The sequence below is a fragment of the Delphinapterus leucas genome, chromosome 13 (genome assembly GCF_059928025.1).
Source record: "Delphinapterus leucas isolate spDelLeu-1000000601 "Yukka" chromosome 13, BTC_Dleu_Yukka2, whole genome shotgun sequence".
Classification (NCBI taxonomy): domain Eukaryota; kingdom Metazoa; phylum Chordata; class Mammalia; order Artiodactyla; family Monodontidae; genus Delphinapterus; species Delphinapterus leucas.
Window position 1 is genome coordinate 79433595 of NC_143141.1, and position 288358 is coordinate 79721952.

The 288358-nt window shown below is 44.3% G+C and overlaps 4 protein-coding genes and 2 pseudogenes across 6 annotated transcripts; all 6 read left to right on the forward strand.

Moving 5' to 3' along the window:
• Positions 1-2289: 2289 nt before the first annotated feature.
• On the forward strand, positions 2290-24194 carry LOC111174747 (nucleosome assembly protein 1-like 1; annotated as a pseudogene). The gene is made up of 3 exons (XR_016395516.1): positions 2290-3076; positions 3379-19543; positions 19797-24194. The product of XR_016395516.1 is annotated as a nucleosome assembly protein 1-like 1 (transcript).
• Positions 24195-24300: 106 nt separating this feature from the next.
• On the forward strand, positions 24301-43102 carry LAPTM4A (lysosomal protein transmembrane 4 alpha). Its single transcript, XM_022574374.3, has 7 exons — positions 24301-24523; positions 33439-33559; positions 36578-36654; positions 37399-37521; positions 40475-40570; positions 41088-41186; positions 42491-43102. The coding sequence occupies exons 1-7, from the start codon at positions 24413-24415 to the stop codon at positions 42563-42565; spliced, it is 702 nt and encodes a 233-aa protein (XP_022430082.1). The 5' UTR covers positions 24301-24412; the 3' UTR covers positions 42566-43102.
• A 9042-nt stretch (positions 43103-52144) lies between these two features.
• Positions 52145-76877, forward strand: MATN3 (matrilin 3). The gene is made up of 8 exons (XM_022573842.3): positions 52145-54526; positions 58677-59243; positions 62016-62141; positions 62947-63072; positions 64692-64817; positions 67602-67727; positions 72341-72451; positions 74100-76877. Exons 1-8 carry the CDS (start codon positions 54316-54318, stop codon positions 74153-74155), a joined length of 1449 nt encoding a protein of 482 aa, XP_022429550.1. The 5' UTR covers positions 52145-54315; the 3' UTR covers positions 74156-76877.
• Positions 76878-77031: 154 nt separating this feature from the next.
• Positions 77032-143610, forward strand: WDR35 (WD repeat domain 35). Of its 2 annotated transcripts, XM_022574375.2 has the most exons (27): positions 77032-77319; positions 78232-78349; positions 85492-85563; positions 86605-86697; positions 88246-88374; positions 91634-91767; positions 92648-92813; positions 92934-93079; positions 96272-96397; positions 99218-99403; positions 102417-102477; positions 108325-108469; positions 111156-111225; positions 112254-112307; positions 114206-114315; positions 114798-115008; positions 120929-121009; positions 125693-125829; positions 126374-126577; positions 127437-127583; positions 128195-128327; positions 130352-130462; positions 131378-131542; positions 132524-132664; positions 133333-133489; positions 136791-137031; positions 137331-143610. In XM_022574375.2, the coding sequence occupies exons 1-27, from the start codon at positions 77296-77298 to the stop codon at positions 137479-137481; spliced, it is 3513 nt and encodes a 1170-aa protein (XP_022430083.1). In that variant the 5' UTR covers positions 77032-77295; the 3' UTR covers positions 137482-143610. The 2 variants fall into 2 exon arrangements, with proteins under 2 accessions (XP_022430083.1, XP_089779539.1); XM_089923413.1 differs by lacking the exons at positions 133333-133489; positions 137331-143610 and having other exon boundaries at positions 136791-136906.
• On the forward strand, positions 82738-85483 carry LOC149747805 (E3 ubiquitin-protein ligase RNFT1 pseudogene; annotated as a pseudogene).
• Positions 143611-143947: 337 nt separating the features above from the next.
• TTC32 (tetratricopeptide repeat domain 32) lies at positions 143948-150608 on the forward strand. Its single transcript, XM_022574381.3, has 3 exons — positions 143948-144416; positions 148925-149091; positions 149838-150608. Exons 1-3 carry the CDS (start codon positions 144265-144267, stop codon positions 149963-149965), a joined length of 447 nt encoding a protein of 148 aa, XP_022430089.1. The 5' UTR covers positions 143948-144264; the 3' UTR covers positions 149966-150608.
• The last annotated feature ends 137750 nt before the right edge of the window (positions 150609-288358 follow it).

Genomic DNA, 288358 nt, shown 5'->3' on the forward strand with positions numbered 1-288358 from the left:
GTGAGCCATAGCCGCTGAGCCTGCGCGTCCGGAGCCCGTGCTCCGCAACGGGAGAGGCCGCAGCAGTGAGAGGCCTGCGTAACGCAAAAAAAAAAAAAAAGAATCTTCCTGCCAATTCAGGGGACACGGGCTTGATCCCTGGTCTGGGAAGATCCCACATGCTGTGGAGCAACTAAGCCCGTGTGCCGCAACTACTGAGCCTGCGCTCTAGAGCCCGCGAGCCACAATTACTGAAGCCCACGCACCTAGAGCCCGTGCTCCGCAACAAGAGAAGCCAATGCAATGAGAACCCTGTGCACAGCAACGAAGACCCAACGCAGCCAAAAAAAAAAAAAAAAAAAAGGAGCTCCCTTCCCCCTCCTCCCTGAAGAAGCTCCAACAAAATAGCAGAAAAACTAAAGGTCTGCTTTAAAATGTGTGTGTGGGGTGGGTGTTGGTTGAGCGAGTGGCAGTGGGACTGGGGTTCTGTTCACTGCTTTGAAAACATCTGACAAAGGAGGGTGTGGGGTGGTCAAGATGAGATGGGGAAGTAGGGAATCAAGTCAGTCCAGGGTTTGGGGGAAATTAGGGGACATGGGAGAAGGGAATAGGGAGGGAGGAGCATGGGAAAGCGGGAAGAGGGCTGGAGGAATTTGGAATCGCACAGCACATTGACAGCACGCCATTAACCACTACCATATGCTGACCATCAGGTTGCAACACAGGCTGGCTTTTTTTGTTTGTTTGTTTTTTGAGCAAAGCCCTATTATTGTGGAGTCCAAACCTTGAAGAGCTTATAAAGCAGAGGGTTCACCAGTCCACCCTGTTCAGGGATTTCCTCTGCAGGCCCCCTGTCAGGAGGGAGGGTCTCTACATAGATTTACAAACCCAAAATGTCGGGGAGAGTCTAGTTTAGAAAGAGATTTCCTCTGGGTGGGTTTAAAGGCCTGTGGGACCTATGTCATCTTTCCCATCCTTGGACCGAGAAGTGAAAAGGCCAGACTTCACTGCAAAGCAAAAAGTAATGCTTGGTGGAGCCATTGTGCTCCTTGGCCAACTCAAACTCATCCCGGCTCTTGTGGCGTCCTGTCCCCCCTGCTCCAAGCTCCAGGCCCGCCTTCCCCAGACCCTGGCCTGGGCTGTCCACCCCAGAGCAAACGGGTGAGCTGCACTCTTGAATCCTGTCCACGCTGCTCCGGAGCATACTCTGGTCTCCATCCCCACCCATCTCCCCTTGTCATCACTTTTGCTCTAAAGTGGCTGCCCCTGTGCCTGCAGCCCTCTGGGAGGAAAGGCTGAGACACATCTCTGATCTATGGAGCTGGGCTTTAAAGCAAAGGCTTCTGTACATGCCATAAAATTTCAAAACTACAAAAGATGTAGATGAAATTTTAAAAATTAGTCTATTTCTTTCCTATTCCCTACTCAGTTCCTCTCTTTGGAGGCAACTGCCTTCTCCCCCATAATAATGTCTTGTATGTCCTTTAAGATATGTACTATGCATCTACAATCATAACCACACACATTATTTAAAATTTTTTTAATAATAGTAGCATATTTTACTTACTGTCTGCAGCTGTTTTCTTTTTTCACTTAGTAATTTACCTTGGAGATATACTCATTTTAGTACCTATAGAGCTACCTTTCCTTTTTTTTTTTTTTTGCGGTATGTGGGCCTCTCACTATTGTGGCCTCTCCCATTGCAGAGCACAGGCTCTGGACGCGCAGGCTTAGCGGCCATGGCTCACGGGCCCAGCCGCTCTGCGGCATGTGGGATCTTCCCAGACCGGGGCACGAACCCGTGTCCCCTGCATCGGCAGGCGGACTCTCAACCACTGCGCCACCAGGGAAGCCCTACCTTTCCTTTTTAATGGCTACATAGTATTCCATTCATACCTGTGATGGTTAATTTTATGTGTCAATTTGGGTGGGCCATGGGGCGACCTGATATTTGGTCAAACATTATTCTGGATGTTTCCCTGAGGGTGGTTTTGGATGGGATTTACATTTAAAATGGTATACTTTGAGTAAGCAGATTGCCTTCCATAATGTGGGTGGGCCTCATCCAGTTGGTTGAAGGCCTGAAAAGAACAAAAAGCTGACCTCTCCTGAGCAAGAGAGAATCTACAAGCAGACTGCTTTCGAACTTGAACTGCAACATTGACTCCTTCCTGTGTTTCCAGCCTGACGGCCTTTGGACTTGAACTGCAACTTTCCTGAGTTTCCAGCTTGCCAGCCTCCTTCATCAGATTTTGGACTCACCAAACCTCCACAATCATGTGAGCCAATTCCTTACAATAAATCTCTTTCTACATATACCCACATCCTGTGGTTCTAATTCTCTGGAGAACCTAATACTATAATCTATTTAACCAGGCCTCTATTAATGGACACTTAGCTTTTTCATTGTTCTGCTATTACAAAGAATGCTGCAATGAATATCCGTGTATGTATGTCATTATGCACATGCCACACCCATGTTTTAGCCACCAGTGGTCTTTTGCTTCAGTATAAAGGAATGTAGAAAATCCTCCCAAGCAATAGCCAGGCTAGGTGGAGTAATGTCTCGCTACAAATCTTACTCCGAATGTCATTAGTCATTAGGGTAGTGCAAATTGCAAGCATAATTAAATACCCCTTTGCACCCATTAGCATGGACTAGAATGGCTAAAATGATAAAGACTGAGCAGAGTAAGGCTTGGTGAGAATGTGAAGCACTGGACCTCTTCTACCTTGTTGGCAGGAGTAGAAAAAATTACAACTACTTCGTAAAACAGCTTGGCAGTTTCTTAAAGAGATGAAAATACACTGACTGATGATACGACCCAGCCGTTCCATTCATAGGAACTTTCCCAAGAGGAATGAAAGCATATAGCCCACAAGGACTTATACACACACGTTCACGGGAGCTTTATTTATAATAGCCACACACTGGAAACAATCAAATGTTCACCAAGGGGTAAATAAACATATTGTGGGATAGTCATACAATGGAATATTACTCAGCAGTGAAGAAGAATGACCTACCGATTCATACAATGACAGGGATGAGTGCCAAAAGAATTATGCAGAATGAAGGAAAACAGACAAAACAGGTGTAAGTACTATGACTCCATGTATATAAATTTCTAGAAAATGCAAATCTATAGTGACAGAAAGAAAATTGGTGGTTGCCTGGGGAACTGGTGGGAGAGCAAGGAAACTTTTGGGGGTGATGAATCGGTTCCCTACCTTGATTGTGATGACCATTTCACAGATGTGTATGTGGGTCAAAACTCATCAAATTGTACACTTTGAATATGTACAGTTATTGTATTTCAATATTTTAACAAGGCTATGAAGATCTTGAGTGTCAAAAAGTAAATATTAATGCTTTCTTCCTTTCTGCATTCCTTCTAGAACAATCTTCATCTCATCCATGTAAATGAATGCCTCAGGAAAATCAGAAAATATACATACTCAGAAAGGGAAAAGCACATTAATATTTTTCCAAAATATCACCCCCAGTGAGTTACACGTTTAAATTGAGAGTATGCCCCCTACGCCACCCCCTGCTCATCTCCCAGCCCACCCAAAAGGCCAGGTAAGCTGCACCACACTGAACCTTCGGCTCCCCAGATCCACCAGCTGAGGTCTCTGTGACTTGTCGAGAGGGCAAAGCTGAGACCAGCTGCGAAGTGTTCAGAGCGGGAGCTCACTGCCAGCCTTGAAGGCAGAAAGGAGGCCCAAGGGGCTGATGCCCCTCCTTGCTCTGAGCTGAGCTCTCCTTGCCTGGCTGCAAGCTGTGGGAGGAGAAAGATGAGTCAGTGCCCCCATCGCAGCCTGCAAGAGGCCAGCTGAGCAGCTGGGGCACGCCTCATTCTTGGCAGCCTGTGCTGATGCCCACCTGCCTGGCCCAGACAAGCCCTCAACAGCTGCCCCAGATATAGGGCGGGGTGCCGGCTGAGCAATCGGAAGCTCCGGTTATGAAGCAGCCAGTCCCTTCTGCGTGTCGGCACTGGCCCGAAGCAAGAAGAAAATGGATGCACGAGTGAAGGAGGAAGAGCGGCATGCTCCAGGTGAGGGCTGAGAAGGTTCGACACTAGCTGTCCCGCCCTGCTTCAAGGCTGCACACCAGGGAGGGCCAGTAGCCTTTTCAAAGTCTCCTGCTCACTGTAGCTCAGCAAGCCCTCAACCCCATGGCCTGGGATTGTCTGAGAGCAGAAGAAGATTCTGGGAAACTTGGCTTGTCTTCTATGTAATTTTCACCGACATCCATTGTTGTCGTAGGGACCCCGTCACTCCCCATCCCAGCCCACTCCTAGCCCCTCAGCCCCTGACAGAAGGATCTGCTAGGTGCATTGTGTTTCTCTTGGACTTCAGAGGACAATATTCTCCATTTTATAAACTGTACAAAAAAAGGTCGACCTGTCCTGCTCACCCAACAGGGACAAACATTAATGGAATCTGCATTGTTTATTACTTTAAAAAATTATACTTCAGGTATTTGGTAAGTTTGTGTTTGTAGGATAAAGAGAGAGATGCTTAAAAGCTCAGATCTTAAAAACAAAAAGGCAAAGAACTCTGGGTACTTGAGTTTCAATTGCCCAAGATCCGTTTCCAGCCCCTGATTCCATAGATTCTCCTAATTTGCAGGATTGTTTTAGCTCACAGACCCAGGATCCTTGTATTCCCTGGAGCCTCATATGCTTGGTTATGCTTGGCTGTTTGTCTTCATTTTAGATATTCAAGAATAGCTGTTAAATTGAGTAGTGAGGGTGGTAGAATATTCCATTCTCAGCAAGATATATTTAGAAGGTTCTACCATTAAAAGTCACAGCAGGGACTTCCCTGGTGGCGCAGTGGTTAAGAATCCGCCTGCCAATGCAGGGAACACGGATTCGATCCCTGCTCTGGGAAGATCCCACATACCGCGGAGCAGTTAAGCCCGTGCGCCACAACTACTGAGCCTGGACTCTAGAGCTCACGAGACACAACTACTGAGCCTGTGTGCCACAACTACTGAAGCCCGCGCACTCTGGGGCCTGAGTGCTGCAACTGTTGAGCTCACGTGCTGCAACTACTGAAGCTCGCGCACCTAGAGCCTGTGCTCTGCAACAAGAGAAGCCACCGCTGGGCAAAACTGAAATCTATACGGAAGGTCATTAAGAAGGGCAGGTGGAATTCAGGGGCATGGATGGAAGCTACTGTCTACAGGTAGAATTTCTTCTTCCCCAGGAAGCCTCAGCTCTGCATTTGAGGCTTTTTGAGCAATTGACTCAGGCCCACCCAGATTATCGAGGATAATCTATCGTACTTAAAGTCCACTGATCATGGACTTTAATCACATCTATAAAATGTCTTCACTGCAACACCTAGGTTAGTGTTTGACTGAATAAGTGGAGGCTATAAATCAAGCTGACAGGTTAAAAAAGTAATCACAACAGAGTCTGCCTGTTGGCCTCAGTCTAAGACATGTCCATGGAGTCCTCCTGAGAAGTCTGGACCAGTAGGTGAGGTAGCAGCTGGGGCATCTGAGGGATGAGTCCTCCTGCGATGGGTGAATGGAGGGGCCCAGCACAGATTATCCAGCACCATCCCGGCTGTGCACCAGATGGGACTTTACACCATGGGATCGCAGGATGACCAGAGCATCAGAGCTGGGTGAGCCTTTAGAGCCTCTTAGTCAAACTCTCATTGCCCACTGAGAAAACAGGCCCATATCAGTGAAACAGCCAAGATCAGCCAGAAAAAGATCTCCAGCAAGAATGGGGAAAGGAATTAGAAGACTGAGAAGATGGAGAAGCAAGGAAGAAAAAAGGCCTGATGGAGAAGGAAAGGCAAACAGATCCTTAAACCTCCGAGTCAAAAGAAACCCTGGGGTTCCCACAGTCCACCCCCTCATTGCACTGATGGGAAAACCGAGGCCCTAGGAGGGGAAGGAACTCCCTCAAGGTCACTCTGTGAGTTGAGGGTATAACTGGAACCCAAGCCAAGCCCATGTCTCCTGGGATGGTGCTGGGTCCCTGCTGCCCTCCCAGGCAGCTGGAGCCACTAAAGGCTGCCCTCTCACCCCTGGGCATTTGGAGACTGGCATTCTTAGAAAAGAAGAATCAATTTATTGGTCTTAATAATTAGTTTAGGAACCAGAGAGCTTGGGGACTGTGTCATAAGAACAATCCCAAACTCAGTCTCTGACCTGGAAAAACATAGCCACCTCTGTCCTGTGGCCACAGATGACATTCCCACCCCCAGTCATGCATGCCAAGGGCACCAGGGAAGGGCTAGGGGGGCTTGGTGCTGGCCTGCCCCATCCCACCCTCCTACTTCTCATTCCCAGAGGGACACATGGCTCAGAACAGGCGCCCTGTGGATGGCAGGGGCGGAGCACGCTCCTCTGTGCTCCACCGTGCAAATGGAAACATGGAGCACAGGGGAGTAATCGGCTCAAGGCCGTGCAACAAGCTACTGACTAAAACACCGGCCCTCTAATTCTCAGTTCAGCATCTTTGCTTTTGTTTGTTTGTTTTTTTCCCATTGTTTTTCACCCACTTACAATTGATTCCAGCAGGGCAGCCCAGCACACAGACAGTGCTGTGAAAGTGTCTGAAAGTGTTTTTACTGTGTGTTCGTTGCCCGATGGAAGGTGGGCAGGCTTGAAAGGGCCCAATAAGGTATCATTTAGCTGCTCAAACTCTTACATTAGAGGACAAGTATTCAAGTGTGGTTTTGAGGTCCCATGCTTCAAAAAAATAGAGAAAAAAATCACAGGGAGAAGTACCATGGGCCTCTGGGAGAAATGTGAGCCTGGGCCTGCTCCAAGGTTGCATAAACAGCGGTTATAACCATGACTAATCCAAACCCCACTCAGAGCTTTGCAGAGTGCGTCAGCTCTCCCTGTGGCTCGTGAAATCCCTGCTCAAAACTGAACCCTTTTAGGGAAGAGGAAACTGACCTTAGCACGGGCAGAAAGCTGCTGTGCGTCAAGTCACACTCCTGCTCGGAGACACCCTGTGTCAGGAAAGGTCACATTTCTGAATGACTAATAGCTGTACCAGATGCCAAAGCTGGGCAGAATCAGGTTTGCAGAGCTCTAAAATAGATGCTCTTACAAGACTAAACTGTGCATTTATCTGTGATTCAGGGTCAATGACCCCTTTTCTGGATTGCCCATCCATCAGCAAATATTTATCGGGCTGGGCTTAGCGCTAGGTGGTTTGGTGTATAAAATGATTCACAAATCTGTCCTGGCCCACCAGGAGCTGTCTAGCCGAGGTGGTAAGACAAACTCATACACAGATATTGAACAAAACCAGCCTGGGTCTGCAAGTGAGTGGCGTCCTCTGGAGTTGTGCGTCATGGAAGCCCTGGCCACGGTGGTCAAGGCAGGGGAGCTCAGAGGAAGAGTAGATCCCGGTGGGCTGGGCCGGCCGGGGAGGATGGCTGTTCAATGCCCATATCCCTCCCCTTCCTCTCTACTGCTGGCAGTCACTGGCTGGGCCTGTTGCCAGTGACAGAGGGTAGGAAGGCTGGTGACGGGCCTGGTGAAGCGCCTGAAGAAGGAGGGCACCAGCATGACAGGAAAGCCATGTTCAGCATTCATGCAGATTCCCTTGGCATCTTCCGCTGTGTCACTCCGTCATGGCCGGCTGGCCCCTTGCAAGTGCCGTCCAGCAGGCTCACTGGAGCCAGCTCTCCACCATGCTTACCGGGGCCACTTGCCACCTCCCATTTCTCTAACCAGTTACGTGATGTAAGGGACCAAAGTAGTGACAGCTTTTCCAAGTGCCCCCCCGATGCCTTTCCAGAGGGGAAGATTTATCTAAAAATTGTACTAAAATTTTACCATGGTAGCTTAATTCCAACGGAGTTAAGTAGCACCCACCCTGGCTCCCTTTTTTTAAAAGGCCAACAAGGAGGTGAGGGTACTTAAGTTGCTATTACCTTGGTGTGAATTGTCTGTTCAGCTTTGCTGCATCAATAGAAACTGGGTCTCCAGGAAGGGCCAGTGGCCCCCTCCTTGGGTCTGCCTGCTCTGTGCTCTGCTGGAAAGTATATCTCCTGAGAAGCCCACTGCCCTGTGTCCAAAAGATCGCCAGCAATCACCAGCAACTATGCAAGAGGCACAGAACAGATTCTCCCTCGTAGCCCTCGGAAGGAACCAGCCCTCCAGACACCTCGATTTCAGACCTCTGGCCACCAGACCCATGAGACAACAAATTTCTGTTGTTTAAGCCACTCAGTTTGTGGTACTTTACGGCAGCCCTAGCAGACTAATGCCTATGGCTTCTCTGTTTAATTATTTGTGTAGACCCCTTCCTCTTCTACTCTGAAATAAATCAGGTTCCGGGAGGACTCCTACCTCCAGTCCTGCTACCCAAGTCCACGGATAAGAGGAGACGCACGCCTTCTCTTCAAGGTGACGCCCTCATCTTCGGAGGCTTATGTTTGCTGATGCTTCCTGGACGATGCTGCTGCTGATTGGGCCTCCCATCGCATCACCACCTCCTTCGTTCTGGCTTCTGTCTGATCTCAGCTGCTCTTAGCAGCTCCGATTCATATTTTGAAGGTTGTGGATCTGCTCCCAATTTTGCTGAACAAAAGTCCATTGATTTGGCCATCCTTCTTGATGCTTTTGCATGACTTGAGAAAAACCAGACAGATGCTAAACCTACGTCACCGTGTTCATCCCAGAAGTCCTGAAGGTTCAGATTTAACTCCATAAGCCCAGGTAGTGATTTCAGCTAAGTGCATGGAAAGTCATTTTCCCACGGTGATAATTACGTAGCATTTTTCATCTTCACGGTACTTGGGCAACACTTAACAATTACTCCTTCTAATACCTGGAGCAATTACAAATAAAAATCACACATTTTTATTTGGCTAAAGGAGATAATTACCAATATTAGGAGACAAGGAATACCTTGAGGGACTGGAGGTGAATAATTAAATTGCGGTAGAAATATTTCAAGGCCTGATTGCCTTCTGTTTTCATGAGAGTAAAGAGATTGAAGCTTCATTAGGGGGACTTCCCTGGTCGCCCAGTGGTTGAGAATCCACCTGCCAATGCAGGGGACAAGGGTTCAAGCCCTGGTACGGGAAGATCCCACAGGCCACAGAGTAACAAATCCCGGGCACCACAACTACTGAGCCTGTGCACCTAGAACCTGTGCACCTAGAACCTGTGCTCCACAACAAGAGAAGCCGCTGCAGTGAGAAGCCAACTCAATGAGAAGCCTGTGCACTGCAATGAAGAGTAGCCCCCGCTTGCCACAACTAGGGAAAGCCCGCGTGCAGCAACGAAGACCCAATGCAGCAACGAAGACCCAATGCAGCAAAAAATAAATAAATAAAAATAAATAAATTTATTTTAAAAATTAAAATATTTATACATTGATTTAAAAATAACAATAATAAATCCATTAGATGTTAACATAGACAACATAATTTTATGAAAAATAACTATTTTTCAAAATAAAAAATTATCAAGAAGATTGGCATTGTTTTACATTTACTTATGAATTTCTGTGATTTTCCTTTTTTTGTGGGGGAGGCATGCAGGGTATGCAGGGTCTTAGTTCCCCAACCAGAGATCGAACCAGTGTCCCCTGCAGGGGAAGCGCAGAGTCTTAACCACTGGACCGTCAGGGAAGTCCCTGAATTTCTGTGATACATTTTGATAGCAAAGATATCATTCAGTTTGTTATAGATTATTTCCCACTGTTGTTTGCCCTTAGTTAGTGCATTTTCTTTCGTATTTTTCCTTATTCCAAAGCACAATTTTGGGGAGGAGGGGAAAAGAAATTAATTTATAACATAGCTTAAATGTTCTACTGACTTTTACTAATAAACTCCTCTATGAAGCAGAATTCAAATTTCCAGATTTCTGGGAAGTCCCTGGCGGTCCAGTGGCTAGGACTTGGTGCTTTCACTGCTGGGGCCTGGGTTCAACCCCTGGCTGGGGAACTAAGATCCCACAAGCTGCACAGCATGGCCAAAAAACAAAAACAAAAACAAATTTCCAAATTTCTTTATCTCCGTTAAACTTCTTTCAGGTATATAATAAATTCCTTAAGTACTATACATATTAAGGGAATAACAATTCTATGGAACTGCAGGCTTTGGGCAGACCACTAATTATTTCTATAAAGTAGTTGTGTTGTTTTGAAGCCTCCATCCTGCGTGATTAAAAGGCAAACATTTCAACAAAACCACAAAATGTGCCAAGTGGGACTTTTTAAAGATTCACATGCCATCAAGAATTTATAAGAAAAAAAACATTTGAGGCGATGGTTATGGGAATGATTTGAGAAAATGAAATGAAGTTCTTTTTGAAATATTTCAATAGAATATTAAAGGAAAGCAGCTGGTTTCTATTTTATTACGGAGTATTTCCAGCCAAAACAATGTTTGCTTTATGAAGAGGATGTGTGGACAGACTATCTTGAATATTCCAGCTATAGTTTCCAGATGTCTCAGAACTGATAAGATAGTCTAATGAGGAGTCTAGTAAGGATTTGAATTGATGTTTCACTAATCCTTTTATTTCTGGGAAGTAATGAATACATCATATTACAGATTCATTCATCTGCTCTGAATGCTTTTTTTTTTTTTTTTGCGGTACGCGGACCTCTCACTGTTGTGGCCTCTCCCGCTGCGGAGCACAGGCTGCGGACGCGCAGGCTCAGCGGCCATGGCTCACAGGCCCAGCCGCTCCGCGGCATGTGGGATCCTCCTGGACCGGGGCACGAACCCGTGTCCTCTGCATCGGCAGGCGGACTCTCAACCACTGCGCCACCAGGGAAGCCCTAAATGCTTTTATTGACGGTCAGATTTTCCTTGGTAGAAGTCTTTAAAAATTATTCCCTTCAAGAATGCTATGGTTAAAGTTGATAAAGAAGTATAATATAGAAGACCACATTTTAACCAAAAATTATGGTGTGAAAGGTCAAATTAAAATAACATGTAATGATTTTTATGTTTATCTCAGTTCAGTTTTTAGCACTTGTTATCACTGGTTGATTTGTTTATTGGTTTGGTTGCTCCCTGCTTTTTAAATTTTATTTAATTTTAATAATTTATTTTATTTTAAATTTTTGATTAAAAATTTTTTTTTCTTTCTTTTTTTCTCCTTCTTCTTCTGAGCCATGTGGCTGACAGGGTCTTGGTGCTCAGGCCTGGTGTCAGGCATGAGCCTCCAAGGTGGCAGAGCCGAGTTCAGGACATCGGACCACCACAGACCTCCCAGCCCCATGTAATATCAATCGGCGAGAGCTCTCCCAGAGATCTCCAGCTCAACACTGAGACCCAGTTCCATCCAACGGTCTGCAAGCTCCAGTGCTGGACACCCCATGCCAAACAACTAGCAAGACAGGAACACAACCCCATGCATTAGCAGAGAGGCTGCCTAAAATCATACTAAGTTCACAGACACCCCAAAATACACCACCAGATGCGGTGTGGCCCACCAGAAAGACAAGATCCAGTCCCACCCTCCAGAACACAGGCACCAGTCCCCTCCACCAGGAAGCCTGCACAAGCCACTGAACCAACATCACCCACTGGGGCAGACACCAAAAACAATGGGAACAATGAACCTGCAGCCTGCGAAAAGGAGACCCCAAACACAGTAAGTTAAACAAAATGAGAAGACAGGGAAATATGCAACAGATGAAGGAGCAAGGTAAAAATCCACCAGACCAAACAAATGAAGAGGAAATAGGCAGTCTACCTGAGAAAGAATTCAGAGTAATGATAGTAAAGATGATCCCAAATCTTGGAAATAGAATGGAGAAAATACAAGAAACGTTTAACAAGGACCTAGAAGAACTAAAGAACAAACAAACAATGATGAACAACACAATAAATGAAATTAAAAATTCTCTAGAAGGAATCAATAGCAGAATAACTGAGGCAGAAGAACGGATAAGTGACCTGAAAGATAAAATAGTGGTAATAACTACCACAGAACAGAATAAAGAATTAAAAGAATTGAGGACAGTCTCAGAAACCTCTGGGACGACATTAAACGTACCAACATTCGAAGTATAGGGGTCCCAGAAGAAGAAGAGAAAAAGAAAGGGTCTGAGAAAATATTTGAAGAGATTATAGTTGAAAACTTCCCTAACATGGGAAAGGAAATAGTCAGTCAAGTCCAGGAAGCACAGAGAGTCCCATACAGGATAAATCCAAGGAGATACATGCCAAGACACATATTAATCAAACTATCAAAAATTAAATACAAACAAAAAATATTAAAAGCAGCAAGGGAAAAGCAACAAAAAACATACAAGGGAATCTCCATAAGGTTAACAGCTGATCTTTCAGCAGAAACTCTGCAAGCCAGAAGGGAGTGGCAGGACATATTTAAAGGGATGAAAGGGGAAAACCTACAACCAAGATTACTCTACCCAGAAAGGATCTCATTCAGATTCGAGGGAGAAATTAAAACCTTTACAGACAAGCAAAAGTTAAAAGCAGTTCTAAGAGGGAAGTTTATAGCAATACAATCCTACCTCAAGAAACAAGAAAAATCTCAAATAAACAACCTAACCTTATACCTAAAGCAATTAGAGAAAGAAGAAAATACCCTAAAGTTAGCAGAAGGAAAGAAATCATAAAGATCAGATCAGAAATCAATGAAAAAGAAATGAAGGAAACAATAGCAAAGATCAATAAAACTAAAAGCTGGCTCTCATAGAAGATAAACAAAATTGATAAACCATTAGCCAGACCTATCAAGAAAAAAAGGGAGAAGACTCAAGTCAACAGAAGTAGAAATGAAAAAGGAGAAGTAATGACTGACACTGCAGAAACACAAAGGATTATAAAAGACTACTACAAACAACTATATGCCAATAAAATGGACAACCTGGAAGACACGGACAAATTCTTAGAAAAGCACAACCTTCAAGACTGAACCAGGAAGAAACAGAAAATATAAACAGACCAATCACAACTGTGATTAAAAATCTTCTAACAAACAAAAGCCCAGGACCAGATGGTTTCACAGGTGAATTCTATCAAACATTTAGAGAAGAGCTAACACCTATCCTTCTCATACTCTTCCAAAATATAGCAGAGGGAGGAACACTCCCAAAATCATTCTACGAGGCCACCATCACCCTGATACCAAAACCAGATGAAGATGTCACGAAAAAAGAAAACTATAGGCCAATATCACTGATGAACATAGATGCAAAAATCCTCAACAAAATACTAGCAAACAGAATCTAACAGCACATTAAAAGGATCATACACCATGATCAAGTGGGGTTTATCCCAGGAATGCAAGGATTCTTTGATATATGCAACCCAATCAATGTGATACACCATATTAACAAATTGAAGAATAAAAATCATATGATAATCTCAATAGATGCAGAAAAAGCTTTCAACAATATTCAACACCCATTTATGATAAAAACTCTCCAGAAAGTGGGCATAGAACCTACCTCAACATAATAAAGGCCATATATGACAAACCCACAGCCAACATTGTTCTCAATGCTGAAAAACTGAAACCATTTCCTCTAAGATCAGGAACAAGACAAGGTTGCCCACTCTCACCACTATTATTCAACATAGTTTTGGAAGTTTAAGCCACAGCAATCAGAGAAGAAAAAGAAATAAAAGGAACCCAAATTGGAAAAGAAGAAATAAAACTGTCACTGTTTGCAGATGACATGATATTATACACAGAGAATCCTAAAGATGCTACCAGAAAACTACTAAAGCTAATCAGTGAATTTGGTAAAGTAGCAGGATACAAAATTAATGCACAGAAATCTTTGCATTCCTATACGTTAAGGACAAAAAATCTGAAAGAGAAATTAAGGAAACACTCCCATTTACCACTGCAACAAAAGGAATAAAATACCTAGGAATAAACCTACCTAAGGAGACAAAAGATCTATATGCAGAAAACTAAGACACTGATGAAAGAAATTAAAGATGATATAAACAGATAGAGAGATATACCATGTTCTTGGATTGGAAGAATCAACATTGTGAAAATGACTATACTACCCAAAGCAATCTACAGATTCAATGCAATCCCTATCAAACTACCAATGGCATTTTTCACAGAACTAGAACAATAAATTTCACAATTTGTATGGAAACACAGAAGACCTGGAATAGCCAAAGCAATCTTGAGTCAGGCTCCCTGACTTCAGACTATACTACAAAGCTACAGTAATCAAGATAGTATGGTACTGGCACAAAAATGGAAATACAGATCAATGGAACAGGATAGAAAGCTCAGAAGTAAACCCATACACATATGGTCACCTTATCTTTGATAAAGGAGGCAAGAATATACAATGGAGAAAAGACAGCCTCTTCAATAAGTGGTGCTGGGGAAACTGGACAGCTACATGTAGAAGAATGAAATTAGAACACTTCCTAACACCATACACAAAAATAAACTCAAAATAGATTAGAGACCTAAATTTAAGGCCAGACACTATAAAACTCTCAGAGGAAAACATAGGCAGAACACTCTATGACATAAATCACAGAAAGATCCTTTTTGACCCACCTCCTAGAGAAATGGAAATAAAAACAAAAATAAACAAATGGGACCTAATGAAACTTAAAAGCTTTTGCACAGCAAAGGAAATCATAAAAAAAGACAACCCTCAGAATGGGAGAAAATATTTGCAAACGAATCAACTGACAAAGGATTAATCTCCAAAATACACAAGCAGCTCATGCAACTCAACATCAAAAAAACAAACAACCCAATTGAAAAATGGTCAGAAGACCTAAAAAGACATTTCTCCAAAGAAGATATACAGATGGCCAACAAACACATGAAAGGATGCTCAACGTCACTAATCATTAGAGAAATGCAAATCAAAACTACAATGAGGTATCACCTCACACCGGTCAGAATGGCCATCATCAAAATATCTATAAACAGTAAATGCTGGAGTGGGTGTGGAGAAAGGGGAACCCTCTTGCACTGTTCATGGGAATGTAAATTGATACAGCCACTATGGAGAACAGTATGGAGGTCTCTTAAAATACTAAAAATAGAACTACCATATGACCCAGCAATCCCACTACTGGGCATATATTCTGAGCAAACCATAATTCAAAAACAGACATGTACCACAATGTCCACTGCAGCACTATTTATAATAGTCAGGATATGGAAGCAACCTAAGTGTCCATCGACAGATGAATGGATAAAGAAGATGTGGCACATACATACAATGGAATATTACTCAGCCCTAAAAAGAAATGAAATTGAGTTATTTGTAGTGAGGTGGATGGACCTAGAATCTGTCATACAGAGTGAAGTAAGTCAGAAAGAGAAAAACAAACACCGTATGCTAACACAAACACATATATGTGGAATCTTAAGAAAGACAAATGGTTCCGATGAACCTTGTGGCAGGACGGGAATAAAGACACAGACATAGAGAATGGACTTGAGGACATGGGGAGGTGGAAGGGTAAGCTTGGACGAAGTGAGAGAGTAACATGGACACATATACACCACCAAATGTAAAACAGATAGCTAGTGGGAAGCAGCCGCATAGCACAGGGAGATCAGCTCCGTGCTTTGTGACCACCTAGAGGGGTGGGATAGGGAGGGAGGGAGGGAGATGCAAGAGGCAAGGGATGTGGGGATATATGTATGCATACAGCTGATTCACTTTGTTATGCAGCAGAAACTAACACAACATTGTGAAGCAATTATACCCCAATAAAGATGTTAAAAAAAATAACATGTAATGAAATAATATTAGCTGGGGTGGGAGTAGGGAGGAGGTAGAAATGGGATTATAAGTATCTGCAGGGAAATATTAAAACAAGGAAAAAAAATCTGCCGGGAAGCTTAGAACAGACGTAAGAAACCTTCTTCCAGGCGCTAACATAATTTAAACAGTCTATATTAAAAATATCATTAGCTTTCTACCTCATACTACTTACACAAATAAATTTCAAATCAGTTATAGCTAATATTTATTGAATGCTGACACTAGGCCCTGTTGAAAGCCTTCATGTGAATAAACTCATGAAATCCTCACAGTACCCACCAGAAAAGTATTATTATCATCTCTGTTTTATAGTCCATTTTATAGGAATTGGAATCTGCTCCTATATCTTGTTAATCTGCCTTCCATGTCATCACTGCTTATTTTTTCTCTCTTTTGTGCTGGGTACTGGTTCAATTTATCATTGCAGTCTTCTAATTTGCCAGTTTTCTCTTTAAAAGACTCAAGAGTTTATCAATTTTGATTTAATTTCTGTATATGGTATGAGGCAGAAGTCCAAATTCATAGTTTTGCATGTAGATGTCCAGTTGTTCCTGTACTACTTGTTCAAAAAACTCTTTTAACCCATTGAAATATCTTGGCTTCTTGGGAGTTCCCTGGAGGTCCAGTGGTTAGGACTCTGCTCTTTGCTTTCACTGCTGAGGGTGCAGGTTCAATCCCAGGTCGGGGTCCCCACAAGCTGCACGGCGTGGCTAAAAAAAAAAAAAAATAAAACATCTTGGCTTCTTTATCAAAGATCAGTTGACCATAAATATAAAGGTTTACTTCTGAACTCGCAATTCTATTCTATTGACCCACATGTCTAGCCTTATACCAGTGCCACACCCTCTTGACTATATAGCTTTGTAGTAAAATGTGAAAACTGGAACTCCACTAACCCTGCTCTTTTGCAAGAATGTTTTGGCTATTCTGAGTCCCTTGCATTTTTATTCTTTCTTTTTTTTTAAATATAATTTTTACTGGAGTATAGTTGATTTACAATATTGTGTTAGTTTCAGGTGTACAGCAAAGTGAATCAGTTATACATATACCTATATCCACTCTTTTTTAGATTCCTTTCCCATATAGGCCATTATAGAACACTGAGTAGAGTTCCCTGTGCTATAGAGTAGGTCCTTATTGGTAATCTATTTTATATAGAGTAGTATGTATATGTCAATCCCAATCTCCCAATTATCCCTCCCCCTTTGCATTTCTGTATGCATTTTAGAATTAGCCTGCCAATTTCTCTAGAAAAACACAGGTGAGATTTAGATCGGAATGGCACTGAATCTGTACATCAATTTGGGGAGTATTTCCATTTCAACAATATCGTTTTCTAATCCACTAACAAGGATGTTTTCCCATTGATGTAGGTTTCCTTTAAACTCTTTCGAAAGTATTCTCTCTCTTTTCTGTCTGTAAACTCTCCCTCTCTACTGGCACCTTCCCATCAGCATATACTATAGTCAAGTTTCCATCATGTTAAAGGAAAAGAAAAATAAAACAAACTTTCTGGACTCGAATTCCCTCCAGCTCTCATCCTTTACCCCCTTCCTTGACAAAACGTCCTGAGAATGTGGTCTCTCCTCGTTGTCTCCACTAACTACTTACTCTTCAGTCAACTGCAGCTTGGCTTCAGTCCTTACCTCTCCACTAAAATTGCTCTTAACTAGATATCCAAGATCTTGTTCATTTCAACGAGCATTTTCAGCCTCCATCTCACCTCTTACAGCATTTTATACGTTAATTGTTCTTAGTGCTAGAAATTCTTTCCTGGCTTCCAATTAACCACCTCCTCTTGTTTTCTGTGTATTCTCTAGCAGCTCCGCCTCATTCTCCTCTGAAGTTCTCTCTGCCACTGTCCATCTCATAAATGTTGGTGTTTTTCAGGGTTCTGTGACAGACCCTTTTCTTTTCTCATTTTACCTTCTCCCAACTGTGACATTTACAAAACGACTCTCCCATAAATATCACCAGCTCAGATCTCACTCTTGAGCTTTAAGCCCACTTATCCTGTTGCTAAGTCGACAAGACTCTTGGAGAGCCTTTAACCATAACAAATTCAACATGCCCGTTCCCTGGTTACACCTTGTCTTCCACTCCCAGACCCCAGCTAGTATGCACCTAATCAGTTGCTCAAGCCAGAACTCTAGAAGCCATTTCTGACTCCTCTCTCTGTTTCCCAGTCTCAACCCTTCTGTCATCAACTCTGTCAATCATATCTACTGAATAAAAATAACTAACAGTTACCTATAATTTATGAGTTTTAAATAGCTCCAAAGACAAAGAAAAGCACAGAGACTTTAGAATCAGATAATCCAGAAAGGTGAGTTAGACAGTGTACCCAGTTGGCTTTTGGGTCCATGCCAAAACCTTTCCCAACTTTCCCCTACACTTTTCAGGTCTTCTTGATCTGGTTCAAACTTTCCTGTCTGACCCCAGCTCTTACCCTTCTCTTCCCATTCCTCTCCCAACCCCACATTTCTCTAATTGTACCAAATTTCTTTCAGATTGGGATATGCTAGCTGCTATAAAAAAAAAAAAACTCCCGAACAGTATTGATTTATCCCATTAACACTTACTTCTTATTTGTGTTACCATCCAGTGTCATCTTGTGGCTTCCCCTTATTTGGCGATTCAAGTGCGCAGGCTCTATCTGGTGACTCTGCCGTGCCCCAGGGCCTCAGAGTTCTCTGAATTCAGCCAGCGGAGAAAGAGGGAAAAGGATAGCAAAGATATTATGGGGGGAACTATCCCACCCTCCTTAAAAGCCCTGGTCCTGCTTGACTCACGTCATTTCTGCTCATATTCCGTTGGTAATAACTATTCAGTCAGCCACCTTGACAGAAGGGATGCTGGAAAACGGATGCTAGGTAATGTAGCCCCTGGCAGGGCAGACACCATTTCTGCTGCACAAGCATCCCCTACTCTGTGCTCCCTCTCTCTCCACTACACTTTTTCCATAGTATTGCCTCTGACTTGGTTCAGGCTTTCTCTGTCCCCAGCCTAGTTTCCTTCTACTATCAGCTTAGGTATCACTTCCCCTGGGAAACCCATCCTGATAGGTTAGGTATTCTTGTTCCGTGCTCCCATAACACCCTTTATTACCCTGTGATAGCAGATAGCGTGTCTACCATAGTGACCATGATGGACGACTATCTATCTTTTCCCCTCCAGACTATAAAAAACTACGGGGGAAGGCACATTGTTTGCCTTGTTCATTCTCGTATCCCCATCACATGGTATATCAATAAAGATGTGCTAAAGTCACATCAGAGGAAAGAACTGTTGTTCTGAGGGGGAAAAAATGGGCGGGGAGAGAAAATGGTTACTGGGGTCCGGAGAGCTGCAGGAATCAAGCCATGACAGGGTCGGGGGCTAAGGAGCACTCGCCGTCAGGATGCTGCGAGCCGGTACCAGATGGCTGCCCCGCCGCCCTCACCCTTCCCGGTACCACGCAAAAGATAAGCTGCTAATCTTTTTGGCATTCATACAACATGGCAGACATCGACAACAAAGAACAGTCTGAACTTGGTCAAGATTTGGATGATGTTGAAGAAGTAGAAGAAACTGGTGAAGAAACAAAAATCAAAGCGCGTTAGCTGACTGTTCAGGTGATGCAAAATCCTCAGATTCTTGCAGCCCTTCAAGAAAGACCTGATGGTCTGGTAGAAACACCAACAGGATACATTGAAAGTTTGCCTAGGGTAGTTAAAAGATGCGTGAATGCTCTCAAAAACCTTCAAGTTAAATGGGCACAGATAGAAGCCAAGTTCTATGAGGAAGTTCATGATCTTGAAAGAAAGTATGCTGTTCTCATGGACATATATACACTGTCAAATGTAAAATAGCTAGCTAGTGAGAAGCAGCCGCATAGCACAGGGAGATCAGCTCGGTGCTTTGTGAACCCCTAGAGGGGTGGGATAGGGAGGGAGGGAGGGAGACGCAAGAGGGAGGAGATATGGGGATATATGTAAATGTATAGCTGATTCACTTTGTTATACAGCAGAAACTAACACACCATTGTAAAGCAATTATACTCCAATAAAGATATTAAAAAAAAAGTATGCTGTTCTCTATCAGCCTCTATTTGATAAGAGATTTGAGATCATTAATGCCATTTATGAACCTAAAGAAGAAGAACATGAATGGAAACCAGATGAGGAAGATGAAATTTCAGAGAAGCTAAAAGAAAAGGCCAAGATTGAAGATGAGAAAAAGGATAAAGAAAAAGAAGACCCCAAGGGAATTCCTGACTTTTGGTTGACCGTTTTTAAGAATTGCTCAGCGATATGGTCCAGGAACATGATGAACCTTTTCTGAAGCACTTGAAAGATATTAAAGTGAAGTTCTCAGATGCTGGTCAGCCTATGAGTTTTGTCTTAGAATTTCACTTTGAACCCAATGAGTAATTCACAAATGAAGTGTTGACAAAGACACATAGGATGAGGTCAGAACCAGAGGATTCTCATCCTTTTTCTTTTGATAGACCAGAAATGATGGGTCGTACAGGGTGCCAGACAGATAGGAAAAAAGGGAAGAATGATGTCACTTTGAAAACCATTAAGAAGCAGCAGAAACACAAGGGACGTGGAACAGTTCGTACTGTGACCAAAACAGTTTCTAGTGACTCTTTAATTTTTTTGCTCCTCCTGAAGTTCCTGAGAGTGGAGACCTGGATGATGCTGCTGAAGCTATCCTTGCTGCGGACTTTGAAATTGGTCACTTTTTACGTGAGCATATAATCCTAAAATCGGTGTTAGACTTTACTGGAGAAGCTATTGAAGACGACGACGATAATGATGATGAAGAAGGTGAAGAAGTAGATGAGGTAATGTTTACCAAATGAGCAAATAATTCTGTATAACACACTGAGAAGCAAATTGAGTGACTTGTGTATTCCTTTGCTATAAATCATTACTCGGTGATATGGGATAAAGACGTTTTTGGAAAAAAATATGATTTTAGAATTCTACAGCCAAACAATGTATGTATGAGGTTTCGATAAATTGCAAAACTCAAAAAAAAAATGTGCTAAAGGCATGTGAATAAGCTGAAGCCATTATTTAAAAGAGAAAAGTAGGTTAAACTTTGCTATTTGAAGGGCTCCAAATTTGCCCTAATTTCTTATACTGTGGATGTTTCTATGATTTTCTCCCAGAAATAACCAAAAAAAAAGATAAGCTGCTAATAATACCTTAAAATTATTTTCTCCTCCAAAATGGTGTGCATATTAGATAAAAATTATTCAGACAAAACTTCCATAATCATATTTTTCCCCCTTAATCAACAGTATGTATGTTCTCTGGTGATTGACACTTAGCCACCATCTCATGGTCCATTACACAGAGTCCTAGCACAGGGAAAGCAGACCTTAAGAGCTGATGTGATGCCATGTTAAATATATTTAATTTGGAATATGGATTGATTTTGGCTCATCTAGATAAACCAGGTAACTTTCCCCCATCTTATGTTTCTATTCTATCTTATTATTTTTGTTTGATTGTATTGTATTTATTTTTGTCTGCCACATTTTATATCAAGACAGAATAACATAATGCTGGTCATTAGAATCCCCTGGAGAGCTTTTGTGGTGACCTAAATGGGAAGGAAATCCAAAAAAAGAGGGGATATATGTATACATATAGCTGATTCACTTCACTGTACAGTAGTAACTAACACAACATTGTGAAACAACTATACCTCAATTTAAAAAAAAATTTAAAAAAAGAACTTTTAGCTGGTTCTGTCATCTTCACTCTGAAAGGCAAGTCCATTCTTGTGCTACCCCAAGGTAGGGCTGGTGACTGCAAACAAGGCATGGACAGGGGAGATGTTATTACCAATTGGCAGGTCCCAGAGGACACAAAGACATACCTGGACATACCCAGAGTTAGCCTCCAGAATGACTGGAGGCACACAGAGCTGTCTTCTGCCCCAGGGATAGCTGGTTGGGCAGAGAGAGCAGGGAGAGGCAACTGCACCTGGGCAGGGGGTCCACATCTGTCCAGTGTTGGTCATCACCCCCAGTGCTGTACATCCTGATGACTGTGTAGGAAAGCTCACGCTCAGCGAGCTAGGAAACCCCACATTGCTCTGTAAGCTCAGACTTATATTCACAGGTCAAAGAGCCCCAGTAAATTCTTCAGTGGAAAAAAAAAAATCACCTGGAGAGTTTGAATGCCCAGGTCTGACCCCATAACAATTAAATCATAATGTCTGGGGGTAGTAGCTAGGTAGCAGTGGTTTCTAAAGATCCTTAGGTGATTCTAGTGTGCCACAAGATTGGAAACCATCGGTGTGGTAGGTTTTAATCTAAGTTCTGACACATACTGGCCTTCTAACCTTGGACATGTAATTTAACTTCTTTGTGGAGTTAAATTATGTACAAGTGGTTGCCTTATAGAGTTGTTTTAAGGATGAAATGATTCAAAACAAAGTGATGGGGTCCATGCATAGAACTCAGTAAAGGCTATGGAATTTTTTTTTTTTTTTTTTTGGTGTGTGTGTGGGTATTATTAGTCTTCTCCCTACCAAGTGGAGAAACATCATAATTCATTCTGAGTTAAACTTCTACCACCCCATTCCATTCTTCAGTGTAGCTTGGCTTAACTATGGCCTCCTAGATAGTTTGAGAGTATTATCCAAACCAGGATAATTGTCCACAGACAATTCCTTCAGTGTTGCAGAAATAAACAAAGTCTCTGCTCTTCTAGAATTTATATTTTAGTGGGGGAGATAAATAATCTACAAATCAATATATAATTTCAGGCAGTGTTCATTGAAGCCATGCCAATGCAATAAACTTTACAATGAATTCACTGTGGTTTTCAGCTAAGAATAGCAAAGGGGAAGGCATTTCTGTTCCCTAAAAGGAAGAGTACTCTCCAAAGAGTGAAACGATATATTTTCTTAAAAAGGTAAAAGTCATGTCTCATACAAATACAAAATGAACATGTGTCAAAGATTTTGTTTACTCATTAATTAACGACGGGACCAGTAAAATCTTAGAACTGGTTTAAAGCACATTGTAATGTACCCACTTACATTGTTCAAATCAGGATTGGGAAATGGATTTACAAATGGCTGCAAAATGGCGTTTTCCAAGGAGGGGGATTCAATATGAAGTTCAATGGACACGAGTACTTCTTGCTATCTGTTACCTACATTTAGAGTTGAACAGATGTTGACTGAAAAAAATACACACAAGCTGTAAGTTGAAAACTATGTTTTATTTGTTGTACTTATTGAGGGTTTAAACCCAGGAGACATCCTCTCAGATAGCTCTGAAGGCCTGTTCCAAAAAGGTAACAGAGGAGCCAGGAGATACAGGAGTTTTTTTCAAAAAAAATTCCAGGTAGTCAGAACATCAAATGATTACTGTTAATTAAAGAAAACCAGATATCTCAGGTCAATGAATTTAGTGTTTTTCCACATATGAGAAGATGCAAGAGTCTGGGCTTATTAAAATTATTCCTTTGATATGCACCATAACCATCTAGGGCCAGTAACCTATTTTTCTCCATCCTGAATCCCCTCAGGATGCACCACTTGTGGTGGCTGCAGAGGCTGATTGGCTCCACGGCCACAATAGCCTTTGTTTACTGAAATAGCAGGTTACATTCTTTGTCCACACCTAGCTCCACAAAGAAAGATGAAGAGCTCCTATAGATTCAGAATACCCTGAAAGGTGAGCCAGACTATGGCTGGTTTTTCACTGAAAACACCCGGGAATCTTTTAGTCCATTGCATCGTGTTTCACAATTTTTCCCTATAAAAATCACTACCTGTAAACACTCAGCAGCTAAGCAGTTCTTCCACTTTGCTTTCATTTTCGTCAACCTTTTTGCTTCCATTTTCGTCAACCTTTTTGCTTCCATTTTCGTCAACCCTTTTGCTTCATACTTGCCTTTGGCAGGGCTGGATGGTATTTCTTTGCTCCCACCAAAGAGGCGTCAGAGTGAGCGAGAGTGTAAAGCTAACCCTTTCCCCCTCCAGTAAATCCCCGATTCCCTTAGCCGGGAAGTCCCCAGAGCAGGGATTAGCCCCGCCCCCTTTCCCTCGGGCACCGCCCCTGGCCAGCCCCATAATTGAGCTACGCGCAAAAGTCACGTGAGCAGTCGTGGTCCCGTGTCGCCTCCGAAGCAGTACGTGGCAGATGTCACTCAGGAAAGTCCTTCGTTCCCGGTTTCTGCCCCCTACTCCATCTCGACCCTCTTTTTTTCCCCATTAAATGCCTCTCTTCTTGCCGCTCTCATCTCGGGGATGCTGAACCACCCGCCTCCCCTCAACCTGAACTATCCTAGACCTATAAGCCACCCATCTCCCTCAAGTAAGAGGCAGGGATCCATTAGCGCTAAGGCGAGTTGCGGTTCTGATTGGGCGTGAGATCTTGTCAATCTCCAAGTTTTTCCAATCAAGGGCCGGGTCCACCTAGCTTTCCGCTCTTCCATTGGCCTGTGTGCGGGGAAGGTGGAGGAAAAGGGTAAACCGAGCTCGCGCGAGAGCAGCGCTGGGTCTTCAGTGCGCAGGTGCGAAGGGTCTGGCTGGGGCCCGGGCCGGGGGCGGGCTAGAAAACGCGTCGTTTGATTTTGGACAGTGACGGAGTTATCTGGGTTCAACCGCTGGGCAGAAGGCGTTTGTCAGGGCCCCGGCCAAGAACGAGGCCCGCCAGATTCCCAATGGTGTCCATGACTTTCAAGCGGAGCCGCAGCGACCGGTTCTACAGCACCCGGTGCTGCGGCTGTTGCCATGTCCGCACCGGGACGATCATCCTGGGGACCTGGTACATGGTAAGGGCTGGCGAGGCGGGAGGGTACGGCTCTGGGGGGAATGCGGCAGGAGCGGGAAGTGGGGGGTGGTCCGAAAGGGTGGAGCCACTGGGAGGGGGTGGGGCGGGAAGGCGTGGGGGACCTTTTTAGGGGCCTCTAACTTTGAGGGGGCAGACTTGTGTCCCGGAATCGGAGTGGTGGTAGGTGGGAATAGGGAGATGGTTTTTGGGCGAGAGTAAGAGGAGGAAAGCGGGACTGGGAAAAGCAGGGGGGCTTGGGGGGCGGGATGAGGGTGCTAGGTTTTGGTTTGGGGAGTTCTGGAAATGACCAGGTTTCGGGATCTTTTTGTGTGCTTCCGTGACCTGAAAGAACTCTCCCTTCCCCCAGTGCTTCCTGGAATTTTTTTTTTTTTTTCCCAGCGAAACAATTAGGAATGCACCTTGATAGATGCAGCCTAGTTTTAACATTACTTCTTGCTTGAAGGGAAGGCGACATATCCATTTTTAACGCAGTTGTCTGTGGTTCCTGGACCTTATTTGTTACAGTGTGTTTGTGATGTTACAGTGTGTTTGTGATGTAGGCAGAAAGGCCTCTGTTGTGAATCTGGAAGTACGCTTGGAGGTAATACCATTTGCCAGGATTTACATACACTCGATTTGCCTTTTCCTAATGCAGTAGATCCCCTCAATCCCCCATCCCGTGCTCATGAGACGCTTTTCGTAAAAGACCTTTTCCGGTTTTGAGACCTTTGTTGAGGGCTTACTCCGTTTTGGTCACATATGCTGGCATTCCTTGGGGGCCAAGATCTATGTAATTCTATGTCAGAACCAAGTTGACAGTGTTACTGATTGGTGGTTCACTAGTAATACCTTTGTGATTTCTTACCACCATCTCCAGTATCCATATACATTGAATCTAATTTGTGACTCGTAAATATGTGCTTCTGTTTAGGTAGTTTTAGGTTATGATGACTTTACAGAAGATTTGACAAAGTTCTCATATTGCCGACTCGGTCATGTTCGCTAATGACTTTGTGACTTTTTTAGTTTTTGTTTTTGGTTTGGGAGGTTGTGGCATTAGTGATACTGCAGTTTCTGATAACATCTGTGAACTGCGAAAAAGGAAAAGCTTTATCACAGGCATATCTTTCTGCCTTTCTCTGTTCTCATTTCTTCCCAACCCAGAGGTTTGATCGAAATCCTCACCATTTGGCAAACACCAGATGAGAATCATCTTCAGTTAGGCAGGTACAGTTTCATGCCCCACCCGCAGAGGACTATTGGAACTCGACCTTACTCCTAATTGCCATGTTGTTATTTACAGTCTTGCTTCATGAATGCACATTAAAAACAACAAAACTTGAATGTGTAGGCTTATTGGGTTGTTTCTAAGCTTATTTTAATATTTCCATTGTTTTTATATTCAGAAACATCATTGCTATAATTATATCACATTTCCCACGAAGACCGCCCCCCCTTTGTATTTTAACTGATTTGTAAAACTGGACACTGATCAGATCAGGGCAACAGCAGCCTTGTATTTCTAACTTTTTATTTCTTCATTTTGCTAAGGGTCTGGGTCTTCAGTTTCTTTTGTTTGTCCTTAGCTCTGCCTCCCCTAAATGAATAATTCAAATCTTTAGGGTCCTCAGGCCTCTTAGTCAACCCTGCTTCCCTCATCCCTAGAAGATGACCTTCCCTCCTACTTAATTGAGAAAGAGCTCAGCAGCCTGGAACTCAACCTGCAAACTTACTCTTCCTGTTTCTTCTCATATCCTTCCCTCCATTCACAGAACAAAGGATTTCTAACTCCTCAAGAAGAAAATAAGCACCATCTCAGTTTCAACCATCCGAATGTAATTGGCTGTATTTCTTTCCAAGGCAGATTTTTTTTGATGCTATGGGCTCAGCTCATAAAAATTAAGGGAATAGCAAGGAAAATTAGGAGTTATAAACCATGAAACTCAAAATGCAGAGAGAAGAACTTTAGTAAGGGCATTTATTCTCCCAAAATAGGGAACAGGGAGTTGTAAATCTGTTTCCCACTGGAAGGACTTGATGTGAAAACATTTTGCATAGCATCCTTTTTGCGTGCTTTAGTTTTATAAAAAGATGCCGTAGCTGTTCTTTCTTTGCATGGATTTCTCTGGTTAGTAGAATATTTAAGCTGCTTATATCAGTTAATCTGTTTTAAGACATATATTGATCATCTACAGTGTAAATGGCTGTGGTGCACATACAAAAAGAGTAAATCACAGAGACGTGTTATTCGTCTTTTGTGTTCCTATTAGCTGCCACACAGAGGCTCTGAAGTGTTTCTTGTCTTGGCCATGGCATCTGCCATTAAGATACTGATGGTATTGCAGAGAACTTTGGAGCAAAGATACAAAAGTGAAACTTAACGGTACAGTGTCAAGGGAGAAGGAGAAGGTGATCAGTAATATCAGATTCAAATTACGTTAAGAACTGGAAAAGGCCATTGGTTTTGTGGATTACAGTATTGTAATTGTATTGGTGACTTTAAAAAGTGTGGCTTCAGGATCCTGGCAATACAAAGACACAATATCTGTCTAGTTGGGGAGACATGTAACATTCAGAAAACAAGATCACCAAGACACAAAACGAAGAGGAGTTGTCTGAACAGTGCATTTTTTTTGCCAGAAGCTTCTTTACTAAGAGAAATAATATGGGAGTGGGTGGGTGAACTGGAATGTCCCTTCCCTCTCCAAGTACCTTGTCGGGATACTCTTCCTCTTCTGTTCCAGCTGAGAGAATATGATTCTCTTTAGATTGCCCTGTGCTGTTTGGAACCTAGGGGTTCAGTCTTCCCTCCTGCCGGGTGCAGACACTGTAGCAACGACTTTGTATCTGATATAGTGTCATTGCCTTCTAGAACTGCCTCTACTGGTCGCATGTTAGGCGATTGCACACTGTATAGTAAAGGATTAATTGTATGGTATTAAGTAGTGCAGTAGGACACAGAGAAGCCAGAGCCAGTTGAAAGAAGCATGCCTGTCTTAATACCTGGTTTAAGTAATATGAAATTTCAGAATGAGCTCCAGTTTAAACTCTGACGTTCATAAATTGTTTTTTCTATCATTTATTGAAAAATTTGAAGCCATGTGATTTTAAACAACAGTTTCTTATGTGGTATAAGTTCAGATGCTTATTGAACGATTGAAAATGAGCTTAAAAAGGGGTGTCCTCTTTCATGGTTAATGGTGTACTACAAGAAGACATTTTGAGCATTTGTTATAATTTTAGGTCTTGGAAAGATTTAATATATGGCTAATTTTTCATGAGTGTCTTCACCATAAACAGTCTAAAAGGTAGGTAGCTGAGGTAGAAGTGAAGACAGGCTCCCTCAAGCTGTGTTCCTTTCCAATCCTCACCCCCGACTCCTTTAAATAAGGATAGCTTGTGTATATTTCAAAGTTAGTATCTTTCCTCAAATACCTTTTTTTTTTTGCCTCAGTGCCTTTGAATATGCTCTCCAAAATGCTCTCCCCCAAGTCACTTTTTAAAAACTTTATTGAGAAAAATCTCAAATACACAAAAATAATGAAATAGTATAAAAACCTTTCATTTACTTATCATACAGCTTCAACCATTAACAACCATTTTGCCAATTCCAGTTAGTTATTTATTATTTTTTTAATTGGGGTATAGTTGTTTTACAATGTTGTGTTAGTTTCTACTGTACAGTGAAGTGGAGTTCCCTGTGCTATACAGCATGTTCTTATTAGTTATCTATTTTATACACATTAGTGTATATATGTCAATCCCAATCTCCTGATTCATCCCACCCCCAACCCCCCACTGTCCCCCCTTGGTGTCCATATATTTGTTTTCTACACCTGTGTCTCCATTTCTGCCTTGTAGACTGGTTCATCTGTGCCATTTTTCTAGATTCCACATATGTGCGTTAATATATAATATTTGTTTTTCTTTTTCTGACTTACTTCACTCTGTATGACAGTCCCTAGGTCCATCCCTGTCTCCACAAATGACCCAATTTCATTCCTTTTTATGGCTGAGTAATACTCCATTGTATATATGTACCACATCTTCTTTATCCATTTGTCTGTCAGTGGGCGTTTAGGTTGCTTCCATGACCTGGCTATTGTAAATAGTGCTGCAGTGAACGTTGGGGTGCATGTGTCATTTTGAATTATAGTTTTCTCAGGGTATATGCCTAGTAGTGGGATTGCTGGGTCATATGGTAATTCTATTTTTAGTTTTTTGAGGAACCTCCATACTGTTCTCCATAGTGGCTGCACCAATTTACATTCCCACCAACAGTGCAAGAGGGTTCCCTTTTCTCCACACCCTCTCCAGCATTTATTGTTTGTAGATTTTCTGATGATTCCCATTCTAACCAATGTGAGGTGATACCTCATTGTAGTTTTGATTTCTCTCATAATTAGTGATGTTGAGCATCTTTTCATGTGTCTCTTGGCCATCTGTATGTTTTCTTTGGAGAAATGTCTATTTAGGTCTTGTGCTCATTTTTGGATTGGGTTTTTTTTTTTTAATATTGAGCTGCATGAGCTGTTTATATATTTTGGAGATTAATCCTTTGTCTGTTGATTCGTTTGCAAATATTTTCTCCCAGTCTGAGGGTTGTCTTTTCATCTTGTTTTTAGTTTCCTTTGCTCTGCAAAACCTTCTAAGTTTCATTAGGTCCCATTTGTTTGTTTTTATTTCCGTTACTCTAGGAGGTGGGTCAGAAAAGATGTTGCTGTGATTTATGTCAAAGAGTGTTCTTCCTACATTTTCCTATACAGTTAGTTTTTTAATAGTTCAGTTGTTTTCTTGATGAAGCTTCCTTGACTCCCAGCCAGAGGGATCTGGTTTCCTCACTGTGTACCTGGAAAAGTTACTGCATACCTCTTGTATGTACTTACTAAATAGTACTAATTACACATTAGTATGATTATCTTTTTAAAAATTTTTACCCCCTACAGCAACATGTCCTCCCTGAGGGAGGAGAATGGTATGCCTTTCTCTATAAACTGTGTGTTTAATAGTAACTTATTAGAGCATTTGAAGTACTTATTAGACATTTATTAAATGAATTATCTCCTCCAAAAATAGTAGGAATAACTCATTTGTAACTGCACGTAATGGTAAACAACAACTGTATACATACATTTAACTATATATACATTTAACAACATTTTTAAAGATAGTCCATTTTGGGCTCTATCTGATGACGGCTCTCTGACTTGCTTGAGACCCCATCAGGTTGCCCTAAAACACTGTTCTAATTATAGTCTTCGCAGATATTAGGTTGTGGCAAAGTACGCTGTGGGAAAACTAAAGAATAATGATTAAAAAATAAAACAGAAACAAAACCGGTCCTCAAGGGTCTTCTGGGATGGGTGTGGCGATGAAATGAGAAGCAAAGAGGAATTACTCTCCCCAGGCTGAGTGCTTCCAAGGATCTGATACTATTCCTTTGAAACAAGTGAAATCTAACACATCTGGTCTTCAGTTGCTGTATGTTTACTTATATAAAGTGTGCACTAGGCTTATAACACAAACCACATTGTTTATCTCACTAAATACAGTACTGCTCCTACATTGGTGTGTCCATTGCCCATGCTGTTGACATATTTGCTGCATTCTATACCTCTCCATATTACTAGGTTTAGAAGTTGACCATTATTTTAATTACATTTTTACTAATTTTCTTTCGTGAATGCAGTAAAAGGGAAAAATGAATCAGGAATAAATATTCTGGAATTGTTTGTATATAGTTGCTCTCTTCATAGAAATTTTATATTACAAAACTATAAAGTTTTATGTGTGTTTTGAAAAACGCTACATGGAACTTAGTAGAAATATCAACTGTAATCAAAAGTAAATAGGATAGGGCCTGCATATGAGCACAGGATAGGTGCTCAGTGATGTATCTTTTAAGATCACAAGGATGGGTTTTCCAGATTAGTACTTTAAAATGTTAAGTTGGGGTGCTAATGAAATATAGTTAATTCAGTGAAGATTTGAAAAATTGAGCATTTAATGAAATAGTGCTGAATTTATTTTACCATTTCTTGGTCCTTTTGATTAGACCTATATTTATTTTGTTTAATATTTGGGGGTATGACTCACAGTGAAAAGAAATTTGAAGTGTCACTAATACTAGAAGATAATAATGGGTGAGCCTGTGACTTACCCATGGAAGAGAAGAAAAGAGATTTTTATAAATCCTACATGTGATACAAATATTTAAGAAGGGAAAATTAAACTCCTGAATATTTTTGTTGTGTCATTTCCTTCACTTAGTAATTGAGTTTGCATGTTTTTCTTGACATGAAAGTGTTTTTCTGTGCAGTGCAGAGCTTTTAAACTATGACCGTATTGTGCTTAGCAAAGAAGAGTTTGGTGAATTGATTTCTAACTCATTTCCATACACAGAATATACAGTGTTTTAGTAGATATATCTGATTGTTCAGTAATTAAGTCACGTGATTGTATTAACTCATACTCATACTGTCATATGTCATACACATACACACATATGTTATACACATACTGTCATAACTCATACACATATACTGTCCAAAACCCATTGCAATAAAAATGGGCAAAAAAAAAAAAAAGTCAGCCTTCAACTGGAGAGTCACCTTGCAAGTATGATTGTCCCTTGTAAGACCTTTCAAGCATTGAAGGATAAAATACCTTGCTTTTGAGCAGTGCAAGAAAAAAGGCACGTTACTGAACATATTTATTTAGAGGGTAAAGTATAAACATTTTATAGCCTTAAATAATGGTTTATTTTGGAAAGATCTCAAAACAAGGGTTGCTTAGGAATGGTTATAAGTAATCCTATAGTGGTAAGAAGAAGGATGCCTTAAAAAGAACCAGATTTGTAACCTAGCTCTTCAGCTCAGTGAACTTAACACAAGTTATTTCACTTTGCTGAGCCTTAGTTTACCCATCTGCAAATGGGCATAAGTAATATTTACTAAACAAGATTGTTGTGAGGAATAAGTGAAGTAATATAGATGAATTTACTTATTTATAGTATATAGTCAGAAATATCAATTGATTCTGAATTAGGTATTGTGACATTGTTTATCTTATTTAAAGATAAAACTTGGGCTGCATGTCTTATAGAATGTGAAATGCCTTCAGCTGATAAGCTGTGTTACTCAGGGTGGACAGGAGAGAGCTACATAATAGAGATTGTTTAAAACACTGTTGGTAAAGCTCCCATATCCCTTGAAAGTATCAAATGTTCACAAAGGGAAGGAAGACAGATTCTGTGAACTCTAGATAGGGAAGCCTACTCCAATCCTCAAATCATTAGTGTTGTTTTGATCACTTAAAGGAAGTGGTGCCTCCTGGGATAACTGTACAATTCACTAACAACTAGAGGCCTAGAGAATTTCCTTTTTGAATTGGAGTTACACCCTGGTAGACTAAGAAAATTCACCAGATACCGGTGATGGGATTTCAGCAAGATGTTTGACAAAGTCTCAAGATGTTTCTCTGGACTAGATAAAGACTTTTATTCAGAGGTTGCTGGCTGATGGGAAGAGAACAGCCTCTGTCTGGCGGCTTTGTCATCAGTCCTGTTCTTTTGCTTATGACTTAGTTGGAGATTCTCATTATATGATGATCATATTTTCAAATGCAGGCAGCTGAGAGTAAGTCTATCCGCAGGGCGTCAGAATCTAGATGGAGAAAATCTTGATAGGCAAGAATGTTAGTAAGATGAAATTTGATTGCAAATATATATAAGCGCTTATGCTTGGGCCTCTGAATCCAACTCTACAGGTAGATATAGGTGGTAGCTTAGCAGGATCAAATGTGAAAAAGAACTGGGAGTTTTAGGGAGTCACTCATGTGACATTTAAAAGATTTATGCAGCCAGTGCCGCTTCAGGCTGCGTTAATTGAAATGTGTTAGCCTAGGATATGGGAACTGAGATCCCGATGTGTTGTGATCAGGCTGATCTTCTCTCATTTTAATAGTATGTTGAACAAACTGGAATGTGTGTGTGGAGGGGAGCAAAGAGGAACTAGTGAGCTAGCTGGAAAATATGCTGGTTAGAAAACTGGTTTAAGTACCTGAGCGTTTATTCTAGAAAAGACAATATTTGGAGGCATATGTTGGCTGCCCTTATGTGTCAGAGGAGCACTTATTCAGAAGGGGTAGCAAATTATCTCAAACTGTAGAATTAAGACCAATAGGTGAAAGTTAAATGGCACAGTCAAAATCTTTTTAAGCATTTGAGTGTAGCTCAAGAGTTTATAGTTACCTATCGCTGGACAGGAGATAACTGTGGAGGGGCTTTAGGCTTATCTGATGGATCTTTACATACTTAGCCCATTGAAATTATATTTATCTGATAGATTAGCTTCTTCAAATCTGGAAATTCTGAGACTGGGATATGAATAAATATATGATTCAGATGAACAATTTGTGATGATCTCTCATTTTTCATTGTTGTGCCTTCTTATTCTGTTATATTGACACAGGATCAGTCAAACATCTTTTCTCTGAAATGATTAAGTTTGTACTTTCACTTTATGAGATATTTACTTTAAAGTTTTTTTTTTTTTTTTTTTGCATACGCGGGCCTCTCACTGTTGTGGCCTCTCCCGTTGCGGAGCGCAGGCTCAGCGGCCATGGCTCATGGGCCCAGCCGCTCCGCGGCATGTGGGATCCTCCCGGACCGGGGCACGAACCCATGTCCCCTGCATCAGCAGGCGGACTCTCAACCACTGCGCCACCAAGGAAGCCCCCGACTTTAAAGTATTCTTAAAATGGTATTGTGTATTTTGTCTCACAGGTAGTCCCCTTTTTGTGTCTCTGTTACTTCAGGGAAAACAGTGTTAAATAGGGGAAGACATCTAAAGATTGTGCTGAGGACTGCTCACTCCCTGGCTAGTAGTATAATTGATAAAATGTTATCTTTCACAGGTGATCAACCTTTTGATGGCAATTTTGCTGACTGTGGAAGTAACACATCCAAACTCAATGCCCGCTGTCAACATTCAGTATGAAGTCATTGGCAATTACTATTCATCCGAGAGAATGGCTGGTATGTTTTTAGTTGAAAATATCTCCTGCTAATTACACACATACAGTTAACTTAGAGGAGGATTGATTAAATTATGTTTGTTATTATACTTGCCGAGAGAGGCACAAAATGTTTTTGTAGGTTTTTTTAAAAATTATAATTGAGAATGATAATTGAGCATTTGTAGCCAGAAAATGTAATAGGCTGCTAGAAGATTTTTGAGAAATGTGTATTGTATACATTGGGGTACTGTGGAGAGAGGGGGGGAGAAGGAATTACAAACAAGACTGAGCCTTTGAGGGTCAGCTGACAAGTTGTAGTAGAGGATGGATTTGCTCATGGAGCAAAAATCTTACAGTAAAGTATAAAATGTGAATTATTTGGAATATTTGGTGGTATCTTTTGCCCAGGGTCTCAATTCTTAATATATTTTTATTGTTTAGATGAAGATTTGACATTGGCGTTAAAAATAGAGTACTCCTAGAACATTCATGGAATGAATGTTCATGGAAATTACCTTTTTAAACCTATTTATTCCCTGATAGCAGTATTTTTCATTATTTATGTTTCTCTAACATACAGGTTTAATTTTGTATTAAAATTATGGTAAACATTTAATATTTGAACAGAAAATTATGCTTCAGACTTTTTAGTGTGAACAATTTCTTCTTCAGAAAAATTTCATTTCAGAAAAATGTTCCCAGTTCACATGTGTGTTGTATTTATATTGTAGGATCTTTTTTAGATTAGCTTTTATCATAAAGTTCTGTACTTCTGTACATTATGATCTTCTCTGATCCATTAATGAAGTTTTTTTAAAAAAATTTGGTTATTAATTCAAATGATTCATTGTCCTCAGGGCTAACCTATTTTAAGGAGCCAAGTAGAGTTTTCTGGCCATCTGTTATACATTGTAGTATGATAACACTAACAGTTGTTCATACTGTGTTTTTAAAGTGTTTTTTTTTAATGAGTTTCCTGATTGTATTTCCAAATACAGTATAATCCTTTAATTTTATTGTCAAATTAATAGCAGAAATACCAAGAACATACAGAAACATACCTTTTGGCATTTGATTTTTTTTCTTCTGAGTAATCTGTTTTTATTTAAAAGCCAGAATAGAACAATAAATAAAACTTTAGCTTCCAGTGACAGTTTTTTGGCATTTATAATATTTTACTTTAGGCTGTAAAATTTTACTGAACCTGCTAATGTCAGCGTTTTCCCTTGTCACGTGTGTTTCTCTTAAAATTGAGGTGTAGAAAAAGATTTATGGTTATTGAGAGTCTCGTAGGTCTGTACAGCTGACTCTTTTGTTAGAGCTGCAGGGAAGAAGTCACACATTCATTGCATGTTGTGTGAGTGTTGTCACTGCTGTAGAGAAAATCAGATCTATTCATTATCATATGTTTGTTGATTATATTCTACCCAAGCCCTGTTATTGAGCAAATATAAAAAAAAATACATAGTTCTTGGTCATACCGTAGTTGGTGTTTCTTTGGAAGGTAAGATTTTACTTTCCCACAGACCCAGTATTGCAAAGGTAAGTTAATTTCTAATCATTGGCCTGATAACTGATTTTTTAAAATGAGGTTTGTGATTAGTTATTTTTAATCAGCCAAATAGGATGTGACACTCAGTTTACAGGAAATACTTCTGCAGCATATGCAAGCTGTTTTTCAAATATGAATTTATCCTTACTTATACTCACTTTGGAGATGGGTGGACACTTGGGGCCTCCAAAGGAGGTGCTGAATGTAGTGATGGCTGGGAACCTGAGGTTCTTCTCTGGCATCTAGCCTCTCATATTTTGTTTGCCTTACTGATTCACACATACTGGAGTGTCCCTTGTTCCAGGCATGAAATGTGTTTCCCACCCACCACCCCATCTCTCCTGTTTTGCTTTTTGTTGCTCCAGCGAAAGACCTTGAACTTCACTTTAATTATTCCGATACTTTAAGAAGTCAAAATCAACTCCTAGTCTTCCAGTAACAGATTTTTGAAAGCTGATTGTTTGAATGATAAATTTTGCTTTCAAGTTTGTTTATATTTGAATTCTTCCCTTTGAGTGCCATTTTGCGTGCTGCAGCAGGGAGGTTCCTTAAGTCCTTAACGTTTAGCTATCCTGTGTCCTCTCGGAAAATTTAAAGAGGGCTATGCTTACTTGGTTTAGTGCCAGATATTGATGCTGTGCGCATTGCCAAGTGACCAGATGACACGTAGCGCTCATCCGGTAGTGTGAACATTCAGCAGTCAGTCTAATCATTCAGCATTATTAGTGCCTTTCAGGCTCTTAACTGGCCAGAGTCAGAGAATCAGCTTTAGATTTGTGCTGAGAAGCTCATCAGGTCAAGTGTGGGTGCTCTTTTGGTTTGTTTTTGTTTTGTTGGAGATTACATGAGTGCTTTGTGAGAACATTTAGTGAACATGGATTAATGTAGAGAAAGGCAGCAATCTGAGGAAGGGTTGAGGAACAAAGAAGAAAATAGACCAGGATGTAGCAGACAAGCCATGGTTGAAGGGATGCGGAGCAGGGATTTTGGGTGTTGAAATGGGGGTGGGGGATTAAGGGAGAACCTTGAATTTCAGGCTGTGTATTTTATCTAAGGCAGTTGGGGGCATCTGTATAACTCTGTGTTTAATACATCTGTCTCTTAAGCAAATACCAGCCTTTTGCTCCAGTCAAACCCTGCTTATCTCACAAGACCCAACTTGTACCATTTCTTTCATATTTTTTCCCTGATTCTACAGGCAAAACTAATCGTTTCTGCTTCTGTTGTAGCACTTGCCACACTGAATTATAATTATCTATTTCACATCTTCAGAAGTTAGACTCTGAGCAGAGATCTGTCGCTGGCAGAGTACCTGCTTCATGTGCCATCCTAAATAAGTGGCAGTGAGTTGTGGCCGTTTAACAAACAGGAAAAAGGCACGGATTTCTCAAACTTCATTACTTAATAACATTATTTTGTCATAAAGAGTTTTATTCTTTTTGTTATATAAGTAGCTTAATTAGATTCTTGTTTTTGTTTTCTTAGATAACGCCTGTGTTCTTTTTGCCGTCTCTGTTCTTATGTTTATCATCAGTTCAATGCTGGTATACGGAGCAATTTCTGTAAGTATTCTATGATTTTAACTTTTTTTTTTTGCTGTTTATTTTTTTATTTTCTTTAAAAAATTTATTTTGTATTGTTTTTACATCTTTATTGGAGTATAATTGCTTTACAATGGTGTGTTAGTTTCTGCTTTATAACAAAGTGAATCAGTTATATATATACATATGTTCCCATATCTCTTCCCTCTTGCGTCTCCCTCCCTCCCACCCTCCCTAACCCACCCCTCTAGGTGGTCACAAAGCACCGAGTTGATCTCCCTGTGCTATGCGGCTTCTTCCCACTAGCTAGCTATTTTACGTTTGGTAGTGTACATATGTCCATGCCACTCTCGCGCTTTGTCACAGCTCACCCTTCCCCCTCCCCATAACCTCAAGTCCATTCTCTAGTAGGTCTGTGTCTTTATTCCTGTCTTACCCCTAGGTTTCTTCATGACATTTTTTTTTTCTTAAATTCCATATATATGTTTTAGCATACGGTACTAGACTTTCTCTTTCTGACTTACTTCACTCTGTATGACAGACTCTAGGTCCATCCACCTCATTACAAATAGCTCAATTTCGTTTCTTTTTATGGCTGAGTAATATTCCATTGTATATATGTGCCACATCTTCTTTTTTTTTTTTAACATCTTTATTGGAGTATAATTGCTTTACAATGATGTGTTAGTTCTGAGTTTTACTGAATGGTACCCAGTCATTGAATATACGTGATGTGATGCTGTGGTTGCTGTTTCTTTCCTTCAGTATCAAGTGGGTTGGCTGATTCCGTTCTTCTGTTACCGGCTTTTTGACTTCGTTCTCAGCTGCCTGGTTGCTATCAGTTCTCTCACTTACTTGCCAAGAATCAAAGAATATCTGGATCAGTTAGTAAGTGTGTATGCTAATTAAACTTTTTTTTTTCATTCATTGAAATTCAGAGTCAACTTTTGGGCACTATTTTTATTTTAACCTCCCCTGTTTCTTTTTTAAAATGTTTTAAAGCAATGATCATTACTACTCTTAATGACCATGTTGAAACCAAAAAGATGAAAATAGAATATCTTCTTGCCATACCACGTGGATAATCCAATATTAAAAGTCCCTAACGATGGATATCATAGAACTTCAGGAGTAGTTCATCTTTTGTTTTGGGTATATGAAAAATATAATAATTCGACTGTATTTAGCACTCATTGGAGTTGTAGCTTTCTGTCTTTGCAAGCATCTGTAGCAAATATTTGATGCCTTCTATAGCCTTCACTCTATTCTAGGCAAACTGTTAGTGAATGGTATAAATAGAAACATAACTTCCTTCTCTTCGAGGAGCAAAGCATGTATTTGGGGAGTCAAGACATGAAGATCTCATTTGTGATAATAAGCTAGGGCTGTCCCATGACAGCAGTAAATGAGCATAAGTTAATGACATGGGATGGAGAGGCAGGGAACACTGTGGGCTGAGGTAGGGTCTGGATGGAGGTGTAGGATCCAGATGAATGGAAGTTTATTTAACAAATGCTGTCTTTTGGGGAATTTTCTTGAAACCCACTTCAGATAGTCCATTTTGCATACCACAAATTTATTATTCATTCATTCAAAAAACATTTGTTGATGGCTTCCTATGTGCAGGGCACTCTGCTCAGTCCTAGGGCTATATCAGTTAAAACTTACTTTCTAGTGAATTGGGAAGTTGACGATTATTGAATTAAAATTGTGATAAAAACGGTGAAGTAAAAGTGTCGGTTGCTTTGTGAGTGGGTATCACACAGATACCGCACCTGGGGTGGGAAGTGAGCTTTGAATTGCACTCAAGAGTCTGAGTAGGACTTGAGATAGGAAAAGTACAGAAGAAAGTTCCAGGTAAAAGAGACACCTTGATGCAGGAAGGAACGTGGCATAGTCAGGGAACTCAGAGGTGACCGCGGTGGCCCGGCAGACGTGGTGGGCGCAGCCTGTGATGGGGCTGGAGAGAGGTGGCCCGGGGCAGGGCCTGCTGGCCTGGTCAGCAGCTTCCTGAGCATAGTTCTCCCTGATCACGTAGTCCTTGGCTGAAAATTTGCAAGGCTTCTGAATAAAATTTATAGCGTTCCCCCTGGAGCCGGTCCCATTGAGTTTTTGTCCTTTTCTTATTTATAGATGAAGGCTTAAAGAACAGTTTTGTTCCAAGGAGACACTTTGTAGCTAGGGTTTGGGGTTGGTGTGTGGATACTATTTTCTTCTGGTCCTTGGGATTTCTGTGTGCTTTTTTTATGAAAATGTAAAATTATTTGGGCCTTTGTGTTGATGTTTCCATTAAAAACAGTTAGAAGTTTTAAAGGATTAAATGAACTTTATAGAAGAACATCAAAAGGAATTTACTGTTCCTTTGGCAGAACCCCAGTGGTTTCTCTGTTCTGTTATTCACTTGGTGTCCCAGACTGGAAGATGCTTTCTCTGTTGGCCAGCTTGTAAATCCTAAATTAGTTTGTAATGCCTTTCTCCCCGAACCTAGCTCATTGCCTTGCACACAGTAAATGCTAAAGAAATATTTGAGTAAATACAGCTGATCTGGGCTTCCCTGGTGGTGCAGTGGTTGAGAATCTGCCTGCCAATGCAGGGGACACAGGTTCGAGCCCTGGTCTGGGAAGATCCCACGTGCCGCGGAGCAACTAGGCCCGTGAGCCACAACTACTGAGCCTGCGCATCTGGAGCCTGTGCTCCGCAGCAAGAGAGGTCGCGACAGTGAGAGGCCCGCGCACCGTGGTGAAGAGTGGCCCCCACTCGCCACAACTAGAGAAAGCCCTCGCACAGAAACGAAGACCCAACACAGCCAAAAATAAATAAATTAATTAAAAAAAAATACAGCTGATCTTTCTCAGCAGAACATTTTATGTGTCCAGTAAATAGTATAAGCTTGCCTGGCTTCATAACCAGGGACGTGCCTTCTTTTGGCCCCTTTCTGATGAGCATTGAGACTGACAATTGGCTTTTTTTTTTTTTTTTTTTTTTTGGCCACACCATGAGGCTTGTGGGATCTTAGTTCTCCGACCAGGAATGGAACCCCGGCTACCACAGTGGAAGCACGGAGTTCTAACCAGTGGACCACCAGGGAATTGCTGACACTTTGCTTTTAAAAAATCATTTTCCCCATGTAGGACTGAATGGCCCAAGAAACTTAGGTAAATCTCAGCACCTCCTGACTTAGTGACCCAGGGACAAATCTGGGGTCATGTACAGGAGACAGTGTGTTCCCAAAGGCCAGGAAGATGTAAAATGAGCTCAGTGTAGACTCTTAGGAGTATTCTGAGTGTTCAAACATATATTTTAAGTGATCAATAGCATGCATTAATGATGCTGAGGCTTAAAAAGCACTTTGAGTTAAATTCTGTTTATAAGTTTTTATTAGAATATCAGTTCTGATTTGGGTGCCTTTTGTTTTGTATTCTTAAGATGCTTTCTAGGTTATCACAAAATACAGGTGCCATGGCTGAATTATAAGTGTGTGTGTATATGTTTAATTAATAAACTTTAGTTTTAGAGCAGTTTTAGGTTCATAGAAAAATTGAACAGAAAGTACAGAGTTCCCATATACCCCCTCCTGCCCACCCAGCCTCCCTCACAGTCCATATTCTGAGCCACAGTGGGTATTTGTTCCAGTTGATGCACCTGCACTGATACATCATTATCACTCAAAGTCCGTGGTTTACATTAGAGGTCACTTTTGGTGTTGTGCATTCTGGGGATTTGGACAAGTGTACAATGACATGTACTCACCATTGTGATATCATAACAGAATAGTTTCCCTGCTATAAAAATCCTTTCTGCTCTGCCTATTCATCCCCCACCCCCCCTTTTTTTTCTACAGCCTGATTTTCCCTATAAAGATGACCTCCTGGCTTTGGACTCCAGCTGCCTCCTGTTCATTGTTCTTGTATTCTTTGCCTTGTTCATCATTTTTAAGGTGAGTTGCTCACTAAATATTTGGGGGGCCATTTGGACTGTGACACTGTCCATCTAAACCTTCTTGTTGCTGTGTCTCCTTACAGTTCTCCTATTCTGATGTAGTGGTAGAGACAGCTTCCAGGGAACGTCCTCCCTCTTGTTTCCAGGCAGTGGTTGGAAGCGCCAGGATTCTTCCTAAGGAACATCATTGTGTTTTTGGATGTGGTTCATGATTTGGATTGAAAATCTGTTAAAATTCCCAAGGTTCAGAAATAGAATTTCTTCTGCAGCACAATGGTTGTCACACTTGAATTGGAATCCGAAACTCTGGTTTCTCTGTAAAACAGTGGTAATAAAACCTGTGACATTTAAGTGAGGGCAGGTAGGGAAAGCGCCTGGCCTGTGCTAGGTCCAAGTGGATGCCGGTTTCCTTCTCTGTGGAGAAAAGTGGGGAGAGCATTATAAGTCACCTTCATTTTAGAGCAGGTGGCCTATTGAGTTTCGAGCATATGTAAATTTTGTTTATATTCTTTTAGGCTTATCTAATCAACTGTGTTTGGAACTGTTATAAATATATCAACAACAGAAACATGCCAGAGATTGCTGTGTACCCTGCCTTTGAAGCACCTCCACAGGTGAATGATCCTTTACAGTATTAAATCTTCACTAGCCTTTATCAGTTATTCCAAAGAGAAGACCCTGGATCTTGACTTTCTCTTCAATGCCATAACTATGGTTTAGGGATAATCCTAAACTTGTGGATAGCTTGTATCTACAAGTTTCAGCCTTTCCCACTTGGAATCCTGGGTACATGGGCTAGAGGCACCCTGCACTGCTCATCTCATTCTGTTTGGCCGATGGGTTTGATTCGTAATCCGTCTCCAAGTGTTACATTTTGAGGGGGAGATCAGACAGGGAACCGCAGTGTGGGCGAGCCGGGCTCTTGGCTTCTGGAACTTCTTAGGATAGGGTACCATCAGCTGAAGCTTGTGTTGCTTTCCGAAAACATCCATATGATCCAAAGGGGAAGCTGATTTTCCTGTGGGGAGATGAATGCAGTGGATTCCATGAGTCTGTTGGGAGGCCTACCTCTCAGGCCCTCTAGTTGCTGCTGTACTGTTTTCCCAGGTTTCCAGCATGTAGAGTATATGTGACACACGTAGGGCCAGCCTGTCACATTGGAGTCACTTAGATTAAAAATGCCACTCTTCTACATAGATGTGCCCTTTACCTTAGAGTAGAAGACACAAGTACTTGATCCTTTGCCTACAGATTCTGATGAAATACAGCCTCATGATGGAGCGTTCCTTTAGCGTGGTTCAGCGGGACGCTTCACCAAGATCCTAAGTTCCTGAGGTGTACTTGGCACTGCTGCTTTATCAGTCACAGTGGAGCGAGGGGAGGGTGGCGGCACATACCGCCTGTCAAGGTGTCCTGGTGGCCTCAGGGTCAGTTCAGAAGCAAAGTTTTTTCTGCCCTCCCTCCTTCCATCATCCATCTCTAGTGATCTTGGATCAGACATCTCACCTGCGTGTAAAAGCTCCAGGTTATTAGTCATCTCTACTCTCAGGAGCTATAATTGACCCTTGGACAACATGGGTTTGAACTGTGAGGGTCCACTAATATGTAGATGTTTTTCAGTAGTAAATACTACAATACTGTACAGTCTGCGTTGAATCCTCAGATGTGACACTGCAGATACGGAGGGCCATCTATAAGTTATATGTGGATTTTCAACTGTGCAGAGTGTCGGCACCCCTAATGCCCACATTGCTCAAGGGTCAGGTGTACTCAAGGGTGAAGTGTACTTAGCTAATGGTTTCTTCAGCTCTTCCGTAGGTATATACCCCTATTAAAGGTATTAATTCTGAAAGCTGAATTATTCAGGTAGAATTTTAAAGGAGAATTAAGTCTAATATAATTTTTTGTCTCTCTTCAGTATGTTTTGCCAACCTATGAAATGGCAGTGAAGATGCCTGAGAAGGAACCACCACCTCCTTACATACCTGCCTGAAGAAATTCTGCCTTTGTCAATAAACCCTATACCAGCTTTTTGTTGTGTTTATTTTACAAAATGCTGCAACACAGGGCTCTTCAAACTTGTTGGATATAAAGTACATTTTCCTTTGTTTAAACACTAACAAGCTTTTTGGATAGTTATTAAAAGTCAGATTTTGTTGTTGTTAAGTGTATTACATTTTAATAGTTTTTGAAGACAGTCTAGGTTAAGCAAGAGCAAAGTGCCATTGTTTGCCTTTGATTGGGGGGTGGGTGGGAAGCGGGCATTCTCTACGCATATTCTTTTCTAACTGCACTTTGTTTATATAATAGTTTGCATTTTGGTTATTTGCTGCCCTGGATACTTCCAGGAAGAATGAATGAAATATTCAGGGTGAGCGAGTTCGGTATAAGATCTGAGATTTTCAGCTCTGAAAACAGGAAAAATATATAACATTTTAACTTGACTGTGGAAGATGATGGTTGCATGTTTCTAATTTTGTATGTGTTTCCATCTTTGTGATAAGATGCTTTAATAAATCTCTGAAATATTTATTGTGTTTTTTTTAAATCTGTTATCCTTTTTTGATAGGTGAAACCCAACATTTTCTATTACAATAAACTCAGACTGCCAGGGTTTTTTAGTACTTTGAGAATAGCCATAGCCAAGCTCGGTGGACCCAACTGGGCACTGTTCCTGTCCCTGGAGTGGATATGTGGACCATCACAGCTTCTGATCACTACTTCATTCGAAGCAGGTTTGTCTTCTGGGAAAGGACACAGGCCTTACACTTTTTAACTGGAGAGCAGTCATAATATATTAACCCCAATTATTTCCACCAAGGAAGGGGAAAATGTTGTTATTGTTAAGGGATCATTTTCCATCAGAGGGAAATCTGTTGTCACATAACAGTTAAATATCCTAGTAAATATACCCAAACTGTTTGCCTTTAAAAGTTAATTTTTTTCCTTCTGCTAGTGCTAGAGAAAAACTAGGTTACTTAGTATATTTGATTCTGAAATTCAGATAGAGGTAGCACTGAAAGATAAATGCTTAGCCCTGTTTTTTAAAATAAGCAACTTCACCATGAGTAGCTCATACATTTCACCCTTCTGACTCATAAGTTTGATACTCTCTTCACATTCCCACAAAAATGTCTCATGAGATGCTGATGCCCTCCTAAATCACAAAGTTCTGTTATCCTTTCTAACTTCATTTTTTCTTAATCATTCAGTGTTACCAACTACCTAACCTTCAAAGTCACTCTTCTCTTGGCCTTCAAAATATTGTATTGAGGTTTGCCTATCTTTTTAATTACTCAGTTTCTTTCTCTAGCTTTCTTCACCCACATCTACACTTGTCCATGCCACTCTGTGTTGTGGTTTTGGCTATCTTGCTTCACTTTCTCAACTTTTACTTAACACTGTGTAGCTGCAAAAGCTCTGTAAAGTTCCAAGTGTTTCCGAGATCTGTCAACTAAAGGGTCCCATGAGGCCCTTGTTCCCAAAATTGAGCTCACCAGAATATACATTCTCTCTGGCATCCTCTATTGGGTTCAATACCCAATTCTCACTTCTATTTAATCTTGAGCAAAAGTTTAATGCAATTCAATAAGTTTTGAGCATGTACTTTGTTCCAGGTGCAAGAAATGTAGGGATGGGCAAAATGTAAAAAAAAAAAAAAAAAATCCCTGGTCTTATTTTAGTGGGAAGAGGCAGATGATTTAAAATAACCTGTATAGTAAGTTAGTGATAGAGCTATGGAGAAAAACAAAGAAACAAGGAAAGGTGGGGGGGGGAGTGCAGTTTTAAATGGTGTCAGGAAAGGCCACACTTTGAAGGTGACATGTGAATAAGACCTGGAGAATGAGGAAGGAGGAATATCCCAGGCCAAGGGACCTGCAGGAGCACGCCAGGTATGTTCAAAAAGTAGCTTGGTGAGTGGAGAGGGAGGAGAGTGGGGAATGATGGGAGACAGTGCAGAGAGGTTTTGAATTGGCCATCGTAGGTCATTATGATGACTGTCTTTATTTATTTTTGTGTTGGGTCTTCGTTGCTGTGTGCGGGCTTTCTCTAGTTTCTGCGAGCAGGGGCTACCCTTCGTTGGCGGTGCGTGGGCTTCTCATCGTGGTGGCTTCTTGTTGCAGAGCACGGGCTCTAGGTGCGCAGGCTCAGTAGTTGTGGCTCGCGGGCTCTAGAGCGCAGGCTGAGGAGCTGTGATGCACGGGTTTAGTCTTCCCGGACCAGGGATGGAACCCATGTCCCCTGCATTGGCAGGTGGATTTTTAACCACTGCGGCACCAGGGAAGTCCCTGATGACTGTCTTTTAGTGGACAGGAAGCTACGGGTTTCAAACAGATGAGAGTCCTGAAATGAATTATACGGCTCCTTGGAGTCTCTCATCTGGAAAAGGACTCATAATTCACAGAGTTGTAAATAAATGCTGTAATTCATGTACCTACCCTAGTACAGTGCCTAGTACATAACCGAAAATCAGTAGCTGCTGTAAGACTGTAGGGAGTTGCTGAGAAATCACATGATGGATTCAGATAAACTTGGTTTTAAACCCCAGTTTTGCCACTGATTTACCATGTAAGTGTGGCCAAGTTACTTAACTTCTGTGAGCTTTAATTCGTACAGTAACTTCCTAAGATGAAGCCAGTGTGTACAGTGTTTAGCACAAGGGCAGACTTGTAGTAAGTACTCAGAAGAATACATTTTTATATACTGAAATATTTTAAAAATACTACTTAAAAGAAGATTTTACTAAGTGGTAAATTCTGTACATTGGTCATTCTCTCCTCTGATCATTTGACAAATGGACTTTCTATGAATTGGCTTTGGAGGATGATTTGGTGAATTGGGCTGCTTCCTTTCCTCTCCAGCACCTGCCTCCATTATAGCTCATGTTATATTGTATCTGTGTCCCTGTTAGTGGACAACTTGGAAAGAAGGGCCTCTTTTTTTTCCATCCACAGCATTTAGTTCAATGACCTATGCAAACCGGGGGCGTGGGGTCGGGAGTAGTAAATGTTTACTGAATGTAACAATTAGTCGCCACAAAATTTTCACTGCTAATAGATTATTTTCAGTATAAGTTGGGTTATCTAAATGTGGAGTACAGCACACCTACATTTAAAGGGTCTTACAATATGAAACCAAGAGACTTTCCATTGTTAAACTATACATTTTGTTCCTTCTGTTTGATGGTGTACTAATTGCTCTGTTTCCCAGGCTAATTTGTTCAGTCATTGTGGAACTTAGTTTGTTCTAAGTCCGTTTGTTCCAGTGTTCCTTGTAGGCAAATGCTATGTGTGCCATTTTCAGGTCTCCTTTTCCTTTCACAGAAGGCATATGTTATAAATAAGCTCAAGAGTTGACTGAAAGAAAAAGTCGTGCCTTTGCTTTTCTGAGGTTGCTTTGTTTTTCTAGAAAAGTCATGACTTCAAGTATGAGAAAATAAGAGCAAGGTGAATGTTGCCAAATAACATGAAATTCGGGCACATGAGGGAGGCAGAATGGCGCTGGTGGAATGAGCACAAGACCTGGAGACAGAAGATTGAAATTCAGTTCCTAATTTCACCAAGATATTATTCCCTCATCTTGGGAAATTTCACTGGGGTCTGAGCTTCAGTTTCTTCATCTGTAAAATCCAGAAGATGCAAATTCCTGGCCTACAGACTTCTTGGAGTTGTTTTTAGGATCAAGTGAGGGAGCAGACGTGGGAGGGTTGGCAGCTATAAAGCCCTATGCAAATATTATCATGAGGGGGTGTGTGAGCAAGAATGGCTAGAGGAAGGTCTGAAAAGGAAGAAGAAAAGTATTTGACCTGGAAACCAGAAAAAGAGTAACTGTTTTCTGGTCTGTTGGAAAGGAGCTTTGTATCTGTCATCATTCAGTTAGGTAGCTGAAAATCTGGACAAGGCATCAGGAAACCTGATTTATATTCCTGGCCCTCCCATCAGTTGAATGATATTAGTAAATAACTCTGCAAACAAGTGGCTGCCAAGATTCCTTCTTCCTCTGACCTTCTGTGACTCTTATTTTTGGTTAAACAGTTAATTATCTTTTAAAGAGAAAAATAATTTAAAAACCTAGGGCTTCCCTGGTGGCGCAGTGGTTAAGAATCCACCTGCCGATGCAGGGGACACGGGCTCGAGCCCTGGTCTGGGAAGATCCCACATGCCGTGGAGCAGCTAAGCCCATGCGCCACAACTACTGTGCCTGTGCTCTAGATCCCATGAGCCACAACTACTGAGCCTGCGTGCCACAACTACTGAAGCCCACGCACCTAGAGCCCGAGCTCCGCAACGGGAGAGGCCGCCGCAATGAGAGGCCCACGCACCGCAACGAGGAGTGGCTCCCGCTCACCGCAACTGGAGAGAGCCACACGCATCAGTGAAGACCCAATGTAGCCAATAATAAATAAATAAATTTATAAAAACCTACATATATACCCATTTAGCTACCATTTCTGGTGCTTTCATTCCTTTTGTAGATCCACATTTCCATCTGTTAACATTCTTCAGCCAGAGGACGGTTTTTTGGGGGTTTTTTGAATTTTTGAATTTTATTTTTTTTACAGCAGGTTCTTATTAGTCATCCATTTTATACATATCAGTGTATACATGTCAATCCCAATCTCCCAATTCATCACATCACCACCACCACCGCCACTTCCCCCCTTGGTGTCCATATGTTTGTTCTCTACATCTGTGTCAATTTCTGCCCTGCACACTGGTTCATCTGTACCATTTTTCTAGGTTCTACATATATGCGTTAATATACGATATTTGTTTTTCTGACTTACTTCACTCTGTATGACAGTCTCTAGATCCATCCACGTCTCTACAAATGACCCAATTTCATTCCTTTTTATGGCTGAGTAATATTCCATTGTATATATGTGCCACATCTTCTTTATCCATTCATCTGTCAGTGGGCATTTAGGTTGCTTCCGTGACCTGGCTATTGTAAATAGTGCTGCAATGAACATTGGGGTGCATGTGTCTTTTTGAATTATGGTTTTCTCTGGGTACATGCCCAGTAGTGGGATTGCTGGGTCATATGGTAATTCTAATATAGTTTTTTAAGGCAGAGGACGTGTTTTAACATTTTTTTGCAGTGTGGTTCTGCTGTTACTGGATTCTTTTGGCTTTTGCATGTCTGAAAATGTCTTTAATTTACCTTTGTTTTCAAAAGATACTTTCCCAGGATATGGTATTCTAGGTTGTCAGGTTTTTTTTCATTCAGTACTTTAAAGATGTTGCTGCACTGTTTTTCTGCACACATTGTTTACATTGAGAAATTTGCTGTCTTGCTTAATTTCGTTCTTCTGTATGGAAATTCTTTTTGGTTTTTTTCTTCCAGGTGATTAAAAGTTTTTCTCTATCACTGGTTTCGAGCAGTTTTTTATGATGTTCCTTGATTGTACATTTTGATTTGTACAGTTTTTACATTATGTACATTTTTATGTTCTGTGTTTGTGTGTTTCTTGTGGCTGGGGTTCATTGACCTTGGATCTGTGGATTTATAGGTTTCATCAAGTTTGGAAATGTTTTCAGCCATTATTTCTTCAAATATTTCTTCTTGTCTTCCCCTTCCTCTCCTTTGGGGCTCATGTCTGGCTGGAAGGATAAGAATATACTTTCTACAATTAGGTGATTAGAGATAAGCCTTGAGAATTGGACAGATCTGAACAGGTGAAGATGTGGGTAGAAGACTTGGTAACTTTATTTATTTATTAAAATTTTTTGGCCGCGCTAAACAGCTTGTGGGATCTTAGCTCCTTGACCAGGGATTGAACCCAGGCCTTCGGCAGTGAAAGCATGGAGTCCTAACCACTGGACCGCCAGGGAATTCCCATTGGTAAGTTATTTAATATAAAGGCCTCGAGAGAGGAAAGAGGACACCGACTTCATGCCTGTGTGGCTGGGAGAATACCGGTACCACTGGCAGAAATGAGAATAAAGGAGAGGGAGCTCATTAAAGAGGAAGAGGTTGAGTTCACCCTTGGAAATGCTTGAGCTTGGAGTGCTTTTGTGACCTGTGAATAGAGAGTACAACCGGCAGGGTTATTAATGGAGGTCTACTGTCCAGGAGCAGGATTGGGACGAGACCCAGATTTTGTAATTACCAGCAGAGGAGTGGTAGCTGAAACCACATCAGATGAAATTCCTGACAGAGATGGTACACAAAGAACCAAAGAAGCCCTGGTCATTCAGACTTTCCACTTCCAGCAATTTATTCTAGGGAAGGAACAGTAATTCACAACAATTCATAAAAGGAGATTCATTGAAGCACCGTTTATAATTTAAAAACAAGTAGAAACTAAATGTCCCACAATGGAGAATTGGTTAAATAAATGGAATATACGATGGAATACAGTATAGCCATTAAAAATGTTGTCTTAGAAGAATAATTGTAATGGAACATTGTTTGCAATGCATTAAGTACAGAAAGCAAGTTACAAGACCACAATATACAGTATGATCTCATTTTAAATAAAATAGATGAATATATAAGCAGAGAAAAAGAGATAATATCCCATAGTGTATCTTTGGGGTGGTAGTGTCATGGATATATTTTTTTTCTTATTTTTGCTTACCTACATTTCCTGGATTCTATACAGTGTTATATTACTTTTACAACAAGGAAAAACACCTATTATAATTTTTTAAAAGTACCTAGAAAAAAGCCTGTGGATTTCCAGACTGTATAGAGTGTGGAAGGCAGAAAAGGAAGTGGCGAAGGAAATAGACACTTGGCACAGAATCGGGGTCATACCCCAGCCCGGCAGGAAGGGGCTGAAACTGGAGCATCGGCCAAAGTGGAACTGTCTGAACTCTCCCAAGGGGCCTTTGCATTTGGTGATCCAAGTCTTCAGTGACTACTCTTGAGAAGTGTGGAGAGAAGGAGGAGAGAGGGCAGTCACTCCCTGGTCCAAGATGTCTCATGACCACAGAGCTGGTCCCTCGGCAAGGCCCCTTTGGTGTGCGAACGCGGTCTCACCATGCACCCTCCATGCTGGGTGGCTATTTTCTTGCCCCTGCCCCTGCAGTGGGTCTCCGTCCAGGCTTGTTGCCAAGATCTTTAGAACCACCATGTTGCAGACTCCCTCTGTGGCAGTTGCCTCCAGAGGTTGTTAAATGCAGATTCCTGGCTGATTCCCAAACCACCTGAATCAGAATATCTGGGGTGGGGACCCAGGACTCTGCCTTTAAAAGTCTCCCGAGTGATTCTTATGCATGGGTTAGGTTGTGTGTTCAACAGGCCTACTTCTCTAGGTTTCCAGCAGAGTCAGAGATGACTGAACCTGAGAATTTCTCTAAATAGCACAACTGGGCATTTTTGTCATAAATCAGTAAGTCCAGAATATGGAGAAAATATCTCTCGGAGTCCAACCGACACCACAGCCTTGCATGTGTCCTGGGAGCCTTTGAAGCTGGGCAGCAGCACACAACCAGAAGGAGAGGGCTTGGCTCCTGGGAGTGATGACAAGGCTTTCAGTTGATTTGCCAACTGGCCTGGGCGGGGGAGCTGGTGCAGCTCCCTTACTGACCAGTCACCAAGCAGCAAGAACATGGAGACCAATCCATGGAGGCTCTCTCACCCTGGAGCCGAAAAGCTGTTAGAAAGTGGTTAGATCAGACGAAGCCAGGGGCCTCTTGATGAGAGACTGATCTGGATAAAAAACCCAAAAGTTCTTACTGAACCAAGAGAGGAAACCCCAGGGGGTACCCATCCATCGCATTATAAAAGATGTATAAAGACATTGTGCTAGATCGCATTATGGCTTTTAGCAATTTGGTATACCTCTTGTAAAAGGCTTATATTCCCCATCCGCTGACATCAGGCTTGCCCACGTGATGGGATTTTGGTTTGGGGTTCATTAACTTGGGGTAACATGTGAGTGGAATTAACAGAAGCCACTTCCTTGCAAAAACGTTAAGATCTGTCATCTGGTTCTACCATCTCTCATTTCTTCCCTTTGTCACAAGACCAGCATATTCCAGATTGAGGCTGCCCCTTAAGTCTGTGTGCCAGAATGAAGATGTAGCCATATGAAAGACACATAACAGAGCAAGAAGTAAATCTTTGTTGCTATAAGACCCCGAGATTTTGGAGTCATTAGTTATCAGGGCATAACCTAGCTAGAGCTGAATGATAAAGAAACAGTCTTTTAGAATTGTACAAACAACATAGCAGTATTGACGAATTTTTAAAGAGAGTTACCCATAATTTATTCACTAGCCGAAAGAGTTTAGACCTCTTTATCAAAACCGAAATGGTCTTGATTTCTACATGTGCCTACATGCGAATGTGCTGAAACAGACCATTGTGCTTCATGTTGCGTCTCCCCCTGCATTTCTTCAGAGAAAGAGCCTGTGGTAGAGGAGCACCAACTCCCCCCGCTAGGGGAGGCCAGAGGAAGGGCCTGTCTGCGGGGCCCATGCCCAGCACAGAGCCGGCTCTTGTCAGGCAGTGGAGTGAATCTGAGAAAAGCCATTTCCTCAGCATCGTTTGACTCTTGGAAAAGTAATGCCAATTAATTTCTTCTACAAACAATCTGTCATGCCTGTTTACTGTCCTGCCAAGGCACAGCTAAATATCAGCCCTGTTCTATGAGCTTTCATTTCCTGAAGTCCTGGTCCCACCATAGACCGTGAACCTGCACACAGTGAGGGAGAATTTACAGGAATTCAGCAGACGACACAGGCGTCAGCTCTGCGCTCCCAGAGCCTTCAGTCTAGTGGGGTATAGAAATAAATACATTTAATATTTTTAAAAAATATATAAAAGAAACACACAGGATACTGTAATAGATTGGAAAGGAAGAGACACTAGGAAAGAATATTTAAAACAATTTTCAAACTGCTGACTGAGAAACATTAGTGAATCATGAACTCTGTTTAGATGTTGATGACCAGATTTTTTTAAAAAAATGAAATAGAACCGAATGGACATGAATAAAACAGAAGACATTAGAGTATGTCACATGTGGTAAGGGTAACTTGTTTCAGGAAATTACTACTTCTGTTGTATATATCCCTATCGTATATTTATGTAGCACCTGATTCATGATATAAAATGTAGTTGTTATAGTAGATAGTGGTAAAAATAAGCTTGAAAAAACTAAGATATGGCCTCAGGAAAGACTGTTCTGAAGAGGAAGACATTACATTGATGACTAATGAATTGGTTGACATTTTTTTTTATTAAGTAATGGAACTTAATACTCATGCTTATATCTATAAAATGAAACAGTAGGGCTTCCCTGGTGACGCAGTGGTTGAGAGTCCGCCTGCCGATGCAGGGGACGTGGGTTTGTGCCCCGATCCGGGAAGATCCCACATGCCGCGGAGCGGCTGGGCCCGTGAGCCATGGCCGCTGAGCCTGCGCGTCCAGAGCCTGTGCTCTGCAACGGGAGAGGCCACAACAGTGAGAGGCCCGCGTACCGCAACAAAACAAAACAACAACAAAAAAAGAAACAACAAAAATCAATGCCAATCTTTTATTAAAGGAATCAAAATTGCTGTGAGTTGCTCTTTTCAAATATTAATTCAATTGTTTTGAATAGAAATACATCTTGAGTTCTAAATGTTAATTAATAGCAGTAGGTCATTAAAAGACCTCTTCAGAACTTATTGGCAATGATACAAATGTGCTACCTAAGTTTCAAAAGTAGTCCTCTTCTTTTCCAGAGCAGCCAACATGGCCTTCAACCAACTCTCATGTAGCAAGGAAGCTGGCATTAAAAACTGCACAGACATTAGAACATAAAGTTTAAACTTAATTCCCACATTTTCTGCTTATTCTCAAAGACTTAATAGAATCATGATCACACAGTCATGAAACACTCCCAGATGATATTGCAGGTCAGTTCTAGGGGACTTCTACAGCTACTGCTGCTGGGCACAGACAACAGAGCTCACCCTGCTTTCCCCAGGCACTGAATCCAGCTCTACCCTCTCCATGGCTGCTTTGAAAGCTAGCTGTCTCCCCACCCTTGTCAGAATGAAGTCTACAAAGTGCTTGCTTCTTTTCACCACTAGCTGCTGAAACAGAATGGCCGAGCTCATCTGGTCAGTGAAGTCTGGGTCCCTTACATATATAGCTGCAAGAGATGCTGAGAAACAAGTTGCTGGATTCTACTTGGGGAGGTGCTGACTCATAAAGTTGGAATCCTCAAGTTTAGTAAGAGTGTTCAAAGGCTTTGAGAATCATCCAAAGAGTATGATGACTGACAAATGACATATGTCCATAGAGCTGGCAGACATTGTGTTTGGCAAGCCCTTCTCACCTTGGCATAATTTCTTTCAATCTTCTTAGTGTCCCTTTCCCATTATGATAACATTCTAGCTTCTTCTAAGATTCTTTGAAATTGGTGAATTCTCACTGGGAGCTGAGAGATGTTTTCCCTCCTTATGACTCTCAATGTCCTAATAAGCTGCTCCCATGGATACTGATGGAGTGTGTAGATTCTGTGAGGTTTGATGAGATGAGAAATTGTTTGAGAACCGCTGCTCTGAGGTGATGAGAGGGAGACGGGTGTGTTAGGGTGGGGGGAGAAGATGGCAGATGGGAAGTGGGACAACCAGGTGCCAAGGCCACAAGGTGGGAACAAGCTTGGTGTCCCCCAGGACAGAGGGAAGGGTAGCGTGGTTGACCATGGAGAGCAGAGTACGGTCCCAGATGTGGTCAGTTCAGTAGACGAGGTGGCCATGAAAAGGAGCTCGGATTTTACTGGAAGTGACATTGCAAGGCTTAAGAAGAGAAGTGATTTTAAGGTTACTGTGTGGAGTGTAGCTTTTAAAAGCTACTTTAGAAGCCTTACTGGTTTCCTCAGGCAGAGCCAGTCTCTCCGTGAATTCAGTGTGTTTTGTTCCCTTAGACAGGTACATCATTTATGCATCTTTCTCTGCCAGTAGACTGAGTTCCTGGAGGGTCCCCTGGGCAGCCTCCAGTCCTGAGCTGCCACCATCACTCTTCTGGGGAGGAAGTGGGATAAAGGGAGAGCCTTCGAAGCCTGTGGTACAGGCTGTCCTTCCAGCTCACAGGGGGCTCTCTGGGGAACGTGTTTGATTTTCTAGTCCTGGTAATATAAGTTCAAATGTTTATGGATTTTTGAAGCTGCGATGAAAGCATGTCTATTCATGCTGGTAGAAATCTATGAGCCTTTTTTAGTTTTAATTTTTTTTACAGAGAGCCCACAGAAAAACCTGGGTTACTTGGTAGGGGAAAGGAATGTAGTGTGAGGATGGAGGTGAAACCTTGAGGCAGGCAAACCTGAACGGAGCTGGACGGCAGAGCTCGGGCTTCCTGAACCGGGAGCCTGAGGCCCTGGCCAGACGAGTGGGGTCGACCAGGCCCCGGGTGTACAGCGAGGCAGAAGTTTGGAGGGAGGCAGAGCCCGGCCGGGAGGCACCGGGCCGAGACCACCCAGACGAGACCGGGCCGGCGCAGGGCAGGGGCGGGAGGGGCGGCGGCGGCGGGCCGGAGTCGGACACCGCGCCGCCGGCCGAGAGGCCCCAGACATTCCACGCCAGCCGCGGGAATGCACTGAGCAGGCGGCGCGCGGCCCCGGACGGGTTCGCTGGGCGGGGCCTACGGCCGAGGGGCGGGACCGAAGGCTGCGGGGCGGGGCCCACGGCCGCGGGACCTTTAAATTGGCCGCCCGGGAGCGGCAGACGGGCCCACGACTGACCCAGCCAGCGAGGGAGCGACGACCCCCCGACGGACACGGGCAGCAGCGCCAAGCCCACGATGCTGCGCCATCTGCCGGGACTGCTCCTGCTGCTCTGGCAGCTGCTGCTGCTGCCACCCCCCGCCGTCCCCGGCCCCCTGGACCGCCCCGGCTTCCTGAAGTTGGGGACCCGCGGCCCAGGCGGCAGCCCCGGACGCCGTCCCGCTCCGGCCGCCCCCACCGGCACGCCCTATTCTGGGGCCGGCCAGCACGGCGGGGCCCGCGGTGCAGGTACACGGCCTGGGCGGGGACGGGAGAGGGACCCCAGGCCGAGAGGGACCTGAGAGGGCCTCAGGGAGGGACACCCTCCAGGAAGGAGGGAGATCCCCGGCCGGGGCCGGGCGGGATGGTTGGGTGGGCAGGGGCATCAGGCGTTGAATGAGGAGGAAGAGCCTCCGTCATCCACCAGGTATTCCCTCCATCCCAGCCGGAGCCAGACTGTGGTGCAGGAGAAAGATCCCCTCCCCGATGAATCTTGTGGGGATACTGAGGTCCAGAGAAGGGAAGAGAGAGATGCCCAAGGTCACTCATAGTCAGGGCTAGACTTTGGGTCTCCTGAAGGTCAAACTCCAGCAACTGCCCCCTGAGATTTGGGCAGAGAGGATGGGGCAGCCGTGGGAACACCAGGCGCCTCTCAGCTCTCTGTCCTAGACCCACCTCTGGTTCAGCTCAGTAAACCTTTCCTGAGATTCTGCTTTTAGTTCTCTGGTTGAGCAAAGCTCCTAGAGCAGCAGAGAGGGAAGATCATCTGACACAGCCCCTGACAGCAAATATAGGGTAACTGAGGCTCGTCAAGGGGAGGGGACCCAGCAAATCAGTGTCAGAGCCCAGAATAAAACTCAGGACTCAGATAACTCAAGCATGGAACTTTCCACTGCTTCAAGCTACCAAGCTGTCAATATGGTTTACATAAGGCTTTATTTTCATTACCAAAAAGTCCAGCATCAGACTTGTTAAAGTCCTGCTTTAAAGAGAGGCTGCATCAAACCATTTTCTGGATGTCCAGCCTCATCTGGCCAGTGATGCTTCATGGCCCAGGTTGACTTGTGTTGTCTACCCCTCCTGCACCTTTCTGGATAATGTTGAGGAAGAGCACAAAGGATTCTTTCCTGCATCAGCTCCAGTGGGCTGGATTTGATATGGCAAGAGCATTGTCATTGAGGCAGGGAGTGCCAGGGTTCACCATGGTTCAATTCAGTTAGTAACCAGTTGGTTGCTCCAGGCCAGGAATGGGGGTAGGGGAGAAGCCTTTCTCCCAGAAGTTAATTTTACCTCTCGTCCTGATCCACCTCCCTTGGGGAAGCATCAGGGAGGGAGAGGAGGGATTCTGCGTGGGGTGGTCAATGTTCCTCCTATGCAGTACTGGTCCTTTATTACCTGAAACCCAAACCAATATTGAATGATAATTCTTTAATAAACACAACATTCCACTCTTTTTCAAATTCACTTCTTTTTGCACCCAGAAACTGCTAAGCTTTGCTATGGGCTTTTATTTCTAGCAGAGCTATCAGAAATGGACAATTATTGTGAGTAAGGAAACATTTTAGGAAATTCAGATTCTCATTTTCTTGGTTTCTGAGAATCAAAGTGCTGTTATCTAGTAAAGGGGAGTGAGATTCAAAAACAATTAATGATAAGGGGGTCTGAATCAGGAAGTAAGCAGATGCTCACAGAATGTCCTGCCATCTGAGTCAAGCCCCCTGTATTTTCTATTCCTGCTGTAATAAATTACCATGAACTTAGTGGCTTAAAACAACACACACTTATTATCTAAGAGTTCTGTGGCTCAGAAGTCTGACACTAGTCTCACTGGACTAAAATTAAGGTGTCGGCAGGGACATGTTCCTTTTGGAAAGATCTTAGAGGAGAATCCGTTTCTTTGCCTTTTTCAGCTTGTAGAGGCCGCCCCCATTCCTTGGCTCGTGGCCGTTTCCCTCCATTTTCAAAGCCGCCAAAGGCAGGATGAGTCCTCACATGTCATCTCTCAAATCTCCTCTTCTGCCTCTCTCTTCCACTCTGGGAGCTGTTGTAATTACATTGGACCCACGAGAATAATCCAGGACAACATCCTCAATCTCAAGCCTTTAACTTAATCACACATGCAAAGTCTCCTTTACCATGTAAATTAACATAATTACAGGTTCTGGGGATTAGGACATGGACATCTTTGGGGGGCATTATTCCTGCCCACCACACCCCTGTGACCTCCCATAGATGATTCCATGTGAAAAATCAAGTGAAGAAGCAAGGAATCCTGCATGTTTACTTACAAGAACATAGCCTCGATATTAGTAAGGACACCACTTGGGTGTTAGTGACAGCATTGTCAGATATGGGTTTGTATCACATGTAGTTTTCCCTTTACTCAAATTATGCAAAAAAGTCCAGATCCAACTCCTGGAAGGATTTTCTTCTTCTTTGCTTTCGATGCATGGTAATTAGGGATGAAATGAAATTCTGGAGGTTTTTTTTTTTTAAAGAATTAATTCCTTTTGACCTAGCTAAATACATGACGCACAGCATATTTCAGGCTGGTGGCTCAAAGTCACCAAGCAGGATGTTTACTAGGTACATGAGGTAATGTTAATTTTGGTAGTAGAAAATGTTCCTTCAGAGAGAGGCAACCATGAAATGAAAGGTCCCTTTGGGCTGGGAGTCAGGAAAACTGGAGTGCAATCTACCACTATTTTCTACCACTTTCTAGGTCTTACAGCTTCCTGAGACTCAGTTTTCTCGCCTGTAAAATGGGTATAAAAACAACCTCTGCATCTCTAACTTCACAGGGTTGTTGTGTTGGAATCCTGTGATCCCTCAGTGTTATTGAAAGTAGGATGTTATTTATTGTTTTAGTTAATACCTCTAGGAATCAGGCTAAAACCAAGAGGATACTTTTCAGTTTTTAAAAGAAAACTATACAGATGCATAATTCCTGCTCCAGACTGGGCTTTTTCTGTCATCAACTGCTTAGCCTAGGAATTTATTTTGAATGAATAAATACCTACACCTTTTCCCCCTACACACTGAGTAAATTGCCTTCTTAGAGTTGCATCAATTTCCAGCCCCCTACTAGGAAAGAAAAGAACCCTGAATGACACTTCATGCCCAAGGATCTCATTTCCATTCAGGGCTTGGTGTGTGTATGCATGTGCATGTGCATGTGTGTGTGTGTTGAAAGAAGAGGAATGGCTTCTTTCTTAGCTAGTCCTGACTTTTGGATTTGATTTGGGTGGCTAGGACAGGGAGGAGTATAGAACGAGATTAGAGGAAAAAAGGATAAGAAGGATGTGCTGAAAACAAAAATGTATTGTGTTGCTGCAATGTGCAGGTACTTTTGTGTGGGAACGATGCAAGCTTCTTGAGGGCAGGGAATCTGGCTTATTTGCTTTTGTAGCCCCATGGCTTAATACATGGTAGGCTCTCAAAAAAATATATTTGGTGAATGAAAAAATGAGAGAGAGGTGATTAAGACACTTTGGTGGGGGCAGTAGGACAGATACTAGGTCAAAATCTCTGCTTCTTAAAACAAGACATGCTGACAAAGATGGAAGTCAACAGGGACCAGATTAAGTTGTTATCCTTCTTTCCACTTTCAAACTGTAACTCAGGGCTAGTGGGACCTCAAAGTTCACTAAACGTGAGTGAATGACCAGATGGAGGGAGAATTTAGGGCTACTCTGGAGCAGTTTTCACCGCCTTGGAAGTGGGGTAAAAGAAGGAGGCCAGCACGAGAGCACCAGTGTGCCTTACCTCACACTCTGCCATTGCCCGAGGGGCTCTGAGGCCTGGGCAGGCAGGGGAGGGTGCAGTGAGGGTGCCCTGAGTTCACCTTTCACACGATTCAGGGTCACTGTCCCATTGCCTCTGATGGCCAAGAAGCCCAAGAGAGGTCTGGAATCCATTCATTCCTGGGAGTCTAGAGGAACCTTTGAACAAAACTTTAAGCAGAAGGATACGGTTCCCAGTGAAATTTCAAGACTCAGCCAGCCTGTAGGGGAGATATTTGGGGAAATGTCACACCTGTATGTGAATTCTCACTAGGGAATCCTGAAGGCCTCAGTGCTTTCAACATCCAAAGGGAGGGTGGTCTTGGGGAAGACAGCAGACAGTGGGGTATTTGGGATCAAGGGATGCTGGCCAGAGCTCTCTGGGTGGGAGAACTGACCCCCTTTCTTTCTTGTTTTTTGTTTGTTTGTTTGTTTTGGCCTGGCAGCACGGGCATGTGGGATCTTAGTTCCCGGTCTAGGGATCAACCCTCGCCCCCTGCAGTGGAAGCGTGGAGTCCTAACCACTGGACTGTCAAGGAAGTCCCAGAACTGCCCCATTTCTGACTGTGGTCTGCTCATCGCTTAGTTATGTCTGTTTCTCACACCCTTCTTTGCAGGTGTTTGCAAGAGCATGCCCTTGGACTTGGTGTTTATCATTGATAGTTCTCGTAGTGTACGGCCTCTGGAGTTCACCAAAGTAAAAACCTTTGTCTCGCGGGTAATTGACACTCTGGACATCGGGCCGGCAGACACGCGGGTGGCAGTGGTGAACTACGCCAGCACCGTGAAGATCGAGTTCCATCTCCAGACCCACTCGGATAAGCAGTCCCTGAAACAGGCCGTGGCGCGGATCACACCCTTGTCCACAGGGACCATGTCGGGCCTGGCCATCCAGACAGCGATGGACGAAGCTTTCACAGTGGAGGCAGGAGCTCGGGGACCCGCTTCCAACATCCCTAAGGTGGCCATCATTGTGACAGATGGGCGGCCCCAGGATCAGGTGAATGAAGTGGCGGCTCGGGCCCAGGCGTCCGGTATTGAGCTGTACGCCGTGGGCGTGGACCGGGCAGACATGGAGTCCCTCAGGATGATGGCCAGTGAGCCCCTGGACGAGCACGTTTTCTATGTGGAGACCTATGGGGTCATTGAGAAACTTTCCTCTAGATTCCAGGAAACCTTTTGTGGTAAGTCTTTGCTTCCAACTAGAAAATATGTTATACAGTCAGACATTGTGTATCCAAAAAAAAAGAGATTTATTCTTTTTTGGTGGAAATTTATGGAAAACTTAAATATAAGCAATACTTTTTCATATGTGTGTATTTCTTTTTTTTTTTTTTTTTTTTTGCGGTACGCGGGCCTCTCACCACTGCGGCCTCTCCTGTCCCGGAGCACAGGCCTTGGACGCGCAGGCCCAGCGGCCACGGCCCACGGGCCCAGCCGCTCCGTGGCATGAGGGATCCTCCCGGACCGGGGCACGAACCCACGTCCCCTGCATCGGCAGGCAGACTCCCAACCACTGTGCCACCAGGGAAGCCCTCTTTTTTTTTAGCAACTTAAACATACTTTGTTGGTTTAGAAATATAGAGCTGCCTTATATATAACTTGGTTTGCTCATAAAAATCTTCGTGTTTGCATTAGAAATGTGAAATTCTGGAAATATCCAGGGTACATGATCCTGCTATTCCCTGATGGGGTCAGAAAAAAATACAAATAAAAATATCTCCAGACACCTCTCTTCTCCCCTCTGCCCACCACATTTTTTCCAGATATTTTCTTTAGTTTTTCCATCTCTAGATTTAACAGGACTCTGCTTGTTTTGGGGCAGAAGACGGGGACTGTGTCTGTCTGTGGAAAGATCAGCTGGCTTATATTCCAGTGTAACTGTCAGTCAGTGTGTACACTTAGTGAGTGCTCCAGTTTTCAGATTCAGCTCGGTGTCTGATTATTCCTTGTGGAGGGAGAGGCTTAGGGACCAGGAAGGTTAGGATTTCAGCTCACTTGTGAGATAGCAAGAAGCAGGGTATTTCTTATTTTAATTTTTTAATTATTCTGTTACTGTTCTTCTCCTTTCTTCCTTTAGGATGGAGCTTAAATCCAAACATGGTGATTTAATTAGAATTTTTAGCATGAATCAGCCAAACCCATGAATATGAATCCATTCAAGGCTCGGGTTTATCTGTAGTCACTGACCAGAATTATGAATTTGTGGGACTCAAACTTTTTAATTTTTACTTTTAAATTTATTTTTGTTTTTCTTTTAAAAATTTCTGTCTTCCTTTGTTTCTTTGTTTCTTTCTTTCTATAGTCATGCTTTATTTTTTATCATTTGGAGATAATCTTTCAAAGCCCTCTGTGGAATTATCTAAGCAGGTGTGGACAAATTTCTAGTTCAGGTGAATTTTAAAATGTAGATACCTTTTGCTATATAATCTATTTCACATTTGTTTTTTCAACATGTGTTTATTGATCACTGATGATACAAAGATAAGGTAGTCCCTCCCTACCATCAAGCAACAGTCTGCAGCTGGGGATGAGACAAACAAGTGAACCAATAATTACAATTGTAAATTTCAAGGAGACTTTATATATAAATGAATGTGAAACTCAGCAATCAACAATTTGTCAGGAAATGAGAGACGAAGTCTCGGTCTGGAGCAAAGTCTGGCCTCATCTCAACCAGACCTGGCCAGGGACCCTTTATCTTTCCTGCCCTAGGACACTGGGTCTTCACAAGCTGTCCTTGGCTTTGGTGGCATTGACTCAGCATTCATTGGTTTCCCAAAAGAAAATAGCTTTCTTTCTCCCAGAAAACCCCCCTGTGTTTGTGGGTGAGAACTTTTCCATAAAGATGCTGGTCTATGGCAAGGCTGGGTCTCAAAGATAGCACCTGGGGTTGGGCTTGAAGGACATAAAGTAACAAGTGGTGAGTGGTCATCTTTTCATTCTGGTACGAAAGATCTGCTTGTTCTGGGGGGAAAATATCCTCTCTATGGAAAAAAGACTGAGAGGTAGCTGTTGTAGTCAACGAGCTGGAAAGATTATTCCATGAGAAGGCCCTCCTTGGGAAAATATTAACCTGTCCTGTTGCCAAAATAGTGGAGGCTGGGTGACCTGCCACAGGGGTGCCAGCCTCCTGCAACAGGCCTCCTTGGTTTCTCAGAAATGATTAAATTCATTGATTCTTTTATCAAAGCATGTCACTGGGGGAAAAAAATCTGAGGTTAAAAATGGCTCCAGGAGCAAAAAGATGAGGATGCACTTTAGCTAATGTAATCTAATTTGTTGTTTTCTTCCTTTTCTTTTTACTGGTTTGTGTATAGCATGTAAGTTTATTCTCCTGGCAGATATGAGAGTCGCATGCGTATACATTTGGGCTTAGGAACCCATGCCGCATATTCGGGAGGCAGTTACCTACGTTGCCCTCCACCATTTGCAATTTCAAACATGTATTGCTGCCCAAGAGTGAGTGGGTCCCAGGCCTAGAGGAAAGCCTGGGTGTGAATTCTGTTTGGACACAAACTATAGAACCCTTGGAAACTGGGTTCTGGTGGCAGTGGGACCGCTAGCTCATAGAACTTCAGGAAGTACATTACTGTTCCCTTCTTTCTGTCGGGAAGCAAAAGTCTTTTTTTCTGGCTAGGTGGATACATTGAATAAAATCTCGAATTGCCTGATTCATGTAAAGTGTTTGGCTTCAGCTCCAAATTCAAAATTCCCTTTCTTTTTTGAGAAAGTCAACCACAAGATTTATGATTTTAAATTAGTTACAATTTAAACATTACTGAGAGTGGTATTTATGATAAACCAGGGGCAGGAAACAAGTAGCCAATTTTTAGAGTGAACTAAAGATAGAATCAGAGAGGAACCTGGAGAGTGATGTTGTTTTGACACAGGAGGAAGTATCTGAAATGCTTCTTACCTGTCGGCGCTGACTGTTGTAAATTTCCTTTGCACAGCTCTGGACCCATGCGCGCTGGGCACACACCAGTGCCAGCATGTGTGTGTCAGTGACGGGGAAGGCAAGCACCACTGTGAGTGCAGCCAAGGATATTCCTTGAATGCCGATAAGAAGACGTGTTCAGGTGAGGCTGCTTAAGGGGTGGTGGCTGATGGAAACTTATCTGGGGACTCACCCCAGGCTTTGGACTGGCATTACGCTTTTCTCCTAACTGCCCTGTGATGGATTTACTGTTATCAATGACTTTTCTTGAAAAGGAACATGAGAAGAAAAGTGAGGTAATACCTAAAACAGTATGTAATACTATAAGTAATGTAACAGTATAAGTACCTATTACAGTACTTATTACTAGGTTTAGAGAGAAGGGTTAGTAGGGAAAAGGGCTAGTGAGGAAGGGGGCCAAAACTCTTCGTCCTTTTGAGGTTTTGGATTTTTTTTTCCTGGGTTTTATTTCATTAAATACAAGCTCCTCTTACCTGTCTGTGACCGTAGAAGATTCATGGAATCTAGAAGTGGAAGAAAATCTAGGGAGGTTCTCACTCATCTGCTCTATGAATACTCACGTACAATCAATGAAGAGTGGGAATTAGGTCCAATTTGTTAAATCCTAGAAAAAAGTTTTAGAGAGGAAGAAAACTTAGAGATCATTTAATTCAACCTGCTCATTTAATAGAAAATGAAACTGAGACCTCCACAAGAAGGGAGAAGACTTACCTACCCATGTCATGGGGTCTGTTAGTGAAAGAGTCAAGACGAAGTGGGTTCCCACCCAGTCCAGCAGGCATCCTCTCGTGCCAAGCTGTCCCATTTCATTAGCAGTGTGTGTGTGTGTGTGTGTGTGTGTGTGTGTGTGTGTGTGGTGTGGCCCGTCGTTATTTATTTGCCATGTTTTCCATGTGTTGACATTTGTCCTGATCATCTTTTGATAGTTATTAATAAGTGTGCTCTTAACACTCACGGCTGTGAACACATCTGTGTGAACGACAGAACTGGCTCTTATCACTGTGAGTGCTATGAAGGTTATACCTTAAATGAAGACAGGAAAACGTGTTCGGGTAAGTGGGGGCAGAGGCTTTACTGTTGCCTCCCTGTTTACCTATCTCCCTAGTCAGTGTTTGGCGGGGGTCACATCCACAGGGAGCTCGGTCTCTTTTCCTCTCTTGCCATCTTGGGCTTTTCCCCTTTCTTATTAGAAAAGTTATAAATGGCAGCATGTGTGTCTCATGACCCACATGTGTGAGTGTGTTATTTCCTTCAGTGTACCCAGCCCTAAGAGTCCTTTCCAGAATCTAAAGACAATTTAGTATGTGAAAATCAAATAACAGCCCACAAGGAACTTACTACTTACAGAAAGAAAAGCAGTCATTCCATAGTGGAGAAACCTGGCAGACACCACTTCAACCAAGACATCAGGGTTAACATCACCAGCAATAACACACAGTAACGTCATGCATCTCCTGACATGATGTTCTGAGGGCACAATAGCACTTCTGTGGTATTCTTGCTAAAAATTCAGAATCATGAGGAAACCTCAGACAAACCCAAATTGAGAGACATTCTACAAACTAATTTTTCAGTAATTTTCAAAAGTGTCACAGTCATGAAAGGCAAAGACAGACTAAAGAAATGTCCCAGATTGGCGGAAACTAAGGAGATGTGACAACTTAATGCAATGTGTGATCCTGGATTGGATCCTGGACCAGAAAAAGGACATTAGTGGTGGAACCATTGGCAAAATTTGAATAAGGTCTGTAGGTTAGTTAATGGCATTGTATCAGTATTAGTTTCCTGGTTTTGGTAATTACACTGTGCTTATATAGGATGTTAACATTTGGGGAAACGGGGTGAAGTACTGGATTTTTTTCACTATTTTTGAAACTTTTTTATAAGCCTGAAGTGATTTCAAAACAGAAAGCTCAAAGATAAAAATAAAAGTTAAAAAATATCATGTCAGTACAGAGAAAAATACATTGAGTAGCAATTTGGGTCTTGAGTTCTGATGCTGATCTGAGTCATTTGGTCTACTTTGGACTCAGTTTCCTCATTTATTACAGGAGAGGGTCGAGCTACAGTTTCTTCAAACTCTAATTCTATGTCTTTCTGATTCTAGTATAATTCGTCCCACAGCTGTTAGAATCCCTCTGATTCAGCATAAATACAACAAATCTAAAAGGAACGCTTTAGAAAGTATTCATGAGATACTTCGATTATAAGAGCTCAGTATAGGGCTTCCCTGGTGGCGCAGTGGTTGAGAGTCCACCTCCCGATGCAGGGGACACGGGTCCGTGCCCCGGTCTGGGAAGATCCCACATGCCGCGGAGCGGCTGGGCCCGTGAGCCATTGCCGCTGAGCCTGCGCGTCCGGAGCCTGTGCTCCGCAATGGGAGAGGCCACAACAGTGCGAGGCCCGCGTACCGCAAAAAAAAAAAAAAAAGCTCAGTATAGATGATTCTGAAAAGGGGTGGGGAAAAATAGAAGCATAAGTATTGTGTGTGTAGGAGTTTGTTTTACTCAGCTAATTCCTAGGTGAGAACAGATATTACTGATGACTTTGAGTGGTTTCTAATAAGTTTGCCTCTCTGCATTGCTAGCTGCAAATAAGAAGATTTCTATATATGGCTGATAAAAGACTTTTCCACGTTTAACATCTTTTCTTCTGGACTTCTGTTGGGCAGCTCAAGATCAGTGTGCTTTGGGCACACACGACTGTCAGCACATTTGTGTGAATGACAGAGCTGGGTCTCATCACTGTGAATGCTACGAGGGCTACACTCTGAATGAAGATAAAAAAACGTGTTCAGGTAAGGTCCACTCAGTAAATTCTTTCATCCGGGGCTCTTTCTACTGCAGTGAAACCAACTTGCATTTCACCAAGAGAGAGATTCTTAAAGGTAATGTAAGGAATCGGGCTTCAGACATTCTACCATGCTTTTCAGACCAAGGTAAACATTGCTCTGGAGGCAGTGAGCTCACTAGGTTTTGCAAACATAGCTCACTTCAGAAAATTACTGGGTAATGGGTAGGGAGTGGGGGATATAAGAAAAGCTAATTGAATGTACGGTCCTAATCCAGGAAAATTTTATAGCTCTGTAAAGCAAATAGGAAACTTTAGAGGAAGTCAGCTGGACAGTAAGTATTTGGTGTGATAGGCTGAACTGATCTTTTTCCAATTAAAACTTGGCCTGGAACTTTTCTGTAGCGTTAATCTTAAAGCCAGATCGTTTTAGTAAAGGAGGCTTTGTAAATGACTGAATTAGACCCACACAGATCTTCCAGTAAGTGTGAAGCAAGTCCCTCCCTGACAGTTTCTAGATGATCAGTCTTGGGTGAATGTGAGACTTATAACTTGGCGAGGAAGCCCGTGCCGGAACTGCTAATCCTCATTAATTTGATTTAAACTCACTGACAGAACAGAGTGGCATTTGTAATGTAAAACCACTCCTAAGAGAAATTCCTAGCTCTCAGGGTGGTGTTTAGTTTTGGCATAGTCAATATTTTTTTAGATTTTATGTATGCTTTCCTCTTCCTTGAGATGTAATGTGTGACCTTTTCAAGAGAGATTAAAGGAAGTGGCATATAACTAATTCCCCTTTTTTTAAAAAAATGAGATCAATAAAAGAGTTCTGAGCTCCTATTTTGTTCCCAGGACTCTGCTAAGCACTGTGGGGATGTAAGGAAGTGTCAGCTTCTGCCTCTGAGCTACGTACAGGCTGGGTGCAAGGAGAAACAGCACCTTAAGAAAGCAGGGACTCTTAGCCAGGGAGAGGGACCGACAGTGACTAAGGGCGGGAGGGGCTGGGAGGCAGGAGGTCTGGGATGGACACAGAGGGCTGGGACTGGAGGTGGGCCTCGGCAGGAGGGCGGATAAGGCTTAGATGAAGGAGTGGAGAGGGCAAGGGCAAGGGGAGTGGCTTGCACTGGTTTGTTTAGGGGGTGGGACTAAGTCAGTTGGATGGAAAGGAGTCAAGGCTGCACTTCTCAAACAGTTACAAGTATCCCTCTTGGTACTTTAAGCAGGACCTTTAATCTGAAGACCTGGGAAAAGGAAACAAAAACACATTTACATGTAAACTAACAGATATTATGGCATAAAATGGACCATTTTATTAAAAAAAGAAATCAAAGGAGATTTTCAGTTAAGGCAGACTACTCCAGGCAACACTTCCAGATAACGGTTTGCCAACATTCTTCAGTGCCTACTGGGTACCATGCACGGTTCTAGGCATTTTAGGCACAGTCACACATTTACTGCTCACAGCAACTTTACTCACAGCAACTTTACAAGGAAACTGAGGCACAGACAAAGTAACTTGCCTATGGTCACTTGCCTAGTGAGTAGCAGAGCCAGGATCTGAACCCAGGCACTTGCTCTGGTGGTTACATATGCTCTCAAACACTAAGCTACACGTCTCATGGTGCAAAGCACAGGACGGCAAAAGGAGATAGAAGAAAAAGACGAGATGGTGAGAAGCTGGTATTTATATATTTTACAGCAATAATGGATGCCATTCTAAAACTGGGTCAGATCCCCTCTAATGGCCTGCCTTCCCCTTGCTGGGCAGTGGCAAGGCCTGTAAATTACATGTGGAGCCCCAGATCACGGATCAGGGGCTGGAGGCACATCCACTTGTTATCGCTAGAGTCGCTGCTAAGCTGGGCTGAGGGGAAAACAAAATGTTCTGCTAGTAGGCATTTTGCTGGAAACATCTGAATTGTAGTAGTGAAGGGGAATATCAGTGTGAAAGTTGGAAAGACACTATGGATAGATTACCTAGGGCCTTACGCTTCATGAACAGCTGTTTTATAGGCAATAGTGAGCCATGGAAGGCTTGTGAGCATAAAATGACACTTAAGAGGAGAGTTAGAGGAGAACAAATAAAGTAGTTTGGCTTCTGCAGTGGCCGAGGAAGAATCTATGTATCCCAGGAAGCCCTTGTTCCTTGTAATGTATTTACTTGTGACAGACACAAATACTTCCCTATCCAGTCATACACACCATCACCATCGTCATCATCATCATTGTTATTATTTTTTTTCTCTCTCTCTCTGTGTGTGTGTGTGTGTGTGTGTGTGTGTGTGTGTGTGTGCAGGCCAGTGTTTTCTGTCCCACTTTAAGCATCAAGGGCAGGCCTTTGGTCAACATAGTTTTTGTGCAGCATCAAATGTAACTCCATGTGCAGGTAGGTCCCTAATAATTTATTTTTGGTGATGGTGAAGATGATCTGTGTATAGCTGGAGAGGTTGGAGGCATTCATGGTCATCAGGAAAGGCTGGAGATAAGTTCTGGAATAGAATCAAGACTCAGTGCAGCCCCAGGACTGCAGATAGCAAAAAAGAGAAGGCACCGAGATAGCTGCAAGAGATAACAAGGAACAAGGAACAAGGAACAAGGAAAGGGGTGTGGGATAGGGAACGGGAAAAGAGGCTCTCTCCTTCTGAAACATGGGAGACGCATTGCTGACGACTGTAGGATTCATTTGCTGCACTTGTTGGCACCAAACGAAAGCTTCTTTCTCCCGGAAGTCTGTGTTTAGTTTCCAGTTGTAATTTGTGAATATTCTCTTTCCTGACCCATTCCTGGTCAGTTCATAACCAGTGTGCACTGGGCTCTCATGGGTGCCAGCACATCTGTGTGAATGACGGGGCCGCATCTTACCACTGCGATTGTTATACTGGCTACACCTTGAATGAAGACAAGAAGACATGTTCAGGTAAAGACTGTCCCTTTAAGCCTAATTCATGTGCTAGGACAGTCTTAGGAGTGAGCTTTCCTGTCTCCAAGTCTGAAGCATGCTTCTGAGTCTTGCTCCTTGGTCAGAATTCTCCAGTGGTTCCCAAACGTCATCACAATGCAATAATTCTACCTTTCCACCAGGCATCCTACCCTCCATGGTCTGATTCCATTTTTTTTTCCTAATTAAAGTCTCTCCCTAAGTCCAGGTTCTTTTTTAATTACAGTAAAATATACATGACATAAAATCTAGCATGTTAACCATTTTAAGTGTAGTCCAGTGGTGTTAAGTACCTTCACATTGTTGTGTAACCATGCACTGTTCATCTCCAGAACTTTTTTTTATCATCCCAAGCTAAAGCTCTGTACCCATTGAACAAAAACTCCCCATTCCACTCTCCCTACCCATGGTAACCACTCTTTTTCATCTTGTCACTACATTTGGCCCCAGATTCACTCCTTCTCTCCAAGACCTGTGATCCAGCCACATGGACTGTTTGATATTCCTGGAGCATGCCCTGTACTCACCTGTCTCCATCCTTTACTGTAATCTGCTTCCCTTGCCTCTTCTGCTTCTCAAAATCCAAGAACCACATCCTTGCCAACGTTTGGTTTTGTTGGATTAAACTTTTGTCAGTCTGGTAGATGTAAAGAAGTATCTCCCTGTAGTCTTGCTTTTCCCCGTTTCCTGGTTACTAAAGAGGCTAAGCTTCTCTTCTTATATTTATTTGTCATTTCAGTCTCTTATCTGGAAAAGCTATTTATGCCTTTATTTTTCTATTGGGTTATTTATATTTTTCTTACTTATCATAACAACTCTTCACATGTCTGGATATAAATTCGTTGTTGTTTTTATGTGTTGCAAATACCTTCTCCTAGATTGTATTTATATTTCCACTTCTTAAATGATGTCTCTGCAACAGCATTCGTTATGTTTTAATTCTTAAGTTGTGCAGTGGGTTTATCATGCATTCGTTTTTATGCATTATGAGGCATTTGTCTTTATTATGCATCATAACTTACATCAATGTCCTATAAATTACTTTTTGTGAATCAAATGTTACAAAATAATGTCTGTTTGTTTAATTTCCAGGACTAGTTCAGTTTTTACCCCCTCTACCAGAATTCCCCTTATTCTTCCATTGAACTGTGTCCTCTTTTTCAGCACTGGATGCCTTGTGTTGAGGTTACTTGTGTGTTCCTTCAATCCTTCCTTCATCCAATCAATAAATACAGCGTCTGCTATGTTCTAGGCACTAGGTATACAATCATGAACAAAACAGGTGTGGTCTTTGGTAACAGTCTAGAGGGAAAAGACAAGTACATAACACATTTATAAATTAAGAGCAGTGATGGAAGAGAACAGAATGGGAGTTGGGGACCCTATTTCAGGTTGGGAGGGTCTCTCTGAGGAAGTGGCATTTGAATGCTGAGGATCAGCGGCAGGTAGGTTGAGACTGGAATGCTGGCGGAAGGAGGGAGAGCAACGCCAGGTCCTGAGTGGTGGCTTTAGTGGGGAGAGGAGGTGAAAGGCCACCCATGTGACGGAAGCATGACCAGCCAGGGATAAGTGTGGGGTAAGGCAGTTTGGAGAGTTAGGCGGGGTCAAATCATGCTGCTGCTCTGGGGCATGGGAAATTTTATGAGAAATGGGAAGTCATGGAGGGTTTTTAGCAGTGGAGCAGCATGATGCTGTTTATATTTTTAAAAGTCACTCTAGCTGCTGTGTGAACAGCGGATTGAAGGGGATGAAGAGCAGAAGAAGACCAGTTCGGGGGCTATTGCAGTTGGGCTAGGATGGTGACAATGTGATAGAAGTAAACTGATTCCAGACATGTTTTGAAGGTAGGATGAACGGGGCTTGGTGATAAACTGGATGTGGGGATAGGATGGGGGTGGAGTAGGATGGCTTTCCTATTCCACTTGAGCAGCTGGAAGGATGGGGTATCTTTACTGAGGGGACTGAGAGTGAAGCAGATTTGGGGAAGAAAACGCAAGTTTTGGACTTGTGGTTTTATGCTCCTGTAGACCCCAACGACCACGGGTAGTAGATTTTGTCTGTACTCTTAGCATCTACCATAACACGTGACAGTTACTCAGCAGATACTTCTTCGTTTGAAGTAAAGTGTGGATCAGTTTCTTGGGGAGGGTGAGGGTTAATAAGGAGCAGCTTGCTTGTAGAATTTGAGTATTTCTGGGTGCTGTCTTCCTATCTTAAGTGTTTAATCTTCAGAAAAATCAGTCTTGGGCACTTTTTCTTCTCCTGGAAGGTGAGGATTCCAGAATGGTTTATAATGGCTTAGGCTCTGACCTCATTTCTTTAGCCATTCACTTTATTTGTTCAGCAAGTATTCATGGAACTTCTGTTCTATATCTAGTACTCTGTTAGGTCCCGAGGAAGTAACTGGAGACAGATTAATGTTTTGTGGTTTGCACTGTACAAGTCTTCGCACTACTTTTGTTACATTTATTCCTAAATATTTTATTCTTTTTGCTGCCAGTGTGAATGGATCCATCTCTCAACTTTCAGTTGTGCAACATCCCAGTTTTCCAGTTTTCTATGGGGTGTTTTAATGAGAATATTACACTGAGCCTCTACCCTCACAGAGCTTATAGGCTATCAGGCAAGGTATACTGGAAAAGTATCGTAGGTACCAATTTTATACTCTGTACAGGTATGATGGGCATGTACTTGATATTCAGTAGATACTTTTTGGCTTACTAATTAATTTACTGATCGAGATGGGAATTTGAGCTGGCTGTCCCTGAAAGTTTCAATAGGATTTAGACAGCTAGATAGATTAATCAAGTAAATTTATGGTCCTCCAGCCCTGTATCTTATCTTCGTATTGGGTTGACCAAAAAGTTCGTTCGGGTTTTTCTGTAACATTTTACGGATAGAACGTGGGAGAAAATGCAAGAGCAAAGGACTACTCTTTGTCTCCAAGCAGTACTGCTGCTCAGCTGGAAGATTATTCATCAGCCTTCAGGTCTGGAAGTTACTCTTGTTTCTCTTAGGCAGCTTTAGGGGCTATGGTACTGAGTAGGAATAGCCGCCTCACTGAATTACGGAAAGCAATTGGAGTTAGAATTATCATTCTCCCACGTTCTTTGCTTAAATGTCAATACAAACCTGAATTTTTAGTTCCAAAGTATTTATGGGTATGTACTAGAATTCTCAGTTCAAACCCTTCAGTAGAATAATAGTCTGTGTAGGAAATCAGGCATTATCTAGTTTTAAACTTTGAAATGTTTTGGCCACACAAATAGAGGTCTGTTTTCCTCATTTTCATTTTTTAAAATTGAAGTATAGTTAATTTACAATGTTGTGTTAGTGTCAAGTATACAGCAAAGTGATTCAGTAATATATACACATATATATATATATATATAAAACTTTTCAGATTCTCTTACATTATAGGTTATTACAAGATACTGAGTATATAGTTCCCTGTACTATACGGTAGGTCCTTGTTGTTTAACTATTTTATATATAGTAGGGCTATGTCTTGATCCCAAACTCCTAATTTATCTTCCGCCTTTCCCCAACCCCCTTTGGAAACCATAAGTCTGTTTTCTATGTCTGTGAGTCTATTTCTGTTTTGTAAATAAGTTCATTTGTATCACTTTTTTAGATTCTACATGTAAGTGATATATGATATTTGTCTTTCTCTGTCTGACTTACTTTACTTAGTATGACAATCTCTAGGTCCATCCATGTTGCTGCAAATGGCATTATTTCATTCTTTTTATGGCTGAATAGTATTCCATTGTATATATGTACCACATCTTATTTATCCATTCATCTGTCGATGGACATTTAGGTTGTTTCTATGTCTTGGCTATTGTGAATAGTGCTGCTATGAACATTGGGGTGCATGTATCTTTTCAAATTAGGGTTTTCTCCAGATATTTGCCCAGAAGTGGGATTGCAGGATCATATGGTAGGTCTATTTTTGGTTTTTAAAGGAACCTCACACTGTTCTCCATAGTGAACATTTTCATTTCGTAATGAGTACACAGTATCACAAGGGATTGTCTTATCTCTGCATTCTTGGCTTCTCCCTGCATCAACTTAAATATTTACTTTATATCATGGAAAATTTCAGACAATTACAAAAGTATAGAGAACAATAGCATGAACTCTCATATAACCATCACCCAGCTTTGACAATTGTAAACTTTTCCTCAACATCTCTAACTCAGTTTCTTTGGTGACAAAGTCCACAGTACTTTCTCCTCTTTCCGTGTGCTCTTATATTCTTTTATCTCCTAGAAAATGCATTTAGGTAAGAATTAAAAATGGAAGTATTGGACTTCCCTGGTGGCGCAGTGGTTAAGAGTCCGCCTGCCGATGCAGGCGACACGGGTTCGTGCCCCGGTCTGGGAGGATCCCACATGCCGCGGGGATGTGCCCGTAAGCCATGGCCGCTGAGCCTGCGCGTCCGGAGCGGAGAGGCCACAACAGTGAGAGGCCCGCATACCGCAAAAAAAAAAAAAAAAAAAAAATAAGGAAGTATTGAATCACAGATTTCCTGATTTGCTATGATTTCTAATTAGCTATAACATTTTGTGTATTGTCATTGTCTTCAGCCATTGCAGAAGCACGAAGACTCATCTCCACAGAAGATGCGTGTGCGTGTGGAGCCACACTGGCATTCCAGGATAAGGTCAGCTCATATCTGCAGAGACTGAACACCAAGCATATCCTTTCTGGAAGGTTTTCTGCTTCTGCTTGAAGCCAGCCTAGGTACTACAATTGAGCTGACATTTTAGGACATTCCACAGGATAAGTGCCTTATTCATTAAGTTTTAAGATGAGCCATAGTAATACACAGCTTTAATTTTTTTACTTTAGAGTTCTTTTAAAATGTTTTAAGACCGTTACACCCATTCTTATTTACATGTAAGAGCTGTGTAATTATTTATTTTTCTAGTGCTTCTCCATAGCAGTATAAGCTCCTAATTGCGCTCTATTTGACAGTGCTATTACCCTGATTCCTTAGTATGACTTTCTTATTCAGAATCTGTACATGTACAAAACGAGTCAGCTGATGAACGGAGTGTGATAGTTCAGACGACACACAGCTGTGTGCTTTGTCTAGCCAAGTGGTCAAAAAGCAGATTTCAAAACATAACACGGTACTACCTCAGAAACTTTCAAAATCAGTTTTTTAGCCAAAGGAGTAATTCAGGAAAAGTACTTTTTCTTAGCGTAGTTCAAGTTAACAACACCTTTCCTAGGGATCTTAGAGGCATGGTATTCAGACTGTGATAGGGATACCCTAGGGGTATGCAGAGACTTTCCAGGGGTATGTGGGGACACAGAAAATTTTAAAGGAATCAATTTCCAAATCCTTCACTTCCTTAAATCGATCTGCCTACAATGCAACTTGGGGTCAGTTGGCATTCTCTTTTCCCATCTCTCACTTCAGTGTCACCATTCTCTTAAATTTATACAAGAAAGGCATACCTCTTACTTACCCTGAACTTTACTAAGGTGAATTTCTTGGAAAGGTAAACTCTCCAGAGAGCTTTTAAATTAAGCCTTCATAAACACATCTCCCCCAATTCATCCCATTAGGAGATACCTTTCTAATTACAATTCACCTTTTATTTTTAATGATTTTATGTCAAAATTGTGACTTATTCGTTGTTTGGATCAATTGTGTCCCCATAATAGTTGTAATGGTAGCTCAACTGAGACGATTAAAAAAACTTAGCACCTTATGGTCAAAGAAAATTAATTCAAAGGTAATTTCAATATAAATGTGTATGTGCTTGTTGTTTGTATTAAGTTTACATCAGAGAAGTATAATAGAGTGATAAAGAACAGATTTCCAAGATTCAAAGTAAAATAAAATTGTGGAGGAAGTAGAAAGGAAATACAAATTCAAGGAAATATTTTATTTTAGAAGAACAACAGTAGTAACAATTCAGTATGGTATTAATATTACATGGGATACATTTAAAAGACTGACTTAAATTTTGTTTTAAAGCATCAATATTTATAATATAGCAGAAATTGCATATTTGCAACTAAAACTTATGATGAAAATTTTCATGTAATCTAAATATGCACAAGATTCACTTATTTGTCAAAATTATTTTAGGGGACATATGAACAAAAAAATGTTTGAAGACCACCGCTTTATATTATGCTCGCTAAAGAACAGAATATCTGAGTTTTAGATAGATTTTTGGTGAGAAAACAATTTCACTCTTTTTGTTCAAAATAGAACTTAAATATATATATATATATATATAAAATCTTGTATTGAAGTGTTTAAAAGTGTGTTTGCATTTTCTAATGTCTAAAAATATACGGTGTTAGCCTTAACAACTTAGCCACTTGATGACATTTTGGAGAAGTTGCAAGCAAATGAATATGGACAAATACATCGTTAAATTCCTCAAATTTTTTACCTGGAAATATGAAGCATTTGGTGTATTTAATACTTTGGCATACTCCAGTGTTCCTGCTAGTAATCTGCCATTACCAATGCTTTAATGTTACTGGATAAGTAGTATGAGGATCTTCTGGAGAGTCTGTATCATTTTTCTAAGGAAATAAATGTCCCTTATTCAGAGCAAATTTTAGTGTCTCTAAGCTATGACTGTGAAATGGTAGGAAACAGAGTGAAAAGTTTCATAATTTCTTTCTTTCTTTACTAATTGAGCCATTTAATTTTCTAATGTCTATATTAGTAAGATAACCAGGCTTAAAATGCGAACGTTTGATCTGTTTTCTTGATAGTATTTATAGTGTAAACCAGTCTTGTTACTTTAGAGTGTAAATTGTACAGGGTATTTACACATAAAAAGTTCATATAATTGGAGATGAATACAATTTAGAACTATATCTTCATCACTTTTTGTTTTTTTCTCATTTTTGCCAGAGTATTGTTGAAGCTGTGATCAGGAGATTGTAATACACATACTTAAGTATAGTTAATACAGATTAAGTGAACTGTTATATGTCATTTTCAATTCATTCTGATGTTAGAAAGAAACACACAACTAGTTGTGAATTAAGTGTTAAACTTTTTACCAAGGACAAAAAACCCTAAATTTACTTTACTGTTTTACTCTAGGATCCAGTCAATAAAATTATATATTTATAAATACTGGTATAATAAGTAACAAAACCTAATGTCTTTTAAAATGTTAATGATAAGCCTAACTCTTTTTTTTCACTTACATATTTGATAAATTTTTTTTCCACTTTTATGCTTATAACTTTTAGAAAAAAATAGTTCTTTAAATTGTATACTACTCATTCTTTTCTTGGTTTATGTTGTGTTTAGTATAATAAAAATGTCAATATCTTTATATATTATTGTCATGCTTTTTTTTGGTAACTCTTATATCAACTTTGCCTATTAACATATTTTCTTAAATTAAGCTGAATTACAATTATTTTGAATGAAACAGTTTCTTGTCAAAGGACACAACACTGTGACTCCTCCTATAATTTAATCTCATGCTCTTAAAATTAAAAATTTAAGCTCGGGTTAAACAGAAAGGCTTTAATCAAGATTGTTGTGGGAGAGGGAATAAAACAAAATTACATAAATTCAGATAAAATAATGATGAGGGTACATTAATATATGCACTTGAAAAGAAAATATAACCTACAGATGCAAACCCAGAAACAGTAAAAAATCTAAAATATAAACTGTAAAGGGAAGACATGAAAAATGAACACATCAAAGGCAGTAAATATTATATGAAACATTTATTGTTATTGCTCAACATTTTTGAAAGCACCTGACATAGAGCAAGTATTATTTTCCAAACTTATTTGAGCACAAATCAGTTATATTAATATATCACAAAGAAATGGTGTTACAGGAGGAATAAATGAGAGCTCATGTGCAAGAACTAGGGAAAGGTATTTAAAGAGAGACAAATTTTCAAGAGTGTGACCATCAATAGCTTGAACTAATCATGTCTTAAGCTTAACCAGTTGACTGGAATCCCCTGGCTTAGATAATTGATTTTTTTCTTGAGTCCAGTATAGGGAGCCCGTGATCCGGTGCCAACAAACATATCTTAGGGATGTAGTTGGTGCTGAAAAAGATACACATTCATTTGAAAACGAACAAATTATCTGAATGGGATCGGGCTTAAGTTTGGGAAGGATTTCTCAGGGAGACCTGATGTGTGCGTTTGGCTAGGCGCAATTGGCCAAGGAAGCAGGAACATCATAGGATATATAAAATGACCTTGGAAGCACACAGGAATAGTGGGATTAAGAAAAGCATACTGGCTTGCTTAAAGTGGGGGCACCAAAGTAAAAACATTTTAAGACCGAAGGAAGATCTGATTTTAGCTTGGGTTTAGATTTAATAGGAAAGGCTAGTACCACTGTCAGTTTTCGAGTATGCTGGGTGAGGCAAGAGACTTGGGTCAAAGGATTTGAACGTTATTTGCCTGAGATGGGGAAAGACTCTAGGTGGGGAAATTAGCTACCGTTGCATAAAGTACACACTAGATTATACAAATCAACAGGCGTAGCCGCAAATATGGTAAAAGGTAAAACCAGAGACAAATTAAAAAAACAGATGAGACTGAATAATTTCATAGGAGTTTCTGCGCTATGTCTAAAATTGTGGTGGTGTGTAACTCTCCAAGCATTCAGAAAGGACAAGGAGAATTGAAGAAAGAAATAAGGTAGAAAAAGAATACAGTGGACCACAGGCAAGAAAATACTAAACACCTCAAGTACTTAAAAATGGGAGGCTATGCCCCAATGGCAATTATATTCTGTAACAGCCCACAGATCACACATATTTTTTTCTTTTTAAAAATTAAAAAAAAAATTGAAGTGTAGGTAATTTACAATGTTGTGTTAGTTTCAAGTGTTCACACTTATTCTTTTTATAAGGACCCTTGGGCTGCAGTAACAGCTTAGACAAGTTGTTAAAAAGTACTAAAACAAACAGAATTAACAAAATCTCCTACCCCCAAATTGCTCCAGGGGGCTCTCCCATCCCCAACGGCACAAAGGAAGGTTTGCACGCTCGGAAAATGCACGTTTGTACCTTCATTTGGCCAACGGCGCCAGTCTACCAAATACAGTAAATAACTTTTTCCTTTCACAATATTGGGACTTCGGGGCTTACAGAACACCTCATCTTTACGACCTCATTTTAATGGGCGCCCTTACTGACTTGGTACTGACACCTCAGTCGAGTTCCGCCGCGACCATCCGAGGTGTGGCCGGTCCTCGAAGCCCGCCCAGTCGGAGGGCAGCTGAGGCTACGAGCCAGGGCGCCGGGCAGAAAAGCCCAGAAGCAGAGCGACCAGGTCCTAACCGCGACAGCGGGTCTACCAGCCCCGCGACGTCCGCGCAGGCGTACGACGCCCGGCGAGACGAGGACGACGCCGGAAGTGTCCCTCGGCGCCCCGGATGCGACCCAGCGGCGGCGGTTGCCAGGGCGACCGGAGCTTCCAAGAGCCGCGGGTACTAGCGATTGGCGGCTTAGAAGAAGTTTCCTGTGTCGGGCTTTATCTGCTGTCGTCGTCCTCTCGGGGTTCCCAGAATGTTCTTTTACTTGAGCAAGAAAGTGAGTTTCCCGGGGTTCGCCCTCGCTCCTCCTCTGGTCTCTCGACCTGCGGGCGATTCCCGCATCCTGCCGGAAGGGCCATGAGTGGTGATCCCGGCTTCGACGTCCCTCCGCCCACCTTCCTGCATGGTCCAGCCTCGAACCTCCTTCTGATGGTCTCCAAGACCCAAATAATCCTTGGCGGAGACAGCAGCCCTCTCGCATGATTCTTTCCCATTCCTGCCCCTGGTTAGGTCCTTTTGGGGGGCCTGCAGGGCTGATCACTTCGTGCTTCCCTATCTTTCCTCCTTCACCTGTTGCTTATCCAGGTGATTTAAACTCTTTGGATCATCACAGGCCTCTGGGCAGGAGAAAAGTAATAAAAAGGTAGCCAAAGTGTATGCAGAAAGGGAATATTAATTGATGATAATAGATTTATACTTCCGTTATCCCTACCCCCTTTTATTTATTTTTTTAAAAAATATTTATTTATTTATTTGGCTGCACAGGGTCTCAGTTGCAGCACGCGGGATCTTCATTGATGCCTGTGGGATCTTTTGGTTGCGGCATGCGGGATCTTTAGTGTGGCATGTGGGATCTAGTTCCTTGTCCAGGGATTGAACTCAGGCCCCCTGAATTGGGAGCGGGGAGTCTTAACCACTGGATCACCAGGGAATTCCCCTCCCCCCTTTTAAAAAATCCATCAGGTCACTCCCCATTGGGTTCCTTTGCAGTCACTGCCCTTCTCTTTGTGGGCAGTCCTTTCTTTCTTTCCCAAATGGGCCCAGGGCAGTTCAGGGGACTATGCTCATTTTCATAACGGCTCACATTTCTGCAAGGCTGGCCATTTTTCTTCTTCAGGCTTCGTGTCCTGTAGACTCATTACCAACCCCTTGGTGAAAAGCTGTGAGAGTGGGTGTGGTTGCTTTTCAGATTGCCATTCCCAATAATGTGAAGCTGAAATGTATATCTTGGAACAAGGACCAAGGATTCATAGCATGTGGTGGTGAAGATGGATTACTGAAGGTTTTGAAATTAGAGACACAGACAGGTAAATGAATGCAAGCCCAAATGTTTGAACTTGATGGAAAATCATTTGGTCAGAGAGATTTGCCCATGGTATTTGTCAGTATGCAATTCTAATTCTTTCAAAAGGAAAAAGAACAAAACCCCAAACATTTTGGGGTGTTCTTCTAGAGTATTTTTGTAACAAAGTTCAGAAAATATTGAATGTAAACATCAGATGGCTTTTGCTGAAATTATTGATGGCAAATGAAAATGAATGAAGAATGAAAACTAAGTCCTTATGTTGTTTTATGCTATGTGTATTGGTTGTGCTATATAAATAGGAGTCTAAAATAAATAAAATAAAATAAAAATGATGTGAATCAGCATTTCAGTAAGGTCACAAAAATCTCACGTTTTGGTAGATTATTTACAGGCCTATGTTGTCCTTTCCACTTTTCAGATGTGTTAATAATTATGCACCTAGTTCCCAAGAACAGAAAATGGGATTAAAAAAACCATTTTTAGTAATAAGTCTCTTGTGTTTTATAGCTTGATTTCTCTTTTTCTAGTTCTCTGGAATCATAGCAAACAGTTTCACATTTTTTTATTATCTAATATTGCTCTAGGTCAGAGAGCTAGACAATTTCCAGTCTAAATTGGAGATTTAGATAAGGAGATTGGAGTTGGAACCTCAGCTCTGCCATAAGACTTCTGAATGTCTTTCAGCAAGTTGCTGAGTATATCTGGGTTTTAAGTTCAGTCTTTTGTAAAATGAAGGGTTGAACTAAATTACATTTTGGATTCCTTACAGCATTGCTTCTCAAGCTTTATCAGGCATAGGAATCATCTGAAGAGTTTGTTGAAACAGATTTCTGGACCCAAGCTCCAGAGTAGATCTGGAATTTGGTCTGAGAATTTGCATTTCTAGTGATGCTGGTGTTGCTGAATCTCAGACCGCACTTTGAGTAACACTGTTCTACAGCTTTGAAGTGGTAGTTATAAATATTTATTGAGCACTTTCTATGTCTGGGGTGTTTAACCTTCACTATCTAATTTGACTTCACAATAATCTTGAGAGGTAGGTATTCCAGATGAGAAAACTAGGTGCTGATCAGTTAATAACTTGTCCAAGATCACACAAGAAATAAGTGACACAGCTAAGATTTGAAGTAATAGGAATAGAAAAGAATTTTATTTGAGCCAAACTGAGGACTATAGCTGGGGAGGCAGCCTCTCAGACATCTCTGAGGAACTATTCCGAAGAAGATGGTTTTCAGCATGGTTTTATCTCTTGTCAGAGCAAAGAACATCAAACACGACAGGGGTACACTCCTTCAAGGAATATATTTGCTTCCTACACAGCAAGTCAGTATGGCTTTGGCACCTGGGAAGGGAGCCTTATCATCGAAGGAGTACAAGCATTGAGGTCCCAGGAAGGGAGGCATTGATCTCTGTCTCCAGAATGGACATTCTTTACTTCTGGACGGTGCACACTTTTCTTTAATGGTTAAAGCACATATAGAAGATATGTGTGATAGGCTAAAAAACAGACTGTTCTAATTAGCATAAAGTTTAAGCTAAATAATATGTAAGCCAGAATGACTTCGCCATACCTCAATATGTGAACATTTCTTCCATCAAAACTTAGTTTGTTTCACTTTCAAAGCCTCGTTTTTACCCACTATGTGGAGGGCTCATGGCAGCCTAAGCAAAGAGAGAATAATTGTTTTGATGTGCTAGATTAACTATATGAAATAAAAGGCAAATTTGGAAGGTAGATACTTATGTACCAATCAGAGTTTGGCTTCTGATGTTTAGTAATTTAATCTCTCAACACTTTAGTTTTCTTAAGTGTGTTGAAAGAAAATTTTTGTCTCTGTTATATTTCTCAAATATATGTAAGTATATGTACACATACATATTTTTTGCCTTAAAATATGTGGGAAGTTTTAGTTACGTTAAGAAATGCATTATGTTTAATATTGAAGGCTTTTCAAGAAAAAAATTACTTCATTTCCTGTTCTGCACTTAAAAAATATATATATGTGCTTTTTTAATTGGTATTTTATTTATTTATTTATTTATTTGGTTGCACCAGGTCTTAGTCGCAGCAGGCGGGCTTCTTAGTTGTGGCTCACAGGCTCCTTAGTTGTGGCTCGCCGGGTCCTTAGTTGCAGCATGCGGGCTCCTTAGTTGTGGCACGCGAACTCTTTGTTGCAGCATGCATGTGGGATCTAGTTCCCTGACCAGGGATCGAACCCTGGCCCCGTGCACTGGGAACACATAGACTTATCCACCGCGCCACCAGGGAAGTCCCTGTTCTGCATTTTTGATGAAGTGTGGTTAGAATATTCTTTGAAATTAGTGAGCAAGATGGAAAATAGTTTCTTGAGAGCCTTGGAATATGGAGTAAATTATTTGTTTTGGAACTTAATGAGTGTAAGTCATGTTGAAAGAGATAAATATGAGAAATATTGTTGGATGATTCTTAAAAGGTCAGTCTATTGTATTTAATAATAATAGTTGTGATGCAACAGATCCCCCTAGTAACAATCACCAGATACTGCATATGCCGTGTACATTTGAAGCACTACTTTGCATCCCCTGTGGTGGCATTCCCAGTTTTCACTCCCTTGCCTTAGAAGGAAAGGAACTAGAATCAGCGTTTGCCCCAGCTTCTTACATCAGGTTAAGATGGGGAGGCAGTATCCTTCTTCTCTCACAGGCCAACTTCCACAGGTTTTGCTGGAGCCCACCTCCTCTCACCTTCTAAGGGACCTCATCACTTTTTTATCCTCTCTCTATTCTTGGAGTATCAGTCTGCTTTCTCCCTCTTTTTTCTCCCTCACCAGTGACTTTCATTTTCCAAATCTCATGGACGGCTTTTTTGGGTTCTTATCAGCATTTGACCTTTCCTTCTGTCTTGAACCATTATTTTTCAAGACAAAAGGAGAATAGAAATGTTTTAAATTATTGTTATATTTATACATATGGCTTTCCCCTCCTTTCCTTTCTGGTAAGTTCTCATTCTCTTTACTAGATTCTCCTCTAACTGTACGAATTCCTGAGAACTTGGTTCTGGGCTGTCTTCGTTTTACTTTCTCTTTAGACTTGTTCTTTCATTCCCTTAGCTTTAAATGCCATCTATGGGGTGACGATTCCTAAATATATATCTGTAGCCCAGTTCTGATTTTTCAGACTTGGACATCTCCGCAAGAATCTTTCACGGGCATCTCATACTTACTTTGTTTAAAACTGAACTCTTGACCTTCTCCCATATATCTTCTTTCATTTCTCTCCATTTCAGTAAATATCTTAAATTTCACCCATTTGCTCAAGCTAGAAGCCCCCTTCTTCCCACTTAACATCACCTTCATCAACAACCCTATGCTTCTATCTCCAAAGAGTATCTGAATCCATCCTTTTCCTTTGTCCCGTGCTACCTCTCTAGTCCCAGCCACTATCAGCTCTCACCTAGACTGTTGTGGGAATCAGCTTCCCTCCCTTCATTGTTTCTTGCCTCTTTCTAGTCTACTCTTCACACTCCAGCTGTTGTGATCTTAAAAAAAAAAAAAAGGAACCAGATCATGTTATTTCCCTGCTAAAAGTCTCTAAAGGGCTGCCATCTTGGGCCAGAGTTGCTTGTGGTGGGGTTTGAGGGCAATGGCCCCGACTAGGCATCTCTTGCTCTTCCTGCCACTGCCGCAGAGGGTGCGGTCTACTCATCTTCATTAGAGGACGTATCACCCTAAAGCAAACATTCGGGTCAGAGAAAAAGTGTTCCAAGACCATGCAAGCCAACTGTAGCCACCTGCATAGTCCTTCAGGAACTGCAGGCAGCGGGAGTGCCTCGGCCTTCCGACGTGCCCATGTAGCGAGACGGACGCGCGAAGCTTCTTGCCTTTGTTCTAGAGATGTCCATAATCCACACCAACTCCGTACCTAAAGAATGTGCTGAAAACCCAAGCTCCAGAAATACCAGGTCAGGTGTCCATAGCTGTACCCATGGATGTGCACATAGTCACTTGTAGCCCATCACGCAGAGAAGCAAGGCAGTCAGGTGATCCTGCCAGGGAATCTGGAGAACCCATAGCAGCTCCTTCTCAGAACCCCACCCTCTCTTCAAGTGTTACCAAAATGTCTTCCATATATTTTGATCCTGCTTGTCAAACTTACTATGCAGCACATAACAGGAATTTCTTTTGGAATTGGGCTGCTAACAACTTTTATGGATGCAAATAAAAGCTAACAAGTTTTACGAATGCAAAATGTAAAAACAGATATTTATGAACGTCAGCCGGGTTTTCCTAAGATAAAGGTGCTCAGAGATTTAGTGTGCTTGGTTACTTGTGTTCTGAGCAGGGTCTTCTGTTCTCCTTTGTTGTATCTCTCATTCTCAGTCACTTTATGACAGTTTAATCTTTTTTTTTTTTTTGCGGTACGCGGGCCTCTCACTGCTGTGGCCTCTCCCGTTGCGGAGCACAGGCTCTGGACGCGCAGGCCCAGCGGCCATGGCTCACGGACCCAGCCGCTTCGCGGCACGTGGGATCTTCCCGGACCGGGGCACGAACCCGTGTCCCCTGCATCGGCAGGCGGACTCTCAACCACTGCGCCACCAGGGAAGCCCCCAGTTTAATCTTTTTAAATCCTTTGGACTTTTTGAGCTTCTGGGGGATACTTTGGATGGTTGGAATTACTGATTTCATTCCGAAATCCCTCTTCATGGGTTTCAAATGCCTTCTTTTTTTGGTGCCTCCTTTCATCATGCCTTTTAATTCCAAGGGTTATTGGTATGTGCTTTTAGAAGCACATACCATGCCAGTTTGGTTTGTTTATTGGCCATGGGGAGTTTAATGTAACTCAGTGGAGTCTTGGGATCTTGGTGGCTTTACTCCACCTCATTGAAAACTTTTGACTTTTTTTTTTTGGACATCAGAATTTTCAGGTAGGTTTTGCAGACATTTTCTGCACGATCAAGTTCTGGAGTTGCTGCCAGCAAAAGACAGTGTTCAGATGTGGATGCTGTTTGTTCACCATGTCAAGTAGAATTTCAAAAACTTATTGTCATCTGTCAGAATATGTTTTGTCAAGAGTCCTGTACTTTGTGGTTTAACAAAGAGAAGACATACCCGCTATGCAGAATTGTGAATTCAGACCATATAAACAAATGGAAAGATGGAACTACTTCCTCACACTTTCAAATATGTTAGGTCCTGCAAACCCTTGGAATCATATATCACTAATTTTACTTGGTTACAGTGACTATGACTATAGGCATTAGAATGGATTTTCAGTGCTATAAGTTAAGAAGAATGTTTGTATCAAATTTTTTTTAGTAGAATAAGGCTTAAGTGTGTAGTACAATCTTTAAAAGAGTCAATGAGTGAAAGAACCCTCTGTTAAAAAAATAATGTTCAACCTAACATGTATGTCAACAACATTTATTCTGTCCTAATTGTTTGACAGATGATTGTGACGTTATATATGTGTATTATTGTTAATGTTACCAAGACAGTAACTGGATAATTAGAACTAATGGTTTTAGAGGAACTCAGGTATTTTTTTTTCCCTGAGATTGTTTTCAGAATAAAGAATATTTTTCATAATTTTTTAAGATACATGTTATCTGAAAGGAGAATTTTCTTCAGCATCAACTTTTATAATTCCCACTCTCACAAATTCTTAAGATTTTCATAAATTTGTATTTTTAAATGAATGTTTTAAATGTTATATTTTACATGTAACAATCAGATTTTCTAAGTGAAGATTCATTTACTGAGATGACATTTTATATTATTGGATTCTTCTCTATAGTATGATTAGTAATCAAGGAGAATAAGTCACTTCAAATAAAAAACAGTCTTTAAAGGCTTACATTGCACTTTGGATAAAATCTAAAATTTTTATCACTTCCTGCAAAGACTTTATAATTTTTTCCGTGCCTATCACTTCTGCCTTATCTTATGCCATTCTCCACTAATTCAACCACATAGGCCTTCTTTCAGTTTGCCAAAGGCCCTATACTTCTACCCAGGGGCCTTTGCACTTGCTGTTTCCTAGCCTGGAATACTTTCCCCCCTACCTGGCTTGGCTTTTCCCAGTTTCTCCTTCAGTCTCAGTTTAGATATCGTTTCTTCAGAAATCCTTCCCTGGTTCTCCCTTCAGTCTAAATTAATCCCCTTCTGTTACTGTCTCCTATTATGCCTTTACTTCCCCAGTTTATAATTTTATATATATGCATATATATTTTTGTGGGTGTGTGTGTATTTAATATCTGTCCCCTTAGTAGACTAAAAGCTCTCTGAGGGCAGAGAGCTTTTGTTCATCATTTATTTTCAGAGTCTTCCACAGTGCATAGAAGAGTGTAGACATTCAATAAATATTTGTTGAATGAATGAATGAATATAAGATTCTGCAAAATCTAGTAAAAACTAGTTTCCAGGCTCCGGACGTACAGGCCCAGCGGCCATGGCTCACGGGCCCAGCCGCTCCGCGGCACGAGGGATCTTCCCGGACCGGTGCACGAACCCGTATCCCCTGCATCGGCAGGTGGACTCTCAACCACTGCGCCACCAGGGAAGCCCCAAAGTCTTTGCTTTTTGATCCCTCTTATGCTTTAGAATTCTCAATCTATATGTCATAAATACTTCTATTTGTTATCTTTTGGCAAGGAATAAGTAGCAATAATATTTACTAATATATTCAGTATACTGAATAAACAGTGTTCTTTTATACATTTTGCTTTATTTTGCCAGAATAACATCTTTGCAAGGGGGTAGGTGTTATTGTCCATGTTGAGAAAAACAGATCAGGATAAAGCATGCTTTAAAAAAATCTTTCTAGGGGCTTCTCTGGTGGCGCAGTGGTTGAGAGTCCGCCTGCCTATGCAGGGGACACGGGTTCGTGCCCCAGTCCGGGAAGATCCCACATGCCGCGGAGCGGTTGGGCCCGTGAGCCCTGGCTGAGCCTGCGCGTCCAGAGCCTGCGCGTCCGGAGCCTGTGCTCCGCAACGGGAGAGGCCACAGCAGTGAGAGGCCTGCGTACCGGAAAAAAAAAAAAAAAAATCTTTCTAATATTGTCCAGGAATAGGAACTCCTTTCAAAAAAAGCAAGAAATATCAAAATCTTATAATCTGTCACTTTTATATATTTTCCATAGTATTTTTTGTTTTTGTTTTTGTTCTAGATGATGCAAAATTGAGGGGTCTTGCAGCCCCTAGTAACCTTTCTATGAATCAGACTCTTGAAGGTCATAGTGGTGAGTCATGTAAATTTTTAAATCATATTTGAATAGTATTATCTTTAGGTATTTAGAAGCCATCTACTTAATGCAAAAATGTCATCATTTTAAATGATGGTAATATTTAAAGTAATCATTTTTATTTAGCCATAATTAACACAGCCTAGAATCATTCAACAACTTTCACATGATTAAGTAACATCTTCAATAGTTATGAAAAAAAGTAGCTGTAATTTTAAATATTAAAAATACTGTTATCTGTCTATGGATAGGATATAATCCTTTTTTAGAGTCTGTTTTATAGTCCCAGATAAAAGTAGACTAAAGAGACCTGACAACTGAATGTACTAGATGATCCTAGACTGGATCTTGAAATGAGAAAAACAAGTATCTATAAAGGACATTATTTGGACAATTGATAAAACTTAAATGTGGACTGTGGGTTGGAGATAATATTGTATCAGTGTTAAAATTTCTAATTTGTAAAATAGTTTTGAAAGAGAATGTCCTTGTTCTTAGGAAATATACAATAAAGTATTTAAGGATTAAAAAAACTAAAATAAAACCATTTGTTCCTATAACCCAGAGGTTTAAGAGCTGCTCAAGTGTGTGTTACTACTAGAATGGAAAACAAGGTGTGGTGCAGGGGGAGAGATTAGGGGACATATTAATGACAAACAAATACCACCTCCCCCCAAAAACAAGTACTTAGTATGATGTCCTTTGGGCATAATAATCTTGGGGAGTCAGGCAAATTGGGTAAATCTTACTTACGTTTGTTTCGGTCATCAGCTCTTGCAGCTGATCGTAATTGGTACCGTAGCTAGCACGAAATAGGAATAAACATGAAAATTAGTATTATGCACTATTGTAGAAATGAGTGATAATAGTAACTGCATCCTATGAACATTTCTGAGTAATATTAAAGACTCTTAATTGCTGTTTGTTGCCCAGGAGCAGTACTGATTTTAACATGCTCTTGGTGTTTATTATAAAAATATAAATTTGAAATTAATTGTAGCTCTTTTTTAGTTTCTAAACTGTCTTATAATTTTTTAGGTTCTGTTCAAGTTGTAACATGGAATGAACAATATCAGAAGTTGACTACCAGTGATCAAAATGGTCTTATCATTGTTTGGATGTTATATAAAGGTATCTTAGGAGAGCTGATTTAATCTTTCCCAAATTGGAGCCTGGATTACAGTATTTGAATGGGGAAATAACATCTTTGAAATAGACCCTTTTTAACTGGCAGTAGGAGTTCACAGGGGTGATATTTCTGGGTCTATGGCTTCCTACTTCTCCCTTTAACCTTACTTCTTTTGAACTGCGTTAAGAAAGTGAATTATGTGACTGTTGTTTATCTTCAAACTGAACTTAGGCTCCTGGCAGAATCGTTTCTGCTTGAGATAGCTCTTTCTTTCAGGTTTCCAGTAAGATTAGTTTCTCTGTGGTCAGTGGCTGGAGTTAGTTCAGCAGATAAAAACACATTTATGAAGATGTCAGAGGCAATAATTAATTTCCTTTAATGAGTCAGTTAACTTCCTTTTCCTTCTTGGATATAGATTTTATCTCAGCTCTGACTACTGGCTCACAATTTGTGTCTTTTGCCCACAAGAGAGAACAAGAGAGGGATTAATTTAGGTGCATCACTATTACCAGAAAAATAACTCATAAAACATGTTCTCTTGGGGCCTGTAGCCATCATCTTTAAAAGAACAGTGTACCTTAGTTTATGTGTTTTGTTTTAAAAACATTTACGGTGTATACCTTTTAAAAATTCTTAATTAAAACATGCTGTAGTACACAAACTCATTTATTTATTTTTAAAGTTTATGTCTGTGTATATGTGTGTAGTGAGTAGAATGTGAAAATATAGGAGATTAAACTTTGTCTTTTGCCAGAGTAGGTCTTCTCTGAGCCTCAGTCTTGATGGATAATACCCTGCTCTGACTAGTTTTTCCATGTTACATGATTACTTGCTTGGCTTCAGGCCAGAATTCCCTGTACCAGAATGTAGTAAAGCCTTTTAAAAAACAAAAAGAAAACAGAATAGCCCTGTGATTTGCCTCACATTTGGTTACACCTTGAGACAAGTCACATCTCACTCCAACCCCATGTACAAGAACGTTTTTGTCACTCAGCATTAGTGATGTGATATCACTAATGTGATATGAACTGTTGAAAAATTTTTTCAAGCAGTCTTAGAGCTTTTACATAATATGCTTATATTTAATATGCCTATAATTAATCATTGGAGAGTTTGTGCATACTTATGAAGTAATTGTGGTTATTTTGTTCTTTCCTTGGTTATTATCTGAGGTGTACTCAAGTGGGAAAAGTCAGACTTTGAGAAAAATCAATTGTTTCGGCCTTCAGAAGCAAATGAAGTTTTGTTTTTTAATTGACAGAAAAAATGGAAGAAAGAAAGAAAGCAAGAAAGAGAGAGAGAGGACAAAAAAGATGGGCATTTATTGTGTTTTCTGTGATAATCTTTGAAGCAATTATTAGTCAAGGCCTAAGTTATTTTTTCATCTTGTTCTGTTGGATTTGAAGATTTCATGGTTTAATGTCTCAGGTTGTAGAAAGCTTTGCAGTTATTTATCCCACAGTGTATTTTATGGAATGTTTCAACTCTGAAGTACCATTTATTAGATGTGAAAGTTTTGACCTGTCATTTGTTTTTCTTTGTGAAAACAGGCTCTTGGTATGAGGAGATGATCAACAATAGAAATAAATCAGTGGTCCGAAGCATGAGCTGGAATGCTGATGGACAGAAGATCTGCATTGTATACGAGGATGGGGCTGTGATAGTTGGTTCAGTGGATGGTAATGCATTTTTGCACCCAGAGCTAAGATCAAGATTTAGCTGACATTTTTAATCTTTAGAGGTTTAAATTAATTATCATATGTTAGCATTCTGACAGAAAAATAAACATCAAAAGAGAAAATAGTTACTGTACAATTACTTATTTTTAAGTATATTCAAGTAAAAAATCTGTTAAAATTTTTTTTTCTACAGTAGGGCTGGAAAGAAATGAATTAATTCCTCAGAGTTATTTTAAATATGTCTACCTAATTATATGATTTATCTTTATACTTGTTAGACTGTATTGTAAATATGTAGATTTTAGTTTCAAGAAGTATATAGAGGGCTTCCCTTGTGGCGCAGTGGTTAAGAGTCCGCCTGCCGATGCAGGGGACACGGGTTCGGGACACGGGTTCGTGTCCTGGTCCGGGAAGATCCCACATGCCGCGGACCGGCTGGACCCGTGAGCCATGGCCACTGAGCCTGCATGTCCGGAGCCTGTGCTCCACAACGGGAGAGGCCACAACAGTGAGAGGCCCGTGTACAGCAAAAAAAAAAATAAAAAGTATATAGAGATCTATCACTTTTTAAAAATTGAGATAAAATTGACATATAACATTAGTTTCAGGTGTACAACATAATGATTCAGTATTTTTATTGTGAAATGAAATATTATCTCATTTCATATTGTGAAATGATCTAGTCTTTTTTTAATAGAACTGAGCATGTCATTGTTTGTTGTGTTTTGTAGCCTTCAAACCTATGTCTTTAAAATTCTAGTTCGTAGATAACACTGGGCCTTCTGAGAGTCTGTACCTTTGTTTTAGTGTGAAGTTCTCTCTATTAAAGAAATAATTTATTAAAAAAATTTTTTGGGTATGAAAAAATTCTGTTTCTGAGAGTCTGCAAAGTGACAGCTGTAGTTTTAGGCACTAGATACAACAAAAAAAATATTCCAGATCTAGATCAGGAGAGATGGATAAGTAACCAAGCAATTACAATGTGTTGTGATAGGTACTAAGACAGGGAAAAGACAGCAACATGTAGAAGAATTATGTAACCTAGACTTAGAGGGACCAGGGAAGACATCCTAAGGGAAATGATATCTGTGCTGAGGCATTAGCCACAAAGAAGTTTGGTGTGTAGAATGTCCTAGGCCTAAGAGATAGCATTTGAGGAGGTCCAGAGGAGTTGAACTTAGCCATGTTTTGGGATATTGAAACAGTTTTGAGAATCAGTATAGTATAATGCTAAAGGAAGAAGAGCTGTATGTGATGAAATTAGAAAGATTAGCAGAAGGCAGATCATGCAGATTATAAGTTATACAAGGAGTTTGGACTTAACTCTAAGAGCATTGGGAAGCCAATGAAAGGTTTTGTTTTTGTTTTGTTTTGTTTTTTGTCCAATGAAAGATTTTAAGAATGGGAGCAATGTGGTCAGATTTGTTCTTTAGGAACATCTCTATGTTTGCAATATGAAGAAAGGAGAAAGGGAAGAAAGATGGGGGCAGGTGTACCAGTTAGGAAATTACTATGGTAATTCAGGTGATAGATCGTAGTGGATGGTAGCCTGAACCAGGGTGATGACAAAGAAGATGGAAGTAAGTAGACATATTCTAGAGATACTTAGATAGTAGAACAGATAGGACCTTGTTATTGATTGGGTTGGGGATGAGAGGATGGAAGTGTCTAGAGTGATATCCAGGTTCTTAGCTTTGCCACTGGATGGATGGTGGTACCTTTCATTGAAATAAGGGATGTGGGAAAAGACTGGTTTTGAGGGGAGATTTCAGTTTTCAACATGTTGAGTTTTTCATCCCATAGGACATCCAAGTACATATGTCTAGACCACAGTTAGATATATACGCCTGCAGCTTAGAAATATCTGGATTGAAGGCATAATTTTGGGAATCACCAGCATAGGGATGGTAATTTAAACCATTGGAATAGATGAAAAACCCAGGGGCCATCTGTAGAGTGAGAGCCAGCACATTTAATGGATGGATAGGAGAAGAGAATTCCATAAAGGATACTGAAAAGCAGAAGTCTTGGAGATGTCATAGAAACCAAGAAGGAAGGAAGAGGTGGTCAAAACAAAAAGACAGGGAGGAGGGTGGGAGGGAGGCTCAAGAGAGAGGGGATATATGTACACATATAGCTGATTTACTTTGTTCTACAGCAGAAACTAACACAACATTGTAAAGCAATTAGAGTCCAATAAAAAAAGTAAAAACATGAAATAAAATAATTTAAGTACTTAAAAAAAAGGGAAAGAAAAAAGCATCCATTGGATTTATCAAGAGGCCATCAGTGATCTCCACGAGGGCAGTTTCACCTTCCCCACAGTGGAGTTATGGGGCAGAAGCCAGACTGCGTTGGGTTGAGGGTTGAGCGCGAGGTGAGGGAGCAAAGATTACAGTGTGGATAACTCTTTCAAGAAGTTTGGCTGGGAAAGGAATGGTAGAAATAGGGCGGTAGTTAGAAGGGAACTTAAGGTTGAAGGAAGAGGTTTTTGTTTGTTTGTTTTTATCTGAGGTGGTAGTTTTGAAGAGGAATAGATCTGAGTATGTTTAAATGCTTATAAGAAAGGGCCTGGAGAGGAGTTTAAAGAGAAAGAGAAGGGGAATTCCCTGGCGGTCCAGTGGTTAGGACCGGGTGCTTTCACTGCCAGGCCTGGATTCGATCCCTGGTCGGGGAACTAAAATCCCACAAGCCGCACTGAGGGCCCAAAAAAAACCAAAACCAAAACCAAAAAAATACAGAGAGAGAGAGAAAATGTGAATAATCAGTAGAGGGAGATCTTTGCAAAGCTCAGAAGGGATTAGATCAGAGAATAGGTAGAGGGATTAGCTTTAGATTGGTGTCTGGTTGGGGACATACCTCTTCCTTTGTATTAGGGGGCAAAGCAGAAAGGATAAGTGTGGGTTCAGTTATGTTCTGAATGTTTGAAAGTGGGAATGGGGGATTTCTTTTCTGAAAGCTTTTATTTTCTTTCCAAAGTAAAAGATGAATTCATCTGCTATTTGGGAGTGAGGTCCTGAGTGAGAATTTAGAAGAGAAGGGAGAAAGTTGGAAACAGCTGCTATTTCAAATGCTTAGTGTGTGTTTGGCACATAGTAGGTGCTCAGTAAATGTTTAACGACTGAATAAATTGAACAAACGCATGAATACTGTGAAGAATGTGAGAGCTCTTTAGGGAAACAGAGATTTCTAGAACAGTTGTTAGAGAATCATGACCTTGAACTTTTAAGGAAATAATTATGTTTTATGTTTGTTTTAGGGAATCGCATTTGGGGAAAAGACCTGAAGGGTATACAGTTATGTCATGTAGCATGGTCCGCAGATAGTAAAATCTTACTTTTTGGAATGGCAAATGGAGAAATACACATTTATGATAATCAAGGGAATTTTATAGTAAGTACATATATTCCTTACTTTTATTTACACAACTTTGTATGATTATTTTATATATCATTCATATATGTATACACATTCATTTATTATGATAGTTTGAGTAATCAAGAAAGTCCTCAATTCAGGGTTTTTTTTCCAGTTGTCTAAAAATTCATTTTATTAAAAAAACCTTCTGGGTTGCTTCAAGGTAAATTAATGCTCTTAGTTCTGATTTCCTGGTAGCTGGGAAGGACAAGGCTTTTCAATACAAGGCTTCAGTGTATTGAAGCTGAGGGATGATGGGTAGGATGATGTGCAGTTTGATCTTTGTGTCTTCAAATACCTGAAGCCAAAGGTGACATGAGATACCAAAGATATTTTTGTAGCAAGGTACTAGATTATAAAAAGGATGGAAGATTTAAACAGTAAGGGACAAAAATCAGGTCCTGGAAAGAAGGCAAAATAGAATAGGCTTAGGTAGCAGAATCTCCAGAAAAACTCTAGCTTTGTGAGATCTAGCTATGATAGATCTCTGATCTTACTTATGGGCCAGTTTTATTTTTAGTGAGGGTTAAGACGTCACATGAACCCACTCGTTGGTGGAAGTGATAGTAACCAACTTTTACATGACACTTTGCTATTTTCAGAGTAATTTTGTATACCTTTGATCATTTGAGTCTCATAAAAACTCTATGAGCTTTTTTGAAATCCTCATTTTACAAATGGGGAAAACTGAAACTCAGGTGAAGTGATTTGTCCATGGTTGGGTAAAGCAGTAAGTGATGGAGCTTGTATTCAAAACCAGATTTTTAAATCCTATTTTCAGTGTCTTTCCATAATACTCTATACATACTAATCCCTGTTTTAAAATATACAATACTAACTAACTGATTTTATTTAGATGAAAATGAAACTGAATTGTTTGGTGAATGTCACTGGAGCAGTCAGTATCGCTGGAATTCACTGGTACCATGGCACAGAAGGCTATGTGGAGCCACACTGCCCCTGCCTTGCGATTTGTTTTGACAATGGCAGATGCCAAATAATGAGACATGAGAATGACCAAAGTATGTAACTTTTCTTTTTTTAATGTGGAGAATTAAAAAAATATTTTAAAATTATTCTTAAGATTATAAAGTTCTCTAGACTAAATATTTTACCACAGTTACTTTTTTTTTGTTGACTAGATCCTGTTTTAATTGATAGTGGCATGTATGTAGTAGGTATCCAGTGGAACCACACTGGCAGCGTGTTAGCTGTGGCAGGCTCCCAGAAGGCCATCACCCAGGACAAAGATGTAAACACTGTGCAATTTTACACTCCATTTGGTGAGGTAAATGTATTAAAGGTTTTGTCTTTCTTTCTTTCCATTTAAATATGCAGTGAGTAAGGCAGGGGAAAGAAGGATGGAGGAAGGGGGTATAAACTTGTCACATTTTTTAAAATGGACATTTTAAGTGAAAATGATGAACTATCAGGTGTATGTCTTTGAATAATATCCTTATATTATAAGCCTTCATTTTATCGTGGAATTTATTTTATAATCTTTACATTTAGAAAACCAGATGTTTCATATAAGAAATCATTAGGGAGTAGTTACTGAGAGTATTTTCTCTGTGATCTGAATATGCATCTCTTTACAGCTGATTTTTGAGTTGTTTTTAGTGTAATTTAGCTGTTTCAGATTAATCTGGGGGGGGTTTAATATGATAAATTAAATGTGCTGTCTATCCTTTTCCCAAACTTCTAATTGTTTCAATTTGTTGTGGAATAATAGATTATTTTAAGAAAATCTCTTTATAATTAATCTTAGGTGATGCTACATTAAAATATAAACATTTTTTCATAAATAACATGGTATCCTTCTCAATAGTATTATTAATAAATTTAATTTTTGAAGAGACTTTTCTTGAAGCAGCAGTGGAAAATATAAAATAGGAGAATTAACATGTTGTGCATTTTAAAAATTTAGAAAATGAGAACTTATTAGTGACTAAGCTTAATAATTTTCACCTATTTTATTTTCTTACTTTAGACTATATTCAGTCTCTTTTGAATATCCTGTTGGTTTTTATAAATTCACCTTAGACTTCAATAATATTTATTTTTGGCTACACAAAAACCTATACCAGTTTCACTATGTTAATACTTTTTAATGTATTTTAAGAAATTCTGTTAGTGAGTAATGGTGTCAGCTGATGCTGAAAGTTACCCAGCAGAACGTGCTCTGGAGAGTATGTAGTCTCTGTACTTTGTCAACTAATAATATTTCTGGTAGATGTAAAAGCTAAGGAAAAACAGAAGTATAGTTCTCAAGATTCCTAAATAATTAAAAATCTGAATTCTAGTTATCTCAATGTTTATAGCTTTCTTTTAAATTCATGTTCTTTATTCGTTATTTTTGTTTGTTGCCATTGGCTTATTTATCATTTTATTATCTTATCAGCTTATTTTTGTTAGTTCAGTCTTCTCCAAGTATAAAAACATGCATTCAAAGGCCTGTTTGCTTTATCTTGCAAATCAACTGTTATGTGTTAAATTGAAAACTGTAAGTGGTTTTGGTATAGTTGTAATTAAAGGTATCTAGCATAGGTCCTCGGGGTATTTAGTCATAGTATTTTTTGAATGAGTGAATATATGGGGTATTTATTTTTGGATCTATGTTATTAGAAAGAACTTGGGAAGAAATTAACTAAAGATTGAAACTTAAGGAAAACCTCAGGGAAGAATTTACTTTTGGTTCTGAGGGCTGGGGTCTTCTAGTTTTCTCAGTGTGGTCTTAGCCATGGGAGGGGATGACAGAGCATGGGGTTTGTAGTCTGGTTGACCTGGCTTTGGCTTTGAATTCCGTTTCTACAGTGTGGTTTCACTTAGAGAAGTTATTTAACCTCTGAGACTCGGTTAACGTATTTCCTGAAATAAAGGTAACATCTCATGGCACTGTTGTAAAAATCAAAGGAGGTAACTCTGGGGACATGTCTACAGTGTTCTTTCCCCGCTGCTGCCACCGCCTGGCATGTTTCTCAGAGTTAGAAGATGGCCTTATTCTCCTCCTAGTATGGATTGTCAGTACCAAGAGTGATGTTGTGAGACCCTGCTTTTTCCTTCTGGTTTCGTACAGGCAGCAGGACAGATAGAGTGGACCCTCCTAGGTTACAACTTTTTTTTTCCCCATTGGTTTCCCTGGCAAAGTGGAGTTTAATATATTAAATTTGATTTTAGAGCATATCTGCTTAAGAACGAGGGATACCAGTATAATTTATTAAAATTCTTGGGATTATACTGTTTTGTCAAATAAACATAGATTAAAAATGTTTTCTTTCTTTGTCCACATTAAAAAAGTCTTTGTATTCATTTATTCATTTGCTAATTTAGCCATTAAATATACTGTTAGTATATGAAGAAATTCACTTGAAGGCATGATACATTTATTTACTTGATATTCTTTTGAGTACTTGTTTACCAAGGAATCTATTAAGGGATAGGGTAATAAATGTGAATATGATAAAGTTAGTGCTCTCAAGTAGCTCATTGTGTAAGTTCTCTGGAACCGTAGAGGAAGGGAAGAAGGCAGGAAGTAATATTTAAGTTGCTTCTTGACGGATGAATAGGAGTACTCCTGCAGGACAAGGATGTCCTGTCTTGAGGGATGAGGGAGTCTTGGGGAAAAGGAAAGAAGGATTTCAGGCAGAAGAGATATTATATGGGCCAAAGGAATGGAGGCACAGTAATTCCCTCATGAGGAGAACACAGTAATTACAGCTAACTCGTAAGGTGTTGAGCCACAGAGTTTTGGGCAAGTGGGGAAAGTCACTGTATACTATTCTAGAGAATGTACTGGTGGGGAGCTATTGATTTTTAAAAATTATTAAACATTTTTTAAAAGCAGAGTAGGACATGATTAGATATGTCTTCTAGAATGATAATCATGGCAGTAGAGTGGAGATTGAATTGGAAGGGCAGGAATGAGAAAAGAGACAAAAGGTAAAAATTGCAGTTAGGAGGCTGTCACCATGGTTCAGTCAAGAAAGAAGGCAGTTGTAGTGGAGGATAGAAAGGAGTGAAAGCAAAACGCTTGGCATCTGGTTGGCTGTTGGGGGTGGGATGGGGCATGAACGAGAGGAAAGACTTCAAGGATTGAGTTTATTACTCCAATACTTCATTGATTCTAAGAAGCACAATTCTTTACAACTCTAAATTGGGATGCACCTTAAAATCAAAGTTGTCCTATTTTTAGCTAGCAGTGTGTTTTTCTTTGCTAAGTTGTACATAAAAATAAAGATGCGTATTTAAATCTCTGGCATCTTAGATTTGATGAAATTTGATACTGAATTCTTTGGCTATAGTTTGTGAATTTCTCCTCTCATATGTTTGCTTTACATTATAAAAATTGAAGGGAAATGATTTGAAGTTTGTAGCAACCTTTCATAAAATAATTTTTGTACCACTTTTGATCTCTGTGAAGTGATTGGTGGTATTTTATTTAATTGTGATACTTTAGGTTAAATATAATTACTTTTTTCAGCATCTGGGTACTTTGAAGGTTCCTGGAAAGCAGATGGCTGCACTATCTTGGGAAGGAGGTGGACTGAAAGTTGCACTAGCTGTTGATTCTTTTATATATTTTGCAAATATTCGACCCGATTATAAGGTGAGTATTAAGAGCAAATGTAAAAAAAAAATGTTTTTTATGATATAATTTTGTTATAGCTGAAAGTATAATGTGTGTTTCTTGCATATATTCATAGCCACATTGTTTTATAAACCAGTTGAAAGGAGGCTTTTTTCAGTGTGAAGGCCTTAGAACTGGTAAATGTTCCTGGAATACTATATTTAATTAGTAAAATTACTCCAACAGTGTCAGGGTCTCAGCAGGAAACAGATGGCACAAAGGAGTAATTGAAGAGAGATTGATGAAGGGTTTATTACAGAGGGATGAGCAGAGTTAAGGGGACCAGAACGGGATGACAAAGCAAGCACCCAGAGACTAGCAACAGTGGGCAAGAGAAGGAAGTATTGTTCCTGGAACCCACCAGCTCTGTGGCTACGCAAGAGGATCTACTCCATAGGGGCACAGCCACTGCTAGCTGGCCGGGCAGAGACAGCCTTGGGGAGTAAATAATTCAGCCCATCTCACCACCTGCTGGTGCCTTCTGTTGGCCAAGCCCAACTGGAAAGCAGAAGGCAAGGTAGTCCTGGTAATGGATTTCACAGAAGTCAGCCTCCAGGGCACGGAGCAGGGCAGAGAATGGCGGAGAATGGATCAGAAGGGGAAAATGAGGCTAAGCAGCATAATGACTAATCAATATTTTACCTTAAATTTAACACTTGACCCATAACAAGCTGTGAAGTATGAGACTGAGCTGGTAAACTACTAAGGATACTTGTTGTGAGAAGACTTATATATCTAATTTTTAAAGGTCAAGCACCTTGGAGAAATGACTGATTCTAGGACTAGGGCAGGGAAAATGCAAGATGAGCCTGGAGCATCTTATAGTGCCAGAAAGTAAGGAAGTGCTCAAAAAACAAAAGGATGGGGTACGCCAAAGGGACAAGGGAGCCAGCCTGAAAGAGCTCACGGTGGCCAAGCCTGGAACAATTGGAGCAACAAAATAAATGATGTAACATTGGATTGTAACCCAAATTATACAACAAATGTCCATGAGTACAAACTGATATCAATAAATTATTTAAATAAACAAGTGGGGGAGAAGAAACAAATCTTCCTTACAGAAGTATTCTAATTTACTAGACACCACCCTGCCAGCAGGTGGAGCAAAGTCCCCTACCTCGTTCCCCCAACTTGAGTGTGGGCTGCATTTAGTGACTTACTTCCAAAGAGTGGAGTATGGAAAAAAAGGGGGAAAAAAGAAAGTGACTTTACAGTGGAGAAACCTGGAGAACACCACCTTGTCCAGGCGATCGGGGTTAGCATCATCAGTGACGTCACATGGCTATCACTACCCCCTGATGTGATGTGATGAGAAGAGGTCTTCACCTGTGGGGTGATCTTCCTAAAAACTGGTAACCCCAGTCTAAGCCTGAGAAAAACATCAGACTAACATGAATGGAGGCACATTCTACATACTACCTGACCAGGACTCCTCAACACTGTCAATATCATCAAAAACCTGGAGAGACTGAGAAACCATCATAGCCCAGAGGAGCCTAAGGAGACATGACGACTAAATATAATAATGTGTTCCAAAGGGGATTCTGGATTAGAAAAAGGACATTAGGGAAAAGCGAATGAAGTCCAAACTGAGTTTGGAGTTCTGTTAATAGTAATGTATCAGTGTTGGTTTCTTAGTTGTGACAAATGTACTGTGGTAATGTAAGATGTTAACAACAGGGGAGAATGAGTAAAAGGTTAGGGTACACTGTATTAGTTTTGCAACTTTTGTATAAATCTAAAATTATTTTAGAGTTAAAAAGTTTATTTTAGAAAGTAATCACCATATTACTTTGAATAGTAAACACTGGAGACTTCTCTGGTGGTCCAGTGGTTGGGACTCTGCTTCCACTGTGGCAGGGCGTGGGTTCGATCCCTGGTCGGGGAACTGGGATCTCACACGCCCCACAGCACGGCCCCTCCCCCCTGCAAAAAAGAAGAGTAAACACAGTGTTAATAATGTAGACACTGAATATTGATTTATTCAAAATTACGTATAAATTTGTTGGGAGAGGGAAAGCTCTAAGTTCTGTAATCCATCCACATGTGATATGGAAATCAATACCAAAACAGTTACAGCTAAAATAGTTGTAAATGGCTACCCCAAGGAGGAAATTAGGCAGGGGGCTCCTGCATTTTGTTTTTGTGTGGTAAGCCATGTAGAATTATTTGACTATAAACTATGTGCATATGTTACTCTGACAAAAACAAATATAAAAAAATGTGGATGGGAGAAAAAAGGCAAAGCCGCTATTTCTGAATTTTGGTTTCAGGACTCAGAATTGAACTTTGGCAGGGATCTCTCTTGCTGTTGTCCCCTAAGCAACTGTTATTGACTATTGAAAAATCTGAAATTTTCACCACTGAAGCTTAAATCTTACAAACTAAAATAAGGAAAGTTAAACCAAATTTATTTTTGTGGTACATTTTTTAACTGTCTTTATTACTTTTAGATTTGTTATTTTAGTGAGAAAAGAGATTAAGCTGAATATTCAGTCCTTCTCTCTTCCATTTCTAAAGAATTTGTTTTGTCAGCACCGATGAACCACGTATCTGCAGTATTTCTAGAGGAAAAATATAAAAATATAATAATATGACTTTCCCAATGTTAATTGCTTGCTTTTTCTTTCTTTCTTTCTCTCTCTCTCTTCCTTCCTTCCTTCCTTCCTTCCTTCCTTCCTTCCTTCCTAACTTACTTCCTCCCTCCCTCCCTTCCTTCCTTCCTTGCTTGCTTCCTTCCTCTCTCTCTCTTCCCTCCCTCCTTCTGTTCCCTCCCTTTCCTTCTTCCTTTCTTCCTAGTGGGGTTATTGCTCAAACACTGTAGTTTATGCTTATACCAGACCTGATCGTCCAGAGTACTGTGTTATATTTTGGGATACAAAAAACAACGAGAAATATGTTAAGTATGTGAAGAGTCTCATTTCTATTACTACTTGTGGAGATTTCTGCATTTTGGCTACAAAAGCTGATGAAAATCATCCTCAGGTAGGTGTTCCTTGATATCTTAAAACTTAGATGGGTTAACTACTTGGCGGAGTTGGGCTATAGTTCTCTGTCTTCTCAAGCATGGCCTCTGTACTGACAGGTACAGCAAAGTATTGGGTCTATTGGCCATGTCTGTCTAGACCTCTGTTTGGAAAGTTATATGACTCCATTGGTTCTGTGTCCCCTGATTTTTTTCTCCAATTAGTTAATCCATTGGCAGTTTATATTGACCTGTACTGAAGCTTTTTGTCTCTGAAATATATTTAAAACACCACAATTCTTTTCCAATTTAAAATTCCATAAGTAGAAATGAATAACCAGATGTCTAGTACAAATGCTCAAGAAATTATGTAACAATGGCCATTTATAACAATTTGGGTAGTTTTGACATTCAGAAATGTACTTTTATGTGGACTTATATTGCTTTAAAAGACAGTGTCTCATAACATACAATAAATAAATAATGCCCTTTAAAAAAGTCTGCTAACAATTTAAATATTTGTGGAAGTATGCAAATTTTTCAAGAAAGGACTACCAATGTCTTTGGCTGTGTTATAAATTATTTCATCCCGTTAAAAAGTATAGAATTTTTAGTTTAAGGTGGCCATTGAACAGCCACATTTGGCTCTGTTCTCTCCTGAAACTGACTGAAACAACAGGAAAGGTATTTTTTAAAAAGCTGTAAGCCCATAGGGATCAGAAAGGGAGAGGAAAAAGCAACATAATTTTGGAGTTTAGAGAGTAGGGAGATTAGTGGTAATTACCTTAGCAGACCCAAGAAAATGGAACCCTCAGCCATCAGTGGAGAAAGGAAAGAAGCAACGAGTTTACATCACAGAATCCCAGAAACACAGGACTTGGTGGTGGTACCTGGTAGGAGAAAGAATTGAACAGAAAAGCGATTTGGAAGTACCAGAGATTATGCAGGCAGGAGAATACTTTGGGAAAAAGAAAAAGGGTCATATAAAGGAGCAGATTTCTAGATCCTCTCCCACTACTGAGCCTGTGGGCAGCTGCCCTTCTAACCACGAGGGAGACTGGTTTACCCTCCAGAGAGGATACGGAGTCCCTGCACTGAAGGGCACCAAGCACAGGGAAGGGTGGTGGAACTCTTGCTGAAAACAGGGCAGTTAGATTAATGTTACCGCAGTCTTCATTTCCCACTTGGTTCCAGAACAGATTTCATGGGATCAGGTATCATAATGGCATTTGACTTGTCAACCTCAATACTTTGGAGAATTGCTTTCAAAATTCTGAGGGAAAATGATTTCCCACCTTGAATTCCATACCTTAAGCAAACTGCTCATTAAATATGAGGGTAGAATAAAGACATTTTTAGATGTACGAGATCACCAAAAATTTACCTTCCGAGCTTTCTTAACTTAGGAGGTTACTTTGGGATATGGTTTACCAAAACGAAGAATAAACTAAGAAAGAGGAAGGAACCAGGTAACCTGACAACAGTGGCGTGGACTGGTACCAGCTGGCAGTTGTGCACACGCCTAGGGAGTGAGTCATCAAATGAGAGCAGCCCAGGTGGCTCCAAAAGAAATTCAAGATGAAATTAGTAGAATAGTTAATGTGGTTGACCGCCTGAGGGGACACATAGATAACCCGGAGACAACTGGGGACTTGAGTTAGTAATAAACACAGAGAAAACTAAGCAAAGAGAAAAAAATAAAGGCAATTATCCACACCAGGGAAAGCTTTAAAACATGCTTGAAAGGAAAACAAATCATGTTATACTTGCCTCAGCTTCACTGAATAGCATTTAGAGGCAAAATGATGTATTCACTAGATTTTTTAAAAAAATAAAATTGTTTAAAAATTGAACTATAATAACATTTTAAAACCTAAATTCCGATTTAACAAGACTGTAGTGGAAAGATGGAGTGATGGGAGTGTGCTCCTGTGTAGTGGGAGGCTGGGAAGGAGGGGTGAAAGTAATGGTTACATGATGTCCTGAATTGAAACAAAACAGAACAAGAAGTAGCATTGTAAACATGTTACTTACATTTGTGGAGGTGAATAGCAAAAGAATGAATTACAGGAGCTGAAAGTAATTACTCTAGGGAGCAAGAAATGGGAAGTTGGGGGACTTCTGTTTTTAGTAAGATCTCATTTGATTCTTTAAGCTATGAGCATGTGAATAATAAGTATGTAAAACATTTATATTTTGTGGCAGTAAATAAGCTTGTTTTAAGTAGTGGAAGAGTAAATTATGATATTTTACTGTATTTTTTTATCATTTAGTTTACGTTTATGAAATTAAACAAGTTTTACTTGAGATACTGAGAAAAGAAGTCTGTGTAAATAGTACGTTGAGAATTGGTTTATTTGAAATTATTATTCTAATCAAGAAAACATCTATGTAAAATATTATTCTTAGTACTAGATATAGAGAAGGTGACTAACAGCAAAAAAATTGAAATTACCATTAGAATAATCTGATGTAAAGTGTGCATTATGTTCGATTATTTTTCCTAATATTAATCATTGATAATTGTGTGTGTGTTAACCACTGGGCATTTTAAGTTATTTTCATTGGGTTGGGTTATGTTTTTTTCTGAATTAACTGAATTTTTCTGAATTTCTCATGTCATTTATATATTGCTTCAAAGGAGGAGAACGAGATGGAAACATTTGGTGCAACGGTAACAAATTGTTAGCTCTTACATAGCTGGTTATAGGATAAAAATGAGTTTTGAGGTTATAGCTGACCAGGAATTTTAGAAGTATAAAAATGAAAAGTAGCCAGTGTACTTGTGTTTCTTAAATGGTCTCTTAAAAACCAGTGTTCCACTATATTGAGAAATCAGCCTTAGTTTAATTTTAGTGCATATTTCTTTACTTTTGTCCTGTAGATTATCTTTGCTGTTCTTTGTATTTAATTTTATCAATTTTTTCCATGTTAGTGATACTTGAAAAAGAGATAAGCATGGTATGTTAAGCATTATTTCTTTTACAATACATAAGCAGGAGTTTTGATACTTTCTGTTTTATTTGTTCACAGTTTGTGCTAGTTCTTTGTAATTCTATTGGCACACCTCTGGATCCCAAATACATTGATCTTGGTAAGGAAATGTTAATATTTACTCCCTCTTTAATCAAGTCTTATTTGTAAACTAATTTTAAAATATAACAATGGTATTATTATTAATTAGAACGGTATTCTCTAAAACAAGGATGAACATACTTCCTGGTTTGCCAGGTTCAGGTTCAGTACCAGTCTATGCCTGTTGTCATGGTAAAATTATTAGTAATGCCCCATTTCACTCTCAGAAGGATCCTGCTTAATACAATAACTTTTAAGTTCACTCTGTCTAAAATTCACAAGAATCTCACGACTGCTATACTGCCATCATTTGCTTTAAATGGGAAATATAATTGTATGAGAATTGGTATCCAGTGTAATGATTAGTATGTAATACACTGAGGATTATAGAAAGAATTCTGCCATGAAGCCACTTTTATTATTAATAAACTGCCAAGTACCTCTCTTCCATAAAAAACACCTTAGCTGCTTGTTAAAGTGGGTTTGCCCTGTCCAGATTTTTCTGATGAAATTAGTTTATTAATAGGGACAACTTAAAAAAATTCCTGACTTTTTTGTTTTCAGAAGACATTTGTTTCTTTAGATTTACCCTTCCCTCTATCCAATGGCTATGAAAGTAACCATAAAAAATTCCAAATCTTATTCTTAGTATTTTGTCAAAAATTGTTACCAAATATTTTGTTGCCAATTTCACTATAACTTCCAAAATAATGATTTTCTTTTAAAGTGTATATTAGTTTATTGGATATGGTGTTAGAAAAAATAGTAGGTTTCAAAAATTGAAAACCCATTGAATTATCTTCTGAATCTGAGGACTAGTCTTTTTTGTTTTTAGATTTCACATTCAGCCTTAACAATTAAATGTTAAAGTGTGCCTTCTAAGTATTTTGCTAAGGTATTTGGGTGATACAAGCAAATGTGAAGAATACTTACGGGCCTCAAAGATTTTAAACTCTGTGTTTAGGGTCTTGGTAACTCACTTTTAAACATTGAAACTTTTCAACTTCTTGTCTTTATGTTCAGTGTTAGGTATGCTTATATGTTTCTCTCTCTCTATTTATATATGTACATAAATGTTAGTGTTCTTTGTTAATGTTAATATTCCTTAGCTTAAAATTATTATACTTATCACATGAATATCTTCTATTTATTAGAAATATAATAGTCTTAAATCTAAGGGATGAATTCTGTCAGTCTTCAGATTATATGCTTTTTCTTTTAGTATCAAAAGTTTTAACATAATATCATAACGATGATAGGGTTAGCCTCAAAGTATTTTAATCACGTGCAGTCTATGTTTTAATAAAGCCAGATGTGAACCCTTTCCCTTCATAAAATGGCAAATGCTTGAGGGCATGATTATTTGTATTTTTGAGTCTTGAAACTTTTTTGCGGTCTCACTGGCTGAAATTTTAACAAACAGTTCTTTCACTGGTCTGCAGTAAACTCAGCCAAAAATTCAACATTTTTGCTTCACACATATCCTGTGAAATTCCTTTTTTAAGTTTCTATGCCAAATTTTCATGAGGACTGGAGGCTAAAGCAAAAAAAGTATATAACTGATATTGTTCTAGGAAATGTGATTTGTCATCTGCTCTTCCTGAAAATCTCTAGAGAAACTTTTAAAAAGAACATTATGTATTATTACAGAAGTTTAGTTTGTGAGGCTCTGTTGTACTGTACATGTAAGCATTAGGTACCATTTTTGGGGCCTCTTCCTTCGAGCCCTCAGTATACCTTTGGTGTGCTTCTATCCAAAGTACTTACTCTGCACTGTGATTATTGATTTTCTCATCTACCTTCCCTCCAAGATTTTGAGCTTCTTAAAGATCTAACCATGTTTATTCACTTCTGTATCCCCACTGCCTAATGCTGTGCTTGCCCCATAACAAATGTTTATTGAATGTATGAAAATATTTAAAATAAAATCTATTTATTTAGCAAACCATCAATGAGTATATACTGTTTCAGGTACTGTACTGGGTACTGGGAGTGATAAGAAATTAATTCTGACATTTCCTGTAGAATGTCTAAACAGATGATTAAAATATAGTTAGTCTACTGAACAATGACATTTGCTCCCCTGCTGTGTGCTAGGTTTTGGTGCTAGGTGCTAGATAAGTAGATACCGGTGCATAAGGATGTCAGGGACATTTTTTCTACCTAGAGAAGGTTTCATTTGAGCTGAGTTCTGAAGGATAAGTATTTCTTCAGGTAACACTTTAAGGAGAGGAAACAGCATTTGCAGAGGAATGAAGGCATGAAAAGTGCCTGAAAAGTACCAGGTGCCTGTGCTGCAGCCATTTTGTGGGGAGCACGTAGGAGCTTTCTAATGGTGGCCGGTAGCATTTGCACTAAGTCTTCTATATAGGCCAGAGAGAGGCGATGTGATGAAAACAGTTCAGTGCAATTTCAGTTTAGCAGCTCTTTAAAGGGCTGAGAAATAGGTAGAAAAGTGGGGGAACATTACAGATGTAGACATTTATTTCAGGCCTCAGCATTAAAATATTACAAGCAGGTTTTACTTACATGTGAATTCCTAGATTGTCCTAAATTATTTCACATCCTTGCTTAGCTAGTAACTATTACCTATTAGTGTTACAAATTTCAATTAATGGAAGCATAATTACTTTCTTTACAATTTTTTCCCAATGATCTTTCTAGATATTTCAAATTTTTTCTTTCTGGATACTGAATAGTTGAGAAGGACATGGACTGCTTTTTTCCTGGTTATATTTTTTTCCTAAAATATTCAGTCTGTTAAAATTTGGTCTTCTAACTTTTCCCTAGAGGCTTAGTTCTAGCAAACTAAGAACTAAACCACCTGGATGGGATAGATGATAAATAATGATCTAGCATAATTTCTGTAGATAGGATTATCTGCCCATATGAATTTGCCAAAATTACTGCCACGCTGATTCAAAAGAACATGTTTCACATATATTGTATTTGTTTTTCGTATTGACTAGTGAATTTATATATCGTTTTATTATAAAAAGCAAAAAATAATAGCAACCTCACCTAACAGTTATTAACCCTTAATGAGAAGCAGTCTGCCATAGTGGTTAAGAGCACAGATTCTGGAACCAGATTGACTGTGTTCGTGTCCCAGCTTCTACCGCTTTCTAGCTGTGCAACTTCAGTGAGTTATTTAACCATTCCGTCCTTCAGTTTCTTCATCTGCTAAATGGGGGTAATAATAGTGCCTGCCTTATAGGGTAGGTGTGAGTTATGTATGTAATACATTAATTATATATTAATATAATTATATATCATAACTATATAATTATATAAAAATGCCTGACATATAACTTTAAAAATTCAATAAATATTGGCATTTAAAATTATTATTATTAAGCATTTATTCTATGCCAGGCACTGTACTATGGTTTATATTTGTTATCTCTCTTAATCCTTAAAGTAGCTCTATAAGGTTTGTAATATTATTATTATCTTCAATTTACAGTAAGCAAACAGAGGTTCAGAGAGAATAAGTAATTTATCTAAGGCCACGGAGTTAGCAAGTGCCTGTGATATAAATCCAAGAAGTCTGACTTGCTATGAACCACTTTTTAATTTTGAATTAATTAGGCTGATAATAAACTTGTGATTATTTAGGATGTATCAAAAAAAAAAGGAAACATGAGTATAATTTATAATTGTAGCTAAACATTGGTTAGAAAAATGCTTTTATATGCTTAGGAAAAACTATTTTATTAGAAAGCAGTTAAGGTTTGTGAACTTACTTCACATCACACTAAAGGCATAATAGTTACCGGCATCAAAGTACCTGTGGTAGAATTTACTGAATATTTAGCAAATGTCTTATGATTTAGTGCAGATGGGCTCAGCAAAAGCTCAGCAAAGCCTAGGCCTGGCCTGCTCATTTGTCCCACTCAGGGCTGCCCCTGAATCGGGCTCTGCCACCATTCTCAGGACTGCCTTCCAACCAGCTGTTCCCTACAGGAAGGCTTCTCACTCCCTCTAGAGTTTGGTAGTGGTACACATTTTGAATAGAGAAATCTTGACAACTCTAATTAAAAAAAAAACTTTTTAATATGATTCAACTATACTAGTTATTTATTTAGCATATAAAAAGTCTTGCATTTGAATCTCGACTTGTTAATCTGTTCAGTTAACACTATACCATCAATCTAGTTTCTAATTCTTTGTTTAGTTCCTAAGTCTCTTAACTGCCCTAAATGTCCTTTATTTGGACTGTGGCAAGAACTCCATAAATGGTAGCTGTTATTAACACTGTTCCTTTATTCTGACTGTATTAATGATTACTTTGTACAGTAGTTTTGAATAGAGCAATATGTTTTGTACCATTTTAATTGTGAATTTAGAAATTAGCTACTAAAATGATCTTTTATGAAAGAGTTTTTTGTTTTTCTATATTTTTGTGAATGTGTGTGTTTAATTTTATATTGTTTATTTTGTTTGTGACCTTGGGCAAGTTATTTTACATCTTTAATCCTCTGTATCTGTAAGATGGATTTGATGAGACTACTTCATCAAAGGGTACACAGTAGGAATTTAATTAAATATTCTCTAAGAAATGGAACAGATGAAAAAAATGTTTAAGAGACTATATTCCTAATCTGGAGAATTTCATTTTCTAAATTAATGAGGAAATATAACACATATGAGATCAGAGGGAAGGATAAAGGCCTGAACCAAGCAGTAATGGTAGTGGGGATGGGAGGAAGGAGTGGGATTTTATTTATCCATTTGGGCTGTTTCTATTTTTTTGACTCTTATGAATGCTGTTATTAATATTTGTGTATGAGTTTTTTTTGTTTGTTTGTTTGTTTGTTTTTGCTGTACGCGGGCCTCTCACTGCCGCTGCCTCTCCGGTTGCGGAGGGAGCACAGGCTCCGGACGCGCAGGCTCAGCGGCCATGGCTCACGGGCCCAGCCGCTCCGCGGCACGTGGGAATCCTCCCTGTCCGGGGCACGAACCCGTGTCCCCTGAATCGGCAGGCGGACTCCCAACCACTGCGCCACCAGGGAGACCCCTGTGTATGAGTTTTTGTGTAGACATATGTTTTAATTTCTCTTGGGTATATACCTAGGAGTGGAATTGCTAGGGCATGTGGTAATTCTATTGATATATTTTAACATTTTGAAGAACTACCAAGCTGTTTTTCAAAGTGAATGCACCACTTTACATTCCTACCATTTCTCCACATTTTTTTTGCAAATACTCATTATTGTCTGACTTCTTGATTCTAGCCATGCTAGTAGGTGTGGAATGTTATCTCATTGTGATTTTGATTTGCCTGGTGGCTAATAATGTTGAGCATCTTTTCATTTGCTTAGTAGCCATTTGTATATCTTCATTGGAAAAATGTCTGCTCAGATGCTTTGCCCAATTTTAAATTGTGCTATTTGTCTTTTTATTATTGAGTTACAAGAGTTCTTTATACATTCTAGATGTAATTCCCTATCATGTATATGATTTTCAAATATTTTCTTCCACTTGTGGATTGTTTTTTCACTTTTTTGCTGGTGTCATTTGAAGCACAAATGTTTTTAATTTTGATGAAGTCCAGTTTATCTACTTTTTCTTTTCTTGCTTGTGGTTTTGGTGTCATATTTAAGAAATCATTGCCTAACCCAATGTCCCATAGATTTACACATAAGTTTTCTTCTAAGAGTTCTATACTTATGTCTGATTCATTTTGAGTTGATATTTCTGTATGGTCCTACAAACTTTTGACTCTTCTGAGTCCTCAGACTGTTTTTAGGGTATATTGTCTATAAGATGCGAGGCTGGACTCAGTGATCACTGAAGTCTTTTGCAGCACATTTTGTGGTTCTGTCTAATTGTAACCTAATTGCCTTAATGTTCTTTTTAATAGTACCATTGTTTGTTACAATGACCAAAACCCATGTGATAGCAGCTTCGAAAGAAGCATTTTATACCTGGCAGTATCGTGTGGCAAAGAAGCTCACAGCATTGGAAATTAATCAGATCACCCGGTCTCGGAAAGAAGGGAGAGAAAGGTATATCTTTTGATGAACATTTTTTAGTAGCTCAACCATATCACATTTAAACCGGACGTAGCTATTTACAAATTGTCATGCTTGAGGACTGTAAATTGTTTTGATTACTAGAAATAATTTTCCATTAATTTGAATATCTTTCAGATTTATGTGTTTAAATTTATCAAAATAAAAGAGAGGTAGCATGGTGTAACAAAAGAAAAGCCTTTAGAGTTAAAGACTGGAAACCTATGTTTTTATAAGGGATGGCTATTCTCACTTATCTATTCTTGCCGTATTAGAGTTATAATGCTACACTGACATATGATTGTCTACCCAATACTTAATTCCTATGGGTTAGAGGTAGAGGTCTTTCCAGGACGGTGGGGTGATTCTAGTATCATAATCATCACAGGAGAGGCAGGTCCTTAGACACAGATATGGAGGAGGTCTCTAGGTGGGGAGAATTGGTCACTTGCCTTCTTTCTCTTGCCCTAGATTCCAGGGGTTTTGGGGTTGGAACTATTTCTGATAACTGGGGGTAAAGATGACTCTACCACGTGGAGAAATTAGGAGCCAGGATGGAGGGATTCTTTCTAATAAGTATAGCAGTGCATTTACTGTGTTTTGTAAGTTATATTGTCTCTGTTAGTGATATTCCATGTTTGCTGCCCTTTTGTTGTTATCCTAAGGCTTTAAGCAAAGCATTTGGTTGAGTAATTTTAACCTAATGATTGTTAATGAGGGCACAGGCCTGTGTTGGTGGTGGTGGGCAGCGGGAAGTCATGTCAGAAATCTCAGGTTGCTTTTTTCAAATCATTTTCCTTCACACATACTTGAGATCTTAATGCAATCTCCCCTTCCCTTTAAGACTCACTCATGTACTAAGGTAGGTGATATAACCCCAGTAAAAGTATTTTGGATACCTGAATTCATGTGGAAGCAGGAAAAAAAAGAAGTGGAAAAATACTATATCTTGTATTCTCTGTAGTTCTGAAAGACCCAGTGGGAAGAACCTTTGGCCTCTTTGTTACTAGTGCTAGTAACAAGAGACCTGCAGTCTGTGGGGAGAAGGTGGATCTTAGGACAAGGCTGGGGCAGAATAGTCTAGCCTCTCCATGGAGTGACTGTGCTCTGTGAACCAGCTAAAGAGATTCTGGCTTCTGTTTAAATAAAGAAGGCATCATTTCCTTATATTTCTGTATACTTCCTAGTTTTAATGACTTTGGGCCAGTTCTCTCTGAACTTCAGTCTCGTCATCTGTAAAATACCGTTGGTGATGCTGATAGGAACCAGCATCGATGGAGTACTACTTCTTGTGTGCCAGACACTGGGAAGTCTAGTCAGTACTCGTATTATTCCTGTTTCACAGAGAGGAAACTGAGACACACAGCGTAAATTATTTGCCAGAGGTTCCCAGCTGATAAAAGGAGATGGGACACAATGCCAGGTTTATCTGGCTCTGAGCCACTTTCCTCAGATTGGCCTTTCTTGTAGTACCCTACTTGTTTTAAGAAAGGGATTTGGGTCAAATGATCTCTTGAGAGACCTCCTATTCTAACCTTTGACTTATATTTTGTGATAACTAAGTAGAAATATTGACTGTATGTACTTAATAAAAATGTATTAGAAAGCAGAAACATGGTACCTCTAAATTAGTATACCTTTCTGTTTTTAATACATTTCTTTAAATTTATTTAACATTTGATCCCTTATTATATTGGTGAAAGTACAAATATGACTTCAATTTAACAATGATAAAATTTCATGATATTTTAAAGATGGAAAATGGCTTAATTTTCCTGTGATTATATTACAGCTGCAATGTCTCGAACTCCTTTTATGTGTCAGGCTCTGTGCATGTGTGCTTTACAAGCATCGTTTTATTTATGCCTCTCAAAAATCCTGCAAAGGGGGAATTGTTAGCCTTCTTTTACAGATGAAGAAATTGAGGCTCAGAGAAGTTAAATAACTTGCCCAGGGCCTCATAGCTACTCAATGATGTGTCTTCTCTGTTCACCTCCATTCATTTTAATGTTTTCTTCAGCAGACATTATAGAGCGCCTGACAATGTGTGTGTGGCAGGCACTGGAGATGTAGTCTTTGCCTCTAGGAAAATCACCGTCTAGTGGGAGAGAGAAGGAAACTAGCAGCAATACTGTGGTGTGAATGAGTGTTACAGTAAAGGTATCCGAGAGATGGTACACCAGAAGTGGTGCATCTTCGTAACACAGTAGGCATAGGGAGGGTTCTTCACTTCAGAACAAGAATTCCATTAATTAGAGCTTCCCAAATGCACTTACGTTTTACCTTTATTAAGCATATCGTTAGAAGGGAAATTATGGAGAAACAACAGAGAAACTTGATGCTTTAGAAGTTGTTCCTGACCGATGTTCATTGGGGGAGTAAGGGAAGATATCTCTCGGGCCTTCTACCGAAATTCACTGGAAATATATGATTCAGTGTCCAAATATATTTTTGGCATAGCTCTCAGGAGCACGGCACTTGCATAACTAGTAAACACATGGTAGGTAGTTTCTGCCTTTGTAAGATTGAGCTGTGTCAAGAACTCTTTAAAATAATCAGGACAGTAATATTAAATAACAGTATTCTTCGGTGTCATCCAATCCTTTAATTGTTCTAGAGATCATGAAATAGTATAAACCTCACTTATACTATCATTGAAATTAAAATTTTTTTTTTTCAGAATTTATCATGTTGATGATACTCCTTCTGGATCAGTGGATGGTGTGCTTGATTATAGTAAAGCCATTCAAGTAAGTGATTTTATTATTGCCAGCAAATGTTAATATCCATAGATTTGGAAATACTGTAATTTTATTTTGAGACCTGAAAATAATTTGTTTCCAACGAATAGCATTTTACTCTAGTAATTCTTTTAAAAATTTCTATTCTAATTCAAATTTTTCTAGATGTGGTTTTTCTTCTTTTGATTTTGAAAAAAAAGTTTATTTTGACATGCTCATAGGCCCACAGGAAGTTGCAAAAATAGCACATAGAGCCTCTTTACCCAGCTTCCCTCAATGGTGACATCTTACATAACTATAGTGTAATATCAGAATCAGGGAATTGACATGGTGCTGTGAACTAGACTACGACCCAATTCCTATTCAGTTTTCACTAGTTTTTACATGTAGTTTTATGTAACTTCATCACCATAAAGGAATTGCCTCATGCTACTTCTTCATTTTCACACCCACTCTCCACCCCCATCCTTGTCCTCTGGCAATCACTCATCTGTTTCCATCTCTATAGTTTTGTCACTCTGAGAATGTTTTACAAATGGAGTCATACAGCATGTAATAGCATGTCATCTTTTGAGACTGGCTTAAAAAATAATGCATCCAGGTTGTAGCAGCGCCATGCCATTTGCCCCCTTCTTTATTTTGGCACGCGCTGGTCCTTTTGCTGAATGTTCATCTTCTACAGCTAACCTCAAGTTTTTGTCTCTCTTCCCATTTTGGTATAAGTTTATGCTCTTCCCTCTGTGCACTTATAACTCCTGTGGTTTACCTCTACTGTGATCATACTGTACTGTCATTAGGTGTTGGTTCCACTGTCTTTCCCAGTAGACTTCTGAGTAATCCCCGAGGGCAAAGATTTTATCCGAGTATCTCCAGTGCTTAGTTCAATGTCTGGCATATAGTAGGTGCTCAGTAAGTAAATGTTGGTTAAGTTAATAAATATATAGTTACGGTATTCTTCTTAGTGAATTGTATACTACCTTGTACCAGATTAGCCAGTCAATGAATATTTGTTAAAGAGTAATGCTGATTTATTTTAGGGCACAAGGGATCCAATTTGTGCCATAACTGCATCTGATAAGACATTGATTGTGGTAAGTTGTTAAAAGAAAAACTTATTCTATGAATAATAATCACTTAACTTGTTAAAAATAGAATAAAGCAACATGTTTTGGATTTGAATATCATCTTGCGGGCACCTCAAGTTTTACTAGGTCCAACAAAAGAAATAAGAAAGTTTTAAAGATTGCCTCACAAATTGTTAATCATTTGCCAAAAATAACTTTGTGAAAGCGGTAGAATCATGGCCAGCTGGGGAGAGTTTGAGGCTGGGTTGAATGAGCCCTATAAAGGTTGGCAGATGTGGAGCAGATGGATGGTGGTAGTAGGTCTTGGAAAGTTTCCTCCTCTGTGTGGCCTGCTTTTTCATATTGGAGAAAGTGCTTCGGCTCAGCTGCTTCCATAAGAATTAGAATGAAGAGGTAGTGTGCTTGGTAGCCAGTAAAATAAAGAATGCTGTGGCAACTTTTTGCTAAATGTTTCAAATAAAATCAATGTATCAATGTGGTTGTGCCTTTTCTTGAGCTCTGACATTTGAAAATATTAATTTTAGAAATAAATGTTTAATATAGTAATGCTGGTAGAGTCATTAAATTCAAATTATGTAAATAGATCCTTGTGTGTGTATATTTCCCGTTCTAGTTACATTCTTTAGACATTAGCTAAGTTTATGGGTGAAAAAATCTTAAGAACATAGTATTCATTTTTCCTCACCAAATAAATTTGGTATATGTTTTAAGGCAGTTTGTCTTACAGTCAGGTCAGGTTTTCTTTTTAGATTCTTTGCTATACAGCAGGTTTTTGGTTGTGTTAGTTGTGTTTCTGACATTTGCAGGAAAAATTAAAAAAACATGCAAGTCAGATCAGTCACAAAAATTGACTTAATTCCTAAATGAGAGTCTACCTATAAGAAACACTCAAATAGTTTTAATATCAGCCAAAAATTTTAATGGAAAAGGTATCTTCTGCGTTTAAAACTTTCCACTGTTGAAATAGAAACAGCTTTTAGAACCTTGCCTTTTTCAAGCTTTTAAAGCCACAGGACCCACTCTTTCAAAAACAAAATCTTATTGCGTACTTCAGTATAATCTTTTAAAGCCTATACCTCCTTTTTGTACATTAAAAAATATCTGCCCTCCTCACCACTCTCTTGCCCTCCCCAGCCTTTCTGAGAGGCCTCTGTGGAGAAGCATGCTGGGAGGGCAGAGCTGCTCCCATTAGAAAGGGGATAGGGAATGATGGGCTGAGTGCAGCCTTCTGCTTTTTTCCCCGTGGCTATGGCCGGAGGCACAGCAGGGTTTGAAAATCACAGCTCTCTCCTGTCTGTTGCTCTAACTGTTGATGTGTCAGCCTTAAGGCTTGCACAGAGTTGCATAGAAACTTATATTCTGTTTTATTTTTAAGCACATTTAAACTAATACTCATTGTATCACTGCTTCCTGATCATCTCCCTTTGCCACAAACTGGTATCACATAGATGGCTATAGGATAAAAACATAGACTTTCAGTAACAGCTGTTTCCTATGGTGATCTTATATTGATTTTTCACGTATATGAAATTTAGTTCAATAAGTGCTTTATATTTTAGCCTTTAATGTACCCTGAATGTTAACGTAGACAACTGTAAATAACCCTAGATATACCTTCCTTGTGATGTAAGACTTTATGTATTATTAAAGAGCTAGGTTTCTGACTTCTTTCTTGAATATTACATGAAAAAAAATTAGATCACCTTCAGCCACTTTAAAAAGGTTTTAATTAAATTATGAGGTAAATTTGTACTCAGAACACGATCAGGATCAGAACTGAGAATTCACTATGACACCATCACTTTGGTTTTGAAACAAATGTATGAACATATAGAGAGACCTGTAGTTGTGATTTAATATTATTATGGTAAATATGCTTTAGTAATCAAAAATACTTTCTGTAGAGTCGTGAATCTGGCACCATTCAGAGATACAGTCTTCCTAATGTTGGTTTGATTCAAAAATACTCCCTTAATTGTCGAGCCTACCAGTTATCCTTGAATTGCAACTCCAGGTAAGTCTGAAAACTTTCCTCACATACATGTTAGACTTAGAAGTCATCCATTAGGATTGTTGTATTTATGTAATAAATGCAAAGACTTGTGTTTGTTTTAAACTTGTCTTTACAGTTCAGTGTGGTTTTACTATAGTATATTTGTATTTAAATATTATATTTACTATACTGTGTCTAGATGTTTTCTCTCATTGGGCAAAATATAGAAACTCTAGTGTAATTAAAAAAAAATTACTTGCATACCAGTTGCTTTAATCCTTTGGATACTTTTTTCACAAGGAAGCAAAATGGAAAGCAGCCCATGTCTTCTATCAAATTTATAAATGTTAGTTTAAAGCCAGTTATTTATTTAAAGCCATTTCTACCTCATTCCTGGGTTCTGATGAACTTATTTTGAAGAATGGTGATAAGTAATTATATTCCTGAACGCAGATAGTACTTTTACAGTTTTTTTTCCCCTTCTCCAATTTCATTATTTGTAGTCGTCTTGCTATCATAGACATCTCAGGAGTTCTGACCTTCTTTGACTTGGATGCTCGGGTAACAGACAGCACAGGACAGCAAGTTATTGGCGAGTTGTTAAAATTGGAGCGAAAAGATGTCTGGGATATGAAGTGGGCCAAAGATAATCCTGATTTGTTTGCAATGATGGAGAAGACAAGAATGTATGTTTTCAGAAACTTGGATCCGGAGGTAAAAACAAGAAATAAGCATTAACAGTACATAAATAATGAGCCAAATACCAAAACCTGGACATTTCCCCTTTGTTTCTTCAAGAAGTTTGTTGTTGTTGGCTGCATGAATTCTGAAAATAAATAGAAACATTTCTGTGGAATTTAAAAATATTTGGTCTTAAGTGGGATTAATATTTATCCTTTAAATATTCTCCACTTTCACTGAAAGGCACTTTCTAAGCATTTATCTATTCTTTTTAAAAGATGGAACCATGCTCACTAACTATATAGTCTTTATTTCTTTCCTTGTCAAAGTTTAAAACAAATAAAGTAGTCTTATTACCAAAATTGCTTAAAACCACCAGCCAAAAAAATGTGGTTTTGGAATTGCCTCGCCCTTTCATTCTCTTTTGCCTGTTCTGTGCTTATTCTGTGCTTACCTTTGTCTTATGTATATTTACATGAACTTTGTCACCTAGTAAACCCATGTTCTTTATCATCCTGATAATCTTACGAACAGGCAAATGTGGACTGCGATTAATAATCTGCTCTCCCTGGGGTGTCAGAAAGCTGCTTTCTCACTGATTTTAAAGTTATATTTTTATTTTCTACTTGTGGCTCACATCAGCTAATTTTTAGGCTCAGAATTTTCCTGTCAGTCTGCTGTGTATCAACTGTTAGCTGTTGTGTTTGGGAATTCAAAATAATTTGAGTGGTAGCCTAATCAAAACATCATTAAGAAGATAAATCTTTTAAACAATTTTCGAATTATCAGTGGATTTTCAATTTGGAATTTTCAATACTCCTGTTATACTCCACTAGTGGAAATAATAAGAGATGACTTGATAAGTGCTTTATGTCATTAATTGATGTTTGTTTGGACCTGTAGTTTCCTTCTTGGGAAGAAATTACATGCTGGGTCCCCTGAGCTACTGAAGATCTTCTGTAATTATTTAGTGGTAAACTAAACATCTTTAATACCCTAAATTATTTTTACATTTCCCCGTTTGAGCCCTACTCAGGATCTTTGGGTTGGTCAATGACCTGATGTAAATTGTTCTCAAAGACTTTGTTAAAGCTTTTAGGAGTCTTAAGGATCTTTGTAGTTTTCAGGCCCTGAGTAATGGCTCAAAGGAAGGGCATTCAGGGCTGCTGCATTTGACCTATATAAGCATGGACTTCTTTCAAGGGTTCAAAGAAAATTTGACCCTTGGTACAAAACAAGTGTGGAAATTTGACAGTAACCATGGGATAAACTTGAGGATGGAAGTAAAATACGTTTTGAGTGTTAGGGTCCTTTTTCCATCCTTGGCCCTACTTGTATTAATTCCAAAATCATACGCCTGGAGAAGTGAGAGGATTATGCCTGGCATAATGGTCACACATGGTCAGTCTAGCACCAAGGGAAATCTTTGCCTGGTGGAAAGTGTTTCTTAAGTAGTTTTAAAAGAACAACCTTTTATTTATTTATTTTTGGAGTTTGTTGTCTGGCTTGGCAAGTACTTCAATTTCTATTAGATTTACAGGTAGGTGAATTTCATATAACATTACCATTGGCTGGATTTCTTTATAAACCATGGTGTGCTGTTCTTTTCATTCGTGAGGACCCTGCCTGTGGTCCCTGTTTGGTTAGTTACTCTGCTAGTCACTCCTCTAGCATGTGAGGTCATACTCCTCAAAACTGAACTTACTAGAACTCCTTTAGGACATAGTATTCTGTGTTATTATTAGGGAGATAAACTGTTGTTTGATGGTTAATACCGAATACATTTTTATATGTTTGAGTGTTATTATGAATTCTAGTTTCACACCTTTCCTTAAATTGTAGACCTTTCTTCAGATTATGTGTGAGAAAAGGGTGCCATTTGTGTTTAAAATTCTAATTCATTGATAAAGCGTATTTTCCTTGAGAATTAGGAAGTGAGTATTTAATGTTGATATTCCCTGCTTGATCATTTTCATCTCCAGTGACCCTCTGAAGGCACTGATTCTTCGATTTCTTTGTTGACCCATTGATTTTTTTAGTTTAGTTTAGATGTTGTTTAGTTTCCATGTGTTTGTTTTATTTCCAGTTTTCTTACTATAATTGATCTCTAGTTTTATACTGTTGTGGTCAGAAAAGATGCTTGATATCTTTTCAGTCTTTTAACATTTATTGAGATTTGTTTTATGGCCTGGCATGTGATCTATCCTGGAGAATGTTCCATGAGCACTTGAAAAGAATGTATATTCTGCTGTGTTTGTGTCCTGTAGATAGCTCTTAAGTCCATTTGGTCTAATATGTCATTTAAGGCCACTGTTTTCTAATTGATTTTCTGTCTGGATGATCTTTCCATTGATGTAAGTAGGGAATAAAGTTCCCTAATATTATTGTATTACTGTCAATTTCTCCCTTTATGTCTGTTAATACTTGCTTTATATATTTAGGTGATCCTATGTTAGGTGCATATATGTTTATGAATGTTATATCCTCTTCTTGGATTGACCCTTTTATCATTATATAATGCCCTTCCTTGTCTTTTGTTATAGACTTTGTTTTAAAGTCTATTTTGTCTGATATGAGTATTGCTACCCCAGCTTTCTTTTAATTTTTATGCATGGAATATCTTTTTCCATCCCTTCACTTTCAGTCTGTGTGTGTCTTTAGCTCTGAAGTGAGTCTCTTGTAGGCAGCATATAGATGGGTCTTGGTTTTTTTATCCATTCAGCCACACTGTGTCTTTCGATTAGAGCATTTAGTCCATTTACAGTTAAAGTGCTTATCGATAGATATGTACAGTACTTATTGCCATTTTGTTACTTGTTTTCTGGTTGTTTTTGTAGTTCTTCTCTGTTCTTTACTTCTTCTTTTAGTCCCTTTCCTTTTGGTCTGATGATCTTCTTCAGTGTTATATTTGGGCTCCTGTCTCTTTGTTTTTGTGTATCTATTGTAGGTTTTTGGTTTGTGGCTGCCGTGAAGTTCATATATATGACATTTCTATATCTATATCTATATTTATATGTCCATATATCTATTTGTTTTAAACTGATAGTCATTTAAGTTCAATTGCACTTTGAAAGGTCTACATTTTTTCACACCCCCTCCCCCCACGTTTTATGTTTTGGATATTTTACATATTTATGTATATCCCTTAACTGTTGATTGTAGTTATAGTTGACTTTACAATGTTTTGTTTTTTAACCTTCATACTAGCTTTTTAAAGTGATTGATCCACTGGCTATACTAATATTTGCTTTTACCAGTGAGTTTTTTTTTCCCTTCCTTTATTTTCTTAGTTCTTGGTGATTTTCACTATTCTGTCTTCCAGGTCGCTCATGCATACTTCTGTATCATCTAATCTGTTGTTGATTCCTTCTCCTGTAGTTTTCATTTCAGTTATCGCGTTCTTCAGTTCTGATTGGTTCTTTTTCATATTTCCTAATTCTTTGTTGAAGTTCTCACTATCTTCCTCTATTCTTTTCCCATGTTTGGTGAGCTCTCTTAAGACCATTGTTTTGAACTCTTTTATCAGGTAAATTACTTGTTTCTGTTTCATGAGGGTTCTTCCCTGGGATTTTATGTTGTTCGTTCATTTGGAACATATTCCTCTATCTTCTCATTTTGTTTTACTTTCTCTTTTTGTCTCTATGAAATTAGGTGAAACAATTACCTATCCCATCCTTTAAGGTGTGTCCTTATGTGAGAACATCTGTATGCAGTCTGTGTGTGCCCAGTGGCTTTGGTGGGAGAGCTGCTGGAGTGTAGGCCGGGACTTTTTCTAGGGTGTGCTGGGGCCGTTGCCTTGGAGGGATGGGCTGGAGCTGGGGAGGGGAGTAGGGGGCTAGAGCTGGAACCCAGCATAGGTGGGGGCTTCTCCCGGGACTTTCTGGGGCTGCTGCCTTGGCAGAAGGTGGGGCTGGAGCCGGAAGGGCTACAGCCAGGGCCCAGTGCATGCTGCGTCTTCTCCCGTGGTGCAGTGGTGGTTGCCACCTCTGTTGGGGGTGCTAGAGCTGCAGCCCAGTGCAGGCTGGGAGACTGTGCTGGTGCAGTCTTGGCAGGCAGGTCAGGGTTCCAGGCACTTTTCAATCTGCTGCCTCTGCAAGCAAGACTGTGCTTGCACCCTTTAAGAGCAGAGTCTCAGTTTCCTACAGCCCTCTGGTAAGCCCCACTGGTTTTAAAAATCAGCCAAGGGAGCTTGTCTTCCCAGTGCTGGGCCCCAGGGCTGGGGTGCTCAGTGTGGGGTGTGAACCCCTTGCTCCTTAGGGAAGATCCCCATGCTTGTGATAAGCCCTTCCATCTCTAGGTTGCCTGCTAGGGGTGTGGGTCTCGGCTAGATCACTTCCCCTCCCCTCCTACCAGACTCGGTGTGTTTTATCTTTCTGCAGCCTTGGTTGTAGAAGAGCCATTCTGCTAGTCTTCAAGTTATCCTCACAGAGAGCTGTTCTATATGTAGGTGTAGTTTTGGTGTGTTTGTGGGAGGAATTTAGCTCAGGGTCTCCCTGTGCCATCTTGGTGCTGCCCGATCTCTCTCCTTATCCTTCTATTTCTCCTTTTCTCTTTGTTTTTGGTATTATTTTTTGTCCACAGATCATCTTTTATGACTTTATCTTTTGACCCTCTTGCTTTGTTAAATTATCTAGCTAAAAATAAAAAATTTTCTAGTGATTAACCTTTTTATAAGGGTACACTTAGTTTACATGTAGTGCCAAAATAAAGTATATGAAAGGCCCCTATAATTTATAAGAAATATTTTGTTACATGTGCTTTTTTGTGAATTAAATTTTATTCTGATATTTTCGGTTCATAAAAGCATACTGTTTGCCTATATGTAATATAATTTTTTTGAGGAAATTTAGGGATTTTATAAAAATTTCTCATATAATTTTAGTCAATTTCTACCTTTTAAAGAAAATATACATTTAAAAACCCAATAAACACATATAATGTGCCTACAAGAGCCTCATTATTAAACTTAGACATATTAAATGCAAACTAAATATGATTCAATATTTACTTCTTATTTTCATCTTTTTAGTGTCTTACCATGATAATAATTTTTGTAGTTTCTATTATATATGAAGCACTAACTTTCAGAGCTATAAATTTGATATGTTATTTCATTTGGATTTAGGTTACTTTCTATTTCACTATGACATCACACACATATTTTAAAAAATTGCATTCTGGAGTTATGTTCATTATCAGACAACATTATCCTATTCTTTTTACAGTGTTCTTGGAGGTGTTAAGTATATTGGGAGTGTATTTCTTTTAGTAGGGATTTAGGACAACTACTTTACATTATAATATGCATTTACCATACTTTATTTCTACAAGCCTGTATAACGCTAGGACAAGAAACAGACATATAGCAGGCTCATGTGTTTCCATGTTGGCAAATTAAATCTTCTTATGTAGGAAATGAATCTATCAAGGATGCCCTCCGGCTAATGTTATAGAGAACATACTTTTCAGTATGGTATGGGACTTTGATATATGTGCTTAGATACAAATATAGTGTTTGTCAACTTCATTAAATTTAATGTTGCATGGAATGAATAAGAATTATCAAACTGTATAAACCATTTTTGGATTAATTCAGAAAATATGAACTGATACTGGATCCTATTAGGGAATTAATACTGATTATGTTAAGGTATGATAATAGTAATGTGGCCATGTAAGAGAACATCCTTATGTTTTAGAGATATGAAATAGTTAGGGGTGAAATGTCACGTCTAAATTTATTTTACTTTAAAATACCTTAGCCAAAAAAATTGACTGAAGCATATTTCTAAAATGTGAATAATTATTTAGATGATGTGTATATGGGTGTTAATGACATTCTCTCTCCTTTTTTGTTGTTTTGAAAATTTTGATAATAAAAGTTAAAATCATGATATGGTAAAGAAGGAAACTTTTGTACAGTTAAACATAACACTTGTTTTTGTCTTTAAAGGAACCCATTCAGACTTCTGGATATATTTGTAATTTTGAGGATTTAGAAATTAAATCTGTTCTTTTGGATGAGATATTAAAGGTAATTCTTATTAAAAAACAATTATATTTCTGTTGCTGGCTTGACTGGGATTCATTTTTGTACCAGGCAGTGTAGTGTCCTGGTTAGGAGTATGCAGTGAGGAGTTCCAGCCCTGCCCTGTCACTTATACAACCTTTAGACAGGTTCCTTCATCTTTTAAAGTTTCATTTTTCCTTTCCTGTTTATGAGCCTGTTTTTACCTCTGTAAAATGTGGATAGTACTAGTACCTGTCTTACCGGATTGTTATTTTATAAGATAATGAGTGAAAAACAGCACAGTGCTATGACCAAGAGCTCATAAATGGTAGGTAGTTGTTTTCATTATTTTTATATTAATAACAAAGATACTGAAGAAATATTTGATAATTTTCTTTAGTCTTTCGCTTGTTCTATGATATTTGAGTAACTTTTTTATTTGGAGGTCCACTGTTCTCCTATTTTATTTTTCAGGTTTTATAAAATAATCTATTTCTAATTCCAGATAATTTTTGAATCCCTACTTTGGCATTCATTGAACATTTTTTTGAAAATTTTTTACTCTAAGAACGTATTGAAAATTTACCTCCCTTTTATCCCAAATATCTATTTTTCTATGTACTACATATGTTTTTTGGAATTGGAATAGTGGATTTTAAATTTCCAGGAGCTAGTTGCATTTTGTAACACGTTTTCATGTTTTGGCCTGACATGTGGAGTGCAGCTCTTTTATTGGGAGCCGGTTGTTTTCTGTGCCATGGCCGCCCTGCCGCAGCAGGGATGGCCCCACCCAGAATTCGGTTTGCGTGTAAAGAGTGATGACATCACAGATACACCAAAAGGGTGTGAGACGGTCTTACACACTTAATGAGTTTTTAGGGGAGAAAGGATAGGCTTCCCAAGCTGCTCCAAAATTGGTTTGAGAGCAGGGACAGGAGACTGGCTTGGGCTTTTTGGGCAGTTAGAGGGTGGGCCTAGGGTGAGGGTTCCCATGGGTAGGTAGAGATGTGTGCGGTTTGAAACTCCTGCGTCACCAAAGGATGGAACGCTTATGCTTTCCTATCATCTTGTCCAGATGTGAGGCAGCAGGGGAAGGGGGAAGGGTGAGGCTGAAAAGCTATCAGCAGTCCAAGTCAAAAAGGAAGGTCTGAAGTTCTGTTACAGTCTAGATCTCTTAATGATTAACATTAGATAAACATCAGAACATTATTCTGTATAGCTGTAACCAGTATGTGGAAAGATAGATTTGACAGATTAGATAAATAAACAGAAGTAATTTTATAAAAATGACATCACTGTACAATCTACTTGTTTCGTGTTTAATTTTAATTCAATAATGTGACAGTGAATCTGAAGGAATTGTAGAACATTAATTTTTTTTCACCACAAATGGTACAGTTTTTCTGGGTTAAGAAAAAGACTGAAGAACTAAGAGGTTATTGCTTTTAAACTACATCTTAATTTTTAATAGTATCGATTGTCACTCTAAAAGACGGTGTTTTTACATTTTCTCCCTCTTTCTCTCTTCTATTTGTTAGGCATATTGTTATTTTTATGTTGTCAAGATTTAGAACATTTACATTTTGTTTTGTAACCCTAATTTTCCACATATGTAGTCTTATATTTAAATGGAAGCTATTACCAGTCTTTTTCTACATTTTCTCTGTACATGAGTTCTTAATTTTGATTAATCTTTTAGTTGGCTGGATTTCATCATTATAATTTTGTTCAAGAAAGGCTCATTGTTGCTGATTGCCTTAAATTCTGGAATGCTTAAAAATGCCTGTGATGTGTTGCTCTGATGATTATATTGACTTTTATGAAGAATTTTTTAAAACACATATTTAAACTGGTTAGATGTACTTTAAAATTCTTGATACACATTTTATGCATATCTAATGCTAGGATAAAGAAAGTCAGAAAGAGAAAGACAAATACCGTATGCTAACACATATATACGGAATCTAAGAAAAAAAAAATGTCATGAAGAACCTAGGGGTAAGACGGGAATAAAGACACAGACCTACTAGAGAATGGATTTGAGGATATGGGGAGGGGGAAGGGTAAGCTGTGACAAAGTGAGAGAGAGGCATGGACATATATACACTACCAAATGTAAGGTAGATAGCTAGTGGGAAGCAGCCGCCTAGCACAGGGAGATCAGCTCGGTGCTTTGTGACCACCTTGGTGGGGGGGGGGGGATAGGGAGGGTGGGAGGGAGGGAGATGCAAGAGGGAAGAGACATGGGAACATATGTATATGTATAACTGATTCACTTTGTTATAAAGCAGAAACTAACACACCATTGTAAAGCAATTATACTCCAATAAACATGTTAAAAAAAAAAAAGAATAACTACAGTACTGTTGCCCGGTTTACTGGCAGGCGTTGTTAAACTGTGAGGGAAAACCAGGTTCTGTGTGACAATTTTGTTATCTGTCTGACTTACTACATAAAAAGCCGTAAAGAAAAGAGTATTGTCATACCTTAGTTCCCTCTGAGGTCTTGTTGACCCAGGAAATATTTAGCTGAACTGTGGATTCCTTCAAGCATACAGTTTTAAGAAACAACATGAGTGTTGTACACCTAAAACTAATACAATGTTACATGCCAATTATATTTCAATAAAATAGGAAAAAGAAATAACATGAGAAATTTCTTGGAGGAATAGAGAAGAAGGAGTGCAGAAGGAAAAGGACGGGAATTAACAGTTCTCTAAAGTTCCTTTGTATGAGATGTTTGTTTGTGATTACAGCTGTACCTGGTAGATATTACACAGACCTCATTTTTAGGTGAGGAAGGCTCTTAGTGGCTGAAAATGATTTACCCAAAGTTCATCTGTTCATTGACTCAGCAAATATTTATTGAGAGCCAGTAAGACAGTTCCTGGCTTCAAGTAGAGGAGTTGGGGAGATAGACAAGAACTTCAGCAACTGGAAGAGGGGCAGGGGTGCTGTGGTTCAGTCAGTCGGTGTATCTCTTCAAAGGTCTGAAGCAAGAGAGCATTGGGTCAGTTCTGAAACTGTGAATAATGTGAATAACACGGCTAGGCATTGTGCTCAGTGTTTGATACGTGTTATCTCACTTAATCCTCCCAATGCTAGGAAGTAAGTTTGATTACTATTCCATTTTTTCAGAGGAAGAATCTGAGGCTTGGAGAAATAAGCTGATTTGCCAGTGATACCTGGTTAACAGTAGGCAAAAGCATGGTTTGACTCCAAGCTTTCTGGCTTCAAAGCTGGTGTGTGTAACTGTAGTGCTGGCAGAAATGAGGCTGGGGAGAGGTAATGGGGTAGGGGGCCCAGGTCATAAGTGACCTCGTATGCCTTGCTGTGGAGTTTAGACTTGATCCTGGAGTCGGTGGCGGAGTAATGCAGGAGAATGACATGATTAGGTTTATATTTGGGGAAGATGGCCCTGGCTTCCTGGGTGGGTAGGGAGTGGGGTAGGGCAGGTTCTAGAAAGAGCTGCCACGTAACCAGCAAGGGATGGAATTAGGATTTGAGCTAAGGACTGTTTGAGTCCAAACCTCATGCTCTTTCCATCCTACTTTGCACGGTAGTTCCCTAAGAACTTTTCAGTTTATAGATACAGGGGTTCAGTTGCAGGGTGGGGAAAGGGTATGTGTGGCTCAGTTAACCTTTTCAGAGAACTCTGGTCCATGGGAGCCATTACTCTTTTACACATGGGGGCTCTAATTTTCTTGTATGCTTCACTTTTTCGTTACTCAGAATATGTAGAATATCGGTGAGATCGTTATAACTGTTTTCTTTCTCTGGCTGTTAGCTAGCTCTTTGCTGCAAGACTGGCCTTTAAATTTTTTTTTCTTTGTCAGGCTGCTAAATTATAAAAGGAAAGTAGTGATGAAAACCAGCCCTTTTTCTTTTAAAAAAAAAATTGTCTGCTGCCCAACAGCATGTGGGCAGCACTTAAATTCTATTTAGCATTTTACTATACTTGCTGTGTCATATTTCTGTCCGTCTATCTGCCCATTAATCAGTCCTGTTTTTTAATATATTTCAGAGTTAGTACACATATACTTTAGCATGCATATCATTAATTAAAGTTCACTAATTCAAGTTCAGTATTTGCTTATAGTTTTCTTTCACTTGAAATAAAATTTGCATACAATGAAATGCACAGATCTTAAGTGTACCAGTCAGTGAGTTATGACAAATGCATACAATTGTGCAATTCAAACCCCTGTCAAGATACAGAACATTACTATCATGCTAGAAAGTTCCCTCATGCCTCTTCCCAGTAAATCTGTCCATACCCGCCCTCAGAGCAACTGCTATTTATAATTTTTTTTTCAATAATAGAAAAAAAGAGTAGATTAAGGAGTGAGGGGTAGAGGCCCTGCACATGGTGTTTTCTGCTCCAGTGGAGGCTGGCGGCACTTGGGACGGGAAGAGAGTAGCTCCTGGGGAAAGACATTTTGAGCCGAGGGAGACAAGGCTGCATGATTGTAAGGGACCCCTTTGACGACTGTCCCCTTTTCCCCTGATTGCCTCAGGAGGGACTTCACTTGTGGACTGTGGGTGTTTTCCAGATAATTCAAAAGACCCACACATGGCAATTTCTCTTTTTCCCAGTGTTGCTCATAATATGATGCAGTTGTTTGTTTGCTATTTTTACTGCAAAAAAAAAAAAAACATACTCTAAAGGCAACTATTTGAATTTCTTTCTTTTCATCTTTACTTTTAGAATCCAGAATATCCAGACAAGGATTATATCATTAACTTTGAGATTCGGTCCCTGAGAGATAGCCGAGCACTGATTGAGAAGGTTGGAATTGAGGATGCATCTCAGTTCATAGAGGATAATCCACACCCCCGACTTTGGTATTTAAAAATAAATAAATAAAGCCTCTCAAATTTTCAGGTGTAAAGTCTCAGCTCTGTCGTCCCCAGCTCTCATACGAGGCTCCTGATGGGAATAGGCTTCTGTTCTTATTCTTTTTAGATTTAAAATATAGAAATTTATTTTAGATTCGGAAGTATTCAACATAAGCATAATATTATATGAAACGTATAAATGTGTTAAAATAATCACTTTTGGGCTTCCCTGGTGGCGCAGTGGTTGAGAGTCCGCCTGCTGATGCAGGGGACACGGGTTCGTGCCCCGGTCCGGGAAGATCCCACATGCCGCGGAGCGGCTGGGCCCGTGAGCCATGGCCGCTGAGCCTGGGCGTCCGGAGCCTGTGCTCCGCAACGGGAGAGGCCACAACAGTGAGGGGCCCGCGTACCGCAAAAAAAAAAAAAAAAAAAAAAAAATCACTTTCCACCATGTTTCACTAGAAACAGTAGGTGTAATAATTGAATTCTGATTCAAGACTTGTTTATCCTTAATTCGCCATTGGCTTTTCTGTTTCTCTTTTTAATAAAGGCGCCTACTGGCTGAAGCAGCTCTTCAGAAACTGGATTTGCACACTGCAGAGCAAGCGTTTGTGCGTTGCAAAGATTACCAAGGCATTAAGTTTGTGAAGTGCCTGGGTAACCTGCAGAGTGAGTCCATGAAGCAGGCGGAAGTGGCTGCCTACTTCGGCAGGTTCGAAGAGGCTGAAAGGATGTATCTCGATATGGACAGAAGGTAAGTGATAAAGGTGCAGGCATCCGGACTAATTCCAGAATTTGTGATTTTTTTTTTTTTCACAAATGAGGATTGTAAAACAGACTAAATGTATCATACCATCTCTTTCAGAAAATAATTTCAGCTTGCATTACAACCTAGATAGTCTACATGACCTTCATTAATTTATGCTTTGTAATTTGGGGGCAGCTTTCTTCTCTGTTTTTATGTAATATTAATGACTGGCCATGGGAGACTTTTTTCACTTGGTAGGAAATAAATTCATATGACTGCAGAGACTGGAGGCTTTATCATTTATTATACCACTCATTATTTGGGTTCTCTTTTTTGGTTTAGGCCATTATTTAATTTTCAGTCGTCAAGGAGCATGAAATAAAAATCAGAGGTATTTAGGGATTGAGTTTTATTCTTTATATTTCATTTTTATTTATATAAAATACTGATGAACTTCATTTCAGCTGTGAACATTATATCTAATTTTTATTATTTGTACTTTCAGGAGGTTGCTAATACAACTCAAGCCCTGAAAAGAAATATAAAACCAAACATGTAAACATGAAATAAGTCTGATTATGTCTTAAGAAATTGATGAAAAGAAGTAATTATTATTTAAGTCATTATTTTGCCAAGTAAATTGAAAGTCTAGGAAAATAAGAGGCAGGAAATTGTTTCCTCTTTCCTTTTGCAGGTTCTCTCCATTGCCTCTTACCTGGTGAGGCTAAATTTCTAAAATGTTTGGAGTTACCTTATCTGTCTCTTCATTGTTGTGTATTCTCAGTACCCTAGAACTGAACCTAGCACATAGTAGGTGCTTGATAGATACTTGGTGAATGAATGAATGAATGTCATTTTTTTGTAGAGATCTAGCTATTGGCCTCCGGCTGAAGTTGGGAGATTGGTTTCGAGTACTCCAACTCCTGAAAACTGGATCTGGTGATGCGGATGACAGTCTCCTTGAACAGGCCCACAATGCCATCGGAGACTACTTTGCTGATCGGCAAAAGTGGTAGGTAACCTATCTGGACCCCCTCATCCGTTCATTTGGCACTTAAAATTGTAACTGCCTGAGTACTTCCCTATGAAATAATGCTAGGGAAATGAAGACCATCCTTCCAGATCCCAAAATTCACATAGCTCTGGATACACATTGAGGAGCAAGAGATCCTTCAAGCTGTCAGGTAAGCACTGTAAGACTTTGGAGTTTCAAAACCCAGAAGACGTATACTGTAGTTCCAGGTAGCTTTCTACTGTTTGAGGCCACAGTTTATATTTTCTTTTGTTATTATAGATTATTTTCAGAAATCACTGACTTTTATTCTTAAGTTATTTTGATCAGTATGCTTATTTATTTATGTCAGTGTTTGGAAATACAACTGTATATCAGATTAAAACATATTTCTTAAGAACATTCAAAGCATGTTGTAACTAAAATATGCTATGCAGTCTTGTTTAGTTTTGCTTTTTGTTCAGTTTATATGCTTCAAAGACATGCTGTAACTAAAGACGATTGGAATAATAGTAGTGCTGGCATTCTAATGAAAGAACATTTTTAGTAAAAGTGCTTATTTATGAGGAGATTCACATTAGTTTTAAAAGGTTTTTTTTTTCTTTCCATAGGTTGAATGCTGTACAATATTATGTACAAGGCCGGAAGCAGGAACGCCTAGCCGAGTGTTATTATATGTTAGAGGATTACGAGGGATTGGAGAATCTTGCCAATTCACTTCCAGAAAACCACAAGTTGCTTCCAGTAGGTATTATAAATTTCAGTTTTTGGAGTTGTTAGGTTACTTTATAAGGTTTTTATGTCGTAGTCTGGAAATGTCCTCTGCAATATAGAAAATTAAAAATTAACTAAAACTTTACAGTTTCTTAGGCATGGAATGATGCTTTAGTTATTAAAACAATTTACCAGTATTACAGAATGCTTGAAACTGGAGAGGAAGAAATCAGTCATGTTCCTACTATTTTAACATGATCACAGTCTTGTGTAGGCTTGTCAGTTTTGTAAACTTGCTTTAAAAAATTAGCTGAACACGTGAAATATTTACAGATGAAATGACATGTCAGAGATTCGCTTCAAAATGATTTGAGGTGGGTCTGGGGAGTAGTGTGTGCATATGTATGTTTGAAATTTGCTATAAGAAAAATTTAAGATAGCTTAAACTTTTATTAGGTTCACAATAAACTTTTATTAGGTTATATTAGCAATAAAAGTCAAGATAGCTTGACTTTTATTAGGTTATATTAACAATAAAGGATTTAATGTTGAAAAAAGAGAAACTAAAAGCAGAGTTCTCTATAACTTTGTTCTAAATTTTCTTTTTAAGGCTCTTTAAATTAATTGTTGAATAATGTAAGTGATCTTGTATTTTATTTGTTGTATCAGAAAGGTAAATCACTGAGTTGTACAAGACCTGGAGAGGTAGTAGCTCTCAACTGCAGGGTCTGGACGCATATCAGTTGTAGGTTCTGCTACAAAATTTTGTCGGTTACTTAATAGATGAGTATAGAATTCTGTTAATTCAGTTCTTTTCTCTATTGTGTATTAGAGCAATTATCCCTGTAATAATGGCATTTTTACACACCCTTATTCTCAATCTTATATGTTCATTTGAGTAGGAAAACTGAAATTACTTACAACCCTGGGATTAGGGACTGTGTATCTGACATTATACTGTCATCTGTTAGGTATGTCTGATGATGCAGAAAAAAATGTTGCTGTGCGGTATCCAGAGCAGTAATATTACTGATTAAGTACTAAGTAATTATAGCTATAATAATTAAATATTTAAAATAATTTAAAAATTTCAGTAGTACTGCAAATTTTAAATCAAGTTTTGGAGGATTTTTTAATAATATGGGAAAATGTACAAAATATTTAAGTGAGGAACACAGGATACAAAACTATATATAATATGATTACGATATAGTCACAAACACATATATACATATATATTCACAGGATACAGATATTAGGAAATTACACCAGAATAGAGAGAGAGGTTTCTTATGGGAATAAGATTATGTGTACCTTTATTTTTTCATATTTTCTAATTTTTTTTACCATAAGAATGTATTACTTTATAATCAGGAAAATATAAGCATTACTTTGAAAAAGATAGTTGGGTACAAAATTGTACTTTTATGATATATCCCAAAATATTTTAGGAGTAGGGATGGGGAGAGAAAACTCTGACCAATTAGATATTAAGAAAGAAAAAAAAGTGATATTCTGAAGATGGGAAGTACAGCCCAAGGGGAGTGATCAGTGGTTGTTGTGGTTCTCCTCCTCTGTTTTTGGTCCAGCTTCCTGAACTGATGAATGGCCAACTTGTCTGGGGCATTGCTTTATAGAGGGATTTGAGAGCCCTCTGAGTGTCAGGTTTCCCTTAAACCTCTAATTAATGATCGCCATTGAGTATAACATCAATTGCCTTAAAGGGTTTTTTTTACTTGCTAGCGTGGGGTTTGTTTTGGAGCTTGGTATTTCTGTAAGCTAGCTACTGCACTGAGAGAAGGTAAGAGTGCAGTATCTTCAGAACCTGGTTGAAAATAAGATCCGTGCTGTGAGCCAGTGAAGCCCAGATTTTATAGAAAGTGATGTTTTAGCATCTCTTCTGGTTTGTAGCCCCTGCCCCTACGTCCATTTAAAAGAAAAATTACTGTAGCCACCAGAAAATTTAATATTCTTATGTCCCTATGGAGTTTTACAAGTTAAAATATAAGTGATTTCCTTGTTCTATGATATCGATAGTATTATCTTGTCCACAGGAAATAGCACAAATGTTTGTGAGAGCTGGAATGTGCGAACAAGCAGTGACTGCGTTTTTGAAATGTAATCAACCAAAGGCGGCAGTGGATACCTGTGTGCATCTCAACCGAGTAAGGAACTGAAAAGTAAAGTCACCATAGTGATGCTTTAAAGACTGTTGCCTGTAAGGGTTGGAGAGCTTGAGATGGATTTTGTGAAAGGAGCCAGATAGTCTCTTACTTAGTTGAGGACTGAGAAAATGTTGGAATTTGCATTTACCTCTTGAAATGCTACCATTAAGGGAGACCCGCTCATAGCTAACTCAGTATGGGAACCTGAACAAACCCTGTGCTTTTAGTCTGGCAAGTTTTTGTCTGGAAGTAATTTCATAATTTTCTGCATTTTATTAGGCTTGGGTTTTGTTTCCAAAGAAGGACCAGTTAATGGTCATTGCAAGAGGAAGGAATTGAGTTACTTTATCAGTATTTATTTTGGCAAATCTATTTTCCTTTCCCCTTATAGAAAACACATATTTGATGCTTTCAAGAGCTCGAATTTAACTAAAATTAAAATGCAGAGTTGTTGAAATTGTTGACTATCAATGTATTCTTTTAAGTATTTTCTTGAAGTATTTTATAAAGCTCCATTTGCTTTATAAAAATAACTTTTAAATGTTAAATCTGATAGGACATTTTCTTAACTGAAATTGTGGTTTTTTTTCTATAAACAAATGTATCTTTTTCTTGCTCATAGTTTGTGCAAAATTAGAATTATAAGATTAATGTGATTATAAACTTTGACGCTTTCTTTTTCAGATGTACTTCTTAAGCAAATCAGTCTTAGATCATTTGATTATTTTGACACGTTTGACTCCTAAAATTTATAATTGCTCTGATTTTAAGTGATTTTTAAAAACATATACCAGTTTTTTATTTTGATATAGTGTTATTTATTATTATAAACTTAAAGCTTTATTGTATGTATTTTAAGACATATCTGACTATAAATGCTTGGGTAATTGTATGCTATATATATTTTTTACCCAGTGGAACAAAGCTGTTGAATTGGCTAAAAGTCATAATATGAAAGAAATTGGTTCCCTGTTAGCGAGGTATGCATCTCATTTATTGGAAAAGAATAAAATTCTTGATGCCATAGAACTCTATCGGAAAGCCAGTTACTTTTATGATGCTGCTAAGCTGATGTTTAAGGTAATGTAATAATCTTGGTGAGTATTTGGCTTGTTCTCGTTACCAATGTTTTCTTATAACTCAAGGATACATTTTCCGTTTTTTGGAAACAATTATTTGTTATAGCAAGATCCCTCTCATTTATTACTGCTATAACAATGTGTTATCTTAGTATTATTACATTTTACTAAAAAGGCTGTTTATTACTTTTAGCACCTTATTGATGCTTAAGCAGTTTTATATTTACTTAATACCGAGGTTAACAGGGAATTACAGAATTTTCAGGGACCATAAAGTACAAATTCCCTTAACTGGAATTTAAATCCTGATGATAACAAAACTTTAAGTCCTTTTAAATGTGCAAGTTTTAAAGACATTACACTTTTTTTTAATTTAAGAAAGATTTTATTATATATCACTTTTTTTTTTATACAGGAGGTTCTTATTAGTTATCTATTTTATACATATTAGTGTATATATGTCAATCCCAATCTCGACGTTACACTTTTCATAGTATGCATTTGGAGGGAACGTGACTAGTAACAGTATTAATGTATGCAAATTTTACATTCTAGTCTATACTTTTCCCATTTGATTTAATGACAAAGGAAAAATTTCCCTCCGAATCATTTAAAAAAGTTTAAATTTCTGAAGGATGTACCATGTTAAAGCCATCTTATCTCTGGGTACTTGGAACATTATTTTAAAAATCTCTTTGTTATATAAAATACTAGCCACTCTATGAAAGCTTTCTTCATTTTGATTTAATTATTTATCAGCATCTGTTATTTTCTTAAATTGTTTTGAGTTATAACTCTAATGGCTAAATACTAAGGAAAGAACTAAGTACTTATCAGTACTATGGAAAAGAAAATGGGTGGTATTTATATTCCACCCTACTGACTTTCCTCCTGTTTTTAGAGAATCGTATTTCAGAAATGATAATATTTGTACAAGTATAGATTAAGAAATATTTTCCCCCAATTCTTTAAATGTTTAAAGATTGCAGATGAAGAGGCAAAGAAAAGAACTAAACCTTTACGTGTTAAGAAGCTCTATGTACTATCAGCTTTACTTATAGAGCAGTACCATGAGCAAATGAAAAATGCCCAGCGAGGAAAAGTTAAAGGAAAGAGCTCAGAGGTAAGGTAACATTAAGTAACATTAAGCCATCTGAAGTGTTTAAGGAAAAAAGAACTATCAAACTTCTCTTTATGGACAGGCCATTTAATTTACTTGTTTGCATTTATTTTCTTAAATGATATGAGGAAAAGGAATGACTGATTTGGAATTACTGCTCACATTTAGACATTTCAACTTGGAAAGATTGAAAATTATATTTTTTTACTAATCTGTAATCTTTGCTTAAATTCCTTACTTGGTAAATCCTTTCTAATCAGTGAGTTTTAAAAACTTTCCTAGAATATATATATTATTTTAATGTGCAGATAAGCCTTACATTAACTTAAAGTTTAATCAATTCTATTTAAAAATTTGATGTTACTATGGGGAGGAGAGTTCTTTCACAATGTACCCATATACAAATCACCACGAAGTACACTTTAAATATCTTACAATTTGATTTGTCAATTATACCTCAATAAAACTGAAGAAAAAATTTGATCATATCAATTTAGCAAAATGTGAATTATAATGGAGACATTAAGTCTGTAGTGACAGTTTTATAATGATAAAATCTGCTAACTGAGCTATTTTAATGTATTGATATACCAGTTTCAGAAATCATCTCTATTGGAAGGACCATTGTTAGGGTTGTGCTGACAGAAAAAGTGGGTCTGCTTTACTTGTAGGCCACTTCTGCTTTGGCTGGTTTGCTGGAAGAAGAAGTTCTGTCTACAACTAGTCGTTTCACAGATAATGCTTGGAGAGGGGCTGAGGCTTACCACTTCTTCATACTGGCGCAGAGGCAGCTCTACGAGGGCTATGTTGACAATGCATTGAAGACAGGTGGGCATGTTACCTAATGTATATAACATGTCTAAAAAATCATAAATTGTAGATGAAGGGCGAGCTCCTTCAAGTTGCCCTTATATTAATTTCAATAACACTTTTTTTCTGTGGATTTATTTTCATATATTTGAGATTTGCTGTTTATGATCTGTTTTTCACACTCCCTTTTTGAAGTTCTTTTTATTTTTTAATACATGGAAAGAAATATATACGGTTCACAGAAAAACCAGAAGTTTGAGATAAGCAAAAAGAACATTTATAGCATTCACTATCACTTAAACACTTAATAGCCCAGTTCATATCCTTGTGTGTGTGTGTGTGTGTGTGTGTGTGTGTATGTGTATATATATATATATATATATAAAATATAAACTATAAATATTTACATATTTAATATCTGTAATATGTATTACATTATGTATAATAATTATATAAAATATATATTTAAATTAAAATAAGTATATTTAGAAATAATTTGTTTTTTTAAAATATTGAGAGTATAATAAACCATACTTTTGTGTACTTTTAAAAAAGCATAATGATATGTTGTAAAATATTTCGATATTAGTAGATAGATTTCTATAGCATTTAACTGTGTGTTAAATGTTTTTTATAAAATTGATACTTACATAACAATTTCAACCAAAACAGAAAAAAATACAAAAAAGGTAAAATAATCTTATAATTCAGAGATAATCATTGCTAACATTTGGGTGAACCTCCTTTTAGACATTTTTTCCAAGCCTATAAAATTGTATACAGTTTTATTTAAAATAATATCACACAATGTATGTTGCGCCTGAGTTTGATTTTTACCCTCAACAGTATATTGCAGTTATCTTTCTACGTCGATAAATGTAGATCTATGTTGTCATTTTTAATACCTATGTAATGTGCCATCGTATTTATGTACTATAATTTATAAAAGGTTATTTACATGTAGTATCAGGATCTTCATTTCTGGATTAACAATACCTTCAAGTTTAGATAGGTTAACTCCAAAAGAGCATAGTTATGAGAATTATGTTATAAACCAAAGCATATGAATGACTAAATCGTTACAGCGCTTTCAGATGGGCCATGACAGCATTGCCGGCACTGTCACCACCCACCCTGGGTCACATTGGTTGGGCCACTGTGAAATAGCCATCACCAGCACACATCATACCCCAATACATCATCAATCTATAGTACAATGGCATCATCTTTCAAAGAAACCTTCTTAGAGAAATTCTTTTATTTGAATGTTTCTGGAATTCTATAGTGATGACTTTTCTTTTTCTTTATTCATTATTTTTGTAAGAGCTCTTTAGAAATTATATATAGTAACCCTCTGTCATATCTGTTGATTTTCCCTGGCACTTATAAGTTACAATTACTTAACCTCTCTAAGCTTCAGTTTCTTTTTGTGAAAAGTAGGGATAATAGGATCTTCTTCATAGGGTTGTTTTGAGGATTAAGTGAGAAATTTATGAAAAGAAAATTTACTTATTATAGTGCCTGGATATTGTGAGCCCTCGAGAAGCTGTAGTCATGATGATGGTATTGACAGTGGCTTTTTACATAGTCCTATCAATCAGTCTTGATGGGGTCATGCTGAGGAAGTCCTTCACTTCAAGGTTATTAAATATTGTATTTTATTTTAACTTCTTAGTTATTCCAAAACCATTTATTAAAAACTTATTCATCCCTCACGGATTTGAAATTCTACCTTTATGAAACTAAATTCACACATTTTGTTAATCTCTTCCTAGGCTGTTATTTTCTAGACATGGACCTCTGTGTCTGTACTTTCTCTTATTTACCTTACTTTTACATTTTAATATCTGGAATTTCTGTTATCCTTCATTCCTATTCTTTTATGAAAAACATTTTGGGTATTTGCTTGCATTTGTTCGTTCAGATTAACTTTGGAATCTTTTTGAAGGTGGGAAGAGTTTCAGTGAAGTCCTAGTGGATTTTGAATTAGAATTGCATTAATTTAATGTATTAATATTGGGATCATTGATATATTTATAATATTGAGTTTTCTCATCCAGAAACATCAACTTTTAAAAATGTTTTGTATATCTGTGTTTCTCTCTAAAGTTCTGTAGTTTTATTGTATGTTCTGTACATTTCTTTTGTAGCTGATTCCTGTTTTTGTCATTGTTAGCACTGGGGAATGTACCTTTTTTTCTAATTGATTATCAGCTATACATAGGAATCATTTTTATTTTTGTATGTTTATAACTTACCTTCATTGAATTTTAACTGATTAATATGTGATATAAGTTATGCACTGTTTAAAATAGTTGTATTTTATATAATTTATGCACAGTATCTAGACTTACTATATTACAAGATCAGTTGGACTTTTAACTTGAGATTCTTTACCTACTGGGTGAAGATATCCATATGCTTTAATATGGTTGTCGTTCAGTGATAAAATGATCTGAAGCAATGTGTACTCTGTAAATTATTGCCTGTGACCTGTGAAATTAGAGGGTATGCTTTATTGTAACTCAATGAATTTCCTTTTTGTAAATTTCTTCCACTGAACTTTGTTGTAAACACTTGACCCCAACACCAGTTTATAGGAATCTAGTTGTAAAATACATGATTATGTTGTTTTAAATTGTTTTGTGAAATTTCCAATATCATACTATAACAAGATATTTTTAAGATTGCAAGGTCTAGAGAATAAAAAGATACAATTTGGTTACCAATCTGATATTAATTGTGCAGTGCATTTTTAAGAAAGAGATTATATCTCCAGCATAGAAAAATTGAAAATAAGGTATGGTAGCTGGCAAAATAAATTGTCTGAACTGACAACTTACAGTCTCATTTTCACTTTTTTTCTCAAAGTTCTATTGTTTCAGTAAGACAAACAAAAGCAATAATCTGTTCAAAGAAACACAGAGAAAACATATGATTTCATGCTTTGCTTTTTTAACAAAAAGAAACATATCTTGAGAATCCACAGAGATTCTAACATATTTATATGCAACAAAAGATGGGTGTTTTGACACCAATTATTTTTGGTCTGTGTATATATTTCTAAGTGGCACAGCCATGTGCATCATTCGATGATGGTTATTTTTATAGGCCCTGAGCTGTTAGCTGGAGTTACAGAATGTGGAGATCCTGGAGCCTCCTTCCTCCTACTTGTTCTCTGGGCACCTACCGTTGTTTTCTTTAAGCTTGCTAAAGTTCCTGTAGGTTAAACTGAAACAGCTTAACATAGATTTTTTCCCGTGCATGTTCAAGATATCATGATTGCTTTAAAAAATCCAAATTGTCTTCTCTTTCCTAGCTCTTCACCTGAGAGACTATGAAGACATTATCCCTGCCGTTGAGATCTACTCTCTGTTAGCACTCTGTGCATGTGCCAGTAGGGCTTTTGGCACTTGTTCAAAAGCTTTTATTAAACTTGAATCTTTAGAGACCCTCAGTTCGGAACAGAAACAGCAATATGAAAATCTTGCTCTAGAAATCTTCACCAAACATACTCCAAAAGATAACAGAAAATCTGAATTGGACAGCCTTCTTGAAGGGTAGGCTCAATGTAACTAGTAGATGTCGTTCTATAACACCTTACTAGAAGCTTGGATTTTTATATCTAAATAGTGTAACATAATAATTAAAGCACTAAATCTTGAAGTAATCTACCTTAACATTATACCCTATTTAATTTAGTCTTATAAGTGTATTAATACTTGATTTTCTCACTGTAAGGAAAGTTTTTTATTTGAAACTTATCTTGAACTGCTTTTCATTCTTCAGTTTTTGTAGTGTAATGAAGTTTTAAGGAATCAGAAGTTTCAAAGTATAATTGTCCCCTCTTATTTTACAGAGGAGAAGGGAAGCTGCCAACCTGTGTTGCCACAGGAAACCCGGTCACTGAATATCAATTCTGGACATGCAGTGTGTGCAAGCACTGTGTCCTGGCTCAGGAAATCAGTAACTATAACTTCTGTCCCTTATGCCATAGCGCAGTGGGATGAAGAAATGACAAACTGCATCTATAATAGGAGTGTTTACATAACAATGTTGACTTTATGTAAATAAGCATCATTATTTCAGTTGTATTTTTATAAAAAATTTCTCTCTCTATATAAAATACATAATATATACATATATAAAATTTTGTGTAAAAATACAGCCATGAAATAATGATGCTGATTGTTATATAAATGTATGGCAATGGACCGTATTATCTGCCTGTCTTATTTATCTATCTGTCTATCTATCTATCTTGTGATTGGTTATATGATACTATGGAAATATTCCAAATAAGAAAATTTTTCTCACAGTGTCACGGTTACTAGCAGGGAGGGATGGGGGAAACATGGGAATGGGGCAAAGTTGAATTTAGGGAACTGACATAACCTGTATTAGACGGAGGTTAAACAGTTGTAATACCAAAATGAGCACTGTCTCTAGCTGTGTTTAATTAAATAAGCATTGCAAGTCTTCTCTATTTTATTTTCAGAAGTGAAGAGAAGGCATTTTAAGACATAGTTTTTTACAATTTGAATTGTTTCTAATAGCTTAATTTTTACATAGCTTGTCCTTTTTAATCTACCCTTTTAGTTTCATCTAAGAGATGACATTTGGCATTTTACTCTTCATATTGTTGTGCCAAACACTTAGCTGTATTTATAATGATATACATTTATACAAAAACATCTAGTTTGTAGCTGTAGTTTTACTTGAAACATTGTCACCAAGCTGGATCCTTTCTTTAAACAACTCTTGGGTTGTGGGGAGTGATTCTCAATATGCATCTGTTTTGACTTACTGTCATTAATTAAAAAAAAAAAATTGTAATCAGTAATGGGTAATTTCTTACCTGTTTTATATAGCTAATAATATTCTCCATTTCTCATGATCTTACTTCCTCTCATTTTATGGTTTCAGGCCAGACTTAAGCACTATTCCGTCAAGATTATTTGCTGAAAGTTTGGTTGATATTTAGCAGAGGCAACAAAGAGATATATGCAAGGTTGTTATTGCAGCTTCAATCCTTAGGTTAGTTAACTCTCTCAATGTGATATGTTTCTGGTCCTTTAGATCCAAGTTAAGCCTGATGCAGATGGAGAATAGTGAGCTATGAGAAGAGGTTTAGAGCTTAAATGAGCTCATAATAGATAGCAGGCTCCTGTGCCTAAATAAAATGAGAAGACCAGAAATCTTCGAAGTCTCTGACTGTGTTCACGTGCCTTGTGGGAAGTTGCCTTGATATAATGGTAGCCTCCAAATACACCACCAAGCAAGCCATTCCAGAGGTCACGGAACAGAAAGGGTTACAAGCTCAAATCACATGGTTTATTGAATCAACTTGAAATATACAGTGAAGAACAAGGAGAAAGTGATGGGATAGATTAACACTATTAGTATAGGATGCCAGTCAGGTAGAGAGAGCACAGTTCCTGATTCCTGAGTTGTAATCTGTTCTTATGCCCTGACTCTTACTCTGCCTCATCGCCTTCCCCCTGATAGTGTGGCTAGGAAGAGGACCAGAGCTGAGATTTGAGCCGGGGGACCCGATGGAATGGAGTGTGCCCGAGGCCAGTGAGGCACATTTGCTCAATAGAAAAGGCAGTTTTACCTGGTCATAGCTGTAGGTGCCAGTGAGCCTGCTGAGCAGTTGTGGATTCAGTTGTATTTCCTGGGCAGAGGACAGACCAGAATAAGTGTCATCAGTGGGTAATTGAATTAAGACCTCCCGCATATTGAGCTCTTGATAAGTCTTATGCATACCTAGTGTGCCGTGAATATTTAGTGCCTTGGTTGCCTTTTGTATTTTTAGTGCCTTGTCAATATTAGGTATTGTCACACATATATGCTCTATTTACTTTGTCTAACATGTCTCATAAGTTTCTAACTTATCTAAGTTTAAGACAGTGAATTTCATCTATCTCATTTGTTTTTGTCTGTAACAGAATGCAGTATTCCCCCAAATCAGAAAACAACATCCTAACTAAGATATCAGCCCTAGGGAATATATCTCCTGTTGAACTTAATTACATCTTCCCACAAGACTTTCTGTTTTCAGGAATGAAACTATTCTCTGCTTCATCAATGAGAGAGAGGTTTTCAGGGACGTAGGTTTAGGAATTCCTGCAGGACTGCACGTTCAGAGTTGTGATTCTTGGTCCATGGTCTGATGCCTGAATATCTCTTCTTTCCCTTTCTCATCCCAGAAATCAGCTGAGAACTCAAAGTTAGATTGTCATTCTCTAGCCCTTACTGTTACTTGTTGATTACAGTCCCATTTGCTTCAATTCCCAAATCAGCTGTTGACTCCTCAGACTTTTCCTAACGTATCGTATGGGAACTCTCTTCTGGAGCCTTCTCATTTGCCACTAATTCCTTGCTACCTGAGCGCTAGAATTTTTCCTCCAACTAATTATTTCAGATAGATCCCGAGTTGTTGACACTACTTCTTGTTCAGTTTAATCAAGAAACCAAAATCTCTAAAAACAACCTCTCATACCTTGTAGACCTAGATTATCACATATGCATATGTGTGTATGTATGTATATATACTTATACACATACATATACCCACATGCACATACACATATATATATGTGTGTGTGTGTGTATATATATATATATATATATATATATATGTACACACACAGACATATCTTTCCAACTACTGTAAAAGCTTATGACTATTTGGGATTTATATCTGTGAATGTTTTAGGGATCTGCCATAATGTCTTGGGGACAGACCTTTGTCCTGCTTGAAAATTGGTTTTATTCAACATGAAGGAAATTTCAGGATAACACCACCAACAAATTCTCCCCTGATTAAAGGGGCAGTGAGAAGCAATATTGTCTATATACAACAAATACTTGGAGAGAATTTGGATAGACGGAATGAGGCAGTATATTGAAGACATTATAATAAAGGTGGTTCTCTTCTTGTAATAAACATGAGCTGACTCCCTTTAAGTAATGCTTTTCTTTATCGCAAAATTTGGCCTGAATTATGTTAAGGTTCAAAGTAGCGCGGTAGGCCAAACTATTGAGATGATCGAGCTGATTGATAAAGCCATACAAATAAACAGCGTGCTAACAAGCAGCATAGCGTTGTTGACCTGCTGTCGTGCACAAATGCGAATTTTATTTTATATATGTATTATTTATATATTACATACATGTTTTTGCTAACATACACTTGAAATTATCTTTTTGTATTCTAAGAGCTGAGATCTTAGGTTTTATGTGGTATTAGTGAAAAAACATAAAAATAATAAATGTTGAGGTAAAAATTGTATTTATCCTGTTTTCTTTATCTATAACTCATGCTAACATGGTATTTGTCTTGTTTTGATGTAAATATTTTGATGGGGGTTGGGTCGAAGGGTATTGGGCTCCAGAGTGGTTAAGGGGAGATAGGGACAGGAGGTACAGTAGTTGTACAATATCACTTTTGCTACCTACAGGAAAACAACAACAATTTATTAAAGATACTAGGCAAATGTCTGATGACTGGAGGCTGCAGTGAATTACTCCTTAGAGATCATACAGAGTTCACATTTAGAAATGGGGAAACATTGTTCCCAGATTTTTAATGGAAAATCAAGAATACCTAATTTGATGATGTTATAGCTCCAAAATATTGCTACGGAGCTTCTAAAATGAAAATAGCAATATTACGTTGCCCCCTACTGCCTATTCTTATCATTTTCTCAGTTCGTTTTTTAAAAGACATTAACACTGTTTTTTAAAAAAAAAATTTTATTTATTGGCTGCATTGGGCCTTCGTTGCTGCACGCGGGCTTTCTCTAGTTGCAGCGAGCGGGGGCTACTCTTCGTTGCGGTGCACGGGCTTCTCATTGCGGTGGCTTCTCTTGTTGTGGAGCACGGGCTCTAGGCGTGCGGGCTTCAGTAGTTGTGGTACGTGGGCTCAGTAGTTGTGGCTCACAGGCTCTAGAGCGCAGGCTCAGTAGTTGTGGCGCACGGGCTTAGTTGCTCCGCAGCATGTGGGATCTTCGTGGACCAGGGCTGGAACCCGTGTCCCCTGCATTGGCAGGTGAATTCTTAACCACTGTGCCACCAGGGAAGTCCCACTTACTGGTTTTTGAGTATAAAACTAACATATGTTCATGTGAGAAAATTTCAAAAGTACATAAAGAGTATAGATGAGAAAGTAAAAATAGTCTTAATAGCCTTTTTAAAAATAAAAGGCATTAATTTATATTTCAGTTGAATTTAGGAGAAGAAAAAAATGAGGTGAAATGGGAATTCCCTTGTGGTCCAGTGGTTAGGACTCCACGCTTTCACTGTCAAGGGTGCAGGCTCGATCCCTGGTAGGGGAACTAAAATCCCGCAAGCCCCGCTGTGTGGCCAGAAAAAAAAAAAAAGAGGTGAAACTGAAGAAATTGCTGTTCTGTAAGTTTTCTTCATAATAAGAGCTCTTTGTTTTTAAGAGATTTCTCAAAAATTAAAAGAAAAAGTAGACATTAGAGTTTCTATTTTATTTACTCATTTCTTATTTGGCACAGTTTAAATTTCTAGTTAGTAAAATATAGAGGAATTTAGAGAAAAATGAGAAACCTCTACATACCCACTATAATACTAGAATTGAAACTGACAAGCGTTGGTGAAGATATGGAGTAATTGAAACCCTCGTACATTGCTGGGGGAAATGCGGGGTAGTACACCCACCCTGGAAAAGTGGAGTCTCAGAAGTTCTCTGTATACTCTGGAGATATATATGTATAGTGTATGTGTGTGTATACACGTATTTTTAAATTTTATTTATTTATTATTTATTTTTACTATCCCAGTCAGTGACAGGGAAACCTTACTGAGGCCCCTAGCCATGGGGCTCGGGCAGGGGGCTGCCCTGCAGAGGAAGGAGGAACTCGTGGAGGAGTCTTATTTGACTTTCTTCTCAGGGCACAGGCTGTTGTTGTGGCCACACTTCTTGAGGCAGATGACAGTGTGGGGTTAAAGGCAAGCATGACGCTTTCAGCAGATCATCTTATAGTTGTATTGCTGGCTGAGCTGGCTGAGGGAAGTCTTGATGATGCCACCCTGCAGGCAAAGCACCGAGTGCAGGTGGACTGTGTGGAAGCCGGGCGAGAGAGTCGGAGAGGGACAGCAACTGAGCCTGGGCCCAGCAGCTCAGTCACGGGGCAGGTCCCTCCAGTGTCCTGTAGACCAGAGCTTCCCAAGCGTGATGGAGACGCCATGTCAGATCCCTTCGTCCTGTGAGTAGATGGACACACCAGCCCAAACCTGCTCCACAGAACCTCCATCTTTGCATTTCACACCCGTATCAGATACATGATTTGCAGATATTTTCTCTTACTCTCCGGGTTATTTACTTTGTTGATAGTCTTTTAATGCACGAAAGTTTTTACTTTTCATAAAGTCCAGTTTATTTTTTCTTTTGTTGCCTGTCTCTTTGGTGTCATAGCCAAGAAATCATTGCCAAATCCAATGTCATGAAGCTTTTGCTTTATGTTTTCTTCTAAGAATTTTTAATCTTTAGCTCTTACGTTTAGGTCTTTAGTCCATTTTGAGTGAATTTTCTAATATGCTATTTAGGTCCCACTTCATTCTTTTGCATGTGGATATATCCAGTTTTCCCACCACCATTTATGGAAAAGACTGTCTTTATGCCAATACCACACTGTTTTGATTACTGTGCTTTAGTAAGTTTTGAAATCAGGATGTGTAAGTCCTCCAGCTTTGTTATTTTTCAAGATAGTTTTGGCTATTTGGAATCCCTTGAAATTTCTTATGATTTCTAGGATGGAGTTTTATATTTCTGTAAAAACATCATTGGGATTTTGATAGGGATTCCATTGAATCTGTAGATTGCTTTAGTACGAACATAGTTTGTCTATGGCTTTCTTTCATCAGTGTTTTGTAGTTTTCATCTAACCAAGTCTTTCATCTCCTTGGTTAATTCCTAAGTATTTTATTCTTTTTAATGCTATGTTAAATGGAATTGTTCTCTCAGGACTGTTCATTTTACGTAATTCTTACTTGGATTAAACATATTGTGCTTAATACATTACTACATGGGTTTCCCTTTGGCATAAAGGGCCTGGCAATGCAAACTGACGTCCTCGACCCCAGACTATTAACACAAAATACTATTCAATTAATCCTTACACTATTCTAGAAGTTCAAAAAAGGTTGAGAAGTTTGCAGTCTAGAGCCTTGCAGTTAATAAATGGTAGTGTTTGAAACTGGACGCAGGTCCATGTGACAACTAAGCTCATGGGATTTCGACATAAAATGTCTCAGTGTAACCACAGCCTACTTAGAACAACCTCTAGCAGGTGGACGCAGGAACCGGAAAAGTGCTACAACAAATCCGTGGGTCCTTTAGCCATTCATAAAACAAACCTACATCTTTTCCGCTTCCGGCACCGCCCCCCTGCCCCCACCATTCACTGTAACAAAGGGCAAACTCCTTGCAACATGTAACCACGGACTTGGAAACCAGTTTGGGACTATCGATCCACTGCTTTTCTGGAGACAGGCAGGCGAGACCAGCAGTAACAAGAGAACTGCACTTCACAGGGGTCTGTCTGCCCAAGCTTTCCTGAAGCACCTGCGCTCGCCACCAGCAGCGTCATTAATCCCGCGAGACGACGGGTCCGCGGAAGGCACAAAATTCCCCCTTTTCTAGAGCCCAGGTTTTTGCCGTCAAGTTAAATTCCGGGGTGCGGAAGTAGCTTTGTCGTGCCGCCTCTAATCGCTCAGAAATCAACCCCAGTTCTACACGGAAAGCTAGGCCTCCGACCGCTATGGAAGGGCAGCAAGGGCGAGAAAAGCTCGCGACCCTAGCGCTTGCCCAAGCTCATTTCCAGAAGGGCGAGTACGCGGAGGCCGAAGCGCTGTACTCCGCTTACGTTCGCCAGTACGCCTGTGCGGCCTCCGAGGGAGAGGCGTCCGGGAGGTAAGTATCGCGAGAAGTGGACACAGCGGGACCCCTGCAAGGTGGGCGGCAGGGTCCGTCTAGTCTGGTTTTCGGCTACCCGAGCTCACCGGCGCAGCGGGCAGACGTTTGTGTTTCCAGAAAGGCAGTGAGGGAGCATCCTAGAGCGCAGCCCTCTGCGCGTTCCTCTGGGACACCCATGAAGGTGTCCGGACACCGGGGCGCCGGCTGCCTTTCACCTCGAGTGTCCGTCCCCATTCTATGTTACTGTGATCCAGAGTCTTAGAGCGAGACCTGGTGAGGGCGAGGTGCCGTGGGGGCCACGCTAGCACACAGTGCCGCAACTCCACGACATCACAGCAGGTGTTTTGTTTTTCACTGTGAAAAATTTAAATATATGGAAATGGTGTAATGAACCTCCAGGTAACCATCACAGGGCTTAAGCATTATCAGTTCATCCAGGGCATATTATTCATCCATTGATGTTTCAGAGTGCATTTCTAGATATTAAGGATTTAAAAAGGTGTAACCACAATATCATTAGCACATAATTGCTAACGTCAAGTTTTGGAATTTTCCTGGTTGATCAACAAAGGTTGTTTTGTTTTGTTTGCTTGTTTGGTTGGTTTTTAGCAGTTGGTTAAAGTCGGGTTGCACGTCAAGTCTTTTAGCCTTTAAGGCTCCCCTTCATTTTTTTGCCTTGCAGTTTATTTGGTGAGGAAACCGGGTCATGTGTCCTGAGAGTTTCCCGTATTTTGGATTTGCTGAATTCAACCCCCTGATGTCATTTAATATGGTCCTCTGTCTCCTACATTTCTTGTGAGTTGGTAGTTAAATCTTGAGGTTTGATCCAATTCAGATCCAGAATTATGGTGAGAACTCTATTGTAGGTGGTGTTGTGTCCTTCTGTCAGAGAACATGTAATGTCTTTTTTTTTGTGATGTTAGCAGCCTTGATACCGACTAGGGTTCTTGGCCTTCCCCAATCCATAGAAACTGATGAGACTAGACAAGAAATTCAGGCAAGGCTTTCTTGGGGCCCCTGCTGCAGCCGGAGGGAGCAAACACAAGTAACAGATTCCCTTGCTCCCCGAGGAGGGGCGAGCTGGTTCCTTATAAGGGGTGAGGGGAGGGGGTGTGTCCGGGGTCCGGCTGGCCGGAGGGGTGGCTTAGGCGGTCTGCCCACCCCTTTGGGAGCGTTGAGTGCAGGGGGCATGCGCGGTACCCTGCTTTTGCTCCCGACACCTTGTTTTTGCTCCCGGCTCTTCAGAAACGGCAGTTGGCGTTTGTTTTTGTTTTTGGTCTTGTATCTTGTCCATAATTTGCACCAACTTTTTAGTCCCGTATAGTTTCTCTGTATTTTGTTGCTCAAGGAGATGTTTGTCCAGGTGCAAGCACTGCAGCAAAGGGTCCCAGGTCCCAGCTTGTCTCAACCTCACCTGCTAATACCTACTCTGTCAAAGCATCTTGGATTTATTCTTGAGTGTGTAGCATGTGCTGTACTCCAGATTTTGCCTTTGTTGTTCTTGTTGATTGTGTTGAGTGGTCCAGGATGAGAAAAGAAAGGGCAGCTGAATGAGCAGGTTTTTTGACAGTTTTGAGTTGTCTGCACTATCACCCTCCTCTCCCCTCAAGGATTTGATTTTTCTTGACAGGATGCCAGCTAGTCTTATTTGTATGAGGCTTATGATTCTTCTCCTGTTTGTTAAACTCACATGGAATTAAATCAGAAACATTTAGTGGCTTTCTTATTTCAGTCATACACCAGACTAATAGTTAATAGAAGTTTTGGGACAAGCAATAAGATGGTACCCACCCCTCCCAAAGTTAGTAATCATAGAAAATGTAGTTTTCTATTCTTGTTTCAAGCTCTAAGCATAGACTTATCTAGTAGGTTAAATTTTTTTAATTTTTTATTGAAGTATAGTTGCTGTACAATATTATATGTTACAGGTATACAGTATAGTGATTCACAATTTTTAAAGGTTATACTCCATGTATAGCTATTATAAAATATTGGTTATACACCCCGTGTTGTACAATATATCCTTGTAGCTTTTTTTTTTTTTTTTTTTTTTTTTTGGTACACGGGCCTCTCACTGTTGTGGCCTCTCCCGTTGCGGAGCACAGGCTCCGGACGCCCAGGCTCAGCGGCCATGGCTCACGGGCCCAGCTGCTCCGCGGCATGTGGGATCCTACCAGACGGGGGCACGAACCCGTGTCCCCTGCATCGGCAGGCGGACTCTCAACCACTGCGCCACCAGGGAAGCCCCCTTGTAGCTTATTTTATACCTAATATTTTGTACCTCTTAATACCCCACCCCTGTATTGCCCCTTCCCCCTTCCCCACTGGTAACCACTAGTTTGTTCTCTATATCTGTGAATCTGCTTCTTGTTTGTTATATGCACTAGTTTGTTATATTTTTTAGACTTATCTAGTAGGTTTCAAAAAGGATTCGTCAGCAACAGGCATCGATGCCTCTAGTCTTGTTACTCCTCCTCCTTTTTTCATCTCAGCCTGAGAGCACAAATTTGTTGTGTGCCAAATGTAATTTCTGCCCCTTACCAGCATTGGAAAGAAAATCTGTGGAGGTTTAGCAGAAGGTTGCTCAGCACGCCTGCATGGACCTTCTAATTTCCTTATAGTTCTGAAATTCTTCTAGGAACTCATGGTTAAACTGAATTCTGTCATTTCAACTTTCTTCCTTAAATATATCTTTTAGGGTTCGTTTATTTTTAAAGCAATGGGTCAATGAATCATTTTGAAACAGTATTCACAGTCTTTGTATGCCTGCCACTCTGAATGGTTTATAACGTTTTCTTTTAATATCCAAAATTGCAGTGTTAGCCATAAACCTAATTTCCAAATATATTTTTTTCTTTGCTAAAGTTAGCAAGTGCAAAGAAAAAAAAATCTACTTTTGGATTAGGTGACTTGGTTATATTCCATCCAAGTAAACACTATCATTACAAAATTCTCAGTATTAAAAAAATTCGGCTTTAACTGTTAGCCCATGTCTTTAAAATATGAAACGATTTCCATATGGAGAGCAGGCTTTTAGAATTTGTTGTAATGAGATCTGATTCTAAATCAAACATTTGATGATCCTCTGATAATAAGACACTTATAACAAAGTTTTGAAGCTTAGAAATTTAATGACTAAAGCCTTACCGAGTCCTGAGGCTGCATTTTTCTTAATACTCTTTACTGGGCAGCAGTTCAGCTATATCATAACAGAGAGAGATAAACGGAGTGTCCCTTCTTGTTCACTAGGATTTAACGGTGGTGCTAGCGGCATCTAGAAGGGTCCATGTACACAGTCTCTCTCAGTCCTAGCTCACAGAAACAGACATTTTCTAAAGTTGCAGTGATTCCTTTCCATTGTTAGGAAGCTTAAACTTGAAGGAGACCCCTAGGCTGTGAGTACCGCTCCTAACAGCAGTAATTACAGTCCCTGTCTGAGATCTCAAGGATCAAGATGTTAAGAGAAGTAACTTTTAATAACACTGACTGCAGTCACAAATATTTTCTAAGAACTAGACTTTGAACTGTGGAGTATAACAAAGAATGACAGCTGAGTTTAGCCTGCATCTTCCCTGTTTGGTTCAAATTTGAGAATCCTCTTTGAAAACAAGAAAGGAAAACAGAATCATCTCTGACATGGAGCAGAGCCCACTGATATTCTCTGTGTAGAAGATTTGTCCAGCAGAGGCTGGTGTGTGTGTGTGTGTGTGTGTGTGTGTGTGTGTGTGTGTGCTGTTGAGCTGGTGGCTGGTCAGAGCTGCCTGGATGTCTAACCACTCACAGGAGGCTGCTCACTCAAAGGTCCTTGGACCACCTCTGGAGCCCTCAGATGCAGTGCCGTTTCTGCACACAGGACCCCCAGTGTGGACCAGAGCCATGATGTCCCACTAGCAAGAAGCCAGTCTGGCCTTGGGAAGGATACCTGCTGAGGCTGGAGGGAGGGCGATTCTATCCCCAGAGAGCACTCCCTAGGGATCAGCATGTTGATTTTTCACTTAGAGTTAACCTCTGTTTCTTTACTGGTGGAAAATGAGTTAAAATCTCAGTGTTTTGAGATCATTTAAAAATTTGAGGATAAAACTGATTCACTTTATGACATGTCCGTAGCACACTTGAACTTTGGGCTGGCTTTCCCTCCTTGCTTCATTCAATTCTGAGCTGTCTTCTTTGCCTCACTGGCATGTGCTTTAGAAAATAAACATTTTCATATTATATTCAACAAAACAAGTTGACAATGAACAGGGGCTTTGAACACACAGTAAAATGAATGTGCTTTTCAGATTGACATTGCAGTGCTATATAACCTTGCAAATGTAGAAACCAGGATTAAACAAAAATTGACTCCACTGCTTTATCTCCTTGCACTTTGTTTCTTCCGCTTGGTTTTTCAGTGTAGATACTGCATGTTATAGGCTATGAGTTTGACAACACCCAAAAGAGAATGAAAGGGGAAGCAAGAGGAATTTGGCAACGCTGTGTTTTTAATGTGAACTTTTTGTTTAAAGCAAATGCAGCCCTGAGGATTTGGCTACTGCATATAACAACAGGGGGCAAATCAAGTACTTCAGGGTGGATTTTTATGAAGCCATGGATGACTACACATCTGCCATAGAAGTCCAACCCAATTTTGAAGTTCCATATTACAACAGAGGGTTGATATTATATAGGCTGGGTAAGAATCTTTTTCCCCCCTTTTGTCTTTGACTGTATTCTGTGAATTCAGAGCTCTCAAATGTTGTAAAACTAATGTAGCAATCATCCAGTGTGAAAGTGATGTGAAATTTAGGCTTAGAGCCTGGAGCAAAGGAAGCCTACCTGAATTTATTTTAGGCTTTCAGTAGGTGTTACAGACCACAGCGGGGCACTGGGGTGGGAATTGGACCTGGGCACCGGAGTGAGAGTGATCCCATTACTTTGTGCCTCTGCATCCCCAGCTGCGAAATGAGGGTAATGCTTCTGATCCCCTGGGAAACTTTTCTGAGTTAAAATCTTTGAAGGCATACAAGACAATATAAAGTGAAGGGGTTTTAGATTCTTGGACTAAAGGGACTGTTAGGATCGTTTCTCATTAAAGTGTTAAAAAGAATATTAATTTCCTGTTTCTTAATTTTACTGTAATTATATAAAATAGGTGATACGATTTTGTTGAAATTTTGTGATGATTTAGGCTAGGTACCTGTTAAATCCCAGTACGTAAACCCATAACTAATTTTAAGTGTATTGATCTGTAAGGGTACACAAAGTTACTGTGATTCAAACATCCCTGCATCATTATCAAGAGGAAAATATTCCTTTAGTAGGAGTGGTTGAAAGCTTGTAAATATAAAAGCAAAAGTATATGTATCCAAACTTTGCTATGAATAATATATAGAAATACTCAGTGTTTTTTCTTTTCCATTTTTTTGGGTTCCGGTACAGGATACTTTGATGATGCTTTGGAAGATTTCAAGAAAGTATTAGACTTAAATCCTGGATTTCAAGATGCTATTTTGAGCTTAAAACAGACTATTCTAGACAAAAAAGAAAAGCAAAACAGAAATTATTGAAAACTTTAACTTAGTTGGAATACTAACTCATGATCCACCTGGCATCTCATTGCCTTTAGTTTAAAGCTGGTGTTAAGCTATTTTGATTTATATTTAAGATAAAGAGATTCATGCATCAGCACTGAAAGTTAAATGATGTACTTAAGGTAGTTAATTTCAGATTGAGTAACTATGTTGAGTGGGTATGCTTTTATGAAGTGTAAATAAGTAAAAAGAATGTATAATTGTATATTATTACAGTAAAATATTTAAAGAAATGTGTGGTATTTTCTTCAGTAAAACTATTTATTTTGCTATTTTTTATTCCCAACTTTTTATTAAAAAAAATCTTACCTCTACAGAAAATTGGAAGTATAGTACAATAAACACATATAAACTTTTCACTGAGGTTCACCAGTTGTTAACATTGTGTCGCATTTGCTTTTTCTCTTTACTTAAATATATAACTTTTTGCTGAGCCACTTGAAAATAAGTTGCACAGATATCACAATACTTTACTCCTAAATATCTCAGCCTGCATTTTCTAAGAATAGAGACAGCCTTCTTTATAGCCACAATACCGTTATAATACCTAATAAAACTAATAATTCTATAATATCATCCATACCCAGCCCATATTCGAATTCCCCAATTGTTTCCAAAATGTCTCGTGTCGATTTTTATTTCTGGATCTGGAGTCAATCAAGTTACACTGCATTTTGTTGTTAAGTCTCTTTGTGTTCTTTTAATCTACAAGAGTCCCCTGGCCATTTTCTCCCCATGGTATTCACTTTGAGAGCAAAGCTATTTTATATAGCTAGGCTAGAGAGACATAACATTTGGGCTTAAAAATAAACACATGTCTTGCATGAAAGCCATTTGAAAGAATTCAACTTACACTTGATTCTCTCTAGTAATCGTTGATAAGGTAGTTAAGATTTAACTATCGAGCACCGTTTGTCTCTGGATAATGACACTAATGATCCCATCATCGACATTTACTGAATCCTCACTGTGAGCCAAGAACTGTTCACGCTCTATATAATAAATTGTGAGTGGGATGGGGGTGATTAGAGAGGTGAGAAACTGACACAAAGCACTTAGTAAATAGAAGGCTTTTAAAAAATCTATTTTATTTGGGTGCTGCAATGCTCGATTAGGCTATGATGAAGCTTTCGAGAGCTGGGAAGGATTTGAAGGGAAAACGAGCCAGAGACACCATGTCTCACCTACATTTTTGTGTGTGTGTTTTTATTGTTGAGGTTTGGCTTTCAAAGATTCAGAGCCTGTATCTGGGGATCTCCCAAACTAGTTTATTATTGCTGTGGAAAAAACTGTTCTGGGGTGGAAATTGCCCTAATCAGGAGAAAAGAGTATGTTTGCCCAGTGTCTCCAGAGGAGGGCTCAGCGTAACTACTGTGACCTTCTCAGATGCAATCACCATCATCACCCTTAAAAGGGTGTTTGGTTCTGTTTTGTTTTGTTTGAGTTTAAGTGATCTCATAAAGCAGAGGACGTAATTGCCTCGTTTGTAGTTCATAAATAATATCTGGCAAAATACATGAAGAGTTTGGGCTGCAGGTGAATGAATATTAAAAGGAAATGAAGTTTGAAAGGAAACTAAAATCTATTTCTGGAATGATTCACATTTTCCAATATGACTTATCTTATGTTGGAAATGTCTTTGAAAGAATTTATAAAGTTGCATTAAAATGTAGAAAAATTCCTCTTAAGATAACTTCTTTTAAAAACTTATTTTACAACTTATTAAAAAAATAAAATAAAAAGCAAAGTCCGTAGACCTTGGGAAGGTTTAAAGCCAGTCTATCCTGAAAATCAAATACTTAAAAAATGCTTCGATAACTTTATTTTCTCTTGGCTTATGTTCTCTTTTCTTTACTCTTGACTGGGATCAGATGTAATATGAAAAAAAGCTTATTAAAAATTTAATTTGGTTTTGTAGGGTTTTATGATTCAACGTTTCTTCATCCTTTATCAGAAGAAAGTCACTCAAGTTCAGAATCAGCAGTTCCTGATTTGGAACCCAGACACTTACTTACTTTTCTCAAGTTACCGGAAATAACTAAAGAATAATATATTTTCCTCATGTATTTTCTTCAAAACTTCCGACATTACACATTCAGATTCTAAATTTCTGATTGACTAATACCTTTGCTATCTGCCTTTTTTTAAAGATGTTTTTGATGTGGACTATTTTTAAAGTCTTTATTGAATTTGTTACAGTATCGCTTCTGTTTTATGTTTTGGTTTTTTGGCGGCGAGGCCTGTGGGATCTGAGCTCCCCGACCAGGGATCAAACCCGCAACCCCTGCATTGGAAGGCAAAGTCTTAACCACTGGACCACCGGGGAAGTCCTGCTGTGTGCCTTTTAAAAACGACGTTATTTTATGTTTGCTGTTGTTTATATTTCCCACATTTCAGTATTTGTTGAGCTCTTTTTCTACTAGAAAAGTGCCCAAACTATATTGTTTTCCAGTTTTTTTCTCTCTACAAACAAGGCAGAAAATTGTGGTTTGTTTTAAGGTTTGTCCTTTACAAAGTAAGGTAAGAGAGAATAAATGGATATAAATTACTTTTGAGCTTAGAAAATAACTTTTAACTCTTAAGCACGGAGCTTTTTTTTTTTTTTTTGTCTGAAATCTGGAACTGAATGAAGCATGTGGACTTCCTTTATGATAACAAACCACAGCCCAGCTGCTGGATGAGCAAATGAAATTTCCAAGTCAGCTTTTAATCATTATCTGTTTGCCCTTTTCTAGATTTTTTCTGGTTTTTCTGCCTTTCACTGGCCTCTCTACCCCTTCCCCCCACAACACTATACAGTCTTAGCCTTCCGCTGTTTCGCAGGCCTTCGTCTTTCTCAATGGGCAGAATATATTTCAGCCCTGCCACTCAGCACAGATCAATTCAGCATACAGCAACACATCTCAATATCTCCATCTCTGCCAAGTCCAATCCCCCTTAAACATCTAACTCTAAGCTTCAAATAATTAAACCCCTATCTTGCTTAACAACTTTAATTTATCCTTGAAAATGCTTCTGCTAAGTGAAAAGCCATAAAATGAAAACATTTTACATTCATTTTAATTGGAAAAATTACAAATTCCATCTTAGCCCAAGATACCCAAATACTTTTTGCAGATAGAAAAATATATCACGAAATAATGCCATTTGCAGCAACATGGATGGACCTAGAGATTGTCGCACTGAGTGAAGTAAGTCAGACAGAGAAAGGCAAATATATGAAAATCGCTTATATGTGGAATCTAAAAAAAGGGTACAAATGAACTTATTTACAAAACGGAAATAGAGTTACAGATGTAAAAACAAACTTATGATTACCAGGGTGTAAGGGGAGGGAGGGATAAATTAGGAGATTGGGATTGACATATACACACTACTACATATAAAATAGATAACTAATAAGGACCTACTGTATAGCACAGGAAACTCTACTCTGTGATGGCCTATATGGGAAAGGAATCTAAAAAATAGTGGATATAAGTATATGTATAAATGATTCACTTTGCTGTACACTTGAAACTAACACAACATTGTAAATCAACTATACTCCAATAAAAATTAAAATATATATCAATTGACTGATAAAGACAAGTTTATATAAGTAATAATTTGGAATTACATAATTACAACAGTTACATAAACTGTAATGGCATGAATGCTTCCTTTACTCATTATTTTTTCTGTACCATTAAAAAAAAAACAGTTTTATTGAGATACAGAGTGTACAATTCAGTGGTTTTTAAGTATATTCAGAGTTTCTGTACCATTCTTAACTTTTTCAAGCTTTTCGGGTCTCATGGTCTTCTGGCATGCAAAATGCACTTAATGAAGTTATAACACAGAAAAGCACTTTTGGGCAAATTAAAGGCTAAACATGAGAGTGTTTCTGAACACCTAGTAGCACACACACAACACAGATGCAAGAGTCCTAAAAACTGCTGCCTCTTCTGCCTCCATTCAAATAAGTAGCATGATTTCAATTTGGCTCATGTGATGTTCTCTGACAAGAAACTTGTGTGGAGTAAACGGGAGGTGCATCTCTGCCTGAAGCCGTGATGTGGAACTTTCACTTCTTATGGCATATTTATTTAATGTGTTTGGGTGAACAGGTTGTTATTTTAAAAAACTAATTATTGACAAACATATGGTGTAACTTTCCAAGAACCTAGTGAAGAGCTAACAGAACAGTTGGTACATGAGCTAAGTGTGTAATTTTAACAGCTGCTAGATAAATGCACGTTGTGTTGTTTTCTATATTTCTCAAAAATGGGACACTAAATTATGGGAAAGGGATTCCAGTTAAAAATGGCATTTAGAGAGAGACAGAGAGGAGATTGAGGGAGATTGAGATTTGTTGAATTTCATATCTAATGCTAAGGGTACTTCAGAAAACACCATTTCATTCTTTACAAAAGGAAAGAAGGATGAGAAATACGAGTAAAACTTTTTTTTCCCTTGGGAAAAAAAAAGCAATTGGTAAGATTAAAAAACCTGAATTTTACTTTTTACAATCACAAGAAGATGAAACGATACATCCATGTAGCAAAAGACATGATAAAAAGAAGAAACCTACAATAAAGCCCAAAAAACAGAAATTATGACCCGTGAATATACATTTAACAGAGTGAAAACAAACACAGCAGCGTAATCCCAGCTCTGTGTCTGTCAGCAAAATCACATGTACAACAGTGAAGTGACGAAGGTTTTATTTTTCAGAGGAGGAAGCTGAGGCTAAGAAATTCAGTAACTTGCCCAAAGTTATGCCCAAAATCCATATAAAATTCAAAACCACAGTTCAGTTAGTGTCAATTAGTTTTTTTGTTGCTGGCTTCTACTCAAAGCAGATATGTGTATATTTCTTTGGTCCTGATACAAAATTTAAATCGCTCATAAAATGTTTTAGTGTCCATAAAGGTGAGTATCAAAAGAGTATTAAAATATACTTAGTTTTCATAATGGAGCATTATTGTAATTCTAGAACTGCTTGTTGTTAATTTTCCTGCCTGACTGAAAACAGACACAGAAGATGGTGGAAAGCCGATTAACATTAATGGCACACTGCATTTGGAAGATTGAAAGCCACGGCTGCCAATATGTGAATTTGTGTCTTATGTTAAGAAAAAGGGTCCAACATTTATGAAGAAGGCAAAAGGAGGATTGCATAGCCTTTCAGTATCATACTGAGCACAGCCTAACAGACCTACCCACGATCTGTTTAAATTCTCCAGGGTTGCGTCTTTCTTTTATTTCCTATTTACTCTTGATTAGGGCCTGGACCCTGTGAGATTACACATAACTTGAAGATTTTTTTTTTTTTTTTTTTTTTTTTTGCGGTACGCGGGCCTCTCACTGTTGTGGCCTCTCCCGTTGCGGAGCACAGGCTCCGGATGCGCAGGCTCAGCGGCCATGGCTCACGGGCCCAGCCGCTCCGCGGCATGTGGGAGCCTCCCGGATCGGGGCACGAACCCGTGTCCCCTGCGTCGGCAGGCGGACTCTCAACCACTGCGCCATCAGGGAAGCCCTAACTTGAAGATTTTTGTCCAGAGGAGATGCAAATGATTTTAGCCTGGTAGAAATGATAACCCCAAATTTTATGGTTTTTATGGCCCGGAGGACATTAACCAGTTTTGATTTTAACCCAGTAACTTTATTCCCAGGTAAAATTGGGACCTTCCTCATTGACTATAACTACTCAGTGCCTCAAAGGCTCTCATCCTGGTGGGTCTCTGGTTCTTCAGTTAAGTAAACACTTGTCATGTGAGTGTTTGAAAGCATGCAGTGGCTCATCACAGAGTAAGAAGCAGAGTTCTCACAAAATCTTCTGTTGAGGACCTTTGTACTTGCTGTTCCCTGTCTGTACCCCTCGCCCCAAGGCCAGAGCCTCGTGTCCTTCAGGCCTTTGCTTGCTTGTCAGCTCCCCTGACCACCCCGCTTAAAATGCAAATCCCAATCCTCATTTCACTTTATTTTCCCCTCTCAACCCATATAGGGCCTTTTTGTTGATTTGGTCTGCTTGTCTTCTCGCCCCCCGGCAGGTAAGCTGTACCAGGGCAGAGCTTTTTGTCTGTTTCGTTGGCTGCTGTATCATCAGCGCCTAGAACAGTGCCTGGCACACAGAAGGGCCTCCAATATGTTGAACAGATAGATGAATTCGTGACCCTAATCTGCCAGTTGACTTGCTGTCTAGATCTTGCAGATTCATCCCTGGCTATTAGGTATGGGGTACACAGGTGTTTGACCTCTTGTTTCAGCATTGTTCTTGAGACAGGGCCTGATTTATAGTTGTTTTCATTTAAAACAGCTTAGAGTTCTAGTTTAACTTAGAGGATGAAAGCTCTCTAAAAGACAAGGTCAAATTCTGCAAGGACTTCATGGTTTAATATGGCTTTTGTAACAGGGGCTTCTTGTTATGGGCTGAATGGTGTCCCCCCTGCCCCAAAGATATGTTGAAGTCTTAAGCACTGGCACCTCAGAATATGACCCCATTTGGGGTTTTGCAATGTAATTAGTTAAGATGAGGTCATACTGGAGAGGGGTGGGCGCTTAATCCAGTATGACTGGTGTCCTTGTAAGAAGGAAGTTTGGATGCAGGCAGACACAGAGGAGAAGGCCATGTGAAGATGGAGACGGAGACGGGAGTGATGCTGCCACAAGTCAAGGATCTCCTGCAGCTACCAGAACCGGAAGAGGCAAGGAAGGATCCGCCCCAGGAGGCTTTGGAGGGAGCATGGCCATGCCGAAATCTGGATTTCAGACTTTTAGTGTCCAGAACGGTAAGAGAAAAAATTTCTTATAAGCCATCCAGTTTGTGGTACTTGGTTATGGCAGCCCTGGGAAAATTAAAAGACTACCCAGTAAACATTAGCTCCGTTTCCAAACTTTTTACACGTATGCCTTCGTGTTCCTGCACCCACAAAATGCAGCTCTGTGGGAACAGGGTGAACATTTTGTTAGAACAAGGGAGGGGAGGAAAGAGAGGGCTCTTATTTCCTTATTTGGTCATGACCTTGACTGAATCAGGAGAGGGACCCAGGAGTAAGCTCCCTACAAAAACAGGCTGGTTTGCTCCGGCTGCCTGCTGAGAAGTTCCTAACCACCCGCTGTGCCTTTGAGACACTCAGCTCTTGGAGGACAGAGCCTCCTCTGGCTCAAGAATGGAAAAGAAACGTGGGAGTTCCTTCAGGCTGCCAAACAACAAGCCATTACAACAAGCCAGGTGACAGGCATCCAAGTTGGCCAAGCTGGCAGGACTGGGAACTGTCAGTGGGGCCTGCAGAACAATAATCATTTCCATTGTGAAGACCAGCTGCTGGTAGACTTATTGCAATAGGAACAGCCTCTTGGATGCGGAGGGTGGGGTGGAGGGTGAATGGAGCGAGGCGCCTTCTTGCAGAGCCCCAAGCCTCCATCTGTCACTGATGCCAGCACGTGACAGTGGCCAGGGGCCACTTATCTACCCTGGTTATTCTCACTCCCACCTCCCTCCTTCTACTCTGGCATTCTCTCCCAGAATGCCCTCTTGCCCTCATTTATTTAAATCCTGTCCCTCCTTCAAGTCCCAGCAAATACCATTAACCCTTCCCTGCCAAGATCAACCCAAACTCATCTCCTTATTCTCCCATTTTCCGTGATGGTCTAGACAGAGCGCCTTTGCCACTGGATGTGGTCCACAGGCCAGCAGCATTGGCATCACCTAGAAGCTTGTTAGTAGCGCAGATTCTAGGCCTTATGCTAGACCTACGGACTCAGAATTTACATTTTCATGAGCTCCCCACGTGCTTCGGCTGGACACTAAGGTGTAGGGAGCAAGGTGTAAGGTGGTCTGTTTTGCTGGTTCTCAGAGTGTGGTTTCTGGACCAGCAGTGCCAGCATAACCTAAGAACTTGTCAGTACGTAACATCTGGGCCCCAGCCCAGACCCGCTGAACCTGACTCCCTGGGAGTAGGGCCCAGCCTTCTCCAGGGGGCTCTGATGCACACTCGAATTTGCGAACTGCTCGTCTGTATCATTCAGTCCAGCATCTAATTATGCTCTTTCCCTTCCTGTGTGTTTGTCATTCCCCTCAAGCTGGGGACACTCAGGACAGGAGCAGTGTTTGTACGTCTCTCTGGCACTTAGCCCAGGTAGGTCTAAGCATGGGATGACTGATGTCCAGAGTAACCGACCAGTGTCTCTATTCAAGCGTGTGGGGACTGGAGAGGAGGCCAGAGGGTGAAAGGGAAGATGCAGGGAGATTTCCCTTTGTTCTCCTGAGTTTCTCTAGGATTTTAGTTTGCGGGGGGAGGGCATTAAGCTTCTTCTCTCAAATTGGAGACCAAATGGATACCATGTAATTGTGCATAATGGGTTAATAACACATCAGGGCCTGACTGGATCCAGAATTCTACTTCCAACAGTTTTATGTGGGTTTTCCTCCCTGGAAAAAGTCATTGCCATTGAGCAAGTGGAACAATGCTGGCTGAAGGCTCCTTTCCCTGGATCAATTAAGTCCCTCATCTGGGCAAGTGGCGGTGGCTAGCTCTTCTGGCACACAGTATCAGCGAGAAGGATTTTCAGACATGACTAATGTATAGCCTTCTTGGGCTCCCTACTCCTGGGCTCTCATAAAACACTGCTGTGTCCCATCACCGTCAATTACCACCACAGCCAGCAGTCCCGGGTGGGAGCAGAATGTCCCAGAATGTTTCCTTAAGTGCTCTTCCTCCTCAGGCTGGCTGCTGGCTTTCAAATTTCTAGACATAATTCCTTTTGAATTGCCTAATGGGCCTATCATTTTTTTTTTTTTTTTTTTTGCGGTACGCGGGCCTCTCACTGTCGTGGCCTTTCCCGTCGCGGAGCACAGGCTCCGGACGCGCAGGCTCAGCAGCCATGGCTCACGGGCCCAGCCGCTCGGCGGCATGTGGGATCTTCCCGGACCGGGGCACGAACCCACGTCCCCTGCATTGGCAGCAACGGCAGGCGGACTCTCAACCACTGCGCCACCAGGGAAGCCCTCTCCCTCTTTTTGTCCCCAGGCAACAGGCATCTTGGCAGGAGCCATCCTGGCACCACAGGGCCTGAGCCTGGCCTGGCCTGGCCTGCCAGGCGCCCATCAGCTGGGCAAGAAGATCCCTGCTTTGGGGTGGAGGTGGGAGAGGGTCCATGGCCCCAAGCTGGCTGCTTCTCCGCCAACCCCTGTCAGGCTGCAGTTCACTGTGGAGCACTGGCCACCTGGTTCTGCTTCAGCCCAGACTGAGAGGATGACAAACAGGAAGACTAGTGGCTCAGCCACCGAGGAAGCCAATCCCTGCCATTTCCACCTTAGGACAAATTTAGGTGCAAGGATCAAAAACTTATTCAGATTCAACTCATGTCAAAAGGGACTTTATTTTAAGGATACAAGTTTCATGGGATCCAAGAATGAGCTTCACATGCGCTCTTGGGGAGGAGGGAGGATGGGAGTGGCCACCCCTTGCCAGCTGCCCCCAGTCTTGAGGGCCCAAGGAAATAGCACTGGGCTTTGAACCAACTGGTAGTGTAGACTGGCATATTTAGGGGGGATGCTGGGCTTCTCTGGGAAGCCCAGTATATAGGGCTTACAGAGAGTGTAGGCTGTGTCCTCCAACCAGTGACTTAGAATTAGGACAATTTATTCAACCCTCCGCTGCTCTGCCACATCTTTGGGGAAGACGTGGGTTGCTGCTGCGGCCCAGGGAAGACTTTATGGCCAGGAGGAAACCAGAGAAACACAGACTCTGAAACCCAGGCTACTCCCAGGAGAGGAAGGAAGGGAAGGGAGGCCATGTCCCAGCTGTGCAGTTTGGTTCTTTATCCCACTAAGAAGGGGAATCACTTTACCCCAGGTTGGGGAGGAGGGGGTAAGGGGATGGAGAAATGTTGTGTGTCACTGCTATTAGAGCTCTTCCCACACGGAAGGAGGCATCAGGAGTGGGGAATAAGCCTTTCCTCTCTCTCCCAATAGTCCAGATGCAACAGCCTTGGCTCACGGCCACCATCCACCCTACGGGCACATTACACCCTCTGCTCTTCAAGTTCAGAGCCCCTTCCCCTTCCAAGAAGGGTTGCCACTTCCTTCCTGAAGACTTTCTCACTCTCCTCGGAGCTGTTGTCCCTTCTCTGAATACTTACGCCCATCAGTTTATACACACTACTTAGGGGCTTTTGCTTTCTAAAGCAGTTCAAGTTTTAGTCAGTGGTTACATGCAAATCCTGTCTTCTTAGGGGCCCTTTAAGGGTCTCCTTTATGTGAGCCAATACTTACACTTAAACTGTGTTCTTCCTTTTCTTTGATGCTCTTGGTGTTTCTAAAATCCTCATAATGAATTGGGGGCCTAAGGTCCTCAGTGGGGAGAAGCCAGCATCTTGAATCAGCGCCTGTGGCCCAGCAGGGGTCCGGCCACCAGCAGGGACTCTGCGGCCAGGGCTGTTTATCACCAAAGCCAAGAACTACACTCCACTCACACCACCCTGGCCGTTATAGCTAGCCAACCCATAACATTCATCTAGGTTAACAGGACGGACCTCCCATTTTTACAGTGAGAAACATTGCCCACCTGAGACCATTACGGGGGCCAGGAAGGGGAGAATGGGCCGAGCTGAGGGCTCAGTCCATTACGGCATGTTCTGGAGAGGAGACAAGCTCCATAACTGGGCCCAGGGGAAACATTCTTGCCGCCCTCCTCAGAGACTGCTGCAGGACTGGCCAGGAAGGGCTCCACAACTGTAGGCCTACATCTGAGGCCATTAGATCACACGTGGAGGAAGAAAGAGCCATGCCAAAGATGACCTCCAAAGTCAGACTGTGTTCCGTGAACTCCCACAGTGGGGTTAATACTGGTCCCCGGGGGTGAAGACAGTCACGTGGTCATCACTGGAAAACACTCTTACCTGGAGAAGTGGGCAACTGGGCCTCACACGTGCTGCTATGGAGACCACAACTGCTCCTAACAGGTTAGGACATGTGAGAAAGTGGGGACAGACCGACTGGAGCTGTTGAAAATGCTTGTGGAGAACTTAGTTACTGAGCAGCTTTTCTCCTCCACAAAAGGACTCTGCAGGTGGTGATTATCCTTGTCTCTAATGTTTTTTCTTTGCCGACAGGAAACCAGACAACCGGGATGAGGTCATTCATCTCATGTCATAAAACACATTCTAAGGTAACAAACTTGGAGGGCCCCTGCCGTGGCATGCTGAGAATTCTCCCTGTTTTAAGGAAGGGTGCAAGATCCCTGAACTGGAACACCAGTGTCAGGGCAGCGGGGGCTGACACGCCCTTGGTTAAGGGCGTTTGGAATTTGAAACCTGCTGACATTTATGGAGTGACTTACAGGTCATCCTGGATAGTGCAGGCACGGTGGCTACCTCTGTGACGAGGAAGCAGAGAGCCGGGCAGAACCACAGCCGGGAACTTTGGGTGCCACCCTCTGAGGAGGAAGAAGGTAGGGTCGCAGGTGACATGTGTTCGGAGGGTCCCTCTCAGATCTTGACTTTCTGGCCCCATAGAAACTTGCGTCCATCGACATCTGCCTACAGCCCTTTCCGGCCCCTTGTTACACACGAGGAAGCCTGCGTGGGGCTGGAGGGAACTGCTAGGAAGTCAGGGGAAGATCCTGACTGAGAATCCAGGCCATAAGGTTAAGTACACTTTCCTGGCCCAAGTTCAAGGTGCGTGCAGAGAGGGGACGTCACCGAGGCAGGGAAAACTAAGGTTTCTTGGCTCATGTGGACTTTCTTCCAGGACTACCTTCTTCTAGAAGGATAACCAGACTTGTTAAACGTCTCATAAAATGCCTGAAAATGAGCATAGCCAGACACTAGAAAAGCCTGGTGGGTGAGGGCCAGGTGGTTTGGGCCAGAGTCTTTAGAACTCACACAGATCTGTAGGCAAAGCCTCTTCCTTGGGCTGAGTGAACAAAATGGGCCCGGCTGAGACGGAGCTGTGATTCGCAGCGTGCTGTTCAGAGAGCTCGACAGAAAGGCGAGTTTGTGGGTTGGTCAGGCCTTGAGGCAGTCGTCAGAAGGTCAGGCTCATCTTGGGCAACGGAGGGGAAAGATGAAGCTGTTCGTGGGCAGAAGTTGTCTGAGGGCACTCGCCCTTTACAGTGATGTTTCACTGTGTTCCAGCGTCAAATCCCGCTGACACTGACACCCAGCACTTGGAGTAATTCTGCTGTGATATCCACCAAGCACATCAGTTCCATCTCAAAGGACCCCCGACTCACGGTGGTCATTTTCCCAATGTAGAGCTCAGTGAAGGATTCATCTTAGGAGGGGAAGCATTTGGTGAACTCAGGGAGAATTTTCTCCTCTGCCCTCCTTCCCCCAGAATACACCCTGGAATAGCCTCACCTTTAGCCATCCTTGTCTGCATCTCCAGTGTCTGTCTGCCCCCTCGTAGGCCCTACTGCGTGAGAATGCCAAGCCTAGAGCAACCAGGTAGAAATACTTAAGGAAAGTTCTCCCTCGGTCCCCCACTGACCTCTAATCTGGGTCTGCAACGCCACTGAGCCATCTCCTGGTGGCAGAACAGCTTTCTCCTTGGCCTGTCCCCACGCCTGCCCACTTGGGTTAGTGTTTCTTTACCCAAGTAGCAGCAGAATAGCATTGACCTAGGATGAGTGGACAAATATTAGAATTTACTCATTTTCACATACATTTTAGGAGTTGACTGTCAAGCCTGAATGCTACCAGAGGCAAAGATCATGGGTCTTGCCTTCAAGGAAATCCATTTAGAAAGGAAATGAAGGACAAACAATAAGGGACAAATGACCATACAAGGCAGAATATAATTATGACTCTGATCATAAGAATTTAAAGGAAGGAGGACTGGGGGAGAGGGAAGGGAGAACCAGAAAGGCTTTGTGGAAGAGGCAGCATTTGAAATGCGCTCTGAAGCCTGAGAACTCACATAGGAAGAGATGGGATAATTTTCACGAAGGTGTGGAAGTGACAGGAGGTGTGTTTGAGCTGTGACCCTCTCAGTCATCTTCCACAGAGGCAGGGAGAAATCAGTGAGTCTGGAAAGGGATTCCACCACGGCAGACGCTGAAGGTCATCTTCCACAGAGGCAGGGAGAAATCAGTGAGTCTGGAAAGGGAGTCCACCACGGCAGACGCTGAAGGTCATCTTCCACAGAGGCAGGGAGAAATCAGTGAGTCTGGAAAGGGATTCCACCAAGGCAGACGCTGAAGGTCATCTTCCACAGAGGCAGGGAGAAATCAGTGAGTCTGGAAAGGGAGTCCACCACGGCAGACGCTGAAGGTCATCTCCCACAGAGGCAGGGAGAAATCAGTGAGTCTGGAAAGGGAGTCCACCACGGCAGACGCTGAAGGTCATCTTCCACAGAGGCAGGGAGAAATCAGTGAGTCTGGAAAGGGAGTCCACCACGGCAGACGCTGAAGGTCATCTTCCACAGAGGCAGGGAGAAATCAGTGAGTCTGGAAAGGGATTCCACCAAGGCAGACGCTGAAGGTCATCTTCCACAGAGGCAGGGAGAAATCAGTGAGTCTGGAAAGGGAGTCCACCACGGCAGACGCTGAAGGTCATCTTCCACAGAGACAGGGAGAAATCAGTGAGTCTGGAAAGGGATTCCACCAAGGCAGACGCTGAAGGTCATCTTCCACAGAGGCAGGGAGAAATCAGTGAGTCTGGAAAGGGATTCCACCACGGCAGACGCTGAAGGTCATCTTCCACAGAGGCAGGGAGAAATCAGTGAGTCTGGAAAGGGAGTCCACCACGGCAGACGCTGAAGGTCATCTCCCACAGAGGTAGGGAGAAATCAGTGAGTCTGGAAAGGGAGTCCACCACGGCAGACACTGAAGGTCATCTCCCACAGAGGTAGGGAGAAATCCGTGAGTCTGGAAAGGGAGTCCACCACGGCAGACGCTGAAGGTCATCTTCCACAGAGGCAGGGAGAAATCAGTGAGTCTGGAAAGGGATTCCACCACGGCAGACGCTGAAGGTCATCTCCCACAGAGGCAGGGAGAAATCAGTGAGTCTGGAAAGGGAGTCCACCACGGCAGACGCTGAAGGTCTGCTTTTCTCAGGACGGACGCAGATGCTGTGGCCTTAGATTCGAGCCAGCAGGAGGCCTAAGACGGGGCTGGAAGGTGGAATGAGGCAGGCAGAGATCACGGGGAAGACAGGACACAAGGCGGCTGGAGGCCAAGGAGCCCTCGTGAAGCACTGAGCAGGGGGCCACGTGACTGGAGAGCCCAGAGGCCTGGCTACTCACGAATGAAGTCTGAAGAGGGGTGAACACACTCTGTGAGAGGTTTCTGGAGCCTTCTTCAGAGCCACCTCAAACTGGGCTTGCATCCTCTGCAGGGAAAGGTTCTGGGACTCACCCCACGGCTGGGTTCAGCTTCCTCACCGGAAGAGGCAGATTTGGTAACTCGTGCATGTTGGGCCCTGGACCTCTAGAGTTGTCTGCTAGCCTGGGGGCCTGGGATCTGGAAGCCACTTCTGTCTAGGTCTAGGGGTTAGATGGCAGGAACCCAGGCCTGCAGGTTGGTAGGCTGTATGCAGTCACTACCGCCAGGTGGTGCCCTGCTGTTGCCTGGGGCACAGAGGTGGGGTCAAAGCCGGTGCCCCAACCAGGCCCTTAGACCTGAGGATGTCTCAAGAGAATCTAGGTCCCAACAAGAAAGGCCATTCCTATGGTGGACCCGTGGCCTTGGGCAGACACCCTGCTCTGGAAGATGTAACTGGGTGTGGGTATTGGCTGGGCTGGGTCCTGGGAATGTGTGTGGACCGCACAGTCCCTGCAGTGAAGGTGATGCATGACTGTGGGCCAGGAGGGCCCCTGAGATGCAGAGCCTTGCTCCTCTTTGTGTGTACCTGCCACATAAAGAAGCCTACTTGTTGACAGGTGTCCATGAAGAGAAACTCGCCCACGGTCTCTGAAGCCCAGGCCCCTGAGCAGTGGCTGTGGGTGCACTGGCCGCCCTCCTGGAGGGAGGACCCAAGACTGACCTCATCAGAGCTTGCTTCCAGGAAAGGATCTAGTTCATGGCTGATAAAGCTTAAATACGAAGGGACTGTGTTCCATGTAAATACCGAGTTTTGCTTACATTCACAGAGTGAAGGAATGAATGAAGTAGTTTCAGGCCTGGAGACATGCATTCTGACTGGCGTTCCTCACGCTTCCCAGGCCCTGGTGGCTCACCTCCATGTCGGGGGGGCGGGCAGGGCCCACAGATGGAAGGACAGGCGATGCCGGAAGGCAGCTCTGCTGGGAGGCCCCTCAATTCACTACCTCCCCTGCCCCCGGCCAGGCCAGTCTTACCCTGTTGGTCAGGGTGGTGGGGTGGGGGACAGGAGGTTGCTCTGGGGACATGGGGCCATAAGAAGCCGCAAGAGCTCTTCCCCTCCCACCAATAAGTGCTTTTTTAAAAAAATTAACATTTAATTTTATTTATTTTTGGCTGTGTTGGGTCTTCGTTGCTTCATGCCAGCTTTCTCTAGTTGGGGTGAGCACAGGCTACTCTTCGTTGCGGTGTGCGGGCTTCTCATTGTGTGGCTTCTCTTGTTGCAGAGCACAGGGCTCTAGGCGTGCAGCTCAGTAGCTGTGGCGCACTGGGCTCAGTAGTTGTGGCTCGCGGGCTCTAGAGCACAGGCTCAGTAGTTGTGGCGCACAGGCTTAGTTATTCCGCGGCATGTGGGATCTTCCCGGACCAGGGCTCGAACCCGTGTCCCCTGCATTGGCAGGTGGATTCTTAACCACTGCGGATCAGGGAAGTCCCCAGCAATAAGTTCTAAACGGTAGGCTTTGTTTTTCAGAAAGCCCAGGCCAGCCTCATCCAGAAGATTCTGGGGAAGCAGCTTGGGAAGACGCGGTGCAGGGTCAGCTGGAAAAGGCGGGCCCGGCGGCTGCCCCTACGGGAACTCCCCGCGAACACTTCCATTCGATCCTTCACTGACCCGGGGGCAGCGAGAAGTCGGTTTGGGCGTCCCCCGGGCCCGGCCGTGGGGAGAAGGTCCGGAACAGCAAGGACAGCCTGTGGCAGAGAAGCGGGCGGGTGGGGAGGGCGGCGAGGAGCAAGGGGCAGGGGAACTGGGGCCACCTATCCCGGGAGCACGCTGACCTGGGTGGGAGGGCCGCGCAGGCAGGGGCTGCGCGCTTAGCTGGGGTGAGCCGGGTGGGCTGCGCGGGGCGATCGCCGGGGAGAGGAGGGGTGGCCCGGAGGGGCAGGTGTGTGTCGCGTGCCACCGGCCTTGCAGCTCCGGGCGGCCGCCCCCGGGGTGATGCGTCGGGGGAGGCTCCTGGGCTGCAGAGCGACGCCCGCTCCCCGCGCCTGGCTTCCCACGGGAGGGTGAGGGGCGCGTCCTAGGAGGCAAGGGCGTGGCCCGGGAGTCACGGTCATGACATTTTCACCTCTTGGGACCTAAAACCTAGGGACCTCCTTCCATTCATCCTCGCTCAGGACCGTGTGTGTCAACAGCTGTGGACTTCATGGAAGTATGAAGAAATCTCTGCCGATTCACCTTCCAGCTCTGGGAGCCCTTCAAGGCTCTGTCCCAGACGGAGTTCCGCTTCTGGGGCAGTTGGTGTCCTAACGGTTCTTGGATCTACCTCTTAAAAAGGAAAAGCAAAACAAAACAAAACAAAATGAAAAAACCCCAAACAACTATATATCTGTCTATCCATCCATCCATCCTAAAATGCGATTTAAGTATAAAAATGCTTAAAACCGATGCAGTTTATGACATAATTATAAAGCAGACACATCACGCTCTTGATCACCCACAACTAAACACGGCTTGCATCTCTGAAGACTCCCTTCCCTCATCGTCGGTGATCCTGATTTATTCACCTTAGCTGCTTTCCTGGTTTTAAAGTTGCGTTTGTGGCTACAGAGTGTCCATGCAAAACTCTTCCCATTCTCTTGAAAGTGTATGTTGTTTGCAATATTCAGATTTTGTGAATAATGTGAGACAGACATTTGTTTCCAAGGATGATTTCCTTAGGGTGAATTCTCAGCTGTGGAATTTTCAGCCAATGGACATCTTTATTTTCAAGGTTCTTGGAATATATTGCCACGCTTTTTCCCACAAGGAGTTTTGCTAATTTACATACCCACCTACAATTCAATTCAATTTAATTCGTGCCTCCCTTTCTTTCCCTGGGAAGAAATGGCAGGTCCATGTGTAAGTCCCAGTTTCATCACATCCTTGCCAGCGCTGGGTTTGCATTTTCTTAGAATAAACACATCTAAGACTCGTCTTGGTTTGCATCTCTCTGACATTAGGAAGGCAGAGCATCCATGTATGTCTGCTTACTAATTGGAGTATCTTCCAAATTGTATGTAAAAATTGTCCATTTACCTCTTGGGATGTTGATTTTTTTTTTTTTAGCCTACCTGGATGCATTAGAGATATTGAAATAGTTGCCCTTTGACATTTTTGTGTCAGAGTTTTAGAACTGAGTGAGACCTGGAGTTCATTTGGTCCAGAACCCCCCTGCTGCAAATATGCCTAAGACCTAACTCTCAGAACCTATGAATATGACCTTATTTGGAAAAGAATCTTGGCAGGTGTGACTAAGTTAAGGCTCTTGAAATGAAGAGAGCATCCTGGATTATTTGAGTGGACCCTAAATCCAACGATAAGTGTCCTTTTAAGAGAAAAGCAGAGAGAGATTTGAGACAGAGAAGAGGAGAAGGCCATGTGGATGGAGGCTGAGAGGTGGGTCATGAAGCTACAAACTAAGGAGCTTCTGGAACCCCCAAAAGCTGGAAGAGGCAAGGGAGGAACCTCTCCTAGAGCCACTGGAGAAAGCATGGTCCCTACTGACACCTTGATTTCTGACTTCTGAATAAATTTCTGTTGTTTTAAGCCACCAAGTATGTGGTCCTTCGCTCCAGGAGCCTCAGGAAACTAACACACCCCTCCGTTTACAGGTGATGAGTATGAGTGGGGACAGGGCTTGCTGAGGGTCGGGATCTTGTCTCCCAGGCTAGAGACCATGTGGGGCGTTTGCCCCCAGGTGCCCCCGTGGTGGAGGACTCGGCCTTCCTAGGGAAACCTAAGGTTGCAGGAAATGGAGTTGGTGAAGTTGTCTCACCTATTAGCTCAGAATTGAGCATGCGAGGACCTGGGCTCCAGTGCTGGCTCTGCCACTTACTGCCTCTGTGGTCTGGACCAGTCACTCTTCTGTGTGGGCCTCCATTGCTGCACAGCTGTCTGAGTAGCAGCGTGGCAGCTGGATGGCACCTCCTCTCGGATCCCTCAAGTCTGTGAGATGTGCAGACTGGACTTATCCCTCTGATTCTTTACAAGCGTGGACTCTTTGGGGCACTGGCTACTTTCTCAGAAGTTGCACCATATTCCTTTCTATTCTATGGATACCGATCTTGATGCTTTGACTGTTACACATACCCATGGATCGTCAGGAGGGATTTGGGACACACAGCCAGCCCAATAACGTATGAAGGTAAAAAACACTGAGTTCCCAGGCAGAGCAAGAAGAAAAGACATGGACTTCAAAGGGCTGTGTCTCTGGGTATGGATTCATTTAAGAATTACTTGGGACTTCCCTGGCGGTCCAGTGGTTAGGACTCCAGGCTTCCAGTGCAGGGTGCACAGGTTCGATCTCTGGTCGGGGAACTAAGATCCCTCAAGCTGCGTGGCCAAAAAGAAAAAGAAAAAAAAAAAAAAGAATTACTCAAAGGATCTAGAGCTGTGTTGCCCAACTTGGTAGACTAGCATTGTGGCTGAACACCTGAAGTGTCACTGCTGCTGCTGAAGAAATGTTTATTTAATTTTCTTTGAATTAACTTAAATTTTTAAAATACTCAGTTCAGTTGTTGGAAAAATTTAAAAGATGTTTGGAACAACAGATTCACAGATCAAGTACTTTTGATGAAAATTTAGTGTCCAAATTGAAATGTGCTGTGTTAAATATATACCAGATTTTGAAAACTTAGTACCAATAAAATAATGTAAAACATCTCATGAATTATATTTCATGTTGACTGTGGGTCGAAAAGATAACATATTTGGATAGATTAGGTCAAGTTAAATACACTTAAATTTAATTACACCTGCTTCTGCCACTTACTGGCACTGGGCAGCTGTTTTGCTTTATCTAAAATCACTGAGTTGAAAGACCCTCTGTGCTCACCCCACATTTCGGCCAGCTTTGAGGTCGGAGGGCTGTTACTGACATTTGGTGTGGGTGTGGGATGGTCTCCAGTAACACAGGGAGGCTGGACTTGGGCAGGGGCAGAACCCCCAGCCCAACAGGAATACCCCTCTCCCACCTCCATCAGAAGGGGCTTCCCGGATGGAATGCAGGACGGGATCAATGTGGACTTGACCCTGAGGCAGTCAGGGAGTGGTCTTGGGCCTCGTGTTGGGTGGGAGTGCGCGATCAGGGCTGGGTGGGGTCTGTGGCTGAGAGGCTCTGCGGAAGGGCAGAGGAAGTAGATGCCTTCTCTGATCTTCCATTACTTAATTCCATACTGAGCTGTCTTCGACACGTGCCGTAGAGCTGAGGCTAAAAGAAGAACCCTTATTTTATTTTCATGTTATATATATATTTAAAAGAACACTTATTTTAAATACTAAGAGCACCTGTTATGGGAAAGGTACAGTGTGGGGTGCTTTCCATATACTGTATCATCGAATCTTCTTGGTAACCCTGTGAGGCAAGTTCTTTTAAAAGCCTATTTTAGATCAGAGGAAATGGGCTTTTAGGAGTTAAGGGACTTGCCCAAGACCACAGAGCTGGTTAAGGGCAGAGGCAGGATTTGAACCCAGCTCTGCCTGACGCCAACAAGGCTCAGGGTCTTGAAAGTAAGTGGCTCACAACGACCCAGAGGGCATATGAGCTGCAAATGCCCTCAGAGGTGCTTTGCTGTATCCCCTTTGCGCCCAGACTTCAGGGATGGGATGTGCGAGTCCCGGTGGGGATGAGGGCTTCCCGGGTCCTGGTGCAGAGCCAGGCCTGGAGCCTCGGTCGCCGCTGAGTTCCCCCTGCTCCCTTACTCCAGGTCTGCTGGGAGGTGCCTGGGAGCCCTGCTGCGGGTGTCCCTTGGGGAACAGAACCCTGTTAGAGGGTCAGCTCAACTGTCCACAGCTGGCACGAGTGGTCTGAATAGGAGGGCTCAGCTGCCCCACTCTTGTGCCTGGTTTTGTTCTTTTAAATATTTGTGTAGGCGGTCAGGTGGCCCTGTGAAGGTGAAGGAGACCTTGCTGTCCCTCCTAGGACTTGGCGTCTCAACGTGGAGTCCGGAGGATGTGGGACGCAAATCTGGCAGAGCCGCTTGGGTAAACATGGTGGGGCGGCTTCCCTCTCTCCTGTCCAGCCACTGGGCCTGAGCATGCCATTTTCTAAATGACCACTGGGTGTCGCCCTCGCTCCGCAAGTGGGTCTTCCCTCCTGCAGTCTAAGGCTCCTTAAGGGCTTACCAGGTGCTGGCCAGTGATAGGGGCTGGGGCGGTGTGTTCCCTTATCTGGCTCTGTTCTGAAGGCAGTGGGTGGGCCTGACTTGGGCAGAGATAGTGCTATTCCTTCCTGGTCGCACAAGCTGTTTGCAGGCAACATCAGGAATTTACTGGGATTGTTCATAGAACGCTTTTCTGTGGAAGTCTCTGCCTTGTGGTCCTTGAGGCTTACCCATTTAAGAAGTCTCCAGGGCACTTGGTGTCAGGCCGTACTTTTGCACCTGCAGTGTCCCAGCTCCCTCATCCCAGGGGCTTGGGAATCTTGGAAGCTAGGCCCATGACCTTATTTGAGGGATGGAAGGGCCTCGAAGATCTAGGCAGGCGAGGCTCTGCTGAGACCTTGACACTGCCCTGGTGCCTGCAGAGCACAGGCCCGTCCTCATGGACCCTCTCAACATACTGGGAGGCAGGTGGGAGGGACCCACCATCCACATACCATAGACTGAGGGTCAGGCAGGGGAGTGCCTTGTTCAAGTTCTCTCAGCTGGTCGCGGCTGAGTTCCCTTCTACCACAGCTCCATCCTCAAAGAGGTGCCTCTTTTTTTTTTTTAATTGGGGTATAGTTGTTTTACAATGTTGCGTTAGTTTCCACTGTACAGCGAAGTGGAGTTGCCTGTGCCATACAGCAGTTCTCATTAGTTATCTATTTTGTACATATTAGCGTATATATGTCAGTCCCAATCTCCCAATTCATCCCACCACCTTCATTTCTCCCCTTGGTGTCCATACGTTTGTTCTCTACATCTGCGTCTCTATTTCTGCCTTGCAAACCAGTTCATCTGTACCATTTTTCTAGATTCCACATATATGCATTAATATAAGATATTTGTTTTTCTCTTTCTGACTTACTTCACTCTGTATGACAGTCTCTAGGTCCATCCACGTCTCTACAAATGACCCAATTTCATTCCTTTTTATGGCTGAGTAATATTCCACTGTATATATGTGCCACATCTTCTTTATCCATTTGTCTGTTGATGGACATTTAGATTGCTTCCATGACCTGGCTATTGTAAATAGTGTTGCAATGGATATTGGGATGCATGTGTCTTTTTGAACTACGGTTTTCTCTGGGTATATGTCCAATAGTGGGATTGCTGGGTCATATGGTAGAGGTGCCTCTTTTGGGTTGAATCGCATGCCCCCAAATTCACGTGTTGAATTCCTAACCCCCAGAAACTTCAGAATGCGACCTTATTTAGAAATATGCTGTTACAGAGGTCGTCACTTAAGATGAGGCCGTACTGGACTAGAGGGGGCCCTGATCCAATACGATGGTGTCCTTTATAAAAGGGGGAAATTTGGACACAGACAAGCACTCAGGAAGAAGGCCATGTGAAGGTGAAGGCAGAGGTCAGGGTGATGCTTCTACACGCCAGTGACACCGAAAATGCCCAGCAAACCACCAGCGGCTAACGGGTTCTCCCTGACAGTCCCCAGAAAGAACCAACCCTGCAGACACCTTCGTCTTGGACTCTGGCCTCCGGAACTTCTGTTGTTTAAGCCCCGCAGCGTGTGGTACCTCATCACAGCCGCTCTAGCACACTAATGCAGTACCCAAATCTGAGAGGCTGTTTCAGACCCTCTTTCTTCCTGCTGGGCCTCTGACTGATGCCGGCTCTTCTTTTATCTCCTTATTCGACACTCTGGCTGAACAAGTCCCCTTTCTCTCTTCTGCTCTCCCCAGCCTCATACTGTGACCCTTGCTCCAAAATGACCAGCCTGTATCAGTCCTCCACTGAATCCATTCTTTCAGGAAGTTGAATTCTACCAGAGGCAGAAGATTCATACTAAGGGGTGAGTGACTAACACCTCAGTGGTGTGAATTTGGGGTAAGGCCTTACTTAGCTCTCCCAGGGGCACTTAGGTGTTGGAGAAAAACTTGTTAATTTCCTAAGAGGACCCTCTGTTGAATGAAGAATAATTTTGTCATGTGACATAGAGAACAAATGTATGGATACCAAGAGGGAAAGAGGTGGGGTGGGAGACATTGGGAGACTGGGATTGACACATAGACATTATTGATACTATGTATAAAATAGACAACTGATGGGAACATACTGTACGGCACCGGGAACTCTATCTAGTGCACTGTGGCAACCTAATGGGAGAGAAGTCCAAAAGGGAGAAGGATATCTGTATGTGTATGGCTGATTCATTTTTTTTTTATGTTTCTATGAGTTTTATATATATAGTATATGTTTATGTATATGCATATTTACATATGTGTGTGTAATCTCATCAGGACATTTTCGGTAATTTACTAGACTTTTTAGAATTATTTAGGTACTTGGGAAGTTTTGCCAGGCAGAAAATTGAAGGTTTTATTTTATTTTATTCATTCAAACAGAAAGTCACAAAAATTATAATCATCCTCATCGATGGCTGATCCATTTTGTTGTGCAGTGGAGGCCAGCACAACACTGCAGAACGACCACCCGTAAAAAAGAATTGTCATGTGAGTGTTTGCCCCATAAATAATCCATGAAACATGCTCTGTGTCTTCCTTATGGCCAGGGTAGAGGCCTGGGGCCTGTGTCTGTGCTGTGGACCCAGAGGCCTGGGGCGGGCTCTGGCTTCTTCGCATGGGGGCCCTTGTTGTAGGCCCACGCGTCACCCCGCCAGGAGAGGCAAGGGACAGTCTCCCACCTTCCTCCTCAGTGGGAAGGACCAAGACCAGAGCTCTTGCCGCCCTCCTGCCTCTTCTCCCCCCTCCCCTCCCCTCCCTTCCTCTCCCCCCTCCCCTCCCCCAGCTTGTAAAAGTGGGATTTCTCACAGAGCTAGGGAAGTTTTCAGATGCTCTGACCAGACAGGTTGCCCCTGGGGGTGGATGGTGCCAGCCGGCAGGCCTAGTTGGCCTCCTGGGAGTTGGGCTGGCTGGACATGATGGTGGCCAGAAAGTGTTGGCACTGGGCAGGCCACACTGCCTGGTTTTAATGAGTGCTGACTATGGTCTCTAGCTGTGTAGTGCTGGTGAGGTCGGGTGGCTGGGTGTTCTGTGGGGAGGCGCAGAAGGCAGGGCTGCCCCCTGAACTGGGTGCAGGAGTCTCTTTCTACAGGAGCCTTGAAGTCCTGGTTCCTGGGTCAAGGGCTGGGAAGGCAGGCAGGGTCCCTGCAGGGTGGGGAAGTGGGGAGGGGCTAGGCTGGCTGGATCACCCCCTCCCAAGCCAGTCTTCCTCAGGATTGGTAGGTCCCTCTCTGCAGTCCTGTGTGCTCGGCCTGGGTTAAGTCACACCACGCGGGCAACTGATGGTGTAGGAAGTGGCCCTTCTTCCAGTAGAGCGCTGTCCTCTGTGGCAATACTGTGAGCCCTGAAATGCTTCCTCCGCCTTGTCACGGCCCTAAACTGATGGCTGGCTTGGGCAGAACAGCTTCCTGGAAGAGGTGGAGTTTGAGCAGGGCCTTGAGGGATGGATAGGTTTATCCTAGAGGAAGGGGTGGAGAGGCCATCCTGGCTGAGGAAAACCTGCAGACAGAAGCATCCAGGAAGGAGCGGGAGTGAGACGTGCAGGTGGTAGGCTGCCCCTCCAGGCCGTCCCAGAGCCCTTCTTAGCACAGAAGCATCACCATGGGTCTCTCTCTCTCTCTCTCTGTTTTTTAATGCTTAAATTTTTTTTTTTTTTTTTTTGTACTACGCGGGCCTCTCACTGCTGTGGCCTCTCCCATTGCGGAGCACAGGCTCCGGACGCGCAGGCTCAGCAGCCATGGCTCACGGGCCCAGCCACTCCGCGGCATGTGGGATCTTCCCAGACCGGGGCACGAACCCGTGTCCCCTGCATCGGCAGGTGGACTCTCAACCACTGCGCCACCAGGGAAGCCTCTAATGCTTACATATTTTATTTATTCTTCTTAAATGCATTAGCTAGTACCTTCAGTACAATGTTGATAAATTAATAAAAATATAATACAATTAAATGACCATTTATGATGATTATAAAAAATCCCTGAGCATACAAGGAATATAACAGAACTTCCTTAATCTTATAAAGGACGTTTATTAGATATCGCCAGGGATGTCTTTATCCCAACTGCTGCATCCCTGATTCCCTTCTCATCTCCAAAGCACTCATCGAAGCGACGTTCCCTCTCTTCCTTTTCCCCCCTGGCCCCACCCCTTAGCTTTGCCCCGGGTTCCCTCCACCTAGTCTGTTCTCCCGCCGCATTGCTGAGATCCTACCCTCGCGTCCGTACCCAGATCCCACCTTGTGCGTTAAGCTTCCCCGGTTTCTCTCAGCCCTCCCTCCGTGCCAGGCACCACTCCCTCTTTGCCTCCCTGAAGCCATTTTCAAACCTCCCTTAGTGATCATTCTGCAAACATTGGTCGGGCCTCCAGCTTGCTGGGTGTCGGGGGTCCGTGTCCGCCATCAGCAGAAGGTCACAGTCAGGGGACAGGCTGACACACCAACCAGTCCCCGCACCATGTCACCAGGCCTGGTTCACAGCGGGGTGCAGACCTGGTGTCTGAGGAACGGCCCAGATGAACAGCCCCAGCCTCCTGTCCCAGCATCTCTGAATTGTTGTCCCCTTCGTGCCACAGCCGGGCAGTGGTAGGGGACGCCCGTGTCCCAGGAGCAATGAACAGGCCCCTCTTACTTGGGTGTGTCCTTGTCCTTTCCTGAAGTATTAGTTCACTTGGGTTTCAGCAGGGCCCTTATTTGGAGAGTCCAGCTTCCTGGTATGAAGTGGAAAACCGAGCAGAGTCAGGCCTGCTGGCCTCAGTGGCCACGCCATCAGAAATGAGATCGCGTTTCTGTTTCCCCACAGGCACTGGGAACTGAGCTGTGTGCGGAAACACGATTCATAAATCGATGGACTTTATTTCCACTGCTCCCAGGCTTTAATTTCCAGAAACAAAATGTCAGTGTTATGGCTGAAATTCTCTTAGTTTTAGGAAACCCATCATAACCCAGAAATGTTTATGCATAGTTCATATATTATATGACAAGAGTGGCTTGGAGAGTAATGGAGGGTCATGGGATTGTGGTTGCATGGAAACAAGACGATCTGAGTGTGGTGGTCCGTTATTTATATTATCCAGGTCCCAAATCCAGCCCTTACACTCCCACACACACGCCCGGCCCAGGAAGCACGGAAGGAGCCCTGGTTCTTCTGGAGGCCGAGGCTGCGGGTGACCTGCCGCCAGCCGTGCCAGGGTCTGTCACTCAGAGAGCCCTGCACGCGTGTGCCGGCGGGTGTGTGAGTGTGCCTGTTGGGAGGTGTGTGGCTGTGTGCGTGTGTGAGAGTGTGGTGTGCACACACACATGTAGGGAGACCTACTCAGGGCGAGAACCCGTCTTGGCCTCTGGCAACAGTGCTCGGGACACGGTGACTGATACACCGAGGTTCCCTCTCACCCAGATGCAGGCCCATCCTTTGGAGCCAGAGGCCCGGCAGGTGCAGCCAGCTGGGGTACGTGAGGAAAAGGGTCAGAGACCCCTCCCTGCTCATCACAAGCTGTCCAGGAGCACAACTGGAAAGCCAAACAAGTCATAAAAGAAGTGGACCCCGGGTCTCTTCTTCTGCAGCAGGCTGGAGAGAGTAGCAGGCAGAGAGGCGGGAAACTTCCAGGTCACCGGGCTGCGTCTCACCAGCCCCAAGGGCCTCACACCTGGCGACTGGGGAAGAGTCGCTGCACTGACGGCAGAAGCGCACACACAGCAGCCGTGGAAGGTCTCTCCTCTAAGATGCAACAGTGGCTACGTGCTTGCCTCATGCCAGGGCGTGGTTTTCTGTTTTGATTTACTGTTACTTTGGGGAGTCTGGCTTCCCCTTGAAAAACAAGGAATGTGCATTTTTAAATAATTGCAACCACGATCTTGCCCTGATAAGGACTTTCTGGTTTCCTGGATATTGGGCAGCAGTAGTTTGGGGTCAGGAGATAGTCACCCTGCAAAACATTTTCTCACATGTTCTTTCAGCCGCTTCCCCCGGACGCTTGTCAAGAGCAGGACGGTGATGCTCCCCACGCACAGATTTCTTTATCATCTTTAAAGCTGCCCGGGGTCCGATGGAGGGAGATGGGGGCCTGTGGGTCTGGCCGGGACAGGGGGCTTGGCTGGACCACAAGGCAGTGTCAAGAGCCTGCTTTGCTGGTGCCGTTCCGCTATGACCTGCTCTAGTTGGAGTGAACAGGGAGAGAGACAGGAGGTGAGGGCACATCTGTGTTCTGTGAAAGCTGACCCAGAACTCCTCCCGCAGTGGGGTCTGCCTTCCCTTCCATCCTGCAGTTGCCATGGATAAAATGGGTTACGGAGTCATCCTCCTGATGAGGCCCACGGTGTCGGAACCTGTCCAGGGGCCTGGAGGTGAACTGAGGCAGGATGCACGGCTGTCGATGCATTATGTAAATGGGGCTCTGCGAATCGGGAAGATGTCAACAGCAGGGGCTGTGGGTTTTCAGGCTGAATGGTTTGGGGAGTAAAGTGAGACAAGAACCCATATTTTTAAACGTGAACGCAAGGAGAGGAAACAGATAAAAGAATTTTTTTTTTTTTTTTTTGCATTTTGCCTTACAAGGTAATTTGGAAAAAACAAACAAACAAACAAAAACACTTTGAAAAGTTGTCAGCACCGAACCAGTAAGAGTTCAGAAGTTAGAGTCCTACTCTGGTTTCAAATCAGGTACTTAACGGTCCTTTCCCATCATTCAGCACGGAGACATATCCCCAGAATGTCTCAAAAACTTGATATCGTTCTCCATTTAAAGGAAATAAAGTGTCGTGAACAGCCTGAGCCTGGTTTCCCTGGCCGCGACAAATTCTCATGAAACCAGCGCACGGGAACTGGATTTCCAAAGCTGTTTTCGGAGGGGCTGTGTGTGCCCATGGCAGTGGCAGGGAGCTGCCCCTGATGTGGGCTTCTGGATGGGGACGTGGGGGCAGCTGGATACAAACTGGATTCGAATATAATTGATATTTAAGTCTCTCTCTGGAAACGTAAACATTGATAGTTTACATCTCTGCTTAATAGCATGCTAAATCATATTATAACTCTTAACAACTGTTTAATCTTTTCATTGTTGAAAAATGAGGTAGTTGGTCTAAGCCATGTCAGAATATGCCAGGAAAAACTTATTTAAATGTACCACCCTTCACCATGGCATCCAAGGGATTCGAGGGACCCATATGTGTTCTAGGGGGGCCTGCCTCTGTTACACTCGGGTCTCACCCTGAATGGGGTCAGAGAGGAGGAATCCTCAGGGGGTGGGGACTGCAGGAGACCAGTGAGGGGGTGGGCGGGAAAGGCTGGAGCCTGGGATTTGGCCCTTAGGCTATGGTGTTGTCGCCATCTAGGATTTTGGCTCCTAATGGGGCATTGTTGAAAACATGTTTTTCTGGCTGACAGCATGTTCTATGATCTTTCCCTGTGTTCAGCAAGGTTGTTTGTGCACCATCATAATTAGAGTGCTCATGGCTGGGAGAGAGAGGGAGAGGGAGAGAGAGAATAAGAAGAAGAAGAAGGAGAGAGAGAGAGAGAGAGAGAGAGAGAGAGAGAAAGTGCTCTGTTCTTCCAAAAACAAGTATGCCTTCTCCTTGGGAATGACACCAAAGAATACCTTCTAAATGAAGTATGTTTCCTTTCAGAGATTACAGCATCAGTTGATCAAAGTCCCCTGGAAATAACTTTTGGCAACTCTGAAGTTCTCTGTAACTCTTCTTTGACTTGAGCAGGGCGGCCCTAGGCTGGGAGCAGCAGCTGTCTTGCCTTTGGAGGCCAAGGAGCCCAGAGTGGGGACAGAAGACAGGTGTGCTGTGTGTCTGCTGACTGCCTTGCAAACCCTTGCGGCCTCACATTGGTTTGGGGTTGGTTTGGTTGGAGATGGTTTTGTTTCTCCGGAAAATTGATTGTGGTGCACAGGCTGGCTCTCTCTGTCCAAGTAATGCAATACAGACATCTTCTAAACTTAAACAGGGCTTTGGCAATCCTGGTGAAATGTATTGTCGTCGGCTCTGTGTCCTGACGTCCTCTGTAGAGTTGAGGAATGTTTGGACCTCGGCCCCTGAGCCCTTTCTGGTTTAAGTTTAATGAAAGTACAGGCAATCCAAACGTCTACCTGGCAGCGGGGAAGAGACCCTTCACGTTAATTATTGCTAAGCTCAACTGTCTCCTTCCAAGCCCTATATACAGTCCTACACATTTGTATACATTTTATATGGTCTATTTCCATTATAAATTGCCCATAAATTAAATACAGATTTTCCTGGGAACATCTTAAAAAAAGGGAAAGGATCCGAGTGATTCATGTTTCTGGTATTGGAGGTGACGTGGATGCGGGAGGGAGGGCAGGCCCGCGTGCGGACTCCCCAACATGGAGGTCACGCGTCTGGGTTAAGGCAACCTGAGTTGCGTGTGAACGGATACGCAGTGTGTATTTTTCTCCATCTTTCATGTTGTGAGCTGCACATCGTGATTTAAAGAAGGATGGAGACTGATTGATTGACCTAGACAGGCTGGAGGGGGTCCAGGAGGGTGACAGGACAGTGAGGGATGTGAGCTCCCTTCTCTTCTCCAAGGAGAGGGCTGTGTTGGTTGTGCTGGTCGCTAGGAGAGCGTCCTCAGCACGGTGTGGCACTGCCCTGGGGAGTCGTCTTCATTGTGAGGTGTGTTGCCAGCATAATCTGTTGCAGATAATAAAGTACTAACATATGTTATAAAAGAAATGAGAGCGGATTCAAGGCTCATCTCCGAGACGTCCTTCTCATTCCCCTGCGTTCCCGTTTCCTTGTTGAGTGGAGCGCTAAGGGTGGAGTTTTCCCCAGACTCCGTAGAATCGTGCCTGTCCTGAAGCCCATCTGTGCCCCAGCCTTTGCTGCCTCAGGGCCTTTGCACCTATCACTCCCCGTGAATGACTTGCTTGCTCCCTCCCCCCTTTTAGGTCCTTACTTCGTGTGGCTTTCTTGACCATTCTATCTAAAACCTTACCCTGAGTACTAACCCCCCTTCCCTGCTTTGTTTATTTTTCTCTTTATCTCCATTTGACGTACTGTGTATTTTATTTATTATTATTATAAGCAATACTGTAATAAATATAGGGTCTGTGAGGCAGGAGTTTTTGTCTTTTTCATGCTCTCTTCTGCTCCAGTGCCTGGCACCTAGTAGATGCTCAATAAAATGTGTTGCATGAACGCATGCGTGAATGCCCATGAGGCACATTTGGAGGCCAGCAGTTACATGTTATGGAGGAAGAAAATGTGGCAAAAATATGCTATAAGAGATTAGACGTGAGCTGGTTAGCAGAAATTACAAAAAGGCAGTTTCTAGTCTAATTAAAAAAAAAACTTTCAAAAAATACAAATTTGAACCAAGGAATGAGCAGACTTCTAGGGGTGTGAATGCCCTTGGTGAAAGTATTTAAGGTGAGTAAGGATGGCCGCTGAGAGGACCCTGTCCTGGGGTGGGGAGAAGTTTACCATCACAGATGACTTTCTCCTCCTCTCTGCGATTCTGTTTAAGGACATAAAACGTTCTATCCTGGGCTCTCCTAACATTCAGTTCCCTAGACTTCTGGGTGCTTTCGGGGGTTCGGATGATTCTGGGACTCGTCCCAGATCACACAGCTCTGGCTGGGCCAGGCCCAGGTGGTGCAGGTTTCTTTCTCAGAATGTGAGCCCCCCCGGACACTGTCATCCTGCCACAGCTGGGGTGGGCCCTGCACGTCCAGCAGGTGGTCTGGCCCTGGTGGTCTCTGGCTGCCTTCCTCATGGCCTGCAGGACTTTTACCTCAGGGCCCAATGGTACTGCAAGTTTATTTGTCCCCAAATGAGATACTCATTCATTTATTCTTCATTCAAGCCACCGGTCTGTGTTTTACCCTCCCCTAGAGTCTGCTCTGAAGGTTAGAGTCCCCATCCCCCGGGTGCCAGGTGGGACAATTCCTCCCTCTTGCTTCCCATGTCTCTCCAGCCCTAGCTCAGACCCTCTCAGTGTGAGCCGTGCACGGGGACGTGATGGAGCCAGCTTCACGAGGAGCTGGGGACTCCACACGGGCACAAGAGGGACCAGAAACCAGCTTCAGTCCCATCTTTCTTTAGGGTAGGCTGTGCATCCGGGTCTGTGTGGGGCTCAGGAATTAGATAGGAGGCACCTTGAAGCTCCCAGCTCCAGAAGGGGTAGCAAATGCCATCCCAAGGGACCGGTCACCTCAGGTGGTCGGAGGGCCTGGGCTCCATTACAGGCCAGCGGAGTGACCCTGGACTAGCCACTTGATCTCTCTTCCTGCAGTTTCTGTATCTGTAGAGGGGACTAGATTCTACTCATGAGATGATTATTTCAATGTCAGATGGGGGTTTTTCTTTTCATTGTGTAAGTTTCTGCGCTATTTGATTTTTAACTCTATACAGTCATCACCTTGATTTTAATAATGAAGTAGATATCTGGAAAAATTTTCTGAAATTCCATGAGTATGCTGTAGATCCTGGGGGCAGCGATGGTGATAAATAGCCCTGGGATCCCTATGCGTCTGCCCACATCCTTATTCTGAGGCCGTGACACCCGAGCCTTCACAGGACCGAAATAGACCCCTGGGTTGGGACTGGAAGCACGTGCATGAGGGGAAGTCCCCTGTTCCAGCCTGGGGCCCGTGGAACTGTTGGGGAAGGACCAGGAGACCCTATGCTTTATGGCCCTGGGTGAGGGATGAAGTCTTCCCCACTTGGGCTTCGTAAATTATTCTGTGGGGTCCATTAGAGCTCGGTGGGGAGCAAGAGAGAGATTTTATGGGTGATTTACACATGGCCTTTGTCCGAGATCCCACACATTGCCAGCTGGACGACAGTTTCTGGCTGATTCCACGGCAAAGCCCCAGCCTGGGGTGTCCCCATGGTGTGAAATCTCACCACACGACCTGTGGCTGAGCAGAGGGGCCCTGGGACCCCGCAAGGAGGTTGGCTCCAGAAAAGCTGGGAAGGAGGTAAAGTCATGCAGCCCTGTCTCCCCATCTGCTCTTAGGGGGACTTGGAACTCAGTCCCCAAGGCTAGCGTGACTTGTCCCACTCGAGGAAGAGTCCTCTCAGGAACAATCATGATTTTGGAGACAGCAGCGCCTCTGAGATCATATAACCCAATTTTGGATTTTACTGTGGAAGAAATAAGCTGGGAGAGAGAGGGGAGCCGTGCCGAGGGTCATGAAGTAGGTTGGCTTTGGGGCTGAGACCAGACCTCCTTCCCCACCTCAGGTTGCGGCTTTGGACCAAAGAGAGGGGGAGCGAGGGGTGGGAATGTGCCCTGAGCTTGTGGGGATGTGGTCCTCCTGGGTGGGCAAGGTTCCTGAGCCCTTGGGTACCATCCCAGCCTGTAACTTCCTCCCCCCACCCCTGGCATTGAGCCCGCTGCTGCTGAGATGTCCTAGTGCCTCCCCTGAGGCTGCCCAGTGCCGCCCAGGGATTGCCAGAGAGCTCAGCCCTGGTGGCCTCTTTCCTGGCCTGACCATGTGACAGTGACTCATCCTTCTTCACTCTGTTGATGGCGGCAGCCCCTGGGAGGTGGCGGGTCTGAACCTCACGCCTGCACCTCTGGGGCCTCCACGGGGCTGAGCTCACAGCTTCAGCTCCCCCAGCGTCCCATCTGACACGGGGTGCAGGGGGAGGCCTGGCCTCGGGGGATGCACGTGTGCTATGCCCTGGCTGTGTGTCCCATTGGGCTTCTCCAGGAGCTGCTGCTTTTCCTGGGGGTGTTTTAGGAACAGGGTGCTGTGACTCAGCCGCAGTGGCTCGGAGACCCTGTGTGAGGCTCTCGCCCCTGCCTGTACCTCTGTCTCGGGACCTCCCCACTCCGTGGGTGTCCGTGCTTAGAAGGGCCTCACACCATCACCATCCTGAAACTCTTCCTAACTTTTGAACAGGAGGACTCATATTTCAGTTCCCACTGGGCGCCCTGAATTATGCAGCTGCTCATGTCTCCACCCTCAGGTGGTCTCTCCCACCCCTCACGCAGCTCTGATGGATGATCCGGGAGGGCTGGGGAGGGGGCAGAGCAGAGGGCGTTTCCAGGTGGTGGGGGATAGCTGCTGGCTGAGATGGGACAGGGCGGGATTGACCTCCAGAGACCATGAACTTGGCAAAGTTCCCCTTGGCAGCCCCCAGGCCCTGCTTTCTGTGGCTTTTCTCCCTATGTTCTCCATTCTCTCTCCATCCTGCTGATTTCTGACCCTCCCCCCAAAACTCCTGTTTTTGGGACAGGTTTTATGGGGTTGGCCACTGTAGTAGTCAGGCTAGGTTAGGTTAGCTTGCAAATTAACCTGGAAATCTCAGGGGTTTAATACAGTGTTTTATTTCTTGCTCTTGCTTCCTGTCCACCACAGATCAGGGGCAGAGACTCTGTTCCATGCAGTCATTCGAAGTCCTAAGCTGCCGGAAGCTCTGTCACTTGCATCTAGATCGTCTGAAGCACGGTCTCTCTTGATGCTGTGGTAGAAGGGGATGAAGGAGGGTCCCCCAACCGCTCCAGCCCGGAAGTGACACTCATCACCTCTGTTTACAGCCCATTGGCTAGAATTAATTGCGGGGCCCCCTCTAACTGTGAGAGGGTCTTCTACTTCCAGGAAGAAGAAAAGAAACAGACACTGGTGAGCACTGGATGTGTCTAGTGAAGTGGCCCCAGAAACTTTGGTTGAATAGGTGAATACATGGAGGGAGGGAAAATACCACTGCCCCCGACGGGAGGGTTCTGTTTCCTCTTCACCTGGGAGCATTTCAGGTGTTTACCAATGGCTTTCTAAATGCAAAGGCCTCAGCCAGGCCCCAAATTTCCCTTGGGGCAGAAAGAATCTGCCCATCCCCTGTTGCAGGATCTGGAGTGTCAGCGAGCCTCGGTGTGTAGGGAATCTGCTGGGGCTGAGCAGAGTCACAGCAGAAGAGCTGATAGAAAAATGGGTGCTGAGTATCTGTGGGTGTGGACAGCTGGCAAACTTTAAGTTTGATACACTTAAAACAAGTATAACCAGTGTAAATTTGATCCGTGTCATTTGGGCGTAAGAAATGTCACATTTATTTTTCTAAATCAAATTGGGCTCAGTCCCCAGCCTCCTGGCCGCTGGACGTCCCATCTCTCTCCTTATTTGTGTCCCACTGCACCCGCCCCCGTGCCCGACCCCCTCCTGCTTTTCTCTCTTCCTTCACTTCTGCAAGGATGAGCGAGGACGGGCTGTGGTCTCCTTTTGGCCATTTCTCCTTACCAGGGGTTGTGTGGACCATTCAGGGCAGTGAATTCCCCTGGTGCTACACTCAGAATGGGGGCCCCACTGTAGCTCAGGACATAGCGACTCTCAGTGCCCGGTGTCGTGAAGCAGACCCTGCAGGCTGTAGCTAAGTTCATCCTGTCCTGCCTTCCCGAGCCTCCCCATCCCAGACCACTGGTCTGAACCCCTAATCTGTGGCCTGATGGCCACCACTTGATTGGGGTGCCTGCCTGCCTGTCTATCTCTGCCGACACTCAGAGGCTCTAGCCTTCAGCCACGATATAGCCAGAAGATTTAAGTGTGAGTTACCTCATTTTGTTTGCATTTACATGGCCAAAGCCCATTGCAGACAAAACACCAATAAAAGTCCAGGCCTGGAGAAACACAGGGACATAGAGCAGATGAAGTGGGTTGATCTCATGGCCCAAAACTTGTGTCTTTTTCCCCCCCTTTTTTGGCAAAAGAGAAAATGAAATAAGTTTAAAAACAATGTACAGTCTACATTTGATGGCTGTAGAATGCGTATGGCCTTCAGCTGCTTCCAGCAAATTATTCATAATCTATTTGCGCATTAGCTAGACGCTGACACCATGTCTCCTCCTGACACTGACTCAGCCCCGCTGGGGCCCTGCCTGGGGCCTTCTCGTCTGGGGCTTTGAAAGATTCCATACCTGAGCCAGGTAAATCCCCTAGGATTGTCTCTGTGCTCAAGTTCACGGACAGGCTCAGGAAAGTGAAGCATTTACCGGGCTTTGTGATGGCCCTGAAGCTGGGCCTGGTGATGTGGAGGCCATCAATTTGACCTGGGAACAATCTAGCATGGGTACCTGCCCAGGTCCCGGGTGCTCTGTCCAAGCCTGGATTGTGTGTGGTTTCTGTGCAGGGAAATAAACCCATCCATTTGCACTTCTTATGATCCACAATTAGAGAGTAATTGCCCCTCACCTCTCACTTTCAATATTCCTATGTAGTGCCTTTTCCCTTAAAGTAGCGCTAAAGTTTGGGTGAATTGCATGAAAAGAACTTTGGCTGGACACTCAGGAGATCATCACATCCCATTCGGTGGCCTTTGCCAATTCCATTCTCTCTTTGGGCCTTGGTTTTATTTTCTCTTGTAAAAAGCAAGAAGTATCCAAAAAAAATTTTTTTTAAGGATCCGTGAGAGCCTTTTTTCAAACGAAAAGCCCCACACATAGAATAGATAAGCTCGGAATTACTCTTTTAAGGTGGGGTGGAGGGTAGCAGGGCCCTACCTTGCCCCTTCAGTCTGCTCCCCAGCGCCCCTTAAAGGACCTGTGCACCCTGGGCCTCCTTCAAGCATAGTTTGAAAACCACCAGGGTGGGTCACCTGTAAGGACATGGTGATAGATGACATTCTGATTCTTACCCCATCCCTACCTTGACAAAACAAAATAAAACCAAATGGCTACAGAGTGTCCATAAGCCCCAAGAATTAAGGCAGAGCTGAGGGGTCCTGTGTCTTCATGAGAGCTTCCTCTTTCTCCTCCGCGGTTTGAAGCACTCTTTGTGGACCACCGGGCTCCCTCCACTCCCTGGGCTTGGACTATACTGGACCCCAGTGCCCCTTCTCTCTCACCACCCCTAGCACATCTTAGTGGCAGGTCTTAGAATCCAGAGAGGAGAGATGGCCCACTCTGGCTATGACAAGTTCCTGGACAAAGTGACTTTCTTTGTCCTGGGAAATCTGCCTTTCTCCTCCCCATTTAGCCTGCTGAGGACCAGCCTAGGGAAATCTCTGCTTGTTAATGGCGTGGAGACTGAACAGACAGAGTGTGTGTCTTGGGAGGCTCAGCCTGGAATGCTTCACTGCAGGCACCAATCACAGGGAGCCCCGCAGTGGGTGGCCTAGTTCTCTCACTGGGTCAATGCAGTAGGTCCTGCTCTGCTAGATTCACGTGGCAAGTGAGTTTCCAATCTCTGGGTTGGGGAGGGAGGCCTGGCATTTTAGCTTGGCCTTTCCGGGGGGGGGAGTTGCAGCTAAGTTGTTGGACATCCCTGGCCTAGGAGGTATCCTTTTGAGCCCCATAAAAGCAACCAGCTTCTCACTATGTGATGTTTAGGGTTGTCCATCAGTGTCCTGAAACTTTGATGGAGCTAGACTCGAACCCTCTGGTGCCTGGAAGGCGTCTCTGGGGAGGACATCAAAGCCGCCTCCTTCCTCGCTTACCCATTGGGGAAATTCCTAGTATAGTCTTTGGCGGATGGTCCTCCTCTGCTAAGATTCATCTTGGAGTCATCATGGTTTTTTGTTTGTTTGTTTGTTTGTTTGTTTTTTGCGGTATGCGGGCCTCTCACTGTTGTGGCCTCTCCCGTTGCGGAGCACAGGCTCCGGACGCGCAGGCTCAGCGGCCATGGCTCACGGGCCCAGCTGCTCCGTGGCACGTGGGATCTTCCCGGACTGGGGCACGAACCCGCGTCCCCTGCATCGGCAGGCGGACTCTCAACCACTGCGCCACTGGGGAAGCCCAAGAGTCATCATGTTTTGAGAGGGCCCATTATACTCGGAGTTGAGAAGATAGATAGGAAGCATGTTGTAATGCTTTTTATATTGGAAAGTGGTATAGGCATGGCAGGCACGATACTCCCCTGACCTCCCAGCAGCCTGTAGCTGCCCTGGGTCCTGGCTCTGCCTTCTGGGGTCACGAAGCTTGTGTGCTCCTCCAGCTCAGGGAAGCGCTGCAGGATCCACGGACGGCAAGGGCACTGCCCAGGTCCTCAGCCACACATGGGGCTGTGCGACGCTATGAATCAGGATTCTCTCCTTCTCAGGGAGGGCCCCCAAACGAGGAGGGGTCTCCCCTCTTGGTACTACTATTGTGATGGATTGGAGCACAAGGGGAAGGGTGATGCAGGCTTTGGGCTCTAACTGGAAGGAGGGGGTCTTCCTGGAATCTTGGGCTCCTGGGAGGGGTTGAGCTGATGTGCTTGCATCCACTGGGGCAGTCGCCTCAGTTTGGGCCAGGTCTCCAAAGCATCAGCTGATCAAATGGTCAGGAAGCAGCCAAGGCTGTGCTCGGAGTGGTGGAAGAATGAGGAAGCAGGAAGGGGCAGACTCTGCATCTATGAAGCATCTACTACACGCTGGATTCTTCCATTTAGCGTCCTGTTTAGTGCTCACCTAACTCCGTGGGCTAGTGGGGTTCTTATTTCACCAGCAAGGATGCTCGTTCTGGAGAAGCTGGTGTTGGCCCTTGGCCACAGTGGGGTTTGGGTTGAACTCAGGACCTCCTATGTCCAAAGCCTGTGTTCTCAGTTGCTGGACCAGGCTGGTTTCACGGCCCAGCTCTGCACAGCTTTGGACAGGACCGTCTTCTCCTCTGGCCTCAGTTTCCCATTCGGAAAATGAGGTATTGGTTTATATCCTCTTCCAGAGCCATCATCTGTGATCATCTGTGAAGACCAACAACCCTGGAGTTTTCCCAAAACTGAGTGTAGCTGGGAGGTGTTTAGGGAAGCATCAAAGCCACCTGACTGGACAACATCATGTTCTAGAACTTCCTGGTCTGGGGAATAGAACAGCCAGCTGCTGAGCTTGACTCTTTCCTCTGTCACCATCGGTGTGTTTCCCAATCATAAAACGCGTCCCCTCCCTAAGCTGGGGGTAGGAGACCTTGTCCTTTGGGAATACCCAGGCTGGCTCATCCTTTGCGCACACAGTGGGTCTCCTGGTTGGTTGTAGACTGAGCCCCAGAGAGCTCGGAAGTCCTCCACCAGCCAGGCTGGGCCCCAGGACAGATCTGATGGGCTTATCTGCAGCCTGTGAATAAAAGCGTGTGAAGGGGGGCTTCCCTGGTGGCGCAGTGGTTGAGAGTCCGCCTGCCGATGCGGGGGACACCGGTTCGTGCCCCGGTCCGGGAAGATCCCACGTGCCGCGGAGCGGCTGGGCCCGTGAGCCATGGCCACTGAGCCTGCGCCTCTGGAGCCTGTGCTCCGTGGCGCAAGAGGCCACGGCAGTGAGAGGCCCGCGTACCGCAAAAAAAAAAAAAAAAAAAAAAGCGTGTGAAGGCTGGGCATCTGGGGTACAGGCACCCCTGGCTGGGAAAGGAGACACGCTCAGGCCCGGCTCTGCTCAGAAGTCAGGAAGCATGGCCCCTGATTGGCTCTCGGGAAAGGACCGTCTAGTAAGGATCCTTTGGTGGGAAAATGCGTCTTGGTGCTAGACTGTGGCTGGGTTTATGCCTTTGCCGGCTTTAGGATGATGCTTAGAAAAAGCCACCAGGTGAGCTGTGTGGTGCCCCCTTCTTTGACTTCCCAGAGATCACCCCTGACCTCCAACGGCCAACTCCAGAAGGAACTTGCTCTTCGTCCGTGTGTGTCTGACGGCTTTGGTGTTTGTACATGTTTGCACATGTTTGTTGCCACAGACACACACCTGGGGCACAGGTGCCAGCTGCAAGGATCCATCACAGCGCAGGGCCTCAATGAAGAGACTGTGTCCTGCAGGCGGCTGTGGAGAGCAGATACACTTATTCCTGCTCTTCACCCAGATCAGGGAGTGAACTCCTGGCACAGCTAAAATGGCTTTTCCTGAAGACGGACTCTTTGGGAGTCTGTGTGTGTGTGTATGTCTGTAGCAAGAGTGTGTGCACGGGTTCAACAACCAGTTCACAGGGAGCTTGGGAGTCAGTGGTGTCCCCGCCACAGGCAGGGACAGAGCTCACTGGGCGTGTCTCGCCAGCAGGCAGGGACGGTGGCCCTTGTATGTGAGTGTGAACCAGTGCGGGGGGAGGGGCTGACGCCCACAGGAGGCTGGTTGTGTGTGGTACTGTCCACGCTGTCGTTCATACCCATGGTCACATGTGTCCATCACACCTATGTCCAGTCCCAAGGCTTCCATTCTGACTTTGACTCCTTGAACCATTTGTCCCTGTGTGATCTCTGTCACATGTGATCCTCTGCAGAGCTTTCTTCTGGCTCCGTGGGGGGATGTTATCCAGCAGAAGCAGCTTCCTGGGAGGCTGCGCAAGGCTCCTGCTTCAGGGCCTCTCTCCTGGCCACCGGCCAGCCCCAGGACGGAGGGGAAGGGGCTTTGAAAAGGCTCTTGCCTGTTGGCCGTTCAATACGCCTGAAAGGATAGCAGCCTGATGAGTGAAGTTGTAATAAATCAAGACCATGTGGCTGGCTCCCCCGTGAGATTCTCCCAGTTAAAGAAATTGGGGGCTGGGAAACATTTTTGGCAATCAGCCCTGAAGCTTCTCTTATATCCCCTTTCCCTTTGCTCTTCATTCCCCAAATCTGAAAGAGTCATGTGGTTTATTTTTAAAACAAAAACAGCCCTGGACCCCTGGGTCTCCAGGGCCAAGACCATCTCTTCCCACCATTCAGGTCTAGTCTGGGAGCAGAATGCAGCCCCAGTGTGAGTGCTGGAGAATTTGGTGTCATGAGGATTGTGGTTGGGGGAGGGGGAAGAGAGGGTATCTTTCACGCTTATAGTGGGTCAGAAGATGGGGGAAAGCCTGGCATGTGTGTGCTTGGCATCGGGAAGGGCACACTGAAGTCCAAGAGGAGGAGGAACTGGCTTGGCCTCATCCGGGGAAGCAGTCCCAGCATGCTCCACCCTCCGGGTTCCTGCTCTCAATTCAGGCTTCTTTCTGTTGAGGAGTCTGGGATTTGGAGGTTGGGTTGGGGCTTGGTTTAAAGGAGAAAAATCTTAGAGAAAGAAGTGAAAGGAGAGCTCTTAGGTTATAGAATTGGGAAAGGGAATTCTGGAAGGATGGAGAGAGAGAAAAGTCTAAAGGACCAGGTTCACTTGCTTAATGAGACGTGAGAGAATTTCAGGATCTTAGAGTCACAGGGTTGGCTGAAGTGGGTGTGAGTCAGGAGGTATTCGGATCAAGCCTGGGGCAAAAGGGCCAAGCTTCAACTCCATAAAATGGCCATTTTCTGAGTTGAGGAAGGCTGCAGTGGTCTGGGCCTCTGTTTCGTGGCAGTTTCCATCATGGGGAGCTTGGGAGCCTGGTGCTCATGTCGGGGAGATATTGGGCTGTTAAACAGATCATGCCTTTGCCCCCCACTGTTCAGGGATGTGCTCAAACTTGACAGTGGATTGGAAAGAACTGGCCTGAGAAGTCGTGAATATTCCTGGCTCTTCCTAAGTTGTGTCCAGCTCTCCTGTAAAGGAAGTAGGTGTGCAGGGGAAGCACCCTGGATCCCGGGGCTCAAGTTTGAGCTCTGCAACTTTCTCTCCCAGTGACCATGACCATGGGCACATCTCTTCCCTTCCCTAGGCCTTCATTTTGTCATCAGTGGTTGATGATGGCCCTCCTTGCCCTTGGTGGTCCCCGTTGTCTTGTCTGCTCAGCTCTCCTTCCCCTGTTCTTTGATAACAGCTCTCCCTCCTCTATGGGGTGGCTTCTCCTCCATGCTAATCGAGTGGTTTTAGTGGAGGCTGCCAACCACACTCACTCTCCTTGCACCTCTGCCCATGATTATAATGGAGTCAGTTGATTTATCTCACTCTTCTGGCCTCAGTCATTTGACAAGAGTGTGTTATAACAGAGCATGACCAGAACTGTTCCTGAACACATGTGAGGCACCCATTGGGGAAACTACCACCATGAAATAACTGAGGGAGTCTTGGGAGGGTGGGGCTGAGTCCCTGTACAGTAGGTGGAAACTAAGAGCCATCGTACTGTTGTTAATGTGACCAGACGTCTGCCATGGACTGGTGAGACCTGAGGTGGGTTGAGTTACAATAGGATTAGATCCATTTGGTGCTTTTGTTTACCAGGGACAGAAATCCCAATCCAAACTACCTTAAGCAGAAAGGGAACTTATCAGCTCACTTCTCTGAAAAGAGCAGAGGTCTTGTAAAAAAAAAATCTTAAGAAAAATTTTGGACTTTATTTCAAGACTGATGTGAAGACATTTAAATGGTAGAACGACATGATCCAGTTTGTGTTTTAGAAGGATTGGACATGGACTGGAGGGGCCACACCAGAGGCAGGAGATCAGGTAGGGAGGCTTTTGCTTAGATGCTGCTGGGTGATGGCAGCATGAGCTGAAGTAAGGGTAGTGTTGGTGGAGAGAAGTGTATAGATGCTGGACAGTTAGGTGGGAGCATGGACTGAGCCAGTTTCAGGTTTTGATTGGGTTAGAGATGAGTCAAAGGTGGATGCTCGGATTCTGATTCAGGGAACTAGGTAGGCGCAGCCCCTAATCACTGAGATAAGAATCATCACAGCAGGACCATGTTGAGGAATGGAGACATGACAAGTATCTGGGTAGGACACCCAAGTGAAGAGTTGGCTAGTGTAGCCTTATATTCTGGAGAGAGATCATGATAGGAGATTTGAGAATTATCAACATGTAAATTAATTTCAGCCATGGGATGGGTGGTATAGGTCAGAGAGAGAGGTCCAGTGAAAAGAGAAAAGTTTTAAGATGTTTTCAGTCCTTTCAGGGCCACAGAATTTAAGGGCTGGGCAAGGGTCACCATGGAGAATGGGAAGAAGCACTTGAAAAGGTAGGAGGAAAAAGAGGTGGTGTCATGGATATCAATGTTACTGAGTATTTCAAGAAGGAAGGAGTGGTCAGTTCTGTCAATTATGAATAAAGTCTCAGAAGTGCCAGTTGCATTTAGCAATTAGTAAGAATATTTTTGAGGAAGTGGTGGTGGCAGAAATTAAGCTGGATGGGCTAAGGAGTAAACGGGGACGGAGGAATGAAGATCATTCTCTTAAGAAGCCTGCCTAAGTGTCCATGAGCATCCTCATCGCCAAGACTGTGACCTTGAAAAATCACTTCCCATTAAAACAAATCAAGGCTTCTTGGATAAATGGCTAATTCTGGGTCTGGGATAGAAAATATAAAAGATAAGCCTGGAACATCTTGTCATACCAGATAGCAAGGGAACTATCAAAGACTGCTAAAGCTATGTCAAAGGGACAAAGGAGCCATTTTGAAGAGGATTCCGCTGGCAAAAGAGAGGAATCCATGAGTTCATAATAATACTGAAAAACCCCCCAAAACTACTTGTCATCTTGAGAGGATGTTATGGAACAAATTTATTATCTTAACAACTGGGTAAGGAAAGAATCAAACATTTATCTTGTCTGTCCCGTATCAGCAATACCACCATGTAACCAAGTTGGAAAAGAGGAGACGCATCTTTTACAGAAGAATTTCAGCTACAAAAGGAAATGATAGAATTAGGGTCTAGACATTGTGCCTCAATGATTGCTAACATTTAAAAAGAAAGACAACCAGACTTTAAACACTTCCTGCTGAAAGAAACACAACCTATAGCCTTGTCGAACGGATCAAAATTGAGCCTGAGCAAACCTCCAGATCCAGGGGCCAATGTACAGGAAAACAGAGGACAGAGGACCATGTAGAACTTCACCAAGAGTATGTAGTCAGCAAAATCCAGACTGGGAGAAACTCTGCAGGTCAGATGACCGAGGTTCTTTAACTGAAACATTGTGAAGAAAAGGAAAAGAAAGGGATCAAGGGGGAACATGTGGATAATAGATATTCAAAAGAGGTATCAAAGAAACCACGGGCAAAACTAAACTACGGTGTCTAGGGACACAATTATGGTGATACAACTATAAAAACACGCAATAAAGTGTGTTTGACTGTGAAAGTCAAAATGGTGGTTACGTTTTGGGAAAGGGGAAATTATGATTGACATGGAGCGCCTGGATGGCTTCTGGGATGGCTAGAAAAATACCATTTCTTGAACATCTTGGCAAACTTATTTACTTTGTAATAATTCATTACATTATGCGTTTACATTGTGTTTCTGTATCTGTGTTTTATTTTATGATAAAGAAGGTTAAACATGACTGACTATGACCAGGGAAAAGAGTCTGAGAAGGGTTGAGGTGGTACTTGGGGTTGAGGAAGGTTGTTTTATCTTTGTTTAACGTTAGGCAGACTTGAGCATGTTTAAGTATTGATGGCAAGGAATTAATAGCAAGACAGAGGATTTGGAGATGAGAGCGAGAGTGGACAGTCAATAGAAGGAGACTTCTCAGGTGGAAACAGATCAGAGGAAGAATAGTGGAAGGCTTAGATTTGAGCAAAAGAAGGAAATCTCGCATTTTAGTGAGAGGGAGGAGGGTAGGAGGCAGAGAGGACAATTGGTAGGTTTGATGGTAAATATCTGGCAAATTCCTGCCCACTGGCAGCTGTCTCTTCTGTGAAGGAGGCGAGGGAGTCATCTCCCTGGAGTGAGAGGTGAAAGAGCGCGGAGGCAGAGGCAGAGGTTTGAGAGTGTAGAAGATCTGAACCAGCTCTCTGGGAAGATGAGAGCAGTGTTGGGTTAGTTGGTGGCCAGACATTTATAATGACTCCAAGCCTAGGGTTGAGCTAATTTCATCAGTAGGGTTTAGCTGCCTACATTTAGGCACAGGGAGTGAATCGGTCAAAATGACCCAGGGTTGCAGTTCTGTTGGGTGGATGTGGTGAAACATCAAAGGGACAAGGGTTTGATTTGAGGGTATTGGCAAAAGAGGGATTTTGATGTTAAACCATGAAATTTCAAGTGGGTGGGGGAGGAAGTGAAGAGTAGAAGGAAGGAAGGGAGAGAGGGAGAAGAGGCCAAAGAAATGAGGGCAGAAGGTCCCTATATGGCTGAAGAATGCGCAAAGCAGGAGGAACGTATTTGTATAGCGATAGTGCATAAAAATGAGTGAGCTGAAAGAATTCAAGCCTGTGGTCAGAAATCAGGGTGACTGAATTCAAGATTTCAGAGGTGAAGGAGTACATATGAACACAAGGTCTAGGGAGTCACAAAAGGAATGATGATTAAGGTGGGTGGAGGTAAAGCCACTGTTGATTGGAAGGTCAAGAGAGTCAGAAGCAGCCCAGGCCAAGTTCAAGTGGATGCAGTATGTGTGTGCGTGTGAGTGTGTGTGGTACTGGACTGGAAATAAAACAGACAAACTTAAAAAAAAAAAAAGCAGCCCAGGTGCTGGGTGCAGAGGTTGAGGTCAACTAGGGACTTTGGTTGGTGGAGGTAATTGTTCACCTGACACTGGGGTCTCTGATGAATGGACAGCGATAGGGAGTGGTAACGGGTAGATTACTTGAAGATATGAGCCTCCAGAGAGCTGGGATTTGCACAGAGTGAAGAAATGTTGCTTTGGAAGAGCCTGAGACCAAGGAAGATGTCAGCTTCACCTCCTGATCTTGAAGATAAGCAGCTTCCTTTGGGGGATGCAGCGGGAGAAGTATTATTCTTAGAGGAGAACCCTGTGCACCATGACTGTTCCCAGATGACCACAGCCTTGGGACCAGACACACTTATGGAATAGCAAGTCTAGCCATGTGTGGTCAGCCCTTTGAACATCCTCCATGGATACAGTGTTCCCTGCACCTGTCTGACAACTCCTCTGTGCTCTTGCCAGTGGCCAGGCCCCCCAGAAGTCCCTGCACAATGTTCCTACATGTTTGATGTCCTTGAAAGAAGAGGGAACACATAATCATGATTTAAAAATAAACAGCAGAAGACAAAGTATTTCGGTTCTTGGCTCTACCCTGGGCTGGTGAAGTCATCTCTTTGAGCAAACCCTTGCCACGGTGCACTTGGAGGCGGTTGAGGTTTGGCAACGACTGGGCTTTGTCGACAAAAGGCTGGGCCTGTTCACAGATGACAACCTCTATTTCAACCACAGCCATGACAAGGAGGCTGGGGTAAGACCTTGAGCTGCAGAGTCCTGCCATGGGCTTTCCCCTTGCTGATCTTCCTGTCTTTTCTTCCTTTTTGGGATGGAACCGAGCAAGTCCACTAGCGACCGGAGAGGCACTTCAAGGGGTTTGCCATCCAACACAGGCCAAACATATGCTGTGATTCCTAAGGATTATTTGAACGAATGCACAAAGGCAGAGGGCTAGATCCCAATGCTAAGACTAAACTTCTGAAGGTACATCACCTTTAAAAAGCAGGATCCGGGCTTCCCTGGTGGCGCAGTGGTTGAGAGTCCGCCTGCCAATGCAGGGGACACGGGTTCGTGCCCCGGTCCGGGAGGATCCCACATGCCGCGGAGCGGCTGGGTCCGTGAGCCATGGCCGCTGAGCCTGCGCGTCTGGAGCCTGTGCTCCGCAACGGGAGAGGCCACAACAGTGAGAGGCCCGCGTACCGCAAAAAAAAGAAAAAAAAAACAGGAGCCTTGGGAGGGGATGATGATGCAGATGGCTTCTATTATGCCTCAGTGAGAGCTTTGGAAGTCGAGGGGAAGAGGCTGGGAAGGGAAAAGTGTAGAGGCAAGAAGCACAGCGTCATCAGAAGACATTTAACCAACGTCTTACTGGCCCCAGAGCTTACGTCATTGCTCCTGGAGGGAAGGTGCCTTACCTGTGGGCTCTTTAGGAGGACATGGATCTGATTTAATTTAAATATTTAATCATTTAATCAGAAAACCCTATAGGTTCCTAATATGTAAGTTTTATTTAACATCTAACATTTAACAAAAGCATCTGCCCTGTGAAAATCAGATTAAGATTTAAAGCCAGATGACAAACTGGGAAAGATATTTGCAGCAGTTCCAGTAGGGTTAATAGGCTCAGTATCTACAAGACCCTTACAAAATAAAAAGAGAAAGAAAAATAAAACCCACATAGACAAATGGACAAATAGATTAAATAGGCAATTTACAAAAAGAAGAAATAAAGTGGTCAGAACATATAAAAAGATGTTCAACCCTCATAATGATGAAAAAAAGCTAATTAATGATTGAGAGATCATATTTTGCCTATTAGTGAAGGTGAACAGATTGCATGAAAAAAAGTAACAGTATTAGTTGAGGTTTTGAGAGATACTTAGTTCAGAAGAGTATAAGTTAGTAGAACCTGTTTATAAGGCAGTGTGACAAATACCAGAACATAAAATGCCCATATCCTTTGACCCAGCAACCCTGCTTGGAAAATTTACCATAAGAAGGAGATGGTTCCAGTGAGGAAAGTTGTATTAGAATGAACTGGAATATTCATTAATTTCTGATTAATGGAAAACTGGAAAAGCCTCTTAACAGCCGTTATTAAGGGACCAGTTAACGGAAGTATGGCTCATACTACAAAGGAAAATGATGCAGTCATTACAAAAAGATAAAGTATCTTCAAATCAATTGGGAAAAAAGATATTCGTGATATATTTTTGAGTGAAAAAAATAAAACAAAACCAAACCACCTCGATTATGTAACTACTCTTCTAGGTGGATCTTGCTCCAGTGTGGGCCCATCCATTGGCTCCCGAAACCATCCTGGGATGCCATGGTCCAGGAGAGCAGCCAGTTAGTGGCATTTTTAGGAAGAATATGTTCTCAGAGATCCAGGGAGAGAGGGGTTGCTGGCTTTGGTATACCTGTAGAAGGTGAAGTTCAGAGGAAGGTGAGTGGTGTGAGGAAACTCTGGCCCTTGACCTAGTTCATCCATGGTGGGAGCAAGCACCAAGTGTGTCTCCTGTGTCTTAGCCCTGTGATTTTGGAAATGCAACTCTTTTAGAGGTCCTCATAATATATGTTTGCGTAGTTTGTCTTTTCTTTTCTTTTAATTTCAACTATTTATAAATAAATTGCTTCAAGTGTGTCTCCTGTAGATAGCATATAATTGAGACTTACTTAAAAAATTCACTCTCTCTTGACCTTTTAATTGTACTGTTTAATACATTGGTATTCTGTGTAATGATTGATATAGTTGGATTTAGGTATGTCACTTTGCCATTTGTTTTGTATTTGTCACATCTGTTTTAAGTTCCACTTTTCTTCCTTTCTTTCCTTCTTTTGGGTTAACTGAATATATTTTAGCATTCTATTTTTATTTCCTATTGAATTTTTAGCTGTATACTTTGCAATATTATTTTAGTGGTTGCATTTTTAGCTTTATTGCTTTAGTGGTCGAGTTAATAATGTATGATTTCACATAAAAGGTAGGTCCCTTGCTATAGCAAACTTCTATTTATCCAGCTCCCTTTCCAGACAGAGCATAAGTAACATCTACCTTTTAAGGGCAGCGTGCAGGATACTCTTGCTTCCTGATACAACTAAGCATGATTGGAATCCTGGTCTTGGGTGGTGATGGGGGAAATTCACCTGGTATACTAGCCAGTTATGATATGGCAAGTACACAAAGACCGCCAGGCCACAAAGTGGGGTCAATGGAAAATGAGGAAAATTATACGTTAGCTACATGTGAAATGTGTAGAAAATCGAGGCTGAGAAGTTCTGTGGTAGAGTGAATAAGAAATTTGGATATTCTTTCTAGAATGGTTTTGTCATTTATTTTTGGTGTCAATGATTAAGTATTTACTCTATCGTTTGGTATTTAGAAATTTGGAGGGGGGAACATAATCTCTGTAACAATGAGTTCAAAAACCCCAAATACATACTTAATACAAAATAAAGAACAATTTTTTTTTTCTTTCAGGAAAGTGAATGGTTAATGTATAACTTGCAAAAAGTTTGTTGGTACCATCGGTGTAGTTATCCCACTGACCACATGGAAACTAGAAGACACAAATGAGTCTGTTGAAGGGACTGATGCCTCTGAAAAGTTTGTAGTCAAGTCTGTGCTCAAAGACAATTAGGATAAATAACTCCAAAAGGTGTGTTTACATATCATTTCATGACTCATTTAGACCAAATGCCTGTTTTACTAAGTTAATTTTACTCAGTTTCAACTCCAAGTTTTCCTGGGCATGGATGGAAAGTGAAGTGATAGTAGTGGACGTGTTGGCTGTACTAGCAGAAGAATAACTTTTCCAAGAGTTGTATGAAGCCAGCATTATATCAATGTCACCAGATGCTTCAAATAGAATCTCCACCGAGTTAATTTTTAACACTGGTGCAACTTTTCACCCAATTTGTGGAATCAAAGTAAAGCTTTTGGAAGTTAATTCTGTCAAAGATGAAATAGCTGAAATGAATACAATTGAATTTGTCAAGAAGTTGAACATTGAAGGGTTTTTTTTTTTTCTTCAGTGATAATAAAAATACAAATTTTGGTGGAACACAATATTGTAGAGCAAATGATATTCTTACTAGATTAAGACGTTTATAGACTAGGAATGTTCTTGGAATTGGTTGGGTGTACACATAATTAATAACCGTGTTGTTCTATCAATTGAGTTATAAGCTGTAGTTGTTAAAAAATGAAATCATTTTATACATGCTCAGAGAAACGGAACTACAAAAATTTTGTGACAAAACTGATTTTGAGTACAAAATACTACTTCAGCATGGCAGTATAGACTTTCTCCTTTTGCTGCCTATCGTTAATCAGATTTTGAGTATCTGAACTTTTAAAGAACTCCTTTGTGAACCAACTTGAGGGTCCTAAAATTGGCTGAGGTTTCGTGTAAACAAACCCTCTAAGTTTTGGTTCATTTTGTTCAAAACCAGCTGGAAATATTTAATCAAAATTAAATGAAGGGTTCACCCCATGACATCAGGTTTTCAATCTTTTAGTGAATTGCAATGATTGAAAACAAAACCTGCGTGCTTTATCTCTACCAAAGTGAGGGAGATTTACCTCTATGAAAGAGAAGGAGGAGATGAAAAAAATGAAATAACGAGAACTGAAATGATGCACAGCATCTAATATTCAAATTCTGTAAGAGTGTCTGGGATATCTTGGTTCACGGAATAGTCTTGTGGTGGTGCTCAGAGAGTAGTAAAGTGAATTTCTACCCTCCTCTGCAATGGAGTGAAATTGAGCAGGCCTATAATTTTGCAGCATTTAAAACTGGTGAACCATTCAAAAGAGTCATAAATAGAGACAACTTATTTGACATGTTTTGTCAAGGAAAACTACTCTGAGGCAAAAGGACAGCATCTGTGAAATTATTCAAAGTGAAATATTTACTCTTTTCCATTTGAAAAATAATTGAAATTGACAATATCCTCCATTTAGCCAAATTTTCTCCAAACTTACCAGATATCTCTGCACTAGGAGGCAGAATGCTGTCTCAATTAAAAAACTGTAGTCTACAGAGAAGGGTCAATCGAGAGAGTCAATAATTTCAAATTTATTAATCATAACATGCAACACTGAAGAAAACTGCAGACAATTTTATGGAAAAATCGAAAATGATAAGATCGTATTGAAAAAATTACATTCTTCAGAGAAATTCAGAGATACAATATTAAAGAGTGGTATGTCTAAGAAACTGTGTGGATATAGACCAAGAATAAATTATTTTGCTTACATTATTTTTTAATGTTCAGATTATCAACATAAAGGTTTTTAAATTTGATGTATGCAGCTATGTATATTACAGTTTTAGAAAGCATTTTGTTTTATTTTATTTTCTGGGGATGGATGTGTGGGGAGGGAAAGCATTTTATTTTTGAAATTAGTTTTGGAGTAAAATAACTTTATGGCCCATCAATAAGATAAAATCAATTTGTTATTTAATATATAAATATTTTACAAATTGTGTAAATTTTATTTTTAGTTCCTTCTTTCACTCTCAAATTTATCTCTGGTTTATATTCTGGTTTATAATTTATATTCTGGTTTTTCATCTTTCAGACCAGTGGTAGTTTTGTCTGTCCCAGCTCTTTTTGTAATTAGTCAAAATTACAAATTATGACCATGTGACTTATTTTGGCCAGTGAAATGTGAGCAGAAGTGAGGTGAGATGTTGTTAAGACCCAATACACAATTTCTCCTCTTTCTCCCACTGTAGTCCTCACGGAAGCATATGTCAAGGAGGAACATGGGTCAGGTTGCAACTTTGAACAATGATGGCCTGGAGCACAGCTCCCAGTGATGCTGTGTGAGAAATAAATGATGGGAGTGTGAGAAATAAATACACACATACATACGACATAGATCTTTGTGGTATTAAGTCACTGATATCTGGGGGATTATTTATTATTGTAGCAAAACTTAACCTACCTTAATTGATAAAGCTATGAAATAAGTTAATCTATTGCTTAATTGATTTATATCTCTATTTGTCCTAAAAGAACTTAGGGCAGTTTATAAACAGCAGGATAAAATAAAAAGATAGGGATTGAGTAAAGGGAAAGTAGGAGTATAAAAATAAAGTCAGAGATAAAGTTACTCGAAATGAACTTCTGTGTATTTCCTAGTGGTGGGTGGGCATTTAGTCTGTGATCTTAGTGGCCAAGGTAACTAGGGAAATTTGACCAGTAACAGCACATATAATATAGCAACAAACGTTACAGTGTTTTATATCTATATGTATTATGTGATGTTACATGTATAACAGTACCTATAAGATGCTTGGGAAAAACCTTACGTAAAAATGGGACAGCTTGTCACATACAGTATTAGACAACTTTCCATCCATAAATAAATCAAGAGTGCTTCACATGGCTCTTTCTTATCTTAGTTCTCAATGCAAGCAGAGGACATAATGGCAATTGTTCAATTCAGGAAAATTTAATGGGAGTTGATGGGAAGGGTGACGGTTAAGCAAAGCACCCTGGGTAAGTAGCTCTTGATCACTGGGTCTAATCCAGCATAAGCTCTATAGAATCTCTAGCACCAGTGCCTATTCTTTGGTTAATCCTTCAAGAAATATTTCTCTTGTCTTGAAGTCTCTTTGGTTTTTTGTTTGTTTGTTTGTTTTCTGATGTGGACCATTTTTTTAAAGTCTTTATTGAATTTGTTACAATATTGCTTCTGTTTACATTTTGGTTTTCTGGCCGCGAGGCATGTGGGATCTTAGCTCCCTGACCAGGGATTGAACCCACACCCGCGGCATTGGAAGGTGAAGTCTTAACCACTAGACCACCAGGGAAGTCCCTTGAGGTCTCTTTGAATGAAAATTGTATAGGAGGGATATTGGTTATATTTTCTGGCAAAGGTCCTAGAGCAGAATAGGTTCTGGCTCTTACCCACCAGAAGCTTCCACTCCAATCACAGGGCAAGATATATAAATAAACAAACACCCACAGAGTAGAGTGAGTTAAATGCAGGAGGACCACAAATAGCACGCCCCGATGGCCCCCAGAAAGGGTGGCCTCTCTCCTAAGTGATGACTGAGTCATGCCCCAAGAGGGACGTAATTGGCCCCGGGGGCCTGCCCCTTGGCGGTGGTGTCTGGCTGGTTGACATCATTGTCTCTGAATAGCTTCGTATCCAAGGACCGCTGGAAAGGTCTGGAGGAAGAACGCGCTGTGTGGAATCAACCTACAGCGTAAACTAGCCGTCTGTGCCCAGGCAGGCCTGGTGCTCCGAGTGAGCTCAGAGAGAGGAACCCCAGCCAGGGCTGGACGAAGCCTGTGAACTGATGACCCAGAGGCTGGAATGTTTGCAAGAGTCTATTTTTGTTTTAGATAAAACTGGAAATGGAGCCACTTGGGGAGCCAACCTCCTAGAGATTAATGGTGAAGGAGTGAGCTGCAGCTCACTGGGGAACTATGAGCTCACCAATATATTTCCCTGTGAAACGAAGCTCAGCAATGGAGATTGGGAAAGAAAATTCCAGTCTGGGCCGAGGCGGGATCTGCAGAGACTGGACTCCCTTTCCATCCATTCGTCTGTGTCTGCCCATCCTTCACAAATCACCCAGCTGGTGTCTGGTCCTGTTCTTGGCTAGGAGGGTGGGGCAGAGGACGGAATAGGCCCTGTTCTCTGGTCCAGAGAAAACCTACCAGCAGAACACGATTGAGGAAAGCGCCTGACCCATTTCAGATGCGGTTTAGAGTTCAGGGGCCTGGGATTTCCTCAGGTTACTAACCCACCGGCCAATGAAAAACCATGTTTTCCCTTTGGAAGACTTTTCTTAGTTGGTCCATCCAAGAGCAATTGACGGTGAGATCTGGGTGCCTGGCCCTGGGCGTGGTTTGCACTGTTGGGGTGCGGAGTGAGAGGTAGCACACAGTTCCCTGATGAGAATTAGAGCCGTGATGCTGGAAGTAGAGACGCAGGCATCATTTAATTGCCAGACTGCCTTCTCTCCACCATGACACAGACCAGGACACCCAGAGACCTTGCTGAGAGTCTCCCAGCTGATTAGAGGCAGGCCTGACTCCAGATATGCGCTGGTTCTCCCACACCAGTGAGGGGCGATGCTTGCTCCTTCCGTCGTCAGAGCCCAGGATCTGGGGGGATGTCCCTTCCCCCTCAGGCCATTCCCTCACCAGCTCCCTTTCCTTCTCTCCTTCCTGGCTTTGCGGCTCCTTGGTCCTACCCCTAACACCTGTCAAGTAACCCTGGAGCCTGGAGCTTTCAAGGCTCCCAGCAAAGAGGTCTGGACTTGGCTGGGGAAATCTAGCATCCCACTGCCATGAACGCCATGTCTGTCTTCACCCCCTAAAAGAGCAGGCTGGGCCCTGGATGTCCCTGGCTGATGGCCACATGGCTGCATGTGTCATGCTCACGCTCTCCTCCCTGCGTCTGTCTGAGGCTCAGGACATGAGGAGACTCGGCTCACAGCAGGACCTGCTGGCGGGATGAGCAGTGTCTGGGGAAGCCAGTCAGTGACTTGGCAGGGCTGGGAACCGTGGGAGCTCTGAGGCGAATGCCTCCCTGCACGAGCCCCTTCTGACGGCAGGGGTGTGATTTGGGGGCCTGATGCGTTTACTTTGCAGGAAGAATTCAGCTTCTATCCTCAGATAGAAGAGTGAGAAGCACGAGGACTCCAATCACAGTGTCTGCACTCTGACTTACAGGAGGTTTTAGCCAGCATACCTGTCCCTTCGTAGTGACCCACTGAGTGACAATCAGCAGAAAGACCCACAGAGGTTTTTTCAAGGCACCGATTGTGGTACCAGCTTGATATTAAGTGAGCTTGGTGCTCTGTGATCTTCAGTTGGTCTCATGTATGTCTCACCTCTGACGAAGAAATCACACTGGGTCTACCTTGAAATTCTGCTTCGTACATTCAAATGTCTGTTGAAAAGATGTTTCGAGAGGGCAAAACCCTATGGAAAGAGGAGCTAGGACCAGTCACTGGGCTGTAAGCTCCCAGCTCTTGCAAAGATCATTCACTCTTTCATTTCACACTTACTGAGTGACCTCTACTCATTTTGGGCTGGGCAGTAGGCTGCAAAGATGAAACAGAAGTGATTCTGCCTTTGAGGTGCTCAGAGGCTCAAAGTGGGTGAGATGTGACATGTTTCTAAAATACCCTAACACCCAGGAGGCCTGGGGATGCTGCAAGGGAGGAAGGATACATTCTGAGGCATTTCAGTGGGTCAGCACCTAGAAAGGCTTCCTGGAGGAGGTGTTGTGATGGTTAATTTTATGTGTGAACTCGGCTAGACCATGGTACTCGGATGTTTGGTCAAACATTATTTTAGATGTTTCTGTGAAGGTAGTTTTGGATGAGATTAACATTTAAATCAGAAGATTTTGAGGAAAATAGATTCTTTCCAGGATGTGGGTGGGCCTCATCCAGTCATTTGAAGGGCTTAATAGAAAAAGATTGACCTCCCTGAAGCAAGAAGGAATTCTTTTAGCAGACAGTCTTTGGCCACAAACTGTAACTGTTCCCTGGGTCTCCAGTTGCTGGCCTACCCTGTAGATTTTAGACTTGCCAAGCCTCCACAATTGTGTGAGCCAATTCCTTAAAATAAATCTCTCTCTACATATACACATATCCTGCTGGTTCTGCTTTTCTGGAGAAACCTGACTGCAGGTATCAATGCTTGAGGATACTTTGGGAGAAGTCATTGCTAGTTTCTGTGAATTGTTATGCAGAGCGATGTATGCACAAGAGGATAGAACATTCTGGTGTATGGACCCAATTTGGGGTTTATGAAGAGAGATCAAAGACTTTTTTTCAGGAATTAGTGGAAGTGATTGTCAAAGATAAAAGCTTTTCTCTAGGAAAGTGATGGCCTTGGTGGAAGAAAGACTGAGAAACTGCTGGAAATCCCAGAACCATGGACAAGCCAGTTGAGGGTCCAAGTGAAAACAATGAAAACAAAAACCAAAACCAAAGTCAAAGTAGGTGACAAGCGAACAGCGCTTCAAGATTTTAGAAAGTTGAGTGCTTCCTAGCTCTGAGGCCCAAAGTAGCCTGAGATAACCATGTCAATTCATTTTCGTCTTTGCTTTTCTAAAGTATTATATATAATATCGTCCTTTTAAGTATGTAGTGTGAAAACAGCTTAGTATCTTTGCGCAGATTCCTAATTGTATTTTAACTTTTCAGTTGAAAAATCATAACAGAGAATGGAAAGTTTTTTCATCTTTAACTCCACTGAACCTAGGTAGAAGGGAGATCTGGGGCACATTTTCCTACCCAGATCGTCTTTTGTGGTTTCCTGTGATTCCTACAACTTCCAGACTCTCTGAAAACTAGTGGTATGCCTAAGAGCTGATGGTGGTTTTCCCTGATCCTATTCCTTTCAGTATTTTTAACAGTTTTTATAAACATCTACATTTTTGTATGAAATTGTATCCTGCTTGATATACCTAGAGCGATTTCTGTTTTCGTGATTGGCTCCTGCCTGATTCAGCACTGACATCACAAGAGCTTTACAGCAAACAGACCTTTGAAGATGGGAAGAATGGTGGGTTACCTGTTCAGGTTAGGTTTGGAGCTGGTGATGACTTTCTTGTCAATAGAAACTGGAATACAGATAATGCAAGGCTGATGTTGACAAATGGTTTTAAAATTCATCATCTAAAGTTGCCCGGAATTAAAGTATTATGGAGGACAAAGCTTTGGCAGATTAAATGGCCACTGCTACAGAATGTTATGGTGGAAACACAGAGTGTGAGGGCTGCTGGGATGGGGGTGGGTGGGCTCTTTCTGATTGCACTGGAAAGAAAGAAACGAATCATCTCAGGGTTTTACCTTCTCAGAGCAGTTTATGGCCAGAGAACCAGAGTGCTTCTGTAATGCCCTAAAAGTATTGCTTTTTAACTGCCTTGTAGCTTAATGTATCATAAAGTGATCATGAGGTTGTAGATGATAGTACAATATAGTCCACAGCTGCAGCAGGTTTCTTATGGGAAAGTGAGGACGTGGTTCAAAAAAGAGTGAGATCTGAGAACTGAGATGGGGACATTTGGGCATTCAGCTCAGAGGACCTTGACCCACTCTCCCCCAGGCTCTCTGTGCCTACTTTGCCATTAGACGCAGCCTTCTCCATCACTGGCTGAGGGGGCTTCTTTCTACTTGATTGAAGACCACGTGGTGCTAAATCTCCTTAAGACATATTTCCACCACCCCTCATTGCCTCCATATCCACGACTAAGGCAGATCCTAGCATGCCTAAGAGGGATGAGGATGAAGTATGACTCAGGAGGAGAAAGCATACATACCAGAAGAATTACAAGGTGACAGGCAAGGGAGGAGGCTATGTAGTGTTGGATTGGGCCAGATTTATCAAGATGTATGTACTAACTAAGATTCTTGATTTAATGTGTTAGCTTGAGCGGCTCGGAGTGATTCCAGCAATTTGCTTTGTTTTTGACTTAAACCTGGACTCAGTGGTGGCCTGCACTAAGTGAAACTGAAATATCAGAACTTCCTTTCTACAAAGAAATCCAAAGGCTTAAAGAGACTGGAATGTTGGAATGGGTTTATCATATGCAACCTAGTCACACCGCCCCCCCGCCCCCCCGCCCTTATAGGAGAGGTCACCCATACACTACTCTTTTCACAAAGTCATTGAGAAATACCTCGGTGATGGAAGTATCAGGAGGCTTGAAAAACTCGGTGATGACTATTCTCCACAGGCAGGGGTTGATGGGGGCAGAGATTGCCATTGCAAATATTTTCGTCATTTCACTGGGGGTAATGGAATTCCAGAGTGGCAAATGTCAATGGTCAGTATTTAACCTCAAGAAACAAGGCAGTTGTGGTTAATGAAGCCCACAGCAGAACTGGAACGGTAATCAGAATCCCACTGTTGTCTAATGATCATGGTCTCCCTAGGGGTGAATAGGTGCGTAGCCAATGAGAGCTTTACTTGATCTGTGTAATTGGAAGGGATTTTAGATCTAGTGAACAAAGTCCCAAATTGGGGCATCACAAATGGAAAGTCATCGTCTCTCAGTCAATTTCCAGACCTATGGGAACTATAGTTTTTTAAGTGACTGGTAATGATATAACTTGGGCACCACCCTCCCACCTAGGAATATAACACCTCAACTGCCAGTTGAACATGGGTAGCTGACTCATTTTAGATTTGCAAAGCTAATCCTTTAGAGTATCCTCTGACCCCATAGAGCCAGTGCTGGGCACAGATGAGTGTTTACTGATGCTCGGGGCCTAAACTTTGATGCATTTATGGATCCATGAGAATTGTTGTTAACTCCTGGAAGTTTCTTGGTGGCAATCTCATCCACAGGTTGTTAACTTTGAAACTTCACAGACCCTTTGGGCATTTGATGAAAGCAATGAGCACATTCTCAAGAAAGATTAATGCACACTTACTTATACAACATTTATACTCAATTTTTGGAGGTTTATGGGCCCTCCGAAATTCCAGGTTAAAGCTCCTGTGACTCAATCCAGTGACTCAATAAAACAACGGGCAAAGATTACAAACAGATAGAAAAGGAAATACACATGGCCGCAAAAATATGAAAAGATTCTCATATCCACTAAAAGCAAGAGTAACGCAAATCACACTAAGATACTATTTTTCACCAGCATTTGGCAATGATCAAAACCTTATATTGCATAGTGTGTTTTTGAGACTTTCCCAAATATCACGGCTGGTGAGTGGTGGAGCTACAGCTTGAACCTAAGGACTCTGACTTCAAATCCCCCTTTCTTCTCATTTAGTGGCATGACCCTCGTGAGAGATGCCTTGCATCGTTGATTGGGTGTGTGCGGAACGTAGCCTGATCAACCTCGGATACCTTGTTCTGGATCTTTCTGGAGGAGTAGTAGCATCACATTGAAAAGTAAATGAAGTCCTCTGTGGCCTGCAAGCAGTCTCGGTCATATTTTGTCTTCCAGAAGGAGCCATGGTCATCTGATAGCAGATCCAGATGCTTGACCTGTGGCCAGAAGCCTGGCTGGATTGGTATCTGCCAGGAGAATGAGGCTGGGACTACTTTCCACCTGGGGAATTCATGGACCTTAGAGAGGAGGATCTAGGAATCAATACTTCAGCCCCCAATATCCTGTCTCTGATTCTGGAACCCTGAGCCTGAGGGAGGCAAGGTCAGGTGTAGAAGAGAGAGGAAGATGGAGAGAAGCCAGACGCATAGGTGCTTTGGTCCTTGGGTCATAGTCATGATCCAAGGTCAGCATGGGCACCTGAGGGGAAGTAAAAAATAATGAGGAGGTGTTAGCTCAAGATGGGGAGGGAGGGAAGAAGAAGAAGAAGAAGAAGAAGAAGAAGAAGAAGAAGAAGAAGGAGGAGGAGGAGAAGGAGAAGGAGAAGAAGAAGAAGAAAAAAGAAGAAGGAGAAGAAGAAGGAGAAGAGGAGGAAGAAGAAGAGGAAGAAGGAGAAGAAGGGAGAGGAAGAGGAGGAAGAGGGGAAGGGGGAGAGATCAACTGTGTGTGTAAAGCAAGGGGGTTCACCTTCAAGACTGTGCTTCTTCTAGGTCAGGGCAGAAATAGAGCGAATATTCTCCTTAGTTCCTCTAGTACAGAATGGGGCATGTCATCATTTCACCGTGTGTACAGGATTTCTAGTTACATAATGACTAAAAGCAGATAAAGATTCAGCCAAGAGAACAGCAAACCATGGACAAGATGCTCATAAAAGTCCTTAGCCAGTCTCAGGGCTTGGCTGCCAACCTGCTCTGGGGCAATAGGGGTGGACAGAGCCAGGCATGAGGAGTCCTCCAAGAGCCCCAAGGAGGAGGAGGTGGTGGGGGGAACAGCAAGGAAGGCCAGCCCTCGACTGCCAAGAACAGCAGGTTGCAATGCTTAATGTCCACATTCATGCCAGTGTGCTTAGGAACTGTTGTTATTTTTATGAGAAAAATGCAGAAAGGCTAATCTGTCTATTTATGTCTGTCTGGAACCATGTAATTACTAAAGGGATGTTCTGGTGCCAGGATCCAGTCGTGGCTCTTCCTCTCCCATGATGTCTTTGGGAGGCTGGGCCTGACGCCCCAGCTCAGCTCTAGTGAGGAGCCTGCCAAGGGTTTTGGGCACCAATGGGATAGATAGACAGAGGGAAGAGGACCTGGGAAAACCAAGAAAATTGGGTCAAATACTTTTATCCATTGTAGAGTTTTGGCAAGCGGTAATTTTAGGATATGTTCATGGAGTCTATGTCTGCTGGGAAATAAAGGTCTTTTCCATGAATTCTGACTCTTCAAGTCAGGCTCTATCATCCATCCGTCCAGCCATCCATTCATCCATCCATCCATCCATCCTTTGACCAAGTATGTCATGCCAGTCATTTTGCTGGGCTCTAGAGATACAGAGATAAATAAGACATGGTCTTTTCACTTGAAAGACTTAAACTGTGGGAGGAGATAGAAATATCAACCATCAAGCACAGTGAAGTGTCACAGGTGCTATAACAGACTCTACACAGGTCCACTGGGTCAAGGAAGGATCTAGTTAGTGGGCAAAAGCTTCAGAGAGCAGGTGACCCTTAAGCTGGGGTCTGGAAGCTGAGGGTATGTTTGTCATCTAGGCCTAGACAGCCTTGGTCCTTGGGCCACGATCATGACCGAGGACTCCAGAGGATACCCTCGGGTAACCCCTACCCTCTCTGAGTATATCTTGAATTCTAACCCAAACCTATGGTTTGCAAGGGTTGGGGTGGGTGATTCTCAGCCTGGTACTGGGGACTCTTGGTGACCTGACCTCAAAATACTATTTTCATTTCATTTTTGCTTCTCCCCTGTACCCTGCCACACTGGGCCAAGTCTTGCTGTTCCCTGAGCATCTCCTCACCTGTGACCATGTTGGTCTGTCTTCTTGGGTTGCCTTCCTTTACCAGATTCTTTTTGAGACCTAGGGTACTGTCTTCCCGGGGGCCTCAGTGAATGTGTTGAATTTATGAAGGTATGAGCAGGGCATTGAGTAGCGAGAAGACCCCTCTGAGTGCCTCAGTGTGTGTCAGAGGAGCCGTGTGCTACAGGGTTGGGAGATTTTGGGGGTAGGTGTACGCTGAGAAGAGGGTGGTGTTTTGGAAAAATATGAAGCAGGACTGGGGTTGACAGATTCGAGGAAGAGGGTGGTCAGTATGTTACCCACCTCCTTATACCCTAGTCTTGACGTCCCTTTACCCAGTTGAGGGAATCGTCAGCTACAGGAAGCTAGGCCTGAAAAGGTCATGTGTCCTCTGCCTTCCACATTCTAGGGATTTCTGAATCTGTAGTTCTGATATTTCCCCACGTTTTGGAGGAATTGCTTTTGCTGTTTCACAGTGTTACTCCCTGAGCTAAGGGAAGTAGGTGCTAATGGTTCTGAGGGGGTGCTAATGGATTGAGCTAATTCCTCGGTAGCATGGGACTATGCCCCTGGAGGAGATGGGCATTGGCTCTGGAGGGCTCTGGCGCCAGCCGGACTGCAACGATCAGCCCTGGGCCCGACCCCTTCCGGCTCAGCAAGCCTAAGCCCCAGGCTGGCAGGGGCTGGGTGTTGTCTGGAGCTGCAGGTGCACAGTGGCTGAAGCTGACATGGATGTTCTTGGTGCCACACTGGCACTGAGCAGGGAGGCAGGATAGAGCCATGGGGGCAGAAGATACAAGGGGACGTTTTCTGTTAGTACCTGGAGTAAACTGGGTGAGGCCCTCACCACCCGGGGCCTCTGTTCTCCTAGCTGCAAAGTGACAAGTGGGACCAGCTGCTCTCTGAGCATCTTCCCAGCTCTGCTGTTGCTTGGCTGTAGGCCTCCGTGAAGTTGATGGTCCACACATGGTACCAGGGCCGATTCAGGGACAACGATAAGACATGCAGAGGTTAAAAGGGTTAGAAGGGCTGGCTGTTACCACTGTGTTCAGCCTCTGGAAGTGCCATGTCTAGTAGCTGGTGGGCCCACAGTCTCAGGGCCTGAGGACACTAGGCAGGGCGCTCCATGGACGTTGCACTTCTCTGGGGCACCATGTGCCTCTCTTTAGCACATGTTCGTTTGCTCATGCCCCTTGTGTGTCCAGTTCTGTGCCAGCCGTGCCGAGCGGGGACAAGGTTGTGTACTGAGGAGGGGCAGACCAGCCACTGTCCCCATGGCCTAGGACTGAGTTGAGTTGGGCTCTGAGCATAGGTGGGGCCCAGCACCAGGAGGGGTGGGTGAAGCAGGCTGAAAAAGCTCCTTGGAGGAGCTGGGACCAGAGCAGGAGGGGGAGGATTTGGCCAGGTTACGGGCCGTGGGGTATGGGGAGGCCAGAGTGATTTTTCTCCGGTTGTTACAGGAAGGAAAGAGCTGGAACTGCTTTACACACTTGTTCCTTTGTGGATCTGGGGTTGCTGGAGATCCGTCTGGAAATGTGCTCTAATCGGCTTCTCTTAGAGGCTTGAAAGGGGGGACTGGGGGTAATATAACAGCCAGCCCCATGCCAGCATCAGCTTAGCCCCCACCCCCACCCCCGAACCTTGTAGATGGTGGAGCTGAGACCCGGGGGGCGGGGATGAGCGAAGGTCACACTGCGGGTGGCAGTAGAGTGGGCGCTGGGATTTAGAGCCTGGATGTGCTCCTGGAGCCTTTCAGGATCACCCCTTTCTGCTTTCTGTGCTTCATCTCCCTCTCTTCCTCATCTGTGTCCCAAACTGTACCAGTCCCCACAGCCCGCGCTTCCCCTCCTCTCAGCCTCATGCCTGCTTCCGCCTCCTGGTGTGCCCTGGCCTCCCTTGGTCCCTGGGACACCCCTTCATCCTCTGCTCCCAGGTTTGCCGCTCTCTGGGGCTGCCCCACCGCCAGCTTGGACACCTCTCCCCCAGGGCTCACCTTCCTGCAGGTACGAGGAAGAGTCTCTTCTTAGACTGTGAGGGCCTTGCAGGCAGGCCCTGGGTCTTATTTGTCTCTCTATTCCCGGGGTGCACAGGGTGCCCCGTGAATGTACCGGATAAACAAGTGAGTGCAACTGTCCTGGCCACGTGCCCTGTGTCCCGGCTTTGGTCTTCCTCTGGCCATGTCCTTCCCCAGAAGATAAGGATTCAAAGCGATGCTCCCAACAGGAGCCTGGTGCCAGGAACCCTTCCCCCGCAGCCACTGATGCCAGGGACCCTGCAACCTCTGACCAAACGGCCCTGAGACCTGCTCCCAAGCCCCGGTATGGGCAGCCCTGGGTCTGGAGCCTCACAAAGTCCCTCGCTGCAGGACGGAGCAGAGCCGGGATGGGGGAGGAGGGTGGGCCACAGGCTTTCACTTGTTCCCTCGCCCCAGGCCCTGTCCGTGTCAGAGGCAGGCTGAACGAGTGGCTTCATTCTGAGTGGAGCTGCATGTGTTGAGGACCTGAGGGCCAGGCTGAGGCCTGGAGGGGGTTTCAGGACAGTTGGGGACAAAACGGCAGAAAATGGTATGGACTGGGGCAGACGTGCCTTAGCCTTCTAGTGTACTGAATCTTTGGATCTAATCATACTCATACAAATAGGTAGAATTTAATGCGCACCAACTGTGGACCCGACCCCATGTTGAGAGCTTTGAGGCATTTATATGTTTGAATCTTCGCAACAGTTCTTGTGGTGGTGCCTAATACTGTTCCCAACTTACAGGAGAAGAGACTGAGGCTCAGAGTTACACAGCAAGGACTCACACTCCCATCTGTGACTCTGTCTGAGCTTTTGACCACCCTGCGCATTGCCCTTCAGAGGGAGGCCTGCAGTGGGTGTGCTCGGCATCGGGGTACCTCTGAGCCCATCACCTGCCCTTGAGCAGGGAAGCTGCTGCTTACGTGGGTTCCGGGGGGTTGCTCGGCTCCCAGGGGGACAGTTGGAGGAGCCCGGAGGAGGGGGGCTCTGGCCAGGGCCAGGGGGTGAGGGCAGAAGGCCAGGCCTTGTGTGGATCTGTGTCCTGGGCCTGTGGGGAGCTGAGAGCTCTCTACCTGTTCAGAGCATCTCACCGGGGAAGTCCTCACTAGAATGAAGCATCCTGCCTTCCCCTCAGTGTGAGTTGGGACCTCAGTATCAGGTTTTGGATTCTGTCTACAGGGGAATATCCAAAAGTCCAGTGTTTTTGCTGCACCAAGGAAGACTTCATAGTAACGACAGTATAATATTATTATTATTATATTATCATGATCCTTACCTTTGCAGTGGCCGCTGGGCCTGAATTAGCCCCACTTCCAGGTGTACCCAGGCTGTACAGATGTTGTTCTGGTGATTTCCGAAAGTTAGAGCCATTTCCACAGTCTCTGCACTTTGGGAGCTCACTCCTGTTAGGTATCAGGCATTTATTGAGGTCAGGAAGAATGAGGGGCAGGAAAATGACAGGAGTGTGGCCTTTAGAAGTGGATTTGGATGCGTGAACCTGCCACTCACCATCTCACTGCGGATGCTGCCTGGGACTGGGCACTCAGTCTGTCAGAGCCTCAGTGTTCTCATCTGTTAAGTGGGAGTTCTTCCTGGAGGGGTTGTTGTCAGACTTAAGTGGTGGCACATGAGTGATGTTTAGTGGTAACTTACAGTTATCATTATTCTCACTTTCTGGAACAGTTTCTTGGGCTGTTAAGGGGAAATTGTCCTTAGAAGTCAAACCACCTTCTCCCACGTGGGGTCTGGGTTTTCTTTCCCAGCGGCACGGACACGTGGGGAAGAGAACAGGATGATTTCTGCCCCCTGGCCTGTGTCCTGTGCTCATTTCATGAAGGAGAAGGGGGCTTCCCAAGGCAGTGGCTGGAGGCCTTGTCGGAAAGCCTGCGTTTCATCTGTGGGAAGGAGAGTGGGAAGTAGCACCAAACTTCCCTAATAATCTTCAGATCGATCGTGGAGATTGTTATCCATTATGCCTCTTTTTTTCCCTCATGGAGGGAAAGAACGCTGGGCAAGCCGGAGCACTGTCGCGGCAGGTGAAGATTTATTGCCCTCTCTGCTTTCTGGGTTTCCTCCCGTCCCAGCCAGCCTCGGAGAGGAGCACGGGGCTGCAGAGCTGCCCACAGCTGGCTGGGTTGGAAAGGACGGAGGCAACCCTTTTGGCTTTGGGGCAGGCACAGCCTGAGTGTTTTGGACCATCTTTTCCACAAGCTCTGTTTAAATATCCACCAAGCTCAGCTGTCCTGACACTCGGAACCTGCCATTGTGTCCTTCGTGACTCACTTGTACCAAACTCCCCTGGAAATTCTGGATAAAGTGGGTTCCGGGGACATTTTCAATTTTATTCCAGTGGTAAAGCATTTGGTGTTCGTCTCATGGTTCCCTCAAATCCCTGGCTCCCTGGTGGAAACGGCTTTCTGCTGGCCAGGTGCGGGGTGGACAGCACTCTGCATTCCCTTCCCTGACTCTCCCACCACCCCAGACTAGGAGTTCCCCAAGGGCTGGCAGGGTCCCACTCATCTCCAGGTCGCAGCACCCATGAGGTGCTCAGTGACCAGATGGGACTTTAACAGAGAAGAGTCAAGGCATGGCCGAGTGAGCCCCAGAGCTCCTCCCATATCCTCCTGGCTGGACCCCAGAGGAAGGACAAAGCAGACAAATTTCTCAGGCAGGTGTGGGGCAAAGGAGAGCAGAATGGGGGAGGGGGTTGCCCTGGGGTGGAGAAAACAGAGGATGCAGGGGATCCAGGGAGTACCAGGACCCCGTCTCCCATCCCTGGAGTGTTTGCCATCTTCTCTGCGTGACATCTCATTGGGTTCCCAAAACTTGGGAGGAGAGGGCAGCTGAAGCCAGCGCCTGGCTTGCTGCTGGCCTCCTGCTGGGAGCCTGCTTGGCTGGCCCTTCCTTCTCTCTCACTGGTTTAACCCCAGCAGCCACAGGGTCCTCTGGTTATTGGGTCTGTGCTGCTCTCAGAATCTGAGCTCGTCTTGGGCATCTGCCTCAACTCCCCCACTAGTCCGAGCGCTCCTCCAGCGCAGGGCCATCCACTCCTCCCTCCCCAACCGCTCCCTCTGCAAGATTTTTCCTTTATTTCAGACCCCTTTTTGCTAAATAAGGCCCTAGGGAGAAAGGAGGTTATGAGGTGAGGACAAAGTTGGGTGGACCAGCGAGGGGGTGGGGAAGGAAGCCACCTGCTATGTTGGTGACTTTGACAGGTAGAAAGTTCTTCCTTTTACTTCGCAGATGTCTGACTGCAGGAAGCACCCTCTGGCTCTGTCCTGTGAGGCTCTGAACAAGTACCATCCATCACTTTACCCAAGCAACAATCAGCTCCAGTTCCCAGGGAGGGGGCGCGGCCAGTACTATCACTTTGCTCTTGGGGGTCTGGGGCTGACGCAGCCTCCACTTCTTGGTTTCTTACCAGCTTGGGATCTGCTTGTTTTGTAAGCTGGGAACGTATAAGCTCTGGAACTGCCTTCCTGGGCCAGTGGCAGATAACCCCTCTGAGTGCGATTGGATGCGGCCTCCAGAGCGGGAGCCCCCCTGGCTGTGTCCAGGCAGGGCTCTCTTCTTGCTGCCCAGGTGATCTTCCGGAGAGTAGGGTTTGAAGACCGAGGGGCCTAGCCCCAGACCCCGGCTTCCAGCCTCCCACTGCTGTTCATCATTCTCTCCCTCCCACCTCATTTGTATAACAGCCTTATGAACTGAGGACACCTCGGCCCGGGGCAGGGACGGCTGGTCTAAGACCACAGAGGCAGAGAGATTGGACCTCTGCTCCCTGGATTCCCAGCCTGAGGTGCTTTCTTTCTTCCTTCCAGCGATGACCTCACTTACTCCACTGCCCCGGTTTCTCACCCCTGGAGGCCCTAGAAGCCCTTGCTGCCAGCCTGGGGTGAGGGCGCTTCCTTGACCACATGCCTACATGAACAAGGCAGACGTGTCTGCTTTCACCCTCGGCTTCTCTTCTCACTGAGCTTCCTTTCTGATCCTCTTTTAATTTTGGTTTCCTGTTTGCCCCTCCAGCACCACTCCATCAGATTTCAACGTTGCAGAGTGAAACTCAGTTACTAGGTTGTTTGAAAGAGCTGTAGGACGCGCCGTGGCTGCAGCCCCAGGTCCTCCTCCCGGCCTGTACTTAAATCAGCGTGCATGTAGGGCGGCATCTTCTGTGACCTTGCCGGAGCCCCGGGGAAGGCACATCCCAGGGACTGGTGGCTGAGAGCTCCCGCCCTCCCCAGAGTCCTCTGTCTTGGGTCAGTCTGTCCTCCCTAAGCCCCTTCTTCCCGGGAAGCTCCTATTAATATGTTCCATTTCTTGTATCAAGCAACAGTCTTGCAAACAGCCTTGTTGGTAATTCGTAGGAATGGCTGTTATTTTTGGAGGCTGGCGCCTGCAAAGACCAGCCTAACACCGGCGACTGCTTTTTTTTTCTTTTTCAGCTTTCCTCATATTATTGTAGAAATTACAGAAAAATATTTGGCTCGTCATATTCAACAATATATATGGCTGATTCCCTGTCATTGTGTTAATCCTAGAAAAATAAACCTCTTGGCATCTGGCAGATTTTTCCCGGGTGGAGAGCAATGTGGGTTCCCATGTGTATTGAAAGCTGTTAAATGTCTCTCTATGTAGCATTGTGCCTAGGAAGATACAGGCGTGATGAATTGGACAGGGTCCGTGTTACACGTTGTCATGTTTCAGTTGCGGCTGGGTGTTGGGGTGTGTTGACACTGTATACAATCCTCCAGGGTTGGACACTGGGACAGCTGAAGGCCCACATTCGGAGCTGGTTATGGGAGAATCAGGCAAGGCCAGGAGTGCAGCTGCATTTATTGGAGCAGGAAGACGGTGATCTGGCTTGCTATATGCCAGAGAAGACTCAGGAATGTCAATGATAACAAGATCCCTTGGGGGCAGTTCTCCTGTTCCGGGACATGCTATCAAGTGGTTTTTGCTGAAACCTTGAGGCTGTCTCACATTCTTTCCTGCTGCTGAGATAAGCAGGGCAGATATGCTTATGTCCATTTTATGGATGAGAAAATGGAGAATGACTTGCGTAAAGCCACATAGGAACTTTGCGGTCAAGCAGAGACTTGAATGGGAGCCTCATGATTTTGAGGGCAGCCTTCCATGCTTCTCACGTGGCCACCCTTTCATTCCACTACCACTTATCTGTATGACTGACCATTCCTTCCTTGGTGCTTTGCCCCGTTTTCTCTGCTCTTTTAGAGGCACCAGCGGACAGCTGTGTCCTGGTTCAGTTGACTTTCCCAGCAGGAACCGCTCTCTTCTCAGTGTCTGCTCTGCCCACGAATGAACTCTTGTCTTCCTTATGTGACAGATGCCCACCATCACCAGAGCCTTGGTCATCCCCAGCCACCCCTGGACTTGGGGGGAGCTTGGCCTCTCAAAGCCTGCAGCCCAGATTTCCCCTAGCTCAGCCGGAAACATAACTCTTGTTTCCTGGCTCCAAGCTCTGTCCCTTTGAAGGCAAAATTGCTGTTTTCCTCTTTGAGAATCATCTGAACCCAAGCTATATTTCAGTTTATTGACTTGGCTTGAACATAAAACCGCAGGTGGGGAAAATACAACCTTCCCAGCTCAGGGCCCTTTCCTTTGGGAAAATGGGGAAGGAAAAACTGGTCGTTTCATGGCCACTGTCCTTCTGCCATGAAGGAAGGTATTGCCAGGTCTGAAAGTTGAACCAGACTTTCCTTGGAGCCATTTGTGGCTCACAAAATTGCAAGAGTTTCCTTCAATTGGTTGAAATGTTCCTTGGAATTTACAATCTGGGATGTTCCCCAGAGCACTGTTCTCTCGCAGGATCCCCACATGTGGTCCCCACATAGACCAGGGGAGCAGGGCCAATAAGAGGCAAAGATGGGCACTCTGGTCCTCTCCCCAGTTTCCTGTGGGATCGTGTAGGGGTCAGCACTGTGTGTTCTCAAGGCTCTGGGAGTTTTGAACTTGGCTTCCAATTCAGCCCATCATTCCCAAATTATTGTTGTTTTTGTGGCAGCCGGCAGGGCCCATTCACTGAGTTAGGACGAAGCTTGATGGCGGGGGAAGGACAGCTGATGCGTGTTTGGGGAACATCTATTTATTTTTAACCTGTCTCTTTGTCATTTATGTATTTATATCATTTATGTATGAATTAATTCTATCTCATCCATGTTTCCCCCTTCCCCTCTCCCTCCCTTCCTTCCTTCCTTCCATCCATCCATCCATCCATCCATCCACATCTCCATCTTTAAGACCAGCTGGTACAGATACACTCTAGTTCACGGACTACATGTGCTCAACAATGGCTAGTATTTAAACAGCTTCCAAAACGTGACCTGCATTTTCTTACTTCTCAGGTCTCATTTTTCTGGAGCGTACATTTGAACCCAGAAATGAGTTGACCATGGAGTGCTTTGTAGTTAAGAAGACCATTTTGTCTTTTAGCAGTGCCTCACACATGGGTCTTTGCTGACAGAGTCATTTCTTGTTTGGTTTACCGGTGTTTTTTTTACTTCTTTCTGAATTATGAGCGTGGTTGCAAGGCCTTGGCCTCACTCTCCAGTTTGATGGCTATCAGTTCCCTACACATATGCCAAGCGTTGGTCATTATGCCCTGGTTATGGTGCACAGAACCTGACCTCCTCTTCCTTGCTTCCATACATTTACGCGTGCTGTTCCTGCTGCCTGGAGGGCCCTCATTCATCTGATTCACCTGAGGAGTTCCTTTACCACCTTTCAAAAATCATCTGGGTCCCACCTCCAATGTGCATCTTTCCCTGCTACCTCCAGACAGTGTTAGGGTCACCTTTGTGTGCTTATAGCTCCTAACACGTTATATTCTCTTATCTACAAGCTCCTTGAGGGTAGGAAGTGGGACTTGGGCATCTTTATCTCTCCCACCAAGAATCAACCTGTACTGACTAAAAACAAGTCAATCCTATTGGAGACAGAGAAGATAACAGGTTTCAGTAAAAATGTTACGTTTAAATCCAAAGCCATGCCGTGTGCAGTATGTCACCCTGGGTCATGACGTTACCTGGCATGTGCAGTGAGTGTGAGGGTGCTCACCTGTGGCTCTTGGGAAGGCTCCAAGGCCAAGGTCTCTCTCTCTTTAGTCCTCAAGGAATTTGCTACCAGGGGATTGAGGCTGTGGCTCGCAGGAATGTGGGTACTTATAGATTGTATCCAATTATTTAAATGAACAGTACTAAGAGCAGCATGTAAAATGCCCAGGCTCGGGCTTCCCTGGTGGCGCAGTGGTTGAGAGTTCGCCTGCCGATGCAGGGGATGTGGGTTTGTGCCCCGGTCCGGGAAGATCCCACATGCCATGGAGCGGCTGGGCCCGTGAGTCATGGCTGCTGAGCCTGCACATCCAGAGCCTGTGCTCTGCAATGGGAGAGGCCACAGCAGTGGGAGGCCCACGTACAGCAAAAAAAAAAAAAAAAAAGTCCAGGCTCTGATGGTGAGAAAAGCCACAGAAAAGCCACAGAAGTAGCCCTCGCTCACCCCGCACTTCCTTCTACTGAGGTCAGCAACTCTGCCCTACATGGCTTTGAATGAGTTGGGGTCCTGGCAGGAAACAGATGGAGGTAGCAGGGGAGAGTTTAATGAAGGGACTACTGAAAAAGTGTGAGAAGGACAAGGTCCACGAAAGGGGTGACAAAGTGGCCTGGGCAAGGGGCAGTGGGGAGCAAGGAGCGGGGGGGAGCAGCTGAAGGTATAGACCTGCCCTCTGCTCTGGTGCTAGCACCTTCCACAGGCCAAACCCAGCTGGAAGCCAGAGGAAAAGGGAGCCCATTTTTGCAGCCTCAGGCCAGCCTCCAGGGCACAGAGCAGGGTGTAGGGTGGGTCTGGAGGGGCAAACCCAATACCCAGCATGGGCTCGCTGCATCTGGGCAGCACCCACCTGGCCACCTGCATGTTGGTAGGCCTGTCTGCCGATGCGCAGGTGTGCTCCCAAGGACCAGCTGTGTCCCTGCAGGCGCCTTTCTGCAGAAGGCTTTGCTTTGTGCCCAGGTGGGCTCATGTAGCGATCTGAGGAGTGGAGTCTTGTACAGTTCAGTAGAGGTCAGTAATTTGCCAGGAGGACGCGACGCCTGACTAGATGGCAGTGCCTCTTTCACCTTCTGCCTTTTCCCAGTAGATGCCGCTGGGGGCTTTGGCCTCAGGAGTTGGGAAGGGCAGGAGTGGTGCGAGCAGACAGCCTGGCCACAGGGGTGGAGGAGGCCAGGGATTCTGCTCAGTGCGACACCTTGGCACACCTGGAGGCGTGTGTGAACTGCAGGAGAACGGGCTGCTCTCTACCTGGACACAGAGTGTGGCGTAGTCAAGGCGTGGAAGCTTTGGGGACTGAGCCCGAATTCTGGCTCTAACACTTAACTTTAGGGTAGTTGCTTAACCTCTCTGAGCCGCAGTTTCCATGACTGTAAAATGTGGGTAATAATTCTGACTTTTTAAGCTTACTGTGTATTAAGTGCTCATCTGACTGCATCTGGCCACCGGACCTTGTCCTTACTTTGGTCCGTGGCCCCTTGGAAACATTTTCACCGTGCACGTCCCCTGGATGAACGACGTTGGAAGAAACAAAGGCAACTCAAAAGTTATGAAAGTGTTCAGGCCCTAAGATGGACTTGTTTTTCACTTTCCCACAAGGCATGCTTCTTAGGAAAAGTTGAGGAAAATTCGATGCTCAGTTTACAGTCCCAAGAACATGAAAAAGCTCCTTTGCCAGTTTAAAAAAAAAAAAAAAAAAAGATGGTTGTTGTTTCTGGGAGAAGGAATGTCCTACAGTGGCTCAGGCAGGAGATGGTGAGTCAGATGTGCTGAGAGCTGGGTCCCTCAGGCACCCCCGTGAGTCAGTGCTGCCTGCGAGGCCAGGCGGGCAGTGGGCCCAGCAGGCCGCAGAGCCAGGTGTGACCTCGTCCTCCTGGGAGCTGCCCCTGCACCTCGCAGAATGCCTTCTGCTGCTGGTGTTGTCAGCTACGGCCCGCTTGGGAGTTTGCTGATGTGGTCGCGCCCCTCTCCCCTTTTTTCCTGTAAAGTTTATCTGCTTCTAGATGGACCCTTCAACCTTCTTGTCCCGCTCCCCCTGTTCCTCTCCGGGGAATCTGCTGCTGGAGTGGTTGGTCTGGCTGAGCTAGAAGACAATGTTCTATGTGGGGGGCTTTGAACAGTGAGTTTCTCTGGAGCTAGAAGACTGTCCCCTCCAGCTGCCCCAGAGGGACCCAGGCTGCAGAAAATCAGGACGCAGGAAACCAGACATTTAAGTCACGAGAGGCAGAAAGCCTCCACGGGTGACGAGAGGTTTGGGCAGCCTTGACCGGAAGCTTGTCCCAGGGAGGTGGATGGAGCCAGGACGGCAAGGTCCATTTAGGAGATCTGGTTCCAGACCAGACTCCAGCCCTTATTTGAAGAAAGATTTACCTCTGATCCTATTTCTCCTCGTCTGCGAAATGAAGAGACAGTTGCTGTCTCACAGGGATTTGTGAGAATTAAATCAAGATTGTTGATGTAAAGGTATGTTGTGATCTACACATTTAAAAAACAGAGGATGGTACTACGTATTATTAGACACGGAAAGGAAGGATCAGAGAGGTCAGATGCCTTGCCTGAGGTCACACAGATAGTATGACCAGGACCCAAACACCAGTCTCCTCTTTCCATTGTGTTTTAATTAGTTGATCATTTTAAGCTCAGGGTGCGGGTTCTTTGCAGGTTTGCTGGGCCCTTGGCCTCTCTGGCAGGCATGTCCCCTGTGCAGCCCATCATAGGCAGAGGGCGCTGTGGTTCTCGGGGGAGCCGTGGCCCCAGGGGTGGATTTCAGCCGTGGGTGCCGCTTCCGCCTTGTAGTTCCTGCCGCAGCTCTCCTGCGGCAGTTTGCCTGTCTGCTCCCTTGTCCCTAGCACCGCTGTTCCCTTCCGTCACGGCATGTGCCACGCTCTGCTGGGCTCCTTGGGTCTTGTCTGCTCGCCTCCTCAGCCAGCGAGCTCCAAGGGGGCCGGGCCAGGTCTTCCCCGTCTTGTCCTCCCCCTGCTGTGGGGAAACCCCTGACCTCGGGCCCGGCCTGCGGGACGTGCTGAAGCAGCTGGCTGAGCCGCGTAGAGGGTTTGCCCAGGTGAGAAGGGCTGCTTTCCGGGTAGATGTCCTGGGCTGCGTGCAGGTGCGCAACCTTGCTTGGTGCAGAAAACATCTGCAATTGTGCATACCTTATGCATTTTCTGGGAGGGTGTAGGTGTGGGAGTGACTTCATTCGTGCCAGTTGGGGTTAGCTGGGTGGGTCAGAGAGGCCCAGTCGACAGCCCCTGCTCCGCTGTGAAAATACCTCCTCCTTGGAGCTGAGCTGATGACCAGCGCCTGGGTCATGTATGATCACAGCCGTCATGGGCAGAGCAGAAGCTGGCTGGTCCTTTGTCCTTAGAACCTTCAGAGGAAGGGAGGGGGCTGTGTGGTGTGGTCACCAGCCCTCCCCCAACCCCTGTTTCAAAGAGGACACCTCTGGTTTGTACTGGGAGTTGAGGCTCCAGGTGACCGTTTGAAGGCAGAGATCCATGAAACCACAAGTCAGAAAGAGATGGAACCAGTATAAGAAAATTCATGGAAAATTAGCACAGAGCCAGGGCCAGACTCCAGGTTCCTGTTGTCCAGCTCAAATACTATCTATCATCTTTTCATTTCTCCCACCCTTTCATCCTTGAGGTTCCCTTTCTAGCGAGTCTGGGTTTGATGGATCGATGTCCGGGTGGACAGATGCATGAGGGGTTTCCAGGTGACACAGGCTGGGAGTCAAGCAGGCCCAGGTGTGGAGAGACAGAGCGATCCCCATGGACCACAGATGGGGACCCCCGTTTTCTATCCTCACAGTGTTTTACTTTAGTTCCAGGAACTATGAAGGGGGGCAGGGCAGGAGCATGGAGCCAGGGAAGTAAAGACAAGTGGCTGGACTTGTGTTTGAGAAGCATCACCCACATGGAGCCGGTGGTTGGAGCAGTGCGGAGGGAGGGGCTCTGGTGGGGAAGATACAGCTGGGTTGGTTGCTCAAGCGCTGTCTGGGTACTGCTGGCCAGCTCCCCGGGTAGTGAGAGGCTCAGCCAGACCGGCCTGTGCTGGCCATCAGGGAGCGACTTCCTTGGCCTGGTTTCCAAAGCCAAGGCACAGCCAAGGCCAACATGCTGTTACCAGCTGGGATCTTGGCATTGTTGTCCTTGGACCTCAGCGGGGCTGTCGGCCTTTCCCACAGCCTCTTTCCTGCCTGGACGGAGCTTGGTCTGCAGTGATTGCTCCATTCCACCAAGAGATAGGCATGGAGCGCCACCCTGGTCCCCAGAGAGGACAGCGGTGTCCTGGGAACAGAGTTTCCGCATAGGGAGCAAGTGGCCAGTGACAGATCCCAGATCCACTTTTACCCCAATGGACCGAAAGACCTCGAGTCCAGTTTCCTTACCTATGAAACTCAGTTCTGGATTTAGTTACAGGGCAGGCTGGCCCCTGGACGGGGCCATGATGGGAAAAGGGGCTGCCTCTGCCTTCAGAGAGTTTTTGGTCTGATGGGGCGGATTTAAAGAGGACACTGGTTTCTGTGGCACGAGGCAGAATTGCTTTGGGGGTAGGAAGGTGGCATTATGGATTCTCAGAGAGGGGAGGCGACCACACCTTGTCCTGCTAACCAAGGAAGCCTTCGCACAGCAGAAGGCATCAGAAGACGGCTTGATTCCGGTAGACAGAGGGCCTATGATTTAGGTAGAGAGTCCTGCATGAACGTAAGTAGGATTGGATCATGTGTGTGTGGGGTGAGACAGGGTGTGGATGCCCCTTCAGCTCCCTGATCTCAAGCTACCATTTATAAAGTAGCTGCAGTTTATTTCGAGCTTCCTGGGACCGAGGAATGGGCTCAACATTATCTCGGTGGATGCTCACGACACTCCATGAGGTATTCATAGCATTACCTCTATTTTGCGGACAAGGAAACTGAGGTTCAACTAGCTTAACTTGCTCAACATCCCATGACCGCTAATCGGCAAAACTTGGATTCTTACCCAGGTTGATTTGATCCAAGTCGATCTTCTTAACCACTCTGCTTAAAGTCCTTTGTAGTTTTAAAATGCCTCCTTCTTTTTTTCTTCCTATGTCCAAGGACCTTTGAAGCCTGTTCCCCGCCAGCTTTCTAAGACGCCTTCCTTTGCTTTGCTACGTACACACTCCGTTCTTGGACTGCATTGTGACCCTCTCTTCAGGTTTCTGCACATCCCTGGGGCAAAACACATGGACGTGAGAAAGAGCAGGCATCAAAGGGACACATGTCCCTGCATTGTCCCTGCATTGTGTTTTGGCTGGATGTTCAGCTCCTGCAGGACGGCTGGGCTCTGTGCTTCTTTGCCAGCTCCCTAGCCTTCAGCCAGGTTGGAAATCTACTCAGCGCTCTATAGATCATTGCATGTGGATGGGTTCAGGATGCCACTTCTCTCAGTGGTGTTCTGGTCATTTCTATGGTTCCCATCCTGACCCAAGGCTGGGAACACAGTATGTGCTCAGTTGATAAGTGGGTGAATGAATGATGGGGTACCTTGACTGTCCACAATTGCTGCTTTCAGCAGAGTTATTGTACTGGAAATACATAAGATATGCACAATGGTAGATGTTTTCTGCACCAGATAGACAAGTCTTATTTCTGCTGGCTTTCTGCACAGCCAAGTTCTAAGTATCTTGTTGGACTCAGATTTCCTAGAACAGCTGGGGTCCCCCTAAGGTGATACTCTTTTTCAGTAATGAAGTTTAATTAGTTAATCATCCAATTCATCCAATAGATATTTATTGACATGCACCACATGCCCATCCCTCTTTTTAGGTATAGCAGATAGAGCAGTGGACAAAACCACAGCCCTGTCCGCTTGGAGCTTACATTCCAGTAAAGTTAGGACCTGTCGAGAAGCTCCAAGCGTCCATAAGTATCTGCTGGCTGGTTTATCCTTCTGTAACGTGTTAATCTAGAAAATATTTAAAGCTCTATTGTACTCATAAGCTTTCAGCTATCAGGTTACTGCTCCGTTTTTAGGGAGAACATTTCCCCAACTACAAAATCAGCAAAACTCTGCAGGGACACTTTTCTTATTCAGAAATACTCCCATAACATCTGTGATTCATACTACTTATTTCATGTAAAGCAGGGATTCCTGCTGAAGATCGAAAGCGGCACCAACTGAAGTACAAGTTGGGGCTGAAACCTCAATACTGCAAGGCCATAGCAGGGAAAATCCATTAGCATATTCACGACTCTCCTGTCTTCTGTTTATAGGTCGATTGTCAAAGCGAATGATTTTTCACTTTTGCGAGACCTATGTAGTTGAGGGTTCCTGCTGTAAAGTATGTCTGAAATCTACACAAATCTTCATGGGTCTCACATACTAACGTCTTCAGAAAAGGTAGGCCTTCTTAAAATGGGGAAAAGACTGCTGGGACACAGAAACCCCGGTTCATGAATCTGCTCGTGGCTCTTCTCTACTTTACACAACTGCTAGCGTTTGGTCCTTCCCCATGGAGTCCAGAGGTGTGACTGTGAAATCACGATTCTGCTTTTCACGTGTGGCATGGGTGAACGTCCTCCCGACGTCAAGTCATTATATTTTTAATTTAGTTGTTCCCCTGCCAGGCAGCTAAGTTGGGGAAAGGCATCCAAGTTTCACTTTTGGCTTTGCGTGCTGGAGGTGTGACCTGCTTTGGGCTGTGGTAGCCGTGAAGTGTCCAAACATCTCAGTGCTTTCCACTTCTTGATTTGAGCAGTGAAATATTTCATGAGGCTTTATATTTAACATTGGGGGTACTTTTTTTTAAAAGAATAAAACAATCCCCTCCTCCCCCCTCATTTTACTAGTTTGATTTTGCCTGTGAATTTCACATGCCCACCCAGGAGCTGGGTAGCTAGCTTGCTCAGAGTGGGGTCTCCGCTCCCACCTCCTGGCTGTCGGCTTAAAGCATATGTGGGCTTCTTGCTCTTGGAGCTCGAGTGGGGCTCCAACATTTTGCAGCTTATGTGTTTGGAGCAAAAATGTTTACAGGTCCAGAGGAACAATAGCGACATTGCAAATGCTTTTTATTAAGACTAAAAATGGAGCTGAATTATAACAGTGTGAATAAAAGCGTGTGAGAGTTTTTTATCCTTATGGTCTTGAGGACTCAGCTCTTTCTGTTCTGCTGTCTATGTGGCTGGAAGCTGGAGCTTAGATCCTAAGGGAAATTAGATCCTGAGGGGAATTGCTGATGTTAATACAACTTGATGTTTACTGAGCATCACAGCCGTAAGATAGATTCAGAAGGCATTCTTTGGGAGTTTTGAGAAGCTAATAATCACTCGTCAGGAGACGCAGGAGGCTTCCTAGAGCAAGCTTCTGACGAGCCTGGAGGGTGAGTGAGAGCTCAGCCATCAGCCAAGGGAGAGGCTTGTGATGGAGGAAGAAAACTCCTGGCAGAAGAGCAAGGACGGAAAGCCTGGTGTGACTGTAGCACAGAGTAAAGGATGCGGAGCAGACAGGACACAGGCTGAAAAAGTGAGTTGAGCTGAGATTGTAGAAAGATTTACAAATGAACGTATGTGATATCTGTAATGGTAATGGAGAGCCTTTAGAATTTTGTAGGATTCTATGCTTTGAAAGGAAAATTTGTTGGCTATTTTTAGAAGCTGTTGCCGTGCGGCTTAGCTGTCTGTCAGGATGTGGAGAACAAAGTGCACATCAGGGGCTTCCCTGGTGGCGCAGTGGTTGAGAGTCCGCCTGCCGATGCAGGGGACACGGGTTTGTGCCCTGGTCCGGGAGGATCCCACGTGCCGCGGAGCAGCTGGGTCCGTGAGCCATGGCCGCTGAGCCTGCGCGTCCGGAGCCTGTGCTCTGCAACGGGAGAGGCCACAACAGTGTGAGGCCCGCGTACCGCAAAAAAAAAAAAGTGCACATCAGTCCTGCCAGACTCAGCATTAAGGGTCCCTGCTGGGACCGAGGTGGGGCCCACGTGGTCTGCTGAGTGCTCCTGCATTGAGGAGTTCCTACCACGACAACATCTGAATGGTATTCTTCACTGTGTGACTTCCGGCAAGCTCCCCAAAGGATGAGCTACTAGCCAGACCAAGCCAGTCCCGTGGGTGGAACGTATTCAGAGTCATTCAACGATGACGTTAACATCTTTGTAGTTTCCCACGATGTGCAGGTACCTTGTGTACCACAGAGGTGGCTGCAAACCCTCCCAGCCTAGGGGGTCTGGATGCTGAGCCTCCGCCTTTGCTTGCGTGCTCTCCTCCAGACTTGCCACACTACTTGGGTGAATGCAGGAAGTAACAGAAAGGCTTCTAGGACAGACAGACAGATGTGCTGGCCATCTGGAGACTCACAGGAGAGCCTCTCAGCTTCAGCTGCCTGAAGGACCCCTGGGGCCCATGCGATGTCCCCGGAGGGATGCTGCCGCCTCTGCCAGTGACCCTGCTGACCCTGCCCCTGGTCCCAAAAGCTCGGGGGCTGCTTGTTGTGAGACTAAGTCAGTGGGCTGCAACCCCTTCACTCCAGGCCGCAAGAACTCTGCAGACACGTCATTTGCATTCCCACATCAATAGCAGTTCTACCACTGAGCCATAATCCCAACGTGTAAGGTTTATCTTATGGATTCCAGGCCCACGTCTGGCCTTGGTCTGTGCACAGAGAAGGGGGAGCCGTGGATGGTCTGGGTATGATGTTCAACGTGGTGCTTATTCCAACCTGGGTTTTGTTTAGTTTGGTTAAATTCTGAGATGCGTGGTGATTAAATCAGAAACAGTTCATGGTACTATTTGTATGGGAGAAGTGCCTGTGTGGGAATTTTATGTTCTAACCTACTTGTAACAGAAAGATAAGTGTTCTCTCCATGATGCAATCAACTATGACATAGTGGAAAGATTACTAGAGCAGAGGTCCAAACTCCTGGGTTCCTGTCCCACTGTCACTCACTTGCTCTGTGACCTTGGATGTGTCTCGTCTGAACAGGTTTCCGTTTTCACATTTGTACGATGAGGTAGTTGGATTAGGTGAACTTTGAGGTCCCCTCCACCTTTGGGTGGTGGAGTGTGACAACACAGAATTTTCTTAGATAAACTCGGAAACGGCAGGAGGGCATCTTAGAAAACGGATGTAAAACGTCCCTTTTAGAAAACTATCCTATACAAACCTCATAATTAAATGTTTGACCAAACTGGTTTTGGGTGGGCTGAGGGTCAGTGAATCAGAAACAGAAACCTGAATTTGTCCTGGGAATTCTTGGTTGTCGGGATCAAATGCCCACCTGAGTCCCTTCAGCCTGGCCTGAAGAAGAGAAGAGCAAAGGTCAGAGAGGTTGAGGGACAGACTTTGTAGGACAATTGGCATTTCTTTAGGGAGCACATGCTGTGCACCCAGCCCTCTGGCAGGCAGCCGAAGACGGGCCAGACCTCATGGGTAGGGGACAAGTTGTGGTGACCAATGACGAGGCCGAGGTGGCCGGAGGTGTGTTGGGAGACTGGGCGGCCCAGAGAGCAGTGCCTCTGCTGGCTCCGGCGTGTGTTTCCACGGCAGCCGTGAGGGTTGCTCCATGTCTGAATGTCAGAGGACCCTTCTGCGGCCAGGGTGACCAACCATCCCTGTTTGCTTGGGAGTAAGTGTCTTACTGGGACATGAGACTTTCAGTATTAAAACCAAAGAGTCCCGGGCAAACCGGGATAGTCGGTCATCCTACCTGCCACTGATTTGGCTTAGAGGGAGCTGTGATTAACGGGCCTGCGGTAGCATTCACTTCATCCATGACCTCCCCTGGGGCTTGTTCGTCAGTGGGAAGAAGCTGGAAATCATACTGGCGTGGGTTTCTGGGTTCTTGACCCAAAAGCAATCCCTGTGGCAAATGCCTGTAAGTAAACAGACCCTCAGATAGTTTCCTGCGCCAGCTGGTAGTGACCTTGAAGTATGGTTGATTGCGTGGAGCTCAGTGGCCCCCTGCCATTGAGAAGTGTTTCATTATCCCACCTGGAGAGGGGGTTGGGCTCTGGTTGCCGGAGGGGGACAAGTATCTGTGCTGCTGTCAAGTACAGTGACTCCATCTCAACCCATTAAGGATCAAGCATCCCTGAGTTGACTGCCTGCCAAAGGATGTGCCAGGATTAGGCCAGAACTGGGGTGCTGCCCTGAGTAAGAGCTGGAAGAGACTGGGTTCAGATAGCTCCTACATTTAGGAGGTGCTCTACACAGTCAGGGAGAGCGCGGCGCTACAGGAGGCAGGGGAGGGGGCTACTTCCTCTGGCTGCTCGCACCATCTTCTCCCCATTTGAGATTTTCTCTTCTTGATTTTTGTTCACCGAACCGCTGTGCCCCTAGGCATCCAAGCTAAATCCTGGGCATTGTCTTTGACTGCCTTCTCTCCATTGCTCCCCTTTTCTAGAATGCAGCTCTAGCTGATCAATTCTACCACCACAAGTTCTCTCTCCTACTTGTTTCTGCTGCTGCCATCCTAGCTCAGATCCCACCAGGACCACCCCAAAGCTCTCCCTGCCTCTGGCTTCCTCCCTTCTACCCATCCTCTACCAGATTGGTCTTCTCAAGGACCATCTTTGGCTTTGGCTTTGATCAATAACTCTTTGTTGGCATCCTCCAGATGAAAGCCAACCTCTGGACCCCTTGGCCTCCAGCCCCCTTTCCCCACCTCCTCTCACAAGCCAGGCTCACCCCGCCTTGCTTGCCTTCCTGGTCTCCCACTCTTGCTAATGCTGGTGCCTCTTACAGAATCACCTTTGCTGGAGAAATATTCAGGCTGCCCTCCTTGCTTCCCTGCAAGAAGTGCTGCCTCCCTGCTCTAGGCCCCTCCCCTGCACGGTTGGTCCTAATTTCCAGGCTCTTCCTTGCACCCAGTCCTTTATGTACTAGCTTCCCCTCTGCACAGGGACTCCTTGCGGGCAGGACTGAGCCCAAATCCAGGCATCGACACAGGCTGGACACTCAGCTTAGGGGCAGTGGGTCCATGAGGGAATCAGATCTTATCAATCCTGCAGTGGTACTTCTTGAAATCCTTAGGCTTTCTGGGGGTACAGCCTTGTCAAATGTGGGCCTTTGAAAATGGCCAACACCACCTGGGTGGCTTGAGATGAGTTTTGTGCTCTGTCCATTGTTATGTGTTTTCCTTATGAGGCCAGTCCTATGGAAGCCCCAGAGAGTTCATGCACTGGCCAGTGAGACCTGTAAGAAGGTCCAGGCTCCTGTCCTGACCTCAGCCAACCCTGAGAGTCCGCACTCAGGTTAAGAAGGGGCGGGTCCAGTCACCGACTGGATGGGGTTGGGCTATGACTCAGGAGACAGCAGACAACAGACTGTCTGCCTCAGGGGAGCTGTGCCCCCAAACAGAGCCATGACTATCTTGGCAGAATGATTTCATAAGCTGGGAGTATCCTTAAGAAGCAGCAGGCCTTCATTCAGCCAGAAACAAACAACACTAACCACAGCAGAGATAAACCCTTGCTTCTCATCGGAGCGTTCCTTCCCGTCTATGGCAGGTAGAGCACTTTCAGCCCATTTCCCAGATGAGGAGACTGAGGCTGGGAGGTGTACAAGGTCTTGCCCGGGGAATCATAGGTGACTGAGAGAACCTGGATCTGTCCTTCCCAGGACATCATGGAGAAGTAATCCTGGCCTAAGTGGTACCCTGACAAGTACCCTTGGGATTAGAGGGTGGATTCTATAGCAGGCATTGAAGCTCCTCTGCTCTCAGAGGAGACATGAGTGTGTGAAGGAAGAGGAGGGAGAGAAGAAGTGGTCCCTCTGGGACGTTTTGAGAATTGAATGGCACCATGTGGGCGTCATTCATTCCTTGGGAGAACCAAGGAGCGTTTACTGAGTACCTGCTGTGTGCCAGGTGTAACAGGAAGGGGACGATTGATTTAAGGAAATGGGCCTTATTTTTCTCAGTTAAACACGAAGCCCAGAGGTAGAGTCCAGGGCCGCTGCACTGTGTTCCAGGCACCTGCCCCGCGTACATAGAGCGTGACTTTGATCCTCAGGGCTCTTTCACGGTCAGAGGGTGGCAGCTGCAGCCCGACCTCCCATCCATATCACAGGCAGGAAGATGCCTAAGGAAGCTTGTGGAGAAGCAGGCAGCTCGTGTGTCAGGAAAGGAAACTTTTTTTTTTTTTTTTTGCGGTACGCGGGCCTCTCACTGCTGTGGCCTCTCCCGTTGCGGAGCACAGGCTCCGGACGCGCAGGCTCAGCAGCCACGGCTTACGGGCCCAGCCGCTCCGCGGCATGTGGGATCTTCCCGGACCAGGGCACGAACCCGTGTCCCCTGCATCAGCAGGCGGACTCTCAACCACTGCGCCACCAGGGAAGCCCAGGAAAGGAAACTTTGTACACAGATGGCAAATGGCCTCCACTAAGGTCTCCTGGCCAGAACTACGTCCCATGGCCCCTGAGCAGTAGGGGAGGCTGCGAAGGCAGGCTTCCTACGCTGAGCACCACAGAGTTTCTTAGGTGAGGAAGAGGGGAGAATGGATATTGGGTCGGCAATGAGTGGGGTCTGCCACTCCAGGCCTGGTTAGGCTAGGCTAGGGTTGCGGGTGTGAGGGGGGAGAAATTAAATGGTCACAGAGGCTGAGTTTCAGGGGCCTTGATTCTGGCATTTTGTGTGTGTGTGTGTGTGTGTGTGTGTGTGTGTGTACACATGCGAGTGCGTGTGTGTATATGTACACCTCTTGCCTTCTCAGAGCTCACGTTTGATTGCAGAGACAAAACAATTACCCAGAAAACTGAACAATGATCGTTTAAACTGCAAGGCCAGGCCTGGACTCTGAGGCGCAGGTAATCCAGCCTGCTCTTTGCTGGAGATGCAGCAGTGGCTCCGGTGGTGGCACAGGGAGAAAGAGGGGCTGCACTGGTGGGTGACTTTCTCCTTCAGGAGCTGGAAAGATGCCTCAGAGGTTTGGAACAGAGAAGGGAGGATCCACCCAGGAGCTGTGTAAATAGTTTTGGGGTGGGTCATAGCCTACTCTCAATCAACTTCATCGTCATCTCCTTTGTTTGTTCAATATTTTAATATTCCCACATGCTTTCATATTTCATCTCATCTGCTTTTTCCCTCAGATCTGTGAGGCAGGCAGGCTGGGATATTATTCCCATTTTAGAGAATAGGAAATTGAGGCCCAGGGGAGGAACCTTACCCAGCACAGTGAGTTGCCGGGAGACCTCTCTCCAGACACGGAGCCCAGATTCCCTGAGGCCCTTTTACTCAAGTGCAGGATGGGAAACTCCAGTTTCTGGGAGCTCTGCTTGGGTTTGCCTAAATCTGCCTTTGTGTTTGGAGCAAGGGGCACTCTACCCGCCAAGTCCTGGGGACCGTGGGGGCTGCTTTCCTGGGCTCTGACATCACCAGTGGGCGGGCCAGCACTAACACAGAGGACTGCGGGAGGCCAAATTCTGGCCCCTTGGTCTCCCCAGATGCTCCCAAGGGTTTTCTCACTCTGGGAAGCTGCGTTAGCCTGGTTGTAACCCACTCTCCTTCCTGACTTCCGGATCCCACGTTGATCCCAAATCTCACTCTGCACGTGGCCTTGTCATAACTCACCTCTCAGCTCCTGCTCTGTGACTCTTGTCCTACCTTCCCCACCTGTCCTGCTAACAGACCCGGCCCTTAATCTGGCCCCAAGGGTCAGACTTAAGCTCTACCTCAGATATGCAAGCACTGCCCTGCCTATCGGTTGTGTTTTCTCACTCACTCACTCCTGCACACAGACACACACACACGCCTGTGCACATTCACACAGACACGGACACACACATGTGCGCGTGTGCACACACACACACACACACACACACTCATTCATCCATTCTTGAGAGCTGTACCCTGAGCAGGTTTGGGGAAAGAGGGGAATCAAGGATCAGGCTGACACAGTCCTTGCCCTCCAGGGCCTCCCAGTCAAGGCTGATTTTGCCTGCACCTAAGCGTGAGTTCCCCCAGGATCTGGTCTCAGGCGTGAGCTCTGGCCTGGTCAGGAAGGGGGCGAGATGGCCGCTGCAGAACTTCGAGGAAGATGAAGGTGTTCCTCGTCACTGGGAGCAAACCAGCCGCTCAGGATAAAGGACAGGTCATAATAGGAATCCTGGGCAGGCCGGAAGTGTCCCAGAGGGCTGGAATGACTTTTCCTTGTCCTTGGAGACCAGGGGCAAGGGAAGAAGACACCAGTTTAACACTGAAGACCAGCTTAGTTTGCTTGGTGAGAGAGATAATCATGACTCAGCCCATGGGAGGCACTCACAGCTCAGGAAGTGCCAATCCATCCCGACCAAGGGAGGAAGTGCCTCTTCCCTCTCTGCCAAACTCTTGCCCATGCGTCTCAGCCCACTCAAATACGCCCTTCTCTATGAAGCTTATTTTCACACCCCAGGTAGACTGAATCTCTTCCGTTTCTGTGCTTTCACAGCACTTCTGAAAATAATACCTTCATTGTAACTCTTTGTCTTATAAAACAATTGGGTTTGCTTGCTGGTATGTCCTCCCACCAGTCTCCTTGAGGTCAAGGCTGGCTGTGTCTTTCTCATCTCAGTGTCCCTAGGGCCTAGCTCGGGCCTGGCACAGCAGAGGTGCTCGGTGAAAGATGTGGCCTGTAGCAAAATCTCCTGTTACTGCCAGAGTCTGTTAGCTCTTCCTTCACCTGCAGCCCCTGGGGGCTGCACTGCAGCTGGTAGCTACCCTGACCACTTCCCCGCTCACTGCCTAGAGCCTGGACAGACTATCACCCCAGCACAAAGCTCTGAGTTGCTAATAGCCCTGCCCCCAGCAGGGCCATTAGTAGATGCCCTTGGGGGTGGAGGGCCAGGAGCCCAGCTCCGGAGGCCTGGCGGTACCACTACTGAGCAGGGATGTGTTTACCCAGCCTCCGTAACCCACATGTGCTGTTCCCAGCTGCCCTCTGTGTGAACCTGGCACAGCGTTTGAGTGTGTCCTGTAGAATAATATTGAGAGAACGAACAAATCAGTGGCAGAACCTTCTGAGATTTGCCTAATTGCAACTCAAATCGTTCCCATATTGGAAATTACATGGCTAAGATGCCTTTTGGGGAACCGAATATTAGGAGCCCAGGAAGGTCAGCCAACAATGAGTTGCTAGGTTTTTTTTTTTTTTCCCCTCCATGAACTCTTACTGAGACATTTTCCTGCAATGAGACATGTATAGGTTGACTCAAAACAGATTTCACAATCGCTTTATCCAATTTTGGACGACTTAATTCGGCAATTCACGTAACCCTCCTTAATCAGCCTCACGTCCAGGGGCCGTTGTGGTCTCAGACACTCTGACGTAGATGTCACTCAATACAGCCCCCGAGTACAGAGGCTGTGGTCAGTCCCTGCTGTGCCGCTGGGAGCTGGGACGGTGTTTAGGACTCTTAGGGGCCCCGGATCTCTGCGAGGGCCCCGGCAAAGCAGGAGCTCTGTGATTCTGGTTTTTGGACGTGCACGTGCCTCACGCCCCATGCAGGGCTATGTCCAGGGACGGTGGAAGTAAAAGTGATTTGTGCGCCAAGGCTGTTCTAGTTTTGACACTGTTGTGAAGAGTGTGGAGGTCTTTGAATTTTTTCCTCTGACATTAAGTAAAAATATTTGGCTGCATGCCTAGCTCAGAGTCCTGAGGGGGAAAGTCATTTCCTTTCCTTCCGTCTCTTTGCGGCACTGGGGGAACCATATCCCTGGAATTAGATGGGGAAGTAGGTCCAGTTGGTGGCACCCACATTGTCGACTCTCAGGGGTTGAGGAAAGGGCAACGTCTCTCCTAGACGGCTATTTGTCTGGTACTTTCATTTGCAAGCCCTTAGTTGTTGATTCACACCCATCCTGTGAGGGGCTCTGGGGAAAGATGATCCACATTTGACAGATGGGGCAGCTGAGGGCTGGAACACTAAGTGATTTGTCCAGGGTCACTCAGGGAGTTAACGGCAGAGCCAGCTTAGAGCCAATCTCGTACTCCCGGTCCCGGAGTTTGTTTCGTTGTGTGTTTTGTTAGGGAATCTGCCTCTCTGTTGCTTCCGTAAAATACTGTTGAGCAGCTGGGGCCGTGCCGGCTCTGGTGTGGGAAGCATGGACGCAGGGGCAGGTGGCGGTGTCCGTGCACTGGCCGTGAGCCACCCCCGCGTTCAGGCAGCTTGTTCCTGGGAGTTTTCTCAGCTCCCCGGGATGTGGCCGTTTATTCATCCTCTGCCCAAAGCCCTGCAGGCACTTGTTGTCCCTCTGGCCGATCCTGGTGCCAGACCAGGTGTGTTCAGGGCCTTGGTGGGGAGAAGGAAGGACCCTGTGTGCCAGGTTCCCGCCCAGGTGTTTTGCACGTATCATTTTATTTAGATGGCAGCAGAGTCAGTGCCGAGCGATTTCAGGGAAAGGGGAAATCGGTGCCGCCTGGAAGTGAGTGTGTGTGTGTGTGTGTGTGTGTGTGTGTGTGTGTGTATTATGTATGGTATGTTTAACGTATGGTGTGTTGTAGTGAGTATATGGTGTGTGTTGTGTGTATTGTGTGGGTGTGTCTGTGTGCACTGTGTGTGTTGTGTGCGTACATGTGGTATGTGTGTTGTGTGTATAGTGCGTGTGGGGTGTTCATCTCTAGTGCGTGTATGTGTGCATGTGTGTGCTCGGAGGGCAGTGGTCAGGGAAGGCTTCCTGGGGAGGCCAGTGGCCAGAGCTGTGTCTCAGCTGGAGGTTGGGGGAGCATTTCCAGGAGGGCTGTGGGCAGGGAGAAAGGCAGGTGGTGGGTGGGCAGAGAAGGCAGGGGACAGGGCTGCCGCGGTTGGCACTAAGGGGGCATGACAGGAGATCGAGTTGAAGAGGCGAGCTGCTGCTGTCCAGGCCCTGGGGTCCCCATTTTAGCCCATGGAGGCCTTTAAGCAGAGAAATAATGTGAGGAAAGAAAAGGATGTTGGCTGAAAGCAAGGGCACTGTGCCTTCTTACCTCCAGGGGTCGCTGTGAGGCTCAGGTGCTGTGAGGTGGGCAGGTGCCCAGAAAGTTTGACCACTCCTGCCCCAGTCCAACCATGTGCCGGCAACTCCCAAAATCTTATCAGTTTTCTGAACTCGAGCCTCACACACAATTGCCTCCTTAGTATCTCCACTTGGAAGTCCCATAGACTCTGACTTAAAACGCATCCCAAGCAGAGAACTCGAATATTCTCTCTCACGCCTGCTCCACCTCAATACATGGCCTCAATAAATGGCCCCTCCGACTACCCAGTTACTCCACTTGGAAAACAAGGCGTCCTCCTTCCCCGACCCCTTGCTCATCCCCTCACTCGTCACCAGTTCCGTAGGTTCTATCTTCAGATCTTTTTCAAACTTATCCATTTCTTCACTGTGGACTCTGTCCTAGTCTAGTTGCCATCATCTCTCCCTTGAACTTCTCTGCAGTTCACGGATCCCCTTGTTGCCAGAGCCTAGTCCAATCCACTGTCCCCAGGCAGCCAGACTGCTCTTCATCAAAATTAATCGGAGCGTGGCGCCTCGCTGTGCACGGCCCCTCGTTGGCTTCCCTTTGCACTGGGACAGGATGTGCGGTCCTTTGGGGACCTCCAAGGCCTCGTACAGGCCCGCCTGCGTCCTCCTCAACCTCACCCCTGCTGCTGTGCCTCTGCTCACCGCGTGTCCTACTGGGGCTTGGCGCCCCGCCGCCTTGTCCAAGGCCTTTGCCCGACCACCCTTTCTCCCACACCGGCCCTGCTTACCTTCCACGTCAGGTCAGGTACGTTTCCGCCGGGTGCACCCACGACCCTCCAGTGCAGGGCAGCCTCTCCCCGCCCCCGCCCCTGCCCTCCCCGCAGAGGCCTCTCTTTCCCTTGGAAGTCCTCACCACGCCTTGTAATTCCTACGGCTTCCTTGTTTGATGCCTGTCGGCCCCACTAGCGTGTAAGCTCCCCGAGGGCAGGGGCTGCATGTGTCTTGCTCGCCTGGCTGTGCTCAGTGCCTGACAAAGTACCTGACGTGTGGAGGTGTCTGATGACTGTTGAATGACTGAATAAAGGATCCCTGGGGCTTCCCTGGCGGTCCAGTGGTTAAGACTCCACGCTTCCGCTGCACGGGTTCGATCCCTGGTCGGGAACTAAGATCTCGCATGCGCGTGGGAATAGAAGAACAAAATAAAGGATCCCTGCTCTGCTCTTGGTCTATGATCACGCTCTCCTTCCCTCATCTCCCAGAATTTTGTGGGCAGGGCAAGGAGGAACCAAGGGCTCCGGGGACAGTGCTCACAAGTGCCTGGCCCCTGCTCTGCAGGTAGGGCTGGGGCTCTGACCCACACAGGCCCCTGGAGACCCCGCTGGTGACCTGGGATGGAGCCAGTAGCCAGGGACTTTCACCCCAAACCCTCCTCATCCCCCAAATCCCCTGAGTGACTCAGAGGTTCACTCCTAGTGTCTTACGGAGAAGTGGATCCACCAGGGCTCACGGGTTTTCAAACAGCAATTCCCGTCTTTGGGTCAGAAAAATAAGGTCACAGGAGGCTGATCCGGGACTGCAAAAGGAGCAGCCCATCGCCTAGGCTTTTTCTTTCTCTTATAACTTGAGATTCTGTCAGCTTCGCAACCCATGCACACAAACAAGGTCACATTAAGAGCGATAATCTGAAGGTGTTACTCCTTTCCCGCGACAGTTTATAGGGTCGCAGCTCCCTCGCGAGGTTCCCACCAGATATTTCTGGATCCTCCGGCATGTCTGGCGCGTGCTCACGAGCTTGTCTGGCTGCTACTTTGTGCCTCTACTTCTTCTAGGAACTGAGGCCCCTCTCCCTGTGTGTCCCCCTCACCACAGGGCCCTGGCATGCTGCCTGAGTGTGGCTTCTGACTACTGTCACCTGTGGGTCACCACAGCCTGCTGCTGGTCACTCCTGCTGCCCCGGCCTCTCCCATCAGGAGCTGTGGTCCCACCAGCCATGCAGGGCATTGGCGGGCAGGGTCCTCACGGTGTGGAAGCTGAGCCCTGGTCTGTGCCCTTTTTGGCCAGCAGTTTGTCCTAAAGAATTTAAAGACTATAGGCATGAATCCATAGGACTAGACAGGGGAGGGACACAACCATTCAGACCCCTCCTTTGCTAAGGTGTGGAGTCCTTACATCCAGGTCTACATTGTTGAGTTTTGCTTTAGGACAAACTCTCTACCTTAAAGCGGTTCAGTCTCTTATGCTCTTAGATTTCTGGGAAGCTTGACCCAAGCGTGTCTGGATCCCCAGTAGGCTTGAGCTGGGACCCCTGCTATTTACCACTGTGGTCTGGGAGGAGCTGAACTCAGGGATCCCGGGGCACTGAAAGCAATATCCATGCTATAGGCCAAGAAACTGGTCCTGCTTGCCTGCCGTCTGGGGGAAAGACACCAGGTGGATGAGGCAAACACTGGCTCCTCTGTAAATCTCTCTGCACTTGGCTTGTGCTGCTGGAACCCATCTGAGGGGTGGGATTCCTCAATCCTTGTCTCTTCCCTTTGCAAATAGATGTTTTGCATTTTTGCAGGTCCGGTCGCCTTGTGGCTTACCTCATGGATTTCTCACCTGGACACACAACGTGCAGGAAAATCAAACACCCAAAGTTCAGGTTGCAGTGCCCCCTGGAAGCTGCAGGATTCCAAGGAGATGTCATGGATTTTCATCTTAAGTAGATTACAGCCTGAGAGCCCTCCAAGCTGTCTCTGGAACTTGAGTTATAAACATCTCTGAACAAGACGCATACAGCTCGACATCTGTAGGGGAGCCCAAGACTGGAGTCATGATTGGCATAAAGCTTTGGGGTTGGTGGAAATGTGGGGATCTGGTTGCTTGAGTCAAATGGGGAGACCTTGTTTCTGTAGTTGGTTCACTAGGTAGTGGCTTGGCCGTGACTAGGTGTGCGGTCATGCCTGAGGGTGAGTCACCTGCTGTAGCTGGCACTGTGTCCCCCAGTCCCTCCCATAGGCTGGAGGCACCTTTGCTTGGCTCACTTTCAATGGCCAAGCTGATGCACGTGGAATGTTTCTTTCAGAGTTAAAGGCTGTTATCTCGCTAGGAGAGAGCCAAGAGTTTTCTCTGGGTTTCTAGCTCACGAGGGGGAGCTCTTCAAGGCGTCGCTCCCATGCTGTTGAGATCATACTGGGCTGTGGCTAGTAATGCAATTCAATATGCATGGAACTTCCTCCTCTGTGCCGGACTCCAAAGAAAATGATGGAGAAACAGAGGTTGTTCAGACACGGTTCCTGCCCACAAGGTCGTCTTGGTCAGAATGCAGAGTGGTGGTGCAGAAAAATCATGCTGGCGGCACGGTAGTCAGTGTCTATCCACTTTTGTTGGACCATAAATTGACTGAGATTCTGATGGAAGTAGTGGATCCGCTTGTACAAATGTACAAATACCCTCCTCCCCACCATGTCTTATTGCTAGTCCAGGGATCCCTTAAGTCAGAACTTTAGTTTGAAAATTTTATCCAAGAGGATAGATTCAGGGGGTGGCTGGAGAGACACCTGCCTGTGGGCTTTTGTCTTATCCCAGGCAAGGGAGAAGCTGGTCCGGGAAGATAGTGTTGTTGGGATAGAAGAGACTGAAGTAGAAATCATGGGACCTGAGGATTCAGACGGCAAAGAGGAGAGGAAAAAAGAAGACTCTGGGCTTTCCCATCTGGGTGATGGGATGGAACTCGGTGCCATCAAAATGGAAGACAAATGGATTCCCCTTCGTCACTGAGTGACCAGGAGAAGGGCCACAGTAATACACGGTCCAGTGGGATGGGGCAGGGATAGAACAGGGGACCTTGGGAGCCCTGGAAGGGGACAGGTGAAAGACACCTTTGTCTTTAGCCGAGCTGTGCTGGCCTGGGCAGAGGTGGCCTGGGCAGAGGGGGCCTGGGCAGCGGGGGCCTGGGCAGAGGGGGCCGTGGCCCAACTGGACGGCCAGTGATCATGATGCTCGGCCTTGGGGGAATGGTTTTACCTCTGATGTGCAGGCTGGCCTTGGGCATAGCCAAGCACCTCAACCAGGCTGGTGTCAGGAAACAGACTTGTCTAGAACATCATGCTGCGGCCTTGTTTTCACCTGGGATAGAGTGTTAGGTTCTGTTCACAGAACTCCAGGTTGTTGGACTACATCAGAATCAGCTGGAGAACTTTTCTTGCTTACCATGCCTAGGCCACCTGAGATCTGATGATTGATATTGTCTGGAGGTGGGGTCAGGCGTGTACACATACATAAAAATTTCCCCAGTTGATTCTGGTGCTTGCTCTGTTTAAGAACCACCAATTTCGACCATCCTCTCCTTTTAGAACTGAAGAAACGGGGTCTTGGAAGGGCAGGGACTTGGCCTAGACCCTTAGTAGGTGGCAGGGCTGGGTCCAGCAATCCAAGATCCTGAGCTAAAACTGTCCTCACCCCCCGACTGCTCTTCCCAGGGATCAGGCCACGGTCTCAGGCTCCACCAACTCGGCGGAAGCAACAGATATTTTGCAGATGGAGTCTTCCGATCTGCTCTCAGTTCTTCTCTGGAGGGCTTAGGGGATGCATGGCCTCCTTCTCAGGTGGTTGTGATGGGAAAACAGTACATGGACGTTTTCCTGGAAGAGGCCATACCAGGAAGCAGGGACGGAGTTGGCTCTTTTCATGGCCGCAGAGGGCACTTGGGCCCCATCATGGCTCTTGGTATGCTCAGAGCCCTCAGATTCTTCACTGAAGACCTCGTCAGAGCCAGTCCGTTCTGCTTTGGACCAAGGCAGCCAGGGTTGCCAGAGGGACCAGTCTCCAGGGGGACCCTTTCTTTCCTGCTCATGGCTTAGCTTGGCCACAAAACCAGGGCTGCCAATGCCCAGGTAGGCTCCTCTGGGGCTAGGAGGTGAGGGCTGCTGGGGACAGGAGTGTTGGCCTTCAGGTGAGGCTGTTTGGTACAGATGACACTCAGAGGGCCTGTGAGCGCGGCCTCATGCTCTCGTGGGTCCTCTCAGGGGGGTTTTCTGAGCTGACCCAGTGCATATGGCTGGGGCCACCCGCCTGGCCCTCGAGGGCAGCCTGCAGTGCACACCCTGTTATCAGGCTTCTGAAGTGGGAGGGCTGCTCTGTGACATTTACAGGCGGTGTTTGCCTCCTTTTCAGCTTTCCTCCCCTATAAGGGAAGGGAGAATTGTGTAAATGGCGTGATTATATAGAAAACCCTGTTGAGGCATCTCTTAATAGGAGAAGGGATGTCTCGGTGAGGGAGGAGGAAAACAATTCTGGAGAAATGGGATTCTGGATCGTGTGAGAGGGTGTTTTAGGCCATGGGATCCCCAGAAGCTTTTCTTGCAGGGGCACGAGTAGAGCGAGTCTGCGCCGGAGGAGAGCCACGCCTGCAGAATTCCTTGCTTGGTGCGGACTGGGTCAGCAGTGGTCAGTACCTGGCTGCAGACTCCTGGACCCATTGAGACGCAGTACATCAGGCGGGGTAGGTGGGGCCAAAAGGTTCTGCGCTTTCAAAACCGAACTCAGTTCAGTGACAGATGGGCTGAGGATTCAGTCCAATAATTATATCAGTCGTGATACAGCGAAGGGATCGGACTGGGTTTGTGCAGCCAGACATGCGGACCAGCATGAGACAGAGCAGAGAGGCACCGGGACCTGCGTGGCAGCAGAGGGGATGGGGGAGGCCAAAGATGGTGGAGGAATGGCAGGCTGGGGAGACACAGGGGGGCACCTCCGCCCTCACTGGCCTTGGCTTTTACTTGTGCCCTAGGGACGGGGGGGTTGGTGATTGATGCCAGAACCAGCTGGGATTACAGCATGCTCTTGTAGAGTTAACAGTTACAGTGTTGACTAGAGGTCCAAGGCATGTGGTCATTTATAATCTTTTGGAGACAAGAGTTTGAATGGGACTCACCGCGAGGCTGGAGTGGACCTTGAGCCATTGGAACCACTCGGACACAGAGTTGAGCTGGCTGCTGACATCCACATCTCCACGCAGTGTGGGCTCTGCTCTCACAACACCGTGACCCTGGAGGAAGAGTATAAAAGTGTGTGTGTGTGTGTGTGTGTGTGAGAGAGAGAGACAGGCAGAGATAGTGACAAAGAGACAAAGGTCACTCATGTTGCATTCTAACTGAATGGCCCCCCTAGAACTGTGCAGTGCAGAAACCTGCCCAGCTGAGCATATCAGCTCTGACTTAGCCAAAAAGTGGAATTTTGAAAAAATTTGAAGAGTCGACTATTGAGCTTAGCACTGGCTCAGCTCTGTGATGTGGAAGAGTCCATCACACACTTGATCTGGGCCAATGGAGAAGGAATTTAGGAGGCTCTTGCAAATAGTTCTCCAGCTCGTGTGCAAATCTGTCTCTCATCAAGTGAGAGATGAAAACTCCAGTGAAAGTCGAAAAGGCTGTTCACCAGGATTTGAAGAGAGGGCATCAAGTGTATGGGCTCTTCTCAGAAACGTAACCCAGGCGAGAGCCAGGAGCCTATTCAAACGTGTCTGCTGTCACGTATTTGTGGGTTGCTGAAGGTCTCTGGGAGCGTATTGTAATTTACTGACAAAGTCCTACTGTGTATGATATGTACAGACATGAGATAGGAACAAATTCACTTGGTCTCAAATTGTATGTGGAGAACTCTCATTTTGTATGCATGTATGGTACACACTGACTTTAGAAATTAATCTTAAGATGCAACTTCACTGTTGCCTTCAGACTTTACCACACAAACAAATCTATTGATGCCCGTCAAGGTTCTTGTTAGAAGCTTCCTATAGGGACAGAATGTCAGGAACCGTTTAGAAAAGCAGATGTTCACTATACAAATTCCAGTGACCTGTAGGGATGTGACGGTAGATTGCACCGGGTAACAATGACATCGAAACAATATTAAGTCATGAACGCAGATGTCTTAACATTTATTTGTCTCCTTTCGTTTCCTTCAGCAAAGTTTGATAGTTTTCTGTGTTCAAGTCTTTTACTTCCTTTGTTAACTTTATTCCTAGGTATTTTATTCTTTTGGATGATATTGTAAATGGAATTGTTTTCTTAATTTTCTTTTTTATTGATCGTTGCTGGTGTGTTGGAACCAACTGTTTTTTTTGAGTATGCTGATCTTGTTTTCCGCAACTGTGCTGAATTTATTTATTAGCCCTAATAGCTTTTTTTTTGTGAAATCTTTGGGACTTTCTACATATAAGATCTTGCAATTTGTGATTAAAGATAGTTTTACTTCTTCCCAGTTTGGATGCCTTTTCTTTCTTTTTCATGCCTAATTGCTCTAGATAGAACTTCCAGTAAGTACAAAACCATAATATAACAAGCCTTATGGGATATTATGAAGGCACCGCTTAGAGGGAAATTCATAGCAGCAGATACCTACATTAAAAAAGAAAAAATGTCCTGGATGAATAATCTAACCTCAAGGAAATAGAAAAAGAAGAACAAACTAAAAGCAAAGCTATTGGAAGGAAAGAAACAATAAAGATTAGAGCAGATATAAGGGAAACATAAAACAGAGAAACAATAGAATCAATTAAAGCAAAAGTTGTTTCTTTGAAAATACCAACAAATTGACAGACCGATTAAAAAAAAAGAGAGGAGATGCAAATAAATAAAGTCAGAAATGGATGTGAGGACATTACTACCGACCTTAACAAAGTGAAAAGGATTTATAAGAGAATACAATGGCCATTGCATGTCTGACAAGTTAGGTAACCTAGATGAAATGGACAAGTCTCTAGAAACACACAAATTACCAAAATTGACTTAAGAAAAAATGGAAAATCTGAACAGACCTATAACAAGGGGAGATTTAATCAGTAATTAAAAATCATCCAACAAAGAAAATTCTAGGACCAGATGGATTCACTAGTGAATTCTACCAAAATTTAAAGTGAAATTAACATCAATCCTTCTCAGACTTTTCCAAAAATAGAAGAGGATGGAATACTTCCTAACTCATTCTATGAGGCCAGCATTACCTGATACCAATGCCAGAGAAAGACATCACAAGAAAAGAAAATTACAGGCCAATATCCTTTATGAAAAAAGATGCAAAAACCTCAACAAAATGCTAGTGAATTGAACACAACAGCATATTAAAAGGATTATACACCATGACCAAGTGAGATTTATCCCAGGAAAGCAAAAGTGGTTCAACATAAGAAAATCAATGTGATACACCACGTTAACGGAACAAAAGGGAAAAAAAACACAGAGTCATCTCAATTGATGAAGAAACAGCATTTGATAAAATCTAATGCTGAAAAACACTCAGAGAACTAAAACTAGAAGGGAACTTCCTCAACATGATAAAGGGCACTTGTGAAAAACCCACTGCTAACATCATACTCAGTGGCAAAAGACTGAAAGCTTCCCCCTTTGATCAGCAAGAGAAGGATGCCCACGTTCACCCTTGCTAGTCAACATGTTTTTTTCATATACCTGTTAGCCATATGTATGTCTTCTTTGGAAAAATATCTCTTCAGGTCCTTTACCCATTTAAAAATTGGGCGATTATTATTATTATTATTACTATTTAGTTGTAAGAGTTCCTTATATATTTTGAATAATATTCTCTTACCTGATAAATGGTCTACAAATATTTTCTTTCATTCCATAGGTTTCCTGTATATTTTTTGGATTGTTTTATTTGCTCTGCAAAATTTTTTTACTTTGATGTAGTCCCACTTTTGTTTCCTGTGCTTTTGGTGTCAGAGCCAAAGAATCATTCCCAAGACCAATGTCAAGGAGATTTTCCCCTGTGTTTTCTTCTAGGAGCTTCAGAGTTTCAAGTCTTAAGTTTAAGCCTTTAATCCATTTTGAGTTGAGTTTTTGGTATGGAGTAAGGTAGGGATTTTCTTACCATTTTCAAGTTGCCTTTTTCTTGATTCAGTGTTTGCTTGATTGCCATAAGGCTTTGACTATTTCTCAGAGTTCTGACAAAGTTGGTCCTAACAGGTTCTGGCTGACTTTTCAATGTTTCTGTGAAGAGACAGGTGTTGGGAGCCTGCTACTCTGCCATGTTGCTTATGTCACTAACCACTTTCTTTATGAAGCTGTTCTGAACGCAACCAGAGAAACTTTCAACCTTCCTCTGGCCCTCTAGTGACATCTCCTTGTATTTTTCTAAGGATTTTCAATTTGCATTATAGATAGATGACATTCTCATGATCTCTAGTAGGATGTCAGTGACTTTATAGATAGATCTCATTTTTTTTCCAGAGCCTCCCACCGAGCCCTGTTTCTGGGAGACATCTGGAAATGTTGACCAGTTACACAGACTCATCCTTATCCTTGGGGCTTGGTCTTGCCTGGATACCTGGCAGTGCCTGGCTTTGTCCCCACATTGGCCTGGACCCAGTTTCCTTGCAGGGCCATGGAGCTTTAGGAAGGAATCTTGGTCTTGCATCATAAGAGGAAGCAGGACAGAGGCTGCAGGAGAGCTTTGTAATGGTCTCCTTGTCCCCTTTCCCTGTCCTGTTCTGTTTCTCCTGCCAGAGCCTTCCTTTCCAGAGAAATGTGACTCAGAATGGTTGGGTGCTGGGCCCTGTCTGGACCTGAAGCCCTCCACTTCCACAGTGGTTCCAGCAGCACTTACGCTGGCTTGGTGTCTACGCCAGTCATTTGTTCAATGCACAAAAAGCATAATGACTTTAATTAGGTTTTAGTGTAAATAATGAACATAATTACAGAACAGGCCCTTTTGTCACCCTCATGGAATTTATGATTGTTTGAAAAGTCAACACCCACTTCTAGCCGCTCTTGTCCTTACTTCTTGGTCAATCCAGCATCCCATTAATCAATGGCATTGGCTTTTAATGCCTGAGTGGAAAGTCTGAGCTGGTCGTTCCTAACTTGGAATGGCAGCTCACCCTTCCTCACCTCCATGTCTACCTAGGCCTCCAGTCTCAGCCCGGATGCCCACCCCTGAGGGCCTGTGCTTTGAGAAAACACTGGGTAGATGTGACTATAGGGCCAGTGATGTTGGAGGCGGTAGCTGCTGCCATGGAAGAAAGGATGGAGAGTTCGGGCCACCCATGCAGCGCCAGTTCCACCATGTCCTGAGCGTCTATTATACGCCAAGTACTTTGTTGAGCACAGAGGCCCTAAGCCTAGGGGAGTTCATAGCAAGCCAGGCCAGACCCACCCCAGCAAAGCCAAGGAGGATGCAAGCCAGAAGCCAGCACGTGAGTAAGGTCTGGTGTGGGCCAGCAGCCTAGGGCCTTCCACAGGCCACAGCAGAATCCACAACCATTTGGGCAATGGCTGCGAGGTGGGCCTTGCAGGGTGAGTCACTTCAACTCCAGAGCACTAGAGGAGGAGCTTTGGGTTGCCCTTTGGGTTACCAAGTCTTCTCCATTCTCCAAGGGCTGAGAGGGCAGCTTCCATGGTGTGTCAAGGTCTCTTGCCTCCTAAAGTGGCTCTCATTCCCCTGTTGTCAACATCTCATTTGCTAACCTAGCATCTCCACCTTCAAAACGGTCCCTCCCCTGATCTCCCATCCCGTGGCCAGGCCCCTCATGGCATAGAATTGCCAAGAAAGGGCACAGCATACCCTTTCTTTCATCGACCATGGTGTGGATTTCCCTCTTCAGCTCTGATGGAGGCATCCTGAGGGTGGGGGACCCACATTTTCTCCTGGGCCTCTCAGGCACTGAGTGGTGATGACCAAGTCCCCCTTCCCTAAGCACAGCCTTCACTGTCACCATGAGAGAGCCACTCATTTCCCTGAGCCTCTCATGGTGGTGCTTGAAACAATTAGAGCTGCCCAGCTCTCCTGGCCCAGATCTCTTCCAGTAGTGTAAGGAGGGCTTCTTTCCGCCTGTGGACCTGAGGGCCTGGTTTCCAGCTCCCAGAAGGTAATCTCTTCTTGGGAGGAAAGGCCATGTTCTGATGAACTCCTTGCCCCTCTTCCCAGCTGTCACCAGACTGGCCCTGCGTGTGGGGCTGGCTAGGCTTGGGCTACCTTGCACGGCCCGTCCCGCTGGAGCTGTGCTTTGGACAGGCTGGGGTGCGTGCGATGGAGGGGCAGGCAGCGCCCGGTATACTCAGAGGATGGTAGGAGCCTAGGCCTCCCGAGGCCTCACTGTGGTGCAGCAGCCTGGAGGTCATCACGATCTCCCAGTTATTTATTGTCATAACATTAATCATGCTGAACTCACTTGGCATTAATGAGGACGTAATGTGTACTCGGAGGGGAATTTTTATTGTAGTGCAGAATTAACTAACTGGCCTATTATTTAAAGTGTTACCAGACCTGGTATGTACAAATGGTTTACTTTGCAGTCTCCAAGTGTTGAAACTTTGTATGGTTTGTGTCAAGAAAATATGAATATGGAACACAAAGGAGGCAGGGCTGAAATGATGTGGGCCTGTCCCCTGGCTGGCAGGGAGACAGCACACGCTGGACAGCCTGGGCAGCCTACCTCTGCCCGGGCCCATGCTTGTCTCACTTCTGTGTCTGAGCCAGGATGTGAAAAACTTAGGATGGTTTTTAAGGCCTTTCTGAGTCACTGTCTTGGGGACAAAAAGACACAGAATCACAGGATTTAGAGGTGGCAAAAAAGCCACAGCCCATGCTGAAGATCTTGTCCCCATTATGAGTCAAGGGCAGCTGCAGCGCTTGCCCCCCTGCACCTGTCCACCAGGGGGATCCACCCTTCCCTACCATCAGCCTACCCTGGTCCTTCCCACCCTCGCCGAGTGTTATCCTCTGAGATGTTTGGAGTTTCCAGGCCTTTGCACGTGCTGATCACTTGTTTGCTTAATGTCTCTACATCTTTTGAGACTCAAGTCAAGCAACACATCCTTCCTGAAGTCTCCTAGTTTCCCCCACTCCAAAGGTGTTTGTAGATGCCCTTTCTCTGTGAACCCCTGTTACAGGCTGTGCATGCTAGTTTCTAGGGGAAATCACTAAGATGAGTATGACATAGTTCTTGCCAGCTAGTGTGGAAGGCAAGCCACACACACACACACACACACACACACACACACCTCAGCCAACAGGGCTTGAGAGATACAGCTGTGCAATGCCAATAAGCTAGAGAGAGAAGTAAACAAATGGACCATTAGGGCAACAGTTACACAGAAGAGGGAGGAATTAGTCTGTGCTGGGCCTTGAAGAAGAGATGGAGACAGAAGTAGCTGTGAGGACGTGGATAGGGGCACACCAAGACTGGAAGTGGCCTAATGAGACCCCTACACTGTCCCAGCACGTCTGCTTCAGAGTTTACAGAGAACGTCCTCTTCATCTACTCTGATCGCCAGACAACACCACTAAGCATACAAGGGATACACTCGTGTCCCCATTTTATAAATGAAAGCATAACGTAACACATCACAAAAATGAAAGCTCAGATAGGTTAGCTGATTGGCCATGATCCCCAGCTAGTAAGTGAAAGAGCCGCTACTTGAACCAGAACCGAGACTTCCTGCCACCATACAGGGATTGCTGGTGGCTGTACTGAGTTAAGATTGATTTTCGAATGCGAGTGCTTTGCTTGCAACTGTTTGCTCCACATTGACTCAGGATGGTGTGCCCATGGATGCTGTTGGTGAAGCCCCGGGAGGGGCTGAGGACCATGCTAGTTTGATGTGTGGTGGTGAATCAACAGAGTCCTTTAGAAGGACACAAACTCCAGTTGAGATATCCTTTGCACAGTGGTATACACAGTAGCCACTCAAACACTCGCCAGCATCCGTGGGGCAGGGAAAAGTCACAGGAGTAGAAGATCCAGTCATTGGGTGCATATAAAGTGTGAGGTACAAGGGCGGACAAGAATTCACGTGTCCTAAGGTTTCCCACTTGCTGCATTCTCCAATTCATGCTGGTCCTCAGACTAACCATATATGAACAACTAAGGCTAATTAGAAGTAATAAAAAAAGAGCTTTAAAAACACTTGTGCTGGAGAGAGAAGGGAAGGAAGGAAGCGTATAAACTTACAGTGAAACACACCTGGGACTCAATTAACCACAGCCCCTGGCGATGTGTACCGACTCCATGGTGTTGATGCATTCCTGTGTGTGTGATGAATGTGTCCACGCCTCTGCTTCAGGATCACAACCTGTGCTTCCACGATCTAACATTATAACATGTGGCCTTGGCATTTTTTCCTTTTGACTTGGACTGATTTGGGATCTAGCATTCTTTTCATTACTTCCTGCTGCCTCTTATGAGCAAGGGCACAGATTGTCACTGTAACCCAGGAGTCAGCTAAGCCCACCATGTGTGGAGCTGGGGTGGGGGGGCGGTGGCGATACAGCAGATTGTCCTTGGGCAGACTGCTCTTGGGTTAGCAGGAGATAAGATGTCACGTCAGGAGGGTCTGTCCCAATGGCAAAAGGACTGTTGGCAGTGGTCTCTCCAGACCCCACAGAGACGTTTCCAGGAGCTAGACAGAAAGTCAAAGCTCCATCAGAACTGGGAGTCAGACAGAACAGGACTCCAGTCCTTGTGAAGTCTTCTCAGGAAACCAGGAGTAAGGCCTAGGCACGTTAGTTAGCGTAAGTAACATTAACGCTTGTAACAAACATCCCCAAATCTCAGTGGCTTACTATAGTAGAAGGCTTATTTCTCATCACACAAAAGTCCAACATGATGTTCCTGGGATCTCTCCAAAGTGGCATCAGATATGTTCATTTAGAGACATTACTTCCCCTGTCCTGTGATTTTTGTCTTCCCCGAGGACTGTGGATGGCTCTGCTGGGTTTTCCGTATCTGGTGGACAGATGGGGGAAAGAGGGAGGATTACACATGGAAGGTTTTAATGCGCCAGGCCTAGAAGTGGAGCAGAGCACTTCTGCCCACGTTCCGCAGGCCAGAACTCAAACGTGGCCACGCCTAACTGCAGAGGAGGCTGGGGAGTAGAGTCTGTGTGCCTAGGGGAAAAGGAACAGGTTTTAGTATGTCAGTCTCTGCCATGCCTGGCATAGACTGTAAACAGGCATAGCTATCACACCGTGAGCCCCACTGTGTGCCAAGCACTATGCCAGCCCCTGTATGTACATTATTTGTATCCTGGTGCATAGTTGACCAGACCAATTGGATACTGGGCATCGGACAGAATGGCCTCACCTTCTGTGGGGTAGAGGGACCTCATACATGCACAGTCTGTTTCTCATCAATTCCGGGCCTGGGCACGGTCAACCAGAAGTGGCTGAATCTTTGGATAGGTGCCAGTGGACTTATAGGATCTAAGTGGGGGAGATGGGGGTTGGTGGATCTGGTGTTGCTGGTCTTGAAACATTGCTGCTGGGCCCGCTTCTCACACAGGCCCTCCCTCCAGGTTTACTGGTCCAACTGGGATGGGGTGGGTTTGGGATTTCACTGGAGAGAGCCACTGGCTGAACTTCAGACACCCAGGTTATCACTGTGTAACAGTTTCTGAAGGCTTTTAGATGCTATCTTTCCTCCCTCTGCTTCTCTGTTCCTTTTTTCTCACTGTTTCTCCTGTGGCCATCTTTTATTTTCCTCCTAATTAGCTTCGTGGACAAGGTCCACTGGTAAGTTAAAAGAGTTTATCCAAGTTGACACTCTGTTTCTAATTTATAATTTACATTCCAACTTTCGCAAGGTCCTTCCATTTCTTGACTGTGGCCAGTGTGTTCTCTCTGCGTGCTTGGCGTTGGATTGTAGAGTGAGGAGGGCAAAGGTCAGGCCTTCAGTTGCCAGGATGCTGACAAAACCAGGGTCTGAATGTGACAGATGTGTGGACACCATGTGAGGATGTTTACTCATCACCCGCAAGTAGCAACAGCTTTATGATGTTCATGGAAATTCCCGTGCCCAGGGGTTTGGGGCATGCAGGATCAGCGAGCTGGGTGATTTTCCCCAGACAGTCATGCACAGACCCCTGATGCTGAGCAGCCCCTTCTTTTATCCTTAATCTTGCCTTTGTTTACGATGTCTCCAAACTGTGATGGGGCTGGGGGCTGGAGTGCACACACAGCATTCTCTTCCAAGCTTTGTGCAACCTTGAGTAAGTCAGTTTTCCCCCTTTGACCTCAGGTTCATGAACTGTGTGGTAAGGAGATTGGGAAAGGTTATTTATTTCAGCTCTGACATATGGATCCTAATTTTCATTACCTTTAATAATCTCCATCGCTCTCCTCTCACACTGGAAGGCAGTGTGGGGGAGGAGAAAGAGTATGATCTCTGAGCCTCAGTTTTCTCATCTTTAAAATGGGGATAAGATCCATTACTTTGTAGAGATTTGTGAGGATCAAATGAAACAGTATACATGAAGTGTTTAACGTGGTACACGGCTCATGGGTGCTAACAAAGGATGTGTCTTTTGTGCCTTTCACCCCAGAATTAAGTATGATCCATGCTCCCTGGGGAAGCCCAGCCAACCTCCGTGTGGACAGAGAAGCCACATGTAGGAGATGGTTGGTCAGGCATGCGGGGCAGCAGTCCCAATTCTGGCACCTGGAACTACGTTAGACCTGGAACTATGCTAAACCAAGGGCCCTGGGAGGAGAGACATTCTCTCTGGAACAAGCACCTGGCTTTGCCCTTTGGAGCACAGGAGAAAACCCACATAGGCCACAGAGAGGGCAGGGTCTCTTCGTGGAAATACATGCAAATGTGTTTGTCATTAGGCCTTCCACGCCAGTAATCCATATCTTCTTCTCTTTCCTTTGCTGCGTTTTTCTCTGGTGGCCAGAAGCCAGAGAAAACACACTGTCTCATCAGCTTCAGCAGCCTGCTCTGCCCCTCCAAGCTGAGTGGGGGCCGTGGGCACCCTGCCGGCTCTGAGTCTCCTCCTGAGGGCTCTGGCAGTTGACGTGCTTGGCAAAGCCAAGCTGGGGCTTCTGGCTGCTCCCTGAGACCTGACCAGCTGTCCCTTCTGGGTATCTCTACACCCAGCACATCACAGTCCAGGGACACTCCAAAGTACCAGTGGTCAGACCTGGGCAAGGGGAGCAAACAGAGCGAGGACAGGGCAGCCCTCAGATGCCGGAAGCCCAGGCAGGCAATTGGTTTTCTGAGGACAGATCCTCAGACTTAGATCCATCCCACTTAGCTTGGCCCTGACAACCTCCACTGGGAGGCCCCTTCTCCCTTCTCCCCACTCTTCCTCGTGGTTCCCTTATTCAAAATATCTGACCCCCTCACCTCAGCACCTGATACCTGCCCACTCTGGGTCTTTTCACACACCATCCCCATCCCTAGAACGTGGAGTCACCAGTCCTTTCCAAGCACCCATCCAGTGCCAGGCCTTTGCTAGTTACTTCATTAAGAAAGATGTCAATCCATCCTCCCCCTTCCTTCTCCACTTATCCAAGGCCCGTCCTTCTGTTGGATAAGGCTCAGCTCCAGCTGTGCCTGGCCATGTTTCTCCCGGCTCTCCCGCCCAGAGAGGCCTGCTCTGACCCCTGCTCCATCGCCTTCTCACAAGACCACTTGATATTGTTTTTCATCACCTTATATACAAGTACCTGGTTTACTGAAAAGTCTCCACTCATTCAGCTTTCCTTCAATAACAGTTTTTATTTTATGTTTTCTAGTCATGACTTTCAATGGAACCATCTGGAATCTCCTTTTCACACAAGGTTGTGGCTCCTTTAACAAGATCTAGTCCAGATGTCATAACTTTTCAGTTATACTTGGTTATCAGAAGAATCTCATTTTGTGAGTTAAGATTTATTCCTAATAATTAATAAGAAAAAGGAAACCCTTCAGCCTCAAACTTGACTCACAGCTGTTCCCTTTCTGCCCAGCAGTGTTTAGTCCCACTATCTGGCTCCAGTGAAAGAGAATGTGTATGTGTGTGAGCGTGTGCGTGCGTGCATGTGTGTGCACTCGCGCATGCACACATAGTTAACATTTAGTCCCTTGGATGTCTTGGGAGGGGGTGAAGAGGCCCTGGGAGGACAAGCATCTCCCTTACCTGGGGGAGGCGTGGTCTTCTAGGTCGGCTGTAACTGCTCTTCTAGCTCATGAACTGTGAGCGGCTCCAGTGAGCCCTGCTGACAAAGGCTCATTCCTGTGAGACCCTATGAGGCCCTGGAGGTCCCTCTGAGATTTGGCCCTGCACTTCTGGTCCATCTGCAGGTGGCAGTATTTAGGCTACATGCCATCGATTGTGTATTTTTCTTCTTCCTACATTGGGTGTTTCTCAAACTCATCTACCTCCTGCAGCCAACCGCAGGGTAGCAGGCATCTTCTGTACCCCTTGGAACCCAGGAAATCAGGCAGACACTTCTGCCACTCTCCTTTCCTCCTGCCATCTTCCTGCCATACAGCTCTCTCCAGTTTTCTTTCTCCTGCTTAAGTAGCGAAGGGGTAGGTCAATAAGTCTAATGCCAAAGTGAATTAAACAAATGAATGAGATGCAAGTCTCCTGTTCTTGCAGACACCTCTGCATTAGATTCCCAGGGTGGCCCTAACAAAGCACCAAAAACCAGCTGTCTTAGAACATCAGAAGTATTTCGTCTCACAGCTCTGGAGGCCAGAAATCCAAAATCAGGGTGCTGGCGGTACGCTCCTTCTGAAGGTGTCAGGGAAGGATACGTTCCGGGCGTCTCTCCTACCTTCTGGTAATTCCCTGGCTTGTGGCAGTATAACTCCAGCCTCCACGTGGCATTCTCCTTGTGTGTGTCTGTTTCTCTTCACGTTGTGTTCCTTATATGAGGATACCAGTCATATTCAACTAGGACCCATCCTACTCCAGTATGACCTCGTTGTAACTAATTTTATCTGCAATAGCCCTATTTCCAAAGAAGGTCACATTTTGAGGTACTGGGCATTAGTACTTCAACATATGAAGTTTTGGGGGTTTGGGGGCACAATTCAACCCTTAACAACTTCCAACATTTACAAGTGATCCTTGGAGACTTTCTCTTCCCTTGCTTTGGCAGGAGGGCATGGCGTTTCTCCCTGAGCACTGCACTTTAAATACGTAGGCCACCCCATTTGTCTCTCCAATTCTCTTTGTGTTGACTGAGGCTGGTGGTTTGTGGTGGTAAAACTGGTTCTGGTACCTTGAAGCAAACAGTGAGGGGAGATGGTGCATCTCTGAATTTAGAATATGGGATGCTCAGCACCTTTCGTCCATCACTTGGGGCCTTAGCCACAATTCTGAGACAGCAGGTGAAGTCCCACACCCCATCCTGTTAATGCATATTTTGTTTTCTCAACAGAATTGTGACTCTTTCAAGGTGAAAATAGTACCTAATGGGATACAGAGGTGAGAGACCTGATCTCTGCCGTGCAATTGCCCATGGTTTTGTGGGGACAAAGAGACATGTTTAAAGAAACCAGCAAGATGAGAGTAGGGAACGCACTGAGGCACAGTGTGGAGTCTGAAGAAATAGCACCAATACAGCTGATGTGGGAAACGCCCAGTTCCAGCCCCAGTTCAAGCATTAAAGACACTAGGATTCATCCTTCAGCATTTACACACACTAGCGACCAGTGTTCTTTCAGGAAGGGGTTAGAGGAGAAGCGCACCCAGGGCCTTAGGCAGCAAAAGACCCTGAATAGAGTGTAGCTGATGCTGGCAAAGGTGCTTTGGAATTCATCACGGTGGTGGGGAGAGCTCACTGCCCAGAGTGAGCACTGAAAAGTGTAGCCAGGGCTTCCCTGGTGGCGCAGTGGTTAAGAATCCGCCTGCCAATGCAGGGGACACAGGTTTGAGCCCTGGTCCGGGATGATCCCACATCCCGCGGAGCAACTAAGCCCGTGCGCCACAACTACTGAGCCCATGTGCCACATCTGCTGCAGCTCACGCACCTAGAGCCCATGCTGCAAGAAGAGAAACCACCACAATGAGAAGCCCATGCACCGCAATGAAGAGAAGCTCCCGTTCGCCGCAACTAGAGAAAGCCCACGCGCAGCAACGAAGACCCAACAGAGCCAAAAATAATAAATAAATAAATGTATTAAAAAAAAAAAGTGTAGTCAGAGCCACAGGCTCCCTGACAGTGTTGCCCAGGGGGTGCCCTGTGCCACCACCTCATTCACCTGATCAGCCCCATGATGGTGAGCGTGCTTTGAACAGAAAGAGGGAGGAGCGGGGCATCAGAGGTCTGGGTCCTGGTGGGAGTGGTCTTTCCACAGAGCTCCCCTAGGAAAGGCCTTTTGGAAAGGGCACATACTGTCCTGAACTTTCCGCCTGAGCAGCATTTTGGGCAACGAAGACAGCCCAGACTCCCCCAGGTTCAGTGTTCACAGATGAACAGAGCTCTAACTTATGGGAACATCATGTGAAGCGGCCCCTCGAGAGCTCAGGGCAGGAGTTCTTTGTGTGGCCCCACTCTGTCTCAAGTCTCTGCTCCTCAGGAAGCAGTCCTGGGCCCCTTCAGGCATTACATATCTCTTTAACACAAGATTGCTTTTTAAAATCTCCTCTCAGGAGCTGGAATATAAGTCTGTGATCTCCCATAACTAAGTGCTACCTGTCATTCACTTCAGCGTCTCCACTTCTGCTCTTTGAAATAATCTTAAGAGATTCTTGGACACTCATAAGACTTTAGGGTGTGTTTGCAGTGGCTTGTGCCTGAAGAGCCTTGTTGCAGCAGTGCCTCCTCGGCTGGCTTCACCCTGGCTTTTGGCAGCCCCATTGCGGGGCTGCATCTTCTGAACACACATGCTCAGAGAAGGCACATACCATCCAGGTATCTTACCCATCAGGAAGTTTCAGAATTTGTTGTCAGCAACATCCCAGAATGTATAGCTTCCAGACAAGAGAGATCATGGAGTAGAAGGAAATACATTAAACAAATGTAAGAATTATTTTTAGCTTCATTTTGTAAATGAGGTAATGGAAGCTTAAAGAAGTTGTATTGAACTGAATTGTCCCCCTCCCCAAATTCACTGAAGCTCCAATCCCAACTTGATGGTATTGGGAGATAGGGCCTTTGGGAGGTGATTAGGACATGAGGGCAGGGCCCTTGTCTGATGGGATTAGTGCCCCTATGGGAAGAGACACCAGAGAGCTTGAGTTTTCTCTCTCTGTGTGCATGCACCCAGGAAAGGCCATGAGAGCACACAGTGAGAAGGTGGCCCTGTGCAAACCAGGAAGAAAGCTCTCACCAGAACCTGACCATGAGGGCCCCTGATCTCAGACTTCCAGCTTCCAGAGCTATGAGAAAATTCATTTCTGTTGTTTATAAGTCACATAGTTTATGGTATTTTGTTATAGCAGCCCAAATTGACTAAGACATAAGTATTCTCCAAGGTTGCAAGTTTAGTAGAAAAGGCCAAGCTAGGAATAAAAATCCATTTCTATCTAAGTCTAGTGCATTTTCCTGACATGGTATTTGTTCATTTAACTTGCCTTCTCAAATATTTGTTGAGCACTTACTACATGTAAGGACTTATGCTCTCTTCTGCATTCTCCTCCTTTCCCCCCTTTTTCTGGTAGCTCTGCTCCTTCTTCCTTCTATCTTCCCTTTCTAACAACACCAGTGTGACGGCTACTATAACTGCTATGAGTTAAATTCCCATGAACGTCCCTTAAGAGCACTCATAAGAAGTGTTGCATTATTATGAACATGTAGTGTCTATTGCACATTGCTGGTGAGTGGTTCAGGAGGGGCTGCAATAGGAAAAGTGGTTGCACTTTGTTCTATCACAGCTCATACGTTCCAGGAGGGGTTGAGGACTTTGAGGCACATGAATACGTTCCGTACCCACAACCACTTCAGGGCAGTCTTAAAATGATCCTAGCCTATAATAACACCAGCTCTCCTTTACTGAGCTCCTTTATTAAACACAGGGAGCACTTTCCATTTATTTATTTTGATTCTCCTGAGAATTTGTGAGGTGGGTTTGTTTCTCTGCAATGCTCTAGCTGTCCCACCATCACCGTTGGGTTACTTTGGGCACCCACGGAGCCTGTTGTATTTTCCACATCCTCAGAGAGCCACATCCTAGATGGTTTGACAGGGTTTATGGTTTAGCTGAATTGTTCCAGCTTCATTGGAGCCAGTTAAACCTTAAAAGGAGCTGGTCAGTTTGGAAGGATTAAGGAATTATATGTGATTAAAAAAAGGTTCCGAAACCAGAAGCCCCCAAATGACACTGTCTGAGAAACAGGAGCCAATGACCAGTTTCTATTCATTTTTCAAACTGAGATGAAGACAAGACTTATACTGGCTTTTAATTTGATACCACTGTGGTCTCCCATGCCAATCAAGGCTTCCCTGCTCGTGACCCGGGAGGGCTTCTGATTGGAGAGGCAATTCTGAGCGGTGCTGAGGGATTTGGTCAAACATACGGGGTTATAGCATCAGCCCCTTTCTTGAGAAAGGTAGTTCTGGCTTTGCCCTGGTCCTCTAATGTGTTGTATAAACTGTGTGTGTGAGAGTGTGTGAACGTGAGTGTGTGTGTGTGTGTGTGTGTGTGTGATCATGTACTACCATATGTGTTTACCTAGGAGGATGTCCTTTTAATCTGGAGTAAAATTGCCTTTCTCGGATGATGCAAGCGATACGTGGTGATAAAAGGGACGAGGTTGAGGCTATTTTTTCCCAGCAGAAATTCTCTCCTGAGCCTTTTTGGCATCTGTCTGCCCCACCGAGCCTTGTGTGTGACCCCAGGGCCCGCTTGTTTTGCCTCGTTCGGGCCTCTCCGGGTCTCCAGGAATTACTCAGGATCCATGCTCTCCGTCAGCTCTGGAGCGGAGCCAGTCTCATGCCTTCCTCTCTGCTGTCTTCATTAATACTGGGCTCACGTCCCAGCATTCCTGAGAAATTGATAGAGACAGAACATCAATTGTAGTTTAGCTCTACAACGGGGAAACTCACGGTGACAGGCTGGGGGATTTTTTTGCCAGAGAAGTCGATGGGCCCTTTCCTGGAGCAGCCCAGTGTTGAGACGCTCTGGGCCTTTGTGAGGTCATAGTGTGGGACACAGGACAAGAGCAACAAGCCGCTAATCTGCTAATTGCCGCCTGGCTAAGTGATATTACCTTTGTGCTTGGCTTTCCTGGACTTGATGAATGGCTGTGTGTGTGCAAGGGAACAAACAAGGCGTCTCCGCTCAGGCCAGGGGAGAGCAGCGGTGTGTGATTTTGAACTCACGAGACCCGGTTCGGGGCAGCTGTGGCTGGACCCGGAACTCCCCTCTGAGGGAGGCTGCAGGATCGGGGCCAGAGAGGGTCACCAGGGAAGTGTTGGGACTCGGTTGGCCCACTCCATGGCCGCCAGATTCCTCCATTGTTTTCTCATAGTATTTGAGAAAAGTATGTAGCTGCTTTTTCCTGTTTAGACCTCGCTGGTCCCCTTCTGTCCAGTGCCTTCCAAGGGCTGGGTGCAGTGCCAAGATGGGAACACATGCGCCTTGCATAACATTCAGGGGAGAGAGACAGGTGCATCTCTCCCAAATTCGCCTGCTCTTCCTCTGTGTTCCCCACCTTGGCAAACGCCACCACCTGCCCCCTGGCTTCCCAATTTGGAGAACTTGGAGTTGCCCAATACACCCACCTTTCCGCTCTGCATCAGGAGATGGCAACTCCTTTTCTCTTTCATATCTCTTGAAGTCGTGTCCACCTCTTCTTTCCCACCAGAAACTCCCTCATCCAGGCCACCATCATCTTTCCCACATGGACCACAGTCATAAACTCCCACCGGCCTCTCCTTCCAGACTTGCCTCTTAATCATTGACTTATCCTTCAGCCATAGCTCATCTTTCTAAAGTGCAAATCTGGCCTTGTCAGTATCCTGCTTGAAGCCTTCAATGGTTCCCCACTGTCTCCTGGATCAAGTCCAGACCTCTTTGCCTGACAGATAAGGTGGGCCTGGCCCAGCCTCCCGACTGGCTTTCCTGCCCCATCCAGCCCGCCCTGTCCATAACAGCCACTGGGAACCTCTTGTGATGCCCGGAACGTGCCAAGCTCTCTCTTGCTTCTAGGACATTGTGTGTGCTTTTCCTCTGCTTCTGCCCCTTGCCCTCTTCTCTTGGCTAATTCTACCCTTTTTCCTGGTCTCGGCTTAGATGTCGCTCCCCTTGGGATATCTTTTCCGTGTCCTCAATCTAGGCCTGTCCTCCTCCGTGCCCTCGTAGCATTCAGTACATTCCCACACCGTCGTCTGATCACACTCCGTAGTAAATGCATATCTGTGCAGTGGAAGGCATTTTTTCTTCATAAATGGTACAGAATTTCTCTCGAGGAAGGAATTGGTTTAGGAAAATATCTTGACAAGCCGCTTGGTTTAGAAGGTGGAACTCTGGGGACCTGGATTAGCAGGAGGCAAGGATACTGAAGAGATCACTAAACTGTTGTGTATAAGAACCATGTGAGAAAACAGGTGTCAGTTTGGGGGAATCAGGCGGGAGAGGGTGGATGATCAGCATGATGGTCTGGCCAAGAATTTTCAAGACCAGCGTAACTCATGTTCAATCAAAGTTATAGGCATTTCTGAGATACAAGCATCCCTCGCCTCCCCAGACCTCCTGTAAAATGTACCCTACGCGCTAAGAACTTGTGTGGGTGTGTGGTATAAATCCAGAAATGGAGGTGGGTTCGTGTCTGGGTCTCTTCCACGGTGGAAATAAGCAAACAGCCATAACACACAGAGGAAAGAACAAGAATTCAGAGGAGGGAGGACGTCACAGGTGGATGAACTAACGCGAGGGTGTTCGTTTTCCTTGGAATACACAGGAACTTCAGAGAAGCCACTGAACTTTACAGAACGGGTGGATCTGTTGGGTGTGTGCCCACTTTACTTCAATTTACAAGGAAGGAGACCCAGTCCATACCTGGGTTCATTTCCTTGTCTGTTTCCTTACTGGGATAAACTTATGAAGGAGGCAGGTGTTCCCACACTGAATTTAAGAAAGGGCTGTGGAATAAAATAAGGGAGGGAAAAATAATGAAAAATCAGAAGTAGTAGGTCTAATTTGCGGGAGTTGTTTAAGCTTTCAGGAATATCCTTAGAAAAACTGAGGTCTCTGATCAAAAGGTCCCTGCAGAAGGTTGGAATGAAGGGGCTTAGGGGTCCCCTGCTGGCCCAGTTCCCTCCTGGTGCAGGAACTGCAGTTTCTCCTCTCTGCAAACACATGCCATCCCACCTGAAAATATAACCGTCTCCACAGGCACCAGGATGTTGGCACAGGGAGGAGGACCTGGGGGCCAGGCAGAAGGCCTGGCAGAAGAAGCAGGGCTTGTCAAGTGTGTCTGTGTGATGCGTCTTTCTGAGATTCCAGGTCGGGACTAGATGGCTGGAAACCCACATTGACTCATTTTTCCACATGACCCCTGCTCTCAAAGTATGTCCCTCTGGGAAGCAGGGCACAGATGTGTGACCAGAGAAGGAGCCACACAGGCTAGGGTGTCACAGTGAGTGGGACTTTTGGAGCTCAGACAACGGGGTGATTCCTTCGGATCCCATCGGAGCTGCTTGTCACGGCATCTGCTGGAGCTGATGGGAGCTGAGCCGGGACCTGGCAACCACATGCCCTTGAGGCGTCCACTTTCCCTGGTGAGCTAGTCTTGGTTTTATATCTGCTGTCCTTTCATTTCACCTAATTATTCGTATTTTGCCCATATTTTATACCTTCCGTCAAAAAATAAGGTTGTCCCCCCAAATATTAGATTTTATAAATACTTAGGTATCAGAGATATAGATAAATCTGCTTTTGCCTTTCCGTGTGTGAAATTGGTGGGGTTTTCTTCACTTTCCCTCTAAATTCAATACATGCTTTATGGTGGTCTTAATGAATTACATTTCACCATCTCTGGAAGTTATTTTTTTCCCTGTTTTAAAAAAAGGGTCTGCCAGTGGAACAACCTAAGTGAACTGAAATATTCCTTCCAAGTGCACTGGCCCTGAGAACAACCTCGTAGTTGATAGACTTTAATCAGATCCCTCTTCTATGTTCCCTGGAAATCTTCCTGCAGTTACTTCTCCTAACCCTGATCCCTGGGGGTTTCACCCCCTCGTAAGGCCAGTGGGGGAGTAGTTCTTTGGAAAGCTGGACAGGGAACAGTTTGGTGAAGTGTGTCTTTTCCTCTCCAAGAAAGGTCATAGGAAAACCTTTGCTAAGAATAAGCTTTCTGGAAGGATTCTTGTGTGCTTGGGCCTGAGCCCTTCAGTGGGGACTGCACCCTCCAGGGGAGCTGGGGTATCAGCAACAGCAGCAAACCCAGCCTTTGGGGGCCCAATGCCACTCCACCTGGCTCCCCTCCCCCATTAAGGGATGCCCACCTTCCCTTGGCTCGGGTGCGGGTTTCTCTTCCTTAGGAATAGATCCGGCGCTGGGGAAGACTCCCTTGCTCCCCCATCTCCCTCCTTCCAACGTATTTCTACTGTTCAGCAGGGCAGCCCTCAGCGTTGGCTTCCCTCCAGCAGCCCTGACCTGTTTCTAGTTCGTTCTGCACTTCTCATGGTTCCTGGACACCTTGCCTTTGCACATGCTGTTCCCTTGACCTGGAATGTCCTTTTCTCCCTGTTCCCCAGCTGACTTCCCCTCTCCCTTTAAGACTCAATTCAGTTAGCAGCTTTTTGGGAGCTCTTCCTTGGCCCCCAGGTTGAGTTAGGTGCCTCCTCTGAGCTTCCATCATGTCCCGTACATACCCCTGTCGTACCCCTGATCGTGCTCTATTGAGATGGAATTTGTACTTGCTTGTCTTCTTTACTAGATCCTTGAGTAGAGGCGGTGTCTGATTTATCGCTGAATTCCAAAGCTCAGCACAATACCAGTAGACTGGGTACTTAGTAAATATTTTTGTGTACGTTAGAGTGTGCGGGTGACTGATTTATTGATTTGGGGGGTGCAGCTGTAGGCAATGGGGTATGATCTCCATGGTATACTCCAATTCACTGCTTGCAGACCCTCTTCATGTCCTTCTTTCTAAGACCTTAGTCCAGCCCCTATTTCTAGAAATTCTGCACTTCTACAGCTCCTCTGCCCGAAAGTTGCCTTCGCCTCTGAATTTTGGTGGTTCTAACTCTGACCTTCCATATTGTCTCTTAACATTCCCAATTTGTCATTGACAGATGTACCCCTTGGGGTCCTGTATCCCCAGGAGAACAGCAAGTGAATCGCTAGTCCAAGACCCAAGTGTGTCCCCCTGACTCCTCAGCCTGGTTCCTGGCAAGTGCTTAGGGGATATTTGGAGTCTTTTCTTCCTTGGACTGGTCATCATGAGAGGCTGCTCGGGGAAAGTTGGGCCCAGAGCTGCACAGAGAACAGGGATGGGGGTTCCCAGAAATGGAGTAGGTGGGCACTGATATGGGGTGATTTTAGGAACCTTCCATCCAATACCGTATACCCCATCTGGAGTGTCACCATCAGTGAATCTTTCTTCCCACCGACAAGGAGGAGTAGCCTAAAATAGAGGGTCATGCTATTCTTTGGGGCTTGTCTATGGCTAGGAGAACCCCTGCTATGCTAGCAGGTAACAGGTTAGGAGCTGCAACGAAAAGAGAAGGCACAGAGAGACCTCCCTCTCCTGACTTCTCCACTTCTGTGAGCTGGTCCAACTGCAGTTGGCTGGCAGGGAAAACTCAGAGGGGACCAGGCCTCCCTCCGCCTCCGCTGATGGAACTGGGATCACCCTTTGCAATCTGGAGAGGGCTTTGCAAATGAAGTGCTTATTCGGAAAGGTCCCCTGGAACCATCCTTATGGGATCAAGACGCAGAAAATAGTTTAATGAGGACGCCCGCCTGCAGGTGCACCTGTGCTAATTCTGACAAAGGCACTTACCTGACAGCTCAGAGAGTAAGGGGCCATTAAGTCTCTTTTGGGAAACATCAATCCTGCAGGACAGACAGAAGCACCTCACTGAGGCAGGAGGCAGATGGTGAAGACATCCTTAGGACTCTGTCCCAGCAGCCCGTCCGTTAGTCTGCCCCCAGGACAGTCTTGCAGCGTCCGTGGAACTTAGCAGCTGTTCCTCAGCAAACCAGGGCAGCAGGTACCATGCAGGGTGGCGAGGTAACACCCAGAGCGTGCACAGTGGGGAGACCCGGATAGAAAACTCAGACGCCGGGTGGAGAGACTAGCACAACGGCTTTTAGAGGTTTTTGACTGTGACTCACATTAAGAAGTATGCTTAAAATCATATCCCATTGCATCCTATGTGTGCATGCATATACATCGATGTTTACACATATATAACTGAAGCAAAAGTGTCATGAGACAATGCTTACCCCTACTATGTAGGATGCACTTGGAACATTCTATTCTATTCTTTCATTTAAAAATGCTTCTTGTGACCCACTATATTTATTTCATAAGTCTGCTAATGAGTTGCTTCTCACAGTTTAAAAAATGTGGGTCAGACACTCGTGGGCATGAAAAAGTTGGAACGGGGAGCAGGCAAGGCTGTGGCACGGCCTTTCTCTCTCATCTGCTCAGTGGGAAAATAGTCAGACCCTCCTCGTTGGTTTGCTGTAAAATTTAAATGAGATAATGTGTGTAAGGTGCTTAGCACAGGGCTTGACATACAGGAACATCGATAACCATGAGAGATGACAACGACGACGATGACGATGATATGGATTTCTGTCTTCCTAGACTGTATGTGCATGCTGTGGCTCTAGCCTCCTTTCTTACAGCCATCTCTGCTGGTGTTAAGGCTGTCAGCAACTTTTACAGCGATTTAAAAGCTGCAGCTCCTCAAAGCATTGAGATGCACATTGAAAAATGGCAGGTGTGGAATCGGAGCTTTGCAAGGAGGCCAAGGTTGAGACTGCGATATCATCTGATGTGTTTGCAGCATGGGAAGGTTCTCGAGCACTTGCCACAATAGATACGTGGATGGAGACGAGAGATAGCAACATAGAGAGGCAGAAAAGACTGTAGTCAGAAACGGCCTAGACTTGGAAGAGGCCACCTGGAAAGTAATGGGGGAGCGGAAGTCGGGGCAGGTGGTAGCCACCGGATTGCTGCGTGTTTTGGGCAAATCTTTTTTCATGCTCATTTTTGGGTTCTTTTGTGCAATGGGGCACTCTGGGTCTCCCCTCTCCACCCCGGACCTGTCTCTCTCAGCCCTGACATCCTGCGGCTCTCATGGGAGGGGAAGAGAGGGCAAGGGAAGGGTACACTTCGGGAGTGCCCGGTCCTGCGCTGTGGCCAGAAGTGGAGAAGCCCAGGCCCACTGCCTGGGAAGGGACCCCCTCAGGCCTGCAGGAGAGAGGCTGGTACCTGGCTCAGGGCTGAGTATCCACAGCCATTCTGGACACAGCCAAGAGAAATCCTCCTTGGAGCCCTTTGGTTTGCACATTTGGTCGCATGTTGTGGATTTTGTGCGTTGTCAGGACAACTGGCTCCTCTGTCTTGTCCCCTCTTCTGGTCCATGTTGCGCAGACGCTTCTGACTTCGCTCTTTTCCCTAAAGTGAGCCTGGCGTGTTGATGTGGGAGTGGAGCAAGGCCAGCTGAGCTGGAGAGAAGGGGGCCAGGCACGAGAGGTCTGGGCCTCTGCGTGGACTAGGCCTTCAGACCTGGCGCGGTAAGCCGCTGGGAGTGAGCCCGGAGGGCACCCAGCTCAGTACTGGTACAGATCTTCCTCGGTTTATGATGGGTCATGTCCCGATAAACCCATCATAAGTTGAAAGTATCATAAGTCGAAGATGCATTTAATCCACCTAACCCAGCAGACATCACTTGGCCTTGACTACCTTAAATGTGCTCCGAACACTTAACGTTAGCCTTCAGTTGGACAAAATCATATGACGCAAAGCCTATTTTATAATAAAGTGTTGAATATCTCATCAAAGGTATTTATTGAAAGTGCACTGAAAGTGAAAAACAGAAGGGTTGTTTGGGTACAGAAGGGTTGTAAGCTTATTGGTTGTCTACCCTCATGATCGCATGGCTGCCTGGGAAAATCGTTAAGTCGAGCCATCGTAAGTCGGGGACCACCTGTACGAATGGAGCCAGCGATTCTGAGAGGGCAGTCAGGGCACAGGTAACTGTCCCATGGTTCTCCTGCTCCCTGGGGTTCGGTGGCCCTGCTTTTCCATCCTCCGGGGCATTACGATGACAGCTCCCTCTGGGCTGGGAGACCGGCTGCTGCTGGGCCAGCGTCTGCGCAGCTGGCTGGACAGTGCATCGTGCTGCTCGTCCCCAGCGCCCAGCCGATCTGCAGGCCCTGACGGTACGAGTAACACGGTGCAGTGCGGAAGCCCAGGGAGTTTTTCTTTTGTGAGGTTTAAGTATTTGCCTGAGATCTCCCTCTTTGCCACTCTGACAAAATCCTCCTAGAACAGCTGCTCATTCACTGCTCAAGTGCAGCGCCCTGCTCTGCAGACAAGCGTCCGGAGCAGTACTAACTTCACCAGGTGGAAATCGGTCCTGGGTTTTCTCATTCTCTCCATCTCTCTCCGCAGACCCCTGCCATTTCTAACTGGAAGCAGCCAATGAGTAGTGCTGGCATGTGCTGGGCGTCCAAGGCAGCGGGGCAGGGGGAAAAGGGGTGAAGGACTGTGGGATTGCGTGCTGGGACCGCGGACACGGGCAGTCCAGGGACCATGGACGGTCTTGGAAGAGCCCCCGTCTTCCCCCCAGGGTGGAAACTGTGTCTTTGGGGCACCTGGGCACCTTGGTAAATTCTGCTTTGTCAATCATCTCCTCTCCGTCCTGCCCGTGCTGTGCCCACTGTGTGGGGAGCCTGTAGTGTCTTGAGGAGATGCCTTGGGGAAGGGGCTCCTCTTGCTGGGGCTTTCAGGGGGGACTTGCTGGAAGGGGCAACCTGGCGCGGGTCCTTGTGGTGAGGCCGTCACCAGGGCGGGAAGTAGAGGGGTGTGTTGGGTGTGCCTGGCCGAGCAGGCAGAAAGGCTGAGAGCCCCAGATGGAGACGTGGAGGTGTGGCTAAAGCTCCCCTAAGCCTTTGCCCCTGGAGGCTAAGGGAGCCTCAGGGCAGGCTCTTCCCGCCCCACTCAAGGCGGGTGGGCGGCGAGGCATTGGGACCTGGGGTCTCGGGCACAGGAAGGGCACGGCCGGCTCGTGGGTCGGCTTGGGGATGGGGTGGGGGCAGTGTCCACTGGAGGGCACTGCAGCACCACCTTGGGCGCCTGTGCAGCCCCCCGGCCCCAGGGGCGGAGCTTGTCCACTTCCTGGCATTCTTGGTGGCTCTAGAGGGAGACAGAGATCGGCCAGGCTTGGGGGCATCACCTGCGGGGGCCTGAGCATCCGGCAGCGCGCGCGCTCGCTCTCTCACACGCATCCCACACCTTCGTTCACAGGGACGGACCCACGTGTTCACTGTCACTCACTCATAACGCACCAAGTACACATCCATATACACGTGCACACCCACACACAGACGCACTCCCAGCCACACACGCCCTCACCCGTTCTTGCTGTCATGTGCACGCTCACACCCATTTCACGCACGCCCCGGTGGGTGACTCACACACATGCACGCTCTCCCCGCGTGGCCAGTGTCAGCCATGTGCCTGACACATGCAGGCGGGCCCGGTGCAGCTGTTTGTGTGTTGAGGCTGATGTAATGTCAAGAAATTTCGCGTTATATTTAAAATGACACCTGTAAAAATAATCTTCAATTTGTGATTTAAATGCTGTAGTACTCAGTTACGTGGACCGACAGGAAGTGTCCCTGTGGTTTTGGAGAACAACATTCCTGTGCCCCCCCGCCCGTGTCCTAGGGACGAGGTGGGGACGCGCCCGAGGGTGCCTGCCGCTGCCCCTCTCGCCCCCTCCCCCCTCCCCGGCCACCTGTGCCCCTCCCGGGCTGCCTCCAGCGAGAGCGCCTCCTGTGGGTTTACCGAGGTGCCCAGGTGCCCCAAAGACACAGTTTCCACCCTGGGGGAAAGACGGGGGCTCTTGCAAGACCGTCCATGGTCCCTGGACCGCCCGTGTCCGCGGTCCCAGCACGCAATCCTACAGTCCTGCACCCCTTTTCCCCCTGCCCCGCTGCCTTGGACGCCCAGCTCATGCCAGCCCCCAGGTTACAGCCCCGCGGCCCCTTCGGCACCCAGCACTACAGGACAGCCCTCGACCCCCAGCCCCCGGCCCCCAGCTCACAACTCTCGGTACTGCCAGCCCCTAAGCGCACAGTCTCAAGCACCAGGGCCCAGCCTCTCCCCTTCACCCACCAACCCACAGCTCACAGCCCAAGCTGCAGCCCTGCAGAAGCCACTGTCTCTGGACACCAGCTCGGGGCGGGCAGTCCTGCTGGCACCTGACGCTGAGCGGGTCCCAGACTGAGCACATCGTCACTTTCCTCCCACCTGCTCCTCTGTTTCTCTCCTTCTGTGAATGAGTACCGCCCCCTTCAGCCCCCAGCTGACCAGGCCGTTGTTCCTGACCGCCCCCCACCAGATCCTTCTCCCACCCTGACCCCAAATCCATTGGTTACCAAGCCCTAGCCCATCTCTCCTTAAATGTCTCTCCAATCTGATTCTATCCAATCTCTACCTTAGTGCCAGGGTGGCACCATTCGCTCCTCTTCCATGGCCTCCTTGCTTCCCATTCACTTTCTGTACCATGGAAGCAGAGGGACTGTTCTAGAACAGAGCCTTCTGGGGTGATGAAAGTGTCCCAGGCCTGCACTGATCAGTATGGTGGCCCCTAGCCACAGGAGGCTGTCGGGCGCTTGAAATGTGGCCAGGGCCTCTGAGACACTGCATTACACTAAATTTAATTTTTTTAATTAAAATTTTTTGTCGAAATATAATTGACATACAACACTATTTTAGTTTCAGGTGTATACCACAATGATTCAGAATCACTGTGAAATGATTACCACAATAAATCTAGTTAACACCCATCACCATGCACAGTTACAAAAAATTTTTTCTTATCATGAGGACTTTTTTTTTTTTTTTTTTTGCGGTACGCGGGCCTCTCACTGTTGTGGCCTCTCCCGTTGCGGAGCACAGGCTCCGGACGCGCAGGCTCAGTGGCCATGGCTCACGGGCCCGGCCTCTCCGCGGCATGTGGGATCTTCCCGGACCGGGGCACGAACCCGTGTCCCCTGCATCGGCAGGCGGACTCTCAACCACTGCACCACCAGGGAAGCCCCATGAAGACTTTTAAGATCTACCTTCTTAGCAATTTCAAACATGCAGTACAGTATTATTAACTATAGTCTCCATGCTGTACATTACGTTTTATTTAATTTTAATTAATTTAAACAGTCCTGTGAAGCTAGAGGCTACCACATTGGAAAGTGTGAGCCTGACCATGCCTCTGCCACCATGCCCTCCCATTGCTCTGAGAGGAAAATTTAGCCTTCACAGTACAACGTACATGGCCCTGCCCATGTGTCCAGTCTCATGCTGTGCAGCTGGCCCTTTGCTTTCTGTGTTTCAACCTACTGGATGCCTGGAAGCTTCCTGAACCTGGGTGCTGCTCTTCTGCACACTGTTTAGACTCACAATGTTTCCTCTGCCTGGAAACCCTCCCTTGAATGCATCCCCTGTGCAAGCCTCGCCCACCCTGGGCACCAGCCCTCTTCCCCGAGGCTGACGTGGGGCCAGCTTTGTGCTCCCACAGCAACTGCTGGAGCCCCTCCCACCCCCCAGTATAGTCACCTGTATCCTTAGCTCTCTTCTCCCCTCCCGGATTGTGACCTGCAGGAAGTGAGAGCTGTCTTCTGCCTGTGGCTGGGTCCCTGCACCTGTCTCAGTATCTTGCACACACTGTGTGCTCAGCTAGCGTTGGCTGGATCATTACATGGAAGGACTGGGCTTCCTCAGCAATGTATGTCTTGGGAAGCAGCTGGATGCAAAGCAGGGATGTTTCTGGATTCCTGGGGGTCTCCTCTCCTGATGGCATCACTTTGCTAGGAAAGGAGGGGGTCATGCCTTTTGACTGACAGCCCACCGTTTCCTCTTCTGTTTTTCTCCCCTTTCCCACTGTGACTCTTGCCCAGGAGACAGAGTTGTGCTGGTCTGTGCCCTTGGATGCCATTCTGGGCCGCAGTTCCAAAGACTGACTGGTTATTTGAGATGTAATGCACCACCTGTCCTCCCCGCTGCCCCACACCCCCTGTCCACCTCACCTATACCGCTTCCACCAGACTGAGCAAGTAGCCCAAACATCAGGGACTGTCCTAGGCTCCTTCTGGCCCATCCAGTGTACGCGGATGGACCTTGGCTGCATTTGCTTGGCTGTGCCCTCACTGACATCTCTTACAGACTGGAAGGTGGGAGAGAAAGATGACATGGTTCCCAGAGGTTGGTGGAGAACATGGGGGATGCATGTCGCTGATCAAGTGTCCCCCAGGCTGCAGACTTTGCCCAGCTTCTGAGACTGCAGTGTCCCTGAGGTTGGCTGGGGTTTCTAAGTGGATTGTAGGGTCACATGTGGTCAGAATGCCAGCGCACCACGGCCCTGGGGCATAGGCTTTGGACTCCGAAAGTCCTGCATGTGTGTGTTCTGCCACTCTGACTGTGCGAACCCGAGCACTGGGTTTCAGCACCCTGCTCTGGACACTGGAGCGGACGTCCCCTGCCTCCTTCGCTTTTCACGAATGCCCTCATGCAGGCTACAACTCTGAGCACAGTGTCTGGCCCAGAGGAGGGGTTCACTGTATGGCACTTGCTCGTAATGTTTGCAGGATGCTTAACGAACTCTTCCAGAAAAATCCGCGTCTATGTGTATGGATTTTATCCGGCCAACCCAAGCATTCTGCCACTTTCCCCCTCAAAAGCCTACCGAAGGCAAGAGTGGGTGAACCCCTTTCCACAGTAAGGATCGTAACAGCTCCCAGTTACTGAAGGCCAACTTTGTACCAGATATTCTCTTAAAAGCTTCATAGGCATCTTTCTAATCTTTGCTGCAAACTTCGAGGGAGACCTTAACATTCCCATTCTACAGATGTGGAAGCTGGCTTAGAGAGAGTCAGTTTCCCAATCCACACAGTTAGAACGTGTTGGAGCCGAAATTGCCACCCAGGCTCTTCTTCTTTTTATAAAATACCAATATCCAAAGACCTTGAGATGGGATGTGTGCTGATCACGGCTGGGGTGTAGGGCATCTCGGAGCCTGCAAAGTCCTTTCACACTCATGTTCTCTGTGAAGCCCCATATCACCCCTGTTAAGTGGGCAGGGCTGGGGGTGCTATTCCCATTTCACAGGCGAGGAAGCCCAGCTCAGAAGTAAGAATTTCTCTCATGTAGGATTGAACGTTTTGAAAGTAACGGGGTGCCTGTGGCTCACTGAAAATCAGGCTGTGTCCAGGAGCATTAGTGACGGCTGGGGGTCAACCCCCTCGATGGCTGTGGGGATCTCGGGGTTCCTTCCCGTCCACTTCCTTGTCCTCTTTCTTTTCATAGCACACTCAGCGGGAGAAATGTTTTTTGGACCTTGTCTTTTGGAATTCAGCATTTTTTCCTTATTCACACCAGACCCGGCATCTCTAGGACTTGGTTTTTCTTGGAAGGGTTGCCTGTGAGAATGGGCTTTTGTTTGGATTTCTCTCTCCCTGGGGGGGTAGGTGGGGAAGCTGGGAGCCAGCAGGTCAAGGGCTCCCCCTCCTCTCCTCCCGAGGCCTCCCTCTGTGGCTCTGTAGACGAGGCCCCAGGAGAAGAGCTAGTGCCTTCCCTGGGAGTTCAGGCCAGAGTAGGAGGGCTGCTTGCTTGAGGACTCTGGGCTTTGTGCTGGAGTTTGGCTCCTTCGGGAAGACTGATTCTGGAAGCTTCTTGTCCAGGCGACTTTGGACCCACCGTTCTGGTGGGTTCCTTGCAACCAAACTTATATGCACTGCCACACATTGGAGACCCAGAACAGCAAGGGAGGAGCCCCTCCCTCTGTGTGTGTGTGTGTATGTGTGTATGTGTGTGTGCGCACATGTGTGTGTGTGCGCTTGTGTGCAAAATGTGATTGACAAGTGCCTAGAAGTGGTGTCAATCACTGGGAAGCTAGGCATGTGGAAATTTCACAGGGTGCTTTTTCCACACCTTCATTCTTGAGAGAGGAGATGCATCCTGCTTATGGCCACATCATTAGCCCATAGACTGACGTCTGATACATAGAAGGCATTTGATAAATTATTATTAAGTGAATGAATCTGTTTTTTTTAAACTGATGTAAAATGACATAATATAAAATATACAGAACTTAAGTGTACAATTCAACAAATTTTAGCAAATGTCTGTGCCCACGTAACAAACACCCCCATCAAGGTGCAAAGCATTTTCATCACCGGAGAAAGCTTCCTGTGGCCCTTTCCTTTATGTCCTCCTGCCCCATGGGAAAAACCACAGTTCTGAGTACTATCTTCATAGGTTCGTCCTGCCTGTTCTTGGAATTGGTAGAAAAATTGGATCAAACAATACGAACTCTTTTTTTTCAGGCTCCTTTAGCTGAGCGCTGAACATACTATTTTTGAGGTTTATTCACATTGTATCAGCATCTATTTCTTTTTATCATTGTGTGCTATTCCATCGTCTGAGTCTACCTCACATTTGTTTATCCATTTTCCTTTTAAAGGACCTTTGGGTTGTTTTGAGTTTGGAGCTTTTATGAATAATTCTGCTAGGAGTGCTCACAAATAATCTCTTTGTGGACCCAAGTTTTTATTTCCTTTGAGTAATTTCATAGGAGTGAGAAATTGCTGTATCATCAGGTAGGTGTATGTTTAACTTTGTAAGAAATTGCCGGGACTTCCCTGGTGGCCCAGTGGGTAAGACGTCACGCTCCCGATGTAGGGAGCCTGGGTTCGATCCCTGGTCGGGGAAATAGATCCCGCATGCATGCCACAACTAATAAGTCTGCATGCTGCAACTAAAAATCCTACATGCGATCACAAAGATCCTGCGTGCTGCAACTGAGACCCCGTGCAGCTTAAATAAATAAATATTTAAAAAAAGAAATTGGCAAACTGTTTTCCAAAATGGTTGTACCATTTTACACTTCCACCAGAGAAGTGTGAGAGACCCAGCTGTTCTGTGTCCTTTCCAATATGTGGTATTGAGAGTCTTGTTAATTTTAGCCATTCTACTGGGTGTGTAGTTGTAACTCGTTGTAGATTTAATTTGCATTTCTCTGGTCACTGATGATGTTGAACACCTTTTGTATGTTTATTAGTCGTGTGGATTCCTTTTTCGTTAAGCATCTGTCTTTTCCTATTTTTAGGGTGTCTTTTAAAAATTGATTTATGGGGCTTCCCTGGTGGCACAGTGGTTAAGAATCCACTTGCCAATGCAGGGGACACAGGTTCGAGCCCTGGTCCGGGAAGATCCCACATGCTGCAGAGCGATTAAGCCCGTGTGCCACAACTACTGAGCCCGTGTGCCTAGAGCCCGTGCTCCGCAACAAGAGAAGCCACCGCTCTCTGCAACTAGAGAAAGCCCGCGTTCGGCAACTTCAGCAATGAAGACCCAACACAGCCAAAAATAAATAAATAAAATAAGTAAATTTATTTAAAAAAATTGATTTACAGGAATTTTAAAATGTAATCTGAATTCCAGTTCTTTGTTGGATACACATACTGTGAATATTTTTTCGTTTTTTATATGTCTCAATGAGCAGAAGTCCATGATTGCTTTTTCTATGCTTAGTGCTTTTTGTACTCCGTCTAGGAAAATTTTGCCTACCTCCCAGTTCTAAATCCAGCCTCTTAGGTTTTCTTTTTCTCTTTATGGTTTTAGCTCTTACATTTAAGTTTGTAAAAAACTCTTGAGTTAATTTTGGTATATGGTCTGAGGCATCTGTCAAAGTTCACTTCACGATGGAGGAATTCTGCACGTGAGCATTTGCGGGGCACCTCTTCTATGGAGGAAGCGGGCTGGTCACCGGCTCCTTCACCGAGGGTAGCCCAAAGTGCAGCTGTCCTTGGCAGCCTCTGCAGGTGTATGATAATTTCTACCTTGTGGGTGCACTTCCAGTGGTGATAATTAAATAGTCATTATCCTGTGGTCATGGATGGCTCAAATGGCAACTTGAAGGAATTTACATGAGGGAGAGCCTTTCCTGAGGGTCAAGGAAGGCTCTTTGGAGGAGGTTCTTGAGATGGGCTTTGAAGAATGGAGAGGATTTTGGTGTGATAAATGTAGGAAATGAACTCAGATAAAATCAGCAGTACTGTACCTCTGTCCTCAGTGGGATACAGATGCACACATGCACACGCACATCTACACACACATACATATATATGTGCGTATATATGTCTATACACACGTCTATTCTGTAGCTATGTCTACACTCAATCTAAATAGCTATATCTAATAAAAATCTATATCTAAATCTATCTCAAGCTCTAAAGCAAAATCTTTATTTCTATATCTGAATCTATAATCTATATCTATTTTTAAGTCTCTCTTTTCCCTCTCTCCCTCCCTCCCTCTCTCTCTCATCTATTTACATATCTGTCCCAGAAATCTCTGGGCTTAGGAGTTACTAACAGATTCAAGCTTTCACAGAGCTTGACGGTACAACCTGAGCGCTTCGATAGGGCCGGGCAAGGGACAGTTCTTCCAAGCTGCTGGCAGATTTGTCAACACTCTTCTTATCTAAGCTGTAGACCTATAGGTCGGCACTGAGCAGGTCCTCTGAAATCAGCCAGGCGAAGCCTATCGTTATACAGATATGGGCGACAGGCCCATAAAGGGGAAGAGACTTGTCCCATGTCCCCAGGTTACTGGCCGAGCCAGGAGCACAGCCCACCTTGCCGGGTACCGGACCTGAGCTCTCTCCATTTGCTGCATCCCACTCCCTTAGAGCCAGGGAGCCCTCCCTCCCTCTGCGTTTCAGGGGTCTTGCAATGCTTTTTGATGCTGTTGCCATTTGTGAGTCCTCTGTGGGGTTAGAGTAATGGGGCATCGGCCCTTGCTAATCTCCCTCTATAGATTATTGAAATCATTAAGCCGTCAGAGCCTCTCTCTTCCCTCCTTCTAATAACTCATGAGTTGTTTGAGGGCAGGAGCTGTGTTTTAGTGACCTCGGCCTCCCTGAATTTCATGAACCGACAGCTCAAGCCATGCTCCACCTGCTGCAGAACCAGCATGTTGCTGAAATTCTGCTTCAATAAGGAAACACTCAGGCCAACACATCACTCTAAGTCTGGCCAACAGCTCTGCTAAGCAAACTTCTCAGGTTAAAGAACTTCTGCTTTTCTAGTGGCTTTGATGCTTTCTGTATTCATGTTTTCTTTTTAAGAACCCATTCAGCTCCCAGCCCCGAGATCCATGCTTTGTTACTGACGCGCATGTCACACAACCTTGTTTGAGGCGCAACTTTGCTGGATCCTGATGGAATGCTGGGGGTTCCCTCCTACAAAGTAGACCCTGCCGACAATCAGTAAAGGGAAGCCGGTTTGTCCAAGAGAGCACAGCTGTTTTATAAGCAGGGCAGTTGGTGTTCAGGTGTCAGCCGACACTGATGAGCCCCATAGAGGGGGCCCAGGTCGAGGAGAGATGGCGGCAGCTTTTGCTGGATTGAACTCTTGGCTCAGTGCAAGGCTGGAGTCCTCTGGCTTCTCTTTTGGGTTTTTGTGGACACGCCCCAGAGCCCCTAGTGCCAGAGTGTCCCGGGGCAGGCCTGAGTGTGACTCTTATCACTTTATCATTGGCAGCAGTGCTCCTGAATCTGCTGGCACCGGAGCTGTGAGATTCCCACAACTCAGCGTGCCCTGGAGAAACAGGACCCGTCTGAGCACTCTGTTCTTCTTCTTGGAGCCTGAGTGTCCCTTGAAATTAGATTCCCTTTGTTTATTTTCTCATAGCCTTAGTGATGGGTTCCTGCTGACTTAGAGAGAAGCTATGTATCCTGTGGAGAAGGGAGAGAAGGGCTGTTTTTTTAATCCAAATTTGGGGAAGTCTCCATGGCCCCCAGCTCTCTGGGGGGCCGGGACAGAGCTCAGCTCCTGTCCATTGCTAGAGGCTACTCGCCACTGGGGAGGCTTGGGACAGGAGGGTGAGCTCTGAGGTGCTGGCCGAGGTGACCGGGGCCTGGCCTGAGAACAGAGCTTGGCTCCACGGCCTGCCCTCTGGAAGCCGGTTTGACTCATCCACTGGGCTGGTCCATGCGTCAGCATCCAACTTGGGCTCTGTTGGCATGTCTGCTGGAATGCTTTCTCTCTCAGCCCTTTTTAACATTCAGACCTCACTCATGGAGACATGGCCTGTGTGACCTCTTCTAGAAAGTTTTCCCTGACTCCCTCTACCCAGTGTAATTCAATTCTGCAGTCATGTCGTGGCCTTATTATACGTCATCCTACTCTTCTCCCTGCTGTGGCCTCCAGCGATGTCTTCCATTTGGATCCCCAGCCGATCTTTTACTTTACTCTGATGAGTGAGTGTTGTCTCTCCAGTGAGAGTGGGGCCTGAGGGGGCAGAGACCGTGCCTCATTCAGCGCTGATCATCCCGGGCACTTAGCACCTCACAGGAGCTTATGGATGGTCCAAGGGCCACCCCCACTATAAAAGTTCCTGTTGCTTCCAGGTCAAATTTATCACTCTGCCCTTGGTGTCTGCTTCTCTGTGTAGATGTCTCCCTAGCACTCATACACCAGGGCACTTGTCTGTTTACAGGTTTCTCTCCTCCTGATAATTTATGAAGCATTTGAGGACAGAGACTGCATTCTAAATCATCTTAGCATCCCTGTAGTTTTTATGAACTGACAGATCAAACCATATTCCACAAGCATGGGAACCACCAGGCCGCTGAAGTTCTGTTTCAGTAGAGGAACTCCCAGGCCAACACATCATTCTGAGCCCAGTCAGCTGTGTCACCAAACAGACTCCACTGGCTGGACCAGTAGGTGGTGTGGAATTTGCTCTCCTGCCTCTTAGGGTCTGGCTGAGCTCTGCTCCTTCTGGGAAGCACAAGTGAGCTCTTCCAGGTGGAACAGAAGCAAATGTACCCCCAAAATCTGCCTCATGAGCCTTCCAAGGCATCCACGTCCCACCTTGCTGCCTGGGCTGTCGGAAGCACTGAAGGAGGAGAGGGGTATGCAGGTGCCCAGCCTGGTATGTGACCCACGGTAGGTGCTAAATGAAGGCTGACTGCCTTTGTCTCCATCTTGAGGGCAACAAATGAGAACATACAGCCATTGGCCCCTGTGGGTTATGATTTAACGTTGAGGCAAGCAGTGAAGTGTCATCTAGCTTAGCAAACTGATCTCATCACGCTGTTTGCTGGGGTCTGGAGTTTGTGGATTTCCTTTCTTTGGTCGCTCTGCGTTCTCCCTTCTCTGGTCCTTGGATGTCCCGCTTAAGCCCTGGACATGTGTGGTCTGGGTGAATCTTGCCTCTCTATCTGGGCTATGAGCTCCTGAAGGCCGAGACCCTTGCCAATTTCCAGGGCCCCGGGCACAGTGCCTGGCCCAGGACAGTGTCTTGGACAAGTGTGGGGTGAAGGTCACTGGGGCTGATCTAGTGGGCTATCTCGTGTCCCCTAAGTTTGTCTTCCCGAGTTTCCCTCAGTCAGGAGCTTCCCACACTCCAGATGACGTAAGTGGGGTTGGCCAGAGCGTGTGGGGATGCGGCGGCATCACCGTACTTCCACGGAGCGGTGGCACTCCAGTTCAGCCGGAAGAGCAATCTGGTCGGCTCCCGCACATGGAGTAGTGGCCTGGAGGGCCTCGCCCACGTGGCCGACAAGGAGTTTCCTGACTTCTAAAGACCCACTGACCTCTGGCCAGCTCAGGCTTCTCCCCAGATCTCTGGCAGAGCTGAGTTTGTTCTGGGCTTTCTAGAATGCGCCTCCCATCAGCCTTCCCGCAGCTCACGAGAGCATTTGAAGTGGGGAGCGAGTTAAGCTGATACCCGCTGTAGCTCAGGGCCTAGTGGGGCCTCGCAGCCGGGCCCTGATTACACAGGCCCACTATGTGACCAGCCACACGGCTGACATGCAGGGGGACCAGAGCAGCTTGTGATTCCCAGGAGGAGAGAGCTCAGGTCCAGGGCCTGGGCCCTGACGGACGATTGTTATTGCAATGTGTGTGCACTTGAATGACATCATGCTAGGGAGTGCAGGAATTTTTTTTGTCAGTCTTTTAACACAAGTTTATGTTTTTCAGACCTTAAAGCTGCAGGTCATTTTTTACATTTGCCATTGAGAGCAGATGTGACTGATCCCTATCGGGTTCTACTGAAAAACGGTGGGTTGCAGAAGGTCAAATACAGAATGCCTTTCACTCTCCATTATTATTTCCTCCACTCAGTGGCCTCAGCAGGAAGCCCATGCTGGGTAATGGTGGCCTTCTGAAATTTCTAGGCCTCCTAGCCCCAGCCCCTGACCGTTGGTGTCCCCCATGCTGTGAACCACGTCTAGCCTCAGCTGTCAGCCAGGGGCAGAGAGCCTGGGCTCGGTGGCAGGAGATTTAATGCTCTCCGGGTCTCAGTTTCCCCATCTGTACAATGGGAGTGTGGGTTGGGAGAGAGTGACAAATATTGTGATATCCTCATGACACTGCCATTCTTTAGTTTTGTAACTCTTGGGTTTGGAGAGGCCCAGATGGAGAACCGTGTCTTTGGCACTGCTATGCATTGCTCCAGGGATTTGGGGAAGTTCAGGGAGGTGCAGGTTGAGTTGGCTGGGGGGACAGGTTTGCTGTCCCCTAGAAGAGCATTGTGAGGTGTGTCTTCTAGGTTCATATCCATCACTGGGGTCGTGTGCCAGGTCTTGAGGGCAGCTTTGTTTCACAGGCTGCTTTTATGGGAAAACTTCCATCCCACACTTGGGAAAAATTCACTGCCTCCAAAATCAAATTCTCTTCCTCTTGGAAGCGCTGGGGGCGAGGGTGGGCTTGGTTAGGGGCAGGCCCAGTTCAAGGCCCCCGTTTGGTGTCCACAGTTGAGGTGAACACTGACCTCCTTGAGAAACTGAGTTCTGGATCCTGATGCAAAGGAGGTGGAAAAGGTCCCAAATCTCCGAAGATGACCCTTGAGGAACCTGCAGCCCCCAAACAGAAAGACCGCATTTGCTTCCGAGAGCAGAGTCAAACCTGTACCAGGCCGGGGTGCCAGAGGCAGCACCAGCTGATCCCCTCCTTGAGCTGCTGCCATGACAATGTAATGAGGTAGTTGTGGCATTCCAGGGAAGGCCTTTTGATTCGGACAGCGTGTATGGCAACGAACAAGCCCCAGGGACATTAACTTTCTGACCACCAGGGCTTCGGTGCTGCCACGGGAATTAATTCATGCATTCATTCATCCACCCATGGGTTGATCGATTGATCCACCCCCCACCCCCCCACCCACCCCCTCATCCACCCGTGCATCCATTTATTTAGCAGGCTTTTCTGGAGCATTTTCTTGTGTCTTTCTCTCACTAGAGATATAAAGAGGGACGAAACAGTCTCTGCCCTTGAGCTCAGAGTGAGCCAATGAAAGAATGCAGCTGGAAGTGGTGCAGGCAATGAGGGCGATGGAACAGAAGTATAGCTCCACGTGTAACCTGGAGCGGAAAGCGATAGGAATGCCGCAGGCCCGGAGGAAGAGAGAGAGCTGGGAAGGAGTGGGATTCCAAGGAGGCAATGGAGACGCAGGGCCGGCAGGAGGCTGCTGGGTTCAAGGGCACTAGTGGCTTTTCTGTCTTCCTTCCAGCAGTGCCCGCATTCGTGGTACGAGTTGCGGCCACCGTTGTGTTGTGTGCCCTTGAAAGGGACGGGCATTCAGGTGTGTGTGTGTGTACATGTGCATAGCAAGTGGGAAGGCTTGGGGCCTCAAGGCAGCACCTCAGAATTTGAGCATTTGGAAGAAAAGTGGTTGGCATTAAAGGAGATTCTATATTACTTGTCTCACTTACTTTCTTTTCTTATAGTGTATATTCTTTTGAAGAAAATTATCCCTCCCTTTGACTTGGGAACATCCTTTTGCCCACAATGCATGTTCTGGGGAACTTGGTACACAGTGGCTACTCAGAAAGATTTGCTGCCTAGATGAGGCCAGTTGTGTTTTCCCAGCTGCCGGGATCTCAGCACAGAGGCAGGAACAGGAGTCCCGGGATTAACCAGCTTTGTCAGTGGTGGCAGGAATGGCAGAGCATTCATCTTGTCTCAGACTCGTTAGTCTCCTTCTCTAACTGGGACCCTGAGAGCCACCTGACAGCTGAGGCCAGAGCTTCTTGTCCTCTTTCCAGCTCGTGCCAGGAATACTGTTCTTCTAGCTGTTTCTATCTACATCTCAACAGCGGCAATCCCGAGACTGGGCCGCCACGGCTATAAAACCATCCCTGTCACATCTGTCTTTCCCCTGCCTCACAGGCACCGTGTGGGGAACAGATGACCTCGTGGGATGCGCTCTGAGAAGGTATGAGGTCCAGCCTGTGCACTCAGCCTGGCGTGCGGCATGCGAGTTACAAAGAGGTAAATGTTTTGGCAGAAAGCAGGCCCTTCATTTTCCGAGGGGAACCTTCTCCAGACACCTCTGGTTGGCCTCACTTTAATGAGGGTGCAGCAGTTTCTAGCGCAGGGCTCCAAGCAGAGGGAGGCCAAAGGGAGTCCTTCCTCAGGTCTCATGGGAAATTTGGCAAGCAGTATTAATAAAGGCATCTTTTTTTTTTCCTTTCTTCAATGTAAAATGCCAGGTTACGGTTGGCTAAAGTGTTGTGGCATTGGAGCCAGTTAATCTTCTGAGTCCATAATTTTTATGGGCACCGCGGGAGCTGCCCTGGCTTTTTGTTTCCAGCAGTGGGATATCAGGATTTGTATCCTACGGTATATCCAAAGAATAATTCTCCTTTCCTTTGATGTTCCTTGGACATCTTGAGGCACTTAGGGGTGCATTCTCAGGGAAGGTTGAAGGACAGGGTTGCAGGGCCTTCATTATGTTATTAAAATAGATCCAGTGAAGGACTTCTCGAGCAGAAAGCTGCATCGCTAAGTGGAAGGCTGCTCAGAAGGCACTCCTTGCCCTGACTTCTTGAACCAAGAGCTCTATTTTATTGCAGTTTGGGCAGCAGTAAGATGCTTTGCAGCCCGTGTCATGGGTTCACAGCTGGAGGTCAACATGGACAGTTTTTCCTGACATTTAGAAAATCGTATCTTAATGAAATGTAGTTTGGATTAAAAAAGACCCCACCCAAACGTTGTCTGTTCATAACTTTGAAATTTGTTAAACAAAACTGCTGTTCCTTCGGGGTGATTGTAACATTTGAAGTAGCATTTCTTCCTTGGTCTTTCCGGCCAGCGCAGCCCAGCCAAGGAGATTTTCCTGGGGGGCTACTTCCCATCGCACAGTTCTGGTCAAAGGGCTTCAGTGGCTCCCCACTGCATCCAGAAGAAAGTGCCACTAGCCAAATCAGGCAGACCCTCCTGACCAGCCCCGTGAGCACTTCCAACCCCATCTACCAGGTGGGGAGCCTCCTGCAGCCCCAGGGGGGTCTCTTTATTGTCCCCCTAACACACCGGGTGCTTCTCAGCCCACTCATCTCTGTTTCTGCTCTTACCTTTCCCAGCATTTCTCCTCCGCCATGCCCTCACCTCCACCCATTTTCATCCAGCTCACTCCCTTGTCCAGAACAAGTCTCACCCCTTTCAAAAAGCCTTCTCTGATCATCTCAGCCCCATGTGTTTCCCTTCCTCCTTCCTGATTTTACACTGACATTACAGAGAGGCAATCGGAGTATTGGGAAAAGTCACACAGCCCTGGGTTTGAAGCTTGCTGTGTGACCTCAGGTGACATTCTTAACCTCTCTGATTCTCAGTTTCCTCATCTGTACAATGGGGACATACATACCTACCTTACAAGTTGGTCGTTCAGGTTCATGAGACAATTTAGATGAAACCTATTAGCACAACATCTGGCACTTGGCAGGTACACTCAGAATGTTTCTTTCCCACCTTCAAATAATTATGTGGCACTTACTACCTTCAAGTAGTTATATTTATCTGAGGCCTTGCCATGCCTCTGCTCATAGGCTTCTTGCTCTTGGCAGGTGGGGACTCATCTCATATCCCCCACAGTGCCTTGCACAGGGTGGATCGAGAGACACTCAGCTCAAGTTCCTGAGTGGGTGAACGATTGCGTGGAAGGAAGCCTGACGGGCTTCCAGGTGCAGGGCCCAGGAGACTGACACGTCACAGCCAGGCCCGTGGAGGCTAAGCCAGTGCCATTCAGGCCTTGTGTCAATAGAGCTGATTGAAGCCTCTTGCCTCTCTTTGCTGGATGGCAGCCAGGGCCCTCGGAGCCCCCGCAGGACTGACAGTAGGGAAGAAGCTGGCTCCAAAGCATGACCTAGCCCTGGGGGCTCAAAAGCATGGTAGCAGTGAGCCTAGCTGGGACCCTTTTAACCAGCTGATCTAACAGTCTTGCCCACATAAAACCATCTAAGAATACTAGGGTTGTATGAGGGACTTTAGCTCTTTGCAAAGGGGCAGGCAGCAGGACATTTAAGAGACGAGGGAGAATGGAGTCAAGGGCAGGAAGGCACAGGGAGGCTGGGCGGCCGGGGTTGGTGGCTGGGCTGTGGCTCTGGTGGGCGGACAGTGGGGAAAAGAGCTGGGGGAGTGACCTGCACCTTGTCTGCACAGTCTCGTTCTGACGAGCTAGGTGGTCCCTCACCAGGTGTCACGTTGAAGGTCCTATTCAAATCCAATCTCAATGCCCCCCTCCAAGCCTTCCCAGATCCTTCACTCAGAGGCGTTTGCCCTGAGTCATGCTATCCTCTCTGGGCTTTTCCTTGCATTCACATGGTGCCTGTCGCCCTCACCAAATGCCAGGACTCAGAGGCAGATGTCCTATCTAACGCACTTCTGCCTCTATCACCCTCCTACCTAGCAACATGGATGGAGAATCTACTGTGTTCCAGGCACTGTACTAAGTGCTTGACATGGATTTTCTCATTCAATCTTTACAAGAAGTGCAGGAGGTAGGTAGTATTTTCAGCCCTATTTCATATACAAGAAATCTGAGACTCAGAGGTTGACCGATTTGCCTCATGTCATGCAGTCTATTATGAAAAGGAGCAGGGATGTGAACCCAGCCTGGCTCTGGGATTTTCACGCCCACCCACCGTGCAATCCTGTGTCGCGCTGTAGCTAGAGGCACTCCACAAATGGCAGTTATTTTACCGTAACTGTTGTTATTGTAATGATTTCAATATTGATGCCAATGGTATGCTACTACTTCCTGCTATGGCCACGACTACTGCTGCTGCTACAGGATCCACAGCCAGGACGACTGCTCTCACTTTCCCCTGGCTGGGCTAGGGCCTCTTGGAGGGCAAGGATCAGGGAATTCATCCTTCGTTCCCATTCTTTCCCTCTTCCGAGATAGCATGGTTGCAGGCGTGGACTCTGGAGCCAGGTTCCTGGCTCTGTCACTCACTAGTTGTGCAACACGGAGCAGGTTACTTACTCTTTCTGTGTCTCCATTTCCTCCCTGTAAATGGTGGTCATACTGGCATGTCTGCCTCACAGGGTTGCCGTGAGCATGGAGCGAGTTACTACACATTGAACAGACCGGGAACAACAGCTGGCACACAGCAAGAGCTCCATGGGGTGCCCCTTTAATTCTCCTTCCTTCTCCTCTGCCTCCTGCACATTTTCTCAGCAGGTTCTCATCAATTCTTACTGGGGAGAAGCATCAAGAGTGGTGAGCGATGTGCCTGAGGGGTTGTCTGGGGACCTGGGAACACAGGGGCGTGAGGACAGCAGCTTTTTCAGAAACCACCCCTGAGAAGCCAGTGCATGCTTTGGGCAAGCAGCTCTGAGCTTGGCCACGATGCAGAATCTAAGACCATATCCTGGAGACCCTGAAGTGGGGTGCTGGATGCATCCTTGGGATCATATTGGAGGAGCCCCTTCTTGAACTAGATAGGGAGGAGAAACAGCACTGGGAGGGCTGGGGATGCTCCCACGTAAGCCGAGTGAGGGCAAGTGAAGACAGGCGACTGAGCGCGGAGGATGGAGAGGGGCCCTGACTCTCGGCAACAGGGGATCAGAGGGAAGATTAGGGGGTGTTTCCTGAAGGACTCAGGGTTGCAGCGGCAGTATTCCACAAGCAGATGGAAAAACAGGCCAGGCACGGTGTCCCCGATCCCCTTGGGAGAGACGAGCTTGCCCCTCTCAACCCTTCTGACACTTGGAATCTCTCTTGCCTCTGTGGCAGGACCAAGGGTTTGACGTCAGAGGGAACTGGGTTCTAAATCATGGCTCTTTCACCCCAGCGGTGCGATCACAGGGTCTCAGGCAAGTGCTCACGTTTCTTGGGAACAATAACACATACTTCATAGGGTTTCTGTGAGGATTAAATGACACGATATTTGTAAAGGCCGTTTTGCATAGAAGACCCTAAACAGAGGTATTTTTTTATCCTCTGACACTGGTTCTCAATGTACGGTCCCCAAGCTGGCAGTACCAGCATCACGCAGGAAGTTACCTGTTGTGCAGACATTCAGGCTCCACCGCCCACCTACAGAAGCTAAAATCTGGGGTGGAGCCAGCACCCTAGGCTTTGATGAGCCCTCCAGGTGATTTAAGGCCGGGAACCACGGATCTGATACAGGCCCAGGGAGAAAGGAGAGAATCTATGGGAGGCTGCTCAGCACAGAGGCCGTACACAGTCGGTGCTCAGTGTCTGACAGCTGTCCATCTTCCCTCCTCCCTGGGCAAGAGTCTTACCCGAAGAGGTTAATGCTACCGCAGACCTCCAAGAGGTGAAAGGGCCTTGTTCCCCTGGAGGATAGACACATTATGACGGCTTCATTTGATTAAAAGGGGATGTTGATCATTAGTTATGACCCAAATTTCTTCTCTCCCCAGCAATCACTCAAAGTGTTCCCAGATGCTCAGGGGGCTGTTGGTTACCTGGGAACACAACATCCCTTTATAACGAGGCTGCTCAGGCTGAGGGAGACTCTCAGGGAAGTCTAGCGGCCTCCCCGCACCCTCGGGCCTGCCCTGTGTTTGATGGAGTGAGTGATGGAAGGGAAACATGTGCATTCCAGATTGGACCCGCCAGCGCGGGGCTTGGAGTGGCGGCCTGCTTCCAGCGGCAGCCACGGGAAGGGGGGGCACCTGCAAGTATTTGTTGTCCCCGTGGGGCTAATTATTGACTTTTAGAGGCAAGTAGCCGCCCCAATTTCGGTTAGCACTGTTGTTCGTTACTGCACAATTAAGAGGAAGGGGGAGCAGCCTTGGTGGGGAGCAGGCAAAGGGAAGGTCAGATGCAAATAACTCCAACACTTCTGTCTCAGAACACCGGGCAACAGTGGCCTCGAATATTCAGCTCCGGGCACGGGGCTGATGGGGGGGAGGGCTGGCAGGGGGAAGCCTCCATTGCTGGCTTGGAGAGGAGGAAGCAGTCCTGCCTTAGGTGAATTTGGGCGTCTTCAAAGGATTGCTGCCCCACTTGCCCTAAGGCAGGTTTAATTTTGAAAGAAGAATGAGCTTTGCTTCCGAGCTCAGGCTGCAGACTGGAATCTTCCATCTGCAGCAAGATGGGATGAGCCTCCCAAGGCCTCTGATGATATGATGATGTTTAAAGGAGATTCACTGATGGTGGGAGGTGGCAGGGCCCCAGTGGCATGGGAAGAGAGGCAGGGTTTGCTCAGCCCTGACCAGGATCCCGAAGGGGGTCAGGGCACGGGGCCGCTGAGGGTTTAAGGCCTCTGCCGGACCAGCTGCAAGGGTGGGAGACAGGAGGCCGGAAAACTGAGTTCTCTTGAAGGGTGTGGTTACGACAGCTCTTTCTTGCCAGGAGCTAATGTGTCCTAAGCCCTTTGCGGCTCCTGCTTAAGCCCAGACAGCCTCAGGCCCTGAACCGTGGGGGAGGGACTGAAGCCAGATGACCCGCAGTGGTGGGAGCCCTGGGGGAAGGGTGAACAGGTGAAGGAGATGGGAAGGGCAAGGGGAACATTAACCTGGTGAGCCATTCCCCTGTGTTGTAGGGCTTGGAAGTTTCCAGAAATCTTTGGTTTGAAGACCGATTGAGAACAGAACAGGGGTATGTGAAGCCTTGGCCTGGGAGTCCAGGGCCTGGAGTGCTAACAGAGCTCTGCCATCAACTGGCTCTGGGACCTTGAGGAAGTTCCTGCCATTTCAAGGCCTTACAGCCTCACCTGTAGAAGCAAGGAGGGGAATGAGTATACCTAAGGACCAGTTGGAAAAGACTGGCTCCTGGCCTACACCATTCAGTAGAGAAAATGGAATTGTGTATTTTTTTCTCTTTGATCATAATGCTTCCCTCTCCCTCGGTTTCACTGGTGGGTGGGAGGTAAGTGTGAAACAAGAGGCGTGGGCGCCCAGGCCTGTTGATGTCTGGAAAACAAACTGTCCCAGGCTGAAGGAGAGTTTTGATTCAGCCATTACCTTTTTTGGGGGTGTGGGGGTGCTGGTGAGGAGGCAGAGGTGGAGAGGTCCAAACTGCAGGTGAACCCAGTTCATTCATTCCACAGAGACAGGCTCGTGATGGACCCAGTGAAGTCCGTTAACTCCTTCCTTGCTGGATGAGGCTTAACTGCCTTTAAAACATCAACATCTCAAAACAAGGGGTCATGATTTGCTTACCGGGGTTTTTCCTCAGCAGAATTTATTGTCTGAGAGATGCCATAAAAGGTTTCCCAGACTCTGGACCCCTCTTGCCTCTCAAGCCTCTTTTCTAGTCCTTTCCGTAAGAATTTTGCTTTCAGGTTTCATTTGTTTGCTTTTTCTTCTGCATGGCTAATTATTTTTGGAGCTTTGTGGTATAAAAAGAGCTTCATATAAATAGGAGCGTCAAGGAGTTTGTACAGTAATTTGGCTTTCTCTCTCTTTTTTTTAATTTTTAAATTAGGTTTTCTCTTCCCCTAATAAAAACATCAGATGTTCCTAAGGGATTGGTGGTTTATTTCTCTCATGTCCAGATGTCCTGAGCCAGTGAGAGGGGTAGGAATGTCACCCATCAGTGGACGTGGGAGGAGGTGGTCACCAAGTCTCCCCACTAAGGAGGGGCTCTAGCTCAAAAGGCTGCCTTTCTTTTCCACTGGCTTTAGATGGTGCTTTCGGTAAAATGGTCAAACAGCCTCGGCAGAACTCTCGGCTGTAGGTGGAAGCCTGTCATTACACAGCTAGATTAATTTGAGAGTTTCTTTTTAACCTAAATAAAAAATCCAGCATGTCATATTGCAGTGGGAAAGAATATTTCTTTTCAGGAGAAGAAGTGAAACGGTCTGATTGTGGGAGACAGTGGGACAGACTCATGACCTGATCCTGGGGGACTCTGAGCTTTGAACTTGAGTCTTCTGGTCAGTTTGCTGGTGTGGGCTGTGTCCATGGTGTGGTTGGTGGGCCAAGGACACCCCACTGCCCTTCACACCCCTGGCTTTCTCCCCACTATCCCAGGGTCAAGCCTGATAAGTACAAGGCTCTTCTTTCTAACGGGTCTGCGGTTTTGCTCCTGCTAAATTTCTAATGGGGCCTGTTTTTAAGTCAGAAGTTCTGTTCTGTAGGACAGCAGCCCTGTCCAACAGACATATAATGGGAGCCACAGATGCAATTTAAAATTTTCTAGTAGCCCCATTAAAAAGAAACAGGTGAAATTAATTTTAATAATATATTTTATTTAACCCAATATATCCAGAATATTATCAAGTCGACATGTAATCTGTACCAAACGTTAACAAGATATTTTATATTCTTTTCTGGTACTCAGCCTTCAAAATCCAGTGTGTATTTTATACTTAGAGCACTTTTCAACTCAAATGCAAAATTTTTCTTGGCAATACCTGATCTGTAGGTAGAGGTCATAAAATTGAGTGTTGAAGAAGCAGATTCACATACCCCAATTGTTCCAAATATAGCTAAACGTTTTCTGATGACTCGAGTATCAATTTTTAATTTTGAATTAATTAAAATAAAATGAGAAGTCCAGCTCCTCAATCACAGCAGCCATTCAAGTGCTTCCTAGCCACATGTGGCTGGTAGCTGGACTGGGTGGTACAGATCTAGGACATCACGCTATAGGCACCAAAGCAAACATATGATTTGGGGCTGGAAGGGGCCAGCTGTGGGAAGGGCTACACAGAGCCCTCCTTCTACTCCTTGGTGTAGCTGCAACGGTGATTCTGGGTTTGTGCCTTACTGCCCAGCGCTCTCTGTGTTGCTAGCAGGCCAGAGTCCTGTTCCTGGGGCCTTCATTCTCTTGTGTGCAATCATTAATTCACACATTCCATAAGATTAGGTACTAGATATTTCGCTGGGTTAAACAGAAGAGTCTGAGTTCACTGAAACACTGGAGGGGCCTGACAGTATGTAAGCAAATGAACAAGCAAGACCATATCAGATAGCGATGATTACAACAAAGAATAAGCGATGGTAAGTGCAGACAATCCAGTGGGTGGGCAGGTGGAGTAGAAATGTCTAGAGTATGGTCAGGGGGGCCCCCCTGAGGATGGGCTACGGGAACTGAGACTGAGGGGAAGTGAAGATCTGCGGGCATGGTCATACCAGTCAGGGGGAGGAGTCACAGCACACAGGCCAGGGGGCACGGAGACAGTGTCCAGAATACAGGCAGGAAGCTGCTGTCTGAGTCCCTGATGCAGGGGCCCACGGAGCAGGTGAAGGACAGGCTGGTTGGACTGGGGGACCGGCTCTCCTTGGCCTGAAGGCCCAGCCTCCGCCGCTAGCCCATCCCATTCCTCCCGTAGCGCTTGTTTGTTGACGGGTTATCATGGCAACAGGGGAAGCACAGAAAAAGTTAATTATCAACAGAATAAAATGGAATAATTTGGACTTTGGTTTAAAATTAATTAAACTTCTGTCTCTGGTGTTTCTCTCAGGTCCTGGCTCTTTTCTTCAGCCTTGGGGCATCTCTGTGTTTCTTGCCTCATAGAATAAGGTAACTTAAAAATAAACTTGTCCCCCAGCTTTAGAAAAACTTGTGATTTCTGTTTCCCACATAGATCGCATGTTGAGGGAAGACCCGTTCTCCTGGGAGTTGAGGGGTCAGAGGGCCTTGCAATCCAGCTGCTGCTCACACAGGGCCTGGAGGGGGAAGGGCTGTGAAGAGCACATGTTGTCATCATCGCTTTGTTTTTAAAACCCCAATCAAGACCCTTCAGTGTACAACGTTGCCAGCTGAGCATTCAGAACGTCCCAGAGATGAGGAAGGAGGCCTAAGGAAGAGGTTTTTCCAAGACGCTAATTATTGCTGCGTGTGACACTCGGAACTTTGATTGGGCTCACAGCCAAGCACGAAACTCAGAATGGAAGGCTCAGTCCAGCCCTGGAGCTCGCCCGTCTTCTGTGGCTTGGGAGAAAGATAATGTGGCCACACACGTTCAGAAAGTGAAATGCTGGGACTTCCCTGGTGGCGCAGTGGTTAAGAATCCGCCTGCCAATGCAGGGGACATGGGTTCGATCCCTGGTCAGGGAAGATCCCACATGCCGCAGAGCAACTAAGCTCATGTGCCACAACTACTGAAGCCCGTGTGCCTAGAGCCCGTGCTCTGCAACAAGAGAGGTCACTGCAATGAGAAGCCCGCGTACCACAATGAAGAGTGGCCCCCGCTCGCCGCAACTAGAGAAAGCCCATGCGCAGCAACAAAGACCCAACGCAGCCAAAAATAAACAAATAAAATAAATTAATGAAAAAATAAAAAAGAAACTGAAATGCTGGTCCGAGGTAGCTGGTTCATTTGTTCATTTATTCACTTGTTAAACAAATACCTATTGCATGTCCACTACCTGCTGGGTGCTGCTTAGGTCCTGAGCACAGAACAGTAAGCAACGGAGCCACAGCTTCCAGTCCTCCGCGGGGCCTTTGTTTTACTTGGGCGAATAATAGAATATAAATTCAGTGTGCACGGTCTATTAAATATCAGTATGGACGCTGATGGAAAATAAAACAAGGTGGTGACTGGGGAGTGTTGGTGTGTGTATGGGGTTCGGTTTCAGGTGGGATGGCCAGAGACAGCCTCACTGAGAAGTTGACATTTGAGTCAAGATCTAAAGGAAGGGAGTGTGTGAGTCTCGGGGTCTCCGAGGAAAGAGAGCACCAGGAAGAGAGAGCCTTAAGGCAGGACATGCCTGGTGTGTTGAAGGAACAGCAAAGAAGTGGATGTAGCTAGAAGGGCATGAGCAGGAGGTGAGTTCAGAGCGGTGCTAGGTGCTAGGGGGGGTGGCGGGCAGATTGTCTAGGGCTGTGTAAGGAGGTCAGCTTTGAGTGAACGAAATGGAGGTTTCTGACCAGAGGGTGACATGATCTGCCTTGGGTTTTTAAAAAATCACTTTGGCAGAAACAGGGGGCTCTGGCAGCAGGTGTGGTAATCCAGGTGGGAGGTGACGGTGGCCCGCTCTGCGGTGGTGAGCAGTGGAGGTCACACAAAGCCGTCAGTCTGGGCACAGTTGGAAGGTTGAGCTGATACCATTTGTAGTTGGATTAGATCTCGGGTGTGGGAGAGAGGGGTCAAGGCCGACCTCAGGACTTGTGACTTGTGTACTAGGGTTCTAAGAAACAGAACCGTTAAGACGTGAAGGAATTGGCTCACAGGATTATGGAGGCTGGCAAATCCAAAACCTGCAGGTGGGCCAGCAGGCTAACGGCCTAGGGAAGAAATGATGATGCCGTTCAAGCCTGAAGGTCACCTGCTGGCAGAATTTTCCCTTGCTTGGGCCAGGTCTGTTTTTATTCTGCTCAGGCATTCAGCTGAGGCCCACCCACATTAGGGAGGGCAATCTGCTTCACTCAGAGTCCACTGACTTAAAGGCTAATCTCACCCAAAACACACCTTCACAGGAACATGCAGAATAATGTTTGAGCCTATAACTGGGCGCTGTGGTCCAGCCAAGTTGACACATAAAATTAACCCTCATAGCTTGGCAGCTAGAAGAGTGGTGTTGCTGTTTACTGAGACGGGGAAGGCTTCAGGAGCACAGGTGTGGCTGGCTAGGCAGGGACATGTTAAGATTAAGATGCCATTAGACTCCCAGGCGTCCAAGTAGGCAGCTGGTTAGTTGGGTCTGGATTTCAGCAAAGAGGACCAGGCAGAGGATAGGTGCTTGCAAGTCATCAACTCTCAGAGATGGCATTTAATTAATTAATTAATTATTAAATTTATCCATTTATTTATTTTTGGCTGCAGTGGGTCTTCGTTGCTGTGCGCGGGCTTTCTTTAGTTGCAGCGAGCGGGGCTTACTCTTCGTTGCAGTGCGTGGGCTTCTCATTGCAGTGGCTTCTCTTGTTGCAGAGCACAGGCTGTAGGCGTGCGAGCTTCAGTAGTTGTGGCACGTGGGCTT

Bases quoted from the DNA above. Each gene is read 5' to 3' on its own strand.
- LAPTM4A (XM_022574374.3), top strand. From the start codon at position 24,413: ATGGTGTCCATGACTTTCAAGCGGAGCCGCAGCGACCGGTTCTACAGC. The intron at 24,524-33,438 runs GTAAGGGCTGGC...TATCTTTCACAG, and splicing joins TCCTGGGGACCTGGTACATG to GTGATCAACCTTTTGATGGC. The intron at 41,187-42,490 runs GTGAATGATCCT...GTCTCTCTTCAG, and splicing joins CCTTTGAAGCACCTCCACAG to TATGTTTTGCCAACCTATGA.
- TTC32 (XM_022574381.3), top strand. From the start codon at position 144,265: ATGGAAGGGCAGCAAGGGCGAGAAAAGCTCGCGACCCTAGCGCTTGCC. The intron at 144,417-148,924 runs GTAAGTATCGCG...TTTTGTTTAAAG, and splicing joins GAGGGAGAGGCGTCCGGGAG to CAAATGCAGCCCTGAGGATT. The intron at 149,092-149,837 runs GTAAGAATCTTT...GTTCCGGTACAG, and splicing joins GTTGATATTATATAGGCTGG to GATACTTTGATGATGCTTTG.
- MATN3 (XM_022573842.3), top strand. From the start codon at position 54,316: ATGCTGCGCCATCTGCCGGGACTGCTCCTGCTGCTCTGGCAGCTGCTG. The intron at 54,527-58,676 runs GTACACGGCCTG...CCTTCTTTGCAG, and splicing joins CGGCGGGGCCCGCGGTGCAG to GTGTTTGCAAGAGCATGCCC. The intron at 64,818-67,601 runs GTAAGGTCCACT...ATTCCTGGTCAG, and splicing joins AGATAAAAAAACGTGTTCAG to TTCATAACCAGTGTGCACTG.
- WDR35 (XM_022574375.2), top strand. From the start codon at position 77,296: ATGTTCTTTTACTTGAGCAAGAAA. The intron at 93,080-96,271 runs GTAAATGTATTA...TACTTTTTTCAG, and splicing joins TTTACACTCCATTTGGTGAG to CATCTGGGTACTTTGAAGGT. The intron at 108,470-111,155 runs GTATATCTTTTG...TTTTTTTTTCAG, and splicing joins CGGAAAGAAGGGAGAGAAAG to AATTTATCATGTTGATGATA.